General features: G+C 38.3%; 2 protein-coding genes and 1 pseudogene across 7 annotated transcripts; 1 reads left to right on the forward strand and 2 right to left on the reverse strand.

Moving 5' to 3' along the window:
- The first annotated feature begins 49,319 nt into the window (after positions 1 to 49,319).
- On the forward strand, positions 49,320 to 119,713 carry ST3GAL6 (ST3 beta-galactoside alpha-2,3-sialyltransferase 6). 6 transcript variants are annotated; one of them, XR_004421182.1, is made up of 12 exons: positions 49,907 to 50,252; positions 68,058 to 68,208; positions 87,083 to 87,182; positions 89,526 to 89,603; positions 92,670 to 92,773; positions 93,773 to 93,836; positions 108,268 to 108,363; positions 111,265 to 111,451; positions 111,554 to 111,691; positions 114,971 to 115,123; positions 116,484 to 117,734; positions 119,415 to 119,713. XR_004421182.1 is itself a non-coding variant. In XM_033088942.1 (11 exons), the coding sequence occupies exons 3-11, from the start codon at positions 87,094 to 87,096 to the stop codon at positions 116,568 to 116,570; spliced, it is 996 nt and encodes a 331-aa protein (XP_032944833.1). In that variant the 5' UTR covers positions 49,320 to 49,733; positions 68,058 to 68,208; positions 87,083 to 87,093; the 3' UTR covers positions 116,571 to 119,230. The 6 variants fall into 6 exon arrangements, 5 of the variants coding, with proteins under 5 accessions (XP_032944833.1, XP_032944817.1, XP_032944841.1 ...); XM_033088942.1 differs by lacking the exons at positions 49,907 to 50,252; positions 119,415 to 119,713 and adding an exon at positions 49,320 to 49,733 and having other exon boundaries at positions 116,484 to 119,230; XM_033088926.1 differs by lacking the exon at positions 119,415 to 119,713 and having other exon boundaries at positions 116,484 to 119,230.
- Positions 119,714 to 120,925: 1,212 nt separating this feature from the next.
- Positions 120,926 to 198,001, reverse strand: DCBLD2 (discoidin, CUB and LCCL domain containing 2). Its single transcript, XM_033088903.1, has 16 exons — positions 197,416 to 198,001; positions 182,219 to 182,446; positions 157,614 to 157,751; positions 145,929 to 145,980; positions 143,658 to 143,730; positions 143,208 to 143,341; positions 141,479 to 141,519; positions 140,459 to 140,674; positions 139,566 to 139,690; positions 134,767 to 134,917; positions 133,920 to 134,006; positions 133,646 to 133,771; positions 130,379 to 130,472; positions 126,983 to 127,032; positions 123,571 to 123,708; positions 120,926 to 122,874 (listed from the first exon to the last, which is right to left on the reverse strand). Exons 1-16 carry the CDS (start codon positions 197,624 to 197,626, stop codon positions 122,405 to 122,407), a joined length of 2,334 nt encoding a protein of 777 aa, XP_032944794.1. The 5' UTR covers positions 197,627 to 198,001; the 3' UTR covers positions 120,926 to 122,404.
- Positions 198,002 to 222,879: 24,878 nt separating this feature from the next.
- On the reverse strand, positions 222,880 to 224,576 carry LOC117012550 (60 kDa heat shock protein, mitochondrial-like; annotated as a pseudogene).
- Positions 224,577 to 288,358: the final 63,782 nt, after the last annotated feature.

The following is a 288,358-nucleotide window of genomic DNA, read 5'->3' on the forward strand; positions in this document are numbered from 1 at the left end:
CTTGACCTCCCCACAATTCGCCGAATCTACATAGTTGTCACCGGGACCCCAGGACATCCAGACCAATTCCCTTACGTTGACTCGTGGTTGGAAATAGCCCAAACCCTTCATCCTTGGGTACAGTTCTGCTCCAATAGTAAGGGACAGTCCAGAATCTTCATTGCACGGAACCCATGAGGCTGCGCCCAGAAAGACATGACTAAGACCATTTACCAGGGGGACCCCTACAAAGAGCTGCCCCTACCTCCCTACACACCACAGCCAACGGCCGGTGCGGCCCCGCAGCTCCCAGACACTCCGCCTCCGTCCGATCCCTCCCCCGCCAACACCCGACCTCCCAAACCCTCCCCAGGGAATCCCTGGGCTCCCCGTGGTCCCAACCCAACCAGCCCGGAGCCCAAATTCATAGGATTAGCGGCAATCGAGTTGGACTGAGGGAGACCAGGCTAGTTCGAACTCAGCCCCCACGAGCCCACGGTTGACTTAGATGTAGGGGGCCAAGCAGTGACTTTTATGGTAGATACCGGAGCAGAACACTCGGTAGTCACCACGCCGGTGGCACCGCTCGGGGACCGCAGAGTCACCATAATGGGAGCCTCCAGGGATCAAGCTAAGAGCCGACCAGTCTGCCAGGCTTGGACTTGTAAATTGGGAAGACACACCGTGTAGCACGAGTTCCTCTACTTACCAGACTGCCCAATCCCGCTCCTGGGATGCAACCTCCTTACCAAGTTAGGGGCGCAGATCTCCTTCGAACCATCAGGTCAGGCCGCCATGTCACTGCAGCCCTGTCAGAGAGACTTATTCTGTCTATCACCACCCTGAGGGAAGAAGAATGGAGGCTTTACAGGACCAGCAGTGTAAAACAGAACCCGGAAGCCTACAGGGCCGATTTCCCAGAGGTTTGGGCTGAAGATAACCTGCCTGGGCTAGCAAAATATAAATCCCCAGTTTTGGTAGAACTGAGACCTGGAGCTCAACCCCAATGGCTATGCCAATACCCCATCTCCAGGGAAGCGCTGGCAGGGATTCAAAAACACCTCGCCCATCTCAGAGCAGCAGGGATACTCATAGAGTGCCAGTCGCCGTGGAATACGCCCCTCCTGCTGGTAAGGAAGCCTAATGGAGAATACCGGCCAGTACAATATTTAAGAGTGGTAAACCAAGCCACAATCTCCCTACACCCGGTAGTCCCAAATCCATATACTCTCCTCAGTCAGCTGCCCCCGGAGGCCAGATGGTTCACCTGCCTGGACCTGAAAGATGCATTCTTCTGCGTTCAGTTAGAGCCCAAGAGCCAATCACTGTTCGCCTTTGAATGGACTGAACCTGATACCGGCCGGCAGCTCCAGCTGACGTGGACTCGGCTACCACAGGGCTTCAAAAACTCCCCAACCCTCTTTGGGGAAGCGCTAGCCTCAGATTTAGCACCTTCCCTCAAGAAGAATACCGCTGCACTCTATTGCAGTATGTGGGTGATCTGCTCCTAGCCTGTGCCACCGAGACCGAGTGCCAAACCGCGACATGGGCACTCCTGTACCACTTAGCCGAGACAGGGTATAGAGTCTCCTGGAAGAAAGCCCAGCTCTGCAGAGAACAAGTACAATACTTGGTGTGGTATAACCTGAGATAGTAAAAATAAAGGAAAAAGAAGAGAGTGGTACAAAAAAGAACGAGAAGCAAATACCAGCTAGTGTATTACTGCAGATGACCATAGCTTCATGAAGAGACATGCTCTCCATATAGAAACATCTTGTCTTGTGATAGTCTATTAGAGGGAGCAAATGGAGAAGAATTTATGCAATGTCTCCCTCCAGGCTTAAATTTTATTGGTCAAAACTTACCTTACAGGACATTAACCTATATGCATTTCCAAATTTTTCAACTGGCCTCTTCAGAACACTCTGCAGCATGTTGCATCATCCAACTCCAGAACTGGTAGTGAAGCAGAGCCTGGTTGGCACCCCCACAGTGGAGGCCTCTCTGTGTCCTCCCCGCCCCCTCAACTTTACTTACCTACCTATAGCTTAACAATAGATCATCCCCCTGTGGCTTAAGCTTGGAATGTCCCATCGCACCCAGTTCCCTGTTTTAGAAAATTACCCTGAAATTTATGATTAATACCCCCAGGCTTATTGGTCCCGAGCTCTATGGTCTAGCATTCTTTCCAGACTACTCCCTTCGTTGTTCCTGGGTTGCTGACTCCACCATAGAATCACGTGGCCAGAGGGAAGGCTCCATGCAGACCTCCAAAACCTCTGGCGGAATGCCCAGACTTTCCCTTAAAAACCCCAAGCCAGTCTGAGAATGTTAAGGCAGCTTTTGGAGGTGTTAACACGCTGCCTTCTCAGACCACCTGTGCTCTGATAATAAACGCTTACTCTACGACCAAACTGCTGTATCGGTCTATTGGCTGAGTAGCGCAGGCAGCACGAGCTGCAGACTGGTTTGGCCTCTGGTTTTAGTAGAAATCCCTTGATGGGCTGGTGCCATGGCTGCAGCAGCTCATACTATATATCTCAAGTACAATTGAGTCCTGGAGACTAGCACTTACCGTCTGGGAGGCTAAGGCAGCCTGCCAAGCTTATTGATGAAATTCTGGTGAGCTCATGTCCATAGTAAGTTTGAGGACCTGGGAGGCAGATAGGACCTTGACGATTTGAGGAGGTTTCTAAATTTGTCCAGTGCACATTCTCCCAGGAATTTTGACACCTTAAACCCCTTGGTGGCTTTACAGTTCCCTAATGTCTTCAAATTAATGGTTTTATATATTGTCCAGCATTTCTAATTCTTAAAGGAAGATTTGATCTATAATAAACCAGTCCACGTTACTGGGAAAGAAAAAAAAAATGCTATCTTTTAAAGATTTTACTACAGAAATATAAAATGTTTAACCCCATGTACCACACTCAACATAGCTAAAAACTAGTTGGCATTAGCTTCACAGTAAAATTAATGGGACACCAAGGTATTGGGCTGTCACCTATCCATAGATATCACCCCTCATCTTTATATTGACTTTTCAGATAAGTTCAGTCAATATTTTCAGGGTCTATTTGCCCTTGATTGCCTCAGACTAATCACTGACTATATTACTCTAATTGAAATGCCCATCCTGACTAAAGCACTAATCATGGGTGGGGCATTATAAGAAGGGCCAAAATTTACCAATTACATCACACCCCACAGGGTTCACAACTGGTTTGCTACATGTTTACTATGTGTTTAATCCTGATTACTGCAAAAACTCAACTCTGACTGATCATTATCTCTCCTTTTTACCCAGCCCTAAATCTACCTATGGTCTAATTTATAGTCTGTGATTCAACTTTTGGGACAGATTCCAAAAATTTCAGAATCTCTCCACCTATTGTCAAAGATATTAGTTCTTAATGAAACCACCTTAGAGAAGGTTACTATTGCATGTGCTCTATATTTTTATGTAATATGAAAGTATCAATATTAGGAGCTCTAAAGAAGGGTCCTCTCTTCCACTTGCTACCTTCTCAGAGCACCTGAGATGACCCTTTTAATAGTTAATAGATGCATGCTTAATGAAACAGAAATTCGAGATGTTTCACTAGCTTCATTGAAAATAACAGTAAGTTCACCACAAAGATTTTAGGATGGTAACTTTTGTCTACTTCCTCCCAGTCATTTGTCACCATCACAGGTCATCCCCACCATTGTAATTTAAATATGTGGGGCCAGTGGGAAACAATGACCTTTCCAAAGTGAAGAGGACCTTTCTTCAGTAAAAGGGATATGCATGGCTGTGGTTCTTTCCTAGAACCTAATCTACAGCCTCCATCTCAACATCAAAAACTATTTTAACACAAAATTATAAAATAAAAAATATTTGCCGTATGATCTCAATTATATTATGTACATATCTATAAAACATGATGCATATGAAAGGATATATACTGAAATGTTAACTGATTATACCAGAATCATGGAATTATGAGTGCAAGCTAATTTCTATGCACTTATTTGAATTTTCATAATTTTATCTAATGGGCATGTAATTTTTTCCCAAAAAAACTTTTAAAAAAACTTTTGTCAGGTATTGTGCTCTTCTAGGTACTTAAGTGAGTTAATAAGCATGAAAGGTATAGAACAAGACCTGGTATATAGTGTTTAGAAAAAAAAAATGTTAGCTGTTATGTTTACTGCATAGAAAATTAAATTCATGTTTTTCATGAGTTTAAAATTTAAAATACCAGGTGCCTCGTTAGTGCAGTAGGTAGCACGTCAGTCTCATAAAATTTAAAATACCTGTATATAAAGGCATGGGTCTTAAAGATTATACAGATCTACAAAGGCACCAAAAGATCTACTAAGGATGCCTACCTCCTTCTTTAAAATCAAATATAATTGAAACAGGAAAAAAAATCCATGCTAACTCTTAGGCAGAGGAATATGAGAGATTTGAAATCTCTCTTCAGCTGTGAATGCTGCCCCAGGCTGGCTAAGGTTATAGTCTGGGCAGAAAAGAATGAAAAAAATATCTGAGGAGGGAAAGGATAAGCAAAGGAAAAGTGGGAGAGGGAAAAGAAGGCAGAAATGTAAAGGAGAGAAATAGTTGGAGAGGATATAAAAATTAATTGGAGGAAAGAGAAAAGGGGAGGATACAATGAAAGTTTGAAAGAGTGGCATGTACAAGGACCACTTAAAGTTACTTACATGTGCCAAGCATTTTGCTAAGTGTTTTATAATAATTGTCTCATTTAATTTTTAGAACAACCCTCTGAAAATGGTATTTTTATTGTCCCTGTTTAACAGATGAGAAAAATAAGGATCTCAGGGATTAAGTGATTTTCCCTAAATTATGTGTTGCTTCTCTTTAATGAGATATGTTCTGGAAAGCCCAAATCTCCTTGAGCCTCACTTTGGCCTGATTTATATTCTTGGGAGTGTGATGTCAGATCTTTCCAGACTCTAAAATAAATGAGCAGAATATCTGCCCCTTGTGTGATGTCACCTTATATACTCATTATTTTCTACTATCCTGTGAAGTAAACAGGTTTAATAACACTTAGAATAACTTAATATGAAGAGACATGCTGGCATGCAACATTAATATCCCGTCCATATTTTCCCAACTAAAAATTAAATCATTAATTTCAAGATAATTATATTTGCAAATTTATCATATATAAAATTTTCCTAAGGTATAAAAACAAAATCACAAAGCACTTTTTTTGAAAAGTATAAAATAAAATCTGTTTGGCCCCAGAATCTTAATATTGTCACTGTAAGTACCTGACATCTGTGTCCCCCTTCATTTTAGAAGAAACATTGTCCAAAAAAAGATAAATAGGAAGTGGCTGCTGTGAGGTTTTATAATTTCCTCAATATTTGGTTAAAACAGTTTATGGTTGGCAGTCAGTGGGTCTGGGTTTTAGCTCCTTCTCTATCAAAACTCTGAGCCCCAGCCCCTGACTTCACTGGGTCTTAGCTTTCAGATCCATGAAATGAGGGTTTGGGTAATATCTTTGCAAAGATGTTTTGACGGTATAGCTTATAAAAAAAACAAGGCAGGGAGCTCTTGTGATGAGAATTAGAGCATAAGGAACTTTAAAATTAATGATATTTTAAGTTTTCTAATACTTTGCTAGAAAAGAATTTCACATGCTAATCATGATTGACTTTTATGTGATGCTATAAATGACAGGTGACATTAATGATAGGTGATTACATTGAGCAAAAGAAAACAAAATAGCCATCCATAAATACTAAGTTAATGAATATTATTATTACAACATCTTTATTATGTTGTAATATTTTTGTGTAAGATATGCCACAGCCAATAGTTTGGTCAAAGTTGAGATAATCAAGATAGTTGCATGCATTTTATTGCTCCCCCTGATAGCAATCCCTGTGGTGACACACAGTTAAAATATTTTTGGAGGATCAGGAGGGTGTGGCGGGAAGAAGGAAATAATTACTCAGTAGGTCTTGGAAACCAGCCTTCCATTAAAGTCAAATCACACCAATAACTTACTACGTTAAGATTCAATAGCTTATTATTTAAGATAGTTTTTCCCAATGTAAAGATATAAAAATCTTTAAAAGTGGAAAACTTGAGGGAAAAAAAGGAATTAAAATTTAAAATTGCTGTATTATTTACATCAGTTAGTATGCATTCAGCTTCAAGTAACAGAATACCCTAATAAAAGTGGCTTAAAAAATAAAGGTTTGTTGTTACTTTACATCCACGAAGTCTGGAGGAAATGTTTCCAGGTTTGTTAGAGCAGTTCAACGGTTTCATTAGGTGTCAGGACTTTTCATCCACCACACTTGGGACTTTGGCTTGATACCCTCATGCTTGCAAGATGGCTCCCCCTGCTCCAGGCACCATATGTATTAGGTTGGTGCAAAAGTGATTACAGTTTAAAAGGTTAAAAATAATTGCAGAAACCACAATTACTTTTGCACCAACCTAATAAATATGACAATATTTGGGGCCCCCCAAATGGATGTTTCTTCCTATGTGTCGCTTTTTGTTAGAGAGAAAGCCCTTTCCCAGACTTCTTATTTTCTACTGACCAAACTGAATATCCTGCTGGCACCCCAGCTGCAATATTACCTGCTATTTCCAGCTGTGTCGTAGAAGCCAAGACTTGCTTGGCTCCAAGAAATGGAGGGGTGCAGCCAACAGACTCACTTTTACATGTTGGTCTATGTCATTATGAACATTTCTTTCTCACAAAGTTTTTATCTGCATTGTTTAAATCATACTGCGTAGCCACTTTTGTAACTTGCTGTTATATTTAATATTTTACCATAAACATTTGTTCCATAATAATAGTCTTTGGAAATTTTATTTTAAATGGTGACATAATATTCTATGGAAAAAAAAACACAACCATCATAATTTACTTATAATAAGCAGCGTTCCTTTCATTTCTGGAATACCTACTGAGTATTAAGTACTATGTGCCAGAGGCCTTACACAAATACCTCCAAACCTTAGAACAATGCTGCAATGTTAGCTGTTATGAATCTGATTTTACAAATGAGGAAACTGAAGCTCAGAGAGGTTAAAACTTACCTGATATTCCTGCTGGTAAATTGCAAAACAGAATATTTGATCCCAGGCCCATCTGATTCCCAAACCAGCAAACAGAATGATATTTATTCAACATTGTTGTGGGATGAAAATAAATTTAAACCCAAATGAATGGGCCAGTTCACAACTATAAATGAGCTAAGTTTATTATTGAGCAAAACCAACCGACTAAAACAACACAAAAACCTGAATTCATGCAAGTAGCCAGCAAATAGCTGCAAAGCTATAATGGACATTTCAACTCTACTTACATGGAATTGAAGCTACAATTCATCATCTTACTTCTTAGTAAACCTTCAGCTGGTATTCAATTTATATCAGTATTTACATAGACCTTACTCTGACATCCTGTTTTTCATCATTCTTGATCATAATTCGTGTTTTGGGTGGGTCCATTACTCTCATACTTTGTTCTGCACAATTCTTTATCAGAACTTCCCACAGTTGTCCCTGACCATGTATCTAGCACATGCAATTAGTCATATTCTTCAACACTTTTCAGTAGGGTTACATTAAGTTCAGTTTCTCATAGCATCAAAAATTAAAACTGCTCATTTAACTCTCATATAGCAAAATAAATTCCTTTAGCCACTGGAAACTTCTGTGAACCGTGTGTATGTGTGTGTGTGTGTGTGTGTGTGTGTGTATGTGTATTTCTACAATAGGTTTGGTCCATATCCTCAAACAAGTGACAGTCTTTATTCTGAAAATATTAAGAAATTACACTATCTGTAGGTGTAAGCAGTTAAATGCAATGCATACATAAAAAAGGAAAAATAAGAGGGAGGAGGAAAGAAGAAAGAAATGTAAATACAGGGCAAGGAAAGGGAAAAGTGGAGAGTGCTGTAATGGTTGTCGCTTCTGCTGTGACAGAATCAATTCTAGAGCAGACTGGAAAACACAGGGTAAATGTTTCTGGCCAGCCAGTAGGACTAGCAGAGACTGAGCTAAACTCAACTGCTGTCACTGATTGCATCACCACAGTTTTCCTTCTCTGAGAACACATCCTTCTCCTGGCCTCCTGCCCAGGGCTTGCTTCATTACAACAAACTGCCTGCCCAGTTTCAGGCATTTTGGGCATGGTCTAACTTATTTTCCTACCCCCTACCAGGGCCTACTCCAAAGAGCTTTCCCAAATACCACCTCCTTTCAATGTTCAGTCCTCAGCTCTTGCTTCCCCTTCCCCCACTACTTGCCATTCCTGCCTATGGTGTGGGTGGTTCCAGGAGTAAGGTGACATAAACAGGTTTCCTCTGGACTCCGCATAGCAGAGCCAGATAGGAAACGATGCTGGCAGCTTTCTTTATGAGGCCAAATACTTATTAAAAAGTGCTGACAGTCTGGGAAAGCTGTCCCTTAGGGAGCAGGGGACACTCACAGAGACTCCCGGCCACCCTGCTTTGCCCTCTGCCTTAGTTATCAGGGCTGCTCTACAGTCAGTGAACCAGAAAGTTCTCAGTCTGGCCAGACCAAGATAATTTGTTAGATTAGGCTTTATTGTGGTTCTTGGCCCCATCCTGATACAGGGCTCTGGAGGGAGAAGGGAACTCATAAATTTGCTTTAGTTTGATCTTTGTGACTAAGCAAGAAAGAGGAGTTGGTTTTACCTTTTCTCCTTTCTAGATTACTAATATTCTCTCTTAGCACCTCATTAATCATACAATTCTATATAAGTTTGGGGTTTATTTGAGAAAAGAGAAAGATGATGAGTAAATGAAAATGTGCAAAATGAATCTTACTGGAATATGTATATACAGAGGGTGCCAAAAAAATGTATACACATTTTAAGAAAGGAAAAAACTGTATTACAATTGTAATGCAATGACTGATACCGGCATTTATTTGATTAATCCCATCTTTTGAGCGAATGTCATACTACACATTGCTACTGTAATTCAATTCAACTTTGAAAAGTAATACATGGATAACATCTCTTAAAATGTGTACCTTTTCTTGCACCCCTGATATATATAAACATTAATAAGTAAATTTTATAAATTTATAGAAAAAGAAAAATAATAGACTTTGAATAGATACAAATCTGGTTTTTATTCTGGCTCCCACATATTCTGGCTCCTAACAGAGTGACTTAGGACAAGTTAGTGAACTTCAAGGATCACTCAATATCTTTCACGAAAATGAAGGTGATGACATCTACCTCAGAGGAATGTTAATTATGAGAAAGGATGTCTATCAAGTGTCAGGCATAGAGTTATTGAATAGAAATATTAGTTCCCTTTCCTCTCTCTTTAACCCATCAGCCCAAGAGAATATAGATTTTTTTAAATCTAAAATTTTTTAAAGTGTTTGAATTAATCAACAAATATATTTAAGCATGAAAACATTATCACAACCTTTACAGAGTTTATAATCTAGTGATAACTCACATGGAACAATCAATTTTACAATTTAATTAAGTAATCAAGAGCATAATGTGTAATTCTGGTTATTGAATTATAAGTGTTAAAATATGAAATAAAAATAGACAAGGGTTTTCTATCAGGCAACTCTTCTAGAATCTTCTAGGTATTCTCTGGAGTAAGAAATAAGTCTGGGTTAAGGTTAATTACATAAAATAATAATTTATATTTTCCTACATAAAAATAGACTAACAAATATACTTGATGACATTTTTAGGGGTTCTCCAGACAAAGGCCTACTAATCCTCTGAGGACTAGCCCAAACTCTCTTTTAAAAACAAACAAAATTTTCTTGAGTCCGTGTTAAAATTAACCTCTCCTTCCAATTTTCTTATAAATCCTTAACACTTTGCTCCCACTTTGTGCCTATCATGATGATTATAAATGTATTTTACAGAGGCCAATTTTCCCATACTTATTCACATTGAGAGAAACAATCCATCAAAATTTATGAAATAAGTAAGAATTCCGAAGCTCCCTCTTCCACTCACGAAAGAATCAGACACTCTTTCAAATACCAAGAATAATAAAAACATGCAAATCCCCCTTTGGAATTCCTCATGGGATCGAAACTCTATGGGGAACACATACAAACCTGTTAGACTTTTCATCTTTGACTCTTAGCTTTGAAGCAGTTAATTTAAAAATTTACATTTTTTAAGTATTTTCATATGACTCATGAGTTATGTTCCTTTTTAGCCATCTAATACAAAACCAGGATGTTATTTACCACCTCCGCAGAAACTATTCTTTCATATGTCTCTGACTAATTCTTTTGTCACGCTCTAAGGGATTGTGATACTTTTCCTCTCAAGAATCAAAGTAGTAGGTGTGGCAGAAAGACAAAAAGTATCATCTGGACAAGAAACAGATAAGCTCAGTCAAAATTAAAGAGGAGAAGAAGAGAACTTACATGTACTCTGCCTACTGTGTGCCAGATACTGCTCAAAACATTTTATAATTAACTCATTTAATACTATGGGGTAGGTATAAATGTTCCATTTTGTAGATGAGGAAAGTTTGGTGAGAGAAATGAAGTCACTTACCCATGGTCACAGAGCTAGTAAATTAGTATTCAAACTGAGTGTTCCCAAACCAGAATTTCATGAGCATATTGAATTTTGGGCAAGCATTGTAGAATCTTTAGCTCGTATAATTAAAGAATGAAGTATTCTGTCAAGCCAAAAAATTTCTTTCAATGTTAATACATTCCTGTAAACCTCTCTTTAAAAAAATTAGTCTACTTCTATTTCTTATAAATATTATATGCATGTTTATTATATATATTTATGCATGTTATATGTATGTTTATTATGTTTGTTATATGTATGTTTATTGTGTTATATGTTATATGTTTATATATATATATATATATATATATATATATATATATATATATGATACAGAATGCATTGGACAAATTCTTTACTGACCACTGGACACAACCAGGAATTTGGCTTCATGAATAAATAAATCCTGACTATTATCTTTACTTGTGATTGGCCTCTTTCCCCTAAAGCTTCAGGACAAACAAAACAAAAATCAGATTAATCAAGACTTTCAGATAAAATAATACATTCCTGCACTTAAATACTATCCATCTGTCTATTTATCTGTCTATCTACCTATCTACCTACCTTCCTACCTACCTGAGAGACTCAGAAGTAGGTCTACGTTCTACATCAGGGTGAGCAGGAAATAGGGCAGACTAAACAAAACATTCAGATTTCTTTGCTTTCCAAAAGGATGATGACCAGAGCTCCCCTGCCCCCAACAAATTATGCATCAGTGATTAAATTAAAAGTGGTGTGATTTCTCCCAGAATGTTACTGGTAATTCCCAGCACTAGTGCAAACACTCTCCAGAGGGGATATAACAGACAATCCATTGGGATGAAAGTAAAAAAATACTAGAATATATTAATTCTCTTATGAGAATGAATATGTGTATGTATATATAGTTTTAGTTTAAAATAAAATATAAAAAATAGGTGTTCGTAGTGACTCTTGCCATTGTGATTGTCTACCAATCATTTGTCATATGTGCTATGAAAGAGGACCTAGGTGGAAGGTACACGATGCTGAAGGGTTGACAATGGCACATTTCCTCATTGGTTTGCTGTGTATTTCAGACCACATGTGCCTGGTTAACTGGATTGACATATTCTATTAGGTTGGTGCAAAAGTAATTGCAGTTTAAAAGGTTAAAAATAATTGCAAAAACCGCAATTACTTTTGCACCAACCTAATAGTTCTGATTTCAATCTAACTAATTTTCACAAAATGAACAGGTGACTAAAAAACATAATCTGGCAACTCATTGAAGATGCTAATAATGCATATACAAGTAAACAACAAGAAAACTGCAGAGCAGACATTCCTATTCTTCGGACAAGCTCTTGTCAGACACATTACAAATTATCAAGAATATTATTGAAATATCTATTTATGTACATTATCATTATGATGTGTAGTTAATACACAAAATAAATACTATTTTTACATATTTCATTTTATTGATAGGTTGCAAAAAGTTCCACACGTCATATCAATCTCTGTATGCATGTCCCTTTGCAATTTGATTTTGTAGTTACTGCCATGAAGAGGTAAAGTCTGTTCTTCTGTTCCTTGAATCTGAACTTGACCATAAGGACAAAGGGATAGTAGAAATAATTACACAAACAGACACTTGAAAAGTGGTTGTACATTGGGGTTTCCTCCCTTGCTGCTTTTGGGAACTCTGCAGCCACTGCCATGGAATTGAACCTGAGTTGGCCTGCTGGATGATGACATATTGCCTGCACTCATATGAGAGCTAGCTAACTGCCAGATATGTGAGTGAGGCCACTGACAGCCATCTGATCAGGAAAGCATAAGTAGACCACCTGAAACCAACAGAAGGACTTTGCAGTTGAGTCCAGTCAAAATGCCAACCCTCAGAATCAGGAGCTGTTAAATAAATGATTATTGTTTTAAGTAACTAAGTTTTGGAGTGGCTGGTTATACAGTAAAAACTGATATAGAAGTTAATACCTAGAAGTGGGGTGCTGTCGTAACAAAAACCTAAAATATGTTGCCCTTGGTCTCTGAATTGGGCAAAGACTGAAAAAACATTGAGAACCCAATGGCAAAAACTAGAAAAAGGATGAGCAAACTATTGGTGGTAGCTGGGGGAAAAAAAATGAGGAAATCTCTATAGCAGGCCAGAAAAATGAAAATGTGTATCATGGAGTCAAAAACAATTGGCGAAATGTTGTCTGCAGTAACATGGAAGATTAAAAATACATATATTTCTATTGAATTTAGGGACCTTGCAAGGTGATTTCCTGGCAAAATCTTGCAAGTGTCGATTGGTTTCATTTAGCTGCCTAGAAAGAATTTAGAGGAAATATACAGACAGTAAAACTGCTTCTCATCCCTAATCCCTTTAGCCAGTAAAAATCCTCCAAGTGAAAGAGGTCTGAGGCCAAAGATGATATCAAGGTATGGTATTAAAATTTTATTAAGGCACTTGAAAGAATTAATATGGTATCTAGTAGACCCTTTTAACTGAAAAACAGGAAGGGGGGTGTGGGGACAGAGCCCCAAAAAGCAGTTTCCAGGCTCTCGGCCTCACATAGAAAGGTGCTGGCTCAGGTAGTAAATGGCCATCAACTATGATCAAATGGCCATCAGCTGTGGCTAGTTGGCCATCAGCTGTAACCAGTGAGCTATTGGGCACTAATATAACTGTCATGGCTACGCTAGCAAAAAATGGGGGGCTAGCAAGAAGATGGTGGCTGAGCCTGCAAGCGGCGCAGTGAGGGTTGAGGATTGTGTGGCTCCTGTTTCCTGTTTCTCCAACCCAGCCGCAGTATAGTGGTGTGACTCCCCTACCTATGGCTCCGTGGGTGTTCCTTTTTGGCCTCACCATATCCTGCGTTCTTATGTGGGGAGTGGGACCAGAGACCCCGCAGAGTCCCCCGCATGACACATGGCGAAGTCGGCAGGATCCCCTGCAGTACGGGGGGGGGGGGGTCAAAGAATTTTAAGAGTGTTATCCCACAACATCCTGACCCACCCACAAAATTCTCTCTTGAAAGTATTGTGGATGTGGCTTTTCTTGAATCAAGGAGGCTCAAATCAGACTCATGAGAAAAATTACAAAGTTTTGAGAGAGTTGTGAAATCACCACACACTTAAATTGAAGAAATCGAGATTGCTCCAGTTACAAAATAGCCTCTGTAACCCTTACTTTTTACCAGTAGGAAGCAATCCGAGAAAACTATTTAGCTGTAAATATTGGTGTTCTCTTATGGAGGAGGAACAAGAGTTCAGGAGATGGAGCTAAGAGGCTTGGAGGACAATAGAGCCGAGAGATGAAACTAGACCCAATCAAAAAAAAAATAGTTCCTCTTCAAAAGCTCTCCGCATACCCACACAGACACTGCGCCCTGTGACCCAAGCGAACTATTAACACAGGAGAAGCCCATCTCCCAGGGAATCCCCCCATTGTGTGAGAAGCTGGAATAGTGCAGAGAAAACATAGCACTACCGTGTGAGAGAAATAAAAGTCTGCAGTTGGAGAGAAAATAAAACATTCTATCAACAAGTACTGGAAAACAAAAGAAAGACCTCTTCCTATCAACCTGTTGCAGAGACCACTCCTGTAGATGTCTAGGAAGAGAAATAATAAATCAGTAATTGCCATGAATAACCAAGGCAACAAGACAGCTCAGAAAGAAAGTGAAAGGTCTCCAGAAAAGGAACTTAAAGATATGGAAATATGTGACATAAACGACAGAGAATTCAAGATTGCAGTTCTGAAAAAACTCAACGAGATGCAAGAAACCACAGAAAGGCAGTTTAGTGAACTCAGAAACGCAATTAAAAACAATATGAGCATTTTACGAAAGAGATTGAAATTTTAAAAAAGAACCAAATAGAATTTCTGGAGATTAAGAACTCAATAGAAGAAATTAAGAATGAAATAACCAGCTTAGGTAGTAGAGTTGACCAGATGGAGAAAGAATCAGTGACATCGAAGACAGAAACCTGGAAATTACACAGATGGAAGAAGAAAGAGACTTGAGACTTAAAAGAAATGAAAGAACTCTACAAGAACTTTCTGACTCCATCAGAAAGAGCAATATAAGAATAATGGGCATACCAGAAGGAGAAGAAAGAGAGAAGGGAACAGAGAATATATTCAAACAAATTGTTGATGAGAACTTCCCAAACTTGTGGACAGAACTGGATCCTCGAATCCAAGAAGCAAATAGAACACCTAATTACCTCAATCCCAACAGGCCTTCCCCAAGGCACATTGTATTGAAGCTGTCTAAAATCAATGACAAAGAAAGAATCCTCGAGGCAGCCAGGGAAAAGAAGACGGTAACCTACAAAGGAAAGCCCATTAGATTATCATCAGATTTTTCAGCAGAAACTCTACAAGTCAGGAGGGAGTGGAACCAAATATTCAAACTATTGAAAGAGAGAAATTATGAGCCAAGAATAATGTATCCAGCAAAGATACCCTTTAGATATGAAGGAGGAATAAAGACCTTTCCAGACATACAGAAGCTGAGGGAATTTTCTAATACATGACCTGCACTACAAGAAATACTAACGGAGGCTATTCGACCACCATCAACAGGGACAATTTATGGCAACCAAAACATACAAAGGGGGAGAGTAAAGGCCTGAACCAGAATATGGGAATGGAGAAAGTAAGCGTGTTAAAGAAAATGGAATACTCTAAATATCAAACTTTCTTTTACTTAAACTTAAGGGTAACCACTCAAGAAAAATCCAGAACTGAAATACATATTGTAATAAAAGAAGAAACATAGGGAAACATCATAGAATACCACCACACAGAAATAATAGACAACAACAAAAAAGCAAAGAAACAATGGAGACACAGCATTACCAGAAAACTACAGATAGAATGACAGGAAATCCTCACATATCAATAATCACCTTAAATGTAAATGGACTGAACTCACCACTAAAAAGGCACAGAGTAGCAGATTGGATCAAAAAACTAAACCCAACCATATGTTGTCTCCAAGAGACACATCTCAGCTACAAGGACAAGCATAGACTCAAAGTGAAAGGGTGGAAATTGACACTCCAAGCAAATGGTACCCAGAAAAAATCCGGTGTAGTCATAATGATATCAGATGAAACAGACTTAAGGGTGAAAAAGATAACAAGAGACAAAGATGGACATTTCATAATGGTAAAGGGGACGTTACAAGAAGACATAACAGTCATCAATATTTATGCCCCCAATCAGGGAGCACTAAAATATACTAAGCAACTACTAACAGAACTAATGGGAGAAATTGACCAAAACACAATTATACTAGGAGACTTAAATACATCATTGACAGCTATGGACAGATCATCCAAACAGAAAATAAATAACAAAATAGCAGCCCTAAATGACACATTAGATGAAATGGACATAATTAGCATATATAGAGCACTTCATCCTAAAACATCAGACTATACATTCTTTTCTAGTGTACATGGAACATTGTCAAGGATAGACCATATATTGGGACATAAAATCAGCCTCAGCAAATTTAAGAAGCTTGAAATCATACTCAAGCATATTCTCTGATCACAAGGCTTTGAAATTGGATATCAACTGCAAAAAGAAAGCAGGAAAAAACACAAATACATGGAGATTAAACAACATACTTTTAAAGAACGACTGGGTCAAAGAAGAAATTAGAGGAGAGATCAAAAGATACATAGAAACAAATGACAATGAAAATACATCCAACGAAAATTATGGGGATGCTGTGAAAGCAGTTTAAAGGGGGAAATTTATATCATTACAGCCCTATCTAAAGAAACAAGAAAAATCTCAAATAAATAACCTCATGTTACACCTTAAAGAACTAGAAAAAGAAGAACAAGTGAAACCCAAGGTCAGCAGAAGAAAGGAAATAACAAAAATCAGAGCAGAACTAAATGAAATAGAGAACAAAAAGACAATAGAAAAAAATTAATGTGTCAAAGAGCTGGTTCTTTGAAAAGATTAACAAAATTGACAAACCTTTGGCTAGACTCACTAAGATAAAAAGAGAGAAGACACTAATTAACAAAATCAGAAATGAAAAAGGGGAAGTTATCACGGACACCACAGAAATACAAAGGATCATCCAAGAATACTATGAAGGACTATATGCCACCAAATTCAATAACCTAGAAGAAATGGACAAGTTCTTAGAAACATATAGCCTTCCTAGGCTGAACCATGAAGAACTGGAAAATCTAAACAGACCGATCACCAGTAATGAAATTGAATCAGTCATCTAAAACCTTCCCAAAAGCAAAAGTCCGGGACGAGATGGCTTCACTAGTGAATTCTATGAAACCTTCAAAGAGGACCTAATACCAATCCGGTTCAAACTCTTCCAAAAAATTGAAGAAGAGACAGTACTCCCTAACTCCTTTATGAGGCCAACATTACCCTGATACCAAAACCTGGTAAGGACAACAGAAAAAAAGAAAACTGCAGACCAATATCTCTGATGAATACAGATGCAAAAATCCTAAACAAAATTCTAGCAAATCGAATACAACAATGCTTTAAAATCATCATTCATCACGACCAAGTGGGGTTCATCCCCGGGGCACAAGGATGGTTCAATCAATATCTGCAAATCCGTCAATGTGATACATCACATAAACAAAATATAGGACAAAAATCATATGATTATATCAATTGACGCAGAAAAAGCATTTGACAAAATACAACATCCATTTATGATTAAACACTTAATAAAATAGGTATAGAAGGAACATACCTTAGCGTAATAAAGGCCATATATGACAATCCCTCAGCTAATCTCATAATTAATGGTGAAAAACTGAAACCCTTTGCTCTACGTTCAGGAACACTACAGGGCTGTCTCCTATCACCTCTGCTTTTCAACATAGTGTTGGAAGTCCTTGCCAGAGCAATCAGGCAAGAGAAAGAAATAAAAGGCATCCACATTGGGAATGAAGAAGTTAAATTATCACTCTTTGCAGATGACATGATGCTATATATAGAAAACCCTAAAGACACCATCAAAAAGCTATTAGAAACAATCAACGAATACAGTAAAGTTGCTGGCTACAAAATCAACGTACAAAAGTCCATTGCATTCCTATATACTAACAATGAAATCTCAGAAAAAGAAATACAAAAAACAATTCCTTTTGCAATTGCAGCAAAAAGAATAAAATACCTAGGAATAAACTTAACCAAGGATGTGAAGGACCTATATGCTGAAAACTATAATACGCTTTTGAAAGAAATTGAAGAAGACACAAAGAAATGGAAAGACATTCCGTGCTCATAGATTGGAAGAATCAACATAGTTAAAACGTCCATATTACCCAAAGCAATATACAGATTTAATGCAATCCCCACCAAAATCTCAGTGGCATTTTTTAAAGAAATAGAACAAAAAAATCATCAGATTTGTTTGGAACCACAAAAGACCCCGAATAGCCAAAGCAATCTTAAGAAAAAAGAACAATACTGGAGGTATCACACTCCCTGACTTTGGCTTGTACTACAGGGCTACAATAATCAAAACAGCATGGTATTGGCAGAAAAACAGACACGTAGACCAATGAAATAGAATTGAGAACCCAGAAATAAAACCACATAAATAAGGACAGATAATTTTTGACAAAGAAGCAAAAAACATACAATGGAGGAAAGACAGCCTCTTCAATAAATGGTGCTGAGAGAATTGGAAAGCCACATGCAAAAGAATGAAACTGGACTGCTATCTGTCACCATGTACCAAAATTAATTCTAAATGGATCAAAGACTTAAGCATAAGACCTGACACAATAAACTGCATAGAAGAAAACATAGGTACTGAACTTATGGACCTTGGGTTCAAAGAGCATTTTATGAATCCAAAGGCAATGGAAGTAAAAGCTAAAATAAACGAATGGGACTATATGAAACTTAAAAGCTTCTACACAGCAAAAGAAACCATCAACAAAATAAAGAGGCAACCAACTGAATGGGAGAAGATTTTTGCAAACAGTGCCTCCGATAAGGGGCTAATATCCAAAATATACAAGGAACTCATGCAACTCAACAACAAAAAAACAAACCACCCAATTGAAAAGTGGGCAGAGGACCTGAAGAGATATTTCTCCAAAGAGGACATACAAATGGCAAATAGACATATGAAAAAATGCTCAACATCACTAATCATCAGAGAAATGCAAATAAAAACCACAAAGAGATATCACCTCACCCCAGTCAGAATGGCTATCATCAACAAGACAAATAGTAACAAGTGTTGGAGAGGCTGTGGAGAAAAAGGAACCTTCATACACTGTTGGTGGGAATGCAGACTGGTGCAACCATTATGGAAGGCAGTGTGGAAGTTCCTCAAAACATTACAAATAGAATTACCATATGACCCAGCAATCCCTCTCCTGGGTATCTACCCAAAAAATCTGAAAACATCTACACATAAAGACACGTGTGCTCCAATGTTCATTGCAGCTTTATTTACGGTGGCCAAGACATGGAAACAAGCAAAATGTCCTTCAATAGATGAATGGATAAAGAAGTTGTGGTATATATACACAATGGAATACTATTCGGCGGTAAGAAAAGATGATATAGGAATATTTGTGACAACATGGATGGATCTTGAGACTATAATGCTAAGCGAAATAAGTCAGACAGAAAAAGCAGAGAACCATATGATTTCACTGATATGTGATATATAAACCAAAAACAACAAAAGAACAAGACAAACAAATGAGAAACAAGAACTCAAAGACACAGACAATAGTTTAGTGGTTACCAAAGGGTAAGGGGGTGGGGGTGGGAGATGAGGGTAAAGGGGATCAAATATAGGGTGATGGAAGGAGAACTGACTCTGGGTGGTGAACACACAATGAGATTTATAGATGATGTAATACAAAATTGTACACCTGAAATCTATGTAATTCTACTAACAACTGTCACCCCAATAAATTAAAAAAAAAAAAAAAAGTTCCTGCCCACAGAATGGGGACATCTGGCAAGGCACGGATTTTAGAATTGTTCTAGACCAATGATTCACATTCTTCCCCTTTCTGATGGCAGTGTCTACTCTCGTGATCCTGTCCCTGGCTCATCATTGTATGTTATGGGTGTGTTGGGGGAAGATAATTAGTGTTTTATAGTTCATAGCTCTCTAGAACAAGAGACACCCTTCTGAGGAGATTCAACTGATCTGATTTAGATCACAAGATCCCATACTAGCCTGGTGTCATAATTAGATGAGATTTTTGGGGGTCTTGCATGTGGAAGGAATTGTAATTATTTTGTCCAAAGGATAGACTGTACTAGATGGCTGTAATGCTTTGTAGCTTCTTTTATAAAGATATGTCTATTTCTCTACCCCTTGAATTTAGACTAATCTTATAACTTATTTCACCATTAGTATGCAGGAGAAGTGAAGTACCACTTGCAGGCCTAGACTGCCTTTGTTCTCTCTGATCATGTCAACCATCACCATGTGAACACACATGGGCTACTTGTCGCATGGTGAGAGGTGTGTGGCCCAGTCACATGTGTCACTCCAGCCAACAGCCAGCCAACACAGAAGCAGATCTGCTTGATTTTTTAGCTGCTCAGAGACACTTGAGTGAGCTAAATGAGCCAGTTGAGAAAAGCACCTAATTGATCCCAGCCCAGATCGTTGACTTAAGAATTGTGAAATAAACAAATGGTTGTTATTTTAACCACATAAATTAGAGACAGGGAAGGTTGTCACGTAGCAGTAGGTAAGTGATATAGCCCATCCTTTCTCCTTTGGTCTTTAATTCTCTCCCTGCCATAAATCAAATGTCCATATAATGGTGGGTCTGTTTGGGGCATTATAGTCTATTCTAGTAGTCTATTTGTGTCTGCACTAGTTCAATGTAGCTTGATATCTGATGGGGCAAGTGTCTCCCTGACACACCTTTTGTCTTCTTCAGGACAGTCTTGGCTATTCTTGACCTTTTGTTCAACTCTTTAAATTTTGAGCTTTATCAAGTGCAATAGGAAAAATAAACCCTCCCTGTTGGGTTTTTTTATTGAAATTTTATTAAATCTACAGATAAATTTGGAAGAATTGATAACATTTTTTGATATTGACTCTTCCCAACTATAAACATCTCTTTGTTATTTAAATGTTCTTTGGCCTCTTCTAATAATGTTTTATAATTTCCTACATAAATATTTTGTACATCTTTTTTAGATTTATTGTAAGTACTTTATATGTCTATTGTTCATATAAATTAAATTTAAATATTTTTCCCAACTGACCATATCAAAGTACAAATGACTCTTATTAATTGTAATAATTTGTCTGTTCATATTAGAATATTTTATACTTGACAATAATCTAGAGAAAATAGCTCTCTCTCTCCTTCTTATGCTTGACAATAGATGAGTCCAAAGCGACAGCTGCAAATACAAGAAGAAAGAAGTAGAAAAAAGCTAAAAATGCCCCCTTTTTCCATTATAAGTTTGCAAGTTTGAAGCAGATTGAGTGAGGAAAAAGAAATACCATGTTTCCCCGAAAATAAGCCCCAGTTAAGGTCATCAGCCAGAGGGACACATTTAATATGTTATGACAATGTTCCAGAAGATGACATGACTATATGTGAATAAATGTAGATTGTCGTACATAAAAAAATAAGTTATCCCCTGAAAATACACCCTCATGCATCTTTTGGAGCAAAAATTAATGTAAGACCTGGTCTTATTTTAGGGGAAATATGGTATAAGACCCAGTCTTATTTTTGGGGAAACATGGTAGCTACTTAGATAAGAATTTGTAGTTTTGATATTACACATTCAGGGAATGAAGGTAAATTATTATTAGACCAGACCAAACTTTTATTTTCTAAAAGTAACTGTATGATCTCTGGCATAAGGTAGAACTCTTGCTACCTTAAATGTTCCAATGAATAAAAACAATTTAAGCTTTATGAAAAAAAATATAACATATATTGAATGTTTCTTTGAGATGGCAAGGAAACGAAGGTATCCATAAAAGCCAACATCAAAGTAAAGTGGGAAACCTAAGAGGTAAGCCAGAACCAAAGCCATCATTTGTCATCTGCAGACCCCTGGGAGCTTTGAATTTCTTTCATGACTGTGCAGGGGGTGGTGCTACTAGACTGCCAAACTTGGTGGTCCCTGAACTTTATCTTCTTTCATCAGAAGGTATTAGGCAGTCATTATCAAAGGGATAACATATTTCCAGAACATTTTCAAGATAGGATTGTATAGGAAAATCATGGCTATGGAGATGATAGAATAATTTCTCTAATAAATGTTAAGATGAAACACAGAAACCTACTCAGCCTACTCAGGAGTTCAACAAACTCTTACTTATTGAATTGGATTTAATCAAATGAAAAGCATCATCTGCCTGTAGGAAAGGCAGGGCAAGGTTCCTCAATAATGACATTTACGTAAAAGAAAGAGCTGAGTCACTATAAACCTGAAGCATAAGAATGACTTCAGTAATTCTGCAGAATTCAGATGCCCCTGTCTGTAATCACTTCCTCTTTTGTCTTTCAGATGCTTTGATCTTTTGCCCCAAGTGGAAAAAGTGATGTTTAAAGTGCAGTAGGTGATTCCAAATTCATGACATTTAAAATATGAATCATGAGGATTATTTGGGGAACATTTTACATGTAGGAAATGCAACAAACCACTTACGTTCACAGGGTGAGAGTCCAATACTCCTTCTGCCTCTTTTTCTAAAGTGCTACTGCCCTCATACAAGAGAAGAGTTTTATCTTCTTTTAACTCAATGGGCATTTGATATTATAGAAGTGACTTCATAGTTTTTAAATATTTTCCTTATGTCTTGTGTTTTAGAACACTTGCTAAAGAAAAGATTTTGTGATGGGTGGTATAGTGACTTGAAAACACTTGAAAGAAAAGCAAATAAATTGGCCAAATGGTAACTAGGTTTAAAAGGACTCAGTGTTGGGGGGAGAGGAGCTGAAAATAAGGGTGCAACCAAGAGAACGAAACATTGGCTTTATCCAATGCTATGAAACAGCAAATTTTATTTCCCTTTAATGCCCTTGCCCTTAACCTCTGCCCCTAATACTGAGCACCGGCAGCCTTCTATGCTCCCCACGGCTACTCGGAGCAGACCCTATGGATATGTCTTCTCTTTTCCATCCTTACATTCCATCAAAACTCAACTGTCACGATTTTCTCACTCTCCTGCTCCCACTTCCAGCTATTCTCATCAGGAAGGAGCTCACAGGCTAATATATGTGTGACATTACATGTAAATGATTTCGGGATTTTCCTTCGTTCCCAGAAGTAAATGGTGACTCAGACTGCTTAGTTTCTCTTCTTCAATACACATCCATTCACCCTTCTTTTTTGCTGCCAAGCCAGTTCCCAGAGTTTATGTTGAAAGGTGGCAATAAAGGTAAAACCTGAGAGGTGGGAGGAGAAAGGAAAGAGGTTATTTTCAAAATAAAGAGATAAGAGAATTTTGGCAATTTAGGGCAAATGAAAGGTTCTGAAGTAATGTGGGTATAAGATAATTGGGGAAGAGGAAAAAAAGTAAAAGAGTTGTTGCTGGGCTGGTTCAACAATCAACTTTAATACTAATTTTTTTAAAGCACAAAAATTAGAATGTAATTCCATTTTTATTACTAGTGGATATTTGGTCTGGGCTTCTATAAATGAGAGTTTATACAGAGACTGGACCATATGGGTCAAAGGTTAAAAGGGTTACCCACTAAGCTGAGGTGACAAACTCATCCTGGTTTTACCATGATTTCCCCAATTTTACCACTGAAATTTTCATATCCTGTGAACTTCTTCACTCTTTGTCAAACTTAGATGGTTGGTTGCCCTAAGTCATTTTTAGTGACAAATAATGGCTTTATGTGTTATGTTTTCTGACAGAATAGTAAACTCTCATTTTTCCTGCGAATGGTTGCTGAGGATAAACAGGAAAGTACGATGGCATGTACTGAGAAAAGGAAGAGGAAGAAAGAGAAGAGGAAGAGGTAGAGAAAGAATGAAATGAACTGTGTGTATGTGTGTGTGTGTGTGTGTGTGTGTGTGTGTGTGTGTGTGTGTGTTTATAAAGAAGGAGGTCTTGACTTTAAGCAGTAGTTCTCAACCAGGTATGATTCTATTTGGCAACGTCTGAAGATTTGTTTGTCACAAGACATCTACTGGCATCTAGTGAGCAGAGGGCAAAGAAGGTGCTAAACATCCTACAATATATAGGACAGCCCTCCACAACAAAGAATTCTCCAGCCCCAAATGTCAATAGTGATGAGGTTAAAAATCTTGACCTAAAAGAATGCATTGTTAATAATGGATTAATATACACCAGAAAAGTGTATAGAAAGATTGTTGAGACTGCAGCCTTCCCATTTGTTCTTAAATCACACCATATGTAGAGTAACACTACAAAAGCAGTTTTCCCGCAAGTTGGGAAAATTGGACAGCCACATGCAAAAAAATGAAAATGGGCCACCATCTTACATCATACACAAAAATTAACTCAAAATGGATCAAAGACTTGAACGTAAGACCTGAAACCATAAAACTCCTAGATGAAAACAGATAATAAACTCCTTGACATAGGTCTTGGCAATGCTTTTTCGAATCTGACACCAAGAGTAAAAGCAACAAAAGGAAAAAAAAAACAGAAACAAGTGGGACTACATCAAACTAAAAAACTTCTGCACAGCAAAGAAAACCGTCAATAAAATGAAAAGGCAACCTACTGAATGGGAGAAGATATTTGCAAATCACATATCTGATAAGGGGATCATATCCAAAATACTCATATATAAAGAACTAATACAACTCAACAGCAAAAACACAAACAATCCAATTAAAAAATGGGCAGACCTAAATAGGCATTTTTCCAAAAATGACATATACGTGGCCAACACGAAAAGGTGCTCAACATCACTAATCATTAGGAAAATGCAAATTAAAACCACAGTGAGATATCACCTTATACCTGTTAGAAGGGGTATTATCAAAAAAGACAAGAAATAGCAAGAGGATGTGGAGAAAAGGGAACCCTTGGGCACTGTTGGTGAAAAAGGGAACCCTTGGGCACTGTTGGCAACCACTATGGAAAATAGTATGGAGGTTCCTCAAGAAAGTAAAAATAAGACTACCATATGATCCAGCAATTCCACTTCTAAGTATTTATCTAAAAAAATCAAAAACACTAATTCAAAAAGATATGTAAACCCCCATATTCATTGCAGCATCATTTACAATAGCCAAGATATGGAAACAAACTAAGTGCCCATAGATGGATGAATGGATAAAGAATTTGTGCTATATATATATGTATACATACATACATACATACATAATACATATGTATATGTATGTATGTATACATATATGTGTATATACAATTGTGAGATTATATATATATATATATATATATATATATATATATATATAAAATAATGAAACATTATTTAGCCATAAAAACGAATGAAGTATTTCCATTTAAAGTGACAACATGGAGGGTATTACAGTAAGTAAAATAAATCAGACAGAGAAAAACAAATACGTACAATCTCTCTTATATGTGAAATCTAAATAAAACAAAATGGAAGTTCAAACATACGGAGAACAGATTGGTGGTTGCAAGAGGTGAGGGGTGTAGGAGAAATGGGTGAACTGTTTTCGTTTTTAGTTTAAATAAATTGAATAAAAATTTAAAACAAAAACCATTGCCCCAAGCATAGAAATCACAGACTTTTTTTTTTTCCTGGAAAGGGGTAGGAGGTGGCAAGTATCCAGAGATTGTTAGACTTCTCTTCAAAAACAATTTCAGTGACCTCAGAATTCAGGCAATAATTTTATGCATCCTGATTTTTAAAACCAGGAACTTGTCATTATGGCCTGAAGTCTAATCAAGCACAGGCAAGGATATGCAAATTACTTACAGGGAAGTCTTCAACTTCAAAACTCTTTCTTTATGACACTTCAAATTTTATAAAGCAACAACTTGAATTCCCATGCCTTGACCCATCCATGAAAAATAGCCCATATGGCTTCCACAATATTGAGTTTAACTCAGAAACCATTTATTAAATGGTTTCTGAATTAATAAACATCTACCTTTTTGCTGAAGTTCTAGAGTTTAAATAACTTTCCCAAAGTCACTTTCAAAAAGTGAATTTTTCTAAAGAATATGAAAGTTTTCCAACTAGTCACTCTAATTGAAGTGAAGACTGATGTACTCTTTCTGAATTTAATACGCACCATATTAGAAAACAAAAATTTTAAATATTTACATATATTTATTTATTAACTTATTTAAAACAACAAAAATAAGCCCAGTACATGTTATCATAATGTAAAGTTAAGAAAAATAATTATTGTGGGGAAGGAAGAAACTTTCCTCTACCCTCCTCTGTTCTTTTGGCTGATCTAATAATTCAATCTACATGACACAGATTAACAGGAGAAAATAACCAAATTTGATTATATACATACACACGGGAACCCACATCCATGAGAGGTTCAAAGTCAGAAAGAAAAAATGAGGTATATTGATATTCTGAGCTAAGGATGAGGTAAGGCACCTTGGAGCTTCAGAGGGTCTTACAGGATTATAAGAAGAGCAGATATTCAATATTTACTTGTTTGCCCTGCCATATAGATAGGTCAATAAAAGTTTGTTTTTAATTATCTTTTATTAATGCATAAGGCCCCTAATTCAAATTCTTCTAGGTGGTTAAGTGGGAGGGTTGGGGGACTGAAGTTTCTCTTGAGCCTACTCGGTCTCAGTTGCCTTTAGCTCAAAATAGTCCACATACCATAGAAGTACATCTTGGGATGACTTGTTCTAAACCCCTATACCGTGTTTCCCTGAAAATAAGACCTAGCCGGACAATCAGCTCTAATGCGTCTTTTGGAGCAAAAATTAATATAAGACCCGGTATTATATTATATTGTATTGTATTATATTATAAGATCCAGTCTTATTTTACTATATTAATTTTTGCTCCAAAAGATGCATTAGAGCTGATTGTCCGGCTAGGTCTTATTTTGGGGGGAACACGGTACTATCCTTTCCAAAACAGCAAAAAAGGCTATAAAAAGAGTGACATTGTTTTACATTTTCGCAAATCTCTTCTATGTTTAACTTAATAGACAACTGGATGCTCACATCTGCACTTGCATTCAATCTGTCACTGTATATTGTTTTGGTTGAAATAAATGAAGCAACTCTAGCCTCACACAGATGAGTAATTGGGGGAAAAAAGGTATTTTAATATCCTTTTTAGATAATTGTGGATATTATTCTTTGCTACTACACCAAAACTTGACTCATTTTAAAGAGTAGTTGCATGTGGAATCTGAAATAACCAATGAAGTTCATATGTGCTATAACTCATATTTTGGGATCTTTTTGTCGCAACCTTATATTTTTATAACCCCTCATCTATCTATCTATCTATCTATCTATCTATCTATCTATCTATCTATCAATCATATACACACACACGTGTAGCTGGCACTGCCCTAAGCTCCTTACAGGTATCATCTGATCAGATTCTCATAACAGCCTTATAAAAGTAGGCATCCACATCACCATTTTGTAAATGGAGAAACTGAGGCTCAGGAAACTAAAATCTCCCCTCAGAGTTTCCAAGGTCATATAACAAGTAGGTGTGAGACACAGAATATGAATCCAGTGTGCTCCCAACCCCCTTACTATGGACACAGTAAATATTAGAAAGTGAGTGGTTCTACCAACTACATGTCATCACCTCCATTGTGCATGTAAGGAAACTGAGATTAAGACAAGCTAAGTTAGTCATCTAGGTTGTTAGAGGCTCAAGCTAGAGGATCGTTTGACTTTAATGTTCTACAACTCAAGAAACCCACAACACAATGGCCACATAAAAAGGAAAATACAACTTCTTTGTTCATCTATTTTGGGAAGAAAGTGGCTTGTATAAATAGGAGAGGTTTTCATTTTCTTCAGATAAGTATATAGATAAATAGCATTTTTTGTTAATTGTTTTGGTCTAAAGTCATTGGATAAAAATTTGTAGTTTAAAAAGCACACACTTGCATACATAAACACACACATAGAAACTGACACTTTAATCCTCAAAATTTTTTTATTTAAAGGATTTAATAACAAGAAGAAAAAAAGAAATCTATCCCACTCCAATGTTTCTTTGTTAATGAATCAAACTATGAAAAACCTAAAACAACTAGAAGTTTTATATATGCGCTACAGTCAGATCTTTGCAATTTGCTTTCATTGGTAAAGTCAGCATTTCAGTCAGTGTCTAAATAAAATCTGGTTCTATTCTGAGCTTTTGACCACATAACCCCTTGGAAAGAGCCTCATATTGAGTTTCCAGAGTCCTTATTGAGACTCTTTTATATTTTCAAACCATCTAGCCTTCCCCTGATGAGCAAGGATTAAAAGCCAATTTATGAAATTATTGAAAATATGGCTCAGAGTCAGCCACTTCCTTCACTTCAACCCTTTAAAGGTACCACATTGCCAAGAACCTCCAAATTCTCTACATGTGAGTCATGATCTGCAATATTCTGGAAAACTAACAGTCTGCCTTCATCTCCCTTCACAACTCTTCCCCCATTTTCATGGGCCATCCAAGTTGGTTCGCCATTTTCTCTAATGGTCTTACAATGACACACTGCTTTGTTCTTCTCTTCTCTCACTCCACCCCCAGCCAGTATTGTCCACCTGGTGAATAATGCTCACCTTAGTGTATCATCACGGCAGAAACCGGCCCACAACCGTCTCCCCAACAACCCACTGCTCACTTTCCTGCATTGATAGAGAAGGATAGCCATGCCTCTTTCATAGCATTTATCACTATCGTTATTTGCTGTGTGTCTGGAGCATGAGCTCTGCAATGACGGACATCATTTTACTCATCTTTATTTCCCCTGCACTAAGATCAGGGCCTGACATGAAGTAGGCAGGTCTTTAAGAACCATTTAGTGAACACTGTTTGTAAGCCCATCAACTTGTTATTGATACATTCTCTCCAAAGTGAAGCATCTTAGTTTAATAGAAAGAGTGAAGCCTGGGGTCCAATCTCTGGTCGGCTGGATATACCTTAGGTAAATTATTTAACCTTTCAGCATGTTTTCTGCAAGAGTTTTGGAAAAATAATAAATTGTATATTGAAAATATATGAAGTACCTAACATTGTAGGTATTCAATGAAGGCTGACTTTTATTATAACTTATTATATTCCTGTGGCCCCCTGATGGTCATACCCCTAGTAAAGGTTGTGTGCATATTACACACCTAACCTGAGAGGACAATTGTTCAGTTAGTGATCACCTGGTCAACACAACATGTTCTTTAGAAAATTTCCTGGCCCAAACGTCCCACTAGGATCATTTCACTAATCAAGGCTACTGTTTAATATTGCCATAATCCCGTGTGCCCTTATATCAGTGATAATCAAAAACTACAGAAGTTATATTTTTCTTTCTTTGTCCAGAGATTACTTGTTCAGACATGCTTACTATTTTACAGTGAAGTTATTCTATAATGTATGAAAGAATCAAACTGCACAATATAAGAAATTTCTTTTCAGAACCAATACTTACAGTAAACACTCAATAAATGCAGAAACTTAAATTTTCTTACTATTAAAACAAATACAGTAATATACATTATATATTTCGGTCATAAAGATAAATAGGTGGGTGGGTTTCTTTGAACTGAGAGATACCTCGGTTAAAAAGTTTCAGTTGTAGAAAAGGTAGAAGAGGGCAAAGGGGGTCAAATAAAAATAAAGTTTCAGGTGTTAATAAACCGTACCTACTTTCACCATACAAAGAACCCATCTGGGCCTTTAGGAGGTTAGATGATAAGATAACTGGTCACAGGCTAAATCTCAAGGGCGAGGAAATGACGATTTGTCACAGCTACCAGATCAGGAAAGAGTGCCACGTATGTAACAAGAAAACTCTAAGAGCGAAGGCTTCTTGCTCTGGTACCATGCCCAGCAGGAATTGGGGCCTGGGCCTGGCTGACCCGAAAGCCCATGGGTCTCTTACTCTTGCCCCTAACTGTCTCTGGAAGGCAGGATGAAGCATGCCTTCCATTGTGTGAGAGGTTTTGCCTTACATGTCAACCTTCTACCCACCCTTATCTCACAAAGTACAAAATCTGAAACCCACTCCCCTTCTCACTTCAATAGTGGGAAGCTAATGTGAAACTCCACCAGAACTGTAGAAGGAAGGTAGAACTTAAAATAAATTGTCTCCAAAAAGGATGATTTCTCATATATATATTTGGAGCTAACTAAAGACTAGAAAGACAGGTGGTTTCTCGTACATCTACAAATAACACTGACCCTGTAAACCATCTTCTGAAAACAAGTCTTTTGATGCCAATCACAAAATGAGTGGCTTTGGTCACATGTTGGTTTGTGGGTAGTTTGTTCAGGACGGGAGACACAATTTTATACAGTGACACACTGCTTAACGATGGAGATACATTCTGAGAAACACATAGTTAGATGATTTCGTCATTGTGTGAACATCAAAGAGTACACTTACCAAACCTAAATGGTACAGCCTGCGACACACCTGGGCTGCGTGATATAGCCTATTGCTCCTGGGCTACAAGCCTGTGCAGCACGTGACTGTACAAAACAACACAAGATTAAATCAAGCACATAAGAAGATGATGCAATCAAGAAACACAGTAAACACCAGATGCATGAGGCTGCTGCTGGTGTAACACGGAGCAGTTTTACAGCAAACTTTTTTTATATGTAAGTAGAAAGAGTACACTAGAAAAAGATAAAATGTACAATATAATAAATTCATAAACCAGTCACCTAGTCATTTGTTATCATTATCATGTATTGTGTGCTGTACATAATTGTATGTGGTATACTTTTATATGACTGGCAGCACTGTCGGCTTGTTTACACCAGCAACACCACACATGCATTGTGCTGTGACTTAAGATGACAGCTACCATGTCACTAGGTGGTTGGAACTTTTCAGCTCCTTTATAATCTTATGGGACCACTGTCTTATATGCAGTCCATACTTGACATCAGGCGGTGTGCCACAGTAGCTAAAAGGGGGGTTGGGCGAATGGGGTGATACCGCTGCCTCTCTCCCTTTTCAAGGCTTGTCAGACCGGTTGGAAGGCGATGAGCTCGTCAGTTGCTGGCAGCAATTTTCCGGCTGTGTAAACTGTAGAAGGGGTTTGAGTGGATTCATTATTTCCCAGTCCTGACCTTTCTCTGCCAACTAACTTCCCGGTGCTAACCTAAAAATAAAAGGACCTTTCAAAGTGAGAGGCAATCAAGTGTTTATCTGAGATCAGTAAGAATAACTATTCAGAAATCATTAATTCAGGCAGAAGCCCAAATTAGTGTTCCGATTAAAAGAGAAAGGCAGTGGGTATTTATGAGCAGGGGAATAGGGACAATCGATTACATCATTAGAAGGAAGGTATTTCTATTCATGCACATAACATAGTGATGTGAATTCTAGACAGTGTTTTAGATTTTCAGTCCAGTTGTCATCAGTCCAATAGTCATAATAACGGCTTGTTATCTTTGCAAACAGTTCTTTGAGAAGCAAGGTTGCATAGGCCCATTCCAAAGGTTATTCTGTCTTGTTTGTAACATTCCAAGGTTTGAGGTACATGACGTGCAAGGCAGTTCCTCTGGCATGACAACTCCAGCTCCATTTTATAGTGGCTCCGCTTATATTATTGTTCACACCCATGTTGTCTTTTATTCTAATTATTTAAAAAAATTTTATTTTTCAATTATAGTTGCCATTCAATATTATATGGGGTTCACTTTTTTTAAACAAGATATCTTTCTTTCAATCTAGCCAAGGACTTCGGTCTTAAGAAGGGAAAGATATTAACCAAGTTGCATTTGAAACGAGGAAGTGAAAAAACAGAAGAAAAACAATGAAAAGGCAAAGCCAGCTGTTTCCTACAAACCTTTGACAACTTCGCAGCTGTTCACTGTCTTTTCACCCCAATGGAAACTGGCTTCTGTCCAGCCTTGACTGCTGCGTTTTCAGCCTCCCTCTGATCCAAAAAGCTGTAACTTTGCCACTGTCATTTTCCCTATAATGTTAAATTCTGAGATCTGTTAAGTGAGTTCTGGGACCCTTGGTGAGTTCTTTACTCAGTTATGATCAAAGCTATATTTTTCTTACAATGGCCATAATAAGTGACAATTTACAACTATTAACTCGTGTAATTTAATCCTCGTAGTTCCGCAGTAAGGAAGACTGTATTATTACCCTCATTTCACAGATGAGGAAAGTGAGACGTAAGCCACGGCTCCAAGTCATCTTTCTGATTCCCAGGTCTATTCTCTAAAGCAGATGATTCCAAAATGTCTTTCCCTCGGTAGACTGCTTGTTAAACACAGATTTCCAGGCAGCCAACTCAGAGATCCTGATTAAGTGTGGAGGGAAGCCCAGCAATCCATTTCTAACAGCAGTCTCTGATGAAAGCAGGATTCAAATCTTCACAGTGCTACCATACATTTTCATATACCCTCCTTGACACAGCCCTTTCACAACTCTCAGTTTTGTTTATTCACTCCTTCCTCTGGTTTCTCAGAGCATTGTCTCATGGCTAGTACAGCAGGAACCCCACTGTGTTAGGTCTGTCTCCCTGACTAGCCTGGGAGCTATTTGATGTCCAGGATCCTCTTTCTTTTTGACTTCCTCTTCCTGGTGTTACCTACCAAGGGCCCACTACCCAATGTGCAGAGAACCCAAAATTATGGCACGTGGCTTTTGAGAAAAAGAAAGATCCTTTTTTATTCATGGGTTGACCCATAAGGAGACAGGAGATGCCTCTCAAATCTATCTCTCTAACATGGGGTTTGGGGAGAGTTTTAAGGGGATAGAAGGAGCAGGATGGTATGTGAAAGTGCTGACAGGACAGGTTTGGGTTAGAAAGCTTTGGAATTGGAACATTTATGATAAGATATGGTTAGAGGCTTCAGCACTGATCTCACTGAAATGAAGAATGGACCATTCACTGCTGAAGGGGTTCCACTGTTCAAGTTCTGGCCATGTCCTGGTCCTTTGGTTCTGTGCGGCTGGGGTCGGGGGTGGGGAGCCTTTGGCTGCCGATAGGGCTAGAGGTCAAATTTCTCTCCTTTGCGCATCCTTCAGCTGCAAGTCTTGGGGTTTGGATCTGTTATCTCTAAAAAGCAACTCAATATCTTGTTAAAAACAGGATAGGACCATTTCGATCTGGTTCTGTGGTTTCACTGAACTGCTCCTTTCACTCATCTTTACATCTTTAGCTTGGTTTTCATTATTTGGGCCTTGATTTGAAAGGCCCCACCTCAGAGAAACCTTTTATGATGACCTAATTAAGAAGCCAACCATTCATTCACTGCCATGTCACCTGATTGTATCATTCAACATGAAGCACAGTAGGTGCTCAATTAGAACTGGGTTATCCAAAAACAGAATAAGTACATTTTTGTTTGTTTGTTTCAGGTGTACAAAACCACATAATGATTAGACATTTACACCCCTCACCAAGTGATAACCCGCCCAAGTCTGCTATCCCTCTGACATTGTACATAGCTATTCCAATACCATTGACTATATTCCTTATTCCATACTTTACAACCTGTGGCTATATATATGTGTATATATATATATATATACACACACACAGAGCGTGCCAAAAAGATGTACACATATTTTAAGCAAGGAAAAATCTATTAAAATTGTAATACTCAATATATACCAATAAAAAAGATGACTACAAGTTATATGTATACATTTTTTTGGCACCCCCAGTTTATACAGAGGGTATCAAAAAAAGTATAGACATTTTAAGAAAAGCGAAAACCATATTAATGTATACCAATAACAAAAGATGAATACAAGTCACGTTTGACTTCTGCAGTTACAAGAGGTGCTCAAAGTGGTTACCGTCAGCGTCCAGACACTTCTGATGACAGTGAATTACTGCTTGAGCAACGCTGACCACAGTGTTAACATCTCTTAAAATGTGTATACATTTTTTTTCACACCCTGGTGTGTGTGTGTGTACATATTTGCATCAAATGCCCAAGCACAGTATTTAAATACAGCTGTCATGTGACTCCTAAGCCTTTTTATCCCCCAAATTCTCCCAGTCTCCTCAGCCATTCCTCATGGTTTCTAAATCCTTTACTATGTCTTCTCACGGTGCATTCCTTATTTTTCCTCAACTAAAAGAAACTCAGTTTTCCAAGCCAAGCTCAGGAAAGCCTTTCCAAATTCCCTATGGCCATGTGTACTGCATGCTTTGTCTGCAGTTGTCTCATTCCCCTCAATGCCAACATTTATTGAGCTCTGTGTGCCAGTCAGTGTGCTGAAGGCTTTACCAAGAGTCTCATTTAATCTTTATAAGAATCCTTGGGAGCAGTTATAATTTTATCTCCATTTCATAAGCAATTTGCTTAGGTCACGCAGCGTATAAATGATTGAAGCCAGGATTCAAAACCAGACATTTAGAGTCCAGAGTCCTGGCTCATAAACACTACACTCTACAGCCTCACATGCTTTTCTCTGTATCCCCAGAGTTCTCCTTTCCCAGTGCCTGGCACACAGTGCACACTTCACACATGTTTAAGTGAATGAATAACTCACAGACAGGGCTGTGTGAGCTGGTACATTGTCGTGATTCAAAGGCCATGAATTGTTGGTGAAAAGTTCAGGTCGTCTAACTTTTCCACGCAGGCTTTTCAGCACTTCCAAATAGTAAAGTTATTCTCTTGGTTATTCTCTTCTGTATAACACTAGTTATCAATTTCCTCATAAAAAGGTGATGCTCAGTACTGAAAACACTAGTGCAAGTGTTTTTTGACCAGAACAAAATAAATGGCATATGTGGTAAGCCAGATAATGCACCCCCATACCCCACACAAAAATGTGCACGTCCTAATCCCCAGAAACTGTGAATATAAGGTGTGACAATTAAGTTAGTGAACTTGTTGCAACGATGTTGCTAACCTTTTTTGGTATCAGAGGGATTATTCATTATGAATTTGTACCAAATGGACAAACAGTTAACCAACTTTACTATTTGGAAGTGCTGAAAAGCCTGCGTGGAAAAGTTAGACGACCTGAACTTTTCACCAACAATTCATGGCCTTTGAATCACGACAATGTACCAGCTCACACAGCTCTGTCTGTGAGGGAGTTTTTAGCCAGTAAAAAAACAACTGTACTGGAACACCCTCCCTACTACCAGATCTGCCCCCAATGACTTCTTTCTTTACCGAAGATAAAGGAAATATTGAAAGGAAGACATTTTGATGACATTCAGGACATCAGGGTAATACAATGATAGCTCTGATGACCATTCCAGAAAAAGAGTTCCAAAATTGCTTCGAAGGGTGGGCTAGGTGCTGGCATCAGTGTATAGCTTCCCAAGGGGAGTACTTCGAAGGTGAGCTTAGTGATATTCAGCAATGAGCTATGTAGCACTTTTTCTAGGATGAGTTTGTGAACTTAATTGTCAGACCTCGTGTTATTTCACATGGCAAAAGAAACTTCACAGATACGATGAAGTTAAGGATCTTGATATGGGGAAATTATCCATGCTTCTTCAAGTGTGGTCCCTGGATTATCCACTGGGGGCCCAATATAATCGCAAGGTCCTTATGAGACGGAGGCAGGAGGCAGGAGGGTCAGAGTCAGAAAAAAACAAGTGATGAGGGGAGCAGGTGTCACAGAGAGAGAACTGAAGATGCTGTGCTGCTGGCCTTGAAGATGGAGGAAGGGCCAGGAGCCAGGGAACGCAGGTAGCCTCTAGAGGCTAGAAAAGGCAAGACAATAATTCTCCCCTAAGACCTCCAGAAGGCATGAAGCTTTGCTGAAAGAGCTTGATTTTGAACTTCTGACGTCCAGAATTGTAAGATTAAATTTATATATTGTTTTAAGCCAATAAATTATCATTTGTTATAACAAAGTATAGCAGCAGGAGGGAAAAAATACAGCATACTTTTCTTGATGTGGTTATTATGTTTCAATTAGTAACTCAGCCAGTCAGTGTAGGTCTTTTGACATTAGGCACATTGAGTTTTCAGACTGCAGGTAGATTAACCTGAAAATATAGATTCTCTTCCTTTTTATTTTGATTATCTTCTTTAAAGTCTCAGTTGGCAACTGTCTCCTCATGTTACCCAGACCTTTAGATTGTTACCACCATCCTATTATCTGCTCTCACTGATGCTGCCTTAGAAGAAGTTTGTTTTCAAGAGACCCATTTGCAAGAAATAACAAATTCCCCTATGACTTTGCGACTGCCTTCTCTTCATAAAGTCCAACATTATATTACTCATTTGGATGCGGTAAGAATATTTTTTAATATAAATTTCTAAGACATCTGTCTATGGGAGAGAAAAAGAAGAGTTATTTCAAGTCATAGTATTATTTATGTATTTGTTTATTTGTTTGTTTGTTTATTTTTGAGAAGTGCACAACTCACACTGCGGGGATTGAAACGGCAGCCTTCGTGTTATTAGTGTCACGCTCTAACCAACTGAACAAACTGGCCACCCCTCAAGTCAAATTATAAAGCAGCTCAACTTCAAAGTATTTTGGTTTTTGTTTTGTTTTGTTTTTTAATTTTTATTAGGGAATATTGGGGAACAGTGTGTTTTTCCAGGACCCATCAGCTCCATGTCAAGTCGTTGTTTTCAGTCTAGTTGTGGAGGGCGCAGGTCACTGGCCCACATGGGAATCGAACTGGCGACCTGGATGTTATGAGCACGGCGCTCTAACTATGGAGCAAACCGGCCTCCCCAACTTCAAGGTATTTTGAATCCTGACAGTCAATGATGGAAGGTTTTTGATTTCAAGTTAATGGATCATTGCCTTTAGAATCTGAAATATTTATTGTTTTATTTAGTTTTCACAAATTACTTAAAACTTTGCATTTTATAACTAACGTATGCCTTGTTAGTCTTCCTGGGATACAGAAATAGTATCCGTCTTATAGTCCTTTAATAATAATTTTAACTTTGGAAGTTGGTATATGTAATCCCCTAAACTATGCTTCTTAAGCTGTGGTGTCTGGACTGGCAGCGTCAGCAACCTTTGGAAATAAAAGTTATCAGGACACCTTAGTCCTACAGAACCAGACGCCCTTGGGTAGGGCCCAATAATCTCTATTAGGGCTTGGAGCTAGCTATGTTGGGTGCTCTGGGTCAGACTATTAGACTCCTAAAGGCATTTTTGGAGAAGATTCACAAATCAGTGACTCAGAATTTCCAGGTAGAAATTTTCTTCAGGCACATTCTGTGTACGTGCATGCTTTATTTTAAGTAAAAATAGCACTAGTCAAGGAAAATCCTTAAGAAAAAAAAATAACCAAGGAAGGTAGTTTCTGCATAAAGCAAATCACAAAAGTCATCTTTCCAGATGCTCCCAGGAAGATGTTTCCTCTAGTTTCCACCACTCTGTTTACTTGTAACAGTTACAATACCCTGATAAATAGTATTTATCTACATGGCCACTAGTTTGAAAGCATCACGGGAGGAATCCTGTCTGTTCACCACTGTATTCTCTGAATGTAGCCCAATGCGCAACACATACAGAACTGCAGTATTTTTAGTTTGAATGCCTATTTCCCCCATATCCCTTTTCAAGGCAGGAACTCCGTTCTAGAATTCTGTATGTCCTATGTCACTGATGCCACTGTGCTAAGCATATAGTAGTGTGGCCAGAAAGGAGGCTTTATATATAATAAATCTGACAAGTTCAGTGACCAAAAGTAACCTTACAGGGTGATATGATCGTAAATTCCTGACGGGGCAGCTCCTGATGCGTAGTCACGCTCCAGGTGTATAAGTTCTTTAGTAAAAGGTTTATCTTGGCCTTAAGCAAGCCCTGTCCATTGTTTCTGTGCATCTAGGTTTTGAAATGCCTTTGAAATGCCTCTTTTCAGAACCCTGGAAGGAGAAACATAACCATTCTCAAGAGAGCACATAATCTTGTTAGCTATCCTGTAATTCAGTTCCCACTTCCATTGGTTCTCTCACCTTCACGGTAATCTTCCTTATGTTTCCTCCTTATTTCCAAATGTATAGAAGAAACTACAAAACTGTCATTCTGGGAAGCACTTTTCTCAATGTACTGAGATCTTATTTTTCCAGGTGTGTCCTCTGTTTGTCTCCAATAAGCTCCAATAAACTGTTATAAAAGTTTTCTACAGATTTGGACATTCTTACACAGTAGGTTCTCAATAAACATATAAATAGACAAATGAATGAAATCATGTAAATATTAAATTCCTTTCCCGTTATTTACATGATCCATTCATATTCTGATGTACTATAAAGTTTTGCTGGAAATAGGTAGACATGGGTTGGTATTAATGGAATTTCTGTTACATTTAAGATTGCAAAAATTTTTTTTGCAATGTCTGATGTTAGAGCATTTAGATTGCATAAGCTCCTTCTGTAGAGATGAAAAAAGCCAGGTAGGAGAAATACGGAAAATTATTTCAGAAATTAAACCTGAATTTTGACCAAAATCCATTTTATTATGTCTGAACTGTCGATCTAAGAAACATTCAAACCTGTAAAGAATTTTTATGAGTTTATTTGAGCCGAACTGCTGACATGCTGGGGAACAAAGTCTCAAATGCTCACGAGAACAACAGTTTTACAGCTTCTTTTATGCATTTGAAATGAAGGAGGGAATGTAAGGAAGATTACCTGGAGGTGTGATAAAAGAGGTGGGGATTGGATTACAAGATCATGTGCTTTCTTGAGGGTTGTTGTGCCTTTGAGGGGTATTATTTCTGGCAGTTCAAAGTGCGTTAGCTTAAAAACCTTTAACTAAAGAAGTTAAGCCTGGGGCATGACTATCCACCATGTCCTGCCCAGTTAGGAATTTATGACTTATTACAGCACCCCTTTTTCATCCACAGAATCAAAAAACACAGTTTAAAATAGTGACTAAGCATAGTAAGTATTTACATAATAAAATACTAAGAAATGCCAATAGCTGTATGGTTCCAAGAACAATATGGTGATTGCATATTAAATCTGTCATTGCAAATTTGCCATGTAATTTTTCTAATTATATTGCTCATGACATAAGCCACCCCTATGTCCAATCTTTTATATTCATAGTTGATTTCATGAAAGGATTCCAGTTCTTCGATTTTTAAGTGGATATATAGAGAATCAAATCTACAGTAATTTTGTTTCTTGTTTTAACTGGTTTTGGGAGATAGAAGAGTAGATTATAATAGAACACTGAGAAGAATCTTTCCCCACAAAAACAAGCTTGTTTAAATTTGTTTAACCATTAAGTAACCTTAAACACCTTTCTTTATTGCTGTTTTTATCTGATTCTTTAATATGCTAGTATTTAGTATACAGCTTGGAAAGGTAGATTTCAATTTTATTTGCCTAGGACGTTTTTGTTCTTGGAACTCAGATTAGTGTTTGCCAAGGTATAGTTTGGGAAAAGCCTACTCAATCCCCAAAGCTAGTATTTAATCCATTGTAAAATAACATTTATAAGGAGAAGAACCAAGAAGGCCCTCAGGACACTGCAACAGACTGTTTTTACTTGTTAATTTGTTAGGCAACTGCTGAATAAAGTTTTTAACAGTAAAAAGAGCCTAATTTCTACTAGAAAATAAAAAAGAAATGCCAGTGTAATAGAAAATTTGAAGTTTAATTTGAAAATTAAAATAAAATTACAGAGATAAATGGATCACTACTTTATCAAAATTCAGAAACTTTTTAATTAAACGATATCTGTTCTCTTCAGTTAAATGTTTTCTGTGTATGTGAAAGTCGTTTGAAGGATTTCCTAACAAAAGTGTTATATCCCTCTCCCTCTACCAAATGAATGCATGTGCCAGGGTTTTGGATCTACCTAGGCCTGGGTTTAAATCTGGTTTCATGCTCTTTTTTAATCTTCATATTATCTTGATAACATTTAACTCCCAGGTTTGTTACTATTAAATGTGATAATGAATGCAAAGCCCTTTCTCAGTGTTCCACAAACTTTACTTTATGCTTTACCAGACCTCCCCTGTCTGTCCAGGGCTTTTATTCATTTGGGATTGCCATACTCTGCCTTGTGTTGTTAGATGGCAGAGTGTTAATAAGAATTGGTCTTACACCTCTTTATGCTCCCCCGTGTACCCCTGCAGTAAATATTTATCCCTCTTCCATCTCAAGAAGGAACCCAAGTCTTGGTAACCTGTTGGCTCATGACTTTTCTGTTACAGAGTCAAGCACAAATTGACCAGATCTCTAGGAGACAACTCAACTTATGCTGCTTACATTTTCAAAAGCCTCTACTGATGGAAGAACAGAAGGTGGAGCCCTTAATAAATATGTATTTAATAACTGAATGCAGAGTGTGTTAATGATATGAAGACCTGAGGTTCCGGTACGATGGGGGAAAAGGAGAGGTCAAGGATGACGTGAGGTTTCAAAGTAGGAGAAGAGCGTTATCAGTTACACAATCGAGTAAGTTAAGAGAAAAGGCTGATTGGGGTGGAAGACTGAAAATTGGGTTTTGGATTTGTTGCCTCTGCTTTTCGTAAGGTACTTTGCACACAGGTAGGGTGCTGAAAATACATGTTGCCCTACATGCTCAGCAAGCAGTTGGAGGTACAAACAAGACTGAGAATTGAGGCTTCAACAATTTGGCTTTGTCAAAGGCACCCACTCACGCCTAAAAGTGGAAGATGTCCCAGTAGCCATGTCACATCTGTTCCAAGGGGAGATTCCAGCTATGACACAGCCTTTTTTATCCTCAGAAGAACAGAAGGAACTGTGGAAACAGGGCCAGGTTGATTACATGGTAGCATATTCCTGTGACAACATCAAGAGGAAACTTGACACTCACCTCCAATAGAAAGACTGCCATTTTCCCATGGACGCATCCGCTTCCCAGGTTCTTATTTCTGATACTTAGTATCTAGGGCTGGGTTCAGAAAAATCTGTTACAGTTGTTAGAGATTGTCACTGAAATTCATCAGATGAGGTGTTTTTGCAGGACAGTTGGGCAAAAGTTGTGAAATAGCAATTTTGTTTTATGAACATTTTTCGTTTTGTTTATTTAACCCTAGGCTTGTTCAGTTCGTGTTTCAGAAATTCCCAGTTATGCTGGTTGCCAACCTATGTGGTAAGGGAAACTCAGTCTTAAGCTATTGAGATGGCTACATCAACTCTTAAAATGTGCTGAGCCAGAAGCCAAATCAGCCTCCCTTCAGAACGGGACATGGTATCTGTCTTACCTGCTCATTGTAAGATATTTCAGTGTATTTAGAACTTCACCAGAACTGTATTTAGAACTGCCCAGAGCCTGCCAGAGTTATTGTAATTCTGATTTCAGGTAAAGACAACTTATAACAACAGTGCTGAGTGATTCATAAACATACCAACAAATGGCGTTACTCCATTTTATTTCCTGGTAGTAGTGTCTGAAGATGTTCACCAGTTTTCTGTGTACCGTAAGACAGCATGCTAAAATGCATTCGTTCAGTTCTGTGTATCTGAAAACAGCAGTGTGGTTACCTGCAATGACATCTTTCATGAAAAATAAGCTTATTGCCATTAAAAAACAGCAACAAAAAACCCCTGAGAATTCAGAAAGTAGAGCAAGAAATAGAAGACTCCAATAGAAGTGGTGAGTGAATGCCTGAGAAATTTCAGATATAGAGTGTGTGTGTGTGTGTGTGTGTGTGTGTGTGTGTGTGTGTGTATGTTGGGGGGCTGAACTGCAAGGGATATGTGCATTTTCTGAAGCAATGTACAAATGAATTTATGGATCATCTTGGAGTTAAATAAATTTTAGGGACAACTTCCAAATATTTAGTTTTGGAGTTTTATTATTTTCCAGCCTATGGATTAGATTTTTGTCTGAGAGATTCTCAGCGACAGAACTCTTAGCTCGAAGGAACCCGGGAAAATGGAATGATAGTCAGTTTTTTAATCTGTAGCCAATAAAACTTTTTATCAGTTACACAAAATTTTGTAGATCCCAAGTCTAGGACCGATTTGACTTGGTTAAAGTAACTTATCATGTGATAACCACAGAGGCATACAATTAAATCTTACCTACTGTGTTTCCCAAAAAATAAGACCTAACTGGAAACAAGCCCTAGCATGATTTTTCAGGATGACATCCCCTGAACATAAGCCCTAATGCGTCTTGTGGAGCAAAAATTAGTATAAGACCTGGTCTTATTTTTGGGGAAACACGGTACTCCCATTTCTCTCTCCAAGCAAATATAAAATTATACAAGCTTTGTTTAGTCCCTTAGGCAGGAATTCAGAAGACCCTCGACTTTATGGAATACTAAAATGATGATGAAGATGAAAGTTATCATATTTACCACTTTTGAAGCATTGCAGACAGCTGCTTGGGTGGTCAGTGTATCACCAGGTGGTTCATATACTTGTAACAATTAACAGTCACGTGCAGGATTTGGAAAAACGGCTGCCAACGTGGCATTCTGACTACAAATAAAAAGTTTACAAGAAGATTCCTAACAACAAAAATTGTAGTAAAACAGATTACAAGTTTAAAAAATTGGGAAACCGTTGTCAGTTTGAATCCTTCATTTTATTTCTACTTCAGCTGTTCATAAATTGTTCCTGTATCTATGGCTCTTTATTACTGATACTGGTTCTCCTGCACTCACGATGTCCTGTAGAGTCTTAAACTGTTCCTAGTGAGGAATAGAAATAAAGAATTGAACTACTGGTTTGGCGTGCTCTTAGGAGGCTGCTGAACGTGTTTTCTCCATGATGACCCTGATGCCAGTATAGTTACTGCTTCTGCTACCATAATTACCTTAAAAATGGGATCTATCCCTCAAAGTGAGTTCACATGTGAGACAGAGAGCTGAAACAGCAAGGAGAAATGGAGAAATTATGACTAGCGTTCCGAAGAAAGGTTTCTGCAATCTACATTCTGTGTAGTCACTGGAGAAACCATTCTGGTTTGGGGAGAACTGGAAATGGGAACAACGGGAACTGGAAATGAATGCAATTCCATTTCAGTCCACAGGTTGCTACCCATGCACCAAAAGATAATTACGGATTCAAAGGAATCCCGTCCAAGTTATCATGATTGTGTTTTCCCGAAATGGCACACACTAGCAATTAACGGTAGTCATTAATGCTCTCACATCTTTCATCTCTTGAATGGGAAGGGACTGTGTCCTAGGTGTGAAAACAGGGCTTTGGAGTTTAATCTGGGTTCTAATCCCAGCTTTGACGCGTAATAGTTCTGGGCCCTTGGACAAATTATGTAATTTCTCTGAGTCTTCAATTCCTCAACTGGAAATTGGAGATAATGATATTTAGCTGAAAGGGTTGCTACGTAATAAACAACATAATCTATATAAAATCAGTTAGCATCTGGCAGGAGTCTAGTAAATATGAACTCACATTTGAGTGTATCCAGTGGCCTCCACCTTGCCCTTCTTTTTCTCCCTCGTCTCTTTGGTGCCCCTCTGTTTATCTTCAAGTATAATGGCAAAATGCTGGGAGAGGCTCCTCGGTATATACATAGGCAGTGGTTCCTGGAAGACTCTCCAGAACCAATTTTGTACCCCAGTGTCTCTTGGCTTGACAAGTCACTCTCTTCTAAATATCCTTTGGTGATGTGAGAATTCCCTGCAGGTTTGGGAGTAGATAAGTCCTTTTAATTCCGAGGTTGAGAACAACAGAAACTAAAACCACTGTCATTACGAAGGTTCTGATGAAAATGCTGCACAAGCACCCCTTTAAAACATCACTTTTATCATTACGTCTCAGAAAAACCATTGACCTTCACTCCCCAACAAGTAAAGCTCAATTTGATATTTCTCTAAGCGATTACATGTGAAAATTTCTAAAATGTAAAATGTTTTGAAAAATTTTTTTTTTCTAGTTAGAAATAAATAGGTGCTTATTGTGCAAATCAGTCACAAATGTATAATTCAGAAAGTCCTCCCGTGAATGCATCCTCCAGAGGTGGCTTATGTCACAGCTTTTGTGTATTCTTCAGCTACTTTTTTGGTTTGTGCGCTAACATAAGTTGTATTACAAGTACTATTATTATTTCTATTGTTTTTTATATTTAACATTAACAGGATCGTACTAGGCAGCCCGCTTTGCCATGTACTGCTTAACTTTAGTAGTACCTTGGACATTATTCCAGCTCATTCAATATAGGACTAGCTTACGGTTTAAGGACTATGCAGAATTCTATAGTATGTATACATACATGTACCCTGTAATTCCAAACCCTTACCGACTACATTTAGATTTAGCTTACATTTAGATTATAAGCAATATCTAAAAGGCAATTCTTACATACAACTTTGTATGACTGTGCAAAGAAATCTGTAAGAGAAGTTTCTATCAGTGGCATTTCTGTATCAAAGTACATACATGTTTAAAATTGTAATATTTTTTGCTAAAATGTCCTCCAAAAAGGCCGTACCAATTTGTACTTCCACCAATAGCACAGGAGAGTACTTGTATATCCACAGTGAGTTTTAATAATCATAATTTTTACCAGTTAGTGAGAATTAAACATAACTAAATTTGATTAGTGAAGTCAAGACTCTTCAAATACACTAGAATGTAAGCTCCATGGCACAAGAATTATGTTCCCTTCACTGCTATGTATGTGCTTAGAACAGTGCCTGGAACGTAGTAGGCAAGCGTATTTGTATAATTATGTTTGTTTTATTATTTCTTCAGAGTCCATGTAATTTGCCTATTTTTCTTTTAAATTCTTCTTCCCAACCCCCAAAGATCTCTTGGTATAATATAAAATTAAATATTTGCTATGCGTTGCAAATATTTTTTTTCCAGCTTGTCTTTTTATTTCTTGGTGTGTTTGTGTGTTTATAGTACTTGTTTGTGTGGTGTGTTTTGCCACTTAGAAACGCCACATTTTAATGAAGTCAAATGCATTAACCTTTTTCTTCAAGCGTGCCTAGTTTTTACGCACTGCAAAATAAAAACAAGATTCACATAGGTTTTTCTTCTTATTCTTTCAGTGTTGCTATAAGAGTTTTATTTTTTGTTTTCACCTGATATTTCTATTTTGATCTCTATGGGTTGGAAAAAATGTATTATATAGGATGAAGAGCATACAGGTAGGGAATCACCAAGTTAGAGAGTTCAAATTTGTGCAAAAACCCATGCATTTTCATTTTGGGCTTTTAGCTTTCTTTTCCCAAACATATAAATATAACTTTGTTTGCATCTTTTTAAAAAATTACAAAAGTTACTCATGTGCATTATAAAAAATTCAAGTTATTAGAAATATTTAGAATAAAAAGCAAAAATCCTCCTTAACTTAGTCTCTCTGTCCCTCTTTAGAAGAAATGTCTGTTAACATTTTGGTGTGTAGACTTCAGGACATTTTTCTATGTATTCACAAATATATTCACACATATCAGTGATCCTTTATTTTTCTGCTTGATCTAAATGAATCACAGTAAAATTTTTCTGAATGTAGAACTTCTAAAGCCAATACACTGTAGCTGTCATCACATTAGTTGTATGTATATGTACATTTATAATAGGTTTGCAATAGCTGTATTCAATAGTAGGATATACCATAATCTAATTAGTCACTCTTTCTTCCTGGCCACTATTTTCCTGTTTTTAAACAATACAAGTGTGGGGATCCAGAATGACCGTGCCTCTGTGGTATGCAGATTGTTTAGCACTAAAGGCAACTTTGGCAGCAGGCTCAAGAGAAACTTCTGCCCCCTCCACCCCCCTACCCCCTACCCTTGCTGCCCCGAATTTGAATTAGAGACCTTGCCTGTAAGAGATGATCAGAGATAACTTCTTTTGGCCTATCCATCCTATGCATCCGTAGCAGACTGGAGTTTAGAAAATGCAGAGAAGCCTTTGTACCACTCACAGCTCTTGGTAACGACTCCACCTTGCACTCTGCTTCAGGAGTGCCGTGGAACATAGTTTGTTTCTTTTAATCGTAATTTCTGAACATGAAAATATAATGTAGGAAATTATTCCCTCCACTGGTTACCTGTATTTTGGCAATTCGTCTGGATGGAAAGAAAGCTCCACCTCTAATCATCAGTAAGGGCAAGAAAGATAAGGTTGAATGTGTTTTAGGCATTTATGATCTTGAAGATGAAAGAGCCTGGTGTACACCAGCAGTTATAAGGTAGTGGGTCGATTTAATGCTGACACCTGTTTTGCGAGCTGGCCAAAGAGGTCTGCTAGTCTGGGATTCAGCCAGCACTCACCGCGCTACAGACACGAAGAACTTCCTTGTAGAGAAAAGAATAGATCAAATAATGATTCCCACAGGAATGACTACCCATCTTCAGACTCTTGATATTGCAATAAACAAGCCACTCAAGGACCATTTGTGCATGGAAATCAATGACTACACTGAAAATAGAATGGAGAGAAATCAGCATGGAAACTTTGTGAAGCCTAGCCTGTGACTTGGGTGAAAAATTCATGGGATAAAATCACTGACAGCTGTGTTGCCAAAGCACTACGAGCAGGCTACATGGACAAGAAGTGCTCATTTAAGGAGAGCTCTATTACTGGACACCAGAGATTGGCGCAAATGGGTCTACAGGAAATGGAGTCGCAAGAAATTCAAGCCAGAATGACGATATTCCAGAAGAAGATGATGTGACTATTTGAATAAATGTAGATTTTTGTACATGAATAAATGAATAAATGTAGATTGTTGTACATGAGAAAATAAGACATCCCCTGAAAATAAGCCCTAATGCGTCTTTTGGATCAAAAATTGATATAAGACCCAGTCTTATTTTCGGGGAAATATGATAAGACTTTTGCAAACATGACAGGTCTAGTAGAGTATGGGGACAGTATCATTTATGAAGTTGCATATAAGCTTTCTGGGACACTTGAGTTCCTTTTTCATGAACTCACTGGGGAAAATCAACAGGATGGCTATTTACATATGCAAATCTATAGCTGAGACCCTGATCGGAAATGGAGATATTGGAGAAGTTATGGCTCTGCTTGAAAGAACTGCCTTCTACTAAAGCAATAGTTTTTCTGCCCTAGGTAGAGTCAGAGCTCTAAGTTAGGATTTGGACTGCTGAGGCACTGTGGCTTATTCCTTTTGAGATGCATATATTCTTTAAACAATTGTTTACAGGACATAAAACCCCAAGACAGTTAGGTGATAGGCTGGCAGGATCTTCACCTAGAGTTGGAGGAAGGATTGTATGTATAAAGGATTAGCTTAGCCAAGCTCAGTCTTTAGCCAGATATTATTTAAAACTGAACAATCCAAGCCTTGAGAAATGTTAAGAAAACTTCTTATTAACTTATAAGGGAAGATTGTAAGAAAGTGGCCTCTTGTCACTTTATGGGTGTCTCCAGTCCTGGGGTTCAGGTACTATGGTCCGCTGTGACTGTCCTGCTGAGAGCTCACCCCATGCGTACGGCTCTTCTACGTGAAGTAGACAGTCCTAAATCAATCATGCCAAGAAAGCCTATACTTGGAACAGGCTATGAGAATTTGAAAAGCAGGTCCTATATATATTGGGGGTGAGGAAGAAATACAACTTTCTTTATTTTAACCTTACCCTGCACTATGAGTCTACAGGTGCTGAGGGTAGTGTGGGGAACCTGGCTTTTACCTGTCCCTGGGTATGCAGAGACCACATCCTATGAAACAGTGTCATTTTAATTCAAATGATGCACCATCCATCATTGAAAAACAAACCTAGCGAACAGGGCTAGCACTATATGTACACTGACCAAATAGCTTTGATTTCAGGGGACTTTCAAAGACTCTGCATGTTCTAGAGACTTCCTGGCTCTTCCTCTCACACCTTATTAAAATAAATTTTCTACACAAAGGTTGACTTAAATATATTTACATTGTAAAAATGCTTTTCCCCAAACAATTACCAAAGACACTATCCAGAGAGGGCTAAAAACCTATAAGCCCATCACCCTGCTTAATTCTTTATCACCTTCCACAGGAATTCAAAATTTTTACATAGTTGTTATCATGTGTTCATACAATAATGTATCATGCATTTTTAAAAAGTAATGTTAATCAGTTCAAAAGCCCCTGCCCCAAATGGTTACATCGCGGTGTGATATTGAGACAGGTTAGTTAGCATGTCGTTAGGTAGACAGGAAGGTCCCTGGTGGAATAAACAAAAAAACAGCCACATCCTGAAACTCTAGGTGCTGGAATGTCTTCTTCACTCTGGAACAAAGACATGAGACTGAGCCTTGAGGTTAATAAATAATCTCAAATCCCTTTTGGCCGGACAAAGGAGCAGCTCTGATAGATAGGAATGGGTTATTTTGTTAATGCCTTCAGGATGGGCAAACAGGACAAACCTGATAGATGAATTCCATTAGAAGGCTCCAGCCCCCTTCCCCAAACAGGCAGGGAAGGTATAAAAGTAAGAGCTTTTGCTCTTCAGTCACTGGGCTCAGTCACTGGGCTTCCCAGTTTCGGGTACCTCCTCGGGCTCGGGAGCTGTAACCTCTTTTCCTGCCTCTAATAAACTATCTTCCTTTACAACTTTTGCCTCTCCCTGGTCCGTGTGTGCATTCTTCGGCTTCTTGAGACACGATCCGGGCCCACACCCAGACACTATCGGCAGATCCAACATCATTTACATCAATATCCTGGAAAAAAAACTGATTTTGGTCCCAGGCACTTTCATTTGAATCATAGCTCCAATATAGGCGGTAAAACCTTGACTTTCTGATTTCTTCATTTTAAAATTTTATTCTGGCTTGTGGGATGGATGAGAGGGACAGATATGGCGATGACTGATTGTTAATATTCTTCCTGAATTTGATGGTTTTTGTGACAAGCACTGTACCGAGAATTTTTTATTTCATCCTCTATTTTAATCCTCTTGACAACCCCTGAATATAAATTATATTACCTCACTTCACATGACAAAAAGGAAGTATATTGAGGTTAGGACATTTGCCCAAGGTCACACAGCAGGCTAGTAGAGGAGGTGGACTTTGAACTAGGCCAGGCTGAACAGTGCCCTTGGCCACTACAGACTTATGAAAAAGCACAAACATCACATAAGAACAGTGGATCTCCCTTTAGCACATGACTTTGCAGATCAAAAATCTTAGGATGGCTAGAGAATGAGTGATAACACTGGTTTAATTCCGAAGATCACCAGCAAGAGACTAATACGGATTAATACGGGACTCGGGACAAACTAAAACAGCAAAGTAACCTCAAGAAAAAAATTGGCCTATCTGGACAAATTCCCAAAACATTTCCCACTACCCTGATGTCTCCAGAGCCACCTTTAAAATTACAAAATCTGTGTGTGTTACTTCAAAGGAAATTTGAAGAAAGAGAAAGGGATAGGAACTTTCTGAACCCTCTCATAGTGTTTGATTAGCAAAACTGGGAAAATAACAAGTACTGCCTCCTAAAGGCAGTTGTTAAAATTAAGACAAACATCAGAAGGTCCATCACAGAAGAAGGACTTTGTTTCAGTGCATGACACATTGCCCGCTTGAATTACACCCAAGGCTGTGGTTCTTCTCTCTGGGGTCATTTGATGGCATGTGATTATGATGCTACGTGCCCAAAGGCTGGAGCTATTAATTGAATGTTGCTAGACAAGGAATTATTTCACAAACACTGAAATTTAAGAAGTATTCAGAGCTATCCAAGTATGAGGGCATTACTAACATATGCTTTTCTTAAGGAAGAGCTACTTTAACAAGAAAAGAAAAAAAATTTACTTCCCACCTTCATTCTTCTCCCTAAAAAAAAACATCTCCAAAAGATAAAAAGCACTACTAACACATTCGTCCTTGAAAGGCAGAGTTCAGGAATTCTGGAGCTCTCCCAACACCCCTTCCTTCCTCCTAGGGACCAAACCTCCTGTCCAGTGTCACAGAAGTCCCCGGTGCTCCAAACAAATGTTTTTACTTCTGCCGTCCTCCAGCCGGGTGAGGAAGGGGAGTACCCGGGCCGCCCCTCACTTTCGCCCCGGCAGTTTTCCAGTAAAACCAGGGCGGTATGGGAGTGTCTTTTTGGCTGTGGAACTTGATCCTCCTACCTTGTCCTGAAGCCACCCGCTGCTTTTCCCCAGCCCTCCCTTCGTGGTGATTTTCCTCTCCGGGACGCCCTGCGAGGGCGCGCGGCTGGTGTCCCCCCCAGGCCGAAAGGTAGGGGCTCGGCTGCGCTCCTGACTCGCCACCCTGGGGACCCGGAGCTCCACAGCCTCCCTCTCCGCATTGCACCTTCCTCTGTGAACTTGGGGGCGGCTTGCGGCCACCGCCCATCTGGCTCCAGCAGCCGACCAGGAGGAGCTTCCCCGCGGCTCGAAGGCGCTCGGCACAGCCGCCTGTCAACCGGACCTGGGCGCCGCCGGCGGCGCACCGGCTGGCGGGCTCCCCGGACCGCAGGCGGCGCTGAGCCCTCCCCTGCTCCCCCGCTAGGTCTGGGGAGACCGAATCGTGCCCGCGCCGCCCCTGACCCGCGCCACCTTCCTCCGGTTTCCGCCGGCCGTGGGCTTCGGCGGCCCGATGCTGCAGGCGCCGCGGGAGAGGCAGCAGCCGGCTTGGAGTGAGCGGCGGCGGCGGCAGGCGGATCGCAGCGGGGCCCCCGCCGCGGAGCCGGGTACGCTCCTGCGGTCTCCGCGCCTGGGCCTCGGCGGGGAACTCTCCCCCGCCGGCTCGCGGCAGGTTTGCATGACCGGGTGAGGGAGGTTGGGGGTGCGAGGAGACCGAGTGCCCGACCCTGGTCGGGGAGGTCTGGGTCTGTGCTGCCCAGATCTTCGGGTTTTGCAGCCTCTGAGGCTGAGTGTCGCGGGTGGGGGCGCGCTGAGCAGACTGCCCCCGCGAGCACCTCCCATCCCAAGAGGTGGCGTGCATTCGCACCCCCTCTGCCAGAGTTTGGGGGGTGGGGGCACCCGAGGGGTGCTCGGATCCCCGTGCCAGCCCAGGAAGGGCGGGAGGGGCGAGGAGCCCGCGGGTGGTTGGAGGCGCGCGGGGAGCCGAGAAGACCTTGCTCTATGACCCCATTTTCTCTAATTGCAGGGGAGCGTGGGCGCTCGAGCGGTTGACGGGGTGACCGGCTCCTCGCTCTCTGTTTTCTTGTGAGAGCGGCTGTACGCTAGCAGGGCCGAGAGGTCTGCAAGGTTCCAATCTTTGACCTTAGAAAAAAATGTCCGAGAAACCCTTCTTCCCGCCACAGTAGAACGAGACCTAACAAAGCCGCTAGGCAGTTTGGGGGAAAGGGCGGCGGTGAGAAAATTGCAGTATTGGGGCTTCCGTTAGTTTTCAAGACAGGGAGAAGAAACTTGTCATTTTGAGGCCGCTTGTTCCGGAGCTCCCTGGCTCTCTCAGCCCCCTTTTGGTGTGCTGTTGTTTCGGCTTAAAAGAAAATTTATAAAAAGTGATTTCCAGAAACTGAAACGCAAACCACCTTTAATGATCTTCAGTAGAAAGGGGGGGGGGAGAGAGGTTGGGGGCAAGGGTCGGTGTGCGCTCTTCCAAGGCACTCTGTAAAAACCGAGTGAGAGAGGGCATGAGAATACCATTGTGCATGCCTGTGTATCAGAGACCACACAAGCCACAGATTCTCAACTCAAAGTCAAATGTGCCCTAAAGAGGAACGTCCTCTGCGTGCGATGATTAAGCAGGTAGTTAAGGAAACTGCGGATCAGCCGGGCGCTCCTCGCCCTCCGTGGCTCTATGGCCCCACGTTCACGCTGATCTTCAGGTCTCCGATGGCTCCCCTACTAATCTGGCCTAGATATTTAACTTTCTGATGTCCACGTTTCCATTCTGGGCTGCAGACCATGAAACTGTCTTTTTGTTTACGTGGAGATGTTAAATATTTGTGAAGATCTGGTCAGGCTGCCAGGTTATTTTCCGGTTCAGAGCATGCTGATTGGACGTTTGTACATTGGTTTGTGAGATGCTGCCTTTTGTATCAACGAGGACTGCTTTTCATACTAAGACCTGCAAAAGAGACACTTTTCGACTGTCTCCTTTGTTGTGTCCAAATAAGGCTAAGTGCCTTGGACACTTTAGATAATGGTTTATAACAGGGAACTTTTCTGGAAACTCTGTATTACCCTGATGGGATTTCATAAGCTGTCCTTAGTGTTCAAGTGCAGGGGGAAGATGAGTTCTTCACTAGTTGGGACTTCCCTTGGGCAATAGTCGCTGAGTGTCACAGCTGCAGGTTGTACCATATTTCCTTCTAATGGTGCAATAAAGTGACACTGCTATCGACTACGTTTCAGTAGAATCGTTGGAAATATTCAATTTGTTCTTATGCCTAAAACAATGAAAACCTTTGAAGCTCAGGGAGAAATAGACACCAGTGGCCAAATCACGCCTTAAGAGACATACCATTAAAAAACATCAGGCTGTCTTTTGTGAAAATTGTAATTCTCTGGTTTTCTCATTCTAGAACTTAGTGGCAGCTGTTTTCTTCTGATGGAGATATTTGTGTGTTCCACATCATGTGGAATATTCTGGGAAGGAAGTGAAATTATGCTCTATTTCCCATATTTCTCTGATAAGCTTCATCTACTAACCATGCCGATTACCACTTGGCTTCCATGGAAATTCCAGTTCCAACCAGGGTTGGGGACCAGAGATCTGTTCAACATATATTCTAGGTGATGCTTGTCAAGGAGGAGAGAAAAAGCAAGAAACTCAGGTGGCACCCACTGTGATCCCCGGTGTGTTCCCATCTGCTATTTTATTAAATCTTCCCAACAACACTATGAGACAGAATGTTCAGCCCCGTTGTATAGTTAAAAAAAACCTGAAACTGCCCCTAGGTGAAGTGACTTGGAATGGATCTCACGAACGTGTGCTTCCTCTCTGCCTTCCATCATTCCAGGAAGCCTCCACGGCACACCTGTTCACACATTCTTCCATTCTTTGTGTATAGCTTTCTCCTTTGCCTTGCTCTCGAGTTATGTATCCCCTGATCTGAACCAACTTTCGAAGTTACCCCTTAGGCTGGGCTTCTTAAAATCAGGTGGTCTGCTTACTATCCCTTTCCTTCTGATAGCTTCAGACTTTCACCAATTAGGCATCTTCTATCTTCTCCACATTTTTGATATGCCACTTAGGTGTGCTGTGTCTGGCCCAATTCAGGAGGTCATTTCCAATGGGTTGTGTTCCAGATGTTCTTTTCATTCTGAATATAGTCTCACTGGGGTTCCAACTCATTCTTCTTGCTTGGAAGACGTCTTCCCAGGACTACCTCTCCATCCTCATAGATGAAATTAATCTCTCTCTCCTGTTTATTCAAACTACAGTGGATAACAGTACACATTACAATCTCCAAGTGAACCCTTCTGGGTTAAAAATAAAAATGTATTTGATTTGCAGCAAGCTTGATGTGTGGAATACAATGTATGCATTGGACATTACAGGGTTTCAGTAGGATACTGTCTATGTAGTTCCGTATCAGGGTGTCAGAAGCCAGTTCTCTCACCGTGGGACTCAGTAGCGTCTCAGACTTGACAAGGAACTTGGCTGCTATGCTAATGTTGAGCGAAGAAGGGATGAAATTCTGGAGGTGAGGTTATGAGAGTAAAAGAGAGTAAGGATCAGTAGGATCTGAGTCTCTTCCCCATGTCCGTATTTCTTTTTCTTGGAGAGCTTTTGGTCATCCAGTGGGGAGCAGCCTGCTTACTGTTTACTGCACAGCTTTCTGCATCTGGCCAGGGACTTTCCTCTTCCTGAACCACTGGGAAAGAGGAGAAGGAGAGCAGTCAACCTGGAGGAAATTTTCTGGTCAGGAGCACCGAAAAGCTGACTGAAAAGGTTCTCTTCTTCCCCATCCTTTCATTCTCCTCCTTATACCTCTGACACATGTGCAAGAGGCATTTTGTTCAGTAGCATGTAATGATGGCCTTTGAAGTGTTCTTTGAAACAATGATTTACTTATTATCTGATTGGGAGTACAAAGATCCATAGGAGGTGAGGAGAATAAGGTCTCCAGACGAGGAGATGGCAGTGAAGCTGGAGATGCATGTCTGTGGGTCACAGTCATTGTGCTGGGAAGGAGGAGTGCCAGGGGAGCAGAGAGTGGTTCTTCAGTGGATCCTGGGTGACTCTCTGCATGGTCATCTATACAGTGGGATTTGAGATTCAGCCAATGTTTACTGAGTATCCACCACGTGACAGGAGATGTTCTAGATGTTGAGAGTGGGGATAGGGTGTACAGTGTTGAGCAAAACAAAGCCCCTGCTCTTACAGAGCTTCTGTTTTTGTGGGAAATGGAGCCATCAAACAAGATACAAATAAATGAAAAACATCTTTTAGGTAGGATGAGTGTTATGACAATACAGCATGGGGCTGTGCTAGAGAAGAGGTGGGGGAAGCTACTGTAGAGCAATCTGAATGCTTTTCTGAGGAGGTGATATTTGACCTGAGATGTGAACGGTGAGAGGTAGTCAGACCAGTGAAAAGCAGAAGGAAGAGCAGTCTAGGCAGAGGGAACAGCAACTGTAAAGGCTGATAGGCATGAACAAATTTGGGATGTTTGAAGAACTGTATGAAAAAGAGTGCAAAAGGGGAAGATAGGAGGAGATGAAGTCAGTGAGGAAGATGGGAGATAGCTAATGTGAAGGCTTCAAGTCTTAGAAAGGAGTGTGATCTGTGTTTTAATTAGAATGGGATGCCACTGGAGATTTTTAATTAGAGACTGACTCAGTCTTCCCCCATTGGCAATGGCTTTCCTGTCTCTCTCTGTCTCTCTCTTTCTCTCTCTCTCTCTCTCTCTCTCTTGCTCATTAGGTTTTTCTTCTACCTGTTAATTGGCCATCACTGATTTCCCCTTCCTTGCCCTAGGCCGGGGTTCGGACATATCCCTATAGAGCAGGGCTCAGAGGATCCTGGACAGCGTTCCTCTTATCTTCTGGAATAAATCCATATACTCAGTTTCACCTTCATGCGTAAAGGTCTCCATCACTAGCTCTGATATCTCAACCTTTCTCCAGACTGAGTAATATCTGGTTGTTTCTAAGAAGTCTCTCGGTTGGCTGGTGACATCTGAAGCTCAATATTAAAAATTAATTATTTAGTCAAATAAATCACAATTGATATCTTTTACAAGAGGTGATAACCTAAATAATCCAAAAGACTTGCTTTTTCCTGAACTCCAGCTCCTTCTCTCGCAGGCTCTCCTCTATGCAGTCCGTTATGGGAGGTTAATGCTCTTTTTAGAGTACAGTTTCAGTGAAAAATGTGCAAGACTCCTAATACTTCTCACGGGAATGTACTATGCCTGAGAATTTTCATTTCTGTTCGTCTTTGTAGATGCTCTTGGCAGTCTTAGAGTAGCTCTTGAATCATGAAAGTTTATGTCCAAGTTGATAAATCCTAGTAGCACCAGTGTATTAGAAATGAACAGAAAGTCCCAGGTTTTATCATTTATCCTTTGATTTCAGAATAGCTCTCCGTCACCGGTATATTACTCTCTGGGGAAGCTTGGTACACTCTTTAGAGGAAAAAATGGTTTTTAAGATTCTTTAGCCAGATGCCCTGCTCATCTATTAACTTACATTCTGAACATCACTAATATATGAGTACATGACAAATTTCAGCTTTTTGTGTCCGCTTCTTTCTAATTAATGTAGTGGCCTAAAATCTAGAACACATTTCTATTTGAGAGGGCAGCGATTATGTCTTCTCTTGTATACCCCCTGTACCCTGTATCTGGTCTAGTGTCCAGAACATTATAGATTGAGCAAACATTTGCCAAATGACTCATTCAGTGTCAATAATCTTAATATATTAGCTCAGTTATAACATCTTTATAATGATTATGACCATCTTTATAGCTAACTATTAGGATTATCAATTTGTCATCTCCAAATCTTTACCCATTGGAGAGAACAGGTGAAAGGTGACTTCATCCCTGTGGATTTGTATATATTAATTCAATTAATATATACAATTCGGTTTTGAGTCTTCTTTCTTTTTGAAAATGTTATACTGTATTTATGACAACAACTAAGAGAATGTTCTAAATGTCATCAGATGGATACTCTCAAGTTTGTTTTCAAATACAGCAAACTTTCAGTACATTTTTATGATTGATAATTTATGATCATTTGAGCTGGGTTAGTCTGGTTTGTGGTTACATTACTGAAGAAATGTGTGCCAAGCATGTGAATGACAAAATCACCTCCCTCTTTAATGAGTACCACAAACATCTTTCCGTCCACAGTCTCGTGCACTTGACTAGGCAGAGGTTTGCATTGTGTAACTTCCAGGGCTTATTACGATATGTCTTAGGTTCTGATAGTTGTCATTTAACCTCGTTTGAGACACAAACAAATGCCTTGGGAGTGAAAAGCATTCCTCGTCAAGATTGCCAGAGCTGGGAGGAGGTGGGGAGGAGTGCCTGGCAGAGGGAACTGAGAGAGAGGTGGTCATGCAAGCGGGAGACCCAGCTGTGGGCTGTTGGTGAGACTCCTAGTGACAAAGTTTCTCCCAAGGAATGTCGTCAGAGGGCATCCTCTTGGTTAATAGAGACATTCTGTGTTCATATTTCTTAAATTCTTTGTACTTAAAGGTTCCGCCTTTTAGATTTGTTATTTCCTGTCCCACAAGCACATGACGAGTCCTCCCCCAGCCCCCACCTGATTTTAGTTCTCAGAGAGGTTATCAGCCCACAGCTTCTAGAAGCTTGGTGGAGTTTTCCTCTTAGGACGGATCCTATTGGAAATATTTAGGCCAGCACCATGAAGGTGCTGCTTCTATTAAAATAAATAAATAAATTGTATACAAAATATAATAAGTGAAATAAAATAACATTAAATGTTTTTATTCAAATCTGTGCAACCCTTTTGTATCTATGAGTCTTTTACCCATTAAGGGATGGAAGAGGCAGAGATAAGGGAGTATGTACATTTTATATGTTCAGCAAAAAGCTAAAGAATAAAAAGACATTAGAGATTTCCTTTTAAATTTCCAGACTCCTTGTTCTGGACAATATAAAGTTAATATAAAATATAGATAATATGTAATAATAATTATACTATAATAGAGACAATATAAAGTTATAAAACTGCACTTAAACATTGGAAAATGGGTTATCCAGTTGCATTTGTAATAGAGCAATGACATGATAATCCAGGCATTTATTTAGGGTATGAATGAATTTTCAACTGCTTTTCAGCAACAGCAATTAATTTAATTTATAATTTAACTTAATGGACAGACTCGAAAAGTTAAAGGAACTCTCTTGTAAATGTAAATGATCTTTGTAAGGTAAAGGACCCTGCTGTCAAAATACTTTGGGTATTTGGAACCAATATTTTAGGTAAATGTCAAAGTAAGTTAGCTAATCACTCTTGTTTTATCCCAGGCATGCTACAAATAAATGAGAAATAATTGGATAGAAGCAGGATGTTAGGAGTTTTGTGTACTTGCTGATCATGAAGTACCTATAAATGTTTTCCAGGCACTGAGTTTGTTGGAGGACAAATGTGGTCCATCTATAGTACAAACACGGTTTTTACAGATTTGGTGGGTAGGGCTCATCTGCTTTAACCATAAAATAATATAATCATATTCTTATAAAAATTTTCTACCTAAGCTCTCCACCTATGACCACTAATATTCCTGTTTATGCCTCTTTTATAGTAACAGGTCTCTAGCGTGGTTTTCATTAGGGAATTCTTTTTCGGCTCAAAAATCCAGAGAATTTCTCCCACTGGTCTTTGACGTCTTTTGCCATTTCGTGTTGCTAACTTTCTTTGTACTGTTCTATTTGAACCTGTAGTCACTGTAAGACTTCCAGAGTTTCAGCTTGGGATGTTCTTTTGACACTCAGTACCTTTCTCCTTGCACTCCACCCTCCCTCATTGAGCCAGAATATAACCTGTGTTTGTTTTCTAGCTGTATGGCTTTTAACTGCATGACTCTAAATTCTGAATCACGTTTCTGATCTGTAAATTTGAAATAATTTCAAATTTAGTTAGTAAGATAATTAAAAAGTAAACACGTATAAATAGTTCAGCATAGCTTCTGCCAAATATCAAGCATTGAATCAATGTTACTTGCCATTATTACTATAACCCTATCATTAAATAACTATTATTATAATTTAATTCTTAAAATGTTAAAAATTAACTTTCTCTAGACATTCTTCCTCCCCACCCCCCTTTCTTCCGCCTTTCTTCTCAAGCCGTTGTTTCTCAGTCTAGTTGTGTAGGACACAGCTCCCTGGCCCAGGACACAGCTCCCTGGCCCATGCTGGTATTATGAGCCTTGCGCTACCCTTGGGTCAGCTGCTCACGGCAGCTGCTCACCGCCGGCCACCAGTCACTCATGGCGGCACCCGGTAGCCTACAGCAGTCCATGGCAGCTCATGCCAACTTCCAGTTGCTCACGGCAGCCCAGCTCCAGGGAGAGCTGTTGGTCATAATCTTAGCTGTAGAGGGCACAGCTCCCTGGCCCATCTGGGAATCAAACCGGCGGCCTTTGGCATGGGGAGCAGGGTGCTCCAACTGCCTGAGCCACTCAGCTGGCCCTAGACAGTCTTTCTGTTTGACCTTATCTAGCTCTATGTTTTACTCAAGTTTGTTTCCTTTTAGCACCTGACTTCCCTTTGGACTCTATTAATATTTTCATGTTGTATTTTTTAATTATTCTAAAGTAAGCAGCAGCAAATATTTGGGTACCTATCATGTGCCAGGCACTGTGCTATTTATAATATACAGATTGGTGGACACACAGTGGAGGGATGCAGTGTGTGTGTGTGTGTGTGTGTGTGTACATGTGTACATGAGATTGTGGAATTGGGGATGAAATCTGTTTGTTGAATAGCATTATGAGTACTTCAGAATAAACTAGGGTTAAGAAGCAAAAACGACTTTATTCAGATGTCCATTAAAAAACTTAACATCTTTTAGTTTGAGTTTTTTTAATAGTTTAAAAAAACATGATAGCTACAATTATCCCTATTCTTGAAACAGTGTAGGCTTTTTCTTAGACACTCTTCTATCCTCATCCAAATGAGAGGTGGAGGTAGAAAGGGAAGTCCTCCTTGAAGAACAGAATCCCAATATATTACTCTAATTTATGGCAGGGATGGAGAGGCTGGGCGGTGAGAGGGAGGCGGGGAGGGAACGGCAGCAGGAACAGCATGATCAAAGGCACTGAGGCATGAAACAGAGAGTACGACAGAATTGTGCGAAGCTTGGTGCTCTTAGAGCATAACATTCAAAGTCAAGCATGTTAGGAGATGATGCAGGAGAGACTAGGAGTCTGCTCGATCAGACTCAGACTCCTATGGCCTATATGTTTATATCTCCCTATAAGGCAATGTGTCTACATAGGTCTATATAGGCGATTGATAACAGGCAAATTGTGTACGTTGCTTCTGAAGCTGGACTTGGATTTACATGTGGCACGGAGTACATCTCTTCCATTTGCTGTTTTCATAAGACAATGATGGAACCATCGGTTACGGCCATGTATCATAGATGTTAGAGCTCTCACTTTTAATAACCCAAGTGTTTAAAACTAAACATAATTTGAGACTTCAGAAGCATGGGATTCTCTATGAACTTTGAGACTAGAAATGAGCTTCGGCAGGACAGAGACATCCAGGAAGAACAGTATGGAGGTTCACTACAAATTCATGGCCTTCTTTCAGCGCCTCTGTAATAGTTTTTGCAGAATAGAAAGCCAAGTGCGTCCAGTCACAGCTTCATTTTCTATGAGTAGGTGCTTGATAATTTGCATGTAAAGTTGGGATCAGTATTTTATTTTTATTTTTCTGTTTACACTGTAATTAACTTTTGGCTTCCTTCTCCTCTCCCCTCTCGTTTTTAAGACATCATTCAATTCTTAATATATCAGTATATTAGTCAGAGTATACGCAATATCTGGTGTTAAATGTCTGACTTATATTTAATTCCAGAAAATCTTACATGTTTTCACTCCAAAACTATGTTCCCTACTAAGTCTGAATGGTGTCCAATATATTTCAACTTTGTCTTTTGGTGTTGATTTCTCTGGCTAGGAAATTAAGCAATCGGACCCAAAATATCCTAACCTCAAGAGCTTAGAATTCCCAGAGAAGAGTTAGATGTGAAAGAAAAAACACTGGAACTTACTCGAACTGTAATTAGTGTGAAAGTGGAATGTGTGGGAGAGCTCTGCAAGGATGCTAGGAAGACAGAGGGCAAAGCGAGAAGTGTCTTAGCCCGTTTCCTGCACTGTCGAGGGGAGAATATGCCCTTAATACGGGTCTGTGCTTATCAAACAATTTTTTTACTCATCACCCATGGATTTACCTATAGAAGCTGCCAATCTGCCAGTTCAAACATATTGACTCCTTGGCACTTATATTTTTCTAGTTACACACCAGCCTGAACCAGCAGGGCTGAGCAGATAGCTCTTGGATTGTGGATCCAGATAATGCCCCTCTTGAGGGTCTACCTTGGCTGCCAAAACCCCTATTTCTCAGGCAGCTCATCTTCTCTAATGTTTTCTAAAGTAAAGGTGTAATGGAAATATAGCAGGCGTACAGAGGAGTACACAAACCCTGTATGTCCTCCATTTCCTCCCCGTGAACATACCTATGTAGCCGGCCTCCTGACATTATCTGCCCTCCAGAAATGTACCACATGCTCCTCCCGTCACAGCTTCCCTCCTTAAGTGTAATCTCCAGTCAGACTCACCACCATCGGGTAATTTTTCGCTGTGTCTCTTTAACTTGAATTCCCTCCCAGGCGTTCTGGATGGCTCTAGAGTATCAGAGTCCTGCTGGCTGAGGGTGAGGCCTGGGCACCCCAAGAAGGGTGTATAGGTTGAACAGTGCCCTCTCCAAAGACATGTTGAAGGCCTCACTCTCAATACCTCCGAATGTGACCTCATTTGGAAATAGGGTCATAGCAGATGTATGTCATTAGTGAAGATGAAGTCATGCTGGAGTAGGGTGGGCCCCTAGGGCAATATCATCGGTGTCCTTATAGGAAGCATCCATGTGAAGACAGACACAGGGAGAACGCTGTGTGAAGACGGTGGGTTGGAGTGATGCATCCATAAGCCAGGGAACACCAAGGACTGCCAGCAAGCCACCAGAAGCTAGGAAGAGGCAAGGAAAGAATTCTCTGTACAGGTGTCAGAGGCCCTGCCGACACCTTGGTTTTGGACTTTTAGCCTCCAGAGACAATGTACTGTGTGACAAGTGTATTGGAAGGCAATACACTTCTGTTGTTGTATTGCCCCATTTGTGGCACTTTGTTCTTGTAGCCCTAGGAAATGAACACAGAAGGTTTGCGGTGGGCCTCCTTTCCTGACCCCTTCTCTCTACATCCCCCAGAGTGCGCCTGGCCCTCGGTCCTGGAATTGCCCAGGCTATACCCTGTCCAAGAGGCTCCTGTCTGGACTGGCTCAGAGGGCCCTCTCTTGCCCCTGGTTGCTTCCTGTCTGTGATGTGCCCTGTAGGAAGACAGAGGTTTCGGTTTCATTCTACGGTGTTTTCTTCACTCTGCCCTTCACTAGCGTTTTGAGACCTTGTACCCTTTGGTTTCCTGACATGCCCCAGAGCAAGCCTTGCAAATCAGCCCTCCGTGCTTTCCTATCTAATTGTCTATCTGGGTCTCTGCTGAGGAGTCCTTACCCAGCTTCCCGGACCCAGACTCGGGCCACAACCTCATCCAGTTTTCCCCAGTTCCTCTGCTCCAGAATCCTCTTTAATAGGAAAATCAATGAGATTTTATTTTGTAAAGGAAGTTCCTATTTTCAAATAGTTTGGCGTGTTGTAAATAAAGGTTTCATTTTGGTCGACTTAAGCCTACCCAAGACCAGTTCTCATTGGAGAAAATAAGAAAGCCCTCAGATCAAAAAGCAGCCCAACAATTCGGCTTTCGTTAGTAGTAAGGAACTATGCAGAGCATGCCGGATGGCGGGGCACTCTCTTCAGAGGACTGGTTTTACACTGCCTTACAATTTGCCAGTCATGCCCGGCAGAGTCTCTGGTGTTAGGGAACCCTGTGGTGAACTCCCCAGGGTTACTGCGCAGACTCACGGCACTTCCTGTGCTCTTCCTTTGTGCCCTTCCTTCTTTACCTAGGGACTCGCTGGTTAGCCTTTTGTCTGCAATGCTCTCAGCGCAGACTCATGTCCATAGCCTGACGTGTCCAAAGCCGAGCGTGATTGCAGTGTAGATGTGCACTTCTAAATTGCCTCTTCCTTTCGGTTCAGAAGCCTTCGCTTATGCTAGTAACTATGAGGACGTATCCAGGAAACTTTAAAAAATCACAAACGTGGGAAGTTTCAAAATTTTAAGTAACCCTGGTTTTCCTTTCTGGTCTATTTGTGGTTCCTTAGTCTCTTGCTAAGTAAGCCTCTTTCAACATCTACTTCCTGCTGCTTATACTACATATTAGTATTTATATTTGCCCTCTGAGGGGGAAGTGCAAAAAGGTGCATGTTTTAGTTAATCGTCTATACTGTATAAGGTACATATTATGTAACTGGAAATAATAAAATAGTATACTTTCAACCTGTAGTTAAGAAGATGTTGGGTGTATTCAATTGTCTGTGTTTAAAAGTGTGGCTATGTGGACTTTCTTTTAGTACACCATGCTTTCTCAGCTCAGACAGACCTTGCACCCTGAAATCTTGCACCATGTGACAGATGGGTAATAAGTATCTGTTGGATGGACGGATGGATGGATGGATGGATGAACTGATGACTAAATGGATGATGGTGCTGCCCCATCTGCTTGGCCACTTATTTCACTGAATCACGGGTAGGATAAATTTCAGTTGAGTTCACTGCTGCCTTCTGAAGCCTGGGAGGGTTTTCATAAGCCCAGGAAGGTTTCTTGGGCTGGAGGTCAGAGATCTAGAAGAAGTGATATTTCCTTGGCGGGCCTATGGAATGTGCAAAAACGTTTGGCTAGTTGTTTTTGAAAATGAAGCCAAACAGTCTGTCTGACTCCATTGTGACGCCCCAGTGGCCTGGAGTTACTGCTTTCATTGGAAACCCGGATTTTTTTTTTACTTACCTTCTTGCGGATGGTGTGCACCTCTTTGGAAATCTATTAGAAGAGAACTCTTTTCCCTTCCTCCCAAAGAGAAATGCCCTCTTCAAATTTTCTTTTGCATTTTTCTAGACAAGGTTATTTTATAGTGTGAAGAATGCAGCCACTAGTAAACAGTTATCCATATTTTAAAACATCTGCCTTGTGAGGTTTTCCCAGATTCTTTTTCCTAAAAAAATAACATTGAAGGTAATGGGAATCCCATAGATGGGTTTTCATATATTTGTAGACTTGATTTCGGTTTACAATTGATAATAAACCTTGTTAGGATGACCTTGAGTTAAAATGTTTCATTAATGAAAATAAGGACATACTTATAGTCACACTGTTTATAGCTGTAACCACTTGAAATCAAAATTCAGCATTTTATTGCTTTGTTGATTTGTATGCGTTATCCAATATTGACTCTGGCCCATAGGAGGCACTTCTCAATCCTTTGATTCTAAAGAAAATTTTGCTTATCTTTCCATCGTGTTGTGCCTTGGACTGTTTTCTGGTCAGAACACAAAACAAAGCTTTTCCAGAGAAAACTTTGGTTTATCTACCTGCTCAAACACTGATTTTTTTTTTTTCCTTGCCTGGTTATCAGGAAGCAAAGTAGTTGTATAAAGACTTTCTACATCTACTATCTCTTCAATATGTTTTATTTTCAACAGGATTATTATAGCTTTACTTTCACTAGGAATTTATTTTCTCATTTAAAATACTGTTTACTTTTTCCCTTTTCAGAGATTCATAGTGTTTTATATAGCTAGGTCTTTTTATGTTACTTGAATTATTAAAGTTTTATGTTTTAGGGAAAAAAACCCCTCTATTTTAACTGAAATTTCTATTAACTAATGTCATCTCAATAAATTTAATTTAAAAAAGAAACTGAAAAAAAAGAAATTTCTATTTGAAAGTATTTCTAGCAATTTGTAAGATTCAGTGGCTTTGTAAACTTGTTTTTCTAGATTGGTAAAAAGAGATTTGGCTCCAAAATGACATTTCGATAAGCAGTTCTCTGAAAACAACCTAAATGTCTACTGGTAGGCAATGGTTAATTTTGTAATATATTTAGTTAATAAGAATACAGAACTCAGAATGAACTAGACCTTTATGTATCAGTGTGGATGGACCTCAAAACCAAAGGTGTAGAGTGGAAAACACAAATTTCAGAATATTATACTTTTGTTACATAAATGTTAGATATCACTGAAAACAACACTGTATACCATATAATCTTTATGAATGTGTGTGGGTGTTTGTATGAATTAAAAATGGACTGGATATCAAATTCACTACAGTGGTTGCCTCTGGGAGAAGCGGAATAGGGATAGGAGGAACATAAACCTACATTTGGAAAAAATCCCTGAGAAGATACCATTATTTTGGTTTTTGGGTTCATGGGCATTTGTTGTATTAACATACCTACCTCTATTAACATTTTTGTAATAAAATGTCCACGTAATATTTCCTAAGGAAATAAGTTCCCATAAGGAGCCATACGTTTATCATGACCCGAGGAATGAGACTGAAGCTGTTGTAATACATCTATATTTCACGATGATATTCTGTGAAAAATGAAAGTTGACAGAATGAATCTTGAGCACGAGGAAAGCTCCAAGTTCACCTGGCTCCTGGAAGCTATAATAGCTTACAGATTAAGACTGAAGCAGACTGCCTAGACCTGACCCTGGCTTTGAGACCTTTTAGCTTTGAGATCTTGGACAAGTCAAGTTCGCTAAGCCCCAGTTTCCTTATCCATAGAGTGAGGGTAACAGTGCCGGTCTCAGCATTGTTGTGAGGCATATATGAGTTCGTGCATGCAGCAGGCATTCAACAAAGATTAAGTATTATTATTTTCATCATCACTCTGGCTATCAGCAGCCTCAATTCTTTCAGTATACTGTTTTTATTCTCACCTTAGAATCTTTGCAAATGCTCTTTCCTCTGCCCGGAATGTTTTCCATTTCCACCCTAATTTCATCTGTTCACTCTTTCTCAGAGGAGTTCTGTGCGAATTCTCTCAAACTCTTCAGAAAAGCTTCCTGTCCTTTCCCACTTGGGTCAGTTCCTACTCAAACCACAATTGTACTTTAAACGTTATTTGTGAACTACTAGCTGTTTTCTACCTCTCTCCTGGATTGTAAACTGTTTTTCTTCTTCACGGCTGTATCTTCAGTGCTTCGAACAATTTCTGGCATAGAGTGGCATCGGGAAATTATTTATTGGCTAAATCAGCAAAGTTACCCCAGAAGATGAAAACTTCAGTTAATTTTTTTCAGAAAATGAATTTGACTAAAGAATTAACCTACTAGTATATTAAGAAATAAATCTAGGATTATATAATTTTATAAAAAATATATATCGCATGTATTGGTTTATTTGTAATACAAAATCATAAGGTACCCCAAATGAAGATTTGCACCATATTTGGAATTTGGTTTTAGAGGATCATCTGATGGATGCTAATATGAGTTTATTTTCCGTTGCTGTGGAAAGCAGGAAAATTTCCAACACTTTAATCTTAAGATTTGATTTGTTTATCTGATTGTTTACCCTCAAGTTAACTCACGTTTTTCTTTCAAAAACAGCAAAAGAGGCATTAACAAACAGGAGATATGGTATTTCCCAGGGAGCCGAATAAGCTGGGCTCATTCAGAATAAACTGATGTAATAAGTAGTTTGAAAAAAGGGCTTTTGTAAGTCAGAGGGAATGTAATTTATAACTTTTAAGCAAACTAAAACAGTAAATCCATTGGAAGGGGGACGCTCAGAGTCAGGAGGAAAGGCAGGAAACTGGTTCCCACTTAGTTGTGGGTTTATTTAGTCTGGGAGAGGAACCTAAGAATTCTTTAAAATTTGAGGCAGATCTGTGGGTTCAGATATTAGCATATTTCTCCAGGAAAGACATCACAGAGGATTTTGAACTGATGCAAGACCCAATTTATTAGATAAGTAGGGGAGCAGAGCAAAAATATAAGCAAGCAAGAAACGGGGACTTTCAGAGCATTGAAGGAATTTTTATGACCGAGATGGATGGAAGGAAGGTGAAATTCCAGGACTGGGAAAATAATGGGAGAGACCTCTCTCCTCCCTACCTTTAGAGACCCACAATTTTATAACAAAAATCACTGGGAAACATTACTGAGTAGCCATCTTTTTTGTTAACTGTAGTATACTGAAATCATAAGTAATTGCATTTTTGAATACATAATCATTCATTCATTCATTCATTCATCAGAACACATTTATTTGGTTTCAATTATTTGCCAAGCTTATAGTAAAAGCATCATTTTTTAAATTTTTAATGGAAGTGAACTATCTCTTTCTTAGAATTAGTGCAAAATTAGTTATTGCTCAAAAGTATGACCTGGAGATACTAAGTATGACCTTGGTACTGCAAGATACCAAGATACAAACTTTTTTGGAAATTTGAATGTGTGGACTCATAAAACCCCGCTAATAACCATTTAACCTATTTATTAATCATCTGCCCCCAAATCAGGTGGAGGGGACTTTCGAAGTCATATGGTTAGGAGACGCTGTGCACTTTGGGAAACTGGTTTAAATAACATCCTGATATTTGTAATCAAGCTATATTCTTGACACCCAAGACCCACAGTCTTGACCCATAGTATTGGCACCACTTGGGAACTTGCTAGAAATGCAGATTCTCAGGCCCCATCCACCCCTCCTAAATCAGAATTGACATTTTAACAAGATGCTCAGGCTATGCCAATGGACATTAAAGTTTATTATTAAGCATTGCTGTCCAAATCCTTCCCAAGTGGTTTTTAGAACAGACCATCTTTCCAAACAAGTGACTCATTATCCAACAATGCAACGTGTAGTATTTTCAGGCAACCTAAATGTTAGCTTGTTCTTCCGCAGGAGCTCAAACCCAGCTCCTTGTATATTGCATTCACTGGCCATTGCTTAACCACCTGGTAGCCTTCAGAACCTCACTAATGTCTCTTCTTCATGAAGGTCCTCCAAACGTGAGAATGGGCTATATTGTTTCCTCCCTTGATTTAAGCTTCTTCAGGTGTAACTAAATCCTCGTTACCCCAGTTTTTCCTGGTATGACAGTGAGGTTTCTTTACCCACCTATTCAGAGTAGATAATCTTTTAAAGAGCCCTTCCAGCTTTAGAATTCTGATTTCACCTTTACTCCAGCTAAGTAGTAGTGGGTAGAAGATGATAGAAACCCAGGAGCTGTACTTTTTATTCATGTACAGAGAATTATGCCGAGGCACCAGTTTATCCATAATTTCCTTAGGTTCAAAATTCTGTCTCCTGGTGGATACTTCTATTATAGAAATAGCTACTAAAGAGCCAGTGCCTGGCTTCTAATTTCTATATGGGTCAGTTAGCACTTCAAACGTGAAATGCATATAGAAATATATGAAAACAAGCATTTTCTGTTTCTCTGTAAATTGTAAGATTTAAGATTTTAGTCTTAAGATTTTAGACTTTTAAGCAAAAACATCCCTATAATCCACAACTCAGCACATCAATTGATTTTGTTTTTCTCTAATGGCTTTCAGTAATGTGTTGCACACACATACATTGAACACACAGCAATAATCTCCGTGTACTCAGCTTTTAAAAGTTTTCTTTCTTTACTTGGTAGAATCTAAATTTTTTTTTCACATTACTACATGATTTTCATTATAAAGCATAAGTGCTTCCTTATTGTAGGTCATTAGTGATCACAAGTAGCTTCTGAAATAAAATACTGCCATATTTTTGTGGGTTTTGTTTTTGTTTCCAAAGAATTTTTTTTAAATAACATATTTTCTGCTAACGTAAGAAATACAGAGCATGCCGCTTTTTGGTTTTGCTTTTGTTTTTATATCAGGGTTAGTCTTTTGTAAGAAAAGCTGTAACAGGAACGTTTTGAGGTGTTTTTTTTTCAAAATGTTTTTGAGAAAGTGACCACAGCACATTCTTAAACTAGTTGCTCTTCTAATTTCTCCATGCTTCCTCTCCCCTCATTTTCTTCTAGATATTTTTATTCTCCTTGACCTCCTCCTCATTCTCCTTTCTCCCTCCCTTTCCTTCCTTCGGAGCAACAGCAACTTCTCTCACCTCCGCACTTAACAATAAAGCTGTGTGTATGAGTGGAAAGAAGCTGAAAAATAAGACAGATGGTTCTTTCATTACCAGGTTGCTTTGGATTAATTGAGCTGGATATGTTATTTTTTTCAAGGAGACGGAGCTGAAGCTGGTGGATAACCAGTCATGGACTACAGCAATGTAATATATGCTGCTGGTTTGGCTGTTGGAGTTTTTTGTTTTTGTTTTTGGTCATTTCATCATCCTGTAAAGCATTTTGGGAGGGGTCAGGAGTGAGTTTACTAAAATAGTGTTTTCATTAAAATGTTTGTAATAATTAAAATTGTTCTCGGGTAGCTGAGCCATTCTTATAAGCATGCTACTTTGTGTTTTCTTTCAGCACTTGCAAGTGAAAAAGCAGCGCAACCTCTGCCATCTTAGATGGTTTCTAGTGGAGGGGCTCCGACAATTTAGCAGACGGCCCAAGTATCACGACATCTTTCACCTTCAGGAACAGAGACCTTGGGGAAACAGATTCCTTCAAAGTGCAGGTAAGCAAAGGCAACACTGCCATTGTCTCCGACTTCTTAGGTATGAGTTTGAACACTTGAAATGTTCTTTTACTGAAACAATGTTTCTACCTCTAGCAGATGACTTTAAAATACCCTCTTCTTTGTATAAAGGGCCTATTAATTTATCTCTTACTACTTTACTTTGTGGCCAGAGGACCTTTGGGACTCTTAATGTAACCAGTGACTCTTTAGCATACCCCAAAGCTGAGCTATGGATATTTTTTCACTACTTTTTTTTTTCATTAGTTGCAGGTAGAGCAGATGGAAGTTTTAAATATTATTTTTATTCTAAATCTGAATGGGTCTTATTGGGAACTATTTTAAACCAAGATGGAAGTGAAAGAGGAAGAAGATTCTTAAGTTGAACATTACATGCATCACAATTATTGTAGAAACTGCTATAAACAAACTGTGTAAATTTGGGCATGATGCTTGCCCTCTCTGGGCCTTATTTTGGAAATGGAATGAACTCTAGTTCCCTCTCTGTCTTTAAATCCTACAATTAATAATAATTTCATTAAAGTACCTTAATACAATTTTTAGGCATATTCTTCTTAGTAGTATTCCTCTGCAAATTTAAGACACCAATTTATACAATTTATAAATTTATTCTGAAAAAGCTCTGGAGTGCAAATGTCCACCAGGAATTAGCTCCATGTTTTACCCATGAATCCATTTAGTCTTTCTGACTTAAGGTTTATTAAAGAACAGTTATTCTAATAGTGGATTTGTTACACTACTGTTTCATTTGGAAATCCTTTTGTGAAGGACTGAGAACCTTATTGACTGAGAACCTTATTGACTGAGAACCTTGTGCTTCGGTGGTACTAGCAAATGTGGGCATTGATGATAGTTTTGGGATTTAGTCCTTGGGAATCTCTTGAGCTCCTCATTATTGAAACCGAGATCATTCATTTGTGGTTTCAAAGCCCTTCTCCGGTGTCTTGAGCCACTGGGCTTGCAGAACTGAGACGATGAATGTCCCTAGGCTGGAGGTAGGGCTGGATCTTCAGGTTTCTTACTGCCAGAAACAATTTAATGGAATCTGGGTTGTAATCCTCTTGGTGATTTGCGCAACTGCCATTGCTGTCAATATTTATATCGCCTGGCATCAAGAACGTGGAAATATTTTGAGTCTTTATAGCATAATGGTGATGGGCACAGGTTCTTTTGTGAGCATGGGTTCAAATCTCAGCTCTACCACTTACTACTTGGGTATCCTTGGGTACGTTATAACTTCTCTGGGCTTTTTAGTGCCTTCATTGGTATGATAGGGATGACAGTAGTACCTTTCTTAAAGGGTGGTTCTGAGGATTGACAGAATTATACATCTAAAGCATTTAAAATAGTTGTCACCTAAGCGTTCAGAAAATTTAAACTCTTTATTGCCATCTGTTGCAGTGATTATTGCTCTGCCTCCATTCTCTACTCCAGGGCTGACAAATACTCAACTCTTCATTCCTGCCTTGTTAGACATTGCTGGTTGAACTTGGTATTTACTTCTGAACCCCGAACACAATATGTGAATCTTTCTCAGCACTATAATGGATCCAAATCAGAGTGTGAAATGAAACCAGTTTGCCAACTCAGGTTATTTGTAGAGTTCTTGATTTTATTTCTTGCTTCAAGACATAAATTTGATATGCTGATTACAAATCAGGGTTATTTGTTTGCTTTTATTATGACACAGAGCAGTTTTATTATGAAAAGCATAAAAAAGTGTTGGCTTCTATAGCCAGAAATAGGGCCTTAATTTTAATATGAGTTTTGCTAATGAACTATCTTGAATGCCTTTTATTTCATATTCAGAAGCAGATGAGCAAGGCTTCCTATCACACAATACTTTGAAATGTTGAAATGAATGTGCAGAAATAATAGCTAGCATAGTCATCGAAGCTTAATTTATTGAGGCTATTATTCACATGATGTCATGAGTTCTTTAGGCTTTTTACCAGGATGTTATGAAATTAGATTTTTTTAGTGAGGACTTGGTGTATGGGCAGCTAAAACTTTGTTCATTTTAAAATAAGAATTAAAACAAGATTAGGAGAGTCCTTACCATGTGCCAGACATTTATCTAAGTGCTTCCTATTTACTACTTACAATGGCTCTATCAGGTAGCACCATGATTCCCATTTTACAGCTGAGGAAACTGAGGTATAAAAAAATTAAGCAACTTCCCAGGGTCATACAACTAGTTAGAGGTAGAGCAGAGACTCAACCCCAGGATGACTGATAAGCAAGCAGGCAACCTTAATACCTAATTATGCTGCTACCTACGAGAATGACTTGAATGGAAAAGATGAAAAGACGGAAGGGCCAAATTATAGAAGTCTTAACTGCCAGGCTAAGTGATTTTATGTTTATTTGGCTGACAATGGGAAGACACTGAAGGCTTTCCTATGGGGTGGGTGACAAAATGAGAGCTGGGCTCAGGATTTTACCACAGGTGCAGCCTATGGGCTGTTTAAAGGGAAGAAAGATTAGAGATTATTGCTGGTAGCTGAGAAGTAATGAAAACGTGGGCTTAGGAAACCGGATTAATAGCTTGAAAACACCTACCTCCGACCTGTAGTTAGGTGTGATGAGGAGGAAGAACACAGGCAGAGAAGTTAGAGGAGTGAAACCCAGGCCCGTGCAGTACCACCCAACGGAGGTGGTTCAGGAATTGAAAACCACAGAGAGCAACGGAATGAAACAAAGACTAGTGGGTTATTATTGCACACCCATGATGATACCGGAATCGTTCTGGAGGGGAATCCACACAAAAATGTCCCCCTGTGCTACTGATGCTGCCGCTTATAAGTGAGGTAACTTTTGACATGTTTTTAAAGTTCTTCTAAGTCTTGGTTGCCTCTTCTGTAATATGGTGACATAAGACCGTACTCTGTTTAAATGCCCTGAACTCTTGCGGTCTTTCTAGCTGTAAGATCTGTAATTCTTGGGCCCAAATTGTGAATAGCAGTAATTGGAAATATTCTTGTAAAGGCTTGGCTGGTGGTTCAGCTGGCACTTTTAGGTGAATCAGAAGGTGATGCAGAACGAAGTGTGTGTCCTGTAGACTTAAGTGTGTGTCCTATAGGTGTAATCTGACAGGAGTATCGTAATGATACTGGTAGTACATGAAGGATAAGACTGAAAACAGTATGGGAATGAAAATTTCTAGGGAAATTACAAAGAAACCACAAACGTCCCCTAGAATGGTCAGGGAAAGTTTTCTCGAAGCCACTTATTTTCTTTTTCTTTTCTTCCTTTTTTTTAAATTGGGGAATAATTGGGGAACAGTTTGTTTTTCCAGGACCCATCAGCTCCATGTCAAGTCATTGTTTTCAATCTAGTTGTGGAGGGTGCAGCCCACCAGCCTATGCGGGAACCAAACTGGCGATCTTGGTGTTATGAGCACTGCGCTCTATCCACTCAGCCAACCTGCTGCCCACTGGTGGTTCAGTTCCAAGCTCAAGGCATTGTTTTCAATGTAGTTGTGGAGGGTGCAGCTCACTGGCCCATGTGGGAATCCAACCGACGACCTTTGTGTTATCAGACTGCGCTCTAACCACTGAGCCAACCGGCCGCCCCAAACCGCTTATTTTCGAAGAGAGCCTGAGTAACTTCTTTAGAGAAAATTCTGTTGATTAGAAATTTTAAAGGTCAAGCCCAAAAGAGATAGCATGGAATTTAGAATGAGCTTTCAGTTCCTCTCAAAAACTATTTTTTGTGTGAAGCCCTGACCCTCTCAGTTCCGTATAATTCCTTTTTTCCTTTGACCTCTAGCACTGCTTCTCAAACACACAGATCACCTCTTAAAATGCAGATTTGACTCAGTGGATCAAGGTGTGGAGCTGAGATTCTGCATTTCTATCAAGTGCCCAGGTGACGCCAGTCGTGCTGGTCCATGGACCACACTTTGAGCAGCAGGGGTCTAAACCACTTAGCTTTTCTTCTCACAACAGATAATCATCCTCATTTTGAAACAGTGTAATTTAACTCCCTCCCCAAACTGAATTCTGTTCCCCCTCTCCTGAAGTAGATGAGTACATGTGCATAATGAGTGCTAGATATTAATAAATTAATGAATATTTACCTCTGTCAGTGGTTTGTGTTATTCAATGATGTCAATAGTTTGAATTGTTATAGATAGAGGCGTTTTCCTCTTAACCGAGAGATTGAAGCAAATCTGTTGTTCAGAAATAGGCACTAGAATGCAATATAAGATTTTCATATAAATTTAAACATGTATCTACTGTATGCCCCATGAGGACAAATGCCCACCCAAAGACTTGTACTTGAATGGCCAAGGTAGCTTCACTTACAATAACCGAAAACTGAAAAGGAACCAAATGTCTATTAGCTGGTGAATTGATAAAAATTATGGAATAGCCATGCAGTGGAATATTACTTAGCAATAAAAAGGAATGAATTCCAGGTACAAGCAACAAGATGGACATTTTTTTCCAAAAGCTTATGCTAATTGAAATAAGCCAGAAACAAGATGCATACTATATTATTCCATTTATATGAACTTTTAGAAAAAGCAAAATTACAGTGATAAACAGATCAGGAGCCAGGAACTGGGGGAGGGCAGTTGATTGCAAAGAGGAACACGGAATTTTGGGGGCTGACGGAAATTTTTAGTATGATTTTGGTGCTTGGTACAAGATGGTATGTATTTGTCAAAACCCATCAAATTGTACTTAAAAGTGGCAAATTTTATCATATAAAATTTTTTATCTCAGTAAATTAAAAAAGTTGGTCACAATCATTAACTTGTTAACAATATCTAATACTCCTGGGAGACTATCTTGTCAGTCAGATATTAATGTAAGGAAATAGAGAAAATGTCCACTCTGGGAAAAGAAATAGGTCTCTAAGAGAAAATATGAATAAGCAGTAGGAACATGAGAAGTTCCCTTAAAAGCTTCTTTGTATATTTTCAATGTAGCTGAATCCAAAGGGAGAAATCTTGAAAACAGGTACTTCAGCTCATTTATTTTTTAGCATCCAGTATAGTATGCTATTAGCTGAATGATTTTAGTGTGTCCTGCTGTGCTATTAGAAAACCAAATTCTGCTGAAAAGTCATTTTCCTCCTTTTTATATTCTTTGCAGTGAGCACATCCAATTTTCAGGGGAGGATTTGCTCATCTGCTTTGGCAGTGAGGGCTTAACTTTTAATTGGGTGAAAATGTCTGTCCACAAATGTTCAAAATGAAATCTGGTGAAAGCACTGTCTTTCTTGAAAGACTGAAAAAGTATGTGTGTAGGAACTAGCTGCATATCATTGTATTAACAGAAGAATTGGGAAAGAAAACAGGAAGAAGGGTTCTTTTTCTACCTTAAAGAAAGAAAAAAAAGTGATGTATTTAGAAATCAGCCAGAATGTGTACAGTTGGTTCAATTTGTTGAAACTATATAAATAGATTTTTTGGGGGCATAAACCAATCTATAATTTTGTATTAATTTACTCAGTAATATCAGATTTTTCCTTAATATGTATCAAATAGCAGTAGCTCAATCCTTCAGATTTAAATGTAGCTTTTTCAGGTATAATATTGCATATTACTTTATTTTGTATATGCTATTTTGTTCTTTAATTATGGCCTATTAAGCACTTTCAAATCCTTCTAGCAAAAAACCATTAACTAGACTACTAATTCCTTAAGATTTATCTCTTTAATTGTGAAATGAATAGTTTTCATATGCTAATGTTTCTAAGTAAGTATATTTAAATAAATGCATACATTTAATGTGCATCATTCCTTGCTTTAATTAAAAAAAGCTATTAAGTGAATATATTAACTTCATGATGTTATAGTTTAAAAATACAGTAATGGTAGTTCCCTATAATGTACAATTAAAAAAGTCCAGACAAGCTGAACAATAATGAATGTCAACTACAAGTTATCTATCTATCTATCTATCTATCTATCTATCTATCTATCTATCTATCTATCTATGTATGTATGTATATACTTACAAGAAGCGGAGTACAGCATTAGGAATAGAGACAGTGGAAATGTAATGGCTGTGTGTGATGTCAGAGGGATAGTGGATGGGGGGAGGGGAGTTGTCACTGTGTGAGGGATAGAAATGATAAACGTCTAAGTATTACTTTGTTTTGTGCACCTGAAACTAATTAAAAAAAAAACGTGAGTTTGAATTCTGGCCACTGCTCTGGGAATTAAGTGTCTCCAGCATGGGGATGATAATACCCCTGCTTTCGTCCTCATGTGTGCAAAGGGCTCAGTGCAGTGGTGGGCATTTGGTACACACTTACTAGCGTACTGTTATTTACAGGATTGTCAACACCAGAGGGTGGTGGTCCTTGAGGTGTAAATGAGATTAGGGACACATTGGGTCATCCACGTGGTAATAAGGACCACACTTAAAAGTGGGGTAGTAAATGCGTTCAAGAGGACTGAAGCCTTTACATCTGTCACGGGGGGTAGGGGGAGGGTGTCCTTTGTGTCTCTGTAAAGGTTTGGTCTATATGGAGATGGCTAAGTCTAGGAGGCTTAGGGAACACATAGCGCTAGACCAGAAAATCAAGACATTAGTGCACAGCTAGAGCTGGAGCTAATGCTCACTTGAGCGTGTGAATAGTCACAAACTGAGCCATAAATACAGACAGGAAGGAAGGCAGGATGTAAGTCTGTCGGCCAAATTCACACTGTCTTGAGTGTGAGCTTAGGGCTGGTGGAGATCTGAATGGAGGAAGGCCTCTCCGAGGCCTGAACGGACACAGCCTGTCAGCAGAGCCCCCTGGGAAGGTTGTGGAGATGAGCCGTCAACAGGGGCACCTGGCTAAGGGGAAAGTTGTGGCTCAAATCCTGCTCATGCCAAGATATGTGCCCACAGGGTTGTGTGGAGCCAGGAGTGCAGGGGTTCCTCTCCTAATTTGCACAGAGATGCAGGTTATTGGTATTACTGCTGAGCAGCAGTGTGCTGGGTGTGAGAGGAGGCAGAGCAGCAGAAGAGCAGGACGTCTGTCACTGAGGAAGCAGAGAGCAGAAGAGGACAGGGTTTAAGATCCTAGGTACTAAAGAATTGGAAGTTTGGCTACAGAGCTGCTGGGTGAAGAATGCAGACATTGGAAAACTTGGATATAATTCAGGCCCTTGGCAGCAGGAACCCAGGTTCGGCAGATGAGGTGTTCAAGGTCGGCGTGGAATGGGCAGGGACCTGACCAAACTGTTGATCTGCTACTCGAGGGCTCCGCAGACTCCCTTTCCTTGGGCCAGGGTCAGTTCCAGAGCTCGGGGTGAAGCTGTGCCTACAGATGGGCATTAGGAAGTGCCTGTTGCCAGGTCCGGAGGAAACTGGGTACAGAGAGGCGAGGCAGGCTGGGTTCGTGCTTGCTCAGCTTCTGGGAAAGTGAACTTGAAGGGTCTTTCTTCCTTGGTGTTGTAGGATACTGACTGAGCTACCACAGGGCTGTTGCACTTGGTGAATAGAACAATGCTTCCAAAATTATTGCTGAACAAACTTTTTTCTATAAATAGGAAGTTGTTGGAAAAACAAGTTCCTTTCAGTTTGAGAAAGCATTAATAGAGTCTAAAAGTAAAAATATGACCATTTTCACGGGTCATTCCATAGGTTATTGTGTGTATGTGTTTTCTTAGCTTCGGGTGTACAGAACATAGTGATTTTTTTGTGTTTGTTTTTGTAAGCAATGCTATCATGGTTGCTCTGGGATTCGGGAGTGTGCGTTAAATGAACCAAGTGTCCTCTAGTTTGATTCTTATGGACACTAAAGCTTGAGAATCACTGCTCTAGGACACGCAACAGAACCCTGGAGATAAAAGTAATGGATTTACTGAAATCCAGAGGAATGGGGTTGGGAAGAACAAGGTTGGGAGTCATAGGGTTTTATTTCAGCACGGTTTGTGAATATAACCTTTCCATTTCGGCAATCCCTAGAATTGATACTGCTTAAGGAGCTGGTGGGATAGACAAGTTAGAGAAACGTTCTGTAATGTTTAGCCTGGTGTTAAAAGGATGGGCTTGCGTACCTTTGTAAAAGCTCACATCAGGAGACAGGCAGTCTACTGCACAGGCTGGGTCTGGTAGGTAAAGGTTTGAGTCCTGGTTCTGCTGCTTATCAGCTCAACAAAGATATTGCTCCTCTCAGAGCTTCAGTTTCCTCATCTATAAAGTGGGACTTGGAAGTTTACCACTCCCCTCACTGGGTGGTTGTGAGGATTACATGAGATCGTACGCCAGAAGCAATTATCACAGGCCTTGGCACATGCTAAGCACTCATGTATCTCTAATAAGCACTCTAATCAGCCATTATACTGATGGCTAGGCATTTCGGGTAAAAAAAAATGAATGCAAAGCATCTAACTGTGGGGTCTGTAACTATATTCTACAACTCTCCACTTAGCATCTTTTATGCGACAGGTATTGTTAGAAATGCTGGAAGTAAAATGATAGACAAGACAGACAGTCTTGCCCTAATGGAGCTTTCAGTCTAGAAGGATAACCACTGTAATATCTGTTATGGTCTCTGGATTTCAGTAAATCCTTTTTACACCCGCCCTATGGTTCTTGTGAGTGTCCGAGAGCTGTGATTATCAAACTTTAGTGTGCATAAGAGTCTAATTGGAGGGGGCTTGTTTCAACTTCCTTTCCCGAGTCGCAGAGATTCAGATCTACGTGAGGGCTCAGGAATGTGCATGTCAACAAGCCCCCAGCTGGTGCTGACCCTCGCACCTGCCATGTCACTTTGGAAAACGCTGTCCTAGAGCCACCTCCCTTTCACCAATATCTGAATTTACTTTTTTGGAACTCTAGCTGCCAATAGAGCAGAAAGTTCCTCTCATGCCATTTGATGTGAGAGACAGGGTGACACCAGGAATAAAACCCTGAGAAAGAAGTGGTCAGACCTTAAGTTTTTGTCTCTCAAGCTGTGTGACCTGGGACAACTCACTTAACTTCAGAAACTTTCCGTTCCCTCACTCATCAAGAGCAGACATGTACACCCACTAAGCTTGTTTTGATCCCTAAGTGAAGTGATAGATATACAAGCGTTTTATGAACTTTAAAGCTCCACACAAATAAAATTAACTTTTACTTTTTTTTTTTTTAAAGAGGAACAGGACTTTATTTGGGAACAGTGTGTACTTCCGGGACTTTCCCAAGTCAAGTTGTTGTCCTTTCAATCTTAGTTGTGGAGGGCGTAGCTCAGCTTCAGGTCCAGTTGCCGTTGTTAGTTGCAGGGGGCACAGCCCACCATCCCTTGCGAGAGTCAAGGAGTTGAACCGGCAACCTTGTAGTCGAGAGCCTACATTCCAACCAACTGAGCCATCTGGCCACCTGGGAGCTGAGCGGCAGCTCATTGACTTCATTCTAGTTGCGGAGGATGCAGCTCGCTGGCCCATGTGGGAATCGAACCAGCAGCCCCGCTGCCCAGAGCTCGTACTCCAACCAACTGAGCCACCCATCCGCCCCTACTTTTACTTTTAAAGAGAAGGAAAAACTTTTGCCAAGGTTAAGCTCACTTTGGCATATATAGATTATTCATGTATTGGGTTACATATCAGAATTTAAGAAGAAATAAACATTCAGTTTCTACTGATGAGTCCCACTCTCCCCTGGTGTCCTCTACTCACACTTTAGATGAATAATTGCTGTTCTAATGCAAACTTCGTAAAGGATGTCTTAGGGAACCTGCTCTTAGGGGCAGCTGCAGCCTAGAAGCCAGCATCTGTTAATGTTTAACGTCAAAATCTGGAAAACTTGTTTGTTTTGGTAAATGAAGCTATATTGAAGGGCTTATGGTTTTGTTTTGTTATTTTGTTTTGTTTTCCTTAAAACAGGCATGCTATATTAAATTGTAACTGGTTTTCCTTTGATTGCTTTTGTTGAGAGTACAATGGTTATTCCATTTGTAAAATTATAGTTAGAGAATTTGTTTATCTGTGGAAGCTTTTCCTGTGAGCAAGCAGAGGAACTAAACATGTTTATCACAATTATATCCTGACTGGTCCCAGTCTACTTTGCAGCTTGAACATGGACGTTTTGAATTGCCCATGAAATACCAGAGAGGCTAAGCTTCCTAAACTTTTCTCAGGTGGTGTATGCAACTGCTCTTCTAGAGTAGTTTCCTTTTACTTTTTGAAGGAAAAAAGAATGTTCTCTTACACTTTGTTTTCAGCTAAACCACATATTAGTGAATGAAGAACAGTAAAAATCTCAGTTACCCATACTTCCGTGATCTGTGAAATAATACATAAATTTTCCCAAAGAATGTGTTTTGGGGAACAGGTGAGCAAACTGAATTGTAAATACTGAGTTTTTTTCCTCTAGGTCATCTGCTGTCTTAGATGTAAATGTTTTGTTTGTTTGTTTGTTTGTTTTAAAGATTTTATTGGGGAAGGGGAACAGGACTTTGTACTTCCTCGAACAGTGTGTACTTCCAGGTCTTGTTTCCAAGTCAAGTTGTTGTCCTTTTAATCTTAGTTGTGGAGGGCGCAGCTCAGCTCCAGGTCTAGTTGCTGTTGCTAGTTGCAGGGGGCACAGCCCACCATCCCTTGGAGGGAGTTGAACCGGCAACCTTGTGGTGGAGAGGATACGCTCCAACCAACTGAGCCATCCAGGAGCTCAGCGGCAGCTCAGCTCAAGGTGCCATGTTCAATCTTAGTTGCAGGGAGCGGAGCCCACCATCCCTTGGGTGAGGAGTTGAACCGGCAACCTTGTGGTTGAGAGCCCACTGGCCCATGCGGGAATCGAACCGGCAGCCTTCGGAGTTAGGAGCATGGAACTCTAACTGCCTGAGCCACCGGGTCGGCCCAGATGTAAATGTTTTAAAAAAATTGCTGATACTGGTGTCATCCTTGTTGAGTGTTTGCATAAATGATATTATTCTGAGTGGAGCCTTAAATATTTAATTTGAGTATTTACATAGGTTGTTAGGTGACTGTTTTGGACCATAGTAAAATGCCTTCCAGCACAGTCTTAAACATACCCAATATTCATGTTTGACTGATACCTGTATGGGAAAAAAAAGCATTTTGCTGAGGTCAATTCGATCAAAGGGATGAGACAAGCCAAGTGCATATCAGCTTCCTGTCAGCTCTGATAGCCTTCTATCTGGTCATCTTGAAGCATGGCTCATGGCCTAATGCCTCTCTCACATATGCAATGAATTGCCTTTTAGAACCAAATTGGAGTCTAGTTCCTGGACCTTCTTAATATTTACCCAGCACAAGAGAAGGAAGGAAAGCTAACATTTGTTGAACACGTAGTAAGGGCTGAGTTCTGGGCTCCTGTCTTGTCTTTGAGTCTTCAGTTAACCACTTCAGTGATGCATCTTATATCCCAAACACCTCACTGTCTTCAACTTTTACTCTGATAATTCCAAACCTTAATTCTTTCCATCACTTGGATTTTATCAGTGACTTCTTAAGAAACACAGAACCATACTATTTTTTTTAACCCACTAAATATCATGCAACGTATTTCTTTTTCCAAGACAAATTTAAGGTGATTTTTAAAATAACCCACAATACATCAAGATAGCATACATTATAATGGGTGAGGAAGACAGAACAAAGTGGAAAGGGGCTGGAAGCAGCAGGTCGACATGTCCCTTCATGATTTGCTCTCTTTACCATCAGAAGATGCTGAGCTTTCTGCCAAAGCAACACCCAGTCACATTTTCCTGTCAGGCTAATAACAATACAGCACAGGCTGCATTAAGGATAGGCCAAGTCTCAATTTAGCTTTCTCAAAATCCATGCATTTACTGTGTAGCAAAAGAGAACACCTGACTTGATGTTTGTACACACAGACCCAGGTAAAAGCCCCGAGACGGCAAATCTACCTTCATAAGCAGGGGGCAGGGAAAGACCAAAGAAACAGGTTGGCCACTCCAGTCTGGTAGTTCAGAGAGTTTATTAATGGATACTTACATACGTGCCATGTCTTGGGCAACTGCAAGATAAACTGGACGCCACTGGAACAGCAGAAGTCTAACGATCAGAAAGACAAATATTTAGTAGGGACTTGAACTGGGAGATCTCTTTCTACGAGAATTACACTTGTACCCTGATTTTTAGGTGTGGCCATGTCTTTGGAACATGGCCCGGCTGTGTACACCATACATGTTGGCCAGGGAGGTGGTGCTTCCTGGTGTGAAGAAGTGAATACAGGGAGGAATATGCTAGACTAGGACCCGTACCGTCTCCCCTCTTTGAACAGCGTGGGTCCCAGTCCATGCGTGGTGTGTTTCTATGCATTTGGATAACAGGATCCCACTGGAGACAGCAATTCCTTCCCACCCATGAGAGGGAATTAACCGACTCATTCTGGCAGGATGTCCTATTGCAGAAATGGGCCCCGTTCCAGGGACAATAGGGCTCGGTGCCCTCTTTGTCATAGCTTGTAGGTCCATGGCAAGCATTGGGACGATTGCTGTGTCCTTTGTTTCCTGCATCTTTATGGTATTGGGTACCTCAGTCTGCATTCCTAGTCTGGCGTATAAATCAACAGGCCCTAAAAGTTGGTCATTTAAATATATCAATGCTTGGGAAAGCACCTTCGTCCACCCAGCCAAAGTAGGTTTTCCAGGTAATAACTCTATCTGTTGTTTACGGTCACCATTTTTCTGTTCCACCAACCGAGCTGCCTGTGGGTTACTGACTGGGAGATGGAATCTCCATTCAATAACTGTATTGACCAGCTCACCGTATTCTCAAGGCAGCCCTGCCTCCTTTGCTATACTCGTACATCATCTTATTTGGGCACTACCGTGCCCACTTTCCCGGTGTACCCAAACTGCAGTGTCAACTGATGGGTCAGTTGCTAAAGTGTGTATATTTGCCACGGTGTCTACTTCCTGATTATCTGGAGGTGTAGATGCCTTATGAGCATGGACGTGGAAGATAAGATCTGCCTCATGCTCTTGTAAGCAAGCCCATGTTATGTTTCCACATCTCTTGTCTCCATAAAGTTTTGTTGATAATTATCCTCCCCTCCATTTCCATTGTCCAATCCATAAAGCCAATCCTCTTTAAAACAGTCCAATTGTCAGTATACAGGATCAGTGGTCAGAGTTCATGCATGACTGCCAACCGGACAGCTCTTAATTCAGCCCAATGATTACTGTAGTTTTTTTTCCCGTTTCCATCCAGATAGTGTCAGTGAATGGTTAGATGGCAAGTGCCATCCAGGTAGGTGGTTTATCCTGGCTAGAGCCGTCAGTGTACCAAGCTCCTACTGGAACTTCCCCTCTTCCTTCTTTGCAAGTTGCAAGGGCTGACACAGGGATGAGAGCAGGAGCATTTGGAGGGTCTATATATTCAGTGGAGCCTGATAATTGCTGTATCTCTAAAGACAGAGGACTATTTGACAGAGTACTCCTGTTGTACGGAGGCATGCCATTGAGTAGGAGTCTGAGCCCTGTCACAGTCAGGTAGGCAGCACATGTCCACCCCTTGATGGGACGACAAGTTCTAACTGTAACTGGCTGCTCTGTGGTAAGAGGCTCCACCTGCAGGGACTCTGTATTCATTGTCAATAATTGCTGTTCTACTAGGGTATATCTGATATCTGACCCATTCTGTAATTGGGACCAAAATCCAAGGGGCACTCGTTGCTTTGCCTTTTTTGCCAGAATGTCAGCCTATGTCTTCTGGGGTTACTGAAACCTCTCATTCAAATGGCAACCCTGCCTACGAGATTCCAAAAACTTCAATCTGGTTGACCAGTATTTTTATCTCCCCAGTCCCATATATGTCCCTTCTTAACTAGGTGATATAATGAGTGAAGGCATTGTGCTAGGTGGGGTATAAATATTCACCAGTACCCCAGAATTCCCACAAAATCCTATACTTCTTTCACAGTTTTTTTGGATGGAGTATGCTAGTACTTTGTGACATTGTGTGTCATACCTTGTCACATGAATCCCAAGAACTTTATTGAGGTGCCTGGATCTTGAATTCTCTGCAGATTCACTGCCCGATCTTTCTGTTGTGGGTGGTCCAGTAGAGACTGCAAGGATTTCTGTAGTAGTGGCGAATCTTCGTAGGTTATCATTATGTCATCAAAATAATGAGCCCATTTCACAGAGATCAGGCAGGAAATCAGTGACACGTCCCAAGCCATCATCCCGTGCCATATGGTGGGTTTGGGTAAATTGCATTGAAGAAGCACTTGGATGGTATACCCCAAGTGGGAAACACGTTTTCTAACAGTTTCTTTGTCACTGAGAGGGCATCAGCCTTATATCAGGGGAAGGCTACATGTTTATCCAGAAGATATACATACAACAAGAACATATTGACAACCCATACTAAGTGGCAATTGAATGAAGTCCAGCTTAAATGTACTATGGTGAATGAAGGAATGCAAAAACTGAAAAATGGAGTTTGCCACTGAGCCTGGGAGAACTAAATGGCTGTCTTGGGTTTCCATCAGCCCCAAGTATTCATTTAATTTACAACCATTGTTTACCCATCTTAATTTCCCTGATTTAGGAGCAGATTGTTGTCATATTATAAGGACATTAGGGTAGCAAAAGTCTGGCACTGAGAGGTCATTTTTGCAGAAGTAGAATGAACTTTGTTCATATGTGCTACAATCTTTATAGATTTTGTTGCTGCTGCCTTTTGACAAACATCAGCTGGGGCATTTCAACTTCATAACAGAAGGTTAACTTTTACTATTGAGAAGATGCAGTTTTCTTAAGTAGTCAAAGACCTGATTAAGACAACATAAAACACCGAAAGTTATTTTGATAAAATATAGAATCTTTGTTTTTTAGGCAGAAAACTTGTGACAGTATCTTATCAGGAGCAGACCCATCGTCCAAGAAAATTTTGGCTTTTTAACAGAGAGAAAGAGAACCAAATTCTAATTTTGCATCAGCTTACTTTTGATATTTAAATCCACTTACTTACTTAAATCCGTTTTAATCTTAGCCAGCTTGACCACACATTAAAAATTTTTTTCTCCAAAGATTTCTTTTCATAAGCCTGCTACAATTATTGCTGAAGGTTTCACCTAAAAACCTCTTACTCTATTTAAATCTATTGAATTTATTAGTTCTTAACAATTATGTTTAAGTTACCCACAAAACTTCGTGAGACTTTAGACAGAAGCAGCCTTCATTCTAAGTTATTATTTTTGCTGATAGATTTATAAGCCTTGATAAATTAAAGGTAAAGACATATCCGTCTTAATCAAACCAACAAACTTAAACTAACTTTAATATCAGATATTTTCCCACATCACTTGATCCTGAAAAGCATTTGAATAGGTTTCTATATTTCTGAGAATTTTACAATACCCAGTCCTTAATTTATATATGTGCTTAATTCCTTTAAGCCAATTAAATGTAGCTTTTACAAGGTAGCAATACCATCTGGAGGTAGAAAATACCACACAGATACAACACATATATAGACACACGTGAACACACGAACAGATGCACGTTGAGACCTCATGGCTTCCATGAAAAAAGTGTGCTCTATTCAAAGGACCTTTCCTCCCACCCCTCCCCCACACCTCGCAGCCAGTACTGATGCTAACAGAGCTGTAATATCTTTTTCTAGTTTCAGTTCTTCCTGTAATTTTCTAATCTTGGCTTCTGCCTTTTGCTGGATGGCCCGCCAAACCACCCATAAGGACCAGCCTACAGCTTCCGCCATAAATTTTCATGCCTTGCTGCCATGTAGTTCCTCAAACAAGTGCATGAGACGACTCAGCATTTTGGGGGCATCCTGTACTCACACAGTAGTCCACCTACCCTGTTTCCCCGAAAATAAGACCTAGCCAGACAATCAGCTCTAATGTGTCTTTTGGAGCAAAAATTAATATAAGACCTGATATTATATTATATTATATTATACCCGGTCTTATAGTAAAATAAGACCGGGTCTTATATTAACTTTTGCTCCAAAAGACGCATTAGAGCTGATTGTCTGGCTAGGTCTTATTTTCGGGGAAACACGGTATATCTAGAATACAGGCCACCCCTCCCCACATGGACCTAGATGACCAACCTGGTATTTCCCCCACAGATGTTTTTTTTTTCCCCCCAAAGCCCATTTCATCGGTCTCCTGGCTGCCTCACCAGTTGTTAGTACATGTGGACCCAGCAGGGAAATGCCCCCAGACTGAAAATCTACCTCCATAAGAAAAGGGCAAGGAAAGACCAAAGAAACAGGCTGGCCACTCCAGTCTGTCAATTAATAGAGTTTAGTAAGGCAAACATCCGTAGGAGGCATGGTGTGGGCAGCTGCAAGCCAAAATGGATCCCTGTGCCTGCTTGGCCTGCCATTCCCTGCCAGAGACTTGGGGGAAGAGGTGGTCATGGGTACTAGTATGTACGTGAACGCTGCCAAGTATGAGAAACTACCTGCTTGGCCAGGTCAGGACAACAGGCTGTTCCAGGAACCAGCATGTGGTGTGATGCAGGGGGAGTGGGGGCCGATTTATGTCAGAATGAACATCGGTTACGATCAGGCAGTCTCTAAGGGGGATTGGCAGTAAGTAGTCTCCCCCTTGGGGACTGGTTCCAGCTCACGGGTCTGACAGCTGTCATGTCATGGAACAGTCTCTCCTTCACACTTTAGGTTTAGAAAGCAAACAGCATTAAAATATACAAACACACTCAGCATGTATTTTTCTGTGCTATGTTATACCAGATGCTTCCCCTGCCCCCGTCACTTCCGTTAATCCATCTAATACCCCAAAGACGTAGGTTGTGTGCTCTCTCTGGTAAACATGTGAGGATACTCAGGTTGGAAGAGGTAAACTGATTCACCGAAGGTCCCCCAAGCCAGGAATTATGTGGAATTGGGCCAGGAACCATGTCTTCTGATTTCCAACCAGTGTTGACTCTTCATAGGGATCTGTATACTAAATTAGAAGTTGTATGTATACGAGGTCCAACAATTAAGTTCGCGAACTCATCCTGGAAAAGTGCTACATACCTCATTGCTGAATACAACACATATATGGTCACCTTTGAAATACTCCCCTTGGGAAGCTATGCACAGATGCCAGCACCTAGTTCACCCTTCAAAGCAATTTTGGAACTCTTTTCCTGGACTGGCCATCAGAGCTGTTGTTGTAATATCCTTGATATCCTGAATGCCATCAAAATGTCTTCCTTTCAATATTTCCTTTATCTTCGGGTAAAGAAAGAAGTCATTGGGGGTCAGATCAGGTGAGTAGGGAGGTTGTTCCAATACAGTTGTTTACTGGCTCAAAACTGCCTCACAGACAGTGCTGTGTGAGCTCGTGCATTGTCGTGATGCAAGAGCCATGAACTGTCGGGGAAAAGTTCAGGTTGTTGAACTTTTTCACGCAGCATTTTCAGCACTTCAAATATTAAACTTGGTTAGCTGTTTGTCCAGTTGGTACAAATTCATAATGAAAAAGTGAGCCACATCGTTGCAACAAGTTCGCGAACTTAATTGTCAGACTTCATAAACTCAAGTTTTCTCATTTATTTGCTTTCTCCGGGCATAGCCTACATTTTTAACTAATTTATAATAGTGGCCTATGGGGGTGGTGGCTCTCTTAATAGCAGTGGGGAGCAACAGCTGAGGCAAGAGCAGCCATTTGGACGGGATAATCACCACTGGTTGGCAAACAGCCCCACACCCTCGTTAGCTCCAGAAGGTCTCAACTATAACAGAGCCCGGCACAATGATGACATTTGTTAAGATGACCTTCATTATCAAAAAGAATTAAATGATGTTTAATATATTCCACATATGAAGGCAAAAGAGTGCTTTATTTTAAGATTTTCATTCACACTTACTTTACCATTAAATGGGAGGCAGCATTACATTATTTGGCAATGTGTCCAACCAGACTGGCACGTTCTGAACTGCACTGCCCTGACTGAGGTTAATGAATATGGTAGGAGTGAGAGGTGTGGTACATGCAGTTGTCTAGATCAATCGGAAACTTAATAAGAGATGCAAAGAAATAGTTTACCTCTTTAGAGTCACACGCATTGAAATAGAAGATGTATCATATGTATCAAATTTGTCTTTTTCATTAAATTACATGTGAAAAAGAACTTATTCCTCTTTGAAACAAAAGTGGAAAGTAAACAAATGTATTCTAGATGTTCTTTTTTACAATACATATATTCTGTAAAGAGTGTTTTCTTCTTTCATTTTGTTTGCATTTATATTCTAGAAAGGATTGTGTCAAGATTTTTCTGTCTACAAATGTGCAATGAGCCGTGCACTTAATGTCATTTAATACAAAAGTAAGCAAGTAATTAGCTCAATTTACCTGTGCCATGATATTGAAAAATCAGATAAAAGTGTATTAAAATTGAAGATGTGGGGAATATTTTTAAAAGCTTTTTTCTTAGTTTTTTTTTTATTAGAAAAAGGACTTGTAAAAATTATAATGTTTAACGCTTAAAAGTCATTTCAATCACTAAAGAAATGAAATGTTTATTTACATCTTAAGGCATATATTCACTTTTTATTGAGGGAGAAAATAGGTATTCTTTCATGTTTCTGAAAAAAGTTTGGATATGGAGTGGATGTGTAAAATTTGGTTCTGAATTAATTATTTTCTTTCTTATTTAACATGAGAAAGTAGTAGGGAAGCCACTAGCTTTGGCACCGTGGAACTGTTTATTGGTCTACACACGTATTATGTTATGTTGATTAAAGATAAAAGGATGAGAAGAGATAGAAAAAACCTTCTCCTCCTTCTGCACAGTTAGTGGGTATTTCCAAAACAATAGGCCTACATCATTTTCTTCTACTTTTTCCTTTCTATATGTGTATTCACTAACACTTATATTTGAGCCACTGGGTACATCCATCTGAATAACAATCTTGCCTTTTCTTTGGACTTCCTTCTCTGTATTTCAGGTGGGCCAGCCATGAGAGGGTACCTCGTGGCCATATTCCTGAGTGCTGTATTCCTCTATTATGTGCTGCATTGTATATTATGGGGAGCAAATGTCTATTGGTAAGTTTCATTTTTTGCTATTTACAAATAACTCCCAAACTAGTCTTTCACAGAGACACACCAATTGTTAGAGGGAAACTCCCGTAACATTTTGAACATTTTCTAGCTTTCCATTATAAACTGGGGTTTTACCATTCTAGTATCTTGTACATTTTATCTCTAACAGTTGAAAAACTGATAAGCAATACCTTTTTACGGACTTTTCAATGAAGCAATGGTGTTGACTGTCTTTGGGATATAACATCCTTTATGTAATATTTCATCTCCTTGAAGTGATGGAGTAAATCTTGGACCCTGTGGTATTTGATTTCTAGAGTCCAAAATGCTTGGATAAGAGATTGTTGATAAAGTGTAATACTACATATGGTTTCCTTTGTTTAAAAATATTTGGTGAATGACGATATACATATATTTTAGAATAACTTTGACTTGAAATGTCACATATAAAACTTTGAAAAGGCACAGATAATTTTATTACAGAGAAAACTTGTATAATAAGCTTTTTACCCTATATCCCCTCGTCAGTCCTTTCTCTAGGAATAAAGTTTTGATGACCTTTAAATGCTGAATGGGTGGTAGTATATGATTATATCAAAATGAATCACACAATAACTTCCTGTCTTAAACAAAGTTCAGTACTTTTTGCCAGTGTTTCAGTAATAGATCCTAGATCATGTTTCCAGCTTGTGTTTACTAGATTCAAAAAATATAAAGTGATGCTTCTTCATTTAATGTTGTCGCTGGCTGACTGAAAAATAATTGAAATGTTCTTCATGGAAGGAAGTTAGGCAAATGGTCACTGGGAAAAACCCAAAATGCGAGGTGGGTGGGTGTAGCTGTAAGTTTTAGGCTTTGAATTTAAATATTGAGCTAGAAAACTTAGAAGTCTGGTTGTACACTACATGAAAATTATACCATAGGAATCTCTCCCTCCATCTATGCTACCTCCTGTCTTTGTTCCACACTTAATATGAAAGACAAGAACAGAAGAAAAAGCAAAAAGCTTACTAGACTGCTATTTTCCTATTGTTGATTACAGGGGAAATGATGAAAAAGACAATGAAAAGTTTCCAAATTCAGCACAGTCTTTAGTTTGCAGGATTTCAGGAGTGTTCATGTCACACCTAAGCTAACACATTACTCTAGCCACAGACAGTACCGTGGGAAATTACCTCAGAGGGGCGTTTGTGCCATGCTCATTTCCTTAAAAACTATTTCAGGCAGATAATTGTCTTTTTTTTTTTTTTTTTTTTTTTTGACACCCAACTTTTGTCTTCACAATCTAAAAGCGTTTGTTTTGTATCTCTTAATAACCTCTTAATAACCTCTATCTCTTAATTTGTCCTCTGAATACAATTTACTTTTTTTGACCTGATGTGCTGGTCCACTATATATGTATCTTTCCTACATATAAGTCAAAGAATTCTTGCCATTCACAGAAGATGTTTCTCAGCATAAGGACGTTACAAGCCTCATAGTTCAGAAACCTAGCAGTTCTAACTATGAGGATTTGGAATCCCCCCAAATTGAAAATTGAGTTTATCCATGAAGAATTCAGACTCTTTCTGTCTAAGTCCTATGAATTATAGAAGAAAATTGATTCCTTTTTTTTTTCTATTAATTCTTCACATAATTGATGATCATGCATATGTTCTTATGATAAGCTGCTTTCCTCTTTCCTGGCTAAGTCTGGATCCTGTCACCCTACTCCCTTCATTTATTGTCTTGTTACACAATCCTCTTTTGAAACTGTGGCAACAACTGCTCCATTCAGAAGACACACAGGGCCTAATCTGTGCCAAAAATCAAGGAGAGTTAGGGATGATGCCCAACAGTGTGATTTGTGGAGTCACCAGATCACACGGCAGGGTCTGCAGAACCTGCGCAGGTCAGTGTTTCTGCCATCTACGCTGCTGGTAGGTGTCCCCAGGTGTGGCATAAAGGACCTAGATAGTTGTGTGCAAGTGGGTGGGGTGAGCTGGGTTTCTGAGGCTTTTGGGGACTTCTAAAAAGCCAGTCAGGTTATGGCTTCCACAGTGCGGTAATCTGAGCCCTTCTCGGAGGGTCCTTTCATGGCTCTTTGATTTACTGCTCTTAGAATCACTTGTGGCTCGCTCATCACCTCAGCCTTTTCCATCTCTCTTGTCTTGCATGCACAAATCCTTACATGTGCGCAGGACTTGGAGAAGATTCTGTCACACAGCAGGGCCTGCTGTGAGCATTTTTATTTCCTGTGTAAGAGGCTTGTCAGTGGTGGCACCGAGTGGGTTCCCAGGGCATTTGCTTCCCTTTGGGCTGGCTGCCTGTTTCTACTTTCTGACTCACACTATTTTTGTCTTATAGGGTGCCACCTGTGGAAATGAAACGGAGAAATAAGATCCAGACTTGTTTATCAAAGCCAGCTTTTGCTTCTCTCCTGAGGTAAAAACATAAAAGAAACTGTGGCATACAAAATGTTCAGAATGTGTTTGTGATCATTTTCCACACTTGTTTACTTTTTTTTTTCCCCCATACAAATCTTAGCAATAGAAAGTGGACTCCTTATATTTAAGGAAGAGCTTAAATATCATGTTTCTTTTTGTGCTGGTAATCAGAACTCTGTATATATTTTTAGGAAAAGACATTGAAGAACTCAATCAGACTAGTGTTCTTTTCAAACAGGTGAGATTAGAGAGGTCTGTTTGTGTTTGACCATAAAAAGTAAACTGTTTTTCAGGGCTCCCCCCGCCCCCGTGTGTTCCCATTTTATTTTCCATCCCTATTATTTTGTGGCTTCTTCTCCCTTGCCTCTAAGGTAAACTTTACAGTTAGAAAAATTTCCTGAATTTTAATGAACTACATAGTCATCTATGTATAATGATTGGTTATTATGGTTGTTTATAATAAATGATTGTTTATTATTGTCCGACTGTTAGGGAATTGACTCTTCTTTCCGTATATATACACTTTTACCTCTGTCACCTCAACTTTGATAGTTTGCTAGTCAAAATGATTCTAGATAAATAAAAATAAATGACAGTCTGGTCTGGGCATGTTTAATTGTGTAAAACATGTACAAGTTTTTCATCATTTTATCCATTAAGGATCAAAAATTCACACGTTCTTATTTTCTTCTACTATATTACCACACCTTTTGATTACTGGTTCTTTAGCTTTTGGGGGCTACAGATCTTCTTAAACAACCAACATAAAATATTTCTGCATATGTTTATAGGTGAGCCATGACGACTTGCACTCTATCCATGGGGGTGTGTGCCCAGTTAGGGCCACTGCAAAACTGGAAGAGTGGTTTTATACTTTTTGACCATGGCCCACAGTGAGAAATACATTTAACTTTGTAACTTAGTATGCATACATGTTTATAGTAAGAAAATAAAGAATTTTTACACTTTGTACTTCATATGACCTGTATTCTGTTCTATTTACTTTCTAAAAATAGGCTGATCACGACTCACAAAATTGGTTTCATGAACCAACTATAGTTGCAGACTGCAGGCTTAAAATGCTACTCTAGAATCAGGGTACTCTTCAACTTTAGTGCAAAAAGGTATTTCCTTTTGAGAAAACCCAAAAGGGTTAAAGTAGTTATGCAACATTGCTCAGCGGGTATAGAAATTTACGTGACAGGTAGATTCACATTTATCATGTGAATAGTATTCTCTTGGGGCAGAGCTATCTTTTCTGCCAGTAACAATCAGAAGACGCTCTCTTGGGAAACTTGGGGGTGTTACCTGCAGTGCTGTAAAGAGGACACCTTTCCTTAGAGTAGAACTTCAGTGTGGGTTTCAGATAAGGGTTAGTGACCTCACACACACTTCACTTCTCATAGCTTCAGTTGCTTTGTCTAAATTGATTAACAGACTTTACCTATCTTTACAGGCTTTTGTAGGTGTAACAGCAGCAGAAATGTGATGTAATACATTATACTGTAATATAATACATGGTAATAGAATACAATGTAATATACGACAAGGCTGGTACTTATTGAGCCCCTACTGTGTGTGAGACATGGTGCTCAACAATTATGTCATTTAGGAATAAAATGTAAGTCGTCTAGCACAAGGTTGGACTGGCAATAGACATTAGTGATTGGTCACCGTCATCACCCTCACCATCTCCAATGCACAGAGTCCTTTATTGTCTTTCCCTCCTAGTGCAAAGTCATCTATGGTTCCCCTTCCCTAGGAAGATGGGAAGATCTTGAGTCTTCTCTCAATCTTAATTCAGGTGACCCAACACTTCCTCTTCCCAGAGCAGATTCTGAACTTGGGCATCAACCCTAATATACAAACGACCTTTCAAAATTGGCTGGATTCCTGAGGCTGCTATCACTGTAACAACTATATCTGGGAAACACGTCTCAAGCAGGAAGGGCTGGTCCCTCACCTGTTTCCTTGGTCTGAATATGTGTAAGTTTTTAGCTCAGCTCTGAAGATCTTAAGCTCCGGTGACTTGCTCGCGGTTAAGTCCTGGCTCCTTGCCCTGGCTCCTGAGTGGCAAAGCCAGGATAAAACTGAAGCTAGCGCACGCTTACTCTGCTGCTGTTTATTTCCATTCTGTCATGCAGCCTCTGAAACCTGAGGGACACTCCGCAGTTTTTAGACTAAGGAAAAGGCAAAACTGATAAGGCCAGAAAGATGGGGCCCTATGTGGGGTTTGGGTTAAGGATTAGCTTAATTTGCTCAGTAGCATCCACTCCTGGTAGATAAAAATAATATTTTAAATATGAGCTTTGCCCGATCCTTCTCGTTAATGAAAAAACCTTTTATATTTTTCTATTTCATAAGGGTTGCATTAAGAATTAATTTGCAGTTGAAATTCATTCAATCATTTAAACATATGTTGCCTGCCTACTCTGTGCCAGGCACTAAAATGGGGAAGAACCGGAGGCACACCCTACCCCCATCAAACTTTCTCTCTCGTCTGAGAGAGTACCTGAATGGGGGGGTACCTTCAGGACAGAGCAGGCAGTAGGAAGATAAATGCCCGTGGTTCTTGTTCTTGAGGAAATCTTAATTTAATGACACCAGGGGTTCTAGCTACATCTAATTTTAATGTACTTTTTATTTTTACAGCTGACAACTTCATACATAGGCAACTTCATTTAGGAGTGGCTTAGCAGCAATATTTTTATTTCCCCCTCTTCCTTTGGTTTTTCCTGTATACGGCCAACATTTTATCACTTGCTGTTGGTTTGTTTTTAAATTTTCTTCTCTCAGCCCCTCTTCCCAAAATTGTTACATAATTTTGGTTCCACTACCCGGAAAGTGTTTCCATTCTGGTTTATAGTTCCATTGCATATTCTATTCTATGTAATATTTAAATACTGTTTAAGATGATTTTAAAGAATTTTTAAATACTTATACATTCATATAGTCAACATAACAGTATGAATGATAAGCTACAGTTAGTCTCAATTGTGACTTTAAAAGCCTGCAAGTGTTGTAGGCATTTGGGAAACACATGTTTTTTATCCTTTTCTTCCAGATTTCAACAGTTTCACCCTTTTCTTTGTGCAGCTGATTTTAAAAAGGTTGCTTCCTTCTATGATAACGACAAGTTTGATTTGCCCTATGGGACAAGAACATCAGGTCAGTAATGTTATTCTTGTCCTGCTCTATTAAACATGAGTGTGTTTGATGTGAACCATATGTTTATATAATTTTAAGGCCTTTTAATCTTTCTGCTTTATAAGTTTTTCTTAAAGAATATGCTTTTAGGATGGGTTGAAGAGAATTGATTTTAATACATAACTCCTTTCAAGGCAGTGAATAAAAATGGTAGATTCTTCGTTGTTTTTGAGACATTGCTTTTTACTTTACTTTTGCCACCATATTATTAATGAGTTCTCATGCCTTACCTTATTTCAATTCAGAATTAGCAGGATAACCCTGTAGGTTACCTTCCTTCCAATCTCCCATTTCACCTCTTCACCTGTGAGTTTTATTTTATTTCATCAGCAAGTTCTAGCTCCTTGACCAATTTTAAAAGTTTAATCAGTGGATATTTTAGTTTTGCTGAACTTAGAGAGAATTATTCCATATACTAACGATGGAACACTTTTTCCTCTGCTTGACAACTGATTGACCTTACACAGCTTTAGGTTCTCAATTTTTGAGAGATTCTAAAAGCTCAGGAGGTGACAAGCCTACAGTTTTATGAACTTAGATTTTGCTTATTTAATTGATTGTGTGTGTGTCTCTGTGTGTGTGTTTTAAAAATATATTGCAGAGAATTTGATAATTCAATAAGGTTATGCTCTCTGAATAATTGATTTCTAAACTGATGTCAGTTTCAGAATACTCTGATATTGCTAATTTTGGGGTCACTTTTTTATGATTGTTTTCAGATTAAGCCTCTTATTTTTCTGGAGTTTTTGGAATGTGTCCTTAGAGCGTTTACCATTTTGAGAGTGCCTATTAAGTAGTGCTGGCTAATTGCAGTGGTGTCATGAATTTTCACCACAGAAGAAATCAAATGTGGCCATACTAGTTGGAAATGGGTTTGGGGAAGGACGGGGGTAAGGTGGCTTACTATGTACCTAAGAAACCATGATTCCTTTTATTCACAATACTCCATTTGTTTTCCAGCGGAGTATTTTCGACTCGCTCTTTCAAAACTGCAGAGCTGTGACCTATTTGATGAGTTTGACAAGTGAGTTTATTTCCTTGCTTCTGTTTAACTTTCAGTTTTAGCTAACGTGGTTCAAAACATGCACCCTGATGTAAAATTAGTCACTCAGGAAAATTCCATAGTGTTTGTGCATAACTAAAACATCTAGTAGTTATTTCTCTGACATTTGAAATAGACAAACTACAAAATTAATTTAGAAGCTGCGTAAGTGGTTGGCTCAAGAGTTTGCAGGGAGTCTTATGATGAGTAATGCTTATGCAAAGTCAGGCTATTTTTGACCCATATTCATCTTTTCAAGTTGTTGTTACTAAAGAATTAATTCACACCCCAGTTAACCAGCTCACAGGCTCCCTCCCTGGGCTGTTTCCTGTACTTCCCACACATCTTCTAAACTGCTGGTGAGGATCCTTTCTGTTTCACTTGAATATTGGATTTCAGAAGTACCTCTCCTCCTGTTACCTTTATATTTGAGGGAAGCAAACAGCTTACTTAGATATATATTTTTCTGACTACAAAAGGTAATTTAGCTTTTAGAAAGTTTTGGTGTCAAGTTAAACCCCCTAGGAACTGAATTGCCAGAGATTGACTTCTTCACGAGTAGATTTATTTTATAGAGGTAGACTAATTTCACAACCTTTTACGTTACACTTCAGAATTTGGCCAGTGGTCCAGTGGGATGATATGTGTAGTCAGTAGATGTCAGGCCTCCACTGTAAAGAAAAATACAGAATTTGTCTTCTTACTAAAGAGAACAGAGGTGCTACTTGGTGGGTGCGGAAATGGGCTAGTGGGCGGAGGTTTGAAAATGAAGCTAGAGTTTCTAGAACAGAATGCGGGGAACAATGCTAGATTTTGTTTGAGTTCATCTCACTTCTCTCTGTCAGGGGCCCAGATTAATGAAGTGTGGATTATGTAATATATGTTGATTCTTTTCAGTTTGTACTTGTTTTAGTTTAAAACTATGCTATCAACCTTATCTCAATTTCAATTTTTGATTGCATATCAACAACCATATGTATTCTTTTCTAACCTAAAATTTATGTAGCTTTCATTTATAGAATATCGTTCTGTATAGACCTTTGGTATCTGTGCTCTATGTTAATTCTTTCTAATTTTTACAACCAACCTACAAAGTATACTCGATGATATCCCTTTTTTTGAATGGCGAAACAGAGACTGGGCAAACATGTATAGTTTGTTACAGCTGGTCTGTGCTAGAGCCAGGAGGTGAAGCTAGATAGATTTCTCTAGGGCCTGCATGTCTGACTTAAGAGTGCCAATGGTTATACCTTAAATATTTGTAGCAAGTATCTGCAAATATTTGAAAAGATCCTTTGCTCTGTAAATGTGAGCTACTGTCAGGATTCTTGAGGGTACGTGGCTGGAAGTTTCGCTTTTGCTTGTTTTTTATCTTTAGAACTAGGCTGTGCTTTAGTTGCTTTCAGAACCTCTTGGCACAAGTGTTCATTATCTGTACGTTCCTGGGCCAGACTCCTCTTTGCTGACTTGGTCTTGCTGTTCCTGCCCTTTTCCCTTTGTCACTGAGAGGGAGCCCTCCCTCCCCCACCACCCCCCACTGCGTCAACCCATGTCATGTTCTTAGCATCTCCCATATTGGGAGGGAAGCGGGTGTGGGTGGTGAGGAGAGATTGAAAATCATGCTGATTACACAAGAGTCCTTTAGTCTGAAGTTATTAAGAGATAGAGGTAGAGTTAACGTGCAGCCAGAGACTATTCAGGTGTAGAGCGAATGGAAAACATCCTTGTAGGATCCCCATGCAGTGAGCATGGTGATGCACTCAGCTACTCAGTCAGCAGTGCTGAACTGCTTATTTGACGTGTGCAAACCTGTTTCCTCGAGACTTCACAAAGAGTATTTTGAAAGTAGATAATGTTGACATAAGAAACGTCCAAACCCGTAGAGACTTTTTATGAGTTTATTTGAACCAAACTGACGACATATGGCAGGAGCAAGATTTCAAATGCTTCAGAGAATGGCAGTTTTGCAGCTTATTTTATATGTTAGAATCAAGGGAGGAGATGTAGGAACGTGCATGAAATCCACTGGTGGTGGATTGAGGCGGGAGAAATCAAATTGGGGAAATCTCTAGGAGGCGATAAAAGGCAAAATGGAGAACACACACTCCTTTTATGTTGGTGGGTACAGGACAGTGAATGATTAACATTTTACAGCACATAGAGGTGGTATTCAGGGAGCAAGATAATTAGGGATTCTATGGTCCGTGCTCTGTGGTCTTGTGCTCTGGTGCCAGCAGTTGTGCCTTTGAGGGGTAGGAAAGAAAATAATTCTGACATTTCAAAGGTATGTTATCCTAGATGCATAAGAAAAATGGACAAATCTTACTTGAGGTAAAGACTAACCTTTGCTAAGGAAGTTATAGGCCTGGGATGTGACTACCCGCTATGACCTGCCCAATTAGCAATTTGTGATCAGACCATCCTGTGTAGTTCTTTTGGCCACTGAGCTTATCAGGCCTGCCATATGGCCCTCGTGAGCATGTTGGGTTTATTGCTAGGTCCTTTTTCATTCACAATAAGAATATACTTGTGACACTGTTATCTTCTCTTTGCATATTAACTTTTGAGAGGGGTTCACATGTGATAAATTTTACCTATATTTTAAGTAAGTCATTCTACATTTGTCTGGAACCCACTGTACAACACAAAGACAACAACAGGCCAGCCTATGCCTGAACAAGCATTTTAAATATAGTCAAGAAAGGCAGATATACTAACCTGCCTTATTGCTAACCCTAAGCCAACTCAGATTGTCTCTCGAGCGACCTTCTACCTCTCCCATTTTTCCTCTTGGCCTGGGAAAAATGCTCTAGAAGAAACATGTCTGAAAAACAGTCCTTTCTCAGGCAGAGGATTTGGATTGCCCTTAGTGCAAGAGTCCTCCCCGAGTCCCCACTGTGGATGTGGAAGCTGGCCCCACATAAGAGGAGGTAGGCTTGTTGTCATAGGTCTGCTCACTCTTTGTTGTGGGTCCGTAGGTTAGAGAGGAGGGGCTGAGGGGATGACAGGTGAGCTCTGCTCTTTCCTGTTCCTTTTCTTTTGGCTGCTCTCTTCACCAATGTTTTATTCTCCCTCTGTCCTCTTTGTTCCTTCCAGAAATGACACTTTCTGTTGTTGTTCTTTCAAATCTGAATCCTTTATGAGCCTACGAGATGTAATCCTAGTTTGTTTAGTTATCTTATTCGGCATGCATGATGCCTGCAGTTGGGTAGATTCCACTGTGAATGGCAACACTCCAAATATTGGTTGCATTTACAAGGTAGAAGTTTTTCTCACAGTTGTCATGTACAGGAAGTCTGCAGGTGAGATCATTCCAGGGCCAGCCCAGCAGCTGTGAGCACCAGGGACCAAGGCTTCTCTATTGTGACTCTGCCATTCCTACATACACAGCTTCCCCCTTATGGTCCACTATGATGGTTGGACCAATCACTTCTACAGTCTGCCACCAGGGAGGAGAGTGGGGGAAGGGCACGTCCCATCATTAAGCCTTGCCTCCCTCTTTCAAGACATTTCCTAGAAATCACATATAACATTCAGTGATGTGCTTGAGCCAGGTGGTACCAACTTGTGAGAGCTGTAGCTCTTCCCAACTCCGTGTTTAGTGCCATCAGGGTGGAAGCTTGAAATTACTCCTGGTGGGATGATTTACACCATGGAAATTGGCAAACACTACAGACCAGAGCTTCCCCCATCACCCTCCTACCTCCCAAAGAGAACTGGTTGTTAAACATTTGTTAACAACCGCTGATTACATCCGGTTGTTGCCAAAAAAACGGGTTCTTGGTGTTGTGGCAGGAAAAAGTTCAAGGGTGCACCAAAAAAGCCAAGCCAGTGGTGCATTTAATTGAGAAGGACAGCGCGATCTCAAGAAGGGAGGTGTGAAGAGCAACTGCTCCAAAGAGCAAAGAGGCTCAGGAATTTATTATTTCTAAAATGAAGGTGCAAAATATTTAAGACTTAGGGCTGCTGTTGTAGGATTCCTAGGCAGGTCCACGCTGACCACTCCTTCCCATTGCGAGGAGGGATTTTTGTCCTTATTTGGCTTTTACCAGAACTATCATAGTGGCACAGAGGGGTGGAGATTTTCCCTAATAGCCATGCTAATAATAGTATAATCCGGTATAATTAGCTACAGTTCACCTTGAGAGGCAAAATGGAGTCCTGGGTCTGCTCTCAGCCACCGAAATCTAGTTCTGGCTGGTCTGGTAGCTGAACTTTTTCTTAAGGATGATGATCTCATCTCCTCATTCCTTTGTCTCCCCTTGCCTCCTCCTTCCCTACCCCTCCCTCCTGGAGGCGCCATTCTTTCTGTCTATCCTGACACTGTTGGCTAGGAGTATAATCAGAAGGCCACACTTAGCTGTAGAGTGGGTTGGAAAGTGTAGCCTTTATTCCATGTGGCTGTGTGCTCACCTTTGAAAAAAAAGGAGTCCTATTTTAATGGACCAAGTAAGCACGATCACTGAGGGACAACTAGCAGTCTTCATCAGTATTCTCCACCATTTTCCTGGTCCCCACCTGTTTCTGTGCCTGGTAACAGTCAAGATCCTGAAGTGAGTTACCATGTCACTCGACAGCAACCTAGCTCGGTGCTTGAAGCAGCCAACTGTGATCTCTCTCTTGGAGACTTGATACCCTGTGCAAGCTATTGCTGTTGTAAATCATTTTGAAGCAGCATTTCTTATGGAGCTTTATTTATGCCACATTTGTGAGGTAATGTTAGTAAAGTAACTCTGAGGCAGAGAGAGCCTTTTTTCTAAAGTTAATACCGTGAAGAATTTGGGTCAGAAATTAAGAGGGAAGGGAACAGGAATGTATGTGTTTGGCTGTAACACTCTATGTGAAAGCCCTGGAGTTGTAACAATTCCATGCTTGTTCTTGGCTCTACCTACTTCCTTTCCAAAACAAACAAACAAACAAACAAACAAACAAACAAAATCCCAACAACCCACATCTGATCTTTTTCAAAGTTTTTGGTCACCTGGCAATAGTTATAATAATTTGCCTCCATTCTTATAATCATATCTGTTAGAAAAACATTCACATTGTAGAAAATTGCCTTTCCCTCTGATTTTGTGACAGGAGTTCTGTCTGTTCTCTGTGAAAAGATGATACCATACATTAGAACATGTGCATTAGCCATTTTATTATTTTATTTTATTTATTTATCTTTTTGGTATGTGTTTTTAACAGAGGGTGTAATCTTGGGCTTTTCCTTTATATTCTTTCTGTGTTTCACTCCTGAGCAATGGCCCAGCAGGGTGGAGTAGGGTAAATATTGAGGCTCCTGAATTGTTCCCCATTGAGGTTCCTGAATCTATCCCCATAAAGGGAATAGAACTTTATTGGGGAACAGTGTGTACTTCCAGGACTTTTTCCAAGTCAAGTTGTTGTCCTTTCAGTCTTAGTTGTGGAGGGCGCAATTCAGCTCCAGGTCCAGTTGCCGTTGCTAGTTGCAGGGGTTGCAGCCCATCATCCCTTGTGGGAGTTGAACCGGCAACCTTGTGGTTGAGAGCCCACTGGCCCATGTGGGAATCAAACCGGCAGCCTTTGGCGTTAGGAGCACGGAGCTCCAACCACCTGAGGTACCGGGTCAGCCCTTAAAAAGTTTTAATTACTTAAGCTAACCTGTCCTTGTGTTGTCAGACCCCAAAGCAAGCTAATGAAGCCATAGAGATGGTCAGAGGCAGGAAGGGTGGAGATAACCTAATCCAATCTCCTTATTTTAGAGAAGAGAAAACTAAGGTGCAGAAAGGTTATGCAGAAGCCAGAGTTAGGAGGCCTACAGATTTCCACTGTTCTCAAGTTCCCTCCTTCACATTTCAGCAAGCAGAGAAAAGACAGGAAAGACTGCACAACTGAATGTCTTAAATAGCATCATCTAAAGAGGTAAGGGGAAGAGAATTCTGGAATTGTGAATTCTTTTGGTTATAATCTATAGGATTTCCAGGGCTATAAGTCCCCCCCGCCGAATTATTTAATGTAGTTTATACTTTTATCCTTAACCTCAAACCATTTTTTAACCAGATGATCTTTAGTACTTTCACAGGGTTAAACTAAAACATTTCCAGGATACCTTTGTAAGTTCATCGAAAACACATATATGTTAAATAGGTTTTTTTTTTTTCTCCTCTTAAAGATACATGATCTCAATGGAATCTTCTCTGAACAGATACTACAGAAAAACACTTTCTTTCCTCAACTCTCACCCAGAGGATGATGCATAGTAAATGTGTCAGTTGGCCTTCTTTCTGATTCTGCCTTTGAGCCAGCTGATCCCAAGCATGGGAAATAGAAAAAGTCTCAAAGAAATTTTGAGAAACCATTTTCTTTTTTAATTGAGGTGAAATTCATGTAATGTAAAACGAACCATTTTAATGTGAACAATTCAGTGGCATTTTGTACATTCACAATGTTATACAACCACCGCCTCTAGCTTGTTCAAAAAAAAATGTTTTTTAAACAATTATTAGAGGAATTCTTTTCATCTTTGTATCTTTGTTTTTTTTCTTTTCATGTTCTTCCTTTTATGGAAATACTCAGACTGGCTGTCAGACCAAGGCGTTGGCAGTAGAGGAGTAATAACAAACTTGCTAGAACAGGATAGCTTGAAAAACAGGTCATCTTTTTTTGGTGGAGGAAAGGCTGAGGAGGTAGGTGAGCATGAGCTATTTAAATAGAGAGGTCCAGCACTTGTGAAAAAAGCCCGAACTGCTCTGTGACCTTGGGCAAGTTTTTGAGTTTCCGAACCTTGGTGTCATGTAAAAGAGGGGGTGGAACCATATGTGCATTGTACCAATATCAATTTTAATAGTTAATAGTGAAGTCAATGTAACCAGGGAAACTGGGTAAAGGGTACACAGGACTTCTCAGTACTATTTTGCAACTTCCTGTGAGCGCAGAATTATTTGAAAATAGAAAGTTTAAGTTGAAAACATATGACCACACAAAACTTATACATGAACATTCATAGATAGCAGAATTATTCATAATAGTCCCCAAAATGGAAACAACCTAAATGTCTAACAAGTGCTGGATAAATTCAATGTATATCCAAACAATGCAATATTATTCAGTCGTAAAAAGAAACGAAGTATTAATGCACGTTACAACATGGATAAACCTTGAAAACATTATGCTATATGAAAGAAGCCAGTCACAAAAGACCACATAGTATATGATTCCATTTATATGAGATAGCCAGAATAGACAAATCTGTAGAGATAGAAAGGAGATAAGTGGTTACCCGAGAATGGGCTGAGGGGAAATTGGAGAGTGCCTGTTACTGACTATAGGGTGTCTTTGTGGAGTGTTGAAATGTTCTGAATTCGATAGTGGTGACTTGTTGCACAGTTTTGTGAATATGCTAAAATCCACTCAATTCTATTATTGATAATGGTGAATTTTATGGCACGTGAATTATACTTCAATTAAAAAAGAAAGTTTTTAAAAAAGAGGAGGGTGGTTGAGGTGACCTCTAGTTTCCTTTTTGGCTTCTGTGGTACTTGGTTTGGAGGGCACTGTCAGGCCATGCCGAGAACAAACCGTTTGGAGTGACACAACTCTAGTTCTCTTGTCATTTCATCTATATGCTGCTGCTGTGGATTTCTCAGGACTCGGGTTCCATTCTTTATTCTCCAAAGCACAGCTCATACCAGGTGGCCATGTTTTACACCCATCACCAACGACTGAGGATTCTGTAAGTGAACTGCATCACAGAAAAGCAATTCTTAGACTGTGCCCAGGTTGCAAGGCTTGACTGCTCCTGGTTATCGTGTAGGTCCTGAGCCCCAGCTGGCACCCTGGTCCTGGGGATTGCTGCTTTTTCCTCAGAGGGAGCACATCCAGTGTAGCAGAAACCCTGAATTACAAAATCTCAGCTCCCACTTCGAAAACATGAACCAGCTCCCTAACCGTCAACATCACAGGCCAGATTCTGTGAAGAATGCTTGGGTCCTGTATAGCTGGTTATAGAGTAACTAGACACAAACATCGTACCTATTGGAAGCACCTGTGTTAAAGTCAGTTGCCTGCTGAAGGTGTGGGGAATTATGAAAACTGCCTAGTTGCTCACCCAGGCGGAATCCATTATGTTGGCATCAGCGGAGCTAGGGTAGATGAGCAACCAGCCAGGGTGGGAGCACAGTCTTCGGTAACTTAAAAAGAGGAAAATGGTTTAGGTGCTAGCAGTGTATTTATTAAAAAGAGCCTGAGCTCTATTAGGGATATCAACGTCTGCATCACTACTCTGGACATCCTGCTGATTTGCAGGGCTCCTTCTCACGGCAGCATTTTCAGCCAGGAGGAGAACTTGTGGGTGAGGGGAAGTTGTGATTCTACATCAACAGAGTGCGTCATGTATGATGAAGAGGCAGGGGCAGCTCTAAGTGATTTATAGCAGCTATGATGTTGGGTAGAGCTACAGAAACGTGGTACTCGCTGGAGGAAATGGTCCCATGCAGCACAGAATAACAACATTCAGGACCTCTGTGATCCCCTTACTTCACAAAAGGACAAACTGAGGTCTGAGAGATTAGATCCCTAGGCCAAGGTCCCAGAGGTGCTGAAAGAGGAAGCCAGAACTAGCAGTCAGGTCTCCTCCCTCCGTCCATTGCACAGTGTTTTAGAATCTTCGGGCTGCAAGCAACAATCTTCCTAACTAAGAGTGATTTAAACAAGTAGACCTTTATCTCCCATAGCTCATAGGTAGGTGAGCAGGTTTGTGGTTCCAGCTTGCAGGGTGGGCTGTGTATGGCTACCCAGACGGGATTGCACAACTCCAGGGAGTACCAGTTCACACATGTGGTTACCTGAATGGTACACACTGTAGTTGGACTGTAAACAGCCTGCACATCTGTATGGAGTAGCTCTAGTTATGAGATTGAATTAGCGGCTCAATGATGTTAGGGCAGCTTCTCTGTGGCTCTCTCTGCCACAGAGAACTCATAGGAAACTATTCGTTGCAAGATGACTGCAGCTGCTCTAACCTTATGTCAGCACATGTGGACATCCAAATAGAAAGAGAGGGATGGATAAAAAGAAAGTGTTCTCAAATCATTTTCTTGCTGGGCATAAAGTCTTCTCTAGAACATCTAATAGGCTTCCCTAATGTCTTATTGCTGAAGGATGGGTCACGTGGCCACCTCTAGACCAACTATTGGCAGAAGAATGTGGTCACCATTGTTAGACTTAGGAAAGCAGGGCTCCGCTAGCAAGTCACAAGGGATGATGGGTGTGGGGAATATGACTGATGTGATCTGCCATAGATTGTTACACTGGAGATGGAGTGACGTATTTTAATGCATATGATGTGGCTGAAGGGAAAAATGAATGTCAGAAAGAATTCAGAAAAGAAGATAGATCATAGATCGTTTGAAATGGGCGATTTAAGTTTACTTTCTCGGTATTGGTGGTGTTGATGTTTCCCTCTGCATAAGGTAGTAACTCTTCTGGGGTTGCCTGATGTGATGAGAAACATGCCTTTCACCTGGGGGAAGTGTAATCTCTTACCATTATGGTTTCAGCAGCTTTCCAGATTTTCCATTAACAGGTTCAGGCATACTGGAATGATTTTGTTTTCTGGATGAGCAGTTTGGCGCATGTGCATTTCCCTCCCTGTTTCCAGGGTGGGGGAAGGAAGAACAGACACTTGCTTCTCCAGATACAATGCAGGAAAATGACCACCATACTTAAGAGAACAACCAAACTGATTTCTAAAATGCACAGCCCAGGAATCAGGAAGTTTTGGAGTGGAGGATACCATGAGAAATATAAATGATGTGACGCTCGCCCTCTAGGGACTCAGTTCACTGCACCTATTTTTGCATGAACTCTGTGTTAATTAAATATGAAGTTACACAGTCACCCGAAGGACACTGGAGTTATTGTTTCACACCTAAGGAAGCAGGGAAAGCCAGGAGCTAGACCAGGAGGATGACGCCCAGGAGAGGATGAATCACTCGTCTGTGATTATGTGGGTACCTGCTGGGGAGAGAGGGAAGCAGTGAGTTACGAGGGGTGTGGTTCAGACCCTGGGTCGTATCATTACTTATTTCCCAGAGTCATGGTGGTACTGTGAACACTAGCTGTAGATAAGACGTTATTGCCAAAGAGTAGTCCTAGGGATACTCCTCGAACCGTTTCTAGTGTGATCCTCAGGAAAATGTGTGGGTCTTTGCAATATCCCTCACCAGGAGGAAAAGTGAGATTCCACTGACAAGATTTCCTTTCAGAGGCACTGGCAAACTTTTCGTAAGGTAAAGGAAGGCCCTTCGCTCCTTCCATCTGCTTCCCACAAAGCTGACAGAGAAGAAAATAGAAAGTGAAATTCCTAAAAATATGGTGACTATGGAACTGCAGAGCATCTTTAGAATTGCAGTTCTTTTGAGTGAGGCAGCATCTGTAAGATTTCTATTTTTCCCAAGGCCTTGAACCTGCTGGGACCACAAGCAGGAGAAGGCTAGAGAGCCTGGATACAAGGAACGGCCCTCTCTCTGTGGCTAATCCTTGGGGCTCCTGTGGAAGAGACCTGCCTGCAGCCCTTGAGTCTCCCTGTTCCCTTGGCTGGAAGACGTGGTAGGGTCTGTGAGAGGAGGTCAAGGGCCCTGAGTCTGAGTGAGGAGCAGGGATGGGACGTATCAGTACAGCAGATGGTAGCTCATCTTATGCTCTTTTGGCCACTCATGGCCTAGTGCGTGACGACCAACTGTAATCCAGCCTGATCCAGGTAACACTGAGGAGCCCCTGTGAACACTGAAAGGTTCATCCCGGCAGTTCATTGCTGAGCAGTGATTATGTGACTGGCTGTGCCTGGGACTGAGCTGAGATAACCTCTTACTCGTGTCAACTTCAGAAGTTAGGTTTGTGCGTCAGGCGTCCTTTGTTGAGACCCCAGGGTAAGAATCCTGGTGTGTGGCAGTGTCACCAATGCAGGGGTCCTTGCCTCTCTCAGGATGGACATCAAGTGCGTGATGAACAGGTTTGCAGAGAGAAAGGTTTATTAAAATGAAAGCGTGATGCACCAAGGGAGCACACTCCGGAAGGGAATGGACGTGGCTCCCCGGGGCTTGCAGGCACAGTGGTTTTATGGGCTCTTGGGGTTAGGCGTCGCCCCTTCCTCTTTCCTTTTTCCTCCCCAAAATATATTGAAGGGGCTCCTTCCCTGCACCTGCAGTGTACCTACCTGTTACTTTATGCGTGTCATGTCTCGTTAGCATTTTAAATCTCCACCGTGAGGTGTGTTTTTTATGATAATGAGGAAATTTTTACTGCAGGAGGGCTCTTTTAACTAATGCACATGCGTGACTTCATGAACTTTTCCTGGGCTAGGTTATTTCTTCTACGAGTATGGTGCTAACTGCGTGTTGTTTCTTATTGGCCAAGGGATATGGCCTAAGGTTGTTTCCCTCAGCTGCAGGCTGCAGCTACGTGACTACCAGCTGCAGTGGTGGCCTGCGATCCTGGCCTTGCCCTCGCAAGTTGGGTGGTGTTGGAGTCAGGCAGCCTGGGGTCAGGTTGGGGATCCCAAACCGGGAGGGATGCTGTAGACCTGAGGGCACCTGAGCCCTTTCCCTTGACAGGGAAGTGGCCTCCAGCCTTCATTCAAGGAGAGGGTGAATCTAGCTACCATAATTATAGATATTCATCCTCCACCCTCATGCAGGTTACCTCACATGAACCGGGCTGGCTATTATTTCTATCCCGTTCGTTCCTAGCCACTTCCTCCCCAGTGCCCGGCTTGCTTAGCATTCTGTTGGGGTGATGGAGCCAGCTTCAAGTTCAGCCTCCACTGTGCATTCAGCTGACACTGAAGTTAAAGAAGGAAGGGTCGAGCCAGCGGTGTGTGTGGGAATTCCACCTGCTACAGAGCGTGCATAGGATGGATCTGGTGAGGCTGATGGCAACATTCCCGGAGAGGAAAGGGTTGTGAATGTTTCCCAGGGCTCCCATCTTCTCCACGCCACCTGGCCTCAGACTGGTGCACCTTAGGTAAAGTGGCCTCCCTGGAATAAGGATCACCGTCAGACTTGCACCCAGAGATGTTACTTTCATAGCTAAAGACAAACATTTTATTTTTTATTCTTTTTAAAGTTCTGAGTTTATATTGACATTTACTATTAAAATTTATTATTATAGTTTTTATTTGTTTGAATCTTTTACACTGAAAAATGTTTCATAAATTTATTGTATCTTACAACATACATAAAACAGCTGTAATATTAAATGCTATACTAGAAGTACAGAATTAAGTATAAGATTTTTCAGTTCTTTTTGGTCCTATCCAACTAAATACAGGCCAATTGTGTTCAAATGTTACCTAAGGAGGTTCTTTTCTCTCTGGTTATCGTACCAACTTGATATATAGCTAAGATTTTTGTTTGTTTGTTTTCAGGCTTTAAGTTTCTATTTCTCCTTTGTTTTGTTTTTGGAATATGTGAAACATGGTTTACAGAAGTTTATAGTAAAAAAGGGGGACTTCCCTGCCTACTGGCGCTCTGAGGGCAGGTCCCGGAGCTCAGGCCTCTTGCTAACCCCTTCTGTGGAATTCTTACACCCTTAGCTGAGGAACTGATGACTTACAGCTTCATAGAGATTTTTCTAACACGTCTTGCTTTTCACCAGGCTTTGCTCAGAGGATGTCCTCTGAAATTGGGGGATGTCTGAAAGCCCTTTGGATCCCTAGTGGTCTGTGAAATCTACAAAGACCCCACCGAGGGGGTGCAGATCACCCACGTCTAGGGCTGCTTGGTGGCGTAAGTGGAAATGATCCACTGGGTGTGTCTGAGGTGGCACTCAGCAGTGGCACAGGCATGCACAGCCAAGGGTCAGTAGCTAATCTTCCCAAAGGTGCGTTGCAAGGACTCTCTTCAAATGGGAAGTGACAGCTGAGCCACTGTCACCCTGCGGGATAGAGCTTTCTCGGGACACCATTTACAGCCCCCCTCCACACCCCAATATGAACAAAGCTTCCCCCCACCCAGCGAAGAGGAACACAAGCAGATTTTAAAAAGAAACATCTGTAGAACACATTGTGACATATCCATGATGACAAGTTTGTGGGCACATCCTTAAGTGTCTGTCGGGCGATGCCCCCACTCCAGCCCTTTCCCCCAGTCCCTGCCACCTGTGAAACTCTGGATATTCCTTGTTTTTGTAACAAAGTAGACACTGATTTAGACATGACTCTTTCATTTTGGGAGCCAAGAGTCCCATGTTACCACATGTAAAAAAGTGTTCTTAAAAAGTTTGAGGTGTTAAAAACTTTGATCAAATAAATAGATGAGCTAAACAAATTCTAGGTAAAAAAGGTAAACTTATGCATATAGGAATGTGTACATTGTTTTTCCTTAACCCGACAGGGCCAAGGCTTGGCTCCTTTCAAGGGTTCGTGTACTTTTCTGCATTCTCTATGTTTAAATATTCGACAGTGTTTGTGCAATTTTGCTACTCATTTATTTCTAAGCGCTTTATAGTCTGGAGTTCATCTGGTCTGCTGATTTCCTAGTTCTCAGAGAATCACTTATCTTTCTTATTTCCATGTCCTGTGGGCCCTGGAAGGGCAGTCTCCATGGCCTTCTGTAGTTTTATCCTACTACAGAGAAGGACACGAACTGTTCTGTCGATTCTCCGGGCCTGGCCGGGTGTTAGTGAGAACTTGGAGACAGCCCGGCCAGGCGGCGCTGGCTGAAGGCTGATGGTGTACAATCTGTGGGCCTAGTCCGATCCCAGCAGCAGCAGGAAGTCCTACCTCATGTCCTGCTTTAAAGCTCTTTGCCCGGAACACAGTGAATTTTCAGCTTGTATTGGTTAAGCTCCGAGGGCCAGTGCGTGTCTGGGAAAGTGAAGTGAGCATTAGCAGGTACAGGGAAGCTGCACTTTCCCCACCTGATTCTAAACTGCCCGTCTCTGCACTTACACAAGTAAGATACAGCGGTAACCCAGAGCTAGACTCTTGGGGGAATGGGTAAGACTGGTAAAAAGTATACGCACCGGTTAACGTAAGAGAAACATGCAAAATCCAATGTCGAGGGGTGTTTTTGTTGCCCAAAGATCTGGATGCAAATAGTATCCAAAGTTCTCTCCCTTTGGAGGGTGACTTTGCAATGTTACCTAACAGTTTTCCGAGCCTCTTTCTTCATTTGTAAAAGGAGACTATCAGGCTTAACTTATCTCAGTGGGACGTTATGAGAATCTAATGAGGAGTGTATATGGGCTGATATAGTTAACAGTGCTAATGGTGATCCACTTCCTATGGAATATTATTTCTCGAATCTTGTATCTTTCAGGTTATTTTTTTCTACTTGTGCAACAAGTAAAATTTGGCTTTGGGTCCCTGAAACTATGAATGGGTTCTTGGAATCCCTGAATTTTTTAATAGGTGACTCAATCTCTCACTTATCTGTTTGCCCAACAGCGTGCCATGTAAAAAGTGTGTGGTGGTTGGTAATGGAGGAGTGTTGAAGAATAAGACATTAGGAGAAACGATTGACTCCTATGATGTAATAATAAGGTAAATATATTTCTCATTTGCTAAACTGGAATTGTTTCAAAACAATGTGGTTTGCTACTTTGGTACGGCTATGTTTTAAAAGGAAGAGGAGTTGCTTTGATATTTTTAAGTACATTACACAAACTTGTCTCTCAATTGGCTACAGTAAGCCTCACTTAGCAAATATTTGTGAAGTCCTCTTAACATGCCAGGCACAGTTCTAGGGGATACAGGGGATACAGCAGTAAATAAGAACAATGTTATTGTTCTCTGTGGAGCTTACATTCTAACGAGGGGAAGAACCCAATAATTAAAGAAATATAATAAATGCCATACAATTAAAAAATACGTGATAGAGAGTGATTGAGTGGCTACTTTAGGATGGATGACCACTTTGAGGAGGGAACATCTAAGCTGGACTGTGACCATATAATGTGAGCCATATGAAGCTTAGGGAAAGCCATTTGAGGTGGAGAGAGTTGACTGCAAGTCCTCAGGAGGATATGATGCTGGGTTTGAGAGAAGCAGCAAGCAAGTCAGCAAGATAAAAGGGCAACAGGTTCGGGGAGAGGGTGCAATCGGAAGCAGAAGAGGTGGGCAAGAAGCAGGTTGTGTAAACTGGGATCAGGCTTTGTAAGCTCAGACCAGAGCTTAGATTTTATTTTAAGTACAACAAGAAACTTGAGAAGATTTTTTAAGCAAGAGAGCAATTCGATCTGGCTATTTTAAACATATTCTGGCTGTGGCATGGACAACAGAATGTGAGGGACAAGAGTGGAAATGAGGCCAGTTAGGTTGCCGGTGTCAGGGAGATGCTGGTGGCGTGGAAAAGGGTTGTGATGGCCGAGGAGGGCAGTGGATAGATTGAGACGTGTTAGAGACGTGTTATCAGTTATTTGTTGGTGTATTAGATGTGAGCAGAGATGGGATACCTTCTCCTTGGTTTTCAGTTTAAGAGATTGGCAGGATCGTGGTACCATTTATTGAGTTGGGGACTAGGATAGGAGCAGGTTTAGAGGAGAATCAAGATTTCTGTATGAACATATTAGGTTTGAGATGCTTACTAGACTTGCAATGGATGAGTCAAGTAGGCAGTTGGCTAAACAGGTTCAAGTCTTGATGAGAACAGCTTATAAATTGCATTTAAACCATGGACTGGGTGAGATTTCCCAGGGAGAGACTGAGAAAAAAGAGGCCCAGGACTGAGCCTCAGAGTATTCAACACGTAAGAGGTTGTACAAAGAAAAAGGAGTAAAAGAGATGGAGAAAATTCACCAGGGAGGTAGGAAGAGTCAGGAGGTGATCACAGAAACCTAGAAAGCATAGTGTTTTAAGACAGAGGGAGGAATCGACCATGTCCAGTGCTGGTGAGAGGTCACGCAAAGTAAGAACAAATTCACCGCTGGGTTGGCAATGTCAAGTTCCTTGGCATTCTTGACAAAAGCAGACTTGGAGGCATGATGTGGGGAGGGAAGCCCAACTGGAGTGGGTTCAGGGGAGACGATCACAGGGTGAGAAAGTGGAGAAACCAGTTTAGGCAACTCAAGGGATTTTGCTGGGCAGTTGGGAAATGAGATGGTCGCAGGAGATGGTTATGTATCAAAGGAGGATTTCCTGTTTTGCGTTCTTTTATAAAGATAGGAGATTCTAGAGCACGTTGGTATACAGATGGAAATGAATACAGAGATTGATGTGGTGAAGAAAGAGGGGAGCGGGGTGCAGAGCACAGGTGTTGCTGGTGATCTAGAATGGAAAGAAAACAGGGATTGTGGTTACAGGTAAGAGCCCCACAGATGGAGCGGGGGGAAATGAGGACAGTTTTTCTCATTGGAAGGTTGATGTTAGGTCATTATCTGGGGTAAGTCTGTGTGTGTTGGGAGAGCTGTGAATAATCTTTTGCAAAGTGGAAACGCTTCACACTGGGCAATGGATTAGGATGACCTGGCAGTGCGTGGGGGTTTGGCTGGGTTACAAACTACTGAGTGTTTCTACATAGTGAGGTCACCTTATTTTCTGTTTATTATCCATTTTTAGGAAGCTGTGAAAATTTATCTACAAAAAAAAAAATTTTGAAACACAAATCTCTTTACCTGTAATTGTCTAAAATCTGATCACCTAGAATGACAGCAACCCTTTTGAGAACATGCCATAGGCACATTATGAAAGTCATTTTAAGTGTTAAGACTGTCTTATATTACACAAGTCAGTGGCAAAGGGTAAAACAATATTCTCCTGGAGGACACTGTTTTGGAAACAAAGCATTCCTTTTAACAGCACGCATTCATAGTGTATGTGTAAATAGTGCACGTCTAACCTTGGCTTTGAGCATATACAAACTCAACAGATCCCTTGTGGTCTTCAGTTCACTCGAGCAATAGACACTCATTTGGTTGTGGCTGGGTATGATATAGCAATTTTTTATTGTTACTTTCAGAACATAACGGTTTTGCTGGGTCTTCACCTTAAAAGTAATTCTTGCCTGTCAGTCACTTAAGGCACACATCCATGTAACCTTGGGCAAGTAGCTTTATCCCTCTGGACCTCCGGGCCCTTACTTAAATCCAAGGTTTTTTTGGGATGTCTTCCAAGTTCTCTTTTACCTCTAGTATTTGGTGGTTCTTATGTTCCCATTTGTTTTATTTAGGCTTCAGTTTTCCTGGAGGGAAGACTGACTTACCAGTGACCTCACAATTAATTTTCAAATAGAAATATAAGTTTCTACCTTTAATCAAGTAGCTGTTTCATGAAAGCGATTATTTCCTTGGGTGTTACGTGTTGGGAAGACTGGTGGAATGCCTTGTACCTTTAGAGCACTGGATACATGGCTGACAATGTTTATCCACCTCTGAAACCTCTGAGAACTGATGGAAATGGCTCATACTGCACTTGGTCTACATATCTTGTGTGTTTTACTACCCACAGAATGAATAATGGTCCTGTTTTAGGACATGAAGAGGAAGTGGGGAGAAGGACTACCTTCCGACTTTTTTATCCGGAATCTGTTTTTTCAGATCCCAAACACAGTGATCCTAATACCACGGCGATTCTCACTGCTTTCAAGCCGCATGATTTAAAGTGGCTGTGGGAACTGCTGACAGGTGGCAAAATAGTAAGTATACAAAATCGATCTGCCTTCCAATTACTACCTTCACGGTTTTTTCCATAAAAAAAGACAACCACAATGTTTTATTTTCTGTATCCTTTATTTCAGAACACAAATGGTTTTTGGAAGAAACCAGGCTTAAACCTGATCTATAAACCATATCAAATCAGAATATTAGATCCTTACATTATCAGAATGGCAGCTTATGAACTGCTTAATTTCCCCAAAGTGTTCCCCAAAAGTCAGGTACGTATTTTCCTTTGTACTCTTTCAAACTAAAGATCTGGCTGGAGTGGCACAGAGGGACCCTGGGGGTCTTGGAAAACAGATAACCACAACTCATGAGGTGGCTTCTGAGGGCCTTGTCTCAGTTAGTGAAATGAGGTATCTGTGGATAGTTGTTTTTCACGTTGCAAGAAAGAATCTTAAGTGGAGGTTTTTCCCTGCCCTTGTGGATCCCTTCTGGGGTCTTCTCCATGTCCACAGGGCTCATCTTTCATAGCTTCGTCTTCAGTGTTATGAGGCGAGGGAGCAGGGTTGGGGGACAGGTTGTGTTCAGAGTATAGCAAGGCTGGTTTCAGCACAAGTGCATGGCTTTTCAGGCTAAAAAAAATGGTCTGAAGCAATCTGTGATAGCGATATTACAGGAAAAACAGAGAAACGGAGAGGAAGGACAGTAAGGTTGTCTAGAAATATTTCTGAGGTCACAGAGGAGACACTGCACTAAATTCTCAGAAAACGGTAGTTACAGCAATATTGATAATTCTGGAAACTCCAGATTCTTTAGTTAAAATCTCATTGACTTTGACTTTTGTAGCCTTGTTTGTCTACATTCCCTAGAAAACAATGTCTAGATCTGTACAGTAGTAGAGATGTTTTTCATTTGAAGATTGAGTAACTGTATAACATGGTAGCTCAGCTGAAATGAAGGTGTTTGTTTCTCCCCCCACCTTGTTGCAGTCAGGGAAAACCCCAAGAAACACCCATCATGCATCTTTTCTTTAGCATGATAAAAAATTCTAAAGAATTACATGCTTCAAATCAAACAACTTGCAAAGGAATACTAGAAAGAGAACCTCCTTCTCTTCCTTCAGTAACGCACATGATCTCCCAAGCCTTTTGGCCTTATACCCTTCTAGACTATTTTCTATGCATTTACAAACGCGTGTGTATACTTTGCTCAGTATAATTGCGATTATACCATCAGTATTGTTCTGCTATTCCCCCCGTCATTTAATTAATGATTCCTCTATTTAGAGATATTTAGGTTTATATCCAGTTTTCCTCTATAAACAGAAATGCATGTGCTTATAGGGATTTTCTGCACACTTGTGCGATTGCTGTAGGATGGACGCCTGAAAATGGAATTCTCACGTCAAAAAACTGTAAATATTTTAGATTTAAACCTACTTGCTAGTAATCTTGAGGGGAAAGAATAGCCTCTTAGTAGTTTCTTAGTAATTCTGAGGTGAAAAGGACAACTTCTGAATGTTTTGTGACTTTTCAGCTCTGTTTTCCTACGTGGGTAAGATCAGATTTATCCCCTGCTTTTTTTTTAGGTAGTGTCAACTCCAGAAGCACAGGATGACCCTGATCTTCCTTAGACAGGATGCTAGAACTAGTTGTAAGTAGATGAAAGTTCCAGTAGGAAGACATGGTGTCCTAAAAGCCAAACGAGGACAGAGCTGTAGTTCAGAGAGGTCAGCTGTGTCAGATGCGTCCAGAGGCTGAGCACAAATAAACCTTGGTTCTGGAAACATGGAGGTCACACTGGTGATATGGACAAGAGTAAGAAAGGAACGAAGCCTATTTGAATTGGATTAAGGAGAACATGGGACATGAGCAAGAGGGGGCAAATCTTTCATGGAGTTTTGCTAGAAAAGGGAGCAGAGACATAGTTGGAAGAGAACCTAGGATCAGAGATAGTTTTTTTTTTTTTCCTTAAAGATAGATGTGTTTGTAAGCTGAAGGGAATGATTCATTAAAGGGAAATATTGATGATGAGGGGAGAAAGTGGATAATTGAGAGAAGAGATGGGATATAGTGTACGAGTGAAGAGATTGGCTGTAGGTAGAAACGGACATACCCATGCAAGAGGAGCACTGAAAATATGGGTAAAGATGAAGGTAGATTTGGAGTTGCGAAGATGCAATTGCTTCAGGTTTCTTACAAAATTACAGATTAAATTGTTACTTGAACAATTTAAAGGACGCTCGGGCTGCCGGAGGATGGAGCAGTATAAAATCATCATCTTGGAGAGCAGGAATGCAGATTTACTAGGGGAATGTAATTGGATTTCTGGACCCACTGAGTGCCCACTTGAGGCTTTGGTCATAAATGTAATGTGCGACCAAGCAAGTGTGGTTTTTTCTCTTGCCTGTCCTGCTTGGGTGCGGGTTTCACCAGGATTAGGATGCTGTCGGGTGCTAACAGGTTCTGTGAGGGATGGGTGCGGAAGAGCATCAAAGGTCTCATGCCAGGATGACGACGACGACGTACTCTAAGGTGTGATGAAAGGGAGTACAGGACATGAAGAGGTCCAGGAGAGGGGAAAAGTGCCAGATCAGTGAGGCTGGATGACTCAGGTTTTTAACCCAACCATTAACTTCCTTCTCCAGCAGATGGCTGTGACTCTGTGCGGAGTCACAATAGAGCATGAGGTAAAACTTACGCAAAAGCCTCTTAGGCTTCCAGACAAGCTTGCCTCCTGGTGTTTGCTTGTTTTTTTCTTTTCCTCAACATCAAAATATGTAATTTCCATGGGATCTGTAAGAAACATTTAATTGAAAGGAAATCTTGACTTGTTGTGGTCAAAGTTTAAGATATATTTCGTTTGCCTTTGAAGGCCATCCTACTCAGAATTAAAACTTGGAACGCCAAGACGCTTATGTCAAATATCAGTTAGCATTTTTTAAGTATGTGTGTATGTGAAGGGGATGCAGGATTTCATTTTTTTAATTGACAATGATCCAGTTGAGATGGTGACGCTACTATGTAAACATCTGGAATCTTTGTTTTCTAGTCAGATGTTCACTAGTACAATTTATCACTGATGTTACTTGGTTAAAGTTAGTCTTTCCTGATAACTAAATTATCAGGGGTATAAAATAGAGCCATTTTAAGGCTAAGTTATATGAGGCCTTTTCCCGTGATTCTAGGACAGCGAATTAAGCTGTCCTTACATTTCAGACATGGTGGGTTCAGCCTTTGTTTCTTCTACAAGGCAGCAGAATCCTTTGCTTACACCTCCTAATGTTTCATTTGATAGTTGTCCTCTGGACTAGAGCTGTAGTTAAGTTTTATTTGACAGGTTTTTCTAAGATGTCAATCACACTGTATATTCTTTTCCATTAAGGTATTAACTGTTTGGGGCTTGAGACTTAGTGTACAATGAAGGTTTAGTAAGTGTTTCTCCCCTGATTAAATGTTTAGAAGCCTATGTTTATCAGACTAGGCCACCCACATATGCTTTGGGAAGAAGTATCTCATTTGGATTTTTAAAAAAACGTTTATTTCCTTCCCCAGAAACCCAAACACCCAACGACGGGAATTATTGCCATCACATTGGCATTTCACATATGTCATGAAGTTCACCTTGCTGGTTTTAAATATAACTTTTCTGACCTCAAGAGCCCTTTGCACTACTATGGGAACGCCACCATGTCTTTGATGAGTCAGGTAACTGGTATATGTGGTACATGGCCTGTGGTGTAACCTTTGACCTTTCGAGTTGGGAAGCCTATTTTCTCTCTTCTTACCACGTCCTTTTATTGCGGGAAGAACTTTTGAGAGGTTGAGAGCTTGACAGAGCTACCAAGTGCTGACATTGGGACTCGAGTCCAGAGTTCTTTTTACTACAGCACCAATTCCCGATCTGTGGGCCTCAGACCCTTGGGAGAATCTGTCATGGTCAAGTATCATCAAAGCCACACAGAGAACAAGGCTTATCTTAGATACTGCATTGTATTTGTATTATTTAAATATACATAGAACCTACTGTTCGAGATATTATCAATTCACCTTAACGCACTGCCATGCTCACAGTAATTATTTTCATGTATTTTTTGTTAAGTAGACAGAAAGTCTGTATTTTAACCCCATGAAAGAATCGTCAGGGTCAGAAAGCTTGTAAACCTTTATACTAGATCACGCTTCTCTTGAATTAGGGATCAATGGTAGATTTGCTCCTTAAGATGTTTATTTTAATTGACTGAACATGAAGTTTTCTATTTTCCTAATTCTAACTTAGATAAGTGGCATATCACACGTGATAGGATTAAAATATTATCTGTGCATTTTTAATATTGAAATATGAAGGATTTGCTGTGAAGGATATCAGTATATCCCATGAAATCAGTCCTTTTAAGTCATCATCCCCAAATGCTATGTAAACTGATGAAGTGGTATAATTCAGGTTCGATCTTAATCCAGTCCTTTCGTGCCTTCCCTGACAATGTAAGACAAACAGTTGAGTAGTTCATGAGTTACATGATTAGGACAGATTTCAGGCTCATTTTTCCTCAGCCCTAATCATTCCTGCAGCACACTTGGTATTTGTACAGTCACCTAAAGAACAGAACAGTAAAACACCTTCCTGAGGAAAATTTGGATATCCATCAATAAAACAGAATTATTTTTTTAAGACACATCGAAAACTGAACAGTGCCTTATAGCAATTATCTCCAGGCTGATTTCTGAGTTCTAGGTGCTGATTTTATTAAAGTGATCAACCATTTGGATTTATAATCTTGGTCTCTAGATTTCCACCATGATTCAGTAGACTAGGGGACAAAGGGATGTGAGGGAGCCTTTTACTTATATGATGGTTTAAGTAGAAAGAGTGGGCATTAGGGAAGTGCTGGCACATGAATTAGTAAAGACAAAAACATTAGAAAGGTAATAAAAGTTAAAAATCCATGCCACGTGCTACTTGAGGTTTCCGTTCAGAAGCTTTTTAGATACAGCATATTCTATTGCTGCTGCTGCTAATATTTTGAGATTGGGAGAGATGATGGCTTTTTTTATTTTTATTTTTTAGAATGCGTATCACAATGTGACTGCAGAGCAGCTCTTTTTGAAGGACATTATAGAAAAAAACTTTGTAATCAACTTGACTCAAGATTGACTCTACAGACTGAGCAATCAACATGACTCAAGATTGACTCTACAGACTCAGCTAACAGTATTAGTTTTATTTTTATACTGCAATTTTTAGTTTATTTTTAAATATGTCAGATGCACTTGTCATGAAATTATATATACGAGTATTGTTTATTGCTGCCTGGTGATTCATAACCACCAGCTTAATTTCTGTGAATATATTTAATTTATGAAAACTAAGATATTTAGTTATCAGGGAAATAAGTTTTGATTGTCTTTTTAAAATAAGGTAATTTTCTGAGGTGTTCGACTTCATGCTCAGTAAGGGGATTTAAATTCACCGCAACCAATTTGAATAGAAGATGACATTTTGAGAGGTATAATTTGGCTCCTATAAATTGGTGGGGAATTTGCATGTGCTTGTGCCTTGATGTACAAACTGCAAGCACTTCAGGCCTATATCTGGACGATTGTTTAGTTTCTTCTTCTTCTATTTGAGGAAACTGGTTTGAATTCACAGGAGCATGCATGGTTATGGAAATCTAAGACCGTGTTTCCCCCCAAATAAGATATAGCCAGACAATCAGCTCTAGTGTGTCTTTTGGAGCAAAAATTTATAAGACTGGGTCTTTATAATATAAGACCCGGTCTTAATATTAAGTTTTGCTCCAAAAAACACATTAGAGCAGATGGTCCAACGAGGTCTTATTTTCGGGGAAACACGGGATCATACTGGATTAATTAGACTTTTTTCCTTGCAATTAAGTAACCCATGATTCTGAGTAATTAGGTAGAATGAAGATGGTATTTTTTGTTCTTAAGTTGAAGGAAATAGGCTAACCATGAAATTCTGGATGAGTACATAACCAAAGAATGCAATTACTAAAGTCTGGCGACTGGATTATTTTAAAGAAATAAAAAGCTTATACAAATAAGCTGAATTAGGCAAGCTCAAGGAGGAAATTCTTGAACACTGGTTTTGCCTGGTTTAATTCTTTATATATTTTAAAAGTTTACTATAAGATGAAGACATGAGTAAGTAAACACTTAAAAAGTCAAACTGTTTTTGGATTTAAATGGTATTTTCATGAAAAATCTCATCTTCAAGTGAAAAGCTTACCTGGCTGCTACCTCGGGTGCACCAGAGGAGAATCCGACGGGAAGCAAACAAGCCAGACCTACAAATGTGGTGAGCTAGTCCCCCTTCCCATTTTAATGCATATAAGTAAAGGCTTTGGTGGGGTGACTGAGAAAGGAAGAGAACAGAACTTACAAGAATGATGGAATTAGAAGCTGTTAGAAGAGGTACTGATACTGTGCTAAGGTCCAGCTGCCTGCTGCTTGAAAAAGTTAAATATCGAGAGACAAGGTTGGTGGAGGAACAAGCAGGTTTATTCAGAATGCTGGCATTCTGGGAGGATGGCGGACCCCTGTCCAAAGGCCATCTCCCCGTTGCTAGAACAGGCAGAGGTTTTATAGAGACACAGGAAGAACAAAGGAAAGGGGGAATTAGTCAGGCAGGTCTGAGGGCTGACATTGCTTCCTGGGGTCTGGTCTGTTTGAAGATGATATTATTTCCGGACTCTGGACTCGGCCACCACGGCCTGGGCTTATGAGTCACCAGTAAAAACTGCAAGAAGTTGTAAATTGGATTTCGGTGTCCAGATACATGAGGATTAAGAAATTGCCCTTTCTAAGTTAGGATGTTATTAATTAACGAGGTATGGGTAGCCTTGAGAAAGGGAACAGAGTTAATCAGAGCAAACAGATGACTATCAGGATGGATCAAACTGCAAACAAACCAAGTCTAATTACAGGTGGCTAGATAGTGAGCTATGCGGTGAGATAAACTGCAAACTAGTTAAGTTGAACTACGTTATTGATTCCCTGAATTTCACCCTAACAGTATGCGTTGAGAGAATATCTTCTGAACAATAATTAGCACGGGGAGACAGTGATGGTGTTACTGACAACCAACCTGCCTCGGAAGAGTGTGTAAAGGGTGAAATATTAGAGCAGAAACAGGAATAAAGCACTTAGAAAATTACTATAATAGTTGTCCTGATCCTAGACATTAAATAGGATTTACGTTCTGTTCCTAGCGTATGTTTGCATAGTACCCCAGTTCCATTTGGTTCTTCTAATAACTTTGAGGTGGAATGGGCAGGTCTAGACTGGAGCCCATGTACGCAGTGTGCCTTTCCCTTTCAGCACACAACGATCGGCTGCAGCTTGACTGCTGCAGTTAATTTTGATGTGAAGTAATTCTAGCTTCAAAAAGGATGCGGCTGGCTACAGAAAAAGTCAAAGTCAAAACCAGTGATGGTATTTCCAAATGTTATTCTGAGTACTCTTTAATAGCGGCCAATTTCTGACTGATGTCAAAATTGAGGAATCTGGCATTTTGTGTAGTATAAGAAAAGGCTACAAACCTCAAGGTGGTCTTAGTAAAGACAGAAAAAAAAATCTGAGCAAGACACATATATACAATTTATTAAAAACACATGAACACATTAAAATCTCACTATTTATACAATCTAAATTCTAGCAACATATACAAATACTGAGTGACTACAGTACATGCCGAGGTAAGAAAAGTACATTCTGGGAGAATATCACTGGCACTCAAGCCATTTTTATTTCTAATATGTGTTTTGTTTCCACCTTTCCCAGTGCCCCCCCCCCCCAAAAAAAAAAAAAAGAGAGAGATGAAGAAGAAACTAGTCACAAGTTGGATTAAGTGAGAATTGGTGCCGGAGTTGACCTGAAAAGTATTTTAATAACCATCCAACTATGATTTAGATTACGCAGTTCAGGGACTTCAAGTTCAGAACCATATGGCAGAGCTAATAGGTACTTTTTTTTTCAGGTAGAGCCTCATTGATTTCTCTTAAGAAGATGTGAAAAGCATAATCTATTCTTTCTAATTGTACCACCTGACATGGTGTTTCTATAGCCCTCTTGCTCTCCAGGTGACAATATGGAGCCAAAGCAAGTAATTACAGCCACTTTCCACTGAATTACAGCCACGTTCATATTTAGAGGAGCTCACTTTCTGCACCCCGCTTGGGGGGAAGGACAAGTGTATACGTGTCATAATTTCAATTACTGTATAAATTCTCTACTTGAACCTTTTCATCAGCGAATAAACCCATTTTTCAATGCAAAGTGCAAATAGTGAAACATGAACTTAAATAACTGGACTAGACCCTGCAAATATAATAGGATCTATTTAGATTTATAGCTTTTAATAAAATATAAATCAGCATTCACAATATCTTCTCTTTAATTGTGCTGGTTCCTAAGATCAAGTAACAGTGAAGTCAGTGTAATTTTATGAAACGTATAGTGGCCACACTTATTGCACCACTGTCTGATTCTACTTTTAAAACTATTAACAGGAAAAAATTTAATCCAATAAACCACAGTGACTTAAGTCTTTTACATGTTTCAAGCAAAGAATAGAAATTCAAGGAAATTTTGTAAAAAAAATGGTTACTTACTTCACATTTTCAGTTGTTACTTGATTGTCTCCAAAGCTGTACATATATATCTGACATATAAATGTAGTAAAAAAACAAAACAAAACCCAAAACTCTAATATGAAAACAAACAACTAAAAGGAAAAGCACAAAACCAGAACAACCCTTTGTATCAGGCTCAGCTCTCACTTGGAAAGTAAAATATGTAAGTAAAAACTAGGTCTCTGTAAAAATTATTGGTAATTAAAGGACAGCACAGTGGCAATATGAATCAAGTCTTAAAACATGCATCACTTAAGAAAACATTTGCTTTTCAAAGAAAAAAAAGTTCCATGGGAGAAATAGGTGCACGCAATTAGACAAAAATAGCAAGCATCTTTTGGGAAAATGAAATAGTTACTAAAAACATTTCTCTTAAAGCTTCAAACAGGCATATGATTTGAGGAAAAGTATATTTTCTGTGTATAAAGGATGAATAAAAAAATAAAGCAATTGGTTTACTCTCTTCCCACCTGAAAGGGGATGACTGCATTAATACATGTGCTTTACACATTCATGTTTTAATGAAAGTTCAACATCTGTGCTTTCTGTTTCAAATATTTCGAAACAAAATATGTATTTTTTTTTTTCAATGAGTAAAATTATGCCTCCAAGTGTATCTGGAAAAGGAAACGCAGATGAAAATAAAACCAACAAAATCATACAACTAGAGGGCAGGGAAGCTGTAGAAATAAAGTTATATTTTGAAGCAGTGTTTTGGATTACTGATCTACTCATGGAAGCAGCAAAATGAAGACTGTTCATCGATAGTCAAATTTAGTAAATTCTGGCAACATCATAATCTGGTGGCCCAGGCCAACAGAAATGACTAGAGCCTAATGGGAAAGTACATTTCAGTATTAAGTCTACAAACTAAGGTTTATAGAAGGGATGTCAAATTATAATCATATGGTCAATTTCTCATGTGTGTTGCCAGTCTAAAGACTTTGCAACATGGTTTTTAAATCATAGGTTAAGAAATTGCAGATGATTTCTATTTCGCCCATCTAAAACTAGTTCTGGGCAAGTGATGACAAAGAAGTTGCCCAGAGGTATCAAAAACTAGACATGACTATTCATGTGCTAGGATGCTGTCACGTCTCTTCTTTAGGTATGATAGAAAGAACTACTCATACCTCTCACCAAACAGACGAGGGCACAGTCACGCAGAGCTGAAGAATACATATTGTGTTTATAGTTCTTGTAATAGTTTACTGTGGAAAACGGAAATTCATAAGTATTTGACTAAAAATAAAAAAATACCTTGATTCAAAGGAAAATCTGTAGATATAAGAGTATAATCAAAGAGGGCCAATTCTGGTTATTTTTTAAAGATAATTTACTTGTATATTACTTCAGAGGAATGACTTTAGCCTTTCACTGTGGCAAATATAAGTGGGTCCCATTTACAGTGTCCACTTGGAAGCCCTCAACTTTTCATAGCTCTCCTAGGAAAAATCCCATTGCAAATAAAGTTGGATGAGAGAGAGAAGATCTCTTGAATATTTTTTTTTGAATTGTAAAGTTCATGTTTCCATGCAGAGAAACAAACTTAGACATTAAAGGGTCTGAATTCATGAGGCTGATAAAACAAGTATCACCCACTGAAAAAACTCAAGATGTTTTATAAACACAAGAGTGGGGCTGGCCACCAACGGCCCCAGGTGGAACAAGCAGCGATGAGACCAGGTCATGTACCATGACTGTTCAAAGCACTTACTTGATAAGAGTGTGAAAAAGTGAAAAATAAATTACCCTGCTCTTTACAAGTCAGAGTTTCCCACCTTTAGCTCTTCCTAAGGAAAAATGAACAAGAGTGTATGACTGCAATGAAAACAACGATTGTATCACGAATTGTGTTTTTTAAACCCAGAAAGCAATATAAGAACAGAAGATAGTACCCACCTTTCACAAAGAGAGCAGAATTTCAAGCCATTAGACATTTCAAGAACAGTACCATGAGTTATTGCCAGTCAGGCTTACAGAGCCATCTCTTGAGTTCATCAATGTACCTGCAGCATTGGTAATAAATACTTACTCTCAGTGATTTTCAATTTCTTTGAAGTGCACAGTAGGGAGCTTTTTCTGTATTAAAAAATAGTGTTTTACAGTAGTAACAAACAGGATGTTCGAAATCTAACAGGCAAGCAGTAATTGTGCCACAATAACACTTGCAAAGCAAGATGGCAAGATTAGTAGTTTCCTGTACCTCGGTCATCACATTTCCCCCAACCACATCCGTGACAGATATGTAATACATTCTATATAATACTACCACTAATAGAAAAAAAAAGGCCATGTGCTTTCAAACGATGCTTGGTAAAAAGCAGCATCACCTTCAAAGGATTTCTTGAAAAGCATCACTGTCACCATCCCTCCCTGCTCCTGATACCTCCTGCGTGCTCTGTGGCACCTGGTACACCAATTCATCTGGGGTACTCGGACCTGGCTTCCCACCTTTTGGGGTGTCATACTGGGCCCGGGCTGAGGAGCAGCTGTCAGTCCTGGAGAGAAGGGTGTTGTACGTTCCCACTAAAGGAGGAGGTTGGTTCCCTGTAGCTTTGAAAGTGGATGTCGAGGGCAGACCAACTGAAGCTGTGGGGTGCCCTGATATATCCATGAAGATTGGGGTTGCATACTCAGGCCCAGTAATTGGGAGTGGTTCAGCATAGGCATGATAAACTTCTTGCACTGGGGAGTTGTAAGGGTCTAGATCAGCATAGCCTGTTTCTTTTCCTTCTTCGGGTTTAAAGGTAGACCTCTGATGAAGTGTGCCAACAATTCCTCCCACAAGCGGCTGTGCATACTCTGGATATCGTAAAAGATAAACAGAAGAGTTACCACATTCACACGGGGATTGTACAGTTTGGGGTGGCAGCTGCAGGCTTACACCAAAAGCAAACACTTCGTCGTGGCACTTCTGTCGCTATCAACACAGACCTATGGATTTCCTTGTAAGAACCAACTTCCAAATCTTGTATCTCCTAGTAATAAGTCAATATGCCAGAAAGCCTCATTCATGTAATTTTGCACAAACAGTGTTCATGTCCTTCAGATTTATAGACAGTCTTTCATTAGAAAAGACACTTACCATTATTGGAATAATATTCGTTTTAGAATACAATTTCAGAGACTTTTTTTTCTTTTCAAGTATGAGGAAATGTTTAAGATAAAATGCAACGTAGGTTAATAGGATAAATACTGTAAGACTTGCCATGTCTTTCCTGCTCTTCTTTTAACACCCTCATACCCCCAATAAAACTAAACAAAACTCCAGGTAAACTGACACAAAATGCCCGAGTTTTTAGAAACAAGTGCTCCAATTTTATGGACAGAACATCTGAGGCATGGAAATGACTTTTTCAAGGTCATCTGTTCTAGCTTTGGAAAAGAGCTCCTCTTTCACACATGAAAAAGATCAAAGATACCGCAAACCCCAAAGCACTTGACTGCAAACAGCAGTTTCTCCCTCTACCTCCTGGCTGATGGCTGCCAAGGAGTTACCTGCAGAGTCAGTTTGCAGCACTGTGGTCACTTCTCTTGGACTCAGGTGATTGACTTCACTGCTGCTATAGCGAACTGGGGTTTCCTCGTGTTCCACTGATTTGGCCGGGAAAAACTGCTTCATTCCTTTCCACCAACCTTCATTGTGATTGAAAGCAAAAGAGACCGTTAAATAAAAACCTGTCTGATATGATAACAGAAATAACAGAGAGAAATCCGATTGAAGTCATTTCCGTAAAAAATATCTATACAAACCAGCCTTTATGTGCAAGCTTTCCTTATTATGTTAAAATACACATGTAATGTAAAATTTACCATCTTAACCACTTTGAAGCGTATAGTTCAGTGATATTAAATATATTCACGCTGTTGTGCAACCATCATCACCATCCATCTCCGTGACTCTTTTCATCTGTACAACGGTAACTCTATTAAACATTAACTGCCTAGTCTCCCCTCCCCACAGCCCCTGGCAACCACCATTCTACTTTCTATCTTAATGATTTTGACTATTCTAAGGAACTCATGAGTGGAATGATGCAGTATTTGTCTTTTGGGGACTGGTTTATTTCACTTAGCATAACGTCTTCAAGGTACATCCATGTTGTAGCATATTGCAGAACTTCCTTTTCAAGGCTAAATAATATTTCATTGTGTGTGTGTGTGTGTATCTCACATGTTACATATCCATCCATCAGTCGATGGACATATGGGTTGCTTCCAAATTTTAATTGTTGTGAATAACACTGCTATGAACACGGGTATACAAATACCTCTTTTGAGATCCTACTTTTAATTATTTTGGGTATATACCCAGAAGTGGAATTGTTGGATCATATGGTAATTCTATTTTTAATTTTTTGAGGAACCACCATACTGGTTTACACAGCAGCTGTTAACATATTACATTCCCACCAATGGTGCACAAGGGTTCCAATTTCTCCACATCTTCACCAACACTTCCTTTGTTTTTTTGATAGGTGCCATCCTAACGGGTGTGAGGTATCTCATTATAGTTTTGATATTCATTTCCCTAAAGATTAGTGATGCCAAGCATCTTTTCATGTGCTTATTGGCCATTTGTATGTATTCTTCGGAAAAATGTCTATTCCTTTGCGCCCATTTTTTAATCGAGTTGTTTGTTTTCTGGCTTTGAGTTTTAAAAGTTCCCTATATATTCTGGATATTAATCTTTCATAAGATATATGATTTGTGAATATCTTCTCTCATTCTGTGGGTTGTCTTTTTACTCTGTGGATGGTGTCTTTCGATATACAAAATTAAAACATTTTCATGACGTCCATTTTGTCTATTTTTTCTTTTGTTATCTGAGCATTTGGTGTCCTGTCAAAGAAATCACTGCCAAATGCAATGTTGTGAAGCTTTTGTCCTATGTTTTTTCCTAAGAGTTTTACTGTTTTAGGTTTTACATTTTAGTCTTAGATCCACTTTAAGTTACTTTTTGTATATGGTGTCCGAATAAGGTCCAACTTCATTCTTTTGCATGTGGATATCCAGTTTTTCCAACACCGTTCGTTGAAAATACTGTCCTTTCCCCAATGAATGTCTTGGCACCTTTGTCAAAAAATCACTTGTGAGGGCTTATTTCTGGGCTCTCTATTCTATTCCATTGGTCTCTATGTCTGTCTTTATGCCACTACCACACAGTTTTGATTACTGTAGCTTTGCAGTAATTTTTGAAATCAGGAAGTGTGAGTCTTCCAGTTTTGTTTTTTCAAGATTGTTTTGGCTCTCTGGTATCCTTAAAATTCCATATGAATTTCAGGATGGACTTTTCTATTTCTGCAAAAATTTCACTGGGATTTTGATAGGGATTCCTACTGAATCTGTAGATTGCTTTGGGTAGTATTGACATGTTAACAATATTAAGTCTTCCAATCCCTGAACACAGGATGTATTTCCATTCATGTCTTTTAAGATTTCTTTAAGCAATTTTTTATAGTTTTCATTGTTTAAGTCTTTTCCCTTTTAGGTTAATTCTTAAGTATTTTGTTCTCTTTGATGCTATTGTAAATGGAATTGCTTTTGTAATTTCCTTTTCAGTGTTGATTGTTCGTGTATAGAAATGCAACTGATTTTTGTGTGTTGACTTTGTATCCTGCTACTTTGCTGAATTCATTTATTAGTTTCTAACAGTTTTTTTGTGGAATCTTTAAGGTTTAGCTCTTCTTCAAATGTTTGGCAGAATTTACCAGTGAGCCGTCATGTCTAGGACTTTTCTCTGTTGGGAGATTTTTGATTATTGATTCAATCTCCTTACTAGTTATAGGTCTATTCAGATTTTCCATTTCTTCGTGATTTAGTGTTGATCGGTTTTGTGTTTCTAAGAATTTGTATATTTCATCTAGGTTATCCAATTTTTTGGTGTGTGATTGTTCATAGTATTGTCTTATAATTCTTTTCATTTCTGTAGAATTGGTAGTCTCCAATTTCATTTCTGATTTTAGTAAGTTGAATCTTCTCTTTTTTAATGCATCTAGTTAACAGTTTGTCCATTTTGTTGATCTTTTGAAGAACTGACGTTTCGTTTCATTGATTTTTCTTTATTGTTTTCCTATTCTCTATTTTGTTGCTCTCTAATCTTTATTATTTCCTTCCTTATAGTACCTTTGGGTTTAGTTTGTTCTTTTTCTCTTTTCTTAAGTTGTTCAAGATTATTTTTTGCTTTGATAGAATATCCAGTGCAAAGCAGACATAGTAGAAATCTCTATCAAAAGCATATACAGAAGCAGATCACTGTGGTGCAGCCCTATAGTTTGTTTGTTATAGGGGTGGTTTTTAATAAATTTTTCTCAAAAAATTACTTTCCAAGATACACCCTGGGGGATTAGCAGCACGTGATTAGCTCCTACTACTGCTCTTTCCTACGCTGGTCACAGGGGTGAACTCTTGGTTCCTAACACTTGTTCAAGACTAGGAAGTGGGAGACACACAGGGGGCCTCTGGTGTCAATTGCTGCAATCTGCCACCTGCCACTGCCACACAGAGGAGGACTATTCAGAAGGTGACAACACATCATGATAGACTTCATGAATTCCTAAACTGCTGAGTAGCCTTGGTAAATATGCCAAGCAGAGTAAAAAATCAAACTGTTACCAGGACCACAATCCTTTGCTTCTCACACAGGACTTAAAGAAAGCTGGCCTCTTCAAGAGAAACAGATACATGGGACAAACTGAACAAGTTTTCCAGAAAAAAAATAATTACTATTCCATTGCTTATTGACTATAACAGATTTTACAGAAAAGTAAATATGATCAGAACAGGAGGAATGCCATTTTTCTAACAGTGCTGGGAGTTTAAGTGATCCTGAAAACAACTTTCCTCTTTCACTACTGTCACCTGGAGGGGGGACTTCACTGACGGAAAGAGATGCAAAGTCATGAGTTACCTGCCCGGTCCCAGTAAGGTAAATCATAGGTGCCCTCAGTTTTTTTCTTTCTGGAAAAATACAGGAAAAAAAGTTAGCAAATAAAGTGAATTCACTTGTAAGATAGCTCTGAAATGGCAGGATAAACACGAAAGTTAATAATTAGTCAAGAGCACACATTTCTACTTGTTGATTTCATTTGACTTTGTCGAGATTCATAAATTCTGGACTCTCAATAAGTATTAAACTGTCTCCTGAGATAGTTATCTTCTTACCCTGCTATTTCAAAAGAAATAAAGGAATAAAACAGGCTCAGTCTGTAGATAAAAAGACTGAATCAAATGAAAGACTCAGCCCTGACATGTGGGTTTTTATGGAGAAATTACGTTAGCTCGGATTTGGTTTCAAATACAAAATTGGCAAATCAACCAATTCACAAAGTTCATAGAACAACAAAAATCCCCACACTTTCTTTTGCACTGCTATTTTTTCCAACTTCCTGCTCTTCTTCTCCAGTCCTTTATCCCGGAGAAGTTTCAAGTGTCATATACCCTTAGTTGCACAGACTGAATTCCCCAACCATCCAGGATGAGTCAACTGTGTCACTAACAGTGACAGAGAGAGGAAAATAGGATTCTCCAGGCCTGGGAGCTGAGAGCCACATGTACAACCACGAAGAGTCTCCCTCGTCCGACCCTCGCAATTCTGACATATCCTCCCAGGAGAAATCTCCCTTCCCCCCATTAAGAATTATTCTCTACCAAGAGCCTGTTGCGAAGGAAAAAACCAAGCAAACGAAAGGACGTTTTCTGATTCAAGCACGTAAATCTAATTAAACCGGGTGCTTTGCAAGCCAAAGAGAAAGCAGAAATTATTGTAGTGTAACGAGGAGGACAAGCCGGTTATGAGATTTGCGCAAGATCACAAACGTGGCTTTCTACAAGAGCCCGAGCCACGTGCTTTTCCTACTTGGAAACATTCTTCTCCAGGATTGGACTGTTTTTAATATTAATATTAAAAACTTTCTCAATTGAGAGTCTGGCTGTATTTAAAATACAATTATTTCATTATTCCAAAGTACAGTATAATGTAAAATTTGTGGAAGAGATGGTAGGTGCTGAAGCTGTTAAAAACTGAAATGTAAAAAAAATACTAAAATGCTGGTTTAATAATTAAGTACTTTTCTCCTTGAAAATCCTCTAATTACCATAAGACTTCCACATAAAAGGAAACTAATAATCTTTTCTGAACAGAAGTTGGATGCTCTGTATGGCTAGGACAATTCATTGAACAGTATGGTTATTAGCCAAGGGTTGTACTATGAGAGATTTTCTATAATCTCAAGTAACAAAGCTTCAGGTTAGTTATTCATTACATGTATAGTGCTTGGAACAGTGCATGGCATGGGTTAAGGAGTCAGTAAGTTGCAGCTGTTTTTATTATTGTATTATTCTCCTCCTCACTATTTTCCATAGCCCTTTCATGGCATCTCCTCCTTTACTCCTTGTCATGAAGCCCACTGTCAGCTACCATGCTCAGAAGTTTCAACTACCATGCTCAGAAGTAACTTCAGTTCTGCAGCTCAGACCTTTTGTCCTGAGCAGACATGTATTCCTCCTGCCTCCTGGGAGTCTGAATGTCCGCAGGGGTCCTTAAACACCACCCCAGACTGAAGCCCAAACTTGCTTCCTGCCTCCCTCTCATCAACTCTCCTCCCCAAGAGTCAGCCCAGGGCCCCTGGGCTTTAACCGCAGTGGATGAGACTATACCGGCTGACCAGACGCTCAGAGGCAGCCGTGGTAAAGAGCCCGGCTCTTCAGCCACATCCCAAACTCCACTCTGCTGCGTACTGGCCAGGCGACCTTGGGCAAGTTATTTAAGCTATCTCACTTTCTTCTTCTGTAAAATGGGATTTGTAACAGTACATTTTTCATAGGTTTTGAGGATTAAATTAGTTCAAACATGGAAAGCATGTAAAGTAACACCTACAATCAGCATTTTGTTTTTTTGTGAAAATTAGCTGTTGCTGCTGTTCTCATCGTTCTATTGTTGCCTTCCGGTCCGCTGAGAGCATTGCGAGCTTTCTTTCTTGGCCTTTCCTAACGCTTTCGCCCTCCTCTTTTCCTTACTGCCCTCACACTAACTTGTCAGGTCTCTGCTCAGACAGCCTTCCCAGCACCATGAACCCGGAATGCGCTGGGATCCATGTGGGTCCCACAGCCGACAGTTTCCTGCACTGTATTCTCTTCCATTCTGTAAGCTCTGGGGGTCACCACTGGACTCCCCACACACGGCTCAACACTTGGCACAGGAAGGAGCTCAGGTCTTTGTTGAATGGCTGATCAAATGAAGTCAGTGTCTTGCTCTACCAAACCTCTCCTCCTGCTCTGTGAATTCAGCTCATGACATCTCTACTGGTCCAACTGCACAAGCCAGAAGCTTCAGATCATCCTAGATCCCTCCTACTTCCTCCACATGACAGTTCGTCACGCATCCCAACACTGCCACTGGGACCGCTCTCCCCCGCCATCTGGCTCCCTTTCCTAGACTGGCTGTGCTACATTCCTGCATGGCCGTCGTACTTTCCTAATTCATCTCGCTGCTGCTTCTACTCTCTCCTCTTCAATCCATCCTTCAAACTCCTGCCACTATCTTTCTACAAACATCTGATTAATACCACCTGTGTGCCTAACACTCTTCAATGATTTCCCCATCTACGGAATGAAATTCAAATTTCTCTCCCCCAGAAAGCCCTCCCGGCTCCTGGCCCAGGCTGCATTTCTAGGGTGACTTCTCAGTGCTCTCCTGTGCCAAACCCAAACGAGATGACTCACTATTCTGCCTGCATCCCACACCTCTGTGCCTTCACTCAAGCAACTCCCTCAGTCTGGGCCATTCCTTACCTTCCACCATCTCCAAATTCAACTCCTTCTTTTTGGTAAAACATGCAAACTTGAAACATGCACTCCTCTTTCTTGAAGAGAAGTTTTCAGGTAACGCTCATGGTTCTTGCATATGTGTTCCCCAGTATTTCATACATAACTTACCAGACTGTATTATAGTTCCTTATTTTGTGCGAGTCCACCCTGCTAAACACCTTGGAGACAGGAATTGTGTTTCATTGTTTCAGTATGTATTACTAATCACCTCTTATGTGTCAGACACTGTTCTTATTAATGTGTCTATTCCAGCATGCACTGCAGAATTGGATACAATAAAGGTACTCAGTAACTGACTGTGTAACGGAACGTATTTTTTTCTGTGAATAAAGAAGAAACATGTATTTTTACTTTAATGACTATCTTAACTCTCCCTCCCAAAAAGATGACTGGTAGTTCATCTTCTATACTTGGTTCGTGTTTCGCATTGGGCACCGTCCCCTCCAGGACCAGTTAGGCGGATCGGTGACGCCCTCACCTGTTTCTCCAATGCCAGGCGCAGACCGACACGAGGATGAGAGCGGTGAGGAGCATGACCAGCACAGGCACCAGGACTGCGGCCAAGGCTACGTCTGAAACAGACCAGAGCAGCAATCAGGACGGGAAAGAATCAAAAGGAAATATAGCAGCCTTCAAAGCTTTCTATCTCAAAAGATACCAGAAATAGTATTTACAAAATGAGACTGGGCATGAGTTGGCCACTGTAGAAGCTTTCATGGATACATGAAACTTTGTCATATTACTTGTTCCATCTTCGTATTACGTTAACATTTTTCATAGTAACTTTATAAATCACCAAGACAATGACTGAAAGACAAATGGTAAATTGAGAAAATGTATTTTCTGCATCTGTGATAAAGGGTTACTAAAACACATGAGATATAATAGAAGTCAAAAACAAATGACAGAAAAATTGGCAAGATGAATGACATTAAAAAAATCAAGTGACCATTCAACATGTTAGCCTCGCTAGTAATCAGAGAAACAGAAGCTAAAACAAGAATAAGATGCTATGGGATGGCCGGATGGCTCAGTTGGTTAGAGGGTGAGCTCTGAACAAAAGGGTTGATGGTTCGATTCCCACATGGGCCAGTGAGCTGCGCCCTCCACAACTAGAATGAAGAACAACTACTTGGAGCTGATGGGCCCTGGAGAAACACACTGTTCCCCAATATTCACCAATAAAATTAAAAAAAAAAAAAACACAATAATAAGATGCTACCTCTGCTTATCAAATTGGAAAATATTTAAAAGAAGTAATTGTTGAAGAGGATATTAGGAAACATATTTTTATGGGAATATAAATTGATCTATTCTGTATTATTTTGAGGCAACAAGTATAAAACCCTATTGCTTGGTGATTCCATATCTAGAATTTATTATTAGGACAAAATTAAGATGACATTCAAAGATGTATCTTTAAAGAGGTTTGCTTCTGTATCTGCAGAAGACTGAAAAAGTGGAAATAATCCAAATGCCCAACAATGAAAGGGAATAAGTACATCATGGTAGCTTCCTTATACTGGTAGTAAAATATTACCCAGCCAATGGAGATGATGTTGCAACATCATGGTACAATACTTATAGACAGGGGAAGTTAACAATGGACTATTAAGTATAGAAAGCCACTATATCAACAGGGCAGAAACCAACACAATGCAGGAGCCTGCTGGGAGTAGGAGGTCATTTAATCCCCTTATACTCACTTCAGGTAGTAGTCTGGACCCAGTTAATAGTCTGCCTAAGGTTATTTGGGGCAGAGGTTCTTCCTTCATCTGTCAAACCCCTCTTGGCCATCAAGATGATAGACAATAGTAGCAACTGCTGGTTGCTACCGGGGGCAAAGGGCCAGACACTGTGTCAGGCCTGACTTGGGGGAGCTTATTTACTCCTTATAAGTGTACAGAGAGAAAGAGGCTGACAACACAGGAGAGGAAGATAATGAGCAATAACTTGAGACCTCTGAGGAGCTGGATGGATGAGAACTAGGGCAGAGGTGAAGTGATCAGCCTTGGGCAGTACAAGGAACCTCCCTTTTTTACTTCAGTGGACAGAGGGTACAGGTGAGTGTGTAGTTTCCACAAAAAGGAGTTTCCTCCTAATAGCTTCTACTTTCTTTGCGAAGTTCACGAGGTACTGAAAGTGACTGAAGATCTCTGGGTCAAGGGTTTAAAAAATATGGAGAAGTGACTATTGAGAACAGACAGAAGAGCCAACCAGGGAAACAGAGCTGATGCTGAGGGCCCCAGTGAGGGAGGAACTGGAAGTTACAGTGGCACGAAACTGACTATGACATGCTTTTCTCCAGCATCTCTCTCAGCCTGGATGTAAAAATGGAGAAAGGAGAAGGGCATAAAACAGAAATCATGACTCAGGCTAGAAAGTACTAAGAATTCAGAGAGGTAAATGTGCTTTTTTATCCCTAAAATTTGTGAAATTGGAGACAGAATAGTCAAGTTCAGATGGCTACAGTTTGATTTAACCAGAGGCTTTAAAACATCTGCTTAGTTTTGAAAAATAATAAAAAGTCTATACATCACAGTCCCAGAGAAAGGAAGACGAGTTCTTCAATTAAAAAGACCTGGTCATTCTTTCTTATTCATTTTAAGCTTACCAGGATCCTAGTTCTGGGAGAAAATTCTTTAAGGACACATTTAATTTGGAGATTTATGATTCTATAATCAGATTTTAAGATGAGCAATACTTTTAAATGACGGGCCCTCCATCCAGGCATGTGGTCTGGGGTCCTGCCTAAACACATGCCTTCTGCAAACTGGTAAGAAGCTCTCTCTGTGGATGCTAAGATCTCTTGGCTCTGAGAACTCTTGCTTCTCTCTAGATTTTCCTGCAGCATGAGAAAGAAATTGATCTGTTTGGAAATAATTTAGAAGATAGGAAAGAAACTGACACATGGGAAGTTGGAGAAAGTTATCTGAATCCAGGCAAATTTTCAGAAAATGAGAATGATTACAGTTCTATGTGGCACAAGTCACTCTGAATGAATGGCTTTCTCTTCTCCTCGCTCTTGAAATGAGTGTGCTTTATTTATCTGCCAACACTGAGACTAATTCCTCGAGGACACTGATGCTTTTCTTCCTGTATTCCACTGAAATTGTTTTTCCACAACTAATAAATCAAAGAACTATTATGTTTTGTATATGTTAATACTTATTTAACACTAATAACAAAACTTGAAAGTAAATTCTATGAAAACATTATACTTACAATCTGAAAAATTATAAATGTTAACATTTTTAAAGAGACCGAAGTTTTTTTATGAATATGTTAACGCAGAGTATTTTTTTTTAAAGTATTAGTTTTCACCCAAACTTGTTTTTTTCCCCTCTTCTCTTTTTGCCATCAAGTTCCCTATCCAGCAAATTAACATGTAGTCAGGAAAAAAAGGCTTGTTTCCTGCTATGGTTTTAATTATTTCTAGAAATATTTCTAGGCATGACACTCCACATGTTTAGCTGTAGAGAGACAAAAATCGCAAGAGGAGGCCTGGTATACAGCAGCCATCTCTAAATATTTAAAGAACAATTCTACATGGTACCAGAGAATAAAACTTAGAGCAATGCATTTTTTTTCCCTAAGAAAGGGAATCAATTTTTTTTGCTATACTTAAAAAATTACAACATAGAGGAAAAGAAACTGAGGGTTTAACAGCTACACATATCATTGAAACTTAAAGACAAAATAGAACAGTACTACATAACAGGTGTGAATGTTTGGTTTTTCCTACCTTTGGTTACATTTGGAGTTACAGTAGTGTTTTTGATATCAGGAGTGGCAGTTGTTTGTTCTGTCTGTACAGGAAATTCATTGCTACTGCGAGGTTGTAGTGGTTGAATAAATTTTGGGGCACGACCTTGAAAAAAGTTTTAAAAACTCTTTATTCTTTTATGTATGTCAACTTGATTAAAATAAAGTTACTGTAAAATGCTTTTAACATATTTATGAAAAATTATACCACAAATCCAGGGAATATCAAATTCTCACATTTAAAGGAGACCTACCTTTGGCTATTTTTGGAGGAGCTGTAGTGTTTTTGAGGTCATTGCTGTTCCGAGGAGGTGGAGGTTGAGTAAGTTTTGGAGGACGACCTTGAAAAATAGTTTAGAAAAATTTACACACTTTGTTTATAAAAATCATAGTTAAAACTGTAATTTTCAACGCACAGTAATTTTAAATCTTAGAAATAAATATGTCAGAAGGCTAAATATACTTTGCATTAAATGTACAAATATGCTGGGATTTCTCAATTTTGCAATAATTACATTGTCGTCGAGTCACCTCAGGAAAGAGAATAATGGGGAGGCAGATGATGTTGAACTCCAAAGCTGTAAAGTGCCGACACAATTTGATATACCACCCCCCCGTTCATTTAATAAATATATATGAGGGCCCACTATGTATCAGGCACTGAGGTAGTTCTTAAGGATACAACAAAAACCAAAATCAAATATTATATAACATTGGAGGAAGTTGTTCCCACTTTTAATTTAAAGTAAAAGTCACTTGGACCAAGGTTACTATTATAATCATCAGTGCTTATGTGATACAAATATTATATTACATGAGACCTGATTAAAAATTATTACTAAGATTGAGACTAGGTTTGGAAAGCAGTCTCATTACATCATCTCATCAACAATGTTCTCTCTCCTACTTGTAATCTTAGAAATTATTTTGATATCTAACTTTTTAATAGGATAACTATTTCCTTTTAAAAATCCCTTTAAGAAGGTATTATAATCAGAGGTCAAACACTCACATTATTATTAATACATTCTCTGAGAACAGCACTTTGCATTTTTAATAATTCCAGAAAAATAACCTGTCTTAAACATACTGTTGCTTTACCTTTAGAAACAGACTGACATCCAAGCAGTTCCACTTTCATTGCAATTTTGTGCTGCCATTCGGTAGGATTCACTCTAATAAAACGTGCAATAATTGGTGGCAAAAAGTTATTACGCACATCCTGGTGATAATCTTTGTTTCCTTGAAATATCTTTAAAAAACAACAAAAAATTGGTACTTTACATCAACAGAGGCCAGGGCTAAATTGCTCCACTGAAACATGTTTTTGTTTTTTTTTTTTGCTCTGGGCCTTAAGTGAGATCTGCAAAGTATGACAATAAGAATTAATGTTTAAGAAAATAAGTTCATCACAATTAGGAAAACTATCGACATGCTGCACATTCTTCATTAAAAATTTATAAAAGGAAAATATGGAATATAAAAATGATTTTAAGATGATATAAACACAACAAAAATGCCAACTTGGCAATTTGGGAAGAGGGTTTCAATTGCAATGAGACAGTATATTGTATTAATAAATTAGTAACTAGTCGTGGATGTACCAACTATTTAAATATGCTAATTTTATTTTCAAAGTAAAAGATAATTGAACATAGGAGGTCTTAGAGGAACTGCTTTACTGTAGTTTTCATAATTTTTCTCTCAATAAACAGACTGAAAGTGAACACATACTAACAAACACATAACAGATATATACTGCCCCCTACTGGATAAAGCACATAAACACAGTTCCTATATTCTGTTTTTTTGTTGCTCTTTGAATCAGAAAAGTGACACTGTTCTTTAATTTAATGATCACAACTAAACAGCAACAAATGCATTATATGAATAATTACTAGGTAAAAATATGATTTCAAGTGACTGTGTCATTCCTTTAACTATTTCAAGCAAATGATGATAGTACCTTACACTGGAACAGCTCTTAATTCTTTACAAAGCATTTTCCTATAATTAACTCAGGCGCTTTTCATGACAACCCTACGAAACGGGCAGAACCCAGAAAACTGCAGCTTACAGAGTGTAAGTGGATTGCACAGCCAGTCATCGGTAGAGCAGTGATTTGAATCTGTGTCTTCTGACTTACGTATAGGGCTCTACTAAGCAAAAAAGAGTCCTCCCTCCCTGTTCCTGCAGGCAAAATCATCTAGGTAGTTTCTTAAGACCATTAATAAATGAACACCTGCCTAAAATCAAAGTGGTTTGTTTTTATCAGTTAAGGTAAGAGCAAGTAAATGTTTACTTTTTTTAATCACGTCATTTCCAAATATTACAGCTATTTTCTTTCTGGCTGATTCACATGGCATTACACTGTAAACTTTTAAGACGTGTTAGTATCCTTCATTTTTCTAAGAGGTTTATTTGAAGTTATAATAATCGCCACACTAATAAGCTTCCATTATTTCCTCAGCTATTACTCTGAAATAAAATGAAAGCAATTATTTACAATCTATTATATTAGTGGAACAGGAATAATAAACAAAACATCATTTTAGGACATAAAAACTATCCCTGAGATCTTACTCCATACTGCTGTCTCATTTTTATAAAAAGCTTAAAGGGGAAAGATTTTAGAAAAACTAAGTAAAAAAGATTTGCTATATTTAAACTATGAGCATTTATTATGAACCCTTATGTACAGGGAGGTTGGCGAGGTGGCATGAGAGTAAAATGGAAATGGAAGTCAAGGTTCCCACTTCTCAAGGAACTTAAATTTTATTGACTGTTACCACACACAAATATGGCATACTATAAAAGCAACATATTATGAAAACAAGTTGTATATACATTCCCATTTTCTGAAAACAAAACCAAAAGCTGTCTTATCTGGATGTATGTGCTCACACATATGTGCTTGCTTAGAAAGGGTGTGAAAATGAATACGTCAATTACCCTTGAGTTGGAGGTAGATGAGGGAGTGGACGGACTAATGTAAGCGAGGCAAGAGATTGTTATTTCATATAATTTAATGCAAAGACTTCCACTTCTATCCATTGATTGACTAACGGACTGGATTTATCCTTTCGCCTTAAACCTTTGAAAAATCGGATAAAATATATGACAACAATGGTTTTTCAGACACTGGGTAATAATAGGGAGCATAAGGCAATGCTCCCTGAGAAGAGGGAAACAGATGAAGCGAGCCCTTCGACTGCCTCAATATTGCCTAGGGAGAGTCTGGTGGTCTCACTGAATTGGAGAGATAGCGCTCAGAGATGGAGAGGCCAAGGTAGCTAGAATTTGCATGGCACAGTGTAAGAGAGAAGAGAACTGCAGAGAGACCTCTAGGATCTACAGGGAGCTTCCCCTTAAATCTTCACCAGTATGTAAAGAAACTATATATGGACAGGAAAAGAACCACCAGAAAGGTGACAGTACAACTCTTAGAGCTAGCCAGGGCTGGGAACAGCTCACATTGCCAACAGCTAGAGTGGAAATACCTCATAACACATGAGATGTTGGGTTGAGTACTTAGAACAATATTGTCTCAGGAGCAGGGGAAAATTAGAACAAAAGCCTGCTCAAGTCCTGCCTAAGAAAGCTAAAATGTAAGCCTTGGAAAGACAATGATTTTCAAGTAAATTGTGTCCCAGAATAAAGCTCAAAAACATTTAAAGGAATAATAAAAAATGAAATCCAGCACCAAACAAACAAAGTTGACAATGTCTGGCAACCAATTAAAAATTACCAAACGTGTAGAATATGACACATAATATATCAATCAATATAAAAAGATCCAGGTATGACATATCAACAGATAGATAAGGGCATTAGAAGAGTTATTACATACTCCATATGATTCAGAGGTAAAGAAAAGCATGAGCACGTTAAGGAGAGACACGGAAGAAATTTTAAAAGCCCCAAACTGAAATCTAGAAGTGAATAATACAATCTTGGAGATAAAAATACACAAGTTGGGATTACAGCAGATTAGACATTTCAGAAGAATAGATTAGTGAACTTGAGGACAAAACAATAGAAAATTTCCAAACAAGAACACACAGAAAGATACAAAAAAAAAAAAACAAAAAAAAAAAACAGAGCATCAATGAACTGTGGGAAATCTTCAAGATTCATCATATTAATGTAATTAGAACTGAGGAGATGACATATTTGAAGGAAAAAAAGACCTACCATATTTCAGATTTGATGCAAATTATAACCCACAGATCCAAGAAGCTCAAAGAAGTCCAAGCAGAAGAAACATAAAGACAACTGCACAAAGCACATCATAATCAAACTGCTTAAAACAAATGATAAAAAGAAAATCTTAAAAGCAGCCAAGGAAAAAAGACATTAGATATTAAGGAATAATAAGGATGACAGCAGAATTCTCACTGAAAACCATGCAAACCAGAAAACAGTGTACCAGCATATTTAAAGTACTGAAACAAAGAACTGTCGACCTAGAATTGTAAACCAAGTGAATTTATCTTTCAAATAAAACAACAGTCTTTTTCAGAAATATAATTTAAATGTTGTTAGATGTTTTTATAATATAACCATGGATAATTCGTATAATTTCAAAAAAATAGCTACATTCCATAAATGTTATACAAATACACATGGATGTGCTAAATGTAAAAAGCAGTCAGAGTTGGGGGCATTAACCAGAAGTCGATAGATATGGAGATAATATTGTTATTAGCTTCAATGGGTAGAGGCTCACCAAAGATGAAGTTCATGTGATACCAAGGAGAAGAGGGGAAAGAAGGCCTTGAATAACAGCAGAAGAGTTTAGATCCATATGCAAGATTATAGGGAGCCCCTGCAGTTTTTTGAACAGAGAGACAAGTGGTAATTGAAGATATATTAGCAAATCTTATATATGATAGAGAACCGATAGCATCCTTTAATTGAAACAACACTCATAGGGAAGTTTCATTGAAAATATGTGCTCATAATTTCAATTCTAGATGAGAGGAATCTACCTTCCTTGGGGACAGGGACTCTTCCAGTTACAAGAGCCGTCTGGTGGATCAAGGGCCAGGAGCCCAGGCGGAAGTGATCAACATGCAGATGAGAGTCGCCTTTGCCTACTCTGCACCCCTCGTCATCCCATCTGGCACGTTTCAGTGCTGTCGTGCTCTGCTAACTAAAACAATTTCATAAGGACCACAGAAGTTACGGAAATTCCTCAGGTAGGAAAATGTAGACGTTTTCTAAGGCAAAGTTGGTGAGGTCATGTTGAAATGACCTTTCAAGTCTATGATATCCTATAATTTAATACACTTCTACCTTTCTCTTTTGTCCCCCTTGCCTACAGTGTAAAAATCTGGGAACAAATCAGTTTCTCCATCATTCTGTGGATTGATAAGAAAAGCTTTTTAAAGATAAGAAATTATAAGTTTCATTTTAGAATTTCTTTTTTCTTTTTTTAAAGTTTATTGGGGTGATAACAGTAAAGTTACATAGGTTTCAGGTATAAAATTCTGTAATACATCACCTATATATCACATTGTGTGTTCACCACCCAGAGTCAGTTCTCCTTCCATCGCCATATATTTGACCCCTTTACCCTCGTCTACCACTCCCCTCCCCCCATTTTGGAATTTCTTAATAAAGTATCTAAAAATCGAGTTAACAATGTAGTGGGGGGAAATAAAGAGTTAAAAATGTAGTGGAAAAACAAAAATGATCAAGAGAGAGCTAGAACCACAGAACTTACTAACCATGGTTAGAAAGGTAAGGCCAATAACTAACACTACCTAAAATAACCAGAAGAGCGCAGAGTGAGACCAAATGACATCTAATTTTTACAGCACACAGGAGAGCTTCTGTGACTTTTGGCAAAGGCATATTTAAAAAATTTTTTAAAAATACCTTGTTAATCATTTTACCTTATCCTGCTCCACACCAGGCTCTCTGTACACAGTCCATCTCCGTCCATCATCACTGTATAGAATTCTGTAGGCCGACACATAGTAATTATGCTCCACCATAGTGGAGCCAGTAGTTACAATGCCTGGGGGATGGAGAGTTGCTTTCATTACTGCACATAGTCTGTTACGTGAAGTCTGCTCACCATTGAAACATGAACACCTAACATGCACTGCTCAAACCTTTCTGCCCATGACACATTACCATATCTAACTGCAAAGTTTCCTTATAGCAACTAAATCCTTGGCTTTGTTCCTTTGTAGAGAGAGGAAGAATTATGCACAGACACAATGAAAGGACCATTCTATTTTAGCAGGTTGTGTTCTTATCATTGTAAAATATATTTCACTTACCGAGTAAGAATGACTTTCTGGGAATGGACAGGTTAAAGATGATTATGGGTATTATTTTCAGTACCAAAGCAAAATAAATCTTTAATAAAACCAATCCCAACCAATTATTCTGACCATTTGCTAAGTTGCTCAAATTATTAAATTTATACTCAGCACATGTGGAATGTTATTTATAGCACTTAAAGCTGACTCCTTGAACATAAATTTATCTTAATGACTATAAGAGATGGATGTTTCAGACGTCTCAAGATCACTTTACTAAAACATTAAAAGAATTTATTACAATGAAAAATAAACCTAATAAGAATCAAATACCATCTCCTCTCGTCTATCATGTTTTTTATAAAACCATCTTCAGTAATAATAACACCAGTAAGGAAAACTTAAAGCCACATAATTAAATTTGCAGTGACTTAATGTTCTATAAAAACCTGGGTTGTCACCAGGTTTCCAAATAAACTCAGTATTATAAATTACTGTAGAAAATTATGTCTCTTGACCTGTTATCTTCTTTTCCTTATTCAGATCTATTTGTAACCACTGATATTCATCAGTGGCAAACGCAGCCCAAGGAGGTCCCAGTTTCTTCAGCCTGGCCTTTTCGGGTTTCCAACTGTTCTCTTGCCCTGTGTGGTCAGTCCACTCTAGCACAGACGATGCTGTTATCTGAGGATCGGCAATCACGCCAGATTCCATCCCCAGTGTTCCATAACAACCTGACACAAAAAAGAAAAAAAAAACTTTGTTTCCAGATATAAATTCAGTATCTATACAAACTTGCCAAATGCAAACTTTCTATTGTACCTTTAATTAACATACACTATACTGTAATAAATTTCAAAACTAGGCAAGTGTTTCTTGGGTCTATGTCTTCGGTGTCTTGCCAGAAAACGTCCACATTTACTCACAAGCAATAACCACTAGTTTAATGGAGATACATTACCCTCTCCCTGGGACACACCCCCAGGTCAGAGGGTGACTCAGCACCCCCTCACCTCCTTCAAGTGTTTACAGAGATGTCATGTTCTCCATGAGGCTTGCCCTGACCCCCATCCTTCCTTGCGTTATTATTTTACATTTCTTATGACAGTGTAAACACTACATTACAAATAATTGACTTATTCACTGTTTACTGTCAATCTCTCACTACCAGGATGTAAGCTCCAGGAAAGCAGAATTTTAGTTCTGCCCACTGTTGTTTGCTGAGCACCAGAACAGTACCTGATGAATAAAAGAAGGTACTCAATAGTTTCAGTCAAATGAATTAATTACTTCTTCATACAAGTTCCAAAATCACCTTTTCTAAGAAACTTTCCTTGCTTACATGATCACTTCCCTACTAATATAAACATTCAGTTTATTTCATTCATTATATTAAATTCTCACCTAATTGTAGCATTATTGTGACAACTAAATGAGAAAGTGCAAAAAACAGCAATGACACAATGCCTGACATACAGTGTCCAAAATTTAACTACTATACAAATTATAATAAATTATGAAGTCCATGAAAGGCTTACCACTTGTCTTAAATGTAAAAAGGCTTGTAGACAAGTGTCCCCTGAAAGAGAGAAAGGTGTTTTTGGTGACACTCATATTAACATATAACTTCTCCCTATGTCTTAGCAAATTTTTTTCAGTTGTTTTCATTTTACTGTATAAAGAACTATGTTTTAGCAACTATGTATTGGCTATGTATTAGCAAAAAATGTCTCATTTCTAAGCAGAACTTCTGAAACCAGCATAAACAACTTTCTCTACAAGTATCTAGCTCCGAGTTTCATAAGAGGACATGATTATGCAAATGTGTCCACATAACCTTTAATATATATTTATCTAATTGTTTTCCATGAAATAAATTGACTCCTAAGACTTTTCTGTGGCTATGACTTTTGGTGAAGGTACACCAAAAGGTGTTTAACTCTCAGGTACGGAGGCTCCAGTTCCCTGGGTAAACAGAAAGAAAGCTGGCTCCTCCTAAGAGACTGCATTTGTTACAGGAAACCAACATATCTAAGAACAACAAGTTTCAGTGTTACGATGCAGCACTGCATTTGGATTTCAAAGTAACGGACAGAATAGGTGCACTAGGGAGAACGGAGGGGTGGGGCAAGTGACTAGGTCACCGTACATCTGGTCAGAAGACTCTAAGGAACTTGGCGGGATAAAATCATCAGTGTATCTCCTGCCTTTAGCACAACATTCAAACCATTACAAGGGGATATACCCTTTCCTTATTTTTTTTTTAAGTGTAAAAAGAATTCATGAAAAAATATCTTTCTAAAGGTAGAACAGGGGAAAAGAATGAAAGGACCTGCATAAAAGCATCTAGAAGAGATCAAAAGAAGGTAGCTGACCCTACACCAGAAATGGGCAAATGATATCCCATGCATGGCATGGTCAGTGATCCAAGAATGGTTTTTAAATGGTTAAAGAGTTGTAAATAAAACGTAAAAGAATAAGTGACAGAGACATGTGACCCATAAAGGCCTAAAATATTTGGTAGCTGGTCCTTTACGGGAAAAGTTCGCCGACTCCTGTTTTCTGCTGCCCTGGGTGTGGATCATGCTCCCGTGTTCTGAATGAAAGCTGGCCTAGGACCTCTGAAGAAAAGCTGGTTTCAATTAGGCTTGGTCCTGTCCGTAGGACTGAGCATATCTAACAGACAAGATTGACAAAAACAGACCAGGAGTATTGCATTTCTACTGAATGTTTCAACTTCTCTTGCTTTTGATGCCCAGTCTAAGTTTTGTTAAGATAACAGAATGTCGTAGATACCATGAAAATACATTCTGCAAATATTTTCTTGGGATGAGAAGGGGATTCATAACAATACTACCTTTGATTTATGTCAAGATCTAACTTTCATTCAAAGTATTCCAATTACCCCCAATGCATCCTGGGTGACATGGACAGAGTAAAGAACAGAGTAGTTATGCCTTCAGAACTTCAAAATGAAGGAAGGATTTGGCTTTTAGACTCTCACGCCAGGCTTTCTCAACACTTAGAAAATAAGAAACAAACAATTCGTGCTTTCAAATGACTACCTTTATGATGAAGAACAAGCCAAGGGAGGATGACCTTGCCTGTCCTCTTCAATGCACTCAGGCACTGAGCACACACAAATGTGAGGGCTTACTGGCCTCGTGGTACTGTATGAACACCACTGACTGTGATATTACTGAAGTCTAATGAGTCCTTATTCTGCCCCTGCCCGGCACGCTTATTATAAACTGCACATATACTTACACTACAGATGTGACGTTGTTAGCCAAAGAACTTTCATAGTATGGGATCCCTTTACTAATCACCACGCTGATTTGGCCACCCAAAATGTTTGACACCACTCCTGCATGCACTCCAGCCATGCACAGCGGCGAGGACTGGAGGAGGGAAAAAGAAAAGATTTGTTTTTTTAATTTTTTTCCAACAATTCGTAAATAAGACACACTTCTTCAAGAAATTGGTTGATCTGGGCAGTTTTCCCAATAAACATGGGTAAGATAGATTACTTATGCCATAAACACAGAACATATTTTGAGAAGAAAAAGAATAAAACATTACATATTACTAAAAAGGAAATAATTCCCAGAAAAAAAATCAAAATAAAGATACACAATAGTACACATCTATCTATTCTGAAGTTGTAAAAAAATGAAGTCCTATCACAACTTGAACATAAGTCTGTATCCAACTTACATCTCTATATCCATGAGGGATTGTTCCAGATATCTCAGCAAAAGGAAGCAGACAACCAGCTGGGCAATACTTACTGTGAAATAAAAACAAGTTAAAGGACATAGAGTGCTGTACCTTTTGGGCAAAAAGACCAAAAAACCATCACATATCTGTTTTTCAGTTCAATGTAAATTCCATCATTTCACCTCCTTGAGCGAACTAGCATTCCTAAAAATCCCTTTCAGCCTTTCTTCTGTCCATCCATACACATCTTCACCCACATATTTACAAAAACCACCTCACACTCTACATACTGCTTTGATTATTTGACCTTATAATGAATACAGGCATATTTCTATTGTAAGACCTATTCATATTTAATACCTACATGATATCCAATTCTATCTTGATGAAATTTCAGTTGATCTAAAGAATGTTTTCGGCATTCATTCTTTTATTCCCTCGCTCCCTTGCCCACCCGCTCACTTACTTGAATGTCTGTTACGCTGTCTGTCATGCTGGGCTGTACTAGGCACTGGGTTTACAAAGGGCAACCAAACCAGCATGGCCCCGGTCCTCACGAGTTACATTCAGTGAGGTGAGACACTGATACTTACACAAATAATTAATTAGACTATGATGCTGCTATGAAGAAAAGGGACTCTAGGAAATGACTGGGAGGAATCTAACTAAACAAAAGGAATGCAAACCTTCAGTAAACTTCCTGTGTGCCAGGCCACATGCCAGTGCTTCAGGTAAGCCACAAAACAACTCTATGTGGTAGGTGGCCTCACTGTCCTCGTTTTACAGGTGAGGAAACTGGGGAACTGTGTGCCTACGTCCCAGGACTGTTAAGTGTCAGATGTGCCCAGTCTGTGCTCTGCCTCGATCAGGGGACGGGGCTCTGAAGAAGTGAAGCTTCTGCAGAGAACTAACAGCTGTCACTGGAGCAAGTGGAGGGATGTGCACCCAGTGGAAAGGAACATATGCCCAGGAGGCGGACGGCCTGTGCGTGTGTGTGCGTGTATGTGCGTGTGCGTGTATGTGTGGTCCTGAGGACGACCAGGGCAGGTAGCGTGCAGTGAACAGAGGTTAAGGTTAGTTTGAGAGAAGGTGGAAGAAGTGGGTGGGGGCCAGATCACGCAAAGGCCTTGTGGGCGAGGGTGAGGAATCTGGAATCTATTCCCAAGTAAAAATACAAAGTCAGTAAAGGATTTTGACAGCGTACATACATAATCTGGTTCATAGTTTTAAAAAAGAGTATTGTGGCTCCTGGGAAGGAAAGAGACTGTAAGGAACAGGAGTGGAAGCTGGGACAGCATTAGACAGACAGTGTAAGTAGCACAGGCGAGAGACGATGGCAGCCTGCATTTGGGCGGTGGCAATGGAGATCGAGCGCAGAGCACAGGACAGCTGACCCTCTGCAGGGCTGTGTGCCACACACAGTTGCCAGGGTTACCTCTGCTGATCACGATCCCCATGAGAAAACACCCATCTCCTACAGAGAGAATCCTTCTTTGAAGTTTCTTTGGGGAGAGGTAGCAAGTTGAGGGGAGGTTAGTGAGATGGTCTTAGAAGATGAGCATGATTTTGCCAAGGAGAGAAAAGTAAAGTGATTCCAGGCAAAAGTTATGAGGCCAGAGCAGTGTAAATAATCCAGAACCATTTCAACATGAGTATGTGAGATGACACTGGAAACATGGCCCAAGGAGCCGGGAAAGGATCCTGAAAACCAGGCTAAGGAATCTGGATGACTTTTGTCTTAATTAGGAGCTCCTAAAGATTTTTAAGCAGGGGAATGATGAGATACGTATTTTAGAAAACCTGGCAATAGTGTGACTGGCCAAAAACAGCCAGGAAAGGTTAGGAATGGGAAATGGATTAGAAGTTCATTCCAGTCTAGGCAAGAAACAAGGGAACAAAGCAGGCAAATAAGTAGTAGAAATGCTACTTGGGTAAGAACACTGAAGAATTCCGTAACAACCCAAATCATTCTCTTCTCTTTCTAAAGAAAAGGTAAACCGCTCTCCTACCTTTATTAGCAGTTTTTCCAGATTTGAAGAGCAACTAGTTTTAAAGTACATGAAAATAACATTTTCATTGTGGAGAAGATCCAAATGCTACAATTACAGCATAGCATCTCATTATGGCTTTAAATAAACTCAGATTTACTGATGTCTTGGAACAGACTATGTGTCATACCATGTACACTAATCTTAAATGTATAAAGAATGAGAATGAAGTAGATGAAGAGCAACCTTTAAGGAAACAAAGGCACAAATATGGTCATACCTGAACTCAGGTTCCAAAAAACTGGATGCAGTGTCTAAACAAGTAATTAGATCTAGAAAAACAAAAATAAAAAACGGATTCAATAATACATAGGTTTACTCTTGTTGAAACACTATGTCCAAATCCCAAATCATATTGTTCTCAATTTCAAAATCTCAACAGCCGTCAAGGTACTACTAATAATTTTTTACAAATTTTTGTTAATTATGATTTTGTTCTGATTTTTAAGTATCTTGATTTCTGGGCTATGTCTCTCCTTAATGCTATTTGCTTCCACATCACCTTAAGGAGCCACGTATCTATACACAGAAGGTACACAGGTAAGTATAATTTATAACCTTTAAATGGCTTCTAAAAAACAGAGCTCCCAAAATAAAGAAAAAATATTTCTTCGTTATTATATGACTAAAAATGACCCTTTGCTGATTACACAGCAGGAAAACAATGAAAATGAAAAAGTGAAGTGAGTTAATTCTGTGCCTCTAAATAAAACTGCAACTCAAAATCTGGTCCGTATCAGGTCAGCAGGATCAGCATCTTCTTAGAAATTCAAGTTCTTGAACACTACCCAGCCTTACAGAATCTCTGGGAGTGGGGCCCAAAAATTTGTTTTAATAAGTCCTCCGGGTAATTCTTAAACACACCATGTTGGGAAGCCCTGCTCTATCTAATGACACTTTAAAATTTTAACGTTTTCTATCAGGAAATCAACAAATCGGAGTAAGAGCTAAGTGGTCTAATTAAAACCTAGTTCACAAGCTGTGTAAAAGTTGGCCTTTGGTTCAAACATATGAATGGCTTCCTTCTCTCTTCTTCTGAGGGCAAGTCCTCCAAAACGGCCCACAAGCTCCCGAAGTGCCTGGTCCCACCTCAGTCTCGTCTTGTACCCATCTTGGTTCCTTGCCGCACTTGGCTTCTTTCGGTTCTTCTGGCACGTGCTGTTCTCTGGGTCTGGACGGCTTCTCTGCTACCCCGGAGGCCAGCTGACTCCTCTCTAAGGTCTCAGTTTAACTGTCACTTCCTCACAGAAGCTACTCCTGATCTTCAAGTCAACCACCTTTAGAATGTAGTAATCACCTAAGTTCGTTCCGTTTGTTTTTAATGAGTAGATGACTACCACATGTTCTCACAGTACCATGCGCTATGTAAGGAGGATCCGCTGACGCATTACAGAGTTAGAAGCAACATCCCTCGACTACGCCTGGCCTACACACAGAGACTGAGGCCGTTCGTCCTCACCTTTGTGTCGCCAGCAGCAATCACAGTGCCTGGCCTAACAGAAGGCTTTTAATTATCATTTACTGAATACCTGGATGAGTATCTGATTATTAGCATGTTTGGATAAGTCCAATCATGTACTATCCTGTAGGGAGAAAAATCTGGAGGAAAGCTCCAAGGCAATCACAAATGTAAGAGTGATTTCACATACAAATGCTTGGCCAAACAACCGTGCCACCAATACCCGGATGGAGATAGCACCTCGCATGTGTCCTAGTATACTGATGATACACAAATATTTGTTAAATTAATGGCCACCACAGCAAGCATAGGATAGGATATGCTTAAATAGGATAACTGCTTATTCTAGTTTACAATTCTCAAGAAACCATGTGTTTATTACCTAACTGAAATGTGTCTTGAAAGAACGAGGATACAGTAACTGTTACAACAAACAACAGGACAGCAGTTATTTTGAAAGCAATTATATGGATTAATGAATGTGTATATACCACAGGCATCTGAACGATGATTAAGTTAAATCTGTTTTAGGAGTTTAAGAGGATACATACCTGGATAGGGGTTTACTACTTACTACTGGGTTTACTGACTGGGAAAAGCAGAAAAACTGAATTACCTATAGTCCAGTTATTCCTGGCAATCTTTACAGTGCATCAATAAGAATTAATTTTCCACTTTCCTGCTCTACCAAAAGAGTTTCCAACTTCTAAGATTAGAAACTAAACTTCTAAGATTAATAGCCTGGGATAAAAAGGTACCTGTGTGGTCCAACATGGTATTTAAGCCACAAGAAGACTGCCAGCTGGCCCCATTACATTCAGGCCACGTGCCAGGATGCTGGTTGACTACGGATGTACTTGATCAGAATAGAGCTTTATTGTAAGTTCATGCAGTGCTGAAACTCCAGATTATGCCATGAAAATGTATGCAACTCACTTGGCCTTGCTCTCAAATTCCATGGGGGCTCAAAAGAACTCCCTTGGAGGAAAATAGGAATTCAAAATGGACTGCTACAAGGAGAGCCAAGAGACTAAAGAGAGAGAAAGTCGTGATAACAGATTTTGACCTATATAACTTCACAAAGGCAAAGAAAACATAAACTAAGCAGGGAATTTTAGAAGCTTTAAAATGTGTGTTTCTTGAAATCTTTTCCCAAGTCAACAGCCTTCCAGAAAACTACTATTATTACTAGGAGGCTCCTAGCTAATAAGAACACAGTCTAGGCAAGATAAATACAGCTCAAAGGAAACCATCTGCCTCAGAGACTTCTGATAGCAATATGTAAGAAGTTACAATGAATGTAATAGAACTGAGAGTCCAGAAATAAATTCTCAAATATATAGTCAATTGATTCTGATAAGGATTTTAAGACAATTCATTAGGGTGGGGACAAGAATAATCTTTTTAACAAATGGTGCTGGGATAACTCGGTATCTACGTGCAAAAGAATGAACTTCATTGAACCCCTACTTCACATCATATACAAAAATTCACTCAAAGTGGATCTAAATTGAAAAGCTAAAACTATAAAACTCTTAGGAAAAAATAGGGTGTAAATCTTGGCTTTGGGTTAAGCAATGGTTTCTAAGTAAGATATGACACCAAAAGCATAAGTGACCACATAAAAATACATACACTGAATTTCATCAAAATTAAAAACTTTTGTGCTTCAAAGGTCTATCATGAAAGAGAAAGATAACCCACAAAATGGGAGAAAATACCTGCAAATCAAATGATGTGGTAAGAATATAGTATCCAGAATACATAAAGAATTATTATAACTCAATATTAGGAAGACAAATAACCCAATTTAAAAGTGAGCAAAGGAATCTGCATAGACATTTCTCCAGAGCAGATATACAAATGACTGAGAAGCACATAAAAAGATACTCAATATCATGAGCCATCAGGGAAACGCAAATCAAAATCACAATGAGATACCACTTTATACCCACTATGATGGCTAGAATCAAAAAGACAGATAATTACGTGTTGGCAAGGATGTGGAGAAACTAGGAATGTAAGATGATGCGGCTGCTTTGCAAAATGGTCTGGCAGTTCCTTAACAGGGTAAACACAGAGTTACTATGTGACCCAGCAATTCCTACTAGGTATATACCCAAGAGAACTGAAAATGTATGTCCACACAAAACTTGTACACAAATGTTCATCCATTGATGAATGGATAAAGATAGTATAGATCGTATACTATCTATATAATAGTATATTATTTGGCCATAAAAAGTACTGATGCATGCTAATAACACGCATGGACTTTGAAAACATGTCAAGTGAAAGAAATAAGTCCACATACTACATGATTTATATAAAATGTCCAGAATAGGTAAATCTATAAGGAAAAGATTAGTGGTTATGTAGGACTGGAGCGGATTAAGGGGTAGGGAGTAGGGACTGACTGCTACTGACCACAGGGTTTCTTTTGGGGTGATGTGATGAAAAACTTCTAAAATTGACTATGATGATGACTGCACAGCTCTGAATACACTGAAAATCAATGAACTGTGTATTTTAAGTAGGTGAATTGTATGGTACGTAAATTATACCTCAATAAAGCTATTATAAAAACTGTCATAAAAGCTATTATAAAATGTGTTAGTAGGTAACAAATATGTTAGTAAAATAAAGGAAGGCAGTTAGGAAAAGTGAAGGGGTTGCAATTTTAAGTAGAGTGGTCAGGGTAGGCCTTACTGAGAAGGTGGCATCTGATAAAACCCTTAAGTGATGGAGTGAGGTCTGAGGGACGTGGATAACTGCAAACAGGCGGAGGGAACCACACCGGGTCTGAGGAGGGAGCATGTCCAGCATGTCTGAGGCTAGTATGAACAAGGGCAAGAGAAGTAAGAGATGAAGTCAGATGAGGAATGAGAAGCCACATCTTACAGGGTTTGGAAGGTAAGGACATTGAGCCGAGCGAGATGAGACCTTTATTTTAATAGGACCATACTAACCACTGTGTTGAGAGTAGACTGAAGGGGAGAAAAGGCAGAAAACAAAGGTCAGGAAGGAATCTATTGCTATAACTGAGGTACAAGTTGATGGTAACTTGAACAAATGGTGGTCATGGAGGTGCTAAGAGGTAGTTAGATTCTGACAGACGTACACACGTGTACTCCAGGAAGAGGCTGATGGGTATGAAGTTTGAGGGAAAGAAAAGAGTCAAAGGTAATTCCAAAGGAACTGGACGGAGCACCTTAAAAAAAAAGATGAACATAAAAGTGCTTAGGGCGTGATTGCAACAAATACCAATATTGCTCCTATTCATCAACTCAATTTTCATGCTGGACCCACTTTAACGTGTCCTACAATACCATTAAATCAGTGATACGTTCTAAGTGCAAGGCAGCATATAACTTATCCTTAACTGAGAGCCTCTGCAATGGGGGGTACCTGTTTCCCCAAAAATAAGACTTGGTCGGACAATCAACTCTAATACGTCCTTTAGAGCAAAAATTAGTATAAGACCCGATCTTATACTATATTATATTATATAACACCCAGTCTTCTATTATAGTAAAATAAGACTGGGTCTTATATTAATTTTTGCTCCAAAAGACGCATTACAGCTGATGGTCCGGCTGGGTCTTATTTTTGGGGAAACGCGGTATTTTTATAAAATAATTTAAATCAAAGATTTAACACATACAAAAACATTTACAACCCATATGTTACTCCACAAAACACTAAACACAGGGTGCATTTCACTTGGGTGCTCTGGACAAGACAGTGGCAGCAGCAGTAGGCAGGATGCCCTCAGGGCTTCTGCTCAAGCAGATGGCATTCTGCTCTCGTTTCCTTGTGCAGCTCAAAGGACGGTTAACATCTACAGTGTAGATTCTACACGAAGTCTTAGCAGCAGAATCTAATCCACAGTGAGGTCATCATCATACCTATTAAAAGAGCTTTTATCCTTCCCTAATATCTGCCTTCCTTAACACTTCAAGACTTTCTAGAGGAGGCAGGCCTCAAAACAGGTGGGGTTTTGAAGACAGCATCATGTGACTTGAGGAAGGGCATGAGCAAATACAAAAACAAAGGCAAGTCAATAATTAACAACAGGATAAAGATTCCAGGATTTTCTTAATGAAGACATCGACATCAGATTTTCTAAGACAGTTTCAAACTTAATTAGCAATTTTACTACCAGCCATAATTGATATCCTATACACAGGTTTTATTTTTTTTAATTAAGTACAATTAAAATTTTTTCCAACACGTAATAACTGCAAAGGCTGGGAACTTTATAGTTGCTTCATGTATTTATTTAAACATGACATCTAATATTAACCCATAGCTAATACCATGAAAATGTGATAAATCTTTCGTAAGTTCACAAATCAATCGAAAAATATCTGCATATTGGTTACCTAGAAATTTTTTTGATTGACAGCACTGGCTATTTCTGAGATTGCAGGATTGTGAAACAGATTTAGATTTCCCCTAATTAATACTCTTAAGTTTTGTGTGCTTGACTGAATTGAAAAGAAGACTCTCAGCAGGGTCAGCACCCATCACTTAAAAGAGTATAACACCAACTAATACATTAGCTGCAGGGTATACTATTTGTCCAGCTGAAGTCATTTACTGCTAAAGAAAAGGATGTCTGAGTGCCTGTATTCTAACTCAAGAAAGCGTAAAGTACTACAACTGTGTTTATTTACCAGAAAGGAGAAAACAGGAAGAAGCAAGATGATTCATACCCACAAATTCTCCTTTATTTGCTCTAAAATTCTTTAAATAACCCATTTCCCAGAGCCCGAAGGAACATGAAGTCTTGCTTTCCTAATTCATACCTCGTCAGCAACCTTGCACTGTAGTGTGTGGACAGCTGCTTTGTTCAAGTGCTAGAAGATGCGCGACAAGGCTCATCTTGCTGTTACTACTAAGTTCTCTTGTCAATATAACTGTGTGATCTTGGGCCTAATTGCTTCCATGACAGAAACCTAGCAGTGATTTGTACCATCTGCAATTTTGTGAAGAGAAATTTACCCACATAACAGAATTGATTGTGACTCAGTCAACTAACATTTACCAAGTGCCAGATACCATATGAAGTATTTTATGTCTTATCTCCTTTTACATACTGAGCGTACGACTAAATCTTACGTTTCTCTTAGAAATGTTACAATGCCATATATGGGAGTTGAGTCCACAGTGGGAGCTCAGGGCAATTTTCTCAGATGAAGATACTCAATGCTTTCTTGTGGATGATGCAGGCATGGCTCAGTTCAAAGCAATCAACAGTGTAGTAAGACTACAAGCTACATATGGATAGGTCAACACCGTTTAACACCTAAGCTCCTATATACTAAGAAATGAATTATAGGCCATATTAAAAGATCACACAATTCTTTTGTGACCTACACAGTATCTAGGACACTAACAAATACATGAATAAGAACAGCAGTGAATGAATGGATCCACGAGTTAGCACAAACACACATCTAGTCCCTTCACAGCACTCCTAATGTACTAAAAAAAATGAAACACACAGAACACACTCAAGTCATTAAGGTGATCTTCGGGTTATCTGTCAGCTTGGAATAAACTCTCTCCGGTAATTCGAATTGCCCTTTTGGGTTAACACCATCGTAATGGTGTCTGTTTATAAATACTCTGCAAAGTCGGTAACACTTTGCTCATCAGCACCTTCGTTCTACAAACTGACACAACAATACAGATATTTTTCTATTAATACACATGTAGTATATTATGCACACAAACACGATACATATTCACTTGTGTGTAAATAAGGACAACTCTAAAGATACGCATGTAAATGGAGACTTCATTAATAAAATCTTATTAGGTAGTTTAAAAGTTTTAACATGTCTGCCAGATACAACAATAACAAAAATTAGGAACACAATAGAAAAGCTAAAAAAATAGAAGCCTTGCTAAGTGTAGTACTCAAAACAGAAAAGAGTCTATAAAATTATTGTACGATTATGGTAGCAAACAATCTAAGGAATTCATGCTCTATTTTCAAAACCAAAAACATTCCATGAAGAAAAAACAACCAGTCACAGAAATCTGGACTCTATTAGACAGTAGTTCTCCATCCTGCCTTGTATTTCATTTATAAGTTGATATAATCTGATAAAAGATGGAAGAAATGGAAAATATTTGCAAAAGAAATGTGGTTGAAGAATGTGGCAATCAGAAAATTATTATACTACTGGTGTTAATTCTAAAAATAATCTAATGTATAACAACAATAACACTGTCAAATGGAAATATTTCCCAGGTCCAGCTGTTCGCAAGTCTTAAGCACACTGTTGTCAGATTTGAACGGGTCACCAGGCAATGAGTGAACGAGTGTTCATGTTCCAATTAGAAAGTATGTTAATAGCTACACTGAATTATTTTATTTCACATGAAATTTTAAACTATTTACAATTTTTCCTCATCAAAATAGAGGCAAACTTTACACTGACCACTACAAAATTCTGGATTGGTAAAATCTGAAGTAATGAGTTTTAAAAATGACTATCAGACTACTACTTTTCCATCATGCACACATACACCACCCAATTTAGAGCACAAAACAGAAGCTGCCTTGAAGGACTAAAAGCTTTCAGTGCAAATGCAGATAGGTCTTCTGAGCTCACTGTCCTAAAACTAAAATAACTTCAAATTCATTGTCCAGAATCATCCTAGAAATGTTGAGCTTTTCCTAGAAACTGGCCAATGATGAACAGATTAAAAGTTAGGAAAAATTAGATCACTCGCCTATAAAACTTAGTTTACTTTTCAAGTCCAGTGGTAAAGGCTATGTTTTTAAGTTTTTAAGTTTATGTTTTTAAGTTTAAGTTTAATAAAAATGTCAGTAGCACTTATCAGTATACTAGATGAAAAGATCTGAGTTAGGACCTCTGAGAGGTTGGTTCTGGGTCTCTCACAGAAAGACCGGCAGTAACTTAGGAGTTTCTCTCTATAAAACTTTTAAATAGTGGTTGCTAATATGATGTGCAGACTATCTCTAAGGTCCATATATACTCATATATCTTCAACTTTCAGATGAAATTTTCAATTTCAAAAAGTCTAGTTGGAATTTGATGAAATTATAGCACTCCAAGTAGAAATTTCAGGCCTCTCATAATTACTGAAAGTGCCGATTAATACTACTTATACCTGACCTTGCCAATGGGGAAGTGAGAAAACTTTTCCTTTCACTGGTATCTACACTCTTTCAAAATGAGGTTTACAGAAGAAAATTACAAAGGTAACTGGTAATGGAAAAGACTAGAAACCACTGCTCAAAGAGCATTAAAGATAGTAAGGAAAAATGAAACCATGAAAGTTACAAAAACTAGACACAAAAGTAAAGAGGACACCAGGTACAACCGAGGCATTCGGCAGTCCAGAGCTTCATCCAAGACGGCTACTTGGTGTCCAAAGCCTCTTACTACTACTTCAACTCAGGTAGGACGAATCCTAATTCTTTGAAATGTTCTGTTTAGAAGATATGTCTGATTCTTTAAAAACTGGCTTAATTCTAGAGTTACATGTATAACCAGAACTCTTAATGCAGTCATCTCTGATCCAGTCTCCTCTAACAGCCTCTTAAACTGGCCTCCCTACAATTATTCGTATCTTTCTTCAAACCAACTCCTCACAGAGCCGGGAAGGTCATAAAAACAAATAAACAAAGACATAAATCCAGTCAAGTTCCAACCCTTACATTTTCTACAAAGCCCTGAATAACATGACCTACTCACCATGCACTCTCTTTATCCTAGCTATGCCAGCTTCTTTTCTGGTCCCTCCTTCCTACCTTGAGACTTTTGCATCTGCTTTCTTCCCTAGAATGTTCTTTCTTGTCTGTCTAGACCCTCCAATTAATCATTCAGTTCTCAAGTTAAAAGTGACTTCCTCAGGAGAGCTTTGCTCTTGATTAACTTTCCACTCCCTGTTCCCCTCTGGCCTACTGGTTGTTTCCTTCACTGTACTTACAACTACAAGTAAGTAAGCATGTGTTTGGTATCTTTTTCCAACCCTGTACTGTAAGACCATTAATGCTTGAGTCTGAATTATTTACTGCTATTCTGTCAATGCCAGGCATGCAGCAGGAAATAAGGCATTGAAGGGAATGTAATTTTGCAATGGGCTCTTGTACAAAGTAATGAAAATTAGTCTATCTCACACAATATCAGGACTCAATCATAACACGTTATAACATTAACAAGTCTTTTGTGAGAGTTTAACAAACGAAGAAGCTATTTAATCAAGATTTTTCACAATCTTCATTCCCAAATACTCTAAATCTTCAACTAAGTTGCTAAGCTGGGGACATGTAGTGATGTTCCTTGAAAATATTCATGGAATTCAGTGTGGCAGCTAAGTTTCCTAGATGGAAACAAACTGAGGTGCTCAACCAAAGCCAACCAGCCTTCATGTGAATGAGTCATTCTAAGAAATTGTGACTAAAAGGCCACCCAAGAAGAATAAGAAATTTAACCAGTGTTCTCTTGAATTTAGCCAATTCACTCAATTTCAAATAAAACAAATGCTCAATGAATGGGACAAAGCTATGCAAACAAACAAACAAAAAAGGAGTAAAAACTCAGGAGAGATCCCTGAAATGAGAATTCTCCAAGATGATTATGAGTTTTGAAAAGTGTTACTACAAAGAACTTCTAGATTATAGTGGAAATTTTAAAAAATCTTTGGAAGCTAAGATTCATCTAAAATAATGTCATAGCCATTTGAAATTTGGCACGGACATATTTAAGTCCACAACATACTGATTCTGTTACCTGAAATCACTGTCAATTCTTAAGAAACTTTAATGTAGGACATCAGGTTTCTGTGGATCAAAAAGCTCCACAATTTAAATATCCAATGTAAGAAACTTTTTTGTTTTGAGAGAGAATATTTTCCAAAAATCTTCAACTCAAATATTAGAGAGAAAGTGGAAAATGTGAAGAGAAATAAATAATTTAACCTGATATTAAGACCAAGAAACTGAACAATACGAAGCAAACTATGTGTTTATTTTCTATCCTCTCATCTATCAATCCAAGACTTTTAGGAAGTAAAACTGAAATCTATCATCATCTCACTCTTTTTTACCTCATTGTTTTGATGGTAGGGGTGGAGGAAATAAGTATGTACGTGTATAGTGGGGAAAGAGGAGAAACTAAACTACCGTTTGTTTTATGCCTACTATGTTGTATGCCTACAGACACGATACACGTTTTATTGGATTTAGTCCTCACAACTAACCCACTTATAGATGAGGTTCACAGAGGTGAAATGACTGGCCAGAGGGCACCTGGTTTTAATTCCAGGGCTACCTAGTGGCCCCAAGTGCCCTTTCTACACTACACTGCCTCAGTTCCTGGTTCTGTTAAAAATATTAATTGTTCATTAGCATAATGTTTCCAGTTATTTTCTTTCCATTATTACATCCAACTGAGTTTTTTTCCTCACTTTTTCTGAGAGATTAGCCTTCATACCTTGTTCTATAGCTAAGAAAGTAAGGGAAAGTGGACTCTTCCTCACAAAGAACAGCTCTCTCCTTTACCACATTCTAAACGAAACTTATAATGGTACACCCAAGGTTTATCCAAACCTATCACTGCTGAGAAGGAAGAGTTTGCATTACCCTCAGTCATGCCCAGGGCCCACACCTAGGAGGTACTTGACAATTTTCTCGTTTATACAATAAAAATTTAATTTTTAATTTTAAATGGTCAACTTAGATACATCTTTGTTAAATACTGAAGTAATTTAAATGATTGTTTTGATATATCCTTGTACTAGCAACACTTCTTAAGCGTCTCACCACAATACCCCTAACAGCAGAGGGGAATACATGCCAAGTAGCCAAAACACTTGAGAGATGTCATTCAAATCTTTCCTTTTACCTTAGAGATTCAAATAAATTTTGTATTCTAGTCCGCTTAGTAGCCTTGATTGTAGTTTTTCCCCTTCAGATTCTAGGATTCTAAATATTAACAATGTGGAAAATGTGCTTATATTGTAATATCTCAGAGAGCACTCCTGGTGGTACAACTCTATTCTTTGAGAAGAATGGTAATACAGTCTTTAACACAGTACCATGAAATGGTAAAATGTGGATAATAAAGCTTTAAATTGATGTACTACATATTTCAACAACTGACATATTTTTAAAAGTCATTATTTGTGTTCCAGTATTATAAGAGTAAAAAAAAAAATGTATCAGTATTTCTTCTACTAAGGAAAGGGAAGTATATGGACTTTACATAAAAGTTAATACATTTTTAATTTTTGAAATTCTGAAACTGACCTAATTTTATTTGTTAAATTTATATATGTGTTATTAACTGTTCAGTCTGTCTACTCTATTATAAACTTAGATAACAGGTACTTGAAGAAACATTTCATTTTTGTTTTTAGAAACTATAAAATGTGGGAGTCATGGTATAAAGTGAAAATTACCTTGTTTCTCTATAACAGAGTATGAGGCCAAAAATCCTCGTCCAGAAATATGGATTCCACTCATGAATAGCACTGTAATTTCATTGCTTTTTGATTCAATGGAATGGTTCATTTGCAACCCCAGACCACAGTATTTGCCTAGGAAAGAAAGAAAAGCAGGTATTTGTGGTGGCTCTCATGAAGTCAATAATATTTACAATGTAGATGAGTATTAAATAGTATAAAATGATAACAAGGATTTTAAGTGATTAAAAATCACATTACTCTGTAGGAATAAAAAAAAGCCAAGTAATAACTGCTCAAATGATTCAAAAGAAAAAATAGTACAAACATCAGTGACCTTATGAAGATTCAATTTCCTGTGAAATACATGTATACTTTTTAAAATAAAGAGGAATTTTTAAAAAATTAAAAGCATTTCAAGCAGGTAGGTGGCTGCATGAAATAGTAATATTCTTAACATGCTCCCCACAGGATGCTTCTAGATTCCTGGCCTCAGGAAATATCTCACATCTTTTTCAAACCCTCTCAATTTTTCTTCCAAGGATTATTGAACTTCTGGTCAATCCCTTTAGGTGATCATTTATAGCGAAATTAAAAACAAACCAAAACAAAACTCAATTTAGTCTATAACTTCTCCATTTATTTAGCATTTAATAAACACCAAACATCAAGGTACACACACTTGTCTTAGGTGCTATGGTGTTCAATATAACATATATGTCTTGCTCATCCTTTCTTTAGAAACATCTACTGTGCAAAAATGAAATCAAGCAAAAAAGCTTTCTACTTCTGAATATGGATTGCAATTTAATATATCAATATTTTTAGTTCAAGCAAAATAACACATTACAAAGAACCCTACAATGGTCATCTGACTATATAAGAAGAAAGATGATTAAAGCTTCAGACTTGTTTTTTAATACCAAGTAACTCAGAAATAGTCTAGTAAATAGGACAAATATTAAACACTGTATTACTTTTGAGTACAAGTGTTTAAAATTAATGACCCAATATTAAAAACAGAGTAATATATATATATTTCATGTTATTCCAAATATTATCTGAAATATGAATTATCAAAAGCTATATAATTTGTTAGCAAAGCCAAATACATGCAGAGCTAGCACCCACCACATTATATCTTAAGGCCTAATGGGAATAGGTAAAGGTAAGAGAAATTTTACCCCCTAGACTCTTTACATAAGCCAGTTAACTCTTGTGAAAGTATCAGTTCCATCTGGGTTCATCAGTACGGGCTGTTCTTAGCCATTTAACGATCGATGTCTTTTTACAAGGCTGATTAAGATGCTCCGTACAAATACTGACTTTTCAGATACTATTAGTACAAACGAAAAAGATCATATTTAAAGAATACCTATCACGCCATACAAAGATGTCTTTACTTTATAAAAATATATACTATTGAAGTGAAACAATGTTTAAAAGAACTTTTTTAACCCTTTTTAATATGGACAGAACCATACAAATATTTTTATTAGTATGGCAGTTTTACTTTTTGTTTATTTGGAGTTATCTTGTCCTCCAAACTGTGAATAAATTCAATCTGTGGTAGAAATAAAACATTTTTTTAAACCACACTTCTACTGTGAAACTGAAAAGGCAGTTCTAAAGAATGGATAATCTCAATTTAAAAAAACAGAAGGAATCAAAATAAAAGCACAATACCCTGTTTCCCCGAAAATAAGACCTGGCCAGACAATCAACTCTAATGCACCTCTTGGAGCAAAAATTAATGTAAGACCTGGTATTTTTTATTCTTTATTATATTATATTATATTAATTATATATATTATATATTATACTAATTATATTATATTATATTATGACCTGGTCTTATAGTAAAATAAGACCGGGTCTTATATTAATTTTTGCTCCAAAAGACACATTAAAGCTAAAGGTCCGGCTAGGTCTTATTTTCAGGGAAACACAGTAACTGACCCTGTAGGTTGCTTAAGTGAGTTCAAAATACACCAGATAAACACCTGCCTTCACCTGCTCTTCTCAGTCAAGATGACGCTTCCTTTCCTCACTGGGGTCCCCTCTGATCACAGGTTTTACCTATTACACAAGTAATGCAAGCACTTGATAAAATACTTGGGGAAAGGAAGAAGAAAAATCATCCCTCATCTGGGCAATATCCTTTTTAATTCTTGAATTCCATTTCTCCAGTTTGGCCATTCAGAGATACTCCTACATCAACATAAAGCATTTAATGCCAACAATTACAGGCTCTGCTGATGGCTCTCAAAGTCAGCCAAAATCTCTACTTTCTCATGAATAAATAAGAGAAGAATTTCAAAGAACAGTATATGAGTACATACAGAAAATTACAAATATAAAAGTTAAGTATTAATCACAACACCCATGAAACACTGGCTTATAGTCTAAAAGAATCCATGTTCCAGGCAAATAAGAGTGTTTAAAAATTATTGGCCCTTAGGAAACTAGAAAAAGAAATGTAAATTAAATCCAAAGCAAGTAGAAGAAAACAAATAATAAGTAGAGATGAATTTGAAAACAGGAAATCAACAGAGAAAAATTAATGAAACCAAAAGCTGGTTCTTTGAAAATTGATAAGCCTCTAGTGAGGCTAAATAAGAAAAAGAGAGGACACAAATCACTAATATCAAAAATGAAAGTGGGGACACATCACTACTGATCCCATAGACATTAAAAGGATACTAATGGTATACTATGAACAACTCTACGTCCACAAATTTAATAACCTAAATGAAATGGACAGGTTCATTGAAATACACAATCTGCCAAAACTCAAACAAGAAGAAATAGACAATATGAATAGTCCTATTATCTATTTAAGAAATTGAATCAATAATTAATAATACTACAAAAGAAAAAAACACCAGGCACAGCTGGGTTCATTGGTAAATTCTACCGAGCATTTAACGAAGAAAGTACACCATTCTTTACAATCTCTTTCAGAGGACAGAAGCAGAGAGAATACTTCCTAACTCATTCTATGAGACCAGCATTACCCTAACACCAAAACCAAAGACATTATAAGAAAACTGCAGACCAATGTTTCTCATACAAATAGATGAAAAAATTCTTAACAAAATATTAGCAAATCGAATCCAACAATGTGTAAAAACTATACACCATGATCAAGTGTAATTCATCCTATGTATATAAGGTTGGTTCAACACTTGAAAATCAACTAATGCAATCCATCACATTAACCGGATAAGAAAGAAAAATCACATGATGAAATAACAGATGCAGAAAAAGCATTTGACAGAACCAACACCCATTCATAATAAAAACTCTTGGTAAACTAGGAATAAAGGGGAACTTCCTCAACTTGATAAAGAATATTTACAAAAACCCTACAGCTAACATCATACTTAACAGTGAGAAATTCAAAGCTTCCTCCACTAAAACCAGGAACAAAAAAGTCCACTTTCACCATTCTTTTTAACATCATTGGAAGTACTAGCTAACAACAACACACAAAAAAGAAAGAAAAAGGTATACTGATTGGGAAGGAAGAAATAAAACTGTTCATAGATTATGTATTAGGTTGGTGCAAAAGTAATTGTGGTTTAAAAGTTAAAAATAATTGCAAAAACCGCAATTACTTTTGTATCAACCTAGTAGAAAATCAAAAAGAACCAACAACAACAAAAAACTGTTACTAATAAGTGATTATAGCAAGGATGAAGAATACAAGGTTAATATATACAAAAGTCAATTGCTTTCCTACATATGAACAACAAATAAGTGAAATCTGAAATTTAAAACACAATACCATTTACATTAGCATCCCCCAAAATAAAACAATTAGGTATAAATCTAACAACATATGCATAAGATCTATATGAGGAAAACTACAAAACTCTGAAGAACAAAATCAAAGAAGGACTAAATAAATGGAGAGAGATGTTCCATGTTCATGGATAGGAAGACTAAATACTATCATGTCTTCCCAACCATGCAATCTAAATCAAAGCCCCAACAAGTTATTTGGTGGATATTGACAAACTTAAAGTTTATGTGGAGAGACAAAAAAGCCAGAATAGCCAACACAATATTAAAGAAGAACAAGGTTGGAGGGCTGACACTACCTATCTTCAAAATTTACAGTAATCAAGAGTGTGGTATTGGTAAAAGAACTGACAATTAGATTAACAGAACAGAATAGATAGACCAGAAATAAATCCACATAAATAGTTAATTGATCTTTCACAGGGAGCAAAGGCAATACAATGGAGCACAGATAGTCTTTCTAACAAATAGTGTTGGAACAACTGGATATCCACATATAAAAAAATTAATCTAGACACACTTTACACCCTTCACAAAAAATTAACTCAAAATGGACCATAGATTTAAAGGTAAAATGAAAAACTATAAAACTTCTAGAAGATAACATAGGAGAAAATCTGGATGACCTTTGGGGATGGGATGGTTATGACTTTTTAGATACAACACCAAAGGTGCGATCCATGAAAGAAAGAATTGATAAGCTGTACTTCATTAAAATTACAATTTTCTGCTCTGCAAAAGACAATGTCAAGAGAATAAGACAAGCCACAGACTGGGAAAAAAGATTTGCAAAAGACATATCTGATAAAGCACTCTTATCCAAACTACAGAAAAGAACTCTTAAAATGCAACAATAAGAAAACAAACTAATTTAAAAACGGGCCAAAGACCTTAACAAACACTCACCAAAGAACATATACAAATGGCAAATAAGTATATGAAAAGATGTTCCACATCATATGTCATCAGGGAGATGTAAATTAAAACAACGATATATCAGCATACCCCTATTAGAATGGCCAATCTAAAACACTGACAACACCAAATACTGGCAAAAATGTGGAGAAACAGGAATTCTCATTCACTGCTGGTGGGAAAGCAAAATACAAACAGTTTGGGGATTTCTTATAAAACTAAGGAGTCCTACTGTACAATCCAGCAATGACACTTCTGGGTATTTACCCAAAGGAGCTGAAAACTTATGTCCACACAAAAACCTGCACACAGATGTTTACAGCAGCTTTATCCCTAATTGCCAAAACCTGGAAGCAACCAAGATGCTCTTTAGTAGGTGAGTGGGTAAACTGCGGTATAGCCAGACAATGGAGTATTATTCAGTACTAAAAAGAAATGAGCTATCAAGCCATGAAAAAAACAAGAAGGAACTTTAAATGCATGTTACCAAGTAAAATAGGGCAATCTGAAGAGGCCACATATAATTTGATTCCTGGAAAGGCAAAACTATGGAAAGAGTAAAAAGATCAGTGGGTGCCAGGGCTTGTCGGGAGAAAGATGAATAGGTTGAATACGAATGACTTTTAGGGAGTGAAAATAGTCTGTATGATACCACAATGATGAATATGTGTCATTATACATTTGTTCAAATCCATGGAACACGCAACACACACACACAAAAATTAGCCATCAAAGAAACACAAATCAAACCCATAATGAGATACCACTCCACACCCACTCGGATGGCTAGAATCAAGGCAGATAACAAATGTTGGCAAGGATGCTGAAAATTGGAACCCTCATACACTGCTGGTGGGATTGTAAAATGATGCAGTCACTTTGGAGAAGAGTCTGGCAGTTCTTCAAAAGGTTAAACATAATTACTAGATGACCCAGCAATTCTAGTCCAAAGCATATCCCCAAGAGAAATGAAAACATATGTCCACACAAAGTTGTACATGATAGCTCACAGCAGCATTATTCGTAATAGCTAAAATGTGCAAACCAACCAACCAACCAGCATGCTGGTGTTTCTAGGATAAACTGGCATGGAGAGGTGGTGATGATACATCTGAAAGAAAGAACAACGTGATCTTTTGGAAACAGAAGGAGCTGTAAACTATCACTCCAGGAGGGCTCTAGGAAATGAAAACAGTGCCTGGCCAATAGGTAGCAGAAAAATGGGGACCCCAGTTTTACAATCGCAATGATGTAAATTCTGCCAACAACCAGTGAGCTTGGAAGAGAACCCTCATCCCCAGATGGTGTCTTGATTTCAGCCAGGCGAGACCTTAAGAGGCAGACAATCCAGTCCAGTCATGCCCTGTCCAGACTTCTGATCTACAGAAACTGAGACAATAAACTGTGTTGTTTTAGGCTGCTAAGTTTGTGGTAATGTTATGAAACAACAGAAAACTAATACAACCAGAAATTTACTTTGCTGTAGAGTGAGACTACACTGCTTTTGGATGATCAGAGAGAAGTGTACTGCACACGTTGGAGTCTATGGCTCAGGGCCTGAATTAGCAGATGTATTTTACTTGGCCTCTTGGCCAGTACAGTTTGGGACCATGCACTACTTCAACATGTGTGAATTAGTTGCCAAGATTTAAAAAATCTGGAAACTTCTTATCAATTCTGAATTTCTGACTTCTCTTGGAACAAAAAAAAAAAAAGGGGAAGACCTGGGCCAGTTTCCCAAATGGTTGTACCTAAGTAATGGCCATCCTCTTTGAAGGAGAGTCACACTCCAGTTTGCCACAGCCGCCACATCTAACGTCCCTAATCCTGAAGTCCAATGATCATTTATCATTACGACAATGCTATTATTACATCTAGTCCATTCCACTCATTGATTTGACCTGTCTAGCCCCTGTTGGCAGTGAGTCTGCATCTACTTGCATAGAGCTTAGAGATCTTAAGGTTATCATGCCTCTTCCAATGTCCATATCAACCACGCTTTTAGTAGATGATGAAAAGCAACATACTTATCTCTGGAAGATGTTAAATGGAAATATCTTAGTCAAAAGAAAGGAGAGATCCTCTGATTTCAGATGGACTACCAAATGGAGCTAATATTGTCACGAAACAGGTAATCTGGTTTACGTTCTCAACTAAACGGAAGATCATTTAAGCTACTGAGAGGTGTGCCATAGGGCAATGCTCCTCTGAGGAACTTGCATGTTAGACATACGGCGGAAGGTGGGAAGTGATCTGCTGCAAGTAAAAGCACACCCACCCTGTCTTCCTCCAATAGATGGAAATGCAGCTTGCTTGCAGAACTTCACTCTTCATTTACAAACAAACTGATTTAGGGACAGTTTTTTTAGTGCCTATGTTCAGAAACACCTCTAATCTCAAAAACAGAACGTGGAATTCTCAAAGGAGTTCACTTATTGAACATATTTTATCAAGCCCCTGAGTATCCAGGCACTGAGCTAGGTATGTGCCGGGGATTCAGTGATGAAACTAGATGTGCACAGTGTTGCCCTCCGAAAGCTCAACGTAGTGGTGAAGACTTTAAAAGCATTTTTTCCTACAACATCATAAACTCACTGTCCATTCTGATTTCTGGGAAGGTGGCTACCTCAGTGTTATTCCTGTCATGAGTAAATGACAGATCTGGCATATGCACATTTTAAAATGAATAAGGTCCACATGGGAAAATGAACCTTGACACTTTAACTCATACTTCACACAGCATGAAAAACAACCAAATTTTGGATGGATGGAGGATAAATTGTGTAGAAAAGAAAACAATAAAGCTTTTAGAGAGTATCTTCATGAACTAGGAGTAGGCAAAGATTTTAAAAGCGAACACAAAAAAGTTGAATTCATCCAGTTGAATGAAAAAAAGTATAATCATAAAAGAAATTAACAAATGTGAACATTAAGTTAAAATTAATAATGTCTGTTTATCAAAAGATACCAATAAGGAAGTAAAAAGGAATGTCACAAAAAGAGAGGTTTTTGTAGTAAGTATATCTGAAAAGAACTCATAACCATAATATATATAGAAAAAATAAGAACAAATCACCTAATAGAAAAAATAAAAAACTTAAACTTTTTATAAAAGAAGATATTTAAATGGTTAATAAACATGTGAAAAGAGCACATTATTATTAGCCATCAGGGAAATGCAAAGCAAAGCTACAATGTGGTATCAGTGCACACACACCAGGATGGTTAAAATGGAAAGAAAATGTCGAGAGCAGTAACTGAACTCTCACACACTGGTGGGGGGTATAATCTGGTACAACCACAAAAGTATGTGGCAACATCTACTAAAGCTGAACATATGCACAACCAGTGACCCAGCAATTCCTCCTATAGGTATAGAAATGTGCACTTAACATTCACCAAAACACAGGTAATAGAATGTTCACAGCAGACAATTAGTCATAGCCAAAAACTGGTTATATGGTAGATAGACCTTAATTTTCTTACAATTTCCTTACTGTTAGAAATTTAGATTGTTTCTAGTTTTTTTGTATCGTGAATATTGCAGTAAACATCTAACACAACCTCTTCTGTCTTCTGAATGCTTTCCTTAGAGTGCTTCTTAACATATACTTCCAGACCACTACTCAAATGAACCATACCAACTAATACATCCTCAATAACAAAAGGGTCAACTTCACCACACACACACCAAACATATTAAAATTTTATGGTTTTCACTAATCCAAAAGAGGGGGAGGGAACATTGTCAGTTTTAAAAATTTGCGTGTCTTTGATCATAAGCATAGTTGCTCTTTCAGAATGGCAGCTTGAACAAAAGAGCACATAAAATTTTAATCCTATTCATACTGGTGACCAAAGGGTTTTGATAGAAAATTTTACAGCCTTCATGTAAACCAAGATATCCATGAAGTAATAGCAATCTTAGCCATCGAAATTTTCTGAGTGGGCTTTCTTTCTTTCTTGTGGAACTTCTACTTTTTTTAAGACTTACCTTCTGAAAAACCAACAAACTTCTGGATAGAAGAGAGCTTCAAATTCTGTTTCTATTTTTTAATAAAAACTTTTGAAAAGTTGGTGACTCAAGGCCCTGGCTCTTATTAAGTTGACAGCTTCTTTCAGGGTAGCTGGCAGAGTTTCTCATGCCAAGTATAGTAATGTAAAAACAATGAGTCATAATAATATGTAGACTTCAGCAAAACCAGATGTGTGGCCAAGCATCACAGGTGAGACATACATAGCATACCAAGAAATTTCTTTCAAAGTTTTTCTGGAAAAAATAAACTTTTCACCACTTAAGAGATGTCAAAGCCTTTTTAAATATTTCCTATAAGAGCTCATAAATAGGAATTCTTGGATGGGGTCAGCGTCACATAGTAGATTAAGTTTCATCCAGTTGAATGTTGATGAGAAATAAGACAGCTGTCAATTCCTCATTGACCTGCCTCATAACATTAGAGGAAACATTTTGAAGTGATGACATCATTTACAGAGATAAAGTTTCAATATTTTTTTCTCTGTTCCAGGCCACAAACCAGCTTGACCATTTCAGGGCACAAAGATTCACTAAGGTCTTTCGAATTGTATATGGCTTCTGTACTTTGCAATTCAACAACCAACCTCATACGACACTTCTCCATTAGGGACAAATCCAAGAGAAGTTTAAGTTTCCATCAAGCCTTCTCTTGAAAAACATCCACAGTAATCATTATTTTCATGATCAACAGATACGAGAAAGCTTTAACCTTCAGGACTTCATGTTTCCATAGGCTACAACATTATCTCACATGAAACTCTGTGGTTCTTACATCTATTAGGCAAGATACCAATGGCTGAGATTAGGTATCACTTCTTTAATTCCTGCGGATGGGAAAGTACTCTAAATGTAAAATGTTAACAATGATCATATTGTGAAACCTTTTAATTCTTTAATTTGACAGAAAATAGTTTTCAAAGACAACTTTCAAAAAAAACAGTAAGAAACTAAACAAAAATTATTTTGTTTTCATTAGGTTCATAGGTCCCTGAAGTATATCAACAGATTTCATGGAGTCCAATAATAACTTATGTGGTAAAGGTTAATGAAAGACTCATTGGGAAGAGACAAAGATGGTTAAGACATTACATTGCACAGCCAGAAAATACTTAAAAAAAAAAAAAAATTCCCCAGTAGCTGAGAGCACAGACTTCACAGAGGAACTTAAGAATGCAGAAATCCTGACTAGGGCAATTTTGGAAAGGAAATACTTTGATGGAAGAAGTAGGTTAAAAGTAACAGAGACATACTTTGGAAATTGCACAGTAAAGGGAGAAAAAAACAAAGCAAGAGAGGGTAATTCGGGATCCTGTAAGACAAAAAAAAAAAAAAAAAGATACATAGTTCCTTCCCCACTATATCTTTTCCAAAATAAATTTCTAAAAAATTACAACACTGACAGAAGAGGGCTATCATGAACTATAGTTTATAAACCAAACCCCCAGCCCTGCTCATAGAAATAGAGGCTTAAAAAAAAAAAAAAAAAAGGTAAAACAGAAGGAACCTGGAACACAATACTCCAAATTTAATTAAATGTCCTCAAATAAGCACTTGGGAATATGATAAAATAGCTTGAAACAGAAACTGAAAACAGAGCAGAAATGGACAAAGAAAACGAGGAAAAAGAATTGCTCGATCTCTAAAATAACAAAAAATGACAAAATTATATCAGAAATAAAGACCACATTACAGGGTGCACAAAGAATAAATTCTAATGAAAACATGATAATGAACGTTGAAGAAAAGAAGAATAGATGATTGGATGAAAAAGATGTGATACATATATACAACAAATATTCCTCGACCATAAAAAAAGAATGAAAATCTTACTATTTGCAACAACATGGATGGACATAGAGGGTATTATGCTAAGTGAAATACGTTAGACTAAGAAAGACAAATACCGTATGACCTCACTTGTATGTGCAATCTAAAAAACAAACAAAACAAAAACAGACTCATAGATACAGAGAACAAAATGATGGTTGTCAGATGGGAGGCAGATTGGGGGGCTGGGTGAAAAAGGTAAAGGGATTAAGAAGTACAAACTGGCAGATAAAAAATAGTCACGTGGATGCAAAGTACAGCTAGGGCATACAGTCGATAATATTGTAATAACTTATCTATTGTGCCAGGTGGGTACTAGACTTAATGGGGTGACCACTTTGTAAGTTATATAAATGTTTACCCACTATGCTGTACACCTGAAACTAATATAATATTGAGTATCAACTGTAATTGAAAAATAAGAAAATTTTTTTTTAAATCCTCATTTTCCAATTTGTTTTCCCTTCCCCTGGGTTCATTTCCTAAAGCCCACCTCTTTTATCCAGCTCTTTGCCTTCTGTCTTTTACAAATACGTCCACATTTATCTAATCTGGTTTCAAAATGAAAACATAAAGCATGGCATGTAAATTAAAAAAACAAAAAACAAATAGAATGTAAATAAAAATGTAAAAAGGATCAGTGAGAATGTAGTTGAAATGAACGTGCTTGAAATGGCAAAGAAGATTCAATTTTTCAATAATTAAGGTGTCTAAAAAAGACACACAAGATAACGGAACAGGAATGACATTAAAACTATAATCCAAGAAAACTTTCTATTAATAAAAGAATATATGAATCTACATATTGAAAGAGCTCACTGGATACCAATGGAAACTAACCCATAATAATCAACTTCAACACAATGTCCATGTGAAACTATTAGACTTTAAGGTAAATAAAGAATTCTCACAACCTCTATTCAAAGATCAAATATCTTTAAGGGCAAGAGAATTCAACTGGTATCAGACTTCTGAAAAAAAAAAAAGCAAGGCAATAGTGGAAGAGTATTTTTTCATAACTCAAAGAAAACATGTGAATCAAGGACTTACATATAAAATCAAGCTATCCCTCAAGTTTCAAGGTCATAAAACATTAAAAATAAACCACTTTAAACATGCAATAAATTCTTCACTCATAAGCCCTTCCTAAGGAATCAATCTATTCAAAGTGAACTTCATCCACTCAAGGTATGACTGGAAGAACTTGAGCAAAAAAAATGACAGTGAGCATTTAATATGTTTCATCGCAGATTTAGAAAAGTTAAGGGGAGAGTTGAAGAATAAGATGTTATAAAATATTACTAATTTATATTCTGACAGGTAACAATGGGGAAAGAGAAAAAGAAAAAATGCAGAATAGTTTGCTGAATGTTATATGAATAATAGGTAGGAGTTACAGGCAATTGGTAGGAGTTAAAGGACACCATTAAAAATAGACAAAACAGCCAGTAAAAGACTGAGACAACAGGGAATTCAAGCATTTAAAAAGACATAAATTTAAAGGTAACAGAACAAAGCTAAAAAGTCTAAAAGAGACAGAAACAATGTAAAGAAATAAATACAGCAAATATATACACATGAATATAAAAATAATATGATAAACTTCAGACAAAATGTCTCAGTTTTATAAAATGCAAATGAGATGAACTAAGCTATATTTAAAAAAAAAGATTTTCTATTTGGTTCATAAAAATAAGACCCCACAATATACAAAGAAACACACCCAAAATGATTCAAAAAAGCTAAAAATAAAGGGATGAGCAATGACAGGTATACGAGGCAAATGAAAACAGTAAGAAATAAGGAGTGAGTGTGAGTGTGTGTGTGTCTGTGTGTGTGATCTTGATGCCAGACAAAGGAGAACTCAAACTAAAAAGTACCAAACTTGACAAAGGAGGAACTTTCTAATGCTGGAAGTCACAATTCAAAATGAAAATATTAAAATGGTAAGTATCTGTAACACTCCAACCCCCTTTATAAAAGCAAAACCCCAGGGAGATGCAAAAGTGAAAAAGAAAAGGAAACATAATCATGAGAGATTAAGTGAATAAAGGATATAGAAAACCTAAAAAGTATTAATAAGTAAGATAGATCTTCTGAATGCCTATAAAACTTTACATCTTAGAGAATAAACCTTCTCATGCACATGGAACATTCACAAAAATGATTATACATTAGGTTATAACGAGAATACCAGCAAATGCCATACAGTAGAAAAATTCCCAACAAATAGAAGTCCAGGACCAAACAGCTTCAGAGATTAATTCTACCAAACATTCAAATAAGAATTAATACATATCCTTGTCAAAATATTTTAAAAAATTGAACAGGAAGAAACACTTCCTAACTCATTCTATGAAGCCAACAATACCGATACCAAAATCAGACAAAAACACTACCAAAAAAAAAAAGAAAGAAAGAAAAAGAAAATTATAGGCCAATGTGCTTGATGAACATGAATGCAAAAATTCTCAAAACAAACAGAAAAACCCCACATTAGCAAACTGGATTCAATAATACATTAAAAGGCTTAAACACCATGAAGAAGGGGGATTCATCACAGGAATGCAAGGATGGTTCAATATCCATAAATCAATCAACGTGATACATCACATTAACAAAATAAGGGATAAAACCATATAATAATCAGTAGATGCAGAAAAAACATTTGATAAAATACATCCTTTTTTGATAAAATTCTCAATAAAGGGGGTTTAAAAGGAACGTACCTCAACATAATAAAAGGTATATATGACAAACTCACAGTTAACATCATAGTCAATGGAGAAAAGCTGAAAGCTTTTCCTCTAAGATCAGGAACAAGATAAGGATCCCACTATCACCACTTCTATTTAACATAGTATTGGAAGTCCTAGCCACAACAATCAGACAAGAAACAAAAGGCATCCAAATCAGAAATAAGAAGTAAAACTCTCATTATTTGCAAATGACAAGCTACTACATATACAAAACCCTAAAGACTCCGCCAAAAAACTATTAAAAATGAATTCAGTAAAGTTTCAGAATACAGAACCAACATACAGAAATCTGTTGAGTTTCTATAAACCAATAACAAATGATCAGAAAGAGAAATTAAGAAAACAATCCCAATTACAATTGCATCAAAAAGTACAAAATACCTAGAAAAAAAATTAATTAAAGAGGTGAAAAGACCTGTACTCCGAAAACTATGACACTGAAGGAGATACAAACAGATGGAAGAATATACCTTGTTCATGGATTGGAAGGATTAATATTGTTAAAATTTCCCCACCACCTAAAGCTATATATACAAAGATTCAAGGCAATTCCCAGTAAAATACTAATGGCATTCTTCTCAGAATTAGAACTAATCCTAAAATTTATACCCACAGAAGTCCCCCATAGCCAAAGAAATCTTGAAATCTTGAAAAAAAACAGAGCGGAAGCTGTCAAGCTCCCTGATATCAAACTATAGAATAAAGCTACAATAATCAAAACAGTATAATGCTGGTATAAAAAAGATATATAGATTAATGGAATAGAGAGCCCAGAAATAAATCATCACTTATATGGTCAAAGGAGGCAAGGATATACAGTGAGGTAAAGACAGTCTCTTCAATAGTGGTGTTGGAAAATAGTGATGCATGCAAAAAAATTTTAATTGGATCATTTTCTTACACCATATACAAAAATTAAGCTCAAAATGTATTAAAGACTTACATGTAAGACCAGAAACCATAAAAGACATGAAAGAAAACAGACAGTAAATTCTTTGACATTACTCTTAGAAATATCTTTTTGGATATGTCTCCTTGGGCAAGCGCAACAAAAGAAAAAATAAACAAATGGGACTACACCAAACTAAAGATTTTGCACAGCAAAGAAACCATTAACAAACCGAAAAGACAACCTAATGACTGAAAGCAGATATTTGCCAATGATACATCTTAATATGGGGTTAATATCCTAAATATATAAGCAACTCATACAACTTAACACCAAAAAACCCACAATAAACAAAAACACAAAAGAACAACAACAAAAAAATCCAATTAAAAAATGGGCAGAGGACCTGACTAGACATTTCTCCAAAGAGGACATACAGATAGCCAACAGATAAATGAAAAGATGCTCAACATCACTAATCATCAGAGAAATGCAAATTAAAATCACAATGAGGTATAATGAGGTATCACCTACCGTAGGAGTATGTCAAATAGCCATCATCAGTAAATCAACAAATAAATGGTGAGGCTGTGGAGAAAAAGGAATACTCATACACTATGGTGGGATTGTAAATTAGTGCAGCCACTATGGAAAATAGTATGGAGATGCCTCAAAAAATTAAAAATAGAGCTGCCATACATTCCACTAATTCCATTTCTGGGTACTTATGTGAAGAAAGAAACACTAATTTGAAAAGACCTATGCACCACTTTTGTTCATTGCAACGTTACTAGTAATAGATAAGATATGGAAGCAATCTAGGTGTCCATCAATCGATGGATAAAAAGATTTAGGAGAGATACATACACACATACAGACACACACAAAATACACACACACACAGAAGATACACACACAATGGGATATTATTCCCCAATAAAAAGAAAGAAATCTTGCCACTTGCAACATGATGGATGTAGAGTGCATCATGCTAAATGAAATAAGTCAAAGACAAATACAAATGCTGTATGATTTCACTTATATGTGGAATCTAAAACAAGACAAAACAAATGAATAAAAAAACAGAAATAGACCCATAGATACAGAGAACAAGCTGATGGTTGCCAAATCAGACGGGGTGAGGGGTAGGGGATGGGAATAAAAAAACAAAACAAAACATGAACCTGTGTTCTAGGAAGACATTTGCCCCTTCATGCCATTTTTCGAAATGTATTTCCTCTGGTCCTAGGGGAGCCTGGGAAACATCAGGGTGATAAATTCAAGAACGGATGAGTGGGTTACCAATTCTTATACATATATACATGTATTAAAAAATGACTGCTGTAGTGTATGAACATATATACTGTATATCAATAATGTTCTACAGCTATAGCTATGCTTGTGATTCTAATATTTAATGAAATGTAGATTAATTTATGTTTTACTTTTTTTTAATGGAAGATTTAGTGGTCAGTCCCTTGAGAAACTGCAAGGAAAGAGTATTACTGCCAACATTCAGATATCAGTGTAGAGTTTGTAAATAAAGCCTTAAAGCCTTAAAGCACAATGTCCTGCAATTTAATACAGTTTACTATGTAAAGGATTAGACATTTAAAAGGCAATGAAATATTTACTGCTTGTTTTCTCAACCAGAAAAGGCATTTTGGTATAAGCTGATTGGGGCGTTTTTGTTTTAAAAGACAGTACTTAACAAAAGGGAACCACAGTGCATTAATAAATTTTGTAATAAGACTAACTTTGACATTGATCCAGACTTTAGCAGCAGGGACTGTGTCAATCACAATTATTCAGCTTATGAGTATGCGTATGTGATCTGAAATCTTCAGTTATCCATTAAGATCTGGACACTGACTTGAAGAAATGACTGACCTGGAGTTGACTGTTTAAAGTTAAACATAAGCGCACTCAATATCCAGAAGATCATTGTAACTGTAATTCAATAAACTCAATTTTAAGTAGTATACAATTTAAGAGTATTATAAATACAGTTCAAACAATAAAGAAATATTACAAACAGTATTTTTTGATCACAATGCAATACAACTAAAAATTATTAATAACAAACACAAAAATTATTAACAGTAATTTCCAACTTGAAATAAATCTATTATGTACCCAATAATAAACATCGTGGGGTAAAAGGTAAATGCAAACCAAAATTATAGAATTCCTAAAAAACTGACAAAACTATAAATCAGTCTGTGGTACGTCAATTTTAAAGATGTGCTCAAAATAAAATCCATAGTTTTAGACACATTTATCAATAAAAATAAAAATAAATATAAATGAACTAAATTCCTAGATAAAATAATTTCTATCTCTAAGGTGTTCGATTTTAGTAAACTGTATTTGCCTGGTAAATTACCCATTCCGCCTAGGTTTTCAAATTTATTTGCAGTGATGTCTGCAAAATAGAATCATGTGTAAAACCTACATGAGAAAATGTTTAAAACACTCCTGGAACACAACAACATTAGATTTGAACAAAAGAAAAAAAGTAGCCCCTGTTCTTGAACAGGACGACTCAATATTATAAAGGTAATTTATAAGCAACATAATCCCAATAAAAATACCAACAAACTTTTTTATGAAGTTGATATTATACAAAATCTAACTACTAATACTCTTTTTTACCTTGATATTAAACTTCTATGGATAACTAAACAGGCAAGAAGACACAGAACTATAAATGAATATCCATGAAGACAGACTAGCCCAATCAGACCACTATAAAGCCTCTAAATTAAAACTGTGAGGTTCTAATATGTGGATAGACCAGTAGAACAAAATAGGAATCCCAGAAATAAACCTAAATACATACAAAACTTGAGTATATGATAAAGGTAGTATTTCAAACAGTCGGGGTGAAGATAGACTTTTAAATACATGATGCTAGGATAAGTGATTAGTCATCTGGAAAAGATACAATTAGTTCTACACTTCATACCATACAAAAGAACATCCCCAAATGGACCAGAAATCTAAATACATGACATAAATGTACTAGAAAAAACATGGGTAAATTTATCTTCAACTAGGATGTAGGAATAAGCTTTCCAATTTCCATTTATGACTCAGAATCAGATGCAATAAAAGACTAATAAATTTACTATATTTTGAAAAGTTTGCATGGCAAAAAAACCCCACTATAAAAAAGCACCATAAACAAAGTCAAAACACTAGGAAACAAATTAGGAGAATTTGTTTGTAGCATAGATCACATGAGAGAAACAAAGGCCAAAAAACTTGACAGAAAAATGGGCAAATGACACGAACAGACAAAAAGATTATTAAAAAAAAAAAAGACCTTTAACATATTAAACAAAAACGTTCAACCTCACTCATAGTAAGAGAAATACAGCTATACTGAGATACCACTTCTCACCTATCAGTTGGCAAAACATGGCAACATACTCTTGACCAGGCTGTGGGAAACAAGCATTTTTTAATGCATTACTGGTGGAAATGCAAATTGGCATAACCCTTGTATAGGGAAATTTGGCAATATCTGACAAAGCTATATGTAATTTACCTTTTGAACAAGTAATTACTCCAGGAATTTCCTCTGAAGATACACCTCCAAGAATGCAAAAACACATACGTATAAAGTTATCTATTGCAGAATTGTTTATAACGGTAAAACACTGGAAGCAATCTATACACCCATATATAAAATAACGGTTCGATCAACGGCAGTACATCTACGCTATGGAGTCCTATGTAGCAGTGAAAAGAATGAGGACTGAGTATCTCTAAGAACTGATGTGGAATGATTCCCAACAGATACACTGTTGGGAGATGGGGAAGAAGGAGGTAGACAAGAATGTCAATAGTTAGACTTTGCAAAAGGAAGGGAAATAAGAAACTATAAATGTATCATTTGTACAAAAAAGAAATGTAGAAAAGAAAAAACAAAGATTAATGCAACTGGTTAGCTACAGGGGTGGGAGGAGGTGAGAAGGGTTGAAGAAATGGAGTGCAGTGAGGAAGAATGTCACCATCTCTTTTTGTATAGTTCTACCTTCGAGAACCACGTTAATGTTTCACATACCCAACAAAGAAAAAGAAAACCAACAATAGAGAAAACAACCTAAAATGGAATATGAACAGAAATACATGAACCAAACTTTATTACAAATGGATAACAACCACAGCGGAGGGTAGGAGGTGGTGGGGTTGGAAACTAGCCCAGACAAATTCGAACCCAGTATTTAGCTTATATGTCCTCAGGTTAAGATTTAAAAAAATATGAATTCTAGGTAGCAGGCATTTTGATTTAGAGGCACGGGTTAGAAATTCTGAAACTATTTTCTGTGTACTACAGTACCAAACAAGTAAGTAAAGTAAGTATCTATGAACAACAGGAGCTAGCAAGGTATCTCACTGCCCGAGTGATTACCAATACGAAAAGGGAGGGATGGATAGAATGAACCCTGTGATGTTGGATTAGGATTAAAGGTAGCAGTATGAACTCGTGCTTTCTAATAAATACCAGCAGATAAGTATAAAAATAGATAATGTGTGTACATGTGTATATGTAAGTACATATATACATACGTCTATTTACTAAATCTATCTGCTGACAGAGCATGACAGCACGCTGCTCTCAACGTAAAGATCAGATGCTGATTTCTAATACCATTTTCCACTAAAAAAGAACGAGGGTTCCTTGAGAAATGGCTGATTTCAGGGCTGGAGCAGGGCAAGCACAGCATAAATCTAGAATTCCCCGTGCCAGACAGAAGGGAGTAACTCAAAGAATGATGAGGACGTCACAGAAGAACATAGGAGCTGGCCTGAAGAGGCTCCCACTGGAAATCTGGACAATCTGAGCATCAAAATAAATCATACGGATTATAAACCATGGACTAACATAAAATCCATGAGTCCACACTGATGTAAACAAACAAATGGGAGAGAGGAAAAGCTCACCCTTTCAGTAGGAAAAAAACTAATAGACATAGAAGGAATGATGAAATTAGAAAATCACTGACCATTATCATAATAGATTCAGGAATCATTAACGGATGTCAAAACTAACGTGTCCGTTTTGATGAGTGACAGGGTGTTCGCTTACACCATTTCAAAGAGTCTCCCCACCAGATGCACGCCGCTTATGAAGGGAAACAGCTAGTGTAGAAATCTGGGAGATACCACCTTAGCCAAGAGATCCAACTTAATGTCACCAGTCATGGGACAAACTAACACTGTGCGCCTCCCGGTACAATGCACTGAGAACATTACTTCTAGGGCTTTCCTGCCAAGTCCATAACCTGAATCTAATCATGAGGAAACATCAGACAAACCAAATTAGGAAATTCCTACAAAATAACTGGCCCAAAACACTTCAAAAACATCATGAAATACAAGGAGAGACTGAGAAACTGTCTGAATGTAATACATAATCTGATCATTTATTTTATTATAAGGGGCAGTATTTGGACAATGAGAGAAATTTGAGTAAGGTCTGTAGGTTAGTACTACATCAGTGTTAATTTCCTCTATTTTGATAACTGTTCAGTGATCATGTGAAGAGAATGTCCTAAACTTCTAGAGAATAAACATTTTAACATACAGCTGTAATGGGCAGCGTGCGTGTCTGATACTTCCAAACCACTTAGAAAAAAAAAAAAAAGTATGTGTGGAGGGGAGTTGATAAAGAAGAAAATGTGGGAAAATGGTTTTAGAAAATCTGGGTGGAAGGTTACGGAAATTATCCCATTCTTGCAACTTTTCTATTAAGTCTGAAATTATGTCAAAATAAATAGCTAAAAGAACAAAGTCAACGTTCATTAAAAAGTTGCTAGTTTCAACAGCCACATAGTAAAAGATGAAGGAGTAACAGCTGGTATCTAGTACTCCAAGAGACTAGAGCTGAGGGGTTGAAATTATGGACTTTGCTATCAGTCAGACCTCAGTTCCAGTCCCAACTCTGCCTCGGTGACGCTGGGCAAGTTGCTTTTCTTCTCCGATCTTCTGTTTCTTTGTATGTTTTACGGGAATAATATATAGGATTCTTGTAGAATTCCATAAAATCAAGCATGTCGAAAGCTTGCGCTAAGAGACATGAGTTCTAGAGCCAGACTGTGAATGTTGAATCCTGCTTATGAGCAATTTACTAGCTATGTGACCTTGGACAAGTTATTTAACCTCTCTGTGCCTCCATTTTCCCATCAGCAAATGGGGGTGATAACAGCATCTATCTCAACAGTTCTTGTGAAGAGTAAATAAAGTTAACTGATACAAGGGATTTGAATAGTACCTGGCTTTTAGCAAGCACGGCCTGCATGGCAGGTATTTTCATTAGTAGCCGAAGCTGCCACAGAATAAGAATTCAAAAAATGTTAGCAATCATTATCATCATTTAGTACAGAAAATTATCATCACTGCAGCTTTTTCAAGAGGTTTGGTGGTAAAGAGAAAGACAACTTCTTTTTTTCTCTTCAAATACAAAGACATAAGCATATCATAGAGACCAGACGAACAATACAGAAAGAGAAATAATAATAAAAATGCACGAGATACAGAATCCTCTATGAAATAAGCCCTGAGGACCTCAGTTTTCTTCTTTGCAAATATCATCTGAGGATTTAAGAGACATCATTTTACAAGTTACCTTGGGTGAAGAAGTAAGACAGGATGTATATCTTTCAATATAAACCTGAACACACAGACACACGTACTTTTACATTTTTCCTTCTACAGAATGCATTTTCCTTTAATACTTACCAGGCTTTAAAATATTTAGCTTCTCTTTCAGATATCCACCTACAATCTTCCTCCTCCCCAAAAAGTTCATTTAAAAACGAAAATTTTAAGCAAAATTCAGGAAGAAATATGCAGATCGGGAAAAGTTTACAAATAAGCAAAGGCTTTCCCTTTTAATATTTGTTTTTAAGTTTCATCTTTGGACTAATTGTCAATAATATCCACAGGAGAAATGATACTAGTAGTTGTCTATGGACGAACATGAAAAAACGTCTAAATATTAAGAGAGAAAAAAACATGTTGTGCAACAGTTTAGAGATATATATTTGTATATGTATAAAAAAAGTTAAGATTAATGGCAAATGAATTTTTTACTTCAATTTCCACCTTTTAGAACAACTACTATGTCTCAGACACCAGGAATTAAAGAATAATCAAAAAGACTTATTTTACTTAGCATAATCTATTACATTGTTTTATACACTTGAAATTAATTTTTTAAAAAAGGTAAAATTCAAGGCACAATGGAATGTTCTCATTTTAATCTGCCTAAAAAAGGGACAGGATTCAGATCTAGACAGCCGCTCTTAACTCTCACTAAATACATCCTGTCTGTCAGTGAAAATGAGTACTATTACACTGAGTTTATTTCGCAAAGACTTCTGGAAAGTTTAGCAATTTAGAATGTAGTTACATAAAATTATAATAAACTCATGTATTTAAATGATTTTACACATTATGACCCTTCCTGAGAGAACAGAAAAAAATTGTCTAACTGCCAAGTAAACCAAAAGTACGTTATCAATTAAAACACATCCTAATGAATTTATCTATTAAAAAATGATTCCTTGAGAAACAATTCTCCCTTTCGTTCTTTTGTTGATTATTCCATAGTACCATTTTTCAAGGAAAAAAAATCCCTAAAATTAACAGTTACAGACAAAAAGAACCAAAGTTTTATACCAAAATAGTAAGCACTTTTATAGGGAAATGCAGCTCACTTGATTCTGCCTCATTTTGGAAGGGGTGTTAAGAAAGGACGATACAGGAAAAAGAGGATTCATTGCCATTATCACTGGAATCTTGATGCCCACAACGTTATTTGTTTCTACCCTGTAATTCTCTGCTTATCTACCTTAACCAGAATATCAAAACAACTATTCTTGAATGAGCTTTACTTCTCTGTGATGTCAAGATAGTTACCTTTCTACCACTAAGCACAGACTGCTCCCCAAATGGAGGACCATGGATATACGATCGGTAGTGATGGGGGAGCCAAACTAAAATCCAATAGGAACCATCATCCCTCACTCCTTCCTCCTGTTGACCTTTCTGCTGCTTTCCACTCACGTGGGTGAAGAGAGAATAAGGCAAAACAATGGAGATAAGGGATAGCTGCGATTTACTGTACTCCTACTCTACCATAAGCAATGCAAAGAGACATTCCGTTTAATCTTCCACGAGTACAGATGATGACTGAGGCCTGTGCAGGGCTGACGACCTGCAGAAACGACGTCCAGCAAGTGAGCCCTGGAGCTGCGCCGAGATAACAGTGAACCATTTCAAACCTGTGCTCAAAATTATTCCCATGTCACTCAACCTCTAGCAACAAGGACACTACTTAAGTGTCCAAATGTATAACTCTCTTAATTTTATTAAAAAAAAAAAACAACCTCTTCATTATGGAAAATTTCAAAAACATTTAAAAGTAGGGAGAGAGTATAACGCCTGTGTGCCCGTGGCTCAGGTCCACCTGTGTCATTCTTGTTTCAGCGAACCCCCCTTCCTACCTTTTTCCCTTTGAAATATTTAAAAACAAATCCAAGACATTTTGTTTGAACCTCAGAATGTCTCTAATAAATTAGATCTTTAAAAAAATTATAATAACATTACGACACCCAAAACAATCATTCTTGACTACTACTGAATGTCAGTTCCTCTAGTTATCTTAAAAACATTTTGCATTTGGTTAGCTTGAATCAAGATCCAAACAAGGTCTACACATTTCTTTTGGAAGATGGACCTCTTAATGTATGACAGTTTCCTACACTTCCTTTCTTTTTATAAATGCCATTTATATACAGACACACCTCAGAGATACACAAACCACTGCAATAGAGTGAGTAGCACACTAAAGTGACTTGGAATCTTCTTGCTGGTGGGGGGTCTTGCTTTTAGTTTGTAAATAATGCAGTATCTGTGAAGTGCAATAAAACAAGGTATACTTGTACAGTCTTTATAGTTGATACGTATAATGTGTTTCTCTAGCTCCTTTATTTCCTGTGAACTGCTAAGGCCTTGATCAGATCGTGATTCACCCTCTTTCCCTGTTGCTGCAAGATTGCTCGGGTGATACTGTTTACTCCCTACATCACCTCCTCAGAAGGCATTTAACATCCATTTGTCTTCTATTAGTGTTATAGCAATAGTGTTTTCTAAATCTGTAGGTGATTTGAGTTCCTACAAGTTTATCCAAGATCGTATTCATGGCAATCTGCTCAGGTTGATCAAACTACCAGGTTAATCAAGAACTGACTAAGAGACAACAAAGGTTACCAGTCAGCAGCCAGGGAGGCAGGTCAGGAACTGTTCCTCTTATAGGTAAGAAGCCAAAAAGTAGAGAAGAGATGAAGGATTTGATTAGAGATGGAGAGGAGGCCAGAGGATGAACATGATGCTTAAAGAACAGGATACTGGGTTCTAATGTTAGCTCTAAAAGACATTTTACACACTTGCATCCATACATGTTTCCAAATAAACTCAAAGAGAATTCAAATGTTCTTTATTTTATGACATTAGTTCACCAAAACAGCCTTACAAATTTTTCCACCTTTCTTGCTTAAGAGAAAGGTACTGATCTCCAAGCCAAAGGTTCTCAACTTGACTACAAGGTAGATTATACTTTGTAGTCAAGTTGAGAACCTTTGGCTTGGAGATCAGTACCTTTCTCTTAAGCTTTTTGAATACTGAGGCATGGGTCCCACCCAATCAATTCTGATTCAACTGGTCTAAGATGGAGACCAGGTATATAGTATGATTTGCAAGTCTTTCAAGGTGATTCTAATAAGCAGCCATAACCGAGGACTTAGAATAACAACAACAGCAGCTAATATTTACAAAGCATAGATTATGTATCAGGTATTTTTCTAAGCACTTTACATATACCAGTCCATTTCCTATTTTAAAGTGAGGAAACAGAGAGGTCAGGTAACTTGCCCAAGGGCACACAGCAACTAACAGCAGAGTTAGGATTTAATACCACGAAGTTTGGATGCAAAACCCATGCCATAATCACCATGATATACTGCCTCCTAAGCCTGAATTATACTTGTATTCTTCAACTGCAAATAAAATGATCAAAGAAAAACAAACAAATGAGATAACTTCCTCCTCCTCGGAAGTAGCATAGCAACATCTTGTTGGAAAGGTACCAAACACAGGCTGATTAGAAAAATAAACGGACAAGAATCTTCTCTTCCCCAAAGAAGATTCAAATGTGAGATTTCCACGTTTTCAACAATTTCCCACATAACATCCATCCTATGCAGCAGTTATACAACGTTAAGCATCAAAAATTGCTTTTGTTTTAAAACTCGAGGTAATGATGTATTACATGTAAATTTATAAGAAAATTTCCTACCTATTTCAGTTCTGCTAACTCCAATTCCATTATAAATTCTCAAGTAATTAAAATGACAAGAATCAGAATCTTCAATGTCAAAGTCACCGAATTTGATGCGCAGTCTCTCCCCGATCTTCACACGTATCTCCCATTCGCAGACGGTGCTGTTGGGATAGGTCTGTGGGTAGTTTATGGACGTAAGGGTTCCGCTTTCGGGGCCCAGGACAGTGTGTCCACATCCATCACCTTTAAAAAAGTTACAAAAAACAATAAATTATTCTTACGTCTTTCACTGATAAGTAATCAGGATTTTTTGTGATGATTTAAAAATATGGATGATATCAGATATTTTATACCACCACCCTTTTCCTTACACAAAATAAAACAGATGACACAGTTCTTAATACCTCCACACAGGAGCCAAGAGAAGCCAAGATAGGTCAAGATCATCAATGATTACCTTTATTATTTCTGAACTCAAAGAATTTGCCAATCTGAATTGGAATAGAAGTAAACATAACTTGGCAATAAATATATATACATGTCATAAATCCAACCTTTAAAAGAGTTATCAATTAACAGTATAGTTTGTTTAAACAAACTATAAAATATGTGATCAGCTTCATCTATTTATTTACAAATATTACAAACCCCTTCTAAAATCTGTGAGAAGCTGAATGATTTCTAAAAACACTTTATACTAAATTAGTGACCATATTACACACTGCAAGGCATTCTTTTTTAAGGCATACATTTAGTGAAGTAATATTAAATAAATATTTAATGAAGTTTAATTTTATATCCTACTGAATTGACTTTTTAGTAATCTCTCTCCAAAAGCCTCATTTTTTCTCTATAGAATGATGAGAAAAAAGTAACAGTTTAATGGCTTATTAAAGATTAGGAAAAATGATCTTCATATTTTGGTAGCTTCATTATTTGCTCCAGAAATTTCTTTAGTAACTCAGGCAATTTAAAATATTGTTTGTAAAAACAAAATAGTTATTTTACTGAGCAGGAGGAATGTAATGTTGAAGAAGTTTCAGATGCTACTCCAACCTGTACCATTTAGCATTCCTTAATGATGAGATTCAAGTAAGTCTCTTTCTAACCGGAAGATGAATACATCCTTTTAAAATGATAGTATTTTCTCCTTCAAAAGAGCTATTAATAATCACCTTTTGGAATAGTTCAGTACTTACACAAAAAAAAACTATATTGAAAGGGACACTGCTGGGTTTTTACACCTCAATATGGGTATAGACGACTATAATGGAATGTTCTATTATCTTGATTTATTATTTAAGAACAATGTAGTGCTGATATCATTGATTAGAATAAAACTTTAAAGGCCTATGAATAAGAACATAGTATGTAGCAAGTAGTAGTTGCAAAATAAATGTTTATTAATGGAATGAATAAGGAAGCTGTATATTAACCTATGAAAAAATAATTTATAATTAGTCTCAAAACTAACTTTAATGAAGGAACAACTCTGTACCTAGGTTCTGATGACACTACTTCATATCCTTAGCTTATAAAGAAATTTTATTCTCAAATCGAAACTAGCAGTTACTTAGTCGACTTCTAAAGGTCAGTACTAGCTAGCAATCTGGCTCCCTAAACCAACCTTTCATTAAAGCTCTGAATCAATGCTAAACTCTACCTATCTTCTATACCTGCTTTCATAGCAGCTCAATAACATAATAATATATAAGAGCACTACAAACATGTGAGTTCTTCTGTGATACACCCATTAATCTTTTGCAAATATAAATCTTAGAATGTGATACAACTCAGAGGGAAAAAAAATAACCACAAATTTTCCCTGAAACTACCATGAAAATACCTTGAATATCTCTACTGGATAGGATCTAAATAGAAAACACAGGGATATAAAAACCTGCACTGTGAAAATAGATGAATTGGTATATAAATAACTTTTGAACAATCATTAATATTTTCCTTAGAGAAAAAAACTATCCTATGACAGAGTTTCTAACATTATGATTCAAATCTGAAATGTTTTCTTGCTATTGAAAAGATAAAAACCTGGTTTCTGGAAGTGTTTCAGTATTTTAAACGTAGCCACTGAATAAACGAAATAACTCAAAACACAAATGCATTTTCTTTAGTAAATAGAAACTAAGGCAGATTTTTAGGGATCGGAAGTGTTGATAGATTTCAGAAAGCCAAGAATTTCCTATTAACAGCTGAATTCACAACTTAGTGATGGCAGATTGTTGCATTTAATGTATTCCCCACAAGCTATAATTTAACTTAAGGTTATGATTTTCAAATGAACTTTACAGAAAGAGAACAAGCAGGTTTTTAGGTGTGTTTATGTTTATATTTGTTAAGGTCTCAATAAATACACAAAACGTTTCTTGCCCTTTCTTCCATAAAGCATAATTTTCTACAAATTTAACACAATAAATACCAACTGATGAAAAACAGGACTTCTGTGTGCATGCTGATGAAGAAAACAATTAAAATGGAACTGTCTTTTTTCAGCATCTTGTGCAGGGGGCGGGCAGGAACAGTCCACAAAGTAACGTGCCAAGAATGTTCTAAAATATGTGATGGAGGTCAGAGCTTCCTCCTCTCGAAAACAAGATGATACGCACCAGAAACCAAAGTTAAAAGAAAGTCTCAAATCTACTGCAATGAACAAGTTTGAATGTTTCGCATTTCAAGGACTATTTGATAAGTTTAACCTAACTAAATAGTTTAGCTGGCCTTGCCAAACACCTACTACTATGAAGTATATGTTTAGACTATTTCAGTTCGAAAGGGATCGCTGGGCTTATACATATTCACTAGGCCAGCAGTTAGTTTTCAATTGTGTTTTGTTATTCCAAAGTAAGAAATACATTTTACACTGTGACCCTATACACTCTTGCATGTGTATTTCTGACTCACTAAAAAGTCCTTCCCCATCTGTAGTCTGAAAAACACCGTACTGGGAATCCAAAGGTCATAAAGTTGAATTTTCATATTAAAGACCATGTCCTCACTTTTACCCCCAAATTAGAACATGTGGTCCCAGTTCATTATCACAGTTATTAAAAGTAAAGCCTATTCTACACCAAAATACCTAAAACATGACAAAACATTTTAAAGTAAAATTAAAATCTGGAAAATATTCTCTATCAACAAATCTCCTAATACACACAGAGCAATGGTTCTCAACTGGGGTAGTGGGAAGGCTCCCACGGAAATGATTTTACCTCCCGCTTGGTAAGTCTTGAGACATTTTTGGTCGTCACAACTGGAGGGGGTGGGGTGCTACTGGCATCTAGTGGGTAGAGAGGCCAGGAATGTTATTAAAATACCTTACAAAGCACAGGACTGATGCATCCTACATGTCAGTAGCACCGAGGTTGAGAAGCGCTGACTTAGAGCAAAGGCTACACTACCTCAGACAGAAGATCTGGGTTAGTTCTTGGCGAGGTTCCATTCAGCCCAAAGGGTTAACACTGTGCTATTCGCTGCGGGTACAACCCAGGGAATAGTTTTCCCTGAAAGGCCAGCAATTACTAAAAGAGTCATGGTCCCATTTGCAAATTTTTAAAACAAGTAATTAAATAGAATGCTTTATTTTTCAAGTTAAAGGAAAAAAATCCTTTTTATTAGTCTACAGCCCTCAAATGACTTTTTTTTTTTTCTGGGTCAAGAGCTCTTAAGGGAAAAAGGGTTAAAAATAGGGTCAGAAATACTATTCCCCAAATTTTCTGCTTAACCTTGGACATATACTGGAAAGAATAATGAGCTGTGGCCAGCCTACACCACCGTCTATTACTCATTTTCATAAGGCAGAACTGACAAAAGGGGCATAACTACTATTGAAAACATAATTTTCAAAATGGGTATCGTAGGGAGCTATCCATACATTCATCTACAATTCCAGTATCACCGACTCTCTCCGACTCCATCATGACCACCATCACTGTCAACTTCTCCTTCTACTCCTCTCCTAGATGGTCCCCACCAGCCCATAACCGACCATAATGTAATTTTCAAATTTTATTTCAGTGGAGAAAAAATACTGGAATTTGATCTTATTGCTCCACTGTTTGGCTGCAGATTTATCTAGGGGATTACTCATAGAACATGTGTTCACTTCCTCTGAAGAGTGTAAGGTCAGATGTGTTAAGCCAGATACAAATTTTGATATTGCTCCAAGAAAAGAACTGAATTTTTTTTTCACTGCTTATCCCTAGAGAAAAGAGAGGGATCATTAAACATATTTAAATAACACTGAATTAATACAATCAAGAACAAATGTTATTTTAGGCTGCTCAAAACTTCAAATCAAGTGGAGTTTTTTTTTTTTTAATAAATATGTTCTTGTGACACTGATTTCATGTGACCCTCCAGCCACTCTCATATTTTAGTCATATTACCACTAATAAATAATATAAATTACATTCATCATTGAATTATATTAATATGAACACTGCAATTTTTAAAAAATATTTTCTTTAAGAACAGAAAACACAAATGCAGGGAGCTTGCACAAAATGCCCAAACTGTGGACCAATGTAACATTTATTACAGTCATTATAAACTATGAAAGGTTTATACTTTTCCAAGGAACTTTCAATAATTTATCATTGTGAACCGGTGAATCTGACTATACTTCCTCTAAATAAGTGTCACGTCTGTCACATCTTATAATACATTTGTGAGATCTTACAGTCAACTAAAAAAAAGACATTTAGAGAATATAAAAGTGTTCAAAAAAGTAACCTGCAAGTCCTAACTAATAATCTTACTTCATTTGGCTACAATGAAGATTTTTTTAATGTATTATTTAGCACTGCAAATTTTTAGACCAGAAGTACCCTATCAGTCCTATTACTATAAAATTTTTAAAGCTGCATCACTATAAATCCCAAATACATAGTTCAAAATAATACTTTAATTTGTTTGTTTGTTTTTTTAATATTGGATGAGATGGATATGCACCTAGAGCCTAGAGGGTCACTGGGTACATTTTAGGAAAGGAAATAGCTCCCTGCTTCACTCTTTATAAAGCCCAAATTCATCTTTGCATGTGTGATAATTTAAAAAATTGAATTACATGAAGGGATGTGAGATGTATAAATCCTCTTCAACCGCCACCAGGCATATACTCTACTCAGAGCATAACAGTAAGCAAAATCCTCTTTCCACCCAGTGTCCCGACGCCTGCCGACGCCTGCCATCTTTTTTCTCACTTTTCCTTTCTTTTACAAACAGATTTCTTCAGTTCTCTATACTTAATGTCTTACTTCTTTGCTTCCCACTCTAACATCTACGAACTGAAATTCAGCTTCCAGACTGTTACAGGTTGAATTATGTCTCCCAAAGATACGTTCAAGTCCTAATTTCTGATACCTGTGAATGTAATCTTATTTTCAAACAAGGTCTTTGCAAACGTAATCAGGTTAAGATGAGGCCACACTGGATTAGGGTAGACCCTAATTCCATGACTGGTTTCCTCTTATAAGAGGAAAATGTGGACACAGATACAGACGCAGAGAGAATACCATGCAACCACAGAGGAAGAGTGGAGAGATGCAAAGGAATGCCCAAGACTACAACCACCAGAAGCTATTAGTCAAGGACCCTCACCTCGAGTCTTTGGAGAGCAAGAGCGAGCGAGCGCTACCCTGCTGCATTTTAGAATTCGAGCCTCCAGAACTATGAGACAATAAATTTCTGTTTTAAGCCATGTAAGTTTATGGTAATTTGTTATCAGCCCTAGGAAATGAAGACCCCCCCCCCTTGAAGCAAACTATTCACTGAAGCAGCCAGTTTTGGAGCTGCCAAAACAAAAGCCAGTAGATACTTTTTCATCCTTATTTGTGACCTTTCTACAGTATCTGGCATGACTGACTCTTCCTGCCCTCCCACCTTCCTTCCTTCATAGCTTTGTCCCTCATTCTTAAACCTCTCCTTCCCCATCTTAGCTCTTCTTTTAACTATCTAACTGCAACTTATCTGGCATCCTCGCTGTTCTGCAGACTGCTTTCCCCACTCTTGGATTCTACCTGAGCAATCTCATCTACTCCCAGGATTTCAACTACCCCTGAAACGGAGAAAACGCCAAGGTCTCCAAACTTGCTGCTGATCCTTAAAGCCATCACCGACTTACATATTCAGCACGTCTGCTAATAAGTTCCACAGCCTTGCTTTTTTTTTTTCCCCACAGCATTTCAAACTCAACATGTCCCAAATATTCAATGAACATCTTCCAACTGCCAGGCACAGTAGTAGGTGCTACAGACAACAATAAAAATGGCAGAGAAGGCAAACTATGCTTATAGTTTACAATATAGTAAGGCAGAGATAGCAAGGAATTTCATGGATGAGGAGTACTGTGTGGAAGTAATGGCAGTCTGTGGTGTGTTGGTGATAAACAGCAGTTAACTAGACAGAAATCCTGGTGGATGAGGGAGGTGGAGAGCAGGGAGAAGAGGATTCCAGAAAGGGGGAAAAATAAGCATTTAGTTAACCCTCACTCTCTCCAAGTTAACTAGTCCTTAAGTTTTGTACTTTGTCTCCTCAGTATCTCTAAATTTAGTCCGTCTAAACAAGTGTAGGCCCTTGCAATAGTTCTCTAACAGGTTTCCCACGTCCTCTTTCCTTCCTTAAGCCTGCTGTCCACACTCCGGCAAGTGTTTCTTAAACACCAGCTGGGTCATGTAGGTCTCTTATTCCAAAAGCCTTCCACTATTTTCCACTGATGATACAATAAAACTCAAATTCTTCAGCAAGGATACAAAGTCCACTATGATGTCCCCGATTCCTCTCGTCTCATCTCCCGACTTCTCCCATGACGTCTCTGCTCCAGCGGTGGCATCTGGATGACTCCCCGCACGTTCCCCATTCTCCTCTGTGCCACTGCATGTCCTTCCTCTTCTTACCCACCTAGCAAGCACCTACTCAATGTCACCTCCTTTGTGAAACATTCTGCAAGTCCTGGCCTTTTTCTCCGTTTTCTTATCAAAATCTCTTTACTGTACTCAATATACTTAATTATTGGTTTTCATGTCAAGTTACCACACCGAGCTGCAGAACTCTGTTAGGCAGGCACACACATAGAAATAGGGCGTAACAGGCTCTTCACACACTGTTGAATTTAGAAAATAATAAACCCAATCAAGCCAGCAGTAGGTACTCACCAGGAAAGGGATTTAGTAGAAAGTCCACAGGCTTTGGAGTCAGAGAGATTGGATGTAAATTCTAGCCATGCTAACCTTTGAAATACTGGGCACTTAACCTCGAAAAGCCTCTATATCCTCACCTGGACATGGGGACACCATCACCTATCTCCCTAGGTACTTGTGAGGGGTTTGGTATTTGGTAAGAACTTACATAAAATATAGTGGACTCTATAAATGTGGACACTCTTTCTCCTTGAAGACTATGCCTCTCTCTAGTACCCTCCTTATCCTTCTGGGAACTGCCCTGCACTTTCCAGCCTTTTTTATATGACCTCATGCTCCTTTGTTAGTTGACAGGTCCAAGAGTGGGTCTGATTCACACTGGGCCAGAGGGTGGCCAACTCACCGTCCCCTCCAGTCTCCAGTTTTCGAACCTTGTACATTTGGGAAAACGCCCGAGTCTCTCCCGTGTTGAAGCTACCAGCCTTAAGGGTTGCCAACAGCCATGATTCCGTGTTCCACTCAAAGTCCGACGGAATCAAGAGACAAAAATTAAGCTGAGCCTTTGGTGCTTGAAGCCCAGCTGCATTCCTGCTTTCTCCTCCGCTTAGGTTGGTTCAGCTCCTCCCAAGATTCCACAAGTTATCTCAGAATCCTAATGCTTTTCCCTTTTACTGTAAGCAGACTTGGACTTCTATTCCCTACGACCTCAAGGGTCTGAACTAAAACACCCTTCCTCCACCCCTGCCACAGAATGTCTGTCTCACATCCAGACTCTAAAGTTAGTTTCTAGGATCCAAAGAGTTAAGTAGAAAGAAGGGCATGCCAGAAGGAAAAGAGATAAACCACCAACCTGAAAATGATCTGAAAGGGTGCAGATCAAAGAAAGTTGAAACATCAACAGAAGTTGGTGAGAGGAAATGGAGGCCAAAGGGAGGGAGCAAAACCAGCATTAAAGTCTGGGCAGGTCGGAGGCCAGGTAAGGACACCTCACGTGAACAATCACACCTTGCTGTCACCTTCCTCTACTGCATGCTCTGACCCCTCTCACTGAGCTAGAGGTGGGACTTCCCTAAACAGTAACTGGGACAGGGATAGGGGCAGAAGGACGGGAAAGCTTTGGCTCTAAGTAGAAAGCAAACATGTGAAGATGGAGATTTTAACTGCAGAGTAGGAAAAAAGAGGAACACAATATCAATTCACTCACGGAACAAAATTTTACAGCTATCCAAACAGATCTGATCCCAGCCCTCATACATTCTAGAAAGACGAGTTATATATTTTAAAACAGTGAGAGTGGGAAATAGACCCCAAAGTCAACATGGCTAGTATTTAAATCCAGGTACGTCTGCCTCCAAAGTCTCCATACTTTCTTTAAAGTCCACCAGAGTAAAAAATAGTGAAGACAGACAAAGTCTCAGATTTTGGAGAGTAAAACAAACAAAAACAAGCCAAAACAAAACAAAAATATGACAGTTTAAATGAGTTTCAGTACAGCAGAAGCTAGACTGCAGGGTTAAAAAGAAAATCATCCCTCAACAAATATCTGCTGTGTGCCGAACACTAAGGAGTACACTTCTTAGTGTACTTCACAAATGTAGTTTACTTTTTAGAAAGTTTTCACTGAAAAAAGCAGAGATACAAGGTACCTGAAAAGCAAACAGCTGCAAAGAGAGATGTATAAAAGCCAGTGGTGTTTTGAGCGTATTTCCAGGCACAGAATAAGAAGCACCACAGAAGTTTATACTACAACAACTGATATTCCCTGATGAAGCAGTCCTCTGGACAAAGTGCAAGAGAGAGTTTCAGGAAGGAAATTCCGGTCAGGCAGGAGGCAAAATTATCCTGTGCAGGGATGAGGAGCAGAGCAGTCATGTCCCACCAAGTGGGACAGTCACGATGTGTCCACCAAACCGTGATTCCTGTTGGAGATTTGAGGTGTAGTCCCTCACTTAGGTAGACCTAATCACAGTGGCCACCGGACTTGCACCAGTCATCTTAAACTATCCAGAACCAGGCAGAGCAGACAGCAGGGCTTGGCACGTGAGCCCAAGTGTGGCATCTGCCAAGGACCAGGGGAAGAGCATCGCTGAGATGATGGATAAAAGGATTGGGTAAAGATGCCGAAACCTACAGCGGATGCCAGGCCTAATCTCAGGGACAAATCCTCTGTCTGCCCCTCGATGGAAAATCCTTCACAATAATGTTCCCACTGACCTTTCCAGCCTTTGTTTCTCATTATTTCCCTAGGTCACAAGGTTACTGAAGTTATCTGAGTGCTCTCCAGGAATTCCAGCTGGTGACTAAAAAGGAGGCAGGCAATCGTTAGAACCAAAACTAGGAGACTTATAATGGCAGAGATGGCTATTCAAATCAGAATTTGAAAGAGCGCAAAGGAGTACACCCAACCTGCTGACACTGATTTAGGCTGTCAGTGTTTTTACAGATGATCCATGCGACAGGTGGGCACAGTGGTGTTTTCTAAGCAGCAGCCATGGCTATGTTCAGAGTTCCAGATGAAGGAGGATTCCTCTCACTGGAAGAGGAATCAAGTGCAACAGAAGGGTCTAGCTCCTGGGAAGAGAGCGGCTGGGAAATACCGGGCAGGACGTCAGGCTCTGAGCAAGTAGGTTCAAGAGAGGGCTCTACCAGCATGGTACTGAGAAGCCCAGGCTTTTGGACCCCCGACTGTGGAGATGACACAAAGGACAACAGCGTGAAGAACATGTAGGTGCCTGGCGACTAACACCAATCGTGTTTGCGGCAGCAGATTCACTCTAGAAATGGGCTCACAACTCACATTTTTTGAACGACAGACATCATGATAAACATCAAAAATAAGAAAATGAATGAAAACTTTCTGCCAGGAACAAATATTTAAAATACAGTGTGATTAACGAGTGAACAGAAAATAACTGGAAGGTACTGTCTGGAGATGAGTGTGTGGTGATGGTTAGAAAACTCTTCAGAGTGCAGATGAGACCCCCAAAAAGGGCTCTGAAGGATGATCAGGAGTTTACAAAGCAGACAGGGCAAGAAAAGTAAGGGCATTCCAAGTTGAGAAAATGGCATTTATAGAGTTCAGTAGAGAGAACAAGACAAAAAAGCATAAATGATATGTTAGAATAAAAAGTAGTTCTGTCTTACACCTAAACTATAAAGCATGAGGGGCGCTGACATGAGATTAATAAGTCAGAGAGGAAGGGAGGGGCCAGACTGTGAAAAAGTTACATGCATAATATGCAAAGGAGTTTGGATTGCACCTTACAAGTGACAGAGGGGCTACTGGCCACACGGGTAGTATTAATTTAGCTCCAAGACAGTGGCGCCCCAGTGTGCAAAACCGTGGCCCACAAATGTTCCTCCAGTTATTGGGCAGAGGCGCAGGGCATGGGGCTCCAGGAGAAAGCAGGGGGCCAGGCCCAGAGGCTTGCAGCTCAACGCCACAGGGCACATTTCTGCACGCCCATGCTTTCCTTGCTGTGCTGATCTTCACTCTTCAAATGTCTGCCATCCCTGTGGACTAGAAATCTAGCAATCCTTTAAAGCTCCACCACGTACAACCACTTGCTCCTATGCTGAATGAAGAATGTAATCCAATGGAATAAAGACATTAATCCAATGGAAAGAAACTAATGTAATATCAGTTCTGAACATTACAGTAATCATAAATAACAAATGTCTTTGAAGAACTTTTCCATTTTGAAATGTTTGTCTTCTTGTGTTTTATAAGTATGCTTACGTGTTAGCCTATAAAACAGAAGAGTATTAAAATTACAGCCATGTAAGATCACGTAGGTGTGTGAATATGGATTCAAAAGGAACATAAAAATTATAGATTGATAGATTAGAGCTAGAACTGTGGATAATTATTTAAATTTTTGGTTTTGAGTAACAAACACTGTTATCTGTACAATATTTTAAAAATAAAGTGCTAAGGCCGTAAGGTTGTTCTAAAATGAACCGAATTCACACAGCACACAAGAAAAATTGCCAAGTTGTGTCACTTTATAATTTATACTTCAACAATCACATTTAGCAAATATCACTATCTCTATAAATCTTTTCCTAATCATCCTAATTTTATGTCATCATTCCAACTAATCAAGCAGTGGAAATAGAAATTATCTATCTGTATGCATTCAATTAATGCCCAATATTACCACCTGAGCTTTCACACCCCACATTTATTTTATTAAATATATGTAGTCCTAAATTGAAAATCTACCTCTATGTAAATCTAGCTTTTCCTCATCATACTATAATCCCATTACTTCTTCCTGGAAATTAATTAATTCATTTGTCAATTAATTCTAATGCTGGTACTTATACCAATTTCACTATTTTAAGATTTTTTTTTTAAGTTGATCTTCTAGAATGAAGCTCATTATGTTCAAACAGAATTATTAACTAAAGGGAAATAATGTTTCCTCTTTGCTTGTAACATTAGGAAATTACCTAAAAATCATTAACCTGTAATTATACAGTTAATTTTTCATTTAAAAGTTTTAAAAATGTGGATTTTAATCTGATAATTAGCGTATGTGGAATATGTGCAATATTCTAATTTCTGTTGTGCAAAATTAATCAGAAGTACAGCAGAAAAAGGATGCTTTGATTTTTGCCTCTGAATAAAAATCCACATAAGATTCCTAATGTTTTATCATCGCACCAGGAAAGGCAATAGAAAATTCTCAATTAACCCAATGTTAATCTTAGAAGTAATTACACGTTCTTTGAAGAGAGAGATGTGCTCTTCAATTCTGATAATTCATAAATATTGTTCAAAAAACATTTCCCTGCTAAACTGGCAAATAAAGGCATTACTTGACAGAATATAATTTTTTCCCCACACATTAGTTCCAAATATTGTGAAACAATTCTTTTTACAAAAGAACCTGATTTATTTCATAGGTTTATTAAATTAGCAAACAAAAATCAATTATCTTCACAAACATTTCATATTAATAATCATAAACATGTCAGTCCTAATGGATTGTAAAATTCACTCCACACTCAAATATCTTCTAACCCAGAAGGTAGCAAGCCCTCCATGACACAAATGAGGAAGCTGGTCTCCTAAGATGAGATGACACAAATTCCTACAGTCATAATGTAAACTGAAGACATAAATTCATTCATTGGAGACCCTCAAATTCCTATTAAATAAATTTATTACAGTAGCTAATATGCAATGAGCGGAAGTTTCACCTATTTAAGTTTTTTAGAAAGATGCACATTTTACAGTAAAAAAATGCCTTCAATAAAGAAAAATATTTTAAAGATGAACTTAATATCAAACTACAACTCAAAAAATACAAATATAAGTCATATCTAAAACCATAATAGTAAAATAGATATGAATAAACAGAATCTATTTATAAATATATTAATAATACGAGATTGGTTAAAATACATCTCTGCTGTGAAAGGTTGACAAGTTTTCAGACCAATGATAAATTTTATTCTGAGCCAAACAAAAAGAAAAATCACTCTACAGCAGAAAACCTGCTGAGGAATAACTATATATGGTATTAATTGGAATAAGGGTAATATCTCCTACTATTTCAAAATGATGTTTGAAAAATTAAAAAAAACTGAAACCTGAAGCACTGTTCTAAATCAACATATATAGTAAATTTATTTCTACCTAGGCTGGCTGAGAGAAAAAAGAATCTATCACAAAACATTTCTGCAGTTTATTTTTTATTCTGACTCTATGCAAATTGCAGAGAATTTAGAAAAGCATAAAGAAGAAATTACAACTCTACCAGCAAAAGACAACTGGTATCATTTTACTATTTCCTTTTAGTCTTTATCCTAATACTTCCTATAAAGTAAAAACTCCAGCTTATAACTTTACAACATTTAGACATTCCCATTATTAAAAATTCTATAGACGTTTTAAAGCAATGCTTCTCATTTTGAAATTATACTTCTTTTCAGGTTATGTGAGGAAACACCAGTGGACCTTGAAGCACATATTACTAGGAAGACTGGTTTAAAAGCAATTCCACCACAGACTGCATTAGGGTCCTTTGGGTAAGAAAATATAATTTTTAAAAAATCAGGGGTTGAAATCATACACAATTCCTGAATGTTTATGTGATATACACCTAACTGGTCCTTACTTTATCAGATAATTTAGTTAAGTGCAAGATTAACAAGGATCATCAGTGACAGCTATATTAAGCTTTCCCCTTTGCAAAATTCCTGTGTATCATAATTTAAGTTATGGAATAGGTTATCTATTCTTGTATCACTGATGTAGAAAACTGAGGTATGAAGAAATTAAATGACTTACTACCCAATCACCGTAGAACTAGAAATCAGATCTTTCAAATTACCAGTATCATTTCTATCTATGCTATTCTACACTGGTGTTTATATAAAATGACACTGTGTAAGACAAACTTATTTGTTAAAATGTTCTGATGAAAACTGAAATGATATCTTTAAAAAAGGTAATGTTACATGCTTAATTAGATCAGGCTTGAGAAATTCTAAAAACAAGGCAATCATCTCATGGTGGGGGAGACTGAGTCTATATTGTTAAAAGATTCTTAAAAAAACATGATATAAACACTTTCAGAACTAGAAATAAGCAAAACAGATTATTGTGATTATGTAATTATATTCCTTTCTGTATCAAGGTACCTTATATTTTTTTTGTCTCTGTTTCTTATGTTTGGAATGGGATAACAACACCTATCTCAAATGGTTGTGGTGAGGATTGATTTTAACACATTGTAAACTACTTGGTACTGTGCCTACCACAAAGTAAGCCCCAATAAGTCTTAGCCATATAGAAGCCTTTTTTTTTCCTACCAGGAGGGAAATACAAGCACAGGCTCTAAAACTTCAACCTAGGGAAGGATTTCACACTCTATTAAGTACTGATGTTTAAAAAATTCATTTAAGATTATCTAACTAAAACCTGAACGCTAATAAGCATCTACATGTGTAGAAATGTGCTTAGATCTAAAAGAGGTCAGTTTACCAAATACATTCTTTCCTTATAGTTAGATTATATTTCCACATGCCTGTCAAAGTTTCAGCATCTTCACAACGACAGGCTTATGGCCACGATGCCATACTTGACTGAAAAACCACATGAGAGCAACATTAAGCTGGACTTAAACGTGGAGATCAATTAAAAAAAAAATCTTCCCAGCAATAAGAAACAGTTCAATCCTTACTTTTTCACTGCAATAAAACGGGAAATGCAATGGAAAATGTGTTCAATAACCGCAAACTGCTTCAAAAATTGCAGTTCGCTGCCTGCAAACAGTACTAAAAGGGTGGGGGAAAATATCAGTTCTGCATTCTCTATCCATCATGGTGATTATTCAATAAACAGTTTCGCTTGCTTCTGATATAGGTTTTTCAAGAACTGCAGATGGAAAACAAGTTTTGCCCCTTCCTGGGAGGGCCTTGCACTTTTAACGCGGAATGCTCCATTTAGGTAACATAGCGGCACTGGGTCAGACCCAGTGTCTCATCTGGGCAATCTCGGCCACCATCCTAATAGGTAGGGACTGTAAATGACACGTTCTGAATCCAAGACTCAAAGATAACCAGAATATATTTCATTCGCTTTTGAACCTGAGCACTTTCACAAAAGGTAATCATAAACCCTTGCCTTTAATAGGTTTAAGATGCTATTTAATTACCTTGCCTTTCTACTCTGTCCATCCATCCCTTTAGCTTAACTTTAAGGCTCACGTCTCCAAAACTTCTCTTTTTCCTCCCAAAGACTTTCCCCAGAAGAATCCAGTACCAAAAAGGAAGACTTGATAGCAGGGTCTCACTTCCCGCTTTTCAGGAAAATGAATGGTCTTGCCAAAAAGGTAAAGCCGCGCCAACAGGCTGATCCCACCTTTGCTACTCCACGTTGTGCGCGCCGAGCCAGGTCTGCCCACCCACCAAAGCGCACCGCATCTCGCCCGCGCATCTGCAGATTCCGCTAATGGCCTGCAGACCTGGCACCTCCGAGGCTCTCCTCGCGCCCCGGCCGCCCGTGGGGCTCCACGCGCCGCGCATTCCCAGGCGACCACTCACCTTGCTGGGCTCCGACGTCCTCGAGCAGCAGAAGCAGGATAAGTAAGAGCAGAAGGAACAGAGGCATAGGGGAGGAGGAGGAGTTGGAGCGGGGAGGGAGGAGGCAGGAGTGCGAGTGGAGGAGCGCGGCCCGGGCGGGGGCGGCGGCCGCGGCCCGGACTCGCGAACGGTGCGGGCTGCGCCCGGCTCTCACCACCGCCCGGCTCGCCATCGCGGCGGCCGGCAGTCCGCCTGCATAGTGCGGGCGCCCCGGGTGTCCCGCGCGCCCCGGGGCCGCCGCACCCAGCGAGCAGGCGGCGGATGAGGCGGGAGAGCGAGAAGCAGCGCGCGCCTCGCCTCGCCCCGCGCCGGGACCTCCTCCGCCCCTCACTCCGCTTTCGCCTCCTCCTCTTCGTCCCTTCCCTCCGCTCCCCGCCCAAGACCCCCGGCCGGAGTGCAGGGGAGGGGAGGGAAGGAACTGGGGGCTTGAGGCGCGGGAGACGGCAGCGGCGGAGCTGGGGAACGCGCCTCCCGCACGGCGTTCTTCAACCCTAGCCCTGCTCGCCGCGCTCGCCCGCCGCTCCGGCTAGCTGGCAGGCAGGCCGGTCTCCCGCTCCCTCGCGCTCCCTCTTGCGCGCTCTGGCCACGCCTCCTCGGCCAACACGGCCAATCCGAGGTCGGCTCCGGTCCGTCTCCCCCCGCGCCATCCAATCAACACGCTCTCTCCTCGGTCGACCCGTTAGCTCCCCGGCCCACTCCTTGAGCCCCACCGCCTCTCATCTCTTTCCTCCAATCCCCTGAGGCCTTGGGAAGCGTCCCACCCGCCTCCCCCAATCCCGGTTCCACCCCCAAGCTTGGGCCCTCGGCGGCTCCCGCCTGGCCCGCGAGTTTGTTATTGTTGGGACCACAACCCAAGCTGATCCCGCTGAGGCTGCCGCTTGCTCTGGTCAATGACTTCCGGGACTCCCCCCATCCGGCTCTCCCCGCTGCTCAGGCCCTGCTTGTTCATTGCTCCTCCCCCGCCGCACATCAGGCCACTGGAAGGGGTGGGAAACCTGGATCCTGGATGGTTTTAGCTGAGAGCTGAGTCTGAAGGACATTTCCCCCCCTTTAATAGCAGAGCAGTGGTCTTTAAATTTAAACTACAGCCAATTGTTGCAGCTACTGCGAATTATAATAACAGATCACTGCTCAATTAAAATATATGTATTTCCTGTTTTCGAAGCCTTTTACTATATTTACTATATTAGGGGAGAAACAAACAAACAAAAAAGGATATAACAAGATTCACGCCTCCAAAGCAATTTAAACCTAACATCCTAACATTCATTCAGCCATCCTACCAAGAGTTGAGCACCTGCTGTCTACCTGCAAACCCTGCGCTATGATTTGGAGTTGTAGCCGGAACCCAGAAATCTTCCAGGATCTAGTGTTGGGACAGAGATGGAACTACATCATGAAAGTCAGAATAAAATAAGTGCTAAGCTGAGTCACAAGCAATTTGATGGAGACTGTTAGTGGATGGAGTGACAAAAAGAGCTGGCCTTTGGGAAAGGGGAATCCGCAGGACTAGGAGGTGATTGGTTTTAGAAAGGAGAGAGGTGCCATCCTGGATGTTTTTCACATGGGCTCTTAAGAGAAGGTTGGTGTCATTAACAAATACAGGAAACTGGAAAGGTGGAGCAGGTTGTGTGGGAAAGTGAGTTAGTTTAGTACATACTGAATTTGAGATGTCCACTCAATTATTATGGGAAGCTATATAACAGGACATTTTGATCTAAAGTTTAGGTTGAGGAGTACCCTGAAGTTATGGGTGGAAGGCATGAATACACGTAATATCCAAAACCATGGAAGGGATTAATATCCTCAAATGAAAATCTGAGAATTGGAAAGGACTTTGGAGGTCATCTTTTACAACTCCCCTGCAGATCCCTCATGCATTAAAACCTTCTACCAAATTTATTCAGTAGGTATTTATTGGATGCCTATTAAACCCTACTAGGCTTTAGGCCTAATGTGGGTAGTGGATATAGGAAGTTTTATCAGAGGGTCCTACATTCTGTGTCGGAGGTGGTCATATAAAGAAATCCATTGCTATCAGCGGGTGTTGTAAGTATGGACTGGTGCCACAATACTATAATGGATGGATTTTAAGAAACCCATTGTGGTTTGAAACTCCAGCTGTCTTGAATAAGAGGACAAAGTAAGGAAGGTTATCTCAGGGCAGAGGCAAAATAGGCTGGTTAGCAGATAATTGGTATTGATGGAGCTACATGTGGTTAACTATTGCTAATGTGAGGAACTGAAGACTAGTCTGGAAAAGTCGGTAAGGGCAAGACCTCAGACAGGCTCAGGAGTCAGGATTTTATTTTGTAACATTGAAAAACAACTAAAGGGGTCTAAGAAAAAGTGACATTATTAGGTTTTTATTTGAGAAAACTCAACCAGAGAGGAGAGTTAGGAATGGACTGGAGTAAGAGCAAGACTAAGCCAGGACAGCCAGTCCTGGTGACTGGTCCCGTGATTTGTATAGTTAAAAAAGTGAGGTGAGTCTGAACTGCAGTAGCAGTAGGCTTGGAAAGGGAAGACTAACTGGAAGAATATTAGGCATGTAGTAACTGATTAGATCTGGGGAGGAGTGAGGAGCTGAGGAAAGTGTTCAGGTTTCTAGGTAGAAGGCAGTGCCTTTTACACAGAAAGGGAATATGAGAAGGGGAACTGGTTTGGTTGGATGAGGAAGTAGAAGACAAGATAATGAATTCAATATTGGCATATCAATCATGATGTGTTAATGCGGCAAGCAGTCAGTCCTGTACTGTGACTTCTCATAATAGTCTTTTTGAGACAACCCAACTCATTCGTTGGACAACTCTTTTTTCATAGTACATTGATGACCCTGAGGTCACAGGGTGGTGACAGAGCAAGGTATTATGAATTTCAGGCTGGCATCCTATTGACTACATAGAACTGCACCAAGGCAGAGAATTCACCTGTGACCTAGCAAAGTTATGGAAGCCTTTCTGGAACAGGCAAAACCTGGGATATAGCCCCCTGTGATGCAGGGTCTCAGCTCCTGCTCCCCGCACAAGAATGCAGGATATGGTCAGGCCAAAAAGGAACACCAACGGAGCCATACATAGGGGAGTCATACCACCATATTCTTGCTGGTGGCTGGGTTGGAGACACAGGAAGCGGGAGCCGCAATCCAACGTCCGCTTCTCTGCCAACCAACCAACCCCTTGTGTAGCCACGGCAGTTATATTAGTGGCTAATTGGCTAACTGGTTACAGCTGATGGCCACACAGACACAGTGGATGGCCATCCGATGACAGCTGATGGCCATCTAATAACCAAGCCAGCACCTTTCCACGTGATGCCGAGAGCCTGGAAACTGCTCTCTGACTCTGTCCCCACACCCCCTCTAATTCTTGTTAATACAGCATGAAAAGATCCAGACTACATATGCCTAAAGCAAGAAGTAGGAGCCCTTAGATTTTTTTTATCCCTGTTTTACTCACTGTCTTGTATTTTAAATGGTTGTTAAAAGTAGATAATAGAGAGGTGAAGAAGTTCTAAATGAAATCAGTGGCAGGAAAGGCATGAGGGTAGAAGGGGCAAACTGAAGTTATATTTAAAAAGGTGAAGTCAAAAGGTCTTGGTGACGGTTACCATTTGACAATTTCTATACTGTTATGCTTCAGCTTCCTGGGTTTTGCTTTGGAAATACATAGTATGGAACTCTGGCTAGAGAAATCTGTGGAGTCCCTTCTGATGGATGTACGAAGTATGGCACAGATGTGGGAAAGGGTTGATGCTGTTTCTGCTCCTGTTCTCTCCCCATTTCTGATCATTGTCACTCTACTGAGTTGCAAAAACGATGACAGAAGACTGCTCTGAGATACCCAAAATCTCTTTTGTGAGACCTTATACCAAAGGAACATAACAGGCATTCATTTTTAGGACAATACCTGGATAGAGTGGAATTCTAGTTTATATTATCTTTCTTACTGTGCACTGCTGTAGCCAACTCTGTCATCTTTCTTGCCTCTGGGACTTGGTGTGTTTGGAGGCTGAGATCTTCTGAAGCTGTGGGAGCAATATTTGTCCAGGACTATTTTATCCACATAAGCCAGATGGCTGGGCTGGATCAGAACTAGGGATTCTAACCAGGACCCAAAGTGGATAGGTCTGGAGAAAGCCATCGTCATAGCAGCCAGAGGCTCCCAGAAGCTCAAGTGCCTCCACAAAGTAAGCCCAGGTCCCAGCTCCTTACTACAAAGACTCAATAAGGTATGGGCTTTAGAGGTTCCCCTGGGAACAACACTAACAAAGAAAACACAAACTGAGCAGTGTCTTCATTGCACATGAGGTCATTGACATGTGCGAGGACTTGTAGCAGCCATGTTTGACTCCTTTCATTGACTGGTAAATGAATTAATGCTTTGGATGAAGGCTCTGGTGAAGACTAGGGCTTCAGGAAAAGAACACGTGGGATTATATATGAAATATCAGGAATTAAAATGTGTACCACTTTGATGTATTTACGTTTGTTTACTTCATGTTCAACATACAGATTTTCAGCCTAAATTTTAATTCACCAGAACTTTCTCCCCTTTCCCTCTTCTTTCTCTTCCTTTTTCTCATTTTCTTTCTTTTTCTCTTAATTGATAAAGAATAGAGGAATAGAGAAAATGGAATTGACCTGTAGAGAAAACGAGAAATATGAAAAGAATGGTTACATCCCACTATTTTTGCTTCCATATGAATTCCAGTTCAGCCACTGCTAAGGAAATGAGAGTGGAGGAAAAGAACCTGGGGGCTGGTTCCTGTGCTTCATACAGAAACATCTGGGTTTTAATGGTATGATACAGTAAGAATCATTGGCACCATCATTGCTATTAAATGTCTGTTAAGCATTAATAAAACAGAAGAGGCTCATTTAATATGGCATTTATACTGGAAACCTTGGGATGACGGTATGTAATGAATCACTGGTGGGCTTTATCAGTGAGTGTATATTTTTGGCAGGATAACAGAAAGAGGGAACAAACGAGAATTTACTTTTGTGTTCTTCCAACAGGGTGGGAGAGAAAGAAGAATGTGGCAGTTCTGGGGAAGTGTTTCAAACTTCAAAGCCCAGGGCCCTAAGATCTGGTTACTGTTCTCACAGGAGCATTTTCTTTGTCCTGTTGACTGTTTGGACAAATGTTTACAGCCAAGTTTGTTGTTAAATGTCTGAAATCTGCTGAGGAGACTTTCTTCCTTTCTGTGAACAGAAGTGGTTTGGATACATTTTTCTCTTTATCTTGTGAGCTTCTTTCAGTTAGTCATTTCCGTCAAGTCTAGCTCTCAAGTTTGTTACTCATATTTTCTTAACATTTATAAACTATTTCTTTAGCTATTTGTTATAGCAAATTTAAGAAAGAAATGTTAGGATCCTAAATTTATTACAGAAGTTATTTCATTTCTACGAGTGGATAATGACATTACAAATCTTTTCTTGGCATATTTCAGCAACATGACTAACTTTGATCATTTTCCATTTGTCTCTTCCTCCAATCATATTTCTTTTTCTCTTCCTACCGCTCTCTGCCACCCCCATTTGGTTTTTCTAGGAACATAAGAAATTTAATTCACTCTCTTGTGGGTCAGACAAGAAGGCTTCAGTTTGGTATTTTATCTTTGATGGTGGCTGCAAAGGATTTTAGTAAAAATATGAAATGTAACCTCCATGACATCATCATGCCTAGACATTAGAGAATTAATTATACATGAATGGTTAACAGAGAACTAAAAAATGAATAGTGAGCATACCAGAGTATCTGAAATAATATTATTTAGGCGTGCAATAACTGTATGCCTCTCCTGCTATATGCCTGTATTCTTTCCTGTGGGACCTACGCTGGCAGCGTCGTTGAAAATTAAATATATAGAGTTCAAATGCTGTTTGGCTTCTGAGAAATTGAGTTGTTTCATGAAATCATGGAAACAGCCCTAGACCAGACTCTTATATCCAACTTGCTCTTGAAAGTGCTGTATAATCTCCAGCAAGTTTCCTACTTCTAGTTACCAGTGTCTTTGTCCACAACAGGCGATGGTTGGCTCTCACTGTAGATTTCAAGTTTAATAAGTCTTCCAAACTCTCATTATCTGCTTCTCCTTTTCATCTCCTAAATCCGTACCTGTTGGAGGAAGAGGAAACAAAAGCTGACGACCACAGAATTCCTCTCTGGGGAAGCATGGGCCGTGCTGAACCAGCACGTACCTTAAAGGGTGTGCTTCTCCCCCATGACCCCAGCCCAGCAAATGCCTTTCTGAACCAGAACTAGATGAAGAGTCCCAGTTCTGTTTTGCAAGCGAAGCAAACAGGGCTCTGGAGCGGGAGGGTAATCTTATCAGGGAGGAGATGGGGGAGGTCAGAGGAGATAAAGCAGGCCAGAGTTGTGGTCCGAAGCTGGAGTTGAAGAGAAGTGAGAAATAGTGAAAATTCTCCAGTGGTTGGAATGCAAAGATGCTTTGATAGGTAGATATCGCTAACAAATAAATTCTAGTTGTTTGCTGTATAGGCTATATTGTAACCTTCCCCCTGCCTTCCTCTGAAATTCTCCATTAAGTTTACTGTAGTCACAGACTTGATCGGGTAAAACTTTGGGGAAGAGCAGGCATCTAAGCAGGGGTGGGGGAGGGGGCTTGGGGAGTGGGAAACACTCAGGTTGGTGTTCAACTAATTGATTCTATCTGGAAGGCCAGCATCCTCGGAAGTGAAATGAAAGTGGAGAGCAAAAATTCAGAGAAAGCAGGAGACTCCTAGAACCAGAGATTTTGAGCAATGTAAACTTGTCACTTCCCATCTTCTTGACAAGAAACTAGGCTTCCATCCCCAGATTTGGAATCATCCAGGCAGCTGCCTTCTGTTACACCAGGACAAGCAAACAATAATACAATAGTTCTTTTTATTTTTTAAGAACCAAGAGAATAGAAATAGAAATTGGGATTTTTTTAAATGTGCAGATCACTTCTTTTAATGATTCCTTTTGAATCCTTTAATTAAATGTTAATTTAGAGTCTTTAAATTTAATAAGTCAATAAAATAGGAACTAATATTTTAAATAATATCGAGCCTTTAGAAATTTAGTGTTTAAAAGAAATACCTTAGATTTTTAAAACAAAGAATACCATCTTCTTTGTATCACATTCACAGACTAGCTAATATTAACCTGCCTTTTAACACAATAAGATACAAATGAGATGCAGAATATATTATACATTTTCATTTAAACAGATCTTTTTATTTTTGGCATTCTATTAATCGTGGTTTGCGAAATGACAGATTGTGGACTAAAAGCAAATAATATATTGTTCAGATTAATCTGACTTTCCATGAGCGTCCACATTAACAATCAGGTTTTAATGTCAATAAAAATAATACTTACCTTTGACTGACATACACTATCATTTTGTTCTTAGTTAAAAGACTGCACAAAAGTGAAAATGTGAGCGATTTTTCTGAAGAATTGATTGCAGACCAAAATAACTCCTAGGAGAAAAACAAAGGAGAATATAATTTCCCTGACCTAGCTATTTTTTTTATTATTCTTGAAGGACTGTACATGCCTAGTACTTATAGAATTTTGAATAAATAGGGCTATTTTCTCACCACTTATCTGGCATTATTTACTGGTGATCCCTTTAAGTCAATGCTTAGTTTCCATTTGTAGATCTGAAGCTATTACATTCATTTTTTTGTGAATATAATCGGTATATTTGATACTACTGACTACTAAAATGGAGGGTAAGAACAGGCCTTGATAAAAGACATAAATTATTGAGTCAAAAAATTCATGGATTTCCTATTTATTTAGGACACATTTGGAAGACACCCAGGTGTCCCGCCTAGTGACAAAATTTAACTATTTGTTTAGCTGTTTGATTTGAAACAGCAAATGTGGTGGCCCCCCCAAAAAAAATCAATTACCAGACATAAGGTAATTCAAGGTTCACCTCAGTCTTTATATCATTTGCTATTATTCTCATATTGACAAATAACTAATATTAAGAAAGTACTTCATTATCACAACATAAATATAGCCACACACTCTAGATGCTGATAGTTACATATGCATGCAATTAAGTATATTACCTACAAAATGATATCCCCACTAGAAGAGCCATGCTGAATCAGCCCCTAGATTTTATTTTAAAAGTAACTACAACAGTGTATGTAAGTAAATTGATATTATCTCCAAGTGAACAAACTCATGCAGCCATTCATGCATGCTTATGGCAGCCACTCATTTAGAGGAATTATACATGGCCCAGAATAAAATTTCTAACACCATCTGTACCCTAATGGAAAACAAAATGAAATAAATAAGCTATGTTTGAAGATATGTTAAAATATTACATTCAAATCCCATCTGTAATCATATTCTTGCTTCTGAAAGTTATTTCCCAACTTTTATGTCTACATATTCTGCTTGTAGAGAATTTAAGTTCTTCTTGACCTATCAAGAATTTGTCCTGGTCCTGGAATCATTTTCATAATTTTGAGTCTCATTCTATTCTATCATATAAAATAACCCCGACCTTTATTTTCCCAACCCAGATGAATATAAGAGATAGCGAACATTCATGAAATGTAGAACAAGTAGTCTCTAAATAGCTTTCTTTAAAAATCGTCTTCATGGACTTGATGTAGCTAATAAATGACAAGAAAAATATATTTAGGAGAAGACAACATGAATTGTCACTGAAGATGTCTTGAGAATTTAAAATGTCTTTGGAAGGAAAAAGGCAAAGAAGCTCAGAGAGCTACATCTCACCCAGTGAATGCTAATTTTTCCCCATTCGGTTTCCAACTTGATTTAAAAACAAGCTGCATAAAAATTATGACACATCATTTTATGGACTATGGAATAAAATGAGCTACTCTATTGAGATGGTAAGTACCAACAGAATTGCCTGATGGAGCTTTACAAGTTCTGAGAGGCCCCTTATGGAAGGAAACCTGTCGCCTCCTCTCAGTAGTGGAGGGGAAAATATTGAGAACCGTAGAGTTAGAAGATTTAATTCTGACCAGGCTGTGAGAGGTCATTAGTATCTTTGGCTTTTTCAGATTTACATTTAAAATCCTCATGCGTATACCCATCCTTCATGTAAGCTGTATATCTCTTTTGCTGTAAGACTCTAAATGAAACACGTTGATCGGTTAATGGAATGTACTTGACCCATTGCCCTCTCAGTCACAATATTGATTCACAGCCCCAAAGAGCAATGGGCAGCAAGCCAGGCTGCAGATAGTGGCGAAACCCCGGCAACAGGTCAGATGTGGTGCTCGCTTAATGGGTCCCTCTGTCTTCAGCAAGCAGATCACCTGTCACAGTGGGTACAGCTTTCTCATTGTAGGAATTAGTTACATACAATTTCCTGTCGCCAGCATTCCTCAGAAGGCTGAGGTTCTCCTGTAGCAACTGAAGAATCACGGAGTCTAATATTGAGTCACCTCTCAGGGACCCCGGGCAGAAGAGAAAGGGCAGAGGATTCATATTTAGTGAGCATCTACCTCGGTGAGGCATTTTATACATGATATTGTGGACATCTCATGGCATCTCAGTGAGGGAAGTATAATTATTCAAATATGGGCATGCTGGTGCAGTGATTAGGCCAGGACCCAGCTGGGTTGAGACTCCAGGTTTGTCTAATGTGTGAGCTTGTGTTTTTTTCACTTGACCACACCGCCTCAATGTTATTCTAGGAATTTTGCTTATATCACTCAGTGACCTGGATTCTTTCCAAAGCCTGCTACCAGCAGGCAACAAGTACCTAATAAAAGTACATTATTTTTTTCTGTCATGAAATTTTTATTTGGTACTAATGGCTATTTTTAAAACTGTGCTAGTAAATGTCCATTTTATCACTTGCATTTTTCTGAAATTTCATGCAAAAATGCAAGCCTTGAATATTTTGAAAGGTGCACAGGCCCTGGTTTTGGAGTTGTATAGGATTGAATTCAGTGTACAGAGAATGTATTGGCATTCCTCATTGCTTAATGGAGTCCCACAAAGGTTTGAAGAATCTGAGAGATTAATTTTCAGTTAAAAATATGTGGATTGACCGCAAACATTTATTCCACCCTGAAAATGATGTTAAAATGACATTAGAAGAATTAAGAAGGTATGTACCAATAATGACAAGGGCTAGGGTTTTAGAAATTAAGGGAATACCAGGCAGAAGGGCTGGAATTTAACAATCGGAGCTGAAAATGGAGTTGGGGGATGCGAGTAAGTGAATGTCTAACATATTGAACAATAGGGCTCCTAGGCCCTTTTACCATCCAGCTTTCACAATTCCAAAGACCACGTCACAACATGTACCTAAAAAATAAATGGAATGTTCTGAAACTTCACTGGGATTCTGGAACATTCTGCCATGCCACACTACCCATGCTGCTTAGATTTTATCTTAGGCTTACTGTGGCTCACAGTGTGCCAGACGGTCAGTGGATACTTTCATCCCATATCCCTGGAATCCCAAAGGCCTGTTTGCATTTTAACAGCTACTGATTAGAAGGCCACGAGCATGTATTGACGGCACACAGCTAACCTGAGCCAGGTGGCAACATAAAAACATGAAATTTTCTAATGAATACGCAAGAATTTTGTGACAAAAATCAGCTGAGTTCTGATAGCAATTCTTCTCAACTACTGGTACATCTTAGAATAACCCTTCACCACCAATACACCAAAAGGGACAATTTCTCTATCAAAAGTCATGCTTGTGTCTCTATTTTGCCCCATCTCCTTTCCTCCTCACCTTGGTTTGCTATGTCCACTGCATGAAGTCTACCTACACTTCCTCCACAGTGTGAGCGAATGGCATGGTACAAACTATGAAGAATGACTGGAAATCACAAATATTGCTTTACACTGTTGGATTCTCTTAGCATATGTATGAGATTTTAGAGAATCCCTTCCAGGAGCTTGATTATTTTTTAAATCTTGTTGTGAAGTGATTCATAGACTAAGATCATGGGGATCTTAAGATCCAGGCTTATTTTAACTGTGACTGTCATCCTACATACGTGATTACATCCTAAGTTACTAAATTATTTATGGGTAGAGAGAATGGATTATTTTACATAATTTTAGTGTCTCTTGACCATAGATACTACCATACTATGTTTACAATAAAGCTTTGATGAATAAATAATGTATGGAGGAAAGAATTGTGAGTCTTTGTTGTTTAAATTCCAGGTATCACCCTTCTATTTCCAGGTTTTGCCACTCGCTTATATTCTAAGACCCAAGTGACAGGATAAAAATAAAAAAATAAACCTCTGCTTAGTTAAGTCTACATACTTAGGTTTCTATTATTTGGAGTCAAATGCAATACTAACTGATGTGTATTTATGAAGGAGGGAGGTACCACAATCCTGCTGAAACAAAATATAATGCATATTCACATTGGACATATTCTAAGAGGACTTTCTATTGAAAAGACTTCGTTATAAATTGGTACAACAGCCCCTTTCATGAATGCTGAGTATAGAGTTATAGTGAGACTGCTATTCCCTATTCCCTAATCTGATTAAATAAATATTAAGTAATTTCTAACATGTCAAACATATTGCCCGCAATACTATATAGTAAGATATAAATATAAATTAGGAATCACTTCCAAATAAGCTCAAGAAACTTGTTCAAGATGCCTGGGTAAGCACACAAATATGTATGATATGAAGTGGAATCTGGTGCATACTATGAAATAGGTGTCAATGTAATAGAGGTAGTCATTGCATTTTGTTGGAGGAGTCTGGAAATCTTCATAGAGAACGCCTGGAAGAGTAGACAGGATCTCAGTAGGTTGAAAGGTTAGGACACTAGCGAAGAAGAGAATGGTATAGACAAAGGCATGAAGGTGGGAACATGCAAGGTATGATCTTTAGAGTTACTAGCTACCGTATAAACTATTCTATTTTTTTTTCAGGTCCTGACAACTGTCAAAATATCATTTAGATCATTGAGATCCCTCATTTACATTTTAATTCAGTCACCCTTGACCCTTTTGTTAGAGAAAAATTTTACCTCTCCGTTTAGTTCCAGAAATGAAAGTAGGGATTTGAAGACATTGCAATTTGAGCATATTAACATAAATGAATTCCTCATTTGTACCTGTCATCTGTGAGAGATTTTCAAATATACTAGTACATCTTTATTTTCTATGATGATTTGAAAGATGCCTATTTTAACGATATCAGGATTATAATAAATGCAATCTCCTTGATTATCCTTGCCCACTGTATAATGTGTGATGTTCTTTAACTGCTCTCCTTGTCAAGTAAAAGAATATCGTACAAAGGAAATGATAGAGCCTGAGAACTGATAAGAATGTATATTTTGTGAATTGTTCCACACTGTGGGAGAATACCTAATGAATCTTTGTCATCTTACCTTCCTATTTTATAAATGCAGCCTGTGACATACTTTGTTCCTTGATGGTGGGATGAAGAGATTACCCTTTTTCAAGATTGCTAAGTAATTAATACCATGGAGTTGTTTGCACATAACCTGAACAAATCATCCAAATGATTGAGCAGTCTGTAAGGGTTTCAGAAAAGAAATTTAATGAAATGTGTGTATATCAAAAACTAGGTCAATGTGTGGGCACAGAGAAGCTGGAATAATGCTACTTTTGAGACTGCCACTTGTAGAATATGCACTGTTCCACCCTACAGAGTGGCATTCACATCATAGTCTATGGAATGACACCCTTGTAGCTGGGCAGTGCACAACCTCCAAGGCTATATAACACTGCCCAGGCAATTCTTTGGGTTAGCTTTTTTTTTTTTTTAAATCTGAAGAGGTTTTTTTTTTTTTAATTAATTAATTTATTTTTTATTGGGGAACAGTGTGTACTCCAGGCCTTTTTTCCAAGTCAAGTTGTTGTCTTTTCACTCTTAGTTGTGGAGGGTGCCGTTCAACTTCAAGTTGTTGTCCTTTCAGTCTTAGTTGTGGAGGGCGCAGCTCAGCTCCAGGTCCAGTTGCCGTTTCTAGTTGCAGGGGGCGCAGCCCACCATCCCTTGGTGGGAGTCGAACCGGCAACCTTGTGGTTGAGAGGACGCACTCCAACCAACTGAGCCATCCGGGAGCTCAGCGGCAGCTCAGCTCAAGGTGCCGTGTTCAATCTTAGTTGCAGGGGGCAGAGCCCACCATCCCTTGTGGGACTCGAGGAGTTGAACCGGCAACCTTGTGGTTGAGAGCCCACTGGCCCATGTGGGAATCGAACCGGCAGCCTTCGGAGTTAGGAGCATGGAGCTCTAACCGCCTGAGCCACTGGGCCAGCCCCTTTGGGTTAGCTTTTGCTTATTGTGGCTGAAGGGCTGTCCTCGCCAAATTTCCCTGTGTATTCTGCCTTTCTAGCTCTGAGGTTTCATGAAGCCTTGGCAATGGGATCTATGGGCAGCTCTGTTATCCCGGGCTGTCTTCAGCTATATCCTTGACACCCTGGATTAGCCTGAAAACTGGCATTCCCATACCCACAGTCCTTGTTGGGTGATTAATGGGAATGTTTTCTCTGTGTTACCATTTTTTCCCTCCTTCTGGATGCCAAGGTCTTCCTCTGCCTATGACTTTTTGCTTCAAAGGGAATCATATTTTGTCTTTGTGTCCTTTTTTTAGGGTAACTATATCATACCTTGTTCAATCAGGGATACTTTCAGATATGGTCATCCTAATTCCAGGGCCCAAGGACCTAACATGATTCTCTAAGAAGGAGCTGTCACTAATGACACTGGAGTAACAGGTGTAAACTGTCCTGGGCACCCTGGGGTGTCCGATCACCTACCCTTCTCTTTCACCAAGCTGATATGCAGCAGGTTAAGACTTTTGTCTGAACTGTTTCCATGCAGTAAGTAAGTAGCCATTGTCTATAATGCCCCTGAATGCGTCCTCACCATCACGGCCCTGCCCTCAGGACTCTGCAGACCTCCCTACTCTCCAGCATCTAAACTCGTAACCCTGGAGGCCTCTAGGGCTCCATTCTGATAGAGGTCTGTGCCATACCAGCTGCTAAGACCCTTTGATATAACCCCGGCCCTTCTCCTGTTCATAGCAAAGTCCCTTTTTCTCTTACTTTGTCATTCTGTCAGAGTCCACTTCCAGGACTGTGAAGATACCCAAGTTTCAGCTTTCTGTTTCATCCCTACATACATATGTGTCATATACAATGTTGTAGATGTCATTTATATGCATCATAGACAGCAAGATTTTCTTCTGCTTCAAGGAGAGGAAGGTGTTTGATTCTATTATCAACATCACAGAACTGCAGTGTGATTATGATTAAGCAAGCAGTTTTGAGAGGAGAACTCTGTCTGTCTTCACAATCACAGCACTGTACAGAGATGGTTCCTGTGTGGGAATCCACTCCCCTGACTAGAATGTGGAGAAAAAGACTGGTCTGCCTGAATCAGGATAGAAAAACTAAAGAATTTAAAAAAGAGTTATAACTAAAAAGAGTCTATTGTGTCTTTTGTTTCAAAGCCATATGCCAAATAGTTCAGATTACTGGGTCAAATTAAGACCTCTCCAGAAACAGGAGAGGAAAAGAGAAAAATTTAAATTTTGGGATTGATGTAAAACATTTTCCCTGTTTTGAGGCCATCAAATACTAAATAGGATGAAATTTCTCCCTCCCATACAGTAATTATGAATTCAAGGGTGAGCTCTGTATCAAGAGCCGATATTTTCATGACTATATAAATGTGAGATCTGAACTATTAAAATGCCAAGAGGTATTTAGCAAAGACTTCTTTGGGAAGCTGGCACCTTTTTTTGTCATGCCAGGACTGAGATTGAGAAAGGCATTAGGGAAGCATAGCAAGTCTAGAAATGTGGTAGGGCTGTGGAAAGAGCATATCATCTAGAGTTGAATGAAAATCTGGGTTCAAAACCCAACTCCTTGCTAACTAACCTCTTTGTACAGTGACTTCCTCATCTTAGAACATGTCAGATATATCAGGTTAAGACCAAAGAGCATCCTGGCATATACATGGTACCCTTGATTCTCTGGAGAGCAAAAGAAGGCTTGTGACAATTTCTGGCCCTAGAGTGAGAAGATGAAAGGCCTACTGTTAGAACGACTGCAACCCATGGATCCATGTTTAGATGAGAAATTTGTAACCTTGAGGTTTACCGACTTCTAGAGAAGCTGTAAGTATGCTTCAGGAAGCCCTGTGAACCCCCTGAAATAGTATTAAAATTTTGGTACATTTGTGTTTTAGTGTATTTGGTATAAAGCCATTTCAGTATAAGTGATGTATTTGTGTACCTTATCTACAGTAGTTAAATAATTTGTGCTTTTTACTCTGATACAATTGTAGGAGTGCCCTCGAACCCTTTTATAATGGTAAGGGGATAAAAGTGCACTGTTATATAAAAAAAGAGGTGGTAGTGGGAAAATTAGGGACTGTGTGTGTGTGTGTGTGTGTGTGTGTGTGTGTGTAGTCTTTAATTATGCAGCGTATTAATTTCATAAAATTACAATAGTTCAGAAAAATTCAGGTATACGAGAAATGTGATCAGAAGGGTCTATATGTAATACAACTGCCGCAAAGCATCAGTGGGAGGGAGTTGACTGCTTTTAGGTTTTGATCTACAGCCCTCCTTGCTAGCCTTTTGCTCCAGAGGTAACGCTTCTGGTATGGTGCTTGGCCTGGCTGATTACAGTATTGACACTTCATTGGCAATTGGATGGTTTATAGGCATCTAACCAGCTTGTGCTCTGCCCCTGCCTTTGCAATCTGCAAAGACACAGCTAAGTCCTAATCCAAACTTTAGTGGTGGACTATCCACCCTGCATCTGTCCAATTTGCACCCGTTATTTAGACTGCAGGATTCTGGATAGGCACATCATCTTGCTTTCTCTCTAGAGTACTCTCACCACAACCCCACATTTTGCTCAGAGCACAGGGGAACTTTCAAATGCTCTCTATACCACGTTAGGTGGTGGAAGACTTGGGAGGCTGAGGAAGGAAATTGATGGCCCTCTCATTGCTAGATCTGCTGTGCCGCTATCTCTATAGCTCTCCTCATGTGTTGTCACGCAGCAGCCTACCCGTCTGTCCCCTCGTACCTACCCCTAAAGAAAGGAGAGTCTGTAAGACGGATCCTTTCAGGGACTTTGCTTCACCTTTGTGCTTACACCTATGTCTCCCTGTTTGACCCAGGAGGATGGCTGGTTAGTCAATGACGGGTAAGATTCCCCATGGGAGTGGGGGGAACAACTCAAGCCAGGCACGGTCGAGTGGGGACCAGCAGGAGAACCCACGGGGTTGATAGAGGTGGGATAGACCCCCCACCTTCCCCTGGTTAAGGAGAGCTTCTGCCTTTATGGCTGCATTCCTTCCCTCCACCTGCTTGGGAAGAGATTCAATGGAGTAATAACATCAGTTCTCCATCTATCCATTTCAGTAAGTTTCAGCATAAAGGTTTTGTCTCTTGGGGAGGTACATCCTGAAGTTGACTGTTCAGCTGCTTGCAGGCAGGGGTAATTAGTTCAAATCAGTTTCTCATTATAATGTGTGAAATTCACAGACCTTGGAGAAAACAATGTTGTTTTCTTGTGTATGCATCAATAAAAGCCACAAGATGGCCGGATTTGGGGCTCTCAGTCCTTTGAGGCTGTGAAACCCTTGGCCCCTGTTTCATACCTTTCTTGATTTCTGTTTCTTACTTTCTTAACCCTTCACCGCCCCTTCTCGTTTGCTCACTGCCTGTGTTGCACTGGACGCGACACTCGTGACTTTATGAAGCTGCTGCTTCCAACATTCCAGATAGAAAGGTAGGCAAATATCCACTCTATTCTTGGAACTCAAGCTGAAAGTGAAATCTGAGGGAAATTTTGTGGGTCTGTCCTAGTATCCTCTTTGCATTTTTATTAATGACTTGGGTGAATGAATAGAAATCATGGTGTTCTAGTCTACTAAATGCTGACAGGAACAGCTAAATATAACATAATAGCTGTAAACTCTATATTCATTCTTCTCTGTGCTTTACATATATTATTAGCTCATTTAATTCTTATTGTATAGATGGGGAACTTGCGGCATAGGGACATCAATTCACTTGCCCAGGGCCATACCGCAAGTTAAGCAAGTTAAAGTCTGAACCCAAGTAGACTGGCTCTTATGTACATGTTTTGATGCCCTCAGCATGGTATAAGAGTTAAGCCAATAGAATAGATCCTTTAGATTTGCTAAAACAAGGGGCAGAAAACAACAGGTAGGGGAAGAACTGGCTTTATAATAGTTTATATGAACAAGGACAAGGGTTTTTAGTTAGTCATAATCTGTATTTGAACAGAAACAAGCTGCTTCTAAAATGGTTAACACAACCTCAGACTTCTGACAAAGAAAAACAGGATTCGGCAGAGAAATGGTTAATATGCTGCTGAATTCTAACTACTCTGACCAATAGATTGTGTTGGCATATTTCATCTAAGTCGAGTGTCAGAGTTCACAAGCAACATTATCAGACTCAAGATGTGTAGGATGTTTAGCCAAAATGATGGTCTGTCTAGTGACCACTTCTTATGAAATGGGATAGAAGCTTGTCAAAAGGGGCAATGTAACAGTTTCCAGACAGTCCAAGGAAGAAGTATGCCCTGTGAGGTTACCAGGTAAATACTTCAGCTCAAGACCAAGAAGAACCATCTAAATGTTCAAAGTCCTCTACAATAGTGAGGGCTGCCTCATTATGCAGTCAGCTCCCAGGCAATATAAGTTTCAGGAAGTTTCTGGATAACCATGTGTTGAACATGTCATTTGTTGGGAAATAATATTAATTAGAATACCATTCCAACTAGGCTGTTTTAGGAATCTGGCTTTTCAAAGGTAGTTTTTAGCCAAAACAGTTTCCCACACAATTGTTAACTAGAAAGAAAACATCAAATTACTGTAGGCTTCTCAAAACTCATATTAGTACGTAACAATGGGCAATATTAAAATGAAATTGTAATGATATTTAAAAGGAATGATACTTAAAATGAAACTTTGAAACTGCTTATCATATGTTTGAAAAAATGTTGAAAGCCCAATTTCAAATGGATGTTTTCCAGCCACTTTAGTGTTTCTAAGTGCTCTGTCTTTGGGAATATGCTGCAATAAAGAAAAGTGTGAAAGTTAAGTGGCTGAACACCCTGACAGGAAACCCTGAACAGGGAGTGCACTTGTGATGAGTGAGGAAGGGAGAAAAGGTTAATGTAATTAGAGAAATGAATTCTGGGTAACTCCAAAGAACATGTCTTGTGAGTCATCTATGTTCACATTTCTTTCAACTTTGTCTATCCTAAGGGAGATGAAGCAATTACATAGACATAATGTGTTACCCTTTCAGTAAGATGCATCCCACATTCCTCCATCCATTCGTCATCATCAATGGTATTTGTGTTCAATACTATCATGCTGAGCTAGTTGCCAACAATTATTTAAAAGAAAACCTAAAGGTTATGCATGTGGGAGGCAAAGAAAAACCAATTTTCTCAGTGTGTACTATGAATACATCAATCTATTAAGAGGAAAAATCACTAAGGAGATCCTCAAAGATACTCTTGCATCAAAGACTGTCTCCAGAGACTAAGAAGTAAATGAAGTGATTACCTGTCACTCACAATCTCACTTCTCTGAAACAGAATCCACAATGGCTATGAGATTACTGCATAGCAGCTTTCCCCTCTCCTTTTGCTCTCCATTTCACCTATATTCTCACTCACTGATTGTGAAACCCTTTTTCTCTAGACTTACCTCATTAGCTACTTTTTTCCTTCAAAAACAAACAATAAAAATACTCTAAGATGTCATTACCAGAGATATGTCATGTAGCAAGCTTCCTGTCGCGCACAGTGTTAGTATTATTCCTCCCAACTTCTTAGAAAAAGAAAAGGAATATTTTAAAATATTTTTCTCTCCTCCCTTCCCCTCTCTTCTCTTTCTTTCTCTCCTCTTCTTCTCTCTTCTCCATCCCTTATGCCCCCTTGTACCACCCTCTTCTCCCCGCCCCCTATTCCCCTCCTCCTCCTCTACCCTTCCTCTTCCTTTCTCATCTGCCTCTGGACCTCGTTTCTCTTCAAAACAAAATTTTCTCTAATCCCAACCCATTTTCTCATACTACTAATAAAATAGCACTTATATAGAGCTTACAATATGCCAGGTAGTGTTCTTAGCACATTACATATATTGGCTTATTTAATTTTCTCACCAACCCTAGGATGTACACAGTATTGTTACACGTTTTCACAGAAAGAAAACTTAGGCATGGAGAGGTTACGTAATTTTCCAAAGGTCTCATGGTTAATGGGGTCTGAACACTGGCACTGTGGTTCCAAAGTCCATGCTTGAACCCGAGACATATACCCCTCCTCTAACTCTAGGGTTTTCCAAAGCAGTGACTTTAGAGACGGAGGAAGAAGGAACCAAAATATACTGGGCCTCTAATTTTGTCAACATATGTTATCTGCTTAGATCTCTGAAACAACACTACAAGTAAGGCATTATTATCTCTAATTTACAGATATGATTTAAAAAAACAACAAAACAAATTTGCCTAATGTTATACTGTAAGCCACAGACACAGATTTCTATCTAGCTAGTTGCATTTATATACCTAATTATCTGTAACTGGAAATGGAGTAAGTAGCTTTTACCTGAAGAAGATTTTTGATATTATCTTCCTATCCATTCTGATACCAAGTTTTCCGGAACATTCTAGAGAACTTGAACTGGCCAGGTGAGGCTTCATCTTTCTCTTTTAACTCACTCTCAAGAATTTATTCTCTTCTCTGAGGAACTTAGGGGACCTATGACCTCACCTGGTCCTGAGTCATATTGCTGACTCTGCTCTGCATCACACATTTGTTTACTTCCTTTCTTATCCTAAATCCTAAAATGGGATATTGAGAATCAGTGATTAAAGGAGAACTACATGCATCACACTATAAGAATTATTAGGTTGAGTTGTATGAAACTAAAGTTTTTATAGTTTAAATAAGTCAAATATTGCAATTTAATGTGGGTCAACATCATATAAATTTTGTAATCCCCATTTTTAGTTTCATAATTTATATGAAAATAATTATAGAAGGATAAATTTTAAAGAAAACATTATCCTATTACCAAGAAATAATTGTCAGTATGTTTTATATAATTTTATTTCTTATATAAATCATTAAAAGTGTAGACCACATAACCCTGGCAGTTAGCATCTGCCATGCTGCTAAATCTCAAAAGAAATTTTAAAAATACATTGAAAATGAAAATACAGCAGATGATAATTTGTGGGATGCAGCTAAAGCAGGGCTTAGAGGAAATTTATAGCACCAAATACCTTAGGAAAGGAGAAAAATTTCTCATCAAAATCTAACCTCCCATCTTAAGAAAGAAAAAGAAATAGCAAGATAACCCCAAAGCAAGCAGGAGAAGGAAATAATAAAGATAAAACAGAAATAAATGAACTTGAAAACAGAAAAGCTATAGAGAAAATCAGTGAAACAAAGAATTGCTTTCTTGAAAAGATTAATAAAATTGATTAATAAACATCTAGTAAGACCAATAGTATTTACTAGATTAATAAACATCTAGTAAGACTAATAGTATTTAAAAATGAGAGAGATAAAAGACAAATTACTTAAAACAAGAGTTATCATTACAGACCCTGCAGATATCAAAGGATAAGGAAATACTACAAACAACTCTAGACACATACATTTGACAGCTTAGTTGAAATGAATCAATTCCTCAAAAAGCACAAACTACCATAACTCACCCAGTATAAAATAGATATTTGAATAATCCTATAACTGTTAAAGAAATTGAACTTGTAATTTAAACTCTTCCCTTTCCTCCCTCCCCCCAAAAAATCTTCAGGTCCAGATGGTTTCACTGGTGAATTCTTCCAGTTAAAGAAGAACGACTGCCAATTCTACACAATCTCTTCCAGAAAATAGAAGAGGAAACACTTTCCAAGTCATTTTATGTAGTTAGTAACTAACCTGATACCAAAAACCTGCAAAGACATAACAAGATTAAAAAAATAAAAAATAATAAAATAAAAAAACCAAACTACTGACCAATAGCCTTCATGCACATATACACAAAAATACTTGATAAAGTATTAGCAAATCCAATGATATTCAGAAGAGGATAATACATAACAACCAAGTGGGATTAATTAGAAGAATGCAATGTTGGTTCAATTTTTGAAAATCAATCAGTGTAATCCATTATATTCACACATGAAAGGAAAATCACACCATCATATCAATTTATGCAGAAAAAGCATTTGATAAATTCTACACTAATTTATTATAAAAACACTTCAACTCAGAATAGAAGGGAACTTTCTTACCCAGTTAAAAAAAAACCTCTATAAAAATGCCATAGCTAACTCAATACTTAATGGTGAAAGACTAAGTCCTTTAAAAAACAAGAATGTACTGTTAACTCTTTTATTCAACATTGTACTGAAAGTTTTAGCCAGTACAGTAAGACAAGTAAAAGAAATAAAAAGCATATAGATGGAAATGAGGAAATAAAAATCACCTTATTTAACAGATACATGCAAAAAAATGAAACTGAACCACCTTCTTACACCATACAGAGGAACAAACTGAAAATGGATTAAAGACTTAAATGTAAGACCTGAAACCATAAAACTCCTAGAAGAAAACATAGTCAGTAAACTTTCTGACATTGCACTTAGTAATATTGTTTTCTGATCTATTTCCTCAGGCAAGGGCAACAAAAGAAAAGATGAACAAATGGGACTACCTCTAACTAAAAAAATTTTGCACAACAAAGGAAAGCATCAGCAAAATGAAAAGACAGCCTACTGAATGGGAGAAGATATTTGTCAATGATATACCCAATAAGGAGATGTTATCCAAAATTTATAAAGAACTCATACAAGTCAAACCAAAAAAACCCGCAAACAATCTAATTTAAAAATGGGCAGAGGACCTGAATGGATATTTTTCCAAAGAGGACATACAGATGGCCAATAGACATATGGAAAGATGCTCAATGTCACTAATCATCAGAGAAATGCAAATTAAAGCACACAATGAGATATCACTTCACACCTGTCAGGATGGCTTTCATCAATAAATCAACAAACAACAAGTGTTGGCAAGAATGCACAGAAAAGAGAATCCTCATGCACTGTTGGTGGGATTGCAAATTGGTGCAGCCACTATGGAAAAGATTTGGAGTTTCCTCAAAAAATTAAAAATAGAACGGCCTTATGACCCAGCAATTTCACTTCTGGGTATTTAACCGACAAAATCCAAAATACAAATTCAAAGATATATGCACCCCTGTGTTCATTGCAGTACTATTAACAATAGCCAAGATATAGAAACAGCCCAAGTGCTCATCGATAGACATTTAGATAAAGAAGAAGTGGTACATATATACAATGGAATATTACTCGGCCATAAAAAAGACTGAAATCTTACCATTTGCAACAACATGAATGGATGTAGAGTATATTAAGCTAAGTGACATAAATCAGAGTGAGAATGACAAATACCATGTGATCTCACTTGCATGTGGAATCTAAAGAACAAAATAAGTGAACAACCAAAACAGAAACAAACTCATAGATACAGAGAACAAACTGATGGTTTCCAGAGGGAAAGAGGTTTGGGGAGCTGGGTGAAAAAGGTGAAGGAATTAAGAAATACAAATTGGTAGTTACAAAATAGTCACAAGGATGTAAAGTACAGCATAGAGAATAGAGTCAATAATGTTACAACAACTATGTATAGTGCCAGGTGGGTACTAGACTAATCCGGGGGATGACTGTATAAATTACATAAATATCTAGCTGTTATGCTATGCACATGAGACTAATATAAAATAATATTGAATGTCAACTGTAACTGAAAAAAATAAATAATTAAAAAATAGTTCTATTTATAGATGACATAGTTACCTCTACAGAAAACTTCAAGAAAATTGCAAAAAAAGTTCCTGGGATAAATAAGTGACTTCAACAAGTTTACAGGTTACGAAGACAACATAAAGATATCAATTGTATTTCTATATACTAGCTGTGAATAATTGGAAGTAACATTAAAAAACAGCACCATATATAACAGCTCTATAAGAACTGCTTATGTATAAATCTAAGAAGATGTGCAGGATCTATGTATTGAAACCTATAAAATGATGATAAAAATTTTCTTTTTTAAACTAAATCAATGGAGATGCACTGTTTGTAAATTAGTAGACTCAATATAGTTAAGATGTCCGTTCTCCCCAAATTGACCTATAGATTTAGTACAATTCCAACAAAAATTCTAGCAGGATTTTTGTGGATATCAAAAACGCAATTTTAAAATTTATATGAAAAGGCTAAGAAAGTAGAATATCTCAATTTCAAAAAGAATAAAGTGGAAGACTCACACTATCTACTTTAAAGACTTACAATAAATTTATAGTAATAAAGATACTGTCATACTAACAAAGGGATAGGCACACAGATCAATGGAGAACAATAGAGAGTCCAGAAATAGACCCACACATTTATAGCTGATTGATTTTCAATAAAGGTACAAGAGTAACTCAATGGAGTATGCGTAATATTTTCAACAATTTGTGTTGGAACAATTGGACAGCTATAGGCAAAGAATTGAACTTTGACTTAAATCTCATACTTTATGCAAAAATTAATTCAAAATGGATCCTAAAAACAATATACAGTAAAAAAAACAAAAAAAAAAACTTTAGAACTTTCAGGAAAAAAATAAGAGAAAATCTTCATGACTGGATTAGGACAAAAATTCTTAGATATTACTTAAAAAGTATGTAGCATCCCTAAAAGAAAGTATCGATAAATATTTTATTAAATATTAAAATTCACAAAATTAAAAATTTTTGCTCTATGAAGACACTGTAAAGAGAATCAAAAACAAGCTACAGTCTGGGAGAAAATATTTGCAAATCACATATCCAACATGAGAATATGTAAACAAATCTCAAAACTCAATAATAAGAAAACATCCAATTAAAAATGGGCAAAAGATTTGAACAGACATTTCAACTAAGAATCCAAAAGGTGAAAGCAACCCAAGTCACCATCAACAGATGAATAAATAAACAAAATGTGGTCTATACATACAATAGAATATTATTCAGTCTTAAACAGGAAGGAAATTCTGACACACACTACAGCATGTACAAACCTTAAGAACATTATTATAGGTGAAATAAGCCAGACACAAAAGGACAAATATTGTATAATTCCATTTATATCACGTACCTAGAGTAATCAAATTCAGAGACAGAAAGTGGAATGGTGGTTGCCAGGGCCTGGGGATTGCGGGATGGAGGCAGGGAATGAGTAGTTTTTCAACGGGTATAGAGTTTTAGTTTTGTAAAATGAAAGCTTTCTGGAGATTAATTGCAGAACAGTGTGGAATTAATACCACTAAACTGCACAGTTAGAAATGGTTAAGATGGTAAATTTTGTGCTTTTTACCACAACCAAAAAAATTTACTATAGTAAGTATAGTAAGACATATCTAGTAATTTTAGTAATACATATCTCTTTAAATAAATTTTTATTACACAAAGGTTGTCACATAATTGGATATTTCTCTACTTTGTACACAATTATTTTTATTCTCCACAGAACAGCTGCTTTTTTTAAAAAAAAATAAATTTTATTGTGGAATATTGGGGGACAGTGAGTTTCTCCATGGCCCACCAGCTCCAGGTAATAGTTCTTCAATCTAGTTGTGGAGAGCACAGCTCAGCTTCAAGTCCAGTTGCAGTTTTTCAATCTTTAGTTGCAGGGGGTGCAATCCACCATCCCATGTGGGAATTGAACCAGCAACCTTGTTGTTGAGAGCTCATGATCTAACCAACTGAGCCATCAGAACGGCTGCTGCTTCACTTCTCATTGGGTGATGGCAAGTACTAAAATCCTGATTTTAACAGAATAGTTGTAAAAATGCTTCAGAGATTTAACTGGAAAGCAGCACATTGGTACAGGGCTCTTACACTTAGTTATCAGGAATGTTCAAATGTCTTTTTCTTCAAAAATACAAAATAAAGGGGGTAAACGGGGTCAAATACATGGTGATGGAGGGAGAACTGACTCTGGGTGGTGAACACACAATGTGATATATAGATGATGTATTACAGAATTGTGCACCTGAAATCTATGTAACTTTACTAACAATTGTCACCCCAATAAACTTTAATTTAAAAATACAAAATGAATTATCTGTAGGCATGGGTAATGACAGCAGTAAACCATTATATGTTGTCAACTGAAACCAGTAACTGATGGTTATAGTGATTTTCTTAAACATCAGCCAGGCTTTTCTTCAGTCATTTCCTTCAACTAACTTTTCTGAAGTTTTAGGTGAGGAGCATTGCCTTCTTGAGCTTCCTTTCACAGTTCTCATTAATAATGGTAAAGCACTGTTCTAGAACATGCCACCTCCCTTACCGCCTCCCATTCTACCCATTCTGTCCATTCCAGGGTCTTTCTCTTCTTTAGGAATTTCTGTGACTACAGGTTCTGCTGTAGTTAACAAAGAGTTCAGGTCACTCCAGCAGCATCCAATAAAGCAGTTCTTATTCCCTTAGTTGGGTCAATGATTCCTTTATCCACCATATTCACAAAATGGCCAAGCACAGCATCATAACTAACTTCTGAGAAAATCTGCATAAGTTTTTCAACTATCAAAGATACCCTCAACACTTGCATTCTTAGCAATGGTCATTACAGGAACTTGGAGTGGTTTTAAAAATAAATTCTATACCAATTTATTTTTTAATCTTTATTAACTGGAGTTAATGAGTCCAAGGCCAGAATGCACCAAAGTAGGGCACAACCCCCTCCCAGAACAATGCTTCTTCAACAGGAGCTCATGTGGCATTGAGGGCATCTGTTACTCTTTCTTTTCATTCACTTCAACATCACTTGTCCCACCAACCTTTAGCACAGCTACTGCATCTGAGAGTTTTGCCAACATTCGTTTAGTTTTATCTTTTCATATTCACTAGTTGTGATATCTAACTGCTGAGTGATTTTCAATTTGAGCCTCGTCACCTTTTCCTTTCAAGAACGTGGCATCATCTTTGGTCACAATGACCTCTCCAACTTTTCCTAAATCATGAAGCTGAATATCTTCAATATTTAGAGTTAATCCTTCTTCTCCAAACACTGCACCCCACCAATAGCAATAGCCATGTCTTTAAACTGGTTCTTTCTATTGTCACCAAAACCTGGCACTTTGACTGCCACAACCCAAAGACTAACTTTTAGCATATTCAAAACAAGTGCACTTAGAGCTTTTCCATCAACATCCTCATCAGTTATGACCAAGAGCTTACAGCGAGCATTGGCAATTCAAGAGCAGGTATAATGGACTGGACACCAGAAATTTTCTTTTCATTCATAGGCATCTTGGAATTCACATTTCTGACTTTTTGGTGTATTAATAAAGTATAAAGAAATATAAACTCGATCAAACTGCATGCCTTCAATAATTTCTATTTCATCATTTAGTGTTTTTCCATCCTTTACTGTGATGACAGTAAACCTTTTGCATTACATCAGAAATGATGTTGCCAATTTCATTGTCTCCATTTGCACAAATCATAGCAAACCGAGCAATTTCTTCAGGGGTTGTCTTCAGTTTAGGCTGCGTCTTAAGTTCAGCAATTACAGCATCAACAGTTAACATCACACCTCTCCTGATTTCCACTGGATTAACACCCTTTACTAATCTCCTCAAAGCCTTCCTTGGCAATAGAGCGTGCCAGTACAGTAGCAGTGGTGGTGCCACATCCCCAGCCTTTTCATTTGTATTATTGGCAACATCTTGAACAACTTCAGCGCCAATATTTTTATATTTATCTTTTAAGTCAATGGACTTTGCAATGGTCACACTATCTTTTGTAACTTTGGGACTTCCCCAGCTCTATTCAATAATCACTGTTCTTCCCTGGCCCCAGAGTAATGGCTAGCATCAGCTAAAAGGTCTACACCTTGAAGCATTAAGGCTTTGGCATCTGCATCAAATTTGACATCTTTGGCATAATCTTCAGTGAGATGAAGAGCCTGTATCCTGGACACTGGCCTAATCTGGCTAAGGACTTCATGTAATTGAAGCATTTCTGTGGGGCAGTGGCAGGGCTTGTGGGGAGTGAGGCAGGCCACAGCTGTGAATGAGTGCACATATCTTTTTTTTTAGGACAACTTCCTTAACGTGTTGGGGTCATGTTTAAAGTGTTTGATGCATAGTGCCAGGTTTTTCATAGGAACAGTGTACCAATTTACACTCTTACCAGCAATGTTAAAAAAAAAAAAGCCTATTTCCCTACACGTTTGCCAACAATTGTTATTTGCAATTCAGTCTCAATAGACAGTTGCCCTGCATTTCCTTCCTTTTAGCTGGACACAAGGCTGCTTGGAACAACAATTTCTTCTTCCAACATCTCTTGCAGCTAGATGTTCTATAAATGGGATCTAAAAATAATGGTATGTATTAATAAAAATAATGGGATCTAAAAGTAATGGTATGTGTAGTTTCCAGAATGTCTTTTTCTAAATGAGACGCATGTCTTCTTTCCCCATTTTCATACCTGCTGCTCAGAACGTAGATGTGGCAGATGGTTTAGTGGCCATTTTGGATCATGATTTCCACAGTTTGAAAGCCACAGGTGTACCAACAAGAGAGAAAGAGCCTGAATCCCTGACACCAGAAGCTGCACTGTGAGATCCAGACTGCCTGCCTCCAGACTGTTACATGGGAGGCAAATACATTTCTAACATGTTTAATCTATTTAAAGCTGAATTTGTTTTTACTGATATATCATTCTTTTTAGTCTTTATCACATAGGTGAAAAATAATTTATTTTTGTTATACATAGCTCTTTTGTCGATTGGAAGTTAAAATTTCTGGAGAGTTATTGCTACTTTTAGTTATGCAAAGGAGATAACAAAGGCAGATTTTTTTTCTTCCTTTCACATCTGGGATGGCATATTGCAAGGGTTCTTCTCAATATGAAAGAATAAATTCATTTTCACCTTTCCGTTTAATTCAAAGATTGTCTGGAAGATAAAATTGTAAAATCAACAGATACTTCTTGAAATATTCTATTCAATTGATTGGAATGAATGCTTAGATTTTAATAGTGATGTTTTAGAGGATTTTAATAATGATAAAAAAACAGTATGTCAGATCTTTTTCTGATTCTTTTACTAAACTAGAAGCAACTGATCTAATATCTCTAGTCAATTTAAGCCTTGTTACTCCTGTGGGATGGAAGCATGGAGAAACCATGAAATCTCCATGTGATGGTTTTCAAACTTGAGTGTGCATTACAATCACATGAAAGCTTCTTTAAAACACAGATTCCTGGGCTCCACACCTCCAGATTAGCTGATCACATTCTCTTTGGACAAACAGAATGGCAGAATGAACAATTCTGGTATAAAACATTTTGGGTAAGTCTGCCAATTCAAGGGACCAGGAAAAAGATGTAGAAGGGGACAGGAATGGCAAGAAGCAGAATTCATTGCACTTCGTCAAGGACATTGCTTAGTTATGTTTTAGGCCTTTGGAGTGATTTTCACCAAACAGACTGATTTCTGTCAAATTTAAACGTTTGCTTACTCTCATGTAGAAGCATCATGTAAGACCTAGTCTTTATTTCATTGCATCCAGAGAATTCTCTCTTTCAGCATTAGGGAGTGGAACCATATGCCCTCCTCTAATCTCCTTACAGATTAAATGATGCAACTGAATTTACGTTCTTGGCTGTGTTTCAGCTACATGTGAATTGCTTTAACTGCTGTTCCCAACTCCACCAATATACTTCCCTTTATAGTATGTAGCATTAACTCTGAATTAGAATGTATGTAATTGAAAATTTTCAACTACAGGACAAATTTTCAGATGAGGTTCCATAATAGTTCAGTTTCCTTTAAAGAAGGCATGACATATTGTTAATATCTAACTTGGTGCTTATCCATTCTATGTTATTTGAAATTATCAAGTTGTTACACTGGTTGTCATTTCTATTAAGTAAATTTCTATTAAATAAAATATTTCTGAGTGGAAAGTTTTCATTCTCCTACCTCAAACTCTGCAACCTTAGATAACAGCCCTTAGATAACCTAAGGCAAAATTGCAATCTACAGGTGTGATGTATTTTATTATATGAGTTGGTGATCTTAAATAGCTTATTTAAAAAACTAGGAAAATAAACTTAGAAGGCAGTATGAAAATTGTTTTATTTAGCCATTTTGTTTTGCAGATTAAAAAAAGAAATCTGAGATCCAAAAGGATTGGACAACTTGTTCAAGTTCACACAACCAAGCTAGTGACTGAGTCAGTTCTAGAAATGGGACTCCTAGGGTATTGTAAAGTCAATATTAAATGAAATGAATGGAATCCTGGAATTTCATAGGATGTATAAATTAATATATTTTTCTAGGTCTATTTGATGAGGCTTTTTAAAAAACTCACAATTTAGATACATTTTGGAGAAAAAAAAATGTACTGTAGGATTTAGATACTGAAGTTCTTCCAAGCAGTTTATTAAAATGTTTGATGTAAACCAAGTAAAACTGATCATTAATAATGTATTCCTGCTGAGTTATGAGGAGGTATAAGTAAATGGTACAGGTAGATCCTTGCATGAAGGGAGGAAGATGCTGAAGAGAAGCTATAGGAAAGATATTAGGTTGGTGCAAAGATAATTGTGGTTTTTGCAATTATTTTTAACCTTTAAAACCATGATTACTTTTGCACCAACTTAATATATAGCCTAGTTGGAATGTGTTTGGAATAAACTTCTTTCTTTAATAACTTTCTCAACATTTAACAAAGTGTCAGTATCTCAAAATCTACATCGACTGTTCAGATTTATTTTTCTTCATTCTATATTGTTTTCACTGTGGCCTAAGATACAGATTGATAAACGCTAGCACTGATGAAAATACATTTTAATGACAATTTAACATTCTTTTAATTGAAAATAATGAATATGATTTCAAAACATTTAAAATATTAACTTCTTTTTGGGGGTGAGTATAAAGAATAATTAGATTGCTGAAACAAAGGAAATATCACATGAAATTTGGCTTTAAATGACCAGTTTTCATCTTGACAAATTCTGTGGCCATACTAGTACATAGCTGATGAACTCAGAGCAAAAGCAACCAATCAGTTGTGCCAAATTCATTAAATCTAGTTAACCAACATTCCATTTTAGTTACATAAAGCATACTCAAATCAGATGGTTGCAATATGAAATACTGATGTTATATTTACTCAATGCTTTATGTGTAGGCTTGAACACATCACTGAGAAGGGAATCTCCAAAAAATGCCAGAAAACCATCTTCTCTGCTCTCATCCTGTCTTTTGACTTTGCACCCTTGTCTCTGTGCTTTGGAACCATGTGGATGAGGGGAATTTGCCTCTTTCCCTTTCTGTGACTAAAGGAAGAAACAAGCTTATGATCTTTAGTTTGCTCCCAAATTGTGAATCAAATCAAATTATGAAAAATACTGATAGCAATTGTCTGTTCCAGAAAAATAATTACATCAAAGTCTATGTGGCTTCCATGTTTGATTCTTAGTCTATAGTGAAATGATTGACAACAGTAAGATCTAATGTGTATTCTGTTTCTTATATATAATTGCTGCTTAATGTATGTTATTTAATCCTTAGCACCACCTAGCAAAGTAGTTCCACTTATTCTTAATATTTCCATTTTATAGATGAAGAAATAAAGGCAGATCAAGCTGAAGCTACTTGATTAACATACGTAACTCACAATTGTAGAGCTGGAATTTAAACTCATATCTTAATCCGCTCTTCTTAAATTCCGCTCTTCTCCCTCTTGATCAGAGCTCAGGTTAGAAATATTTAAAAAGAAGATGATTTGTGTGAATCAAAACAAATTACTCCTGGAAATTAAAAACCCTTGCAAAATGAAAAATTTGGCAGATTTATTGAGATTTCAGTCCATACGGTTGTTTGGAAACAAGAACTATAATTATAGCTTCCATAAACAAAAACCAGAGAGTATCAGAAATACAGGAAGAGAAAACATTTTATGAGATAGTCTAGTCCCTTCTTTGTCTTAGACCAAGGATCCCTAGAACAATACTCTTGAGCGTCATCTGAATTTCTGGGTTATTTTTCAACAAGTATTTACTTATTAGTATCACCAATAAGTATCACCAGTTTAAATAATTTTAAGATATAGTTTTTTCCTTAATGGAACCTCTATAAGGAAAATGGTCATTCACATTACACATTAGATAACCATATACAACATAGGGAAATTCTATTTAGTTAAGTGTCACAGTGAATACTAGAGACAACATACCCTGATAATCACTTTGCTAGATGCATTTAAGCGGGGATAGAAAAATGTGGGCCATTTATGAGAAGTTTCATGAAAAAGGTGAACTTGAGCTAGGACCTGAATGCTGCGTAAGATTAAGAGAGTAGCAAAGCAGGCATACTAAGTTGGATCAGCGTGGTATGTTCTGGAGGCAATGAGGAGACATCTGTGGCTGGAACAAAGGAGTATAGAGAACAGTTAGGTGGGTAGAGGAGTACTCTTAGGCTTAGGAGTTTGGACTGTTATCTTAAAGCAATGCAGAATTATGAGAGGCTTTAAGGAGATGTTAAAGTGTTTTAGGATTATAATAGCAAACATATGGATAACGGATTGAACAGGGACAACCTTAATTTAGGAGAATGGTTAGGAGGCTGAAGCACAATCCTGGAATGGAGAGGGGGTGTAAAACAGGATGGATTGTTTCTGTTTCTTAATGGGATGTCAGTCAAGCTAACTGATGTCAGCACTATTCCCTGGAATGGTAAGAAAAGATAGAGCCCAAATAAACTGTGTCAGAAGAGATAAGAATTACAGAGCTCAACATTCAAAAAGCCAAATCTATTTTCAGGGCATAGGGGCAAACATGGGGTTGAGAACTAGAGATAAAGCTAAAAAAGGGGGTTTGGTAAAGGCAAGATCTAACCAGTAGGTAAGGAGATAGTATGGGGGCAAAGTGGGAATCATGTGAGAGGGACTATAGTTTTCCTGTAGAAAGGGCTATGTTTTCTAAAGCTCTTTTTAGGGGTGCCATGGCCTATCAGTTAGTCATTCTAAGCAGAAGACAAACATCACTCTGGCTTTTGAAGCATTGGGAAGTCTACCACAGTTGACGGTAGTCTTGTTGGGCATTGACCAGCCACAGTTTTCAGGAACTTGGGAAACCTAGATTGGTTCTAGAGGCTTTCCCAGGAATTAGCTTTTCTCTGAAAAACTTTGGATGACTATAAGTTTTTCATGATCCGATTTTGAACCTCGGAGACGATGACAAGATGAAAATGAATTCAAGAAACTTGCATAGCTAAACCAAGATTTTTCAAAATAGAGCAAAACCTAAAATTAGAATCATATAATCTTATAGCAGAAAGAAATTCTATAAAGTTCCCTACCTAAGGTCTCAGCTGGATTCTCAAAAATAACATTCACTATTTTTTTAAAAGTGTTTTTATATCTTCAAGAATATTTCTTTTTTTAAAATAGTCCATTAAATTTACTGAGATATTTATTATCTCTATTATCTTTCCTTCATTATTTTGTTACTTAAAGTAGCGTTTATTTTTTAAAGATTTTTATTAAAATATAGCTGACATACAATATATCGGTTTCAGTTGTACAGCATAGTTATTCAACATTTATATACCTAAAGAAGTGATCACCGTAAGTGCAACCATCTAACCCCATACCATGCTATCACAATATTATTGACTATATTTGTTATACTGTACATTATATCCCTATGATTTATTTGTTTTATACCTGGAAATTTCAACCTCTTATTCCCCTCCACTGTTTTCCACCCTTTTAAAAAATTTTCAATTACAGTTGACATTCAATATTATTTTATACTAATTTCAGATATGCAGCATAGTAGTTAGACATTATATAATTTAAGAAGTGATCACCCTGACTAGTCTAGTACACACCTGGCACTATACATATTATTACCATATTATTGACTATATTTCCTATACTTTATATCCTCATGAGAATATTGTAACTACTAATTTGCATTTCTTAATCCCTTCACCTTTTTCACCCTGCCCCCCAACCACCTTCCTATCTATCACCTGATAAATCTAGTACCAATCAGACACCATATACATACTTATTACAATATTCTTGACTATATTCCTTATGCTATACCCTACATCCCCATGACTACTTTGTAACAACCAGTTTGTACTTATTTTTTTCCTCCTTTTCACCCACTCTCCAACCCCCCTCCCATCTGGCAACCATCAAAATAGTCTCTGTATCTATGAGTTTGTTTCTGTTTTATTTGTTTATTTAGTTCTTTAGATTCCACATATAAGTGAAATCACATTGCATCTGTCTTTCTCTGTTTGATATACTCCACTCAGCACAATACCCGCCAGTTCCATTCATTCTGCCATAGATGGCAAGGACCCATTCCCTTTCATAGCTGAGCAACATTCCATTGTACATATGTACCACCTCCTCTTTATCCATTCATCCATTGACAAACACCCAGGCTGCCTCCACATCTTTGCCATTGTAAACAATGCTACAATGAATATATGGATGCACACATCCCCTTGAAGTAGCATTTGGGTTTCTTCATATAAATATCCAGATGTGGGATTACTGGGTCCTTATTTGCCTCTTGTTATAGCCTTTGTTTTAAAGTGTATTTTGTGTGGTATAATAAGTGTTGCTACCGTAGCTCCCTAGCTTTTTTTTATTTCCATTTTCATGAAATACCTTTTTCCATTCTTTTACTTTCAGTCTGCATTTGTCTTTCGATCTGAAGTGAGTCTCTTGTAGGCAGCATTATGTAAGGGTTTTGTTTTCTTATCCGTTCAGCCACCCTATCTTTTAATTGGAGCATTTAATGCATTTACATTGAAAGTAATTGTTGATAGGTATGTAGTTATTGCCATTTTATTAGTCGTGTTATTTTATTTAATTTTTATTAAAATATTTTAATTTTTATTAAAGAAGACCCTCTCACATTCCTTGAATATTGGTTTGGTGGTGATGAACTCCTTTATCTTTTTCTTGTCTGGGAATCTCTTTATCTGTCTTTCAATTCTAAATGATAGCTTTGCTGGGTAGTGTAACCTTGGTTGAGTAATCAAGTGCTTTTCATCACTTTGAATATTTCATGCCAATCCCTTCTGGCCTGCAAAGTTTCTGTTGAGAAATCAGCTGACAGTCTATGGAAGCTCCCTTGTAGGTAACTAACTGCTTTTCTCTTGCTGCTTTTAAGATTGTCTCTTTGTCTTTAACCTTTGGCATTTTAATTAGGATGTGTCTTGCTGTGGCCTCTTTTGGTTCATGTTATTTGGGACTCTTTGAGCTTCCTGGGCTTCAATGTCTACTTCTTTAACCAAGTTAGGGAAGTTTACCATTATTATTTGTTCAAATATGTTTTCAATTCCTTGCTCTCTCTCTCTTCTCCTTCTGGCATTCCTCCTTCAAGTGAATGTTGGTACGTTTGATGTTGTCCCAGAGGCCCCTTAAACTATCCTTATTTTTAAAAATACTTTTTCCTTTTTGCTGTTCTGATTGGGTGTTTTCTGCTACCTTAACTTCTAAATCACTGATTCGGTCTTCTGCTTCATCTAATCTACTATTTATTCCCTCTAATGTATTCTTCATTTCAGTTATTGTATTCTTTATTTCTTGTTATTTTTATGTTTATTTATTATGTTTATTTATTTATTATTATGTTTACTTATTTTCTGTCTTGTTATTTTTATGTTTTCTATCTCCATATTTATGTTTCCCATCTCTTTGTTGAAATTTTCCCTGAGATCACTCAGCATCCTTATAACAAGTGTTTTGAACTCTGCATCTGACAGATTGCATGTCTCCATTTTGTTTAGTTCTTTTTCTGGAGCTTTGTTCTGTTCTTTATTTGGAACATATTTCTTTGTCGCCCATTTTGGCTGCCTTGCTGATTTTGTTTCTATGTATTAAGTAGGGCTGCTATGTCTTCTGGTCTTAATCAAGTGGCCTTATGTAGTAGGTGTCCTGTGGGGCCGAGTGATACAGTCTTCCATGTCACCTGAACCAGGTGCTCCAGGTGTGTCCCTTGTATGGATTGTGTGTGCCCTCCTGTTGTAGCTGAGCCTTGGTCACTGTCTGCATGTCAAAGGGAGGGATTGACCATCAGGCTGATTGGTTGTGAAGACTGGCTGTGACTACAGTGGAGGAGCTGATGTGCTGGGGTTGGGTTGGACCTACAGAGCAGGATTTGCTTTAGCAGAGCACTAGTCCCTACCCAGTCTGCTCTTTGTGTTGTCATCTTTGGAGGCATCCAGGTGATACTCTGGCTTCTTTTAAGCTGGCCACTGGGTGAGCTAGCTCCAGGGCCTACTGGGAGAGGCCCTGCCTCGGACCATGTTTAGCCGCAGCCTGTGCCTTGTCTGGGGCCACCTGGCATGAGCCACAAAGCAATCCACATATGGCTGCCACTTTGGAGGTGCCTCGAGCCACAAACGGAGGCCAGCTGACACTAGTGCCAGTCTTGGGACTGCTCAACAAGTGGTATGAAACATTCAAAGCCAGGTGCTGCTTGTTTGGGTTTTGTGAATTTTTGAGAGATTTTAGAAAAGTCCACAGCATGGGCCAAGACAGGTTGTTCCTAAGGAAAAACCACTGGAAGCAGCTTGGGTGTGCCTGAAAGTTAGATGGGGTGAGATCTCAGGTAATCACCAGTGTCAGGTGGACAAAAGGTGTTAGCCAGGTTGATGGAGACTCAGATATGAGAGCCACCCTGGACTGCACATGAGGGACGGAGAGGCTCAACAAAGAAACAATGGATTCTGCCAGCTCTTTGTTCTGGGAAAAAAGTGCCCCTCCAGCCCTTGCTCTGAAGCCAGGCAATTTAGTTCCTTCTTATATGTCCCTTGTGCCTTTCAAGCTGCTGCCCCAGTGCTTGAGCTCAGAGCAAGTGATTCCATCGAGTAAGTCCATGTGCGTGCCTTTTAAGAGGAATGTCAGGGATTACAGCTGCCCTTGTCTCACTCAGCCACAATCTCCACCAGTTTTCACAGTCAGAAGTTATGGAGACTTCTCTCTCCAACACTGGAACCCTGGTCTGGGGAGCCTAGTATGAGATTGAGCCCCCTTGCTCCTGAGGGGGGATCACCACAGCCAAGATATCCCTCCATTTTTTAATGGTCACCCACTGGTGTAGGACCCGCCTGTTCTGCGTCTTTGCCCCTTCTACCAGTCTTGAGGTGGCTTCTTCTGTATATCCATAGAAGTAGGATTACAGTTCAATTAGACTCCAGACAATTCTCAGTGATGGTTGTTCTGTAATTTTGATGTGGTCACAAAAGGAGGCAATCACAGTGTTTACCTACTCTGTCATCTTGAACTCTTTCAAAAATATTTCTATATATTTTAAGTATTTCAATCTCCTCCCCCCCTTTTTATAACAGAAGACTGGACTCATAGACAAACTTTAAAATTTATAAGAATAACCTACTATGCACTTTATTATAAACCATATTGCTGTGATCTCATTCATTAATGGACAAAATAAATTGAGATATTTAGATGTAGATGACAATATTTTTAAAATATCTAGATCTATTGCCAAAAAAATTGTTTTAAATTATGTCTTTGAGAATTCCAATCTAAAAATTCTAGACTGTTAAAAATACTATTCTACAGTTGTATCCCACATGTAAGTAGGCATGAGATACTTGAAGAGTAAACTCTCATCTGTTGTGGTCAGGGAGAATAGCTGACAGGCTGCAGAAAGTCATATAGAACTAAATGATGCCTGCACCAAATGGGAAACATTCTCAGGAGGCATAGAAAAAAATTTTTTTCACCTCAAATCTGAACATGACCATGTACAGAGAAGGACAAGGATATTCTGCTATTAGATTTTCAGTCTACCATGAGAAAATAAACAACCATAAAAGTAAAGATAATAGTAGAGAGAAAAATCCATGAAGGATCAGGACATATTTTCTTTAGCTACATCTGGCTAAGTTTTTCATCAACTCTCTAGAGTAAAAGTGACACTAACACCAGGGCCAAATAAACCTATTGAGTATTATTTTTCATTTGTATATATGTATTTGTTTATAAATTAATATAATTATAATCTCATTATTTTATTATCACCATAATTGAGAGAAGTAGGATTTTGAGCTGAAGACAGCGGATTAATTTGTAACAAACTTTTCTTGAGCAAGTTGAGTACCTCCTGGCTCATTTTTCTCACTGCTCATTTTCTCATTAATTTGAGCATGAGGAATATTCTTAAAACTATATTACAGAATCGATCACAAAGACATAATGTGAAATAAAAATTGTGTTTTTTCTCTATATGAGAAAAGAATAAAACAGTATCAGCATATCGTAACCAATTTGTTTTCCTTGGAGAATAAATTTTCTGCTCACAAAATAGCTGTACATCACATCTTGTTCTTATTATACTTTAAGTCATATAATGAACTGTGAAAAGAATGTTACATGCCAGTGCACCCTGTCATCATACTAAACAGCTTTGGAGCACACTGCAGTAAATGTCAGTTTGTCATTCCTTGTTTAAAACGTGATTCTTGTGGTTCCTTTGGAGGTAGCCAACTACACTAGATTTCTTTTTTTAGATTTTGTTGGGTAACTTCAAATGTTCAGTACTTTTTAATATAAGTCTTCATATAGTATAGATTTATAGTAGGATTCTTTGTTTTGTTATAATAAAAATATGGAAGTAAACTTATATATCATCTGCTCAGTGTGCAAAGCAGCATGACACATTTAAATTGTGCTAACATCACTGACCAACTAGTTAGATAGTAAGGTGCAAAGTTGATGTAAGAAATTTTCTAAAAAAAAAAAAAAGAAAGAAAATCTCAGTCTGGATGTGTCTGTTGTGATGAATTAGCTAATTTAGGAAATGGCTCCAAGAAAGTCAGATGAGTAATATGCATACCCAAGATGACGGAATTATGTGAATCATTTCTACAAAAGTGGAGACTATCCCTCTAGTCTTGCAAATATTCAAGGCTGATTTTACATGTGTGCCTTGCTGGTCAGAGTGAGAGCTGCAAATTGTAGTGGGGTTTTTGCCACTACAATGTTTTCTCATTAGAAATTCTCTTTTATTGAACAATTTAACTACACACCCAGGCTTGTTTTGGACTCCTGGGGGATAAGTCACGTGCAATAATTGGTCAAAATGAACTCTAGTAGAAAATGTCTATGGGCCGTTTGGATTTGTAGGAACGAGAAAAAATGACCCAGGCTAAAAATTAGTGGTAAATAAGGGATATAAAAAGGAGTGTCTTCCATTGAATGAGAGGCACAACTGGGGATATTTGGTCTTCTTGCCTCTGTACTGTATTAAACGTGGTAAAATTAGTAAAAGTTACTTCCAATATAAGTCAAACCTCTCTGAGGAAAGTGTATGAAGCCTGAAAATAAATTTTTCCCCATCTCTAATAAGGTGGACTTAACTAACTGATATCAGTGGTACTCACACTTGCCGAGTTGCAAATCCTTGAACTTGTATGTATATCCACCCAATTATAATGACTTAAATGAGGAAAATTGGTGCCTGAAACACAAATACCACCAACTTAAAAGCAGAAAAAAGAGGAAAGGTAAATTTGAAACATTTCTGTATAACTGAGTGAATGGCACTTTCTCCAGTGATTATTTTTCTAAAATCCTTTTGGCTACAACGTTAAATGTTCTGGAAATCCCACACTGTATTGACCATCTTCCTTTACTTTCTACAAGTGCAAAACTTTGGAGTTGTGGAAATTCTATTTTTGATTTAATGCCATATGGAGATTGCTCAGAAGAAAATATAATTCTGTTTTTTTTTTTAAATAAAAAGTTAATAAATCCTTTGAAAACTAACCAGGGACTAGCAGTTAAATCTAGAAGAGAAGAACGAGGCATCCCTTAGTGAATCTACAGAGCATTATACAAATAATTTATCCTGCAGTGGAGAAAGTTTAGTAAAATAGTCCCACATGAAGCCATGGTTTCATTATTAGAATTCCCAAATGAAAGAAGATGAAGATTAGAAAGGATTAGCTTTCTGGGGAAATCCAGATGTGACAAAGAGTTTTTTATTAGTTTAAAAAATTTAATAATACACATCATTTACGGAGTGTTGGCTATGTATCATGCACTGTGCTATGAGTTTCACATGCTATGTACCAGGCTCTGTGCTAAATGCTTCTCATTTAATGATCACAGTGACACTATGAGGTAGGTATATAAATGTCTACGTAACTTGCCTTAAGTCACATAGTGATGATTTGTAACTGTATTTGCTAGCTTCAAAACATGTGCATACATGCAATGTTACAGAAGTTGGAGCCGTATAACTCCTTATTTATTGAAAGCAAACAAATCTCTTCAATAGAATTATTTAAACTGAGCAAAGTTTGATTCCAGGTCAGTGCCGCCGTGTCATTGCTCAACAATACCAGCACCAAGTATAGTTACTTATTAATAAGAATTTTGACATTATTTATTGTTCTTCGCTTTCTCATCCTTTTTCTCCCTCCCATTCATGTCATCATCTTCATCAACATTACACATTCTTGGCTGTAAGAATCATTTAGTTCAATGATTTAGTTCAATCATTTAGTTCAAACTTTTCTGAAGTTTTAATTCTCCTGTGCTTGGATACCTCCCATAGGGAAAACTTCTCCGTACTGGGGCTGTCGTTTCTATTTTCGGACTGCTCTGACAATGAGAAAGTTTATCTTATGTTAAAGCTAAGATTATCTTTCCGTGAGTCTCACCCACTATTCCTAGTATAAACCCATGGCCACATAGAATGAGTGATTCTCAAAATGCATTTGCTGAGTACATCAAGTATACCTTGCAGAGAGTAAGGTGCTTGTAAAGCAAATATGGTAAAAATGTCCTGATTTTGTAGTATTGGAAAGTGAGAAAAGGATAAGAGGTGAGGAGGCGAGGAGAGAGGAGAGCAAAGGAGAAAGCATTTAAAAGGTTTCGATAGAGATGATTTTGAAATGAATGCAATGCTATTCTTTTATGAAGATTCAGCAAGCAAGTGGCTAAAAATAGAATCCCACAGAATTCCTCAGATACAACAAGAAGTCTATTAATAAAATCTTAACGAGTTGTTTTTTTTACAAGTGATACCACCATGTGCCTGCTTAAAGACAACTTTCTCAAGAGACTGCTGCTTTTCTATATTGGCTTCTTGTTCATGCTAATTTGCTTGGCAAACTTGTTTTCATAGATGTTGCACATAGACCATTGGTCAATTTTAGGATTCGCTATTCTCAAATTCTGAGTTAATGGGATCTGATGTTTTACAGAGAAGTGAAAAAATATTCTCATGCTGTTGCTATTCTTTCTAAAGTATATTAATTTTCTATACAACCCAGCATCAGTTATGTTGTGTCAGTTTTTAAAACATGGTAGTAATGCTCACTTTATAGTATCAATACCTAATACAGAGTTAAGTACATATTAAGTATTCAATAAATGCCTGTTGAATGTAAATCAGTTGAATTAAATCAGGCAATAGACTAATTTTTATATGGACTAGTTGACCTTACAGAGTTGAAGAAAAATGTTTCAAAGTCTGAATTATGTTTTAATTTTAGCTGATACCACACTTGAACCTAAAGGGAACACAGATATAAAATTGGAATAGTTCAGTGAATACCACAGCTTTGACAAGAAACAAGTCACATAAAAAGGTAGTATGGGAAAAGCATTAACTTTTTAAACCCGGAAACAAATTACAGAAGTTAAGCTGCTAAAAGTCAAACGGGTAGTAAGTAACAAGTTTTCTGAGCCTCTGATTTCTTTGTTTATAAAATCATGATGAAAATACTTTATTTTAACATTTAGTGGGCTACTTTAATTGTGAAAATTTACTAAGCAGTATGTGTACTATTATATTATGTTGTAGAATTAAATTAAAATAAGTAGAAAACGTTCTGGAAGGTTGGATGCCTTCGGTCATGTGGGTGCTTGGATTATCTCTACATTAAACAAATATTTATTACATTTATACAGTGGGGCTCTTTGGACACTAATGTTCCAACTTTCCACTATTAAAAACAGTTCAAGGCAGGAATAATTGTCTGAAAGTCAATTGTCTGAAAGTCAAATTAATAAGCAATAAGATGAGAATTCCACTATGCCCCACTCCTGGCAATTTCTGAAAAGCAGACCAAAATGAGTAAAGAAGGCCAAATTAGCCAAAATTTAAAATGAACATGATACCAAACACTGAAGATATCCATTTATTTTTTATAATAAGTTATTACTAAGATTAAATAGTAATGTTTACCAACTTACTTTTACTTAAATTGCTTGGGCAAAAACTGTTTGTGGCCAAATTATCTAGGATTCTTGTCAAAAGTTGCCTAGTGTTTATATCTTTGTAAGACTTTTTTGACCTGAAAATTTAGAAATCATAAAAGCTCTTGTTTAGATTCCGGAAAAGATGGTCATTGTAATTGCAGAGAATGTAAGAGTCTCCTTAGGGCTGATCACAGAGCTGATAACAGACCCTTTGAGTCAGAGGCAGCATATTGCAGAAATATGCAGAAGCATTTCATATTGCCAACATGCAATGTTGGAAAGGCTCTTTCCCTGATAAAAACTGTGGCATGCAGAATCTTTTCTCTTCACAGTTAAAGTAATGTAATTTAATAAGTAATACTGTATGGTGCTATATAGACCTAGTTCTTTGGGAAATTTAGGCTTGAGAGGTGTTTTACCAGAAGACCTCCATATACTGTAACACCAAATGTGGAGTGTTTTTGGAATAGTCATAGTAGCTTGCTAGTTTTATTTTGTTTATTTTTACTTGAAATTTCTAATTTGACTACTTATTTATATTCACAAGATTAATAGTGACTGCCTGTAGAGGGGTTGTTGTTAAAGCAATAGATATAACCAAGAAGCATTTGATAAACTAGTCAGTATTATTGGGAGTAGTCAGATAACATCAAGGCAAAAAACAGAGATAGATGTAGTTGAGAAAAGGTAGGGCTTATCCGAACGACTGATTGACATGAGGACCCCACAATGAAAAGAGAGAACATGAAGTTGTAAAGAGAGCAGTGTATATGGTCTCAGAAATCCTAAGTTTAAGGCTAGGCTGTCGCTTACTGGCGTTATGGCCTCAGATGAGTCATTTAACTTCCTTGAAGAAAACTTCCGAAGTTTTCTTATTTCTTAAGTATGACTAATAACAGATGCTTCCCCTACCCCCCCATGTAGGACTGAATATTTATAACATAGCATTCTCCCAGGAAATACATGTCACTGCTCCCGAGGGGGGGAAAGAAGGGATGGGTACTGGAACACATAAAAGAGAGGGAATCTCTCCTTTCAAAAGGAGTTAGGGTAGAGAGGTGGAGAGAGAAGAGATGGTGCTGGGCCCATGCAGTGAAGATCCCCTGGAGCTGAACCCCCTGGCACTATAGATTAGCATTAAGGGACGTGTCTGTGGGTATTACTTAAACAAGCTTTAGGAACTAAATTGCTGCAACATTCAGAGTCCCAACCTATATTAGCATTGGCTTGATCATAAATAATACTCAAGAGAGACTTCTTCTTCTACCCCAAACCTGGAGAATCTACTTCTAAATTACATGTGTTCCAATAGCAATAACAGAAAACAGTGAAACTCCTCAGTTGTCTGATCATATTTTCTGGTTTCTCCCTATTAGCTGACTGTAACCAAGTCGTTTGACTTCTTAAATTGCAGAAGAGTTATCACAAGAAGAGAGACCCTGAGTGGAGGAAAGGAACATTCTTGCAATAAGTGGGATGGGAGCTTAGAATCATATTATTTGAATACTAAAATGAGTGGGCCCCATTTTGTGTTCCAAACTCTTTATGAATATATATGTGTGTAAGCTTGTGTATGTTTATAATAGGGGTGTGCGTATGTGCATTGAGATTTGGAAACCCTAAACCATTGTGAAAACTTTTTATACACTTTGACTTTATTTCTCCAACAGGTGAAAAACTTGGAAGCTGGGAGTAATATCAAGAGGATATAAATGATGAAAATGATGAAGATGATATTGAAGGGCAGACCAGGAAGAGTACCTGAAACAGAGGGATTTCACTCATTTCAAAAGAGTATATTTGGTAGAAGGAGGCTATTATGGACTTAATTGTGTCCCCCCCACCCCCGCCATTTCATATGTTGAAGCCTCAACCCCTAATGTGACTGTATTTGGAGATAGGGATTTTCAGGAGGTAATTAAGGTTAAATAAGATCAAAATGGTGGAGCCCTAATCTGATAAGACTGGTCTCCTTATAAGAAAAGGAAGAGACATCAGAGCTCTTTCTCTCTGTGCCTGCACAGAAGAAAGACCACATGAGGACACAACAAAAAGGGAATCATCTGCAAGCCAGGAAAAGAGGCCGCATCAGAAACCACCCCTAATAGCACCTTGATCTTGGACTTCTAACCTTCAGAACTGGGAGAAAATAAATTTCTGTTGTTTGAGCCACCAAGTCTGTGCAATTTTGTTATAGCAGCCCAAGAAGACTACCACAGACGCCTTCCTGTTTGGATGGCACCGAGACCAGTTTATGATAATCATGACCAAATGGGAAGCAGCGTACTCGACAGTCCCTGATTAAATATTATTGGAGTAATGGACTGCGTTGAAGCAACAGTGAGGTAATTCATGGATTCAATGAATTATTGAGGTAGTAGCAGCAGCAGCAGCAGCAAAAGTATCACTAAAGAGACTGCCCAGCATGGCAGGTAAATGTATGGGGTCTGGCCCCACACTGTCTGGGTTCAAACCTGCTTCTGACCCTTGTTAGTTGTATGACCTTGGTTGGACAAGTTAAACTTTTAGTTTCTTCATCTGTAAGATGGGGTAATTTGTATCTACTATGAAGCTTCATTGAAAGGATTAACTATACATATACACGTAAAGTACTTAAATTAATGTCTGAGTATTATCAGAATTAGTTATTAATGAGAATGAAAATATTACAATGAGCTGCATATATCAGTTTTTCTCTCCTCAGATCTCAACCTTTAGAGTAATAATCACTAACTACCATAGAAAGCACTTAGCCTCTAAATCACATCACTCTCACTTTCATATAATAAACTGGAAGTCTTACAATTAGGTTTTCAAGTACCATAAAAACATTCGTTTTTGTTTTCAAATACAAAGCATCCAAAGATTTGCTTCTTAAATGACCATCAAAAGACCGCCAGTGAAGAAGAACGTAATGGTTTTTATATTCCCTGTGAATTAACATCAATTTTTATTGTTTAAATTCTGGAGGATGACTTATCTCCAATACTGCAATTCCTTTTGTCTCCGTGATGTAAAACTTTGTGTCCTAGTCAAGCAGTAATTTGGATAAATCAATGTCAGGGAAAAGAACATTCTCTGATGCCCCCAAACTGAGGTAGACTTAGAAAGATAATGGTCAAGATGAATTATGGAATTCATCCCAAAAGAGTGATTCATGCCTTTTCTTTAGAACTGATTCAGTTCAGTCTTACTGGAATCCTGCTGTTATAATTCCTGACAAGATTACTCTAGTGCAGGGGTGTCCAAACTGCGGCCCGTGCCAACTGAGGCTCGCAATCCATTGTTAATTGGCCCGCAGCAAATTCCAAAAATATATTTAGTTTACTTAAATAAACCAGGTGAGGCAATACGTACTTCACCTCGGGTGAGTGGCCCGGCTGTTTGTGTATTTTACTGCCTACGGCCCTTGGTGAAAACCGTTGAAAAAAGTTTGGACACTCCTGCTCTAGTGTGTGAATATACTGGGGAGTGGTAGAATTTGTACATCAATATGTACACTGTAGGCTTCCAGAAAAATTCAAAGCCAAAGTGTTATAATTAGGTTAGGAAGCAGTGCCAAATGATGGAGAAATAGGTTTGCTTCCCTTCATTCAGAAAACTTTTCATGGTAGGACTTGAATTATTAAGCTTGGTTAGCTTGGTCTCATCTACTAAACTGCAATCTCCTTCAAGATGAATTTCTTGATGAAACTGCTCATGTTGGTCATTATAGAATTAATGACCAATAGAATTAATTTTATCCCATCTTAATGCACTTCTGAGAAACCCCTCTGACACCTTGCTATTGCCAGGCTAATAGAACTGCCTGAGTTTATGGTTCAAATTGCCCGTGGTTAGCCTGGTTGGTTTCGGCATATAATATCCTTCTACAAAACAACAACAAAAAAACCCTCTTACTTTTTTTCAGTCTCAATCAGTGGTTTTGGCAGACTTGGCCTCTGATTTTATCCCAAACACCTACCCCGTGACAGTCACTTAGAGGTGTTCAGTGATTATTATTATTATTGTCCAGCTCTATTGGGGGAAAATGTTATATATTTTTTTTCTTTACTTGGGAAAAAGACATTTTCTCCAACTGTAAAGCATACAAGAAACACCATCACTTTGAATGTTAGGAAAGGAAAACAATGATTTTCTAGAAATTCATTTACATGTTAGAATAATGCAAAGTGAAAAGGAACTTTGACAAACAACAATGGCCTTTATATTTTTGATTTGTTAATCTTTGTTCCTGAATATATTTTCAGGTCCTTATTGGGTTGTTCCATTTGGTTAATGAACATGTCTGAGCAAAAGTCAATTCTCCATATGCTGAATCTGAACTCTCTGCAGTTTTCAATGAACTATCATCCTTCTGGTCAACCATATTTGAAGACTTGGCAATATCTTGGACCAATTTTCTCAATTTTGATTTAACTTACCCCAAAATTACATGATAGCTACTTATTCATTCTTTAAAACTACACACACCTACCCATTATGCCCACTTCTGCCTTTCTTTTGCTATATCACAACCCTGGGCCAGGCTTATCCCAATTAATATCTATCTAACTCTCTGTTCCTTCCACCACTAACACCACTCATCTTAAGCTTCCTCAACTACTCTTTCCTTAACTCACTTATGTTATTTTTTCCTCAATTGCCTTTCATGATACATCCTTTAGAGTATAAGCAAGCCCCTTGAACTGAGGGATTACTGTGTTTCCATAAGTCTAAGCACTCATTATTTAACAAGATTTGTTCAGGGAAAAAAGATATAGCTGACAAGTTAAGATAAATTCTAATTTCAGAAATATTAAAATTTGGGGGAAAACATGCATCTAAAGACAAAGAAAATATGGTACTTCCTTCAACTCTAACTGTAGAAATTAGCCCAGTGCTACTGTATAATGCATGTTACTATTTGTTTCATTACTACTTTTTGATTGTTAATATTATTAATATCACTGTAAATATTAATTGATGATAAATAAACACTATTATTTCAAATTGATATGCAAAGTCTTTGAGTCTCAACTTTATTCTACTCCATCTTAAACCCGTAGGTTCTTTAGTGTCTTTAGTTTCCTTACTTTGCTGATCATGTATATTCACCTCCTCCAAGCCATTTTTTCCTTTTTTGCTTTCTTTTAGGTGATCTCTGTCCTCTAGACTGGAATAATGTGCCATCCATTCGTCTGTCCTCTCAGTTCTACAATTTTACAATAGATTATCAGTGGTTTGGAACTTAGTACTGCTGATTAAGATGTAACCAGATACAAAAACAGTAACCATCTTAATAGCTGGTACCAGAACATCACTCACTGAATATAATTGTATGTGTTTGAAAAGAGAGGCTCCTGAGCAGAGCCTGGAAGAAAATACAGAATAAAACTAAGGCAGAAATGCCTTGCATAAGAAAACACTAACAGTATAAACCTGACTTTTTTTTCCTTTTTTTTTGGCTTTGATAAAGAAGGAGTAAAGGTAGAGAAAGGCAGAGCAACTAAGCAAGAGGCTGAAGGGAAGGCTAGAGGTCAGAGACTGAAGCAAAGCTGATGGAAATGCCAAGGGACTTCAAAACACTAGTGTATCTGATATTCAATTATTATTATTAATTATTATTAGCATTGGCATCACTTTACCTTATTAGTAGACTCTACAACATGCACAAATGCATTGTGTGAGTGGGTTAACTTTATAAAAATCTCATAGATGTGATGTCTGGGTTACCTGGTGTGGAATAGGGACAACATATGTAAAATCCCAACATTGTCTGTAAGTTGAAATAGGAGGAAAAAAGCCTGAAGCATATCTAACCAGGAAAGCTATCCCACCCCTAAGCCTCCAATTGATATGAGTTACGTCTATTTCCTTTGTGTCCCCTGTAAAATCCTTATTAGCTGAGACCTTGACTTTTGTTCCTTTTGTACTTCCTGCTTTGCCAATAGAGTATGAAGCTCAAAATATATATTCCAAAAAACATTGATTTGAACAATTTGGGCATTTTCATTGATGCAGAAAGATGATTCCAATATACAGAGTGGCTGAAGGTCAGTTTGATTTTATATATCTGTCCTAACATCTGTCACCTACATCTCTCAGATACCTGATTTCCTCGTATATAATTAAAGCTTTGTTCACCATTAATATTTCCTGCCACTTGTTGATGGAAACTAATAAGATAGCTATGAGGCACGGAATAATAATATAGTTGAAAGAATAGAGTGAATAATAGTCTTGGTGACCTATATGGGCAGGAAAAAACACCTTGAGAAAAACCTAAATGGGTGGTTTTGCTTAACACTTATTAATGTCTTGTTTAACGTAGTTCAATATCATTTTTCACTACTTTGATACCATCTAGCCTCTAGTTACCATTTTTTTTGAAGGGATCATGTGGATGCTATTTTGTTGAGTTTCTCCAAGGAACAGTTTATAAAAAAAAGCTATAAGATTAATGAATATGAACTTCCTGCAGTGATGTGAGTAGATAGGAACTGTGGGAAACAGATTGATAAAGAATGCACTACTGGTTAATTTAAGCCCAGACTCTCCTAATTCTCATAGCTAGGAGAATTCAAGGGACACTTATAAATCTATTGAGCGATTTAGACTCAAGTTCCATAATTCACTCAGTAAATTATATTCATTGTCTGCTGTATGGAAAGTATGGTATTGGGCATTGAGTAGAAAGCAAATATGAAGAAAATATGGTCCTATGTTTAATAATTATATAATCTAGAATTAAAATCTAGTTCATAATCTATGCATTGAATTAACAATATCACAAAGTGGCCTTCTTTCTTGCTTATGACAACTGCCTCCTTAACAGGTCCCCTTGTCTCCAGTCTTGCCTAATTTATCCTCTGAAATACATTGCCATGGATGCTACTCTACTACTAAAACCATTAAATATTTCTCATTGCATATCTAAAAAATAAAGTCCATATACAAGGCCCTTTATAATCTGGTCCAATTCTACCAGTCATCAATTTGTGCCTCCTAGGGGGACATTTAACAACGTATAGAGACATTTTTGGTCATCACAATTCAAGGGAGGGTGCTCCTAGCATCTGGTGGTAGAAGTCAGGGATGTTGTTAAATATCCTACAAAGCAGCAGATAGCTTCCCGCAACAAAGAATTATCTGGACCAGAATGTCAATAGTGTTGAGGTCGAAAACACTGGTTTACATAACACTTAATTCAATTGTGTAATTGTAATCGCAAGTACAACAGATCTGGGAAAAGAGACCACTTATTCTTCTTTTAAAATGTCATTAAATTTATTGGGGTGACATTGGTTAATAAAATTATATAGGTTTCAAGTATATAATTCTATAGTACATCATCTGTATATTGCATTCTGTGTTCACCACCAAAGTCAAGTACCCTTCTGTCACCATGTACTTGACACCTTTTACCCTTTCTACCCCTTCCCCTCTCGTAACCACCATACTCTTGTGTCCATGAGTTTTTGTTTGCTTGTTGCTTTCAGTTTTATATCCCACATATGAGTGAAATCATATTGTTCTTGACTTTTTGCATCTGACTTATTTCTCTTAAACATCATGTTCTCAAGTTCCATCCATGTTGTCGCAAATGGCAATATTTCATCTTTTCTCATGGCTGAGTAGTAAGTATTCCACTGTTAAATGTAAAACCCAACCAGCAGTTTTAGAATTCCATGGGTGAATAGGAGAATATACATATAATATAAACTTATTAGCTTATAAGCTTTTAGCATGAGCTATGCATCAGCCAGTAGTAACACAGGTAATATAGGACACTGTTTAACCTCCAGTGTTGTTATAATGGACATTAATTAAGGAAACTTTTGCTTGTATTTTCCCAAACAAGCTACATGTCTTCCTATTGCTAGACTCTTACACACATTTTTCTCTATGCCTGGAATTTTCTTTCTTACTCCTTCACTTGGCAGACTCACACCTATCTTTGAAGTCCAAGTTTAAATATCATATTCAAGGGAAAACTTTTCCTAATTCTCCATACAGTCAGTTGGTCTACCAATTTCCTCATACCTCACCTATAACTTACTTCACAGAGAATTATAATTATTTATAATGTATGTTTCTTCTACAGTTAGAATAAGTTCTTTGAAGCCAGGGTTCAGTTTTCATCCATCTTTGTATCTTTGGTACTTATCACAGTACGTGGCACATAAAAAACAAACCAATATAGGCTGCTTTAGTAAATGAATGTGGAGCAATGAAAAAATTATATGTGTGCTAGAAACAAGGAATAGTCTACTTTGAATGGAAAGGAAGGCATGAGTGAAAGAGTAGAAAAAGGCCAGACTACAAAGATATTTGGGGCTTAGATTATAGCTTTAGAGGCCTGGAGTTAGTGGTTTATTTGGGAGGATTTAGAGAAACTAGAATGTTTTTTTTTTAATCAAAGGGTGACACAAAGTGGCACTGTAGAAACATTAATCTGGTAGAGGTATTAGAAAGTATTTGGTAATTGCAAAGCACTTAATCATTTAATCATAATGTATATGAGGCTTATATAAATATTGTGGTTTTTAGCCCTGAAGAGAGCATGTGAACTTAATCTGCGGTCACTCCCAAGCCTGGAAGAGTAATGAGAAGGAGGCATAACATCACTATAATCACACTACTTGTCCCAGGGGAACTATGTATTCTACAGAAGAGTAGGACTGGATCAAAATGGAAAATCAGGACAGAGAGTCTGGGTAAACAAAGTCAGGCATGCCCTGGATGAAAGTGTCTGTGCCTCTTTTTGCAGGTATGCTTTCTTGATACATTGCATGGTGGGCATTGCTATTGGTACCTAGGTCATAATAGAGAAATCTGGTAGCTCTTGTTGCTGCTCATTTATTTTATCCGTCTTTTTTTTTTTTTTTTTTTTTTTTTTCACAGCCACAGAATTTTCTTTCCTTGGGGGAGTTTCTCTCTTTATATGGTCCTGGTACACATATTGATCACTGCCCTCCTACTTTCTACCTTCCACGGCACGTGTTTGAACACATGACACAGGCTGAACCATTCATACTACCACATCCACCTGGACAGTTATTCACAGGGGTGTGCACATCAATTAAAAAAGGCCAATCAGAATTCTTCCCCAGAACTATACAGTTGGAGGTAAAGAGGAATCGTTTTCTTTTACTTAGGAAACTATAAAGATATGGACCTGGATTGTCAGTGACCATCCTCTCTGGTGCGTGGAAAAACTGCACGGAGTAGCAAATAAAGAAGCCAATATGTAAAGAGAAGTAGGGACCAATAGAAATAACAACCAGATGGAGACAAACATCATGGTAGCACTGACTCCGCTGATCCAGTCTGAATAACTGGATTCTATGGCTTCTCTTCCAAGTTCATGGCCTATCTCAGTACGCTTTCTATCCAGAGGCTTCAACTCACTTCCTTCTTTTTGTTTCAGTTAATTTTCATTGGGTTGTGGTCACATGTAACAAAAAGAATCTTAACCAAGAGAGTTATCCCTTACCTAAAGGTACAATAATACAGGGAATGTACATCTAGCAGCGGGCTGGGATCTGAAATATCAGTTATTATTGTTCCACAAAATTTTCCTCATTCTTGATCAGGGACACGAAGTAGGGATAGTCCACATTGGTTCCCTACCATCTTAAAATGTTTTCAAAGTTCAACAAAATTATTAAAAAATCAAAACACAAATGTTTTAAATTCTAACAGAAAAGAGCTAAAAACATTAAACCATTTAAAACATGGAGAAGAATTTTGCTGTTACTTCATATCACTACAGATGTTGTGCCTTGATAGTGAATGAAGTCTGCCCATCAGGTCCATGTATGACTCCTCTTGTTTGGAGACTTAAGAATCACAAGACAGCTTTTCTCCCTCTCTCCCTTCTCCCTAATAGATAACAATGGAGAAAAAAGGACAGGATAACAGCAGCACATACACTGATTTGGTAAGGAGAGAATGGAGACAACCAGTAGTCACTGAGCTTTGGAAGTTCTGAAATCCCATCGAGTTCACCATGAGTAGTAGAAAGCTGCTTTAATTCATTGGACTATGACGCTGTCCTCTGGAGGGAACTTTGGCTATCGGTCTTCGAAGGATATGTCCTTTTCTCTTCATTCTTCAGTGCATCTGAAATGAGCGTAGGGAGTATATTTCCTCCTTGGGGGCCAACTAGCTTTCTCAGCCCACTCTTATCAAGGAAGCTTGGAGGTTCAAGACTCGCTTTAAGTCAAATGCTTTTTTGGTCTAAGTTCCTGTTTTGTTGCAATTCATTCTCTTAAAAGTAGGCTTCTGATCTATTTACTTCCAGTAAATTTCAAGTAACTTCACACTTTTTGAAACCTGGTCCTCAGATCTGCTTTATTTCTGTGCTTCTGCTATCCCATCCATGACTTGCTTTCTCTAGCTCTCTTAGGGCTACTGAGTTGAAATGGGAAGATTACACCTTTAATCTGCCTTTTCCCGGGAACACTTTAATCAACTAAGAGTTTTTATTCGGTATTTGTTACTCAAAGTGGTTTTAGTCCTGTTTCTTACTTTTGAGGTGGAGGAGCAGTTTATTTTCCAACTTGGAAAGCCCCAGATTTTCTGAACTGTCCCTTTAATTCTCTTCAAGCCTGCTTTCAAATGGTTATTTTTTTTCTGATTTTATTTCTTTTTGATACTACCTTGCTAAATGCAACAAAAAGCCACCAATGCATAGTACTAACACTCTATTTTCCACCATTTTACTCTGAAACTCCTGGCTGAAAGCCCAAGTGGGCTGACTTCCAAGTCACTGCATGTGATAGTTATACCAAATATTTTATCACTGCTTAACAGGTATCATTTTCAACTTCTAATATCAGTTTTCTCGCTGTTCATTACCCACTAAACAAATGCACGTATTTTAAGTTTTGTCACACCAACACCCCACATTCAGGTATTAGTTTCTTTATTGGGATAATTAATGCTAGCTGTCAAAACAGACAGTCTGAAATCTCAGTGCTTATACAACCAGAGGTTAATCTTATTTACATTATGTGTCCAGAAAGAGTTGGTAAACAGGGGATGAGGGAAGTTCTCTTCCAAATAGTCACTCAAGGAACCAGGCTAATGGAGGTTCCACTAATCTTGTGGCGGTTTCACCTGGAACATTGACTTTTGAAGTTTCCCTGGCACAGGAAGAGAAGGATGGAATGGAACACCGATTCTTAACTTCTTAGGCCCTGAAGTTATAAATATCACATCTATTCATGGCCCACTTGCCTTAACTAGTCACCCAGCTCCAGCCTAATTTCAAGGGAGGCTGAGGAACACAATGAAGTTGTAGAATAGTTGGTGAGCCCTCACCATCTCTGCCCCTGGAAGCTACTGTGGCAGTATGCAGATGTCTAGGAGTTGTTAGTTTTGATCAACAAATATTTCCAGCTCTCCTTCCCAGCATGTTTGCATTTCTCTATTTCTCTGGATTTAGAATGGTCATGTGCTTTGGCCATTAAGCTTTGGGCAATAAAATTGAAGAGAAGAATATGTGTTTCTTCCAGTTGGACTCTTTAAGATCAGTATGCAATTTATTGTCTACTCTCTTTTCATCTGCCTCAGTGACCAGCAGTGTTCCAGATAGAGTTTGCTTCATTAGCCTGGGTCCCACAGTGACAATGACTCGAAGCAGAGATCCAGCCAAATCACAATACACATGTAGTGAGAGCATAAAATAAATCCCAGTTTTAAGTTGCTGGGAAGTGGGTGGTTGTTTATTACTGAAATATATTTCATTCCATGCTGGCTGGTATCGTGTTTCCTCATCTTTGTTTCTGTAATACCAAGAACACAACAAATACCTTTTGAAGGAATTTTTATGTGACTCCTCTTCTTGCATTACTACTGTTTCTCTTGAATGTCTCCATATCTCTTATTAGCAATGACTTTCCCAAGCAGTAGAAACAAATTTTCTAATAGTTACCTGAATAGTATTCAAGTCAGTGGCCATTCACAGCCTGGAGCTGTAGTAAAAAATATGGAGAAGAACAACCAGTGGCTATTCTTAGCCTTGCTTTGAAAGCAATACTTTCTCTCTGCAAGTGAATTTTGGTAGAATGTCCTTCAAACACAAAACTATACATTCCTTTCCTTTCTTTCTCACTCTTTTTCCCCTCCCTCCTTGCCTCAAGTTTGTCCTGTCTCAATTTTTGTGGAGGAAAACTCTTCATTATGATAAAGTGTAGTGAATCTTAAAGTACTCTTAGAAAATACTGATCTTTTCCATTGACTCCCCTGCTCTTCAGTGGCTTAATTATACTTTTGGGTTTAAATATAGGTAGAGTTCTACAGTGGAATATACAGATTTGGTTTCAGGAAATTTGGATTTGAATCCTGTCTGTGTTTCTTACTAGCTGTGGGGTATTAGTTAATTTTTTCATCCATAAAATGGGATTACTATGTGCTGGGTCTTCCAGTGTTGTTATAAAAATTAAAATATTATAATAAAGATAAAATACATGTGTTGTAAAAGTTCACTTAAGATCACCATAGAGACCAATGATAATTGTTCTATGATTATCGTAGAACAATTTTTCTATAACTTTTACTTATTTGCATTAAATGTTTTTAAGTTTGAGGAAACCTGTAAGACAGATTCATTTGATTGCAAACTGTATTGGTTCGTTATACTTGTCTTCTCTATAAAGAATGTTTGGCACAATCAGCCAGGAAGAATGTTTTTGATAACAGCCCTTTACTGCCAATTTGGGGTAAAACTATTGATTGCAATTTAAATATGGGATTTACTCAATCCAGATTTATATACTCAGATTGGTTTTAGCTTTCGAACTTTATACTGCAAAAAAAGATTACGGGTTTCCTCTATCTGAAAGTAGAGCATTCCTTTGAAATCTTTTGTAAGCCAAAATGGTATAAAGTGAAGAAATAATTACCATTAATTTATATGAAAAAAAGGTTGAGCTTTTCCAGACCCTCAAAATACCCTACAAAATCATACCAAATACACTTAATTATATCCAGTTTTAATGCTAAGAATAACACCTTTAGGCTTTTCTGATACCTTAGGGCATATTTTGCTAAGTGATGCACAAAATACATTGAGATAAAGCACAGATGCTCACAGACACAGTTCAAAAGGTGGCAGCTTGATGCTGAGATTCTGAGTGTGGTTCCTGTGAAGGAGCTCAGCGACGCCACGCCTGCTAGTTGGCGTATGTGCTGCCTCTGTAATGGCTCGCTGCAAAACTGACGCTGAAATCTGTTTTCTCTTTTTGTCTTTTTTTTTTTTTTTTTGGTAAAAGTGAAAACACTCTTTAGATTTCTTTCAGTTAGCAAAAACTAGTGCTAACGTACGTCTTTCATAAAAGCAAAGTGGTATAACTCAAACTTTCAAAAAGCATATACAAGGGAATAACTATACATGGAAAGGATTAAATCTACACAAAGTTATGAGAACTCTATGCAGTTTATCAAACAGATAAATTAAGCAAAATTATAGTTACAAATAATTTTGATATTTGCTTTCAAATCTTGTCAATAGGGAATTGGTAAAATTTGCAGGCAGTTGTACTTAAAGGAAATGTGGCTAAGAGTTCTTGTTGCTTTCCAGATTCTTCTCTCTTTCAACTGTACTTCTTTGCACAGTTTTGAACTATCCAATGACTTCTGTATCCCTTGATGTTGATGACCCATCTAATGGTACTGGATTCGTTGATTTGTTTGCAATTGCAAAAAAATTTTCATTCTCTCTGAAATTTTTTAATGATTTTAGAGAGTCCTTATTGATAATTATATCTATCGAGCTAAACATTACTGTTCTTAATTTCATATATTTAAGGAGGTAGATCGGCCAGATCTCTTCCATTGACCCCCCCAACCCCACAGATCTATCCTCAACTCTTCTACATCTGGCTTTCAGCCCAGACAGGCTGACTCATGTAGACCACATCAATGGATTCCCATGCGCCCTAGTTTCTGATTGCGTTTTGCCAGTGGGAAAGCCCTGGCTCATAGATTGGAGAGTAGGAAGGAAGTGAGGCTCTGGCACCCTTTCTGCAAGGTCTTTTCCAGCTGGCTGTGTCTCTCTAACAGTCACTGATTCTCTCAAGGCAGCAGGCATGACTCTTTCTCTGAGTTCCTATACTATTCTCTCCCCTCCTAATATCTTGGGTATTAGGCTATTACTAACTTTTGGATGTATGGTTACCATAATCCACATCATTGCAAATGTCTCTTTGTATATAAAAACCCTCACAAAATTATTCTATTTTGACACACCATCTGTTTCCTCTTAGGACACTAAGTAATTCAGTGGATGTCTCTGTTTGAATATCCTCTCTATGTTTCTACTTTCTCTTTTATGTTGCTGTTGTTGTTGGCACTTTACCTGTGTATGATGTCTGCTATGCATGCCCTTTTTGTGTATTTTTTCTGTTTAGTATTGAGTATCTCTAAACTGCCTTTATATTCTCTGCCAAAAGAGGGCTTCAATTTTCAGATCTGTAGTATAATATGTTTTTCGCTTTCACTTTGAAATAATTAAAAACCTACAAAAATAGTTTGAAAATCTTTTTCATTCTGAACCATTTGAGCAAGTGGTTGATTAGATGCCCCATAACCTCCAAATACTTTAGTGTGTATTTTCTACAAAAAGTAAAATCTACATAACTGCAGTAACACCACCGAAGTCAAAAAATTAACATTAATACGTTGCTACCACCTAAATCACAGATATCATTCAAGTTTTGCCAATTGTCCCAATAATGTCCCTTATAGTAAACAGAATTTAATACTGGATCACATGATGCATATAGTTGCCATATCTCTATAGTACCCTTTTAATCAGGAACAGATTCTCTTTTTAATTTTATACTTTGACAATTTTGTGAAATTAGTTTACAAAATATTGTTAAGTTTGGGTTTATCTAATATTTCCTTATGATTAGATTCAAGTTGTGCTTCTGGGGCTGGAATACCACAGTAATGACATTGTTTTTTTATTGCCTCCAATTAGGGGGTACATATTTTCAATTTGTCCCCTTACAGGTGATGTTAATTTTAATGATTTATTTAAGTGGCATCTACTAAATTTCTCCTCTGAAAAACTGTTCTTTTCTTCTTTGCAATTAATAAGCATTTTGTGGATAGTTGAGACTATGTAAACACTCCTTTCCTCATCAAACTTGCATTTAATTTTAGCATCTATTGATGTTCCTTGGCTGAAATAATTATTAATTATTTGATAGTTGTCAAATGGTTATTTTCTAATTTAACCATTCAACTTGTATTTTTTAGTTGACCTTCTACTGTAAGGAATTTATTCCTCCAAATTTGCTTCTTCTCTTATATATTTATATCAATGTAGGTTTATGAATTCCTGTTCTATTTAATGGGTTATAATCTTTTACTGACATTATTCATTCTGATGGTCAGATTGTCCCAGATTTACCAGTGGGAACCCTTTCAAGATAGCTTCCATAATTGTCTGACCATTTCCTTGCTATATTGAATAAAACAATAAGGCTGATCTTTAACTTTTTCTGCTCTAACCCTGTAGTCAGCCATTTCTTCAAGGAGCCTTGGTTCCTTTTAGTGGAGAATTGTATTTGGAAACCAAGATCTTGGCATTTGGTATGCTCATTGGTTTTGAAATGTCATCGCAACCAGACTCTGTCAATGGATAGAACTAGGGAATACAGTCTGACAATTAAATTCACAAATTTGTTACAACCATGTTGCTAACCTTTTTTTGATATCAGAGGGATTATTCATTATGAATTTGTACCAACTGGACAAACAATTAACCAAGTTTACTATTATGAAGTGCTGAAAAGTCTGTATGAAACAGTTAGACAACCTCAACTTTTCGCCAACAATTCGTGGTTCTTGTATCACGACAATGCACCAATTCACACGGCACTGTCTGTGAGGGAGTTTTGAGCCAGTAAACAAATAACTGTATTGGAACATCCTCCCTATTCACCTGATCTGGCCCCCAATGACTTCTTTCTTTACCCGAAGATAAAGGAAATATTGAAAGGAAGACATTTTGATGACATTCAGGAAATCCAGGGTAATACGATGAAAGCTCTGATGGCCATTCTAGAAAAAGAGTTCCAAAATTGCATTGAAGGGTGGACTAGGCATGGATGGACATCGATGCATAGTTTCCCAAGGGAAGTACTTCGAAGGTGACCATCGTAATATTCAACAATGAGGTGCACTTTTTCTAGGATGTGTTCGCGAATTGTCAGACCCATACATGTAAGTATGTGCTCTGAATACATACACATATTCACGAGTATATTAGTTATCTATTGTTACATAAAAGTTAGTAGCTTAAAAGAATGGTCTTTTATTACCTCACAGTTTAGTCCAGAATTCAGAAGTGGTTCAGCTGGGTGATTCTGGCTCAGTGCCTCTCCTGAGGTTGCAGTCAAGATGTTGGTCAGGACTGTGAACTGAAAGGCCTGCCTGGGGCGGAAGGTTTCGTCTTTGAGGTGGCTCACTCACACATCCGGTAAGCCAGGACTGACTGTTGGCAGGAAGCCTTATTTCCTCATGTCATTGACTTCTGGGCAGAGCTGCTACAGTGTCATCATAACATGGTGGCTGGTCTCCCCCAGAGTGACGAAGCCAGAATGTCTTTTATGACCTAGCCTCAAAGTTTTCACTGTCATTTCCACAATGTCCTACTGCTTACACAACTGAACCTTATTCAGTATGGGTGGGGATTTCACAAAGGTATGAATATCTATAAACAAGAAAATTAGAGGCCATCATCTATCTATTGTCTCTATGTGTTTATACCAATAACTCCAAATTCAATCTAACACCACAGGATTCATTCTAGTTTTTGGCCTTTCCATGATGATGAGAAAGCTGACTTCTCTTATTCTCATATATTCTCAGCATATTTACCTATTTAATCAACTCCTTGTATGTTATCAATCTCCTGGTCTTATGCCCAGCTACTACAATCCCCTGTGGAAATGCTCCCATCACTGATTGGGGCTTTTATCCTTTGCCAGGCCAAGGAGGCCCCTTCCACCCACCCCATATAAACTACTTGCTTGCTAAGAACCCACATAATGGTTTTGGAAACGAGTTATTCAGGAAGTTATTCCTTCCTATTCAGGAAGGAAGATAAGTATGCATGACTCTATTTTTTGTTATTGTTGTTGTTATGAATTGTAATGTGACAGTGGAAAGAATTTATAATGCTTAGATTTGGACTATAGAAACAAACCTCTAGACTTAGTCTAAACGGAACAATTTCCCCACACCTATACATAGTCCAAGAACTATGTCTTATTTCCTGTGCATCTGGGTCAGGCTCTCCCTCCCTCTGTGAACCTTTGCTTGTTTAAGCTGCCAAGGATGCTTTTATGTAGGCTACATTTATATCCTTTACCTCCTCCTTTTTTTCACTCTTTCCCTTTCCTTTTGTTCTCTTCTCTTTTTCCTCTTCGCTTATCTTTTCTCTTCACTTCCCACAGCCTTCATCCTCTCCCTTTTTTTTTTAAGTTGACTTTGCTTCCAGCTTGTTACTGATATCTATTGGCACACTGAAGAGATTGCTTTTCTCTCAGCACCCTAAGGTTATTAATTGTGTGGTGCTAAAAAGCAAACCTCCATTGATGCTTCATTTAAAAAAATGAATATATATATTAGAATGCCTTGTCACACTTCAGCCTTCTGTCTCAAATAAGAATGCATATTTTGGGTACATGACAATCAAACTTTCAAAAAGTCACCATTATTCCTATGTTTCTGTTGAAGAGCTTACTACTGACCTGAGGACTTCAATTTCTGCAAAAGAAATGTTAAGAGGTGAGGCAGGATTTCCGACACATAATTAATGATTATTCCAACAATTTACTTTCTCTAAATTATATATGCTGATGAATCACACAAAGCTTCCTTCCTACTCTGGTTCTTTCCTCTCCCCAGAAAGTTAAGGTTGATGTTCTACATGAGAGATTTCCTGAACGTTAAGAAACAGAGGTTCCAGACATATCAGAGGTACAAAATTACGGCTGAGCAAGCTATTAAGCCATTATGCTTTTTAACATAAAGAGGGATAATGGGCCTTTTTTGTGTATGTGCAAAATTTGGAATTTGAAGTTGGGCTTGGTTAAATCACCCACAGAATTGCATGAGGTTTGGGAAATTGGATATGTGTTTTTTCTGTATTCATAGACACGTATCAACATATTTGTTATGCTCTGCCTGTGGAAAGATGTATGGTAGTGGAGATAACACACACACACACACACACACACACACACACACACACACAGCACCAGGGGAACTCATACTTCTGCACTCAACAATTCTTACACCTCACTTGAGAGCAAGACGTGGAGGAGGTCGGAAGGACCACCTCCAGAGTGTGCGTGTGGGAATGTGTGCTCAACAGGAAGGCTCAGTAGGGAGCCAGGTAAATGTGAGCATATTAATATTTGCTGCACTTCACAGACACTGAGGCTCTCATTGCACAAAGCCAACATGGCATGTCAGTTCTGTGCTGTGAAGAACTCACCATGACTTGTAAAATGGCCTGTGCTTTTTGAAATATGGTCAGTGCCAAATTTTATCTAAAGTAACTCTTTTGAAATCTCATTCCAGTGACTTATGAAAAGGATGAGACAAACAATTGTAGAAGATAAACATTTTAAAATGTGATGATTGACATTTTAGAGGAGTACAGAAAAATTCCTAGATAAGACAGTATGACAACATTAACCACATTATGGAAGAGTTTGCAAACACCACTTTTATCTTGTGCTTCTGTTTAACTACACTAAGATTTCATGACATGGAACTAAAACTGCCTTTTAATCACTGTTCCTGTTGATTTTAAGAAGATAACAAAATAGCAACACTTCTCCTATATGAATTTTGACATTAAAGTTTCTTTGTCTATTCATCTTAACTGCAATTTTCCTGGATGTATTTCATGTGTTTATTTGAATGGAAAGAAGGACATTAATGTAAAGAAAATGCGCGAAAACAGAATAAGCTATGATCTCACTCTGGGGAGGGAAGGATTGGAAAGGAATATAAATCCCACTGGTTCTTTTCCTGGAGTCATCATGGAAAAATTAAAGCAAAACAAAAACTTATTGCACTTTCAACAAGTCAGTTGGTCTTTCATGCTTTAGTTGAATTTATCTTTCATTTGTCTTTATAAGAGAACTAAAAGGAACAAGGTTAATGGAGTTTCAAAATAAGATTTGCAAATGTTTCACAAGTTAAAAAGTGAAAAAAAGATTTAAAATTTCTGTGTACGAAAGGCGTCTGTCCTCTCCCCAGGGTGAGAATTCCATAGGAACAAAATCATCAGAGTTTCTTAACCTGGCATAAGAGTTTGTCATTATTTTAAAAAAATATGTAAGTTTTCTATTTTCCAATGTAGTATTTTTGTGGCACAAAAATATTATTGGTCATTACGGTAGGGATTTATGTCTCACCTCTCTAGCATTGGTTATTCCTTCTTTTCATAATACCATATCACCTTTATCTTCCTCAAGATATAATCCTTTTCCCACTCTCCATTTATGTGGTAGCGGTGAGACTGACTCTACCTATCCTTGGCTGAATAACTCAGGCCTGGCCAATAAGCTCATTCTCTCCCTTGGCCACAGTGTTTGGTTCCAGGATCAGCATGTGACCTAATTCAGGCCAATGAGAGTCAGTTCTGGGACTTGCTTGCACATATTGGTACTAAGACTCTTTATTCACTGGGATTTTTAGCTGTAGGATGATGGAGACCTGTAGGTACTGGGAATCACCACACAGCTAGAACCAGCCGGAAAATAGAGGCAACAGAGAAAAAAGTGCTGTTGAGAGGAGGAAAAGGACTGAGTGCTGATAACCTTATTTGAGTTTCTTTGTAGATTTTTTTAAAGATGAAGTTGGCTTTTTGGGTTCAATTTCTGGTTCAAAAATTACCAGAAGGCAAATATGGGCTATATAGAGAGTCAGTATTGATTGTTAAGCAGCAAGTAGCCAATCTGTACTGAAGTTTAATTAAATACTTTTTGCCGTAACCTATTCAGATTTTTAAAATTTACTTAACCCAAACATTTTAGTCCTTATTATGTGCCAGCCACTGTTTTAACCACTTTACTGATAACAACTCACTTAATTCTCATAATAAACCCAAGATGTAGGAATTACTGACATCTTCATTTTACCATGGAGGAAGATAAGGCACAGAGAGGTTATATAACTTGCCCAAAATCACACAGATAGCGAGGAGCAGAGCAGACCTGGGAATTGAAAACTGTCATTCTGTCTTTAGATTTACCCTAACCACTACGCATATTGCCTTTCAGAATACTGCTCTACCCTGTCCAAGCTCATAAACACAAAGAATGTATTACTGTGCATTTTTTGAAGAAAATTGAGACAGATGGATATCATTACATAACTTGTTTGTAAAAAACACGTGAAACTGTGAAGCAATATGGTGTCATGATTAAAAGTATGGGCTCTATATTCAGACACCTTGGGTTTGAATTCCAGCTACACTAACTACCAGCTGTGTGGGTACATTACCTCTGTATGTCTTTATTTCCTCATTTATAAAATGGAGCCAGTAGTAATACCCACCTCTCCAGGTTGTTATGAAGATTAAAATTGACAGTGCCTGTACAGCATTTAGCAGGTACACTAATTTAATTATTGTTATTATTAATAAGTCTCACCCTTTTTTGTTATACTATTCTTATGCATGACGTTTTTTTTTTTTCTTTTTTCCATTTATACTATTCAATATATAAGGCTATTCTGCTCTCATGGAACCAGTGCTTTTATTATTTTCTCACAAGTTCATTCTTTTCATTAAGTCCAGTCTTTTAATCATCTCTGATCTTGTCCTAATTACTTCTTTCAGTTCTAACGAGCATTTCTTTTGGAACAATGAGGGAAAAGGTGGGATACAGAAAAAGTCAAGTCCCTGACCTTACCTTTTTGCCTCTGTCCTTAGAGAACCTACAAGGTACACAGCCATCTCCTGTTCCTGTTGAAGTTGGGAGATATTGGTGTCATTTGTTTGTTCAGCTTTTCAAATCATTTTTTTTGGAGGGGAACTATCACCTACTTGTTAAGGGGTTGTCTCTGATCTCCCTGACTCCATCCAGGAAGCTACTGTGCATAGTAGCTCAATTTTCAAGGGTAAAGACCTAGGATCAATCAGTGGATGAATTTTTAAATTTTGCTACACTCTCTGAATGACCAGTATAAAGGTATTTAAAAATATGTAATGCTATAATACTATTAATAATACTATTGGCAAATCTGTACAAGGCATTATAGACTGTGGTTGCTTAGTGCCTGTGCTTTGTGGGTCACGGACAGCCACAATTAAATGCTTCAGAATAATCCCTCAGCCCAGCCCAGCGATGGACACTTCATATTCACAGAAAAAGGGCAAAAGAGGCTTTTCTCTCCTCCACATCTGAGAAAAAGGTTATGATCTGCTCCAGAAGGAAGCATTATGGCAATTCAAAGCAATCAAATGACTATTGTACTACATCCATCTTTCTCCTCTTATGACTTACTATATTAATCAGCTATGGAGATACATTTAAATGTAATTATTATATTTTATCATAATATCATATGAATTCAATAGTCTACTTTCCCTGGATTTTTAAATCAAGATAACGGCAAAAGCTGACCTAGCCAAAATTATCCAGTTCTAACATTTTGTGACCTACTTAGATTTTGAACTTGAGGAGAAGAAGAAAATTGTTGTAATCTTCTTTTATCCTTAAGCATTACATTTAATCTCTTATATTTTCTCATGTGATGAAGAAATGTTACAAAAATATTTTCACTTGAAAGTTTCATCTCACTGTTAACAAGAAATGCTATAAAATAAACACCACCCTTTCCTCCGAGGAATTTTCTACTTGGCCATTGCTAGCAGCAGGATGTGGTGTCAGATGGACAAACATGACCTCGTGATCCTTCTGCTCATGTGGACCTTAGAGGGAGATTAAGCCGATTTTCCAAACAACTGAAGCATTGAGGTAGATAAAATGGAAGCACTGCCCTGCCCCACCTTGGCACCAACATGTCTGTGAAACCATGAGTCAGCTTCCTCTTAGCAAGTGAAAATGATCTTAAAAAAAACTCATTACTCAATGATTCAGAAAGAATTTTGAAAAACTGGTGACAATATTGTCCATTATTTTTGGGAAGGTAACAAATTTGTTTTGAGTTCCAGGGAGCTTTTATATGTATTCGTCTTATTGTTTAAAGGCAGGGAACAGGCAGAGGTTGTTTTTGGATTGGTTTGTCTTAGAGGTGAGTTTCTAGTGGTCATGGTCCAGACACTTGGATTTACAGATTCCTTGATGAATTGAGCCACTGGTGAATTAAAATAAAGGAGCTCCTTAAATTGTGATTTGCTTCAGCCCATTAGGTTGTTTGACTCAACGGAAAATGAGATGAAGCAAGAGCTTAAGGTTGAAACTTTCAACATGAGGTAATGTGTTGACTGACCTGTTGCTTAAACTGGAAAGAAATGTAGAGACAGTTGTTCAATTCACTCAGGCAAAAACCAAACACACACACACACACACACACACACACGCACACGCACACGCACACACGCACACACTAACATGCATGCATGCATACACATGCACACACAAACAACTTTATTAAGGGAAATGAGGAGTTTTGAGGTGACTTAATTGTTCTGTTTTGATAAATAAAATTTATTTTGCCTCTTTCTTTTCTGTATGTGACAGATTACTGCACAGAACTCTGTATACTTTGGATTGTTAAAGGTTTTATAAGTAAATGAAATGAACCTGGGGTAAGATGTAAATCAAGTCACTTTTAAAAAGGCAAATAATTCTGCTTATCAATCAATGATCATGCATAATTGATAAAGCAAAACACATCTAGCAGTATACTTTACACTCACCAAAGTGATAGTCTAGGCAAAGAAAGCCCTTCTGTGATGCTACGCAGGCGGATGGAATGCCCTGGAAGCCAGGAGGTCAGAGTGATGGTGAAGCCAGGAGGAGATGACTTTTGGAGATCCAACAAGCTAGGCAAATTGTACTATTATCAAAAATGTGTCAGTATGATGTTCAAGGGCAGAAATTAAAGTCCGTGAGTGAATTTCCAGGAGTAAGAAAAGGTCCTGAGTCCTAGAAGAGCTAGAATACTAGGAAGATAAAGAACAGGGATCAGAATAAGGATTGATTCATCAAAAGTGGTAACTGGGTTTCACCAATAAGGCATAAACTTAGTTCATTCAGTCAACAGACAATTATTGAATGACTACAGTGTGCCATGAAAATACTAGGGTCTGATGGTACAAAAGAAAAAGACAGAGTCCTTGCCCTCTAATAGTTTACAATTAGAGACTGGAACATAAGTTTATGAACTAGCTAGGAGCAAGTATTACCGGATGATGAATCCTAGAATAAAAAACTGACGTTATTTATGTCATCTCTGCTAAATATCAGGATGGGTCTCTTAAACTGGGGTTAGGGGTGGAGCCTTCAGGTGGGGATCAAGTAATTCTATCTATGAGGAATAGAAAGCTATAGATGTCAGGAAAAGTCAGGGCCTGACTCTACTGAACCAGTGTATTCAGGAGCATATCAATGGCATCTTCAATGTCTTAGCAAATATTTCCTTGCTCTAGATCCTGTCATAGCTTGAAAAGAGCAGATAAGAACTGTGAACAGAGTTGGAGTTCTCCTTTACTCTCAGCAAACATTGGATATCGCACATTTTAGTGAATCTGAATATTAAAGAGTTTTATGGGGGAAAATTTGTAGAAAGTAAAAGAATTCATCGAAGGTTGAGGGGAAGCCATCCAAGCAAAGTCTGACATGGTAAACCATGTTTTTCCTCTATTAGCTCATTTCTCTAGAAAGGGAGATCTTGGTGATTCACTTTACCATCTAAGTGATTCATTACTTAATATTCACATGTAATTTCATTGCATATTTCTTCACGAAACTTTGTTGACACCTATTGTTTATACTAACCCCAAATTTGTCATTTCACATGCTACAGGAATGTATAACAAAACAACGTAACAAATATAAGCAAACTTCTCTATTCCAATTTGCCAAATATTGAGCTTAAAGCATTGGCAAACAGTCTGTTAGGTTGCATAGTATGGTGGGAATCAACCCTGGCCTATGAATTAGGAAACTGAGTATCAACCCTGCATTCCCCTTTCTTGCAGGGTAACTTTGGCCAAGTCTCTTAATGGTTATCTACTTTGCTTTTCTCATCTCTAAAATGCTTAGGTCATGCATATGTTAGAAGTGTTAAATGAAAGGATATGGTAAAAATACAAATATTTCAGCTTGGGATCTACAGCCTTCTCCAAGACTATTCCTGCATCATCACTCTGTGCACCTCCACCTTCAGCAATATCAAATAATGTTTGACCTGGAATTTATCTCTTCCATTTCAGAAAGTATCCCTTCTACTTTAGATAACACTTAGGTTATCTTCTACTATCTAAAAGACAATGTATGTGAATATAAGGAGACTCTTCTCGCCTTTTTGCTTGATGAGGGTGGTTCAACCTGTTTGAGCTTGTTGACTATTTCTGCCTTTAGCTAAAATTTAACAGTATGGGAGACTTTGTTTCTTTTGTTCTAGTAGTTTAGATTGATCAGAGAGCAGTGTTTCTGGTAGGGTAATTTATTATAGAGTCAGTAACTTATTTTGGGGGGGTTTGTAGGCTAAAATTAGTGCTTCTGTCAGAAATAGATAAAATTTAAAAGTCTACAATACTTTCAGTTTATTACAAGTAATTGAGGGTTTAACGGGCTATCTATCCTCCATCAAAACTCCTCAGGGGCACACTGCTCCGATCAGATAAATTGATCATTCTGTGTGCTTTTGAAATAGTAACAGTTTTTTTTTTCAGAATACGGTCTTGTTATTATGATTAGTTGATAATTAATAAATGTTACTAACAAGAAAGGCATATAATATTTATTGAAAATCACAAGGATTTTAAGTGTTATCAATCTTATTAGCCCCATTGTAGATAAACAATAGAGCTCAGAAAGGTTACATGAATTAACCAGGTATATGTATATTTGTTCAGGATTCAAGCTCAGGACTCCTCGACTCTAAAATGCAACCTCTTTTTATAATCCGTTGAGGCAAACTTCGAGCTATAACTTCGAGATACTACTACTAGAGTGAGTCAAATCTTGTTTGTTTTAAAATCTTAAATGAAGAGATATTTTTGCCTCCTGGGTATGGCACATACTTGGTGTTGGATAAATGTAGAATACGTGAGGAAATTGGTTATAGTGGGACTAGAAAAGAGCTTTGTGTGTACATTTCAGAAAGACACAGGGAAGCTGTTCTGGAGTATTTGTGCAGTTGTGGAGGCTTCACTCATGACTCCTCTGTGGGAGAGGGAGGTGGTTCCCTATAGGAAGAAGGTTTTGCTTATACATTTGCTAGATACTACTTCTGATCACTTAGGAAGCTATTTTGTGCCTCCATTAATAAGCGTTTCCCAGCATGTCACTGTTGCCTATTGTCATCTCTTCTACTGGACTTGATGGCTTCCTGATCTGCAGCAAGGGCTGCAGATTCCCTTACTGCCAACCCTGATCTCTGCATCACTTGTCTCCAGTAATGAGCAGAGGATATAAGTCAGACCTGGGAATCAATTTTTGCAAGTCATGGGTTATCACTAATCTTTTGCTCTTGAAATGTTGGCAGTGTGTAAGACGATCTGAGCATCCTCAGGAATAATTGTCTGCCAATAACTGTTGGCAGAATTAATAGATGGAAGATAAAGTACTCTCCTTGTATGGGAGTCATATATTTTCTTTTTCGTTTATAGTTTGTTATTTTCAGGAGGTGGTCAAGATGGTGGTGTAGGAAGATCCTGGGCTCACCTTCTCCAACAGACACATTAAAAATACAACAACATATAGACAACTATCTTTGAGAATGGTCTGAAGACTAGCAGAACAGATTCTATACAACTGAGGATATAAAGAAAATGCCACATCGAGATGGGTAAGCGTGATAGTGGTGCAGTGTCCCACAGGTGGGAAGGTTATCACAACTATGGAGTGTCCATTGGAAGAGCAAAGAGTCTGAGACTCACATCAGGTCCCCCAGCCTTGGGACCTGCACTGGGAAGAGGAGCCTCCTCATAACATCTTGTTTTGAAACCAGAGAGACTTACATCCTGGAGAGCTAACGGGCTCCGGAAAACCGAGATTCCTCCCTAAAAGGGCCTCACAAACTCACTCACTCTGAGTCCCAGCACAGAGATAGCAGTTTGAAAAGTGCCTGGGCCATATGTGGAGATATACTGACTAATTTGGGGGCATGTGCTGGAGAGGCAGAGATCTGTTGGAAATCTCTGCAGGGATGGACACAGGCAGAGGACACTTTTTCATTGTTTGTTTTGTTTTACTCCCCTTCTACCCAACTGGCCTGCTGGGGGTGTCAGGTCTGCACTCCCTATTACCTGTTAACTGTTTGCCCCACCCAGCATTCCCCTGAAGACCTACCCAGCCCAATCTCCCACCCAGGCCAGCAAGCACCCTCCAAAGTGACAGCTCACCCCAGGGTTTTATCTTGTTTTTTTTTTCTTTCCTCTGGTGGGCTGCAGAGACCTCCAAAGCAAGGTCAAGAAACCAGCCCTCACCTGCACATAAATGTACTCTCAACAGTAGAGGCCAGGCCTTGCAGCCACCCACCCTGGACATATACCCCCCATACCAATGCACCAGCAACAGTGAGGCTGAATGCCACAGACAGCTGGGCCAGGAGTCTGCCCTATACACCAGTATGCCCATAGCAGCAGTGGCCAGGTGTCACATCTAGCCAGGTTGGAGGCCAGACCAGTTCACCAGTGCACCTTCAGCAATAGTGGTCAGGCCTGGGGCAAGCCCCACACAGCAACGCACCCACAACAGTCATGGCCCAATCACAAGAGGAGGGTGCACGCAGCCCACACTAGATTACTACCAGAGCATCTGACCCTGGTGACCAGGGGAATTATACTACTGTACCCCACAGGACACCTTCTATATAAAGCCACTCTTTTAATACCATGAGAGGTAGGTAATATCTAATACATAGAAACAAACACAGAGACTTAGGCAAAATGAGGAGACTGAAAGTGTGTTCCAAATGAAAAAAAACAAGATAAAACAACAGAAAAAGAAACAAACAAACAAAAAAGGAGATAATCAGTCTACCAGATAGAGAGTTCAAAGTAATTGTCATAAGGTGCTCACTGAACTCAGGAGAAGTATAGATACACACAGTAAAAACTTCAACAAAGAGATAGAAAATATTAAAACAAAATCAATCAAAACTGAAGAACACAATAAATTAAATGAAAAAAATACACTAGAGGAAATCAACAGCAGATTAGGTAATAAAGAAGAATGGATCAGTGACACGGAAGACAAAGTAGTAAAAATCACCTAAATGAACATTAAAAAGAAAAAAAAAATTTTTAAATGAAGGACCTCTAAAGCAGCATCAAACATACTAACATTCATACTATAGGGGTCCTAGAGGAAGAAGAGAAACATAAAAACCTGTTTGAAGAAATAATGGCTGAAAACTTCCCTAACCTGGTGAAGGAAACAGATATCGAAGTCCAGGAAGCACAGAGAGCCCCAAACAAGATGAACCCAAAGATATCTACACCAAGACACATCTAATTAAAATGTCTAAAGTTAAAGACAAAGACAGAATCTTAAAAGCAAAAAGAGAAAAATAACTAATTATATATAAGGAAATCCCCGTAAGCCTATCAGCTGATTTTTCAGCAGAAAATTGGTAGGCCAGAAGGGAGTGGCATGACATATTCAAAATTATAAAAGAGAAACGTACAACCAAGAATACTCTATCAAGAAGGTTATCATTCAGAATTAAAGGAGTTTCCCAGACAAGCAAAAGCTAAAATGTCCATAACCAATAAACCAGCATTATAAGAAATGTTAAAGGGATGTGTTTAAGCAGAAGAGACCAAAACTAGAAATAAAATATAAGAAAGAGAAAAAAAATCTCACTGGTAAAGGCAAAAATATAATAAAGTCAATCAACCACTTATAAACCTAGTATGAAGGTTAAAAGACAAAAGTAGAAAAATTCATAAACATAATTGATAAACCTTTAGACAGAATCATCAAGGAAAACAAGAAAAAGAAAAGAGCCCAAATAAGTAAAATAAGAAATAAAAGAGGAGAAGTTACAACCAATACCACAAAAATACAAACGATCATAAGAGAATAGTATGAAAAATATGTATGAACAAATAGGACAACATAGAAATGAATGGATAAATTCCTAGAAACATAATCTTCCAAGACTGAGTCCTGAAGAAACACAAAATCTGAACAGGCCAATTACTAGTAATGAAATTGAATCACTAATCACTAAAATTCCAACAAACAAAATTCAAGAAGAGACAGCTTCACAGGAAAATTCTACTGAATATTTAAAGAAGAATTAATACCTATTATTTTAAAACTGTTCCAAAAAATTGAGGAAGGAACGCTTCTAGATATTCTATAAAGCCAGCATTATGTGATACCCAAAACAAAGACTCTACAAAAAAAAAAAGAAAATTACTGAGTAATATACCTGACGGACATAGATGCAAAAATTCTCAACAAAATGTTAGCAAACAGAACTCAACAATAAATTTAAGAAACATACTCTATAACCAAGTGGGATTTATCCTAGGGCTGCAAAAAATAGCTCAATATCTGCAAATTGATCAATTTGAAATACCACACCAACAAAACGAAGGATAAAAATCACATGATCATCTCAACAGGTGGAGAAAAAGCTTTTACAAAATTCAACATCCATTTATGATTAAAAAAAAAAACTTCTCAACAAAGTGGGCATAGAGGGAACATACCTCAACATAATAAAGTCTCCTTACACTAATAACAAATATGACAAACCCACAGCTAACATCACACTCAATGGTGAAAAGCTGAAAGCTTTTCTTCTAGTATCTCAAAGAAGACAAGGATGCCCACTCTCACCACTTTTATTCAATAAAGTATTAGAAGTCCTAGCCACAGAAATCAGAGAAGGAAAAGAAATAAAAAGCATCCAAATTTTGAAGAAGGATGTAAAACTGTCACTATTTACAGGTTACACAATAGTACATATCAAAAACCTTAAAGAATCTACAAAAAAAAAAAATCCCTATCAGAACTAATAAATGAATTTAGTAAAGTTACAGGAAACAAAATTAATATACAGAAATTGATTGCATTTTTATATACTATTAACAAACTATCTAAAAGAGAAATCCAGGAAACAGTCTCATTTATAATTGCATTCAAAAGAATAAATTCCTGTAGCCTTGTAGTATAATTTGAAGTCAGGTATTGTTATACCTCCCACTTTGTTCTTATTTCTCAAGATTGCCTTTGCTATTCGGGGTCTTTTATGGTCCCATATAAATTTTAGGATTATATGTTCTATTTCTGTGAAAAACGACGTTGGCAGTTTGATAGGAATTGCATTGAATATGTATATTGCCTTAGGCAGTATGGACATTTTAACTATATTAATTCTTCCTACCCATGAACATGATATGTGTTTCCATCTATTTATATCTTCCTTCATTCCTTTCTTCAGTGTCTTATAATTTTCTGAGTACAGATCTTTTACTTCTTTGGCTCACCCCAGTCAAAATGGCTATCATCAATAAATCAACAAACAACAAGTGTTGGCGCGGATGTGGAGAAAAGGGAACGCTTGTGCACTGTTGGTGGGATTGCAGATTGGTGCAGCCACTATGGAAAACAGTATGGAGGTATCTCAAAAATCTGAAAATGGAACTACCCTGTGATCCAGTAATTCCACTCCTAGGTATCTATCCGGAGAAATCCAAAACTTCAATTCAAAAATCTTTATGCAACTCCTATGTTTATTGCAGCACTATACACAATAGCTAAGACATGGAAACAACCAAAATGCCCATCGGTAGATGACTGGATTAAGAAACTGTGGTACATTTATACAATGGAGTATTATGCAGCCATAAAGAAGAAAGAAATCTTACCATTTGCAACAACATGGATGGACCTAGAGAACATTATGTTAAGTGAAATAAGTCAGACAGAGAAAGATAAGTACCATATGATCTCACTTATTTGCGGATTCTAAAGAAAAGAATAAGTGAATGAACTAACCAGAAACAGTTAACAAAGAAAAAAAAGAAACAAAGAAAAAAACCTGAGGGTTGCTAGATGGGCGGGAGGGGTGGGGGGGTGGGGGGGAGGGTGAGGGGACTGGAGGGCAGTCGGTGACCACAGGATGGCCACGGGTTTGAAAATTAATCTGGGGAACGTAATTTGGTGGTTACCAGAGGGTAAGGGGGTAGGAGGGTGGGGGATGAGGGTGAGGGGGATCAAATGTATGGTGATGGAAGGGGAGCTGACTCTGGGTGGTGAACACACAGTGTGATTTATGGATGATGTGATACAGAATTGCACACCTGAAATCTATGTAATTTTACTAACAATTGTCACCCCAATAAATTAAAAAAAAAAAAAAGAATAAATTCCTAGGAATAAATTTAACCCAGGAGATGAAAGACCTATACCCTGAAAACTTTAACACATCGAAGAAATAAATTGAATAGGACACAAATAATTGAAAGGATATATTGTGCTCATGGATTGGCAAGATTAATATCATTAAAATGTCCATACTACCCAAACCAATCTACAGATTCAATGTAATTCCTATCAAAATACCAATGGCATTTTTCACAGAACTAGAATAAATAATCATACGATTTGTATGGAACCACAAAAACCCCAAGTAGCCAAAGGAATCTTGAGAAAGAGGAACAAAGCTAGTGATATCAGATTCCCTGACTTCAAACTATATTACAAAGTAATCAAAATAGTATGGTATTGGCACAATACCACACACATCAATGGAACATACTAGAAAGCCCAGAAATTAACCTGCACTATACACTTAATTGATCTATGACAAAGGAAGAAAAAAATACAATAGCAAAAAGACAGTCTTTTCAATAAATGGCATTGGGACAACTGACAGCTACCTGCAAAAAAATTAAATTGGACTTCTTTCTTACACCATATAAAAATAAAATCAAAATGGATTAAAAACTGAAATGTAAGGCCAGACACCATAAACTCCTATAAGAAAACATAGGCAGTAACTCTTTGATATTGGTCTTAGAAATAATCTTTGGATATGCCTCCCAGACAGGGGCAACAAAAGCAAAAATAAACAAATGGGGTTACATCAAACTAAAAAGCTTTAGCACAGCAAAGGAAAACATAAACAAAATAAAAGGCTACTCACTAAAAGGGTGAATATATTTGCAAATGATATACCTGATAAGGGGTAAACATCCAAAATATATAAAGAACTTATACATCAACATAAAAAAGCAAACAATCTAATTAAAAAATGGGCAGAAACTCAGCATTACTAATCATCAGGGAAATGCAAATCAAATCCACAATGAGGTATCATATGTGGAATCTAAAAAATAAAACAAATGGACAAAAAAACGCCAAACAGAAACAGATTCATAGACACAGAGAACAAACTGATGGTTGCCAAAGCAGAAGAGGGTGGGGGGAAGGGTAAAAAAGAGGTACAAATTTCCAGTTATAAAATAAGTGTGGGATGTATGTACAACATAGAGAATATAGTCAATAATATTGTAGTAAGTTTGTACACTAACAGATGGTTACTAGACTATTGTGGTAATCACTTCATTAGGTATTTAAATTGAATAATTATGTTGTACATCTGAAAATAACATAATGTTTTACGTTAACTACATTTTAATAAAAAGTTTATTTTCTGATTATAAGGTAATGTATGCGTATTAGAGAATATTATAATGTAGAGAAAGGTGAAAAGAAAACATCATTTACAATTCTACCACAATAAACAAGACAATAATTGCTAACATTTTGGTGAATTTCCTTCTAATCTGGCATTTTTAGCCTTGGCAGCTGAGATCATAGGAAACATAATTTGTACCCCTTTTTTTATCTTTTTGCTTAGTATTCTGTGAATACTTTCCTAAGTTATTAAAAACGTAAAATATCTTCCAAAGGATTTTTTAACTTAAAGTTACAATTATTTTCAATATTGTGTAAAGTCTCATTCATCTATATCTATATCTATATCTATATCTATATCAGCTATATCATTTGCATATATATACATATAAAATGATTATGTAGTTTTTCCCTATAAATCAGCTATAATTGTCCAAGTTTATATAGTACCTAGTTATTCATAGAACTGGAAGTACAAACAATTTTCTCTTATTCAACAAAGAGCATAATCCAAGTAAGATTTTTTTTTATATGTTTTGATCTTGCTGATGCCAGACTTGATATATTGAACCAGCAAGTCATCAAAGACCACTTCCAGTAGTAGGAGGGAGACTCTGCATGTGAAAATCTAAACTGGTTGTGCATTGTGGGGTAGGTTCATTGTATCTGTATGCATGTGCATATATATGTGTGTGTGTGTGTGTGTGTGTGTGTGTGTGTGTCAGAAGGCCTTTATTTATTTATTTATTTATTTTTATTAGTTTCAGGTGCACAAGACAAAGTAATACTAGACGTTTATCTTTTATATCCCTCACACTGTGTGAACCCCCTTCCCCCCATCCACTATCCCTCTGACATCGCACAGAGCCATTACATTTCCACTGTCTCTATTCCTAATACTGTACTCCACTTCTTGTAAGTACATACATACACACACACACACACACACACACGCACACACACATATATATATATATTTATATATATATATATATATACACATATATCTATACACATATATATATATATATATATATATATATATATATATACACATACAAACTTGTAGTTGACATTCATTATTGTTCAGCTTCAGCTTCAGGTGTACAATGCAGTGATCAGGCATCTACATCATCCCTGAGGTGGTCTCCCTAATGAGACACGTGTGTATCGGATACCCTACAAAATCTTTACAACATTATTGATTACATTCCCCAAATTAATTTTCAAAACCCCGTGGCCATCTTGTGGTTACTGACTGTTTTCTAATCTCCTCACCTTCCCTCTTATCCCCAACCCGCCTCCCATCTAGCAACCCTCAGTTTTCCCTCTGTCTCCAAAACTGTTTCTGATTAGTTCATTCACTTATTCTATTCTTTAGATTCCACATATAAGTGAGATCATATGGTATTTGTCTTTCTGTCTGACTTATTTCATTTAACATAACGTTCTCTAGATCCATCCATGTTGTTGCAAATGGTAAGATTTTTTTTCTTCTTTATGGCTGAGTAATACTCCATTGTATAAATGTTTCTTAATCTAGTCATCTACCGATGGGCATTTTGGTTGTTTCCATGTCTTGGCTATTGTGTATAGTGCTGCAATAAGCATAGGAGTGCATAAAGTTTTTTGAATTACAGTTTTGGATTTCTCCGGATAGATACCTAGGAGTGGAATTGCTGGATCATAAGGTAGTTCCATTTTCAGATTTTTGAGATACCTCCATACTGTTTTCCATAGTGGCTGCACCAATCTGCAATCCCACCAACAGTGCACAAGGGTTCCCTTTTCTCCACATCCACGCCAACACTTGTTGTTTGTTGATTTATTGATGATAGACATTTTGACTGGGGTGAGGTGGTATCTCATTGTAGTTTTTATTTGCATTTCTCTAATTATTAGTGAGTTTGAGCATTTTTTCATATGTCTGTTTGCCATCTGTATGTCCTTTTTAGAAAAATGTCTCTTCATGTCCTCTGCCCATTTTTTAATTGGGTTGTTTGTTTTTTGTTTGTTTTTTTGGAGTTGAGTTGAGTAAGTTTTTTGTAAATTTGTGATATTAACCCCTTATCAGATATATCATTGGCAAATATCTTTTCCCATTCAGTAGGGTCCCTTTTTGTTTTATTGATGGTTTCCTTTGCTGTGAAAAAACTTTTTACTTTGATGTAATCCCACATGTTTATTTTTTCTCTTACTTCCCTTGTGTGAGGGGATATATCAGTAAAAATCTTACTCTGAAGTTTCTTCCTATATTTTTTTCTAGGAATTTTATGGTTTCAGATCTTACATTTAAGTTTTTAAGCAATTTTGAATTTATTTTTGTATATGGTGTAAGAAGGTGGTCCAGCTTCATTTTTTTGCATGTGTCTGTCCAGGTTTCCCAGCACCATTTATTGAATAGACTGTCTTTACCCCACCGTACATTCTTGCTTCCATTGTCGTAGATTAAATGGCCATATAGGCATGGATTTATTTCTGGACTCTCTATTCTGTTCCATTGATCTATGTGTCTGTTTTTATGCCAGTACCATGCTGTTTTGATTACTGTAGCCTTGTAGTATAATTTGAAGTCAGGTATTGTTATACCTCTCACTTTGTTCTTATTTCTCAAGATTGCTCAGGCTATCCGGGGTCTTTTATGGTCCCATATAAATTTTAGGATTATATGTTCTATTTATGTGAAAAACGTCGTTGGTAGTTTGATAGGAATTGCATTGAATATGTATATTGCCTTAGGCAGTATGGACATTTTAACTATATTAATTCTTCCTATCCATGAACATGGTATGTGTTTCCATCTATTTGTATCTTCTTTCATTTCTTTCTTCAGTGTCTTATAATTTTCTGAGTACAGATCTTTCACTTCTTTTGCTAAATTTATTCCCAGGTATTTTATAGTCTTTGAAGCAATTGTAAATGGGATTTTTTTTTTAATTTCTCCTTCTGATGTTTTATTATTGGTATATACAAATGCAACTGATTTCTGAATATTAATTTCGTATCCTGCTACTTTACTAAATTCATCTATCAGCTCTAATAGTTTCTTGGTGGAGTCTTTAGGGTTTTCTATATATAGTATCATGTCATCTGCATATAATAACAATTTTACTTCCTCCTTACCGATTTGGATGCCTTTTATTTCTTTTTCTTGTCTGATTGCTGTGGCTAGAACTTCCAGCACTATGTTAAATAGAAGTAGAGATAATGGGCAACCTTACCTTGTTCCTGATCTTAAGGGGAATGGTTTTAGCTTTTCCCCATTGAGTATGATGTTAGCTGTGCGTTTATCATATATAGCCTTTATTATGTTGAGATATGATCCCTCTATTCCCACTTTCTTAAGGGTTTTTATCATAAGTGGCTGCTGGATTTTATCAAATGCTTTTTCTGCATCTATTGATATGATCGTGTAATTTTTATTTTTCATTTTGTTAATGTGGTGTATCACATTAATTGATTTGTGGATGTTGAACTACCCTTGCATACCAGGGATGAATCCCACTTGATCATGGTGTATGATCTTTTTAATGTATTGCTGAGTTCTGTTCGTTAATATTTTGTTGAGGATTTTTGCACCTATGTTCATTAGAGATATCGGCCTGTAGTTTTCTTTTTTTGTGGTGTCTTTGTCTGATTTTGGGATCAGGGTGATAGTGGCTTCGTAAAAAGTGTTTGGGAGCCTTCCTTCCTTCTGGAATTTTTGGAAGAGCTTGAGGAGAATAGGTGCTAATTCTTTTTGAACATTTTGTAAAATTCACTGTAAAGCCATCTGGTCCAGGGCTTTTGCTTGTTGGGAGATTGTTGATTACTGATTCAATTTCCCTGGTGGTAATCAGTCTATTCAGGTTTTCTGTTTCTTCCTGAGTTAGCCTTGGAAGGTTGTATGCCTCTAGAAAATTGTCCATTTCTTTCAGATTGTCAAATTTGTTTGCGTATAGTTGCTGATCGTAATTTCTTAAAATTTTTTGTATTTCTGCGGTGTCTGTTGTCACTTCTCCTCTTTCATTTCTGATTTTATTAATTTGGGTCCTCCCTCTCGTTTTTAAATGAGTCTGGCTAAAGGTTTGTCAATTTTGTTTATCTTCTCTAAGAACCAACTCTTGGATTCATTGATCTTTTGTATTGTTTTTCTGGTTTCTATTTCATTTATTTCCACTCTGATCTTTAGTATCTCCTTCCTTGTACTCCCTTTGGGCTTATTTTGCTGTTCTTTTACCAGATCACTTAAGTGTGAAGATACCTGTTGATTAGTGATTTTTCTTGTTTCTTTAGGTAGGCCTGCAGTGTTATGAACTTCCCTCTTAGGACTGCTTTCGCGGCATCCCATTGATTTTGGGTCGTCGTGTTTTCATTTTCGTTTGTCTCAAGATATCTTTTGATTTCTTCCTTGATCTCATGGTTGACCCATTCATTATTTAGTAACATGTTCTTCAGCCTCCATGAATTGGTGTGTCTTCCAGTTTTTTTCCTGTAGTTCATTTCTAATTTCATAGCACTGTGGTCAGAGAAGACAATTGGTATGATTTCAATTTTCTTAAATTTATCAAGACTTGTTTTGTGGCCTAACATATGGTCTATCTTGGAAAATCTTCCATGTGCGCTTGAGAAGAACACGTATTCTGCAGCTTTGGGGTGAAATGCTCTGAAACTATCGATTAAATCCAAGTGGTCCAATCCAAGTGGAAACAATTTAAGGCTGTTGTTTCCATATTGATTTTCTGTCTGGAAGACCTGTCCCTTGTTGTCAGAGGTGTGTTGAAGTCCCCTACTATGATAGCGTTACTATTGATCTCTGTCTTTATGTCAGTCAATATTTGTTTTATATATTTAGGTGCCCCTATGTTGGGTGCATAGATGTTTACTAGGGTTATGTCCTCTTGTTGGATTGATCCCTTTATTAGTATATAGTGCCCATCTTTATCTTTTAGTATGTTCTTCATTTTAAAGTCTATTTTGTCAGATGTAAGTATTGCAACTCCAGCTTTTTTCTCATTGCCATTTGCATGAAATATCTTACTTCAACCCTTCACTTTCAGCCCGTGTGTGTCTTTTGATCTGAGGTGAGTCTCTTGTATGCAGATATACAAGGGTCTTGCTTTCTTATCCACTCAGCCACCCTACGTCTCTTGATTGGAGCATTTAATCCATTTATATTTAAAGTGATTATTGATAGGTCCATAGTTATTGCCAGTTTTCAATTTGTAGTTAGATTATTTTCATCTTTCTTCTATTTACAGAAGTCCTTTTAATATTTCTTGCAATGTTGGCTTGGTGGTAATAAATTCCTTTAGCTAATTCTTTTCTGGGAAGCTCTTTATCTCTGCATCAACTTTAAATGATAGCCTTGCTGGATAAAGCAATCTAGGTTGTAGGCCTTTGTTTTCCATCACTTTGGGTATCTCCTGCCACTCCCTCCTGTCCTTCAATGTTTCTGTAGAAAAGTCATTTGATAGTCTTATGGGAGTTCCCTTGTATGTAACTCTCTGTCTTTCTCTTGCTGCTTTTAGGATTCTCTCTTTGTCTTTAAGCTTTGCCATTTTAACTATAATGTGTCTTGGTGTGGACCTGTTTGGGTTTATCCTGGTTGGAACTCTCTGCACTTCCTGGCCTTGTATGTTGGCTTCCTTCATCAGGTTAGGGAAGTTTTCAGACATTATTACTTTAAATATGTTCTTGATCCCTTGCTTCCTCTCTTCACCTTCTGGTATTCCTATGATGCACATGTTGTTGCGCTTGATGTTATCCCATAGGTCTTTTAAACCTTCTTCATTGTTTTTTATTCTTTTTTCTTTCTGTTGTTCTGTTGGGGTGATCTCTGCTAACTTGTCTTCTAAGTTGCTGATTCGATCCTCTGCTTCATCTATCCTGCTGTTAATTCCTTCAAGTGAGTTCTTTATTTCAGTAATTGTGTTCTTTATTTCTAACTGCTTGTTCATTATGATTTCTCTATCCTTCTTTATGCCATCTCTAAGCTCCTTAAAAATACTTATCATCAGTGTTCTGAACTCTGTCTCTGATAGGTTGGTTACCTCTGTTTCATTTGGTTCCATTTCTGGAGGTTTCTTCTGTTCTTTTATTTGGGACATGTTTCTTTGTTTCCCCATTCTGGCTGACTCTGTGTTTGCTTCGATGTATTAGGTAGATCCCCTAGGGTTCTTAGTTCTTGCTGGGTTATCTTATGTAGTATGTGTCCTTTATATTTGACTTGCACTACTTCCTTCTTCTTCTCTGCGTGTGCTCCAAAGGTGACTCTTGTGTTGTGTATGTTGTCCTGTTAAAGAAGACCTTTAATTGCTTTTCGCTGGTGAGTAGGTGGGTTAACTCCCAGGCTGACTAGTTGTGAGACTTGGCTCTGCCCACTGCAGGGTGTTCTGCTGCATGAGGGTTGACCACTTAAATGTGGTTTGTCCTCTATGGGCTCTTGTGCCTGTAGAGAATTCCCTCTGGGTGTGTCAAACCCAGTAGTATTCTGGTTTGGTCTAGAGTTGGCCTCTGGGTGTGTTGAATCTTGTGCCTCTTAAGCTGGGCCCTGGTAGGGCAATTTCAGAACAAAGCAAATCACCAAGCACAACAACAACAACAACAAAGAAAAAATCAAATATATTCACATGTAAAAACAACCGACAACCCACACTCAATGAAGCAAAGATATCAAAGATATAACGACAAAACAAAGCAAAGAAAAAGAAAAAGAAAAAAAAAAAAAGCAGCGCCAGTCTTGGCTTAAGCCCACCAAGTAATCTTCAGGTTGTTCTCTGCTATACCGAAGAATCCTCTGTGTATTGTGCAGGCAGAGTTGGTCACGCGGTGCCCAGAGTGACATTGGGACTACAGATTTAAATGCGTGGGGCTGAGGGGTTTGGATGGTAGTTTCTACAAAGTCAGTGCAGTTCCTGCCCTTGCCTGCACATATGCGCACCGAGAGTAGCACCACCAGCCCTGTGCCCAGTTCTCCTGAGTCTTAGGGCACTTCTTCCGTGTGTGTGTGTGTGTGTGTGTGTATGTGTGTGTGTGTGTGTGTGTGTGTGGCGGGTAGGAAATTTCTGAGCTGCTGAAAACCCTGAGCTGCGTCTGCCGCCTACTCCTGATCCCTGGGAGTGCCTCCGCAGTTGTAATTGCCCTTCCCTAGGCAGGCCAGAAAGGGTGGGGGCTGGGAATGGAGGAGTCTTCTCTCTCCCAGCCCAGCCGTGTCATATTCTTCCCGCAGGCCAGAAAAGGTGGTGGCTGAGGGTGGAGGAGTCTCTTCTCTCCTAGCCCAGCAAAAATCACACTCTTCCCAGCCTCTTCCCTGGGTCAGAGCTGCACGCTGGTCTTCCCAGAGCTTGAGCACTAAGGCTCCTCTGTAATCTGACACTACTCTTCAGTTCAGGGGCCAGTTTAAATCTCTGGAAGGGGGGGGATAGGATTGGAAGAGCAGGGGGAGGGGCCCAGGTATGGAGTTTGTGTCCTTTGTCCGACCTAGGGCCCAACTGACTGCCCCCTCGGCAGGAGAGATCAGCTGTGGGACGCAGGGAAAGAGTCCACCTCCTGGCTTTTGTGTTCTCTGTTACGTCCTGGGATCCCCTGTGTCTTTGCAGCTGCGGATGTTGGCTACATTTCTACCACCGCAGATGTGGGCCACGTCTCCACTCCGCTCCCTTCACTCTTGCCCTGCTCGCCCAATTTGCCCACCTTCAAATAATCCTTGCATGAGTCTCTTAGCTGTTCTGTGTGATGAGCAGAGTCCTATAATGGGTTATAGATGTCCTGTTTGTGATAAGATCTGGAAGAGAACTCAAAAAGTGTGCCCTGCTGCTGCCATTCCTATGACGTCACTCTCCAAGTAAGTTTTTTGATCTAAATTCTTGGATGAAGGACAATATTAAAAGTGTAATTGGGATTTTGTTTAAAACCAAACCTATTTTCTCTAAAATAAGAGTTTCATATCCTGTGTATTCAGTCATTTTTTTCATGCTTCCAGCAAGATCATTCTGTTTTGAAGGAGTTAAAAGAACGCAGGGAAAGAACAATGCCAGCAGTACTAGTGGGATTTATTTTGCCTGTTACAGAACACATCACCTTTGCGTCTGCACCAGATGGATATAAGCAAATAATTAGTGACAAATGATATAATATTATGGCATCTACTGTAGGTTTGTGGGTCTGGGTAATGTTGTGGTTTTAATTATAACAGTTTGATCTATAGTTTGAATATGAGATACCACTCCACCCACCAAACTTTGCTTGTCATTTTTTATAGATGAAGAAATAGGAATGTGGAAGCATAGTCATTGTCTGAGGTCACAGAAGGAGATGATTGCACAGCTGGAAAGTAAGCCTTGTACTTGACTGAAACCTTGGCTTTGTCCATGGGCCCAGCTAGAGGCATAAAGCTTTTCTCTTTCCCAGCAGTGACTTGGAGTACCAGCTTTCAGAGATTTATTTGACATTGAATCTAAGCTTTGTGATTAGTATTTAGCAGGAGAAGAAGGGGAGGAATTACTTATCCTTGGTCATACATTAGCATGCAAATAAATCCTTTCTCTGCATTGTGGAAGAGCCTGAAATTATCACATATACAATATATCTTTTATACATGGCCCTGAATACAAATGTTGCTTTGAAGAATCCACATTTAGAGGCCTTCTCCAAACATGTACATTGCTTCTTTTTCTTAGAATTAGAACTTCTATCTATTGTCATAAAAATGACTACTGTCATTTTTAACAAAAGGAGATTTATGAATTAATTTATTCATTATGTCTCCCCCAAATGTTTGAATATAACTGCATTGATATATCCCTATGTATACAATAAAGCTTTAGATTTAAGTAGAAAATTACAATCACAAAAGGAGGATATCTGAATGTATTTGACAAACCTGGAACAGTTACTATCTGCTGCTAAGGTTTCTGTTACAGATGCAAGAACAAAGTGTCCTGGCACTTTCTGACTGCCTGATTATGGCAGCCAAGATTGAATGGTGGAATAGAGAGGAAATGAAAAAATATGGAGAGAATTTTTGCAACTCAGAAATAACATTGTAAAGATTGACAAGCCTGTTTTACTCCAAAAAAGAGTCTAAAATTTGAGTTGATAAAACAAACAAGCTAATAAACCAAAAAGATAATATCATTACAACCCTCAACATTCTATTCACATGGGTATATGATTGAGCTTTTCTTTTAGTTCTGGGTTTTTTGCAGTTCAGGCTAAATCAGGAAGGACAACTTGAATCTCACTTGATTAATGGCAATGTAAGATCATTTCAAGTGTGATACAATTTTTCTGTATTAATATTTAATATAAATTTATTACAAGTGATTTTATACAAGGGGCTTTAATATTGTCAAAAGATACTGTTGTTTGAATGCTAAGGAAAGATTCCATGTCACCAAATGTTGATTGACTGAGAAATGAGCAGCTGATAACTTTGGCTGACATGCTGTATACTGCGGGCAATGAGATTGGAGAATGTTTGCCTAACATGTCGAACAGTGAAGAGGACCAAACTTGGAAGTAATCTAAATTTTAAAACTTTTTATTAATGGTAAGCTGACTTGGAAATTTTAAAATTATTATTGTTTTTATGCTTCTCTCTTTAGCTGTACATTTTTACTGATTTGCATGCAAAAAATTCTTTGTGTATAAAGGATATCAATTTTCTCTGATAGTAAGCAAATAATTTTTCTAAGTTCATTGTTTTCTTGTTTATAATTTCTAAATTTGTATCAAACATGACAGAATCTGATGCAGAGGTGATTTTGTACTCCAATGGACATTTGGCAATCTCTGGAGACATTTTTGGTAGTCAGAACTGGGGGAAAGTGTTACAGGCATTTAGTAGTTAGAAGACAGGAATGCTTACAATGCAGAGGGTACCCCAACAACAAAGAATTATCTAACTTCAAATGTCATTAATGCTAAAGTTGAGAAACTCTGGTTTAAACAATTATCCTGGTGTATTGTTTTTTTCCAGTAGTTTCCCCATATAATTTATAAAACAGAATGTTAAGATTTCCCCATAATTTTCCAAGATTGTGGGATCTGTTTATTTCCTGATCCTGTAAGACTTTACTTGCTAAATTGCCATAAGCTGATTGAGGAAAGCCAGATGAAATCATCCGTATTTATTTTCCTCTAATGAATTAAAGTATGATTTTGGAGTCCCGGCGGAGAAAACTGGTCAAAATGTAAGTAAGACAGGCCCTCCCATTAAATTCCCCAAACCAGTAATCCTTTCCTAGAAGGCTTCTCTATGGAAATATCTTTGACCTGCAGCTGACTGAATTCCTAATCCAGCTTTGTGATTAGTATTTCAATCACAATACCAGTCAGGGGTCCACTCCAACTGGCAAGCCTATCAGTAGCAGAGTTATCCTTTTCTGTCTCTGCTGATTTTAGTGGCAGAGACCTGATTGCAAGTCCTTATTCCTCCATGACCTAGCCCTTTTGTTTTCCTTGCCTAATTTCATTAATAAATTTAGCAACTTTATTGAGATATAATTGACATACAATAAACTGCACGTACTTAAAGTGCACAATTTGCTAAGTTCTAACATATGTATACACTTATGAAATCTTCACCACAACCAAGAAAATGAACGTATCCATCACCCGGGAGAGTTTCCTCTGCCCCTTTGTAATATCTCCCTCCTGTCTCTCCCTGCCTCCTCCCTTCATCCTCAAACAACCACTGATCTGCTTTCTGTCAGTACATATTAGTTTGCATTTTCTAGGAATTTTATATAACTGGAAGTCATATGGAATGTGCTCTCTTTCTTTGTCTGGTTTCTTTCACTCAGCGTAATTATTTTGAGATATATTCATGTTGTTGAGTGTATCAATAGTTTAGTCTGTTTTACACTCAGTATCTATACATTGTATAGATAAACCACAATTTGTTTATCCATTGACTTCATCCAGGTCTAAACCCAATAAACTCTACGCGGTGGAGGAGGAAGACATTAAGGTACAGTGCCTTTCTGAACTTCTTTTTCTGTAATAAAGTTTTATACTATCTCTTTATGCTTACTTCTGTGAGCATTCAAAATGAATTTATAACATGTAAATTAAAACGGTCCCTGGGACCCAGATGGTAAATTGTAGTGACTATTTTTTTCTGATATACTGAGGGATAACCAAAGAGAACTCTAAAATTCTAATGTCTATTTACCCAAAATTTTGCTGGAATGTAAGTACTTTTCTGAAATTTGATATCACACTTTCAACAGGATTTTATCAAATAAAAATATATTGGACAAATTTTGAAACAACCACCATTAGCCCCGCACCACAAAAACAATAAAAGTAGAGGGATTAAATACATTAACTGCCTAAATCAGCGGTTATTCTCACATCTTTTAAAGCAATTGGTTGTCTCGGGCTCTCAGTTTGAAGGAATGAGATTCATTTCACTTGGAGAGTGGGAAGCAGTAGGTAAGATAAAAATCACTGAGGAAACATAACGAATTTGGCCTGCTAAGTTGGGTAACTGCCCAGCTTAAAATTAGAATAATGAACTGCATTTTTTACCTGGATGAAATATTTCTCGTGTTTCAGATTTCAGCACCCTTCTGGAAGGCTTCCAACTCTCCAGTCAGTTGCAAGTGAAGCACAGAAAACCTGCTTCCCACAGGCTGTTTCATTTAGAAGATACTGCTTAACAATTGTCAGCCAGAAGATGGGAAGAGTCCTTTTTTTTCATTTTACTAGTTCACCCTTCTTTTAAGCTGAATTTAAGAGCTTCTAATCATGAGTGCTACATTGAAGGATACATGTCAAAAACCCTAAAGTATTAAGCAATTTCTGCTTATTAAGAAGTTCTTGAACAGAAGAAAATCTGTAACAGTGGTAGCTTTTCCATCTGTGAGTTCAGTGGAAGTAAGCAGGACAGGGAAATACTGAATAAACAACTTCCCATTGACCTGGCACACATTCCTTAACGAGTGTGAGTGTATAATGCAGGCCTGATTGTGGAATCTTCATCATCACTGCAACAGTTAAAAATTTTAGCTGAGGAGCATTTCATGATTTTTTTTTTAAAACTTGGCAATAAATCTATCCATTGATAGAATGAATTGATTTGATTAGGTCTAACATATTCTCACAGAAGCTGACTACAATAAGAATTTAAATTCTACCATCGCTTTATGAAAACTTTGTAAATGCACCATTTTTTTTTAAAGTCTCGTTTCTTATCTTTTATTATTAGAAGATAAAAATATATTTTTTCCTAATATTACCAAGAAATACCAAAGGAACCACCCAAATCCCAGGCTACTCACTGTTTTTTCTGTTAATGACTTTTACATCACGTCCAAGTCTGAGCGTTTGCACTCAACACATGCTTGATAAACTCTGCCAGGCTGAAGGATGCTTGTCTGTTTTACATTCCTCAGCCTCTGAAGCATTTCTTGCTTCTTCACATGCCTAAAGGAGCAAAGGTCAAACCTCCTCAGCTGCAGATGAAGTCATCCTAGCTGATCATCTGCAGCTGATCACAATAAAAACAGGGTCTCCCATGTGACAGGTCCTCCCCATTTAGGAGCACTGATGTCATCTCTGGTGAGACTGGATGAGACATGCAACTTGTTGTAAATTGGACTACATAAATTTTTCTTCTGACTTCACTACAGCTTTTTATTTATTTTAGCAGAAGGACTAGTTTGGCCATCATTTTAAACTAAAAAACAAACAAAAACAAAACAGATAAATGGAATAAAGGGAGCGTATATTTTGTAAGTAGCCCTACATACCTACCAGGTTTGGCCAGATAAAATTGCTGTTTTTCTATGTCAAAATGATTGACTATTGGCCCTCTCTTACCGTTCATACTAATACTTTTAAAGCTCCTGCCTCCAAGAATAGTAAATATTCTTTCATGAGTTCCAGAATCAGGCAAACTTTAGTTTGAATTCTAGCTCTGTAATTAACCAGCTCAGTGACCTTAAAAACTTTAGGGTAACTTTCTGAACCTTACCTTACTCAAATTTTTTAAATGTAGAAAGTAATATGGGCCTCACGGGGTTATATTTAACATGTTTAAAGTGTACAGAACACTACTCGTCTACAGAAGGCATTCAGTACGTGGTGTTAGTACTAATAGCAATAATACTGATAGTGTAGTAAGTAGCCCAGGTCCCTTAACCAAAGCCCTTAGGGTCAGACATGTTTTAAAATTCATAACTTTTCAGAATTTAGAAAGGTGCTACAGTACTTATACTAGGACTAGCTATTATAATTAGCAGGGATCTATGCATAATAAAAAATGTAGGACCTCGTTTAAAAACTATTAAAGATTTCAAGATGGTGACAGCAGAGCTTTAAGCCAAGCGCAGGACCTTTCTAGGTGTGTGACTGCTCTGCTTACACAATATATGAATATACACCCACAGCAAGGGCCTGAGAGCAGTATAGAGACACATTAACATTTCTCTAGTGAAAATTAGGAACATTCACAGCAAGTGGGATAAATCAAGACTATAGATATCAGTTCAGGTCAGATTTACCATGGAATGAATTTACCATCAATTTATGCAAAACTTTTGGTTTTTAAAGCTTTTTGGATTTTGGAATTCCAGGTAGGGGGTTGAGGTGGTATTTTTGTACTCTTTTCCAGGCCAGCCACATATTGGGCATTTATGTGATAGACGTAAAGGCCAGTCAGAGAACATTGAGACCAAGGGGAACTGGGTTCACATCCTGTTTTGATGCATATTGGTTGTGAGATTGTAGGCAAGACAAATTGGACACAGAGGTGTAGTGTCATTCTCACTTCAAAGAAAGCAGCCTAGGCTAGGGGAGAGGACAGATAAGTAGGAAACTAAAGTCTTTATTGATTGGTGGTTAAATGGGTCACAAGCTTCTAAAAGCAATAACCAAACAACAACAAAACCCCTACAATTGGACTTCCTCTTCTACTTATTTGGAGTCCTGCGTTCAGACATTTTCTTTTGATGTCTTTTCATTATGATGTCAACAACTGTCATGCCAACATACTTTATTTACAAATGTGCTCACATTGCAGCATGTGCTCAGGGTGAGTTACTGTCCTCCTGTGTGACCACCCACCCTAGCCCTGTATTTGGCTGCACTCTGAGTCTATGGAATAATAATGGTTACCATTTATTGAAATATATCATTCTGGTGAACAAAGGGCAGTTGAATCCATGAATAGTATAGGTTTGGGCCTGGACTTGCCATTAGGATCTGTAATGTATTTACCAGGGGTTTTATATACATGTAATATCCTTTAATGACTTAATAGAATGATCCCTGAGGAAAGCTGTTTTAATAAACAAAATTAAATATAAGTATATGTTTATATTTTCCTCAGAATGCAGAAAGAAAAAAGATTATTTTAATATGTGTAATATGCATTGTTATTAATATATAATCTTATTAGGATATAAAATAAGTGGGCAGAACTTCAAAAAGTTTAAAAGGATGGAATTTTAGTGGAAAATGAAAAACAGAAATGAACAAAAGTAAATGCACAGACATGCACCAGAAAAAAAATATTGGTTTTTGATATCCATACAGAATAAGGAATAAGACAACTGATGGAATTGTTCTGGTAGAACGCAAGACTATGCAATCGTTTCAAGCATATTGGATTGAAAAAATAAAGGGCAGGACCTATATTCCACTCATTTGCTTCCTTTAAAATGAGGCTGCCTAAGAAATAAAGCATGACCCACTCCAATTATTTTTCACAAGCAGCATGTGTAATTGTGTTGTTATTCAGTAGAAGTTCTAAGTAGGAAAGTATCTTATAACTGGGGACACACCAAGAAATTTCCAATTTAAACAGCTGGATTGTTAAAGTGAATGGAAATATTTAGAAATGAGTATGTTTACCTAAAAATATCTAAATGCTAGATGCAAAGTGTTTGAACATAAGTCATTCCTTTAATAAGCAGAAATGAACACAAATAATATGCCAATTGAGACCAAGAAAGGAGTTGACTTATTTGATAAGACTGCAAGTGACGTCTTTTCCTACATGAGGGAAGTTCAGATGACCTGCACATTCTAAACCAACAATATAAGCCCCAGTGAGAAGCCTTGGAAATGATATTAACAATAAAAGATGGGCTTTACAAAATGCCTAATAGGTCTCATAAAATAATAACATTTTATTACAAAATGCCCACGATCCAGGGCAGCAGGAGACTCTGCCTCTACTAGGTGCCCATTAGATTTCACCCTTCGTTCCTCAAACTCTAGAGGCTTCAGTTGGCCATTTTCAGGCTCCCTCCTGGCCTTCACTTATCTTCAATAATGCCAGAGGCTTTCAAAAGCCACTAGGAGACAAGAAAGTAAAACTAACCAACCAACTAACCAACCAACCAAACAAACAAACAAACACATAAAACCCCCCTTAAGTATAAATAATCTGCGTTGTAAAGTTTTTTATCCAGACTTGACTGCATCCCATTTCATGTGGCTATCCCCTTGAGCAGGCATCCATTAGCCACCTCTGCTGTTACTGAGAAAACAACAGGATCCTCATATCCGCTGAAGCGCTTTCTTACTTTGTGGGAAGTGTGGGATGCTGTGACTTCATTCAAAATCCTGTACTAAACCTTTTATGGGAGGGGCCGCATGCTACACACCGTCTAGAGATGTGGACTTTCTAAATACGTGTTTTCGTTCTTGTCAGTCTTCCACTTTCCAATGTCTTAAGATGGTCTAAATTGCACTCTTCAAAATCCTTCTCTCAATTTTGCCTGCTACTTCTGCTGTACACAATTAATCATAAGAATAGCCACATGGATATAGCACAGACTCTGTGCCAGGCACTGTTCTCAGCACTTCACATACATCACTCCTTTAGCCTCCCAGCATCGCTCTGAGAGGTATCATGATTATACGCTCCAGCTTAGGGAGGAAACTGAGTTAGAGAGAGGTTAAGCACCTTGCTCAAGTTTGCACCCGTGATAAGTGGCAGGAACCTCATTTCAACCTCAGCAGTCTAGTTCTAAAACCTGGCTCTTACCCGCTCTTACCCACTATCACTTTCCTTCTGTCGGTTATTTTTCTTTGTGACTTTAGCTGGGATTGTGTTATCCTCTCATATTGAGAAAGTCTTTCATTGTTATACCAAAGCAGAAATAAATGCTAAAAGTATTTTGAAGCCTTTTAAACTTTTCCTCAGTGAGACATTTTCTATCCCTGTCACCATAGAATTAACTTTCCCTCAGCCCCAAGAGCCTTCCTTACGTGCAATATATAGGGATTTTGATAACTGTACCAGAGGGTTATTATAAAAGCACAACAGAGCTCCCTCATGTAGACTGCTGTGATGGGATGTTTTACTTGGCATGCTAGACTCCAGAATCTTAGTTTTAGTGGTCAGTCAGGGTCCACACAGGCCAAGAATCTATTTATCAATACCTGGAGGGGTCCTTGATTTTAGAACTTCAGGAATAAAAGAAATTTTATTTGCATTTAGGAATACAGCATTTTTGTGGTGGTGGGGATAATCTTCCTTACATTCTGTATTTAATTACATTCAGCTTCTTATTCATATGTACCACTTATCAGTGGTACTTATGATAAGTATGGTACATATGATAAGTGGTACATATGTATCAATGGTACATATGATAAGTGGTACAGCTCCAAATTTCCCTCTCAGCTCCAAATTTCCCCTCCGATATTTGCTCTGCTCTATAAAAGATGAACTTCCTGGAAACATCTCTTCCTTATAGTGGGCATGATGTCCAGCTTTCTCAGTAGGGGCCTTTAGAGGGACCTAAGAGGAGGAAGGGTTTCTCCTGTCTTCAGCTTTTGCGGAGTCAGTGGGAGGTGTCCGTGTGAGAACACAGGGCTGAGCTCTGCCCCAGCCAAGAGCCTAGATGTGTGACCTCTTCACACCTTTGCAGCTCCAGCCAGCCTTGGAGATCATTTTCCTGCATCTTTTTTTGACATAGTCACTGTGTACTCCAGGCCTCCTGCCCACAGAGGCACCTCCATTCCCTCAGCACTCTCAAGTCCCAGGCCACTAGCTGAGGCTCACCTGTTCTCTGTCTGTGCCTGGAGGGCTATCTCTGCATGTCAGCATGCTGGCCCCCAACTGCTGCAAGTCAATGCCCCAGAAGGTTGCTTCCTTACTTGCCCAGCAAGTGCAGAGCAGATCCGGTCCAGGCAAACCAGCAAACTTCTCTGACATCCAGTGTGCTGCAATCTCCTTTTCTCCAATGAGGTCTGAACTCAGCTTTGAAGATGTGTCCCTTCCAAATTTGGCCTTCCTTAGGTACTCTCTCTCAGCCCTAAGGTTCCGTATATAGTTTTTAAACTATCTTACCACTACTCTTTGGTCATAGTTTAATAATCCTTTATATTAAACTTTCTCTGTTTAAATTACTGTGTGGTTTCTGTGTCTTGACTGGACCTGAATTGCTATATGACATCTATGTGCAACAAAATATCAAGAATATACAATGGGTTCTGGTGTCAGACCCCGTCCTCCTCTTTGAGAGTTTTTAACTGGATAGCCCTTTGTTGTTTTTTCTTTTCCTTCTTCTTCCCTCCCTTCCTTCTTCCCTCCCTCCCTCCATTCTTCTTTTTCTTTTTTTCTGTCAGCTCTGAAGGTAGCGGGATGATGTGTCACTTCTTTCTCTCTCACTCACTGAGGGTGCTATCCCCGTGTTCTGAGGAACAGATTCCGCCTTCCCCCCCCCCCCCCCCCCCGCCATGATTAACAG

This window comes from Rhinolophus ferrumequinum, chromosome 2 (genome assembly GCF_004115265.2).
Source record: "Rhinolophus ferrumequinum isolate MPI-CBG mRhiFer1 chromosome 2, mRhiFer1_v1.p, whole genome shotgun sequence".
Classification (NCBI taxonomy): domain Eukaryota; kingdom Metazoa; phylum Chordata; class Mammalia; order Chiroptera; family Rhinolophidae; genus Rhinolophus; species Rhinolophus ferrumequinum.

Coding starts and splice junctions, on each gene's coding strand:
- DCBLD2 (XM_033088903.1), bottom strand. CDS start 197,626: ATGGCGAGCCGGGCGGTGGTGAGAGCCGGGCGCAGCCCGCACCGTTCG. Junction 145,981..157,613: donor CTCTGTTATAGAGAAACAAG/GTAATTTTCACT, acceptor TTGTTTTTCTAG/ATCTAATTACTTGTTTAGAC. Junction 122,875..123,570: donor GCTGCAAACTGACTCTGCAG/GTAACTCCTTGG, acceptor TACGATATCCAG/AGTATGCACAGCCGCTTGTG.
- ST3GAL6 (XM_033088926.1), top strand. CDS start 50,094: ATGCTGCAGGCGCCGCGGGAGAGGCAGCAGCCGGCTTGGAGTGAGCGG. Junction 92,774..93,772: donor CTATGGGACAAGAACATCAG/GTCAGTAATGTT, acceptor TTTGTTTTCCAG/CGGAGTATTTTCGACTCGCT. Junction 108,364..111,264: donor TCCTATGATGTAATAATAAG/GTAAATATATTT, acceptor TACTACCCACAG/AATGAATAATGGTCCTGTTT.